The sequence below is a fragment of the Beta vulgaris genome, chromosome 4, assembly GCF_026745355.1.
Source record: "Beta vulgaris subsp. vulgaris cultivar EL10 chromosome 4, EL10.2, whole genome shotgun sequence".
Lineage (NCBI taxonomy): Eukaryota > Viridiplantae > Streptophyta > Magnoliopsida > Caryophyllales > Amaranthaceae > Beta > Beta vulgaris.
The window spans coordinates 58,935,599-59,200,383 of NC_079205.1; the positions used below are offsets into that span (position 1 = coordinate 58,935,599).

Sequence of the window (264,785 nt, forward strand, 5' to 3'; positions counted from 1 at the left end):
TAGTAAGAAGAATTCCTCTAAACTGTCCTTGCATAGGGCTCCCACCCAGAGGACCATCTATACAAATATATTAAAAGGCGTGCGTGACAATGTATACACACCACGTGGCACCTCGGTTACTCCACTAGAATTGTCCAATGTATACACAAGTGACAAGTCATGTCAATTAACAAAAACAAAATTAGCTTGCAACAAGATTTGAACCTGTGACCTCTTGCAATTATATACTTCCTCTGTTTAGAAATAGTTGCACCATTTCTACTTTTCACGCATGCCGATGTATGATTTCAACCATTAATATCTTTAATTATCAATAAGTAAAATTATAAAAAGTTTATATTAAAAAAATTTACATCGAGACGAATCTAACAAGATCCCACATGACTATGTTTTTCCTAAAATATAAATCACTAAAGACAATCTAAGTGTAAGATGTGAATAGTGCACAAAATAGAAATGGTGCAACTATTTCTAAACGAAGGAAGTATGACACAATTACCATTTCAACAAACTTTTAAACATGTTTTAAGTGTCCACACTATTATATTTGTACCTTTTAAATATTGAGTTTTCCTTAATATATTTTAATGGGAATGGAAAAAAATACATATCAAATTTGTAAAACAGTACCAACCCGGAGCAACGTCCGGGCCAAAATACTAGTTACAAGCTAAAATGAGTAAATTGATATTTACGGGTTGTTGGTCAATAATCATAAATAGTAGTGATGGTAAGTAATTTATTGTGAATTTGTAAAGATATTATTATGTCAATACTCTTCGTAATGAAACTTATCCATAAAATATGAGTTTTCACTTCGTAATTTTCATTACCACTCAATATTACCTTTTCAATTAGTAATTGATGGTAATGAAATTTTAGAAAATACAATATATTTTTTGGGATGTGGCGGCATTACATGGAATTTGCTTTGTAAAATTACACTACAGTGCATTACTAGTCATTAATACATTACCAACACTTGTAACAACTAATCAAACAGACCATCTCCCAACCTCCAAGGAGTCTGACCTACAAAACTGGCTAAATATACATATGCGACGTGTCAGTTCAGTAAGATCTCGTATTACCAACCATTTAAGAAAGTGATGTTGGGATGGATTTTTCTATAGTCGTTCAAGATGCTAATAACTATAACCACAAAAGTCTAATTGTGAAGACTAATTCGAAATCGTTTTTAATTCTAAAATCAAACATTAAGATTTTTGTGAATTGTTTCCTTAAATAATGCAAAAGCAGTGGCGTATCCAGGAATTACGGGATGGGGGTACGGATGAGAAAAATTCAAATAAAACAAAATACAATACTTGAGTTAAGTTACAACTAAAAATTCAAATCAAAATACAATGCCAATATCAATTAATAATTCAAATTACAACTAATTTAATACGACAAAAAACATAAGTTTCAAATAAAAAAAATTACAAGTGCATCCGACGACCTTTCAATTCAAGTAATTTCGATTCAACTATTCAAGTAATGAAGTAATTAGTAATCTCTAATTTCAATTCAACATTTAAATCTCTAAGTTCAATTCAAGTAACCTATCCTTTATAAATTAGCAGAAATTATAAAAAAATTAAAAAAAAAAAACAGAAAGTGGCGACGGGAGTAAGGAGTTACAGACTTACACTTACAGTGAGTTATGCTTCTTACTGCCGGCGGTGGCGTCTCGTGGCGTGGGCTCGTGGCGACAAGAAGAAGTGAAGAACTGCGGGCCTCCGGCAAAGGGCGACAACAACCGACAAGGGTGACAACGTCTACAATAATTCTGGGCTGCAAAGTGTGAAAGTGGCGACTTATGGTGAAAGCAGCCCGGACTCCGGGTCTCCGGCAGGCGAAAAGAAAGAAGCCAATAAGGAGAGAGAAAAGAAAAAAGAAACGTTAGACTGACCAGAGGAGAGAGAAAGAAGGGGAGTAATTAGGGACGCGTGAGTGAGAGTCTGAGAGAGAGAAATGAGGAGCGTCTTTTCAGTTGTGGGGCGCGTTTCTTTTTTCTTCTTTTTTTTCCCTTTTTTCTTCTATTTCCCACAAACTTTTTTTTGAAAATGGGGGTACAGCTGGACCCACTGTACCCCCAGTGGATCCGCCACTGTGCAAAAGTGGGTTTTAATTTCCAAAATATGCACAAAAAAATAAAATTCCCTGCGTTACCGTCCACGTAGGACGGCACGTGAGAAAATTGTTTTTTTTTTGTTTTAACCCACGGAAACCGCTACTCAAAGTAGCGGTTTAATTTTAAAATAAACCGCTACTCTGAGTAGCGGTGTATAAATATAAACCGCTACTCTGATAGCGGTTTACCTGCGCAAAATATGGTAAGCAAATATCAGTTTTCATAATAAACCGCTACTCGGAGTAGCGGTTTACACAAAGAATTTTTTTTTTTTTTTTTTTTTTTTGGTAAACCGCTACTCCAAGTAGCGGTTTTACCTAAGTTGAAAAAGAAATTTTCTCGGCACTTGTAAACCGCTACTGCAAGTAGCGGTTTTTACTAAAAAAAAAAAAATCCCGCGTGCCGTCCTACGTAGACGGTACGCAGGAAATTTTAATTTTTTTGGGCATATTTTGGGAATTAAAACCCAATTTTACATTATCCGTGGAAAAAATTCAGATTTTTGTAATAATAGTAATTCATTCCTTAAAAAAAAATCTTAGCAATTCATATTCTAAGATGATTTTCAGTCATCTTTACCAAAATAAATTCTTCTAAACATCAAAAGCTACATTGACTAATCATAATTCCCTCAAAAAAAATGACTAATCATAATATAAAGAGTAAGATTGACAACTCTTAAATTTAGTGTATTACTGTCTGAAATCATTTGTAAAATTGCTGGCAAAACATGATTGACACAACAGTCGAGATGGAGAGTAAAAAAATGTCCCTTTTACCAAACAGAAAAGTCTTAAAACCGTGTTTGTTTGTGGTGAATAAAAGAGAAAATTACAAAAATGGGAAAATTGAAAAAGATGGGAATGCCAATGCTCAAAAGGAACTTTTAGCACGATTCACGCGATAGATTAGACAAGGACAACTTCAGCATGGTGGCCTCTTTTTTTTTTTTTTTTTTTTCTCTCTACTTCATTAATTTCAATTTAACTCTAACACTTTTTATTTTGAGAAGTTTTAATTTAGTTTTGATATTTATTTTGAGAAATAATTTCTCGAATTTGTCTTGTAAGAGAGCGCTTACTTATAAATTAAAATTAGACAATAAATAAGCTTAACATTAAAAAGAGAAATTACATAATAGTAACTAGGTTAATTTCTTTTGGTGACTAGTTTAATCCATTTAATGACTATGTCTACTTTTATATTTAAATTAGACGGTCTCTTTTAATAATTTTTGAAACTTCTCTCTATCTCTCTTATTATATGAGATTTTATTTTCTTCTTCTATCTCTCTCCTCTTTAGAAATCGACTAAGGGTCTGTTCTCCCCAGCTTATTTTCAGTTCAATTCAGTTTAGTTCAGATCAATTCAGTTCAGTTCAATTCAGTTTAGTTCAGTTCAATTCAGTTCAGTTCAGATCAGTTCAGTTCAGTTTAGACCAGTTCAGTTCAGCTCTTGACAATACTTTTACTCTCACATATAACTATTCATTTCAGTTCAGTTCAGTTCAATTCAGATCAATTCAGATCAGTTCAATTCAATTCAGTTCAGTTCAGTTCAGTTCAATTCAGTTCAGTTTAGCTGTTTTATGCCGAAGAGAACAGGCCCTAAAAATCCATGATTTTAAAAATATCACAACTACCTAAATTGAAATAATAAAAATAATTAATTATTTTTCTCTCTCAAAAGTCCAAATTCAAACAGTACACTAAACAACCTCTCTAATTTATTGTGGGAGCTACAGTTGCTACACTGAAAAAGTTAAGCAGAGAACACTCTCCATAGTAGATTAGTAGGGTAAGGTCTAGAATGTGATTATATTGGAAAAGCCAATCTACTTTTTAGTTTCCACGAAGAAACGTACACTAGATTAGAGATTAAATATTCAAGTAAATAAAAAGGTCCACTTTTTCTTATTTGTGTTTGTAGTGTACGTTAAGGAATTGGATATCATTATTAGAGTTATTTATTATGTACTCTTAGCATGGAAATGAATTAGAAGTGGATGTAAATTGAAGGGCTAAACTTTTGTTTTAGTGAAAGTGATTTATTTTTGGACCCAAATAGGGTGTAAGTATGATGGACAATCATTTTTTTATACATGTCGATGTAAAATTTTGAGAATATATATCTTTAGTTTTGCATTTGTGATAATTAATAAAAAAATATATTCATAAAATACTTTCTATGCTCTTTATCTATTGCAACAATGACTAATTATGCTAGTTTCGTATTTGTTGCAACAGTGCTATTTTTGGTTTAAAAAGTAACTTTAGTTGACAAAATTTCCCTTGTTTTCACCTTACTAAAACTACCATTAATTACCCACCAGCTAATTAGTTGACAATATTATCCTTGTTTTACCTTGCTATTTCTATTTTCTTAATAACTGTGTCCAACCCTATTGTTGCAATCGATAAAGACGAAGGAAGTATATATTAAGACGAATCTAACATGATTTCACATGACTATGTTGTTATTCACGTATGAATTACAAATGAAAGTCGAAGTGCAATTTATGAATAATGTAATATGTCAAAGTATAACGAATAAGAAGAAATGGAGGTAATGTAGTGATGCATTTAACAAGGTAGCCATTATTTGAATCGAAATTGTATGTATATTCGAGAGCATATATAGGCACGCGGCACGCCGACCATCTAGTATGTTATGTTAGAAAATAGAGTACAAAAGTAATTATCTGATATCAAACAATATAACTTTGTGAGGACAATATTCTACCCGTAGAAAATTAAGTATGTTTAAACTTCTTTAAAACTCAGTCAAAAATTATTTAAGACCTTAGAAGATTAATCATACTCCTAGTCCATTATTTCAATTTTCAAATGATGAGTGTTCCACTTCTCGCAACAAAATGAAACTGAAAATATCAATATTTCATACCTCCAAATGCTAGACTAATATCAAATTTATTTATTTTTTGGACAGATATAGGATTTCATTGCTAATAAAAAATCAGACGACACTTACAAACATTTTCTAAGAAATCTAAAATTCAACACAAATACATAGCATATTATAGCTAATTACATCGCATATTCGATCAACAATAGCCTTAATAAAAAAAACTTCATCCGAATAAATAAAATTTGTGAGTTAGCACTTAAGGGTGAGTTTATCCCTAAGACTCAACTCCAACCTCCAGACTGTGCCACATCAGCTTTCCACTACTTTTTAATTTTACAGACTCACTTCAGATTCATTCTAATTTTATACTTTATCCCTCAGACTTTCCACAGACTATGTTTTAAATTGATTTTTTTTTTTAATAAAAAAAAGACAAATGTCAACTTTCAAGTAGCTAGAAATTTAACTCCTTACATGTCATAGTCTTGGATGGAGTCTTTGATTATCAAACTCACTTCAAGACTCCATTTTTTTTCTTTCAACATTATTGCATAGTCTTTGCTCAAGACTCTCCTTAAGACTACCAATATGGCAATATTCATACCCTAAGGTCCAATAATGCATAATTGTTTGGGTAAAGATACTTATGTCATATGTGGTCCTTTAAATACTTACAGTAATTATAAAACCCTAAATCTTCATTTTCCGCCAAACGAACAATCAAAGAAATTAATTTTTCAAGCAAACTGCAATTATCAAATTATAATCTTACATATACTCGTATTTCCACTAAAAGAGAGAACGGACTCAAAAATACAAAGGCATTCCCTAAAAACGCAAAGGAAGTATAACAAAATAGAAGTACTTTTTAGCTTTAGTATTCTACTTTAAAAAAGGCAATAGATTTTGTAGTTGAGCTGACCAAAAGCCCAAAACGACTCACCTCGTAGAATGAAATGCTCCTCTAACAAAGCATTTATTTAACATTTTCATTTTTTGCCCTTTATATTTATAGTCGGTTTTGTAAAAAATCGCTTATTTTTAATTTAAAATTAAACACGGTCCAAGTCCAATATTAAGAAGAGAACATGTCATTTTTTTTTATAGTGACTAGTATAATTTATTTAGAGATCAGTTTAATCTATTTCGTGACTAGTTTAATCTATTCAGTAAGACTATCGAGTTATTTTTTAAAATTGTCTGTTGTGGTTCGAGAATCAGGAAAACAAAGGAATGAGAAGAGAAAGGATGACTAGGATAGTGTTGGTTTAAAGTGAAATGGGAGTTTGTTAGAAAAATTCAGTATTAGGTTGTCTAATTTTATGTTATAATTAGAATCATTATTCTAATAAGGATCTTGCTAACGGACGTCCCGGGGCGCTAGATAAGAAATACTCATATTTATACAAAATAATAGAATAACGTATAATTCCAATGCAAATCATTTAATGTTTTTCAAAAGGAAAGGGGAAAATATTTAATTCAAATGCAAAGCATTTAAATGCATTGCATTGGAATTATACATTATTATATTATTTTATATAAATATGAGTAATTAAATAGAACAATATATTTCTTATCTAGCGCCGCCGGGGTGTCCGTTAGCTTTTGCCTTCTAATAATTTATTGTATCATGGAATTTGTTTTATTTTTATATTATTTTAGTGTTATTAGATACTTAGTTCGTTCTCTTCAACTTATTTTTATTGTAGTTAATCTATTTTTATTGAACTAAACATATTGGTCCTCATTCTAATTTTCTTATGCTGAACTTAAACTTATTACTGTTGAATATACTCTTACTAAATTAATTTACTTTTATTTGATTGTAACTTATTTTTCTAAACCTAGCTTATTTTTGTTGTTGACTGAATTTTTTTCGTTGAATCATTTTTTTTTTAATTAAAACTTATTTAATAAGTTAGATATACTAGACACACTCTAATGGTTTTGATGTCTATAAAATTCAAATACGTTGATAAAAAATTATTAAAAGAGGCGGTCTAATTTAATATAAAAATAGACCTGATTACTAAATGAATTAAACTAGTCATCAAAAGAAATTAATTTAATCACTATTGGACACATTCTCTTTTCAATATTAGGCATACTATTGCTTAATTTTATTGACGATCTCTTATAATACAAACTCTACAATGATACTATGTTTTTTTCTGCTCAAAAAAAAAAAGATACTATGGTTTTTGACTGCACCACAACCGTCAATCGTCAGTGATTTCTCCGCCGTTAGATCACCATCACATATTCACATGAGCACGAGGTCCGCGATTGGTCGGAGAATGAATGACTGTTATACTAATAGTCAAAGAAACTGTTGGAAAAGAAGTCAACATCGTCCATTCTACTCAACTTGAATTTAGACATTTTTCTAAAAAGTTAGAACACTAATTTAAAAGGAAAAATAGAAGTGAATGCAACTAGTTGGTTGATAAAGGGTAAACACGTCCTTAAACATGTTTTTTATTTATAATACTTCATCCATTTTTATTGTATATATCAAGATTTTTTCCAAAAATAAATTCTTAATATTGCATTGTGCCAACATACCACTATTTCTTTTTGAAAAAATTATCAGGAACAGTTTGAACTCCGAATTATGAATATTCCGGCATTTTCAGTCTTAACTTTTGATTAATCCTCAACAGCAGTTGAGATCGAAGAGGATTAAACAAAAGTTGACTGAAAATAATAGAACGTCCATTATTCAAACGATCCTATTATTTTCTTCCTTTTTGTTACTTTAATTTGGTAAATTAAAATGTTAATGGTTGAACTTGTGTGCTACCTAGTTATAAAATCAAAATGGTGCAGCTAATGAAAAAGGTAGATTATTTACCACCACTCAATGTCATACCTATTGTTAACAAAGTACACAATTCGCTGTTTTTTTAGTTGTTACTCCCTCTGTTTTCTAAAGATCTTCCATGATACTGTTCTTACGGATACCAAGGAGGATCCATGGGGTGTGGGGTGGATAAAGTAGGAGAGAGAAAGGGGTTAAGATAAATAAACAAATAAAAAGGGGTTAAAGTAGGAGAGAAAAATGGAGTAAAGTAAATTGATAATATAATGGTGGACAATATAATAAGGACATGAGAGGGTAAAAAGAGAAAAAAAATTCCAAACAAGGAATAAAGTAAAAGAGGGAAGATCTTTTGGAAACGGACTTAGGGCCTGTTCTCTTCGGCATAAAACAACTGAACTGAATTGAATTGAATTGAACTGAACTGAACTGAACTGATCTGAACTGAATTGAACTGAACTGAAATGAATAGTGATATGTGAGAGTAAAAGTATTGTCAAGAGCTGAACTGAACTGAACCGGTCTGAACTGAACCGAACGGGTCTGAACTGAACTCAAAATAAGCTGGGAGAACAGGCCCTTAAACAGAAAGAGGGAAGATCTTTAGGAAACGGAGAGAGTATATTATACCATTTAGGCTATGTTCAGTTCACCTTATTTTTGCTTATTTCAGATCAGATCAGATCAGAAAAAATAAGTTCAGATCATGTATGCTTATATTTAAAAATCATTATTACTATTAAATATCTTTCATTACATATTAGTAAAATTTATAATAATTGAATATTAATAAAGTACTCATTGAGACGAATCAAACAAGACCCTACATGACTATATTTTTCTTATATATTGAGAAAAATCTAAAAGATAAGATGTTGTAATCAGATCAGATCAGTTCAGATCAAATCAGAATAGAAAAATTAAGTTCAGATCAGATAAGTTCATATCAGAAAATTTCACGTGAACTAAACATAGCCTTAGACATGTCTCTTTTTAGTTGTCGTTTGTCAAATATTTCTACTTTTAGTATGTATTACTGTATTACCTACATATTATTTAACTTTATAATCTTATTTTTGTCTTCATCACACAAAAACACTACTTTATACTTTATTACTTTACTTTTCAATAGTCTCCACTCTCCATATGTTTCTTTGATTTGTGTGCTAAAGTAAATGTAGCAACTAAAAAAAGACAGAGAGAGTAACCAATAAAGAGAAGCATCATCACTAGTAGAATAAATGCTACTTGTGCGGTTAAAAAGTGACCTATTGCTGCGGTTTTAAACCGCAACAATATATACCAATATTGTTGCGGTTTTAAGGCCAAACCGCAGCAATATTATAATTTTTTATCTGTTTAACACGTAATATTGCTGCGGTTTTTAGACCAAAACCGCAGCAATATGTCCCTCTACAGGTAATTTTTTTTTTTTTTTTTTTGCATTTGTCAATTAAATTTGAAATATTAAAACCAAACAATTACCCCATTCATTATCCATTAAATTCTCAGGCAAACTGAATATAAAATAACATGAATCTCATTAATATATTAATATACAAAAGTGAAAAAATTAATTACATGAATATTACAAAAGAATAATATGTAAAATGAAAAAAACAATCTTAAAAAACAAAAAAAACTATCTAAAATGAAAAATGAAAAAGCAAAAAAAAAAAATCTACAAGCTAAAAAACAACAAACAGATCTAAAAAGTAATCGGAAAAAAATGAAAAAAAACGAAAAGACAAGGAACGGAATATATACAGACTAAAAAACGATCATCAATGATCGAATATATACAAAAAACAAAAAAAAAACGAATATCTACAAAAAAAGAGAAAAAAACGATCGAATGTCTACAAAGAAACGAAAAAAAATCTACAAGAAAACACAAACACAACCAGATCTAAAAAGTAACCGAAAAAAATGAAAAAAAGGAAAAAAAAAAGTTCAAATAATTCAGCAACACATTTTTCCCACTTCCTCATCCTTATCCCTTTGTATGGTTTCTCTGCTCTCTCTCTCTTCTTTGTTGACCCTGCTTCCATGCCCTTTTTTTTTTTTTAATAATTCACAATTTTTTCTGTTGAGGAGTTATGGGGGTTTTGAGTTTCGAAACCCACGAACGAACGCATATGACGAACGATTGGATTTTGACTCACGAATGAAGAGCCGCCGGAAACGAACGAACGAAACACACGAAAACGAACTCATCTGGATTTCTGTTGAGGAGAGGGAGATTTCTTACAAAACGAACGAACGAAAACGAAAACGAACGAACCAGATATGACGAGGAAGAACGAAAAATGACGAACGACGGACGACAAAGAAGAGGAGAGAGGTCAGATCTGAATGTTGAAGCGGTTTAGAAACGGAGGAAATGAGAGAGAGTGAGGAGAGAGAGGGAGAGAGAGAGGAGAGAGAGTGAGGAGAGAAGGTTTAGAAACGGCTGGAGGAGTTGTAAAGGAAGAAGAAATAATAAACCCTAATAGGGACGCGTCTTTTTTTTTTAAGAGCAGACAATATTGCTGCGGTTTTGGGCGGGAAACCGCAGCAATATATTTTTAAAATATTTTTTATTATATTGCTGCAGTTTCCCGCCCAAAACCGCAGCAATATTAAATTTTCCAGGCCCCACATTTTTTTCAAAATGTATTCGTTGAACAATATTGCTGCGGTTTTGGGCGAGAATCGCAACAATATTGTTATTTTCTATTTTTTCTTTTCTTTTTACGTGTAATATTGTTGCGTATAGGTAAAACCGCAGCAAATAGCATTTATTCTACGAGTGCATGCTCGTCAATTAAAAAACTTTCATTGGTCAGTTTATATCTAGTTCAATCTTTTATGATACACCTATACCTCAAATCCTTTTTATTTACACACGCATAGAGCTTAAATAAAAACAATTTAAAAAACAAAATCTAAAAATTTATAATTTCAAGTGCATTTCACAATTTTAAAAATAAATTGTTATATTGAAGAATAAAGTTTTTGGTTTAGACTAATGAAGTAAATTCCTTTTGTAAAATTAGTTAGTTAATTGTTGGTTGATAAATTTTATTGTGCGTTAAATTTTGATAAACAACTAACAATAATTTTCCAAAAACAATTCTAATAATATACAATCACTACAAGCTACTAAATATAATCTCAAACTATATAATTTGTTTTATATATAACTTAGTTTTCTCAACACACATTTAATATCATATTACACACAATGATCAGGAGTATGGTCTGATAACCTATACCCTGCTCAACTCATTTTCAATCATTATAAGAAAAACTATAAGTTCAAATAAGTTAAAAGTTGTTTATATTAAATATAATAAAAATTACTAAGATCAGGTAAATACAATTGAGCAATAATAAGGTTTGAGTTGATAAACTCATAAAATTTTTAGGTTCTTCTATGACATACCCGTGTTTTTAAAATGTACCCCTTATATATGCTTTTGTTATTCTATATTGTACAATAAATTTTTTAAGTTTTTTACATAGTACCCATAGTATGCATTAATAAAGACGGACGTTGATGATTTTTGAATTCCCAACCAAACCTCCATTTAGTAGTTTTAATGACCTACTAACTTCTTCATGTCAATCTTCTATAAGTTCTTTCCTAAAACCTTCTCAGTTAGTTCATTTGTCTACTCACGTTACTCGAAAATCCTAAATCACAACATGAAATCCTAAACATTTGCTCTTTCCTGAAAATTGAAGTTCCATTGAAGACGAAAGTGCAGAACCAATAGTAATATGAAAGGAAAACACCAAAATTCAGGCAATCTACACAACTATATTAAAAGGCGTGCGAAAACAATAAATTGTGCCACATGGCGCTCTTCCTAGTTAGGGAGTTTTAGTTTATGTAATCCATGTACACTAAAAAAAAATTAAGAAGTTGCATAGTATAGGGTTTGATCCTAAGACCTCAAGTACATATACTAAAGTTCTAACTTGCCTATGCTAAGTTGTATTTGGTATTATTATCATAAAGTATTATATTAATAAATGATTTTTTTCTTACACGGGTCATAGCCCGGGCCTAATAACTAGTTTTCTTGATTATAAGTTGTCAAATTGTAAAATTTTTGCACTTCTGGTGAAGTTTTTAATTGAGTTGTTAAATTTTCTTGATGGAGGAGAAGATCAGTAATGAGAATTTGAGAGAAAGAGAAGTTTAACAATGCGAATTTTAGAGGGAGAAGAATCAATAGAGGAAAGATTATACTTATGGAGGGAAATTTTTCCTGCAATCGCTGTTAATATGAATCATTAACAGAGATATTAAGTAATTAACAGTATACGTTACGTACATTGAACGGAGGAATACTGTATATAAAACCTAAAAAATTTAAAGGTACAATATAAAATAAAAAACATCACAACTACATTTTATAATTTTTAAAAAAACATGAAAAAACCCTAAATTTTATAAGTTCACAACTTCACATCAATCAATTTGATTAAATTCAGATAAATGAAAATAAGCTGAAATTAAAAAACATTGCCTACATACTACTCCCTCCGTCTCAAAATATAGTTCTCATTTTCCTTTTTTCACGGTAATTTATGCAAGTAGAATCTAAGAGATATAATAAAGATTTTATATTTATTTAAATAAATGTTGTATGAAAAATGATGATTTTTGGAGAGACAATGGAAAATAATTGGTGAAAGAGCATTAATTGTAACATTTTGATTGAATAAACAAAGGACAAAACAAAATCCAAGAAGCAAATAAATGGTGGGACACTAACACACGGTTTTTATTGGCAAATTACAGAAAAATATGGAACTAAATATGAAAATGGGAACTATATTTTGGGACACCCAAAATGAAATCAGGAACTATATTTTGTGACCGGAGGGAGTACTAACAAAGAAAAGCAGAACGGGAATTTGGACGTTTAGCTAGGTGAGATGAATCTTGATTCAACTAAATTTCAGGGTTTTAGGATATGATGATGTTTCTGTTTCTGCAAACTTTTCAACTTTTGGGGAGTTCATGCATGAGAACTAGTATTGTTAAGTTGCATTCTAGCAAGTCTCGTTTGACTAACCTGAATTATGGTTTGTTTTAAGTATTCTTGCTAATTCTGTCATACAGTAAAAAAATGTTTAACCAACATATGATTGTAATAGCTCAAAAAATCATGCATGTTTCATTACTATCTAGGCATTATGCAACTTTAGTGTGTTAAATTCAAAATCAAAAGTTTTGTTGTGGGATTTGGTGGCTAGCCAGCTAAGAATGAGATGGATTGAATTTGACCTATGCTTAATTGGATTCTGCCACTCGTATATGTGCCCAAGTGTCCGATTTGTGTATTATATGATATTACTCTTCTAAATTATTGGTCAAAAATGAAGTTTTGGAGGGTCCATTTTCATGTCGGAGTGTTGAGGTTTTGACACGAGTACTTGAGGGAATGTGAACCAGGAGTTACTAATAAATTCCCGTATTTATTCGAATTTCATTATCGATTATGGAAAATGTTTGGAGCCTGCAACTAAGAAAATTTTGTTGTGTTTTGTCTGCGATTAATTTGTATGCTCTTCGCTGCTTTCTTTTGCCTGTTGATGTAGAACATTTTATTCTGATGCATAAGTGAGGCAATATTATTTAAGATCACAAATGATGTTTGATAACTCTGACATTGGTGAAGGAAATGTCGAGGGGTGATTCTGCTTCTATAGAATAGTTTTGGTATTGGGCTGAGAATGTGGGGCATATGCAATTCAAAGCAAATGGAAAGTGCTTACTTTTAAGTTTTGAGGACATGTCACTTCATTTGGGATGAGAATGAGATGTCTAAACCTGATGTTCATATAGAATAGAGATGAATTGTTTTCTATATTAGTTTTGTTCTGAACTTGATCAAGGGTAAACTATCGAGTACATTAAGCTTCCTTTTAGCCAACAGCTCCCTATTGATATCAACTGGGGATTGGTTAGGTATTGATTTCACCTTTGATTCTCAGGCATTAAGCGATAAATTTTGCCATCTACAGTCAATGGCTTACGTTCCTCCACACAAACGACTATCAAAGACCCAAGACGAGACACCTCCTACACCGACACAGCTGCTCCCTAAGCTAAAGAGTTTCAATCTAAATTCATCAAAGCGTAGTTCTGATAACAGGACAGGGAATACTTTTTCACACGGAAAGTATATTCTTTATGCAAAGCACTCTATATCAAGGTGGCTGGCAGTTCAACTGATGGATGATGTGCAGGTTTCTTCTGCACTATGCTTGGTTCCAGTTTGCCTTGATTCAATGGAGCGGAGCACTGGAGAGAAACCACTGATCTTGGTTAATGGCGACTCACAACAAGGTTCCTTTCTCGCACTCTGCAGATCACAGTTCACACACTCGTTTCCATTAGATGCTTAGATGTGATGTTTTCTTCTTGAAAAAAAAAAAATCATGGTGGTTTCTGTGGTGCAAAATCTAATTTGCCCTTACATGCCTTTAGAGCACCATGACACCAAGAGCTGTCCCTTGGAACATACGTGGGCGTCAGTTGCTGAAACTATACATGGAGATCTGCTATCAGCTTTTCAGAATATAAGAACTGAACTGCTGGATCAAAATTCGGAAGGAATTAAGCCATCAGTAGTTGCTCGCTTTGGCAAAGTGCTTTTTCATCGGTAGTAGTCATATTTCAGTTTCTTTCTTTCATTAGTTCTGTGCTTATGCCTATGAATTGTGATTCTTCTCATACTTTTATGGAGTTTGAATTGAATGATAGGCTGAAACCTGAAGGTGACTGAAATTTGTTAATATTCTTTGGGAACATTCTTCTGTATATGTATTATGTGAAATTCTATAGATGCAAGTGCAAGTGACACATGCTGCAGATATAGCATGTTTGCCATAAAATAATGATTCTGCTGCAGTTACTACGCTCTTGTAGCCCATTTTCTGAATTCTATTGTGTTTCTTAATTAACTGTTGACAGAAGTAACGCTGTGGGTGCAACTTAAGTTCTGTCCTTATTGACCACTATTATAGGCAACTTAAGTGCTGTCCTTGGCCCATTTTCTAAATTCTATTGTGTTTCTTAATTAACTTCTGTAAGAAATAAGGCTGTAGGTGCAACTCAAGTTCTGTCCTTATTGACCACTATTATAGGCAAATGAGATGTCAAACATAGATGCTCTGAGGTCTGTCTTCGGCTATGTGTACATATTCAGGTCTTATTTTTTTGTTTGGAGAAGCTTCCTGACGTGTTTGGTGAGAGATGTGAGCAGCAAAATGGAACTCTGGAACTTTAAGAACTGGCCTTGGCCTTGGCCTTGGAAGGAAATATTTATTCAAATCATAATCTAGTTTGTTTGAAGATCTACGAGTTTAATGAATTTTCATGATGCAGGAATCGTTCCCACAACCTAGATTACATCAAGGAAAATTTGGTTTCTGAATCCTATATAAGGGATTTGAGAAGATTATTCTATACTAATGTACCTCAAGAATACATAGAATACATCAAAAGTGCAGTTGTTCAAGAGCTCGGTGTTCAGTTTGAGCAATGAGCAAGAAAAGGAGTTGTTTTTTGTAAAGGTACTTTCTAAGTTTGCTGAGATCTGTTTATTCTTGTTTCTGGATAGGTTTTATCTACTTGTTTCTACTGTATGTTTGTAATCATTTTTATAAAATTTAGCTCGCTGATGCCAGACTATCCGATTCAGTCATATCATGCAAATGCAGAGTCCAAAAAGATGAGAATAAGCTTGAACTCTACAAGGCAAGTGCGTTGATTTACAAACCACCTGGCTCCCCCCTTGAATAGTGTCTGTGCTGATAGCTTTAGCTATTTAACTTTCTGGTTTGTAGATCGAGCTAAACCCAGTACGTCATATGGTTGAGGACATATCTTGCCTTATGAGTAACGTGGACCTAAGGTTGGCACTGTGCACTAAGAGGATCTTTGGAGCTCTCCAGGTAAGAAGCTCACTATTTATATACCGCACTTTTGGTGCCCGTGAAATCCCTCCCCCCTCCTGCGCCAACATTATGTTAGAGATATCTGGTCTTTTGTATCTGACTAGAGCATACATGTGTATATGTTTCTTTGTTTAGAAGGTCCAGTAATCCTTTAGCATCATAAGTAAGTCAGTGGATTGAAAAGTCTACAATAAAATGGCTGTATTCCCATATCTTGACAACCACATACTTGTGATCTAGTAGAAGTATGGTGTTGTTTATGATCTTATCTCCTCATTGCTTGAGGAGGTTGGTCATATCTTTGGTGTTCTTCCTTTCAATTTGCTCGTGATTGATTAAGTTCATGTTTCACTCTATTGACTTATGTAGTTTCTTGCTTTGTCTAGGATGAAGAGGAGCAAAATATAAGAGATCTTATTAGTTCGGCAATATTCGATCCGAATGTGAAAGGTGGTCTTAGGTGGCCTCTAGGGAAAGCCAATTCTGGAGGGCACTACAGCGTTGTTGGGATTTGGCACACCAAGACGAAAGCTTACAGTAGCTCTTTATACAGGCTCAAATTGAGAGAGGCTGATCGATATGATTTCCGCACTTCAACTGGTGAAGTTACAAGGGAAGCTGTTGTGAAGCTAGCAGGGATAACTAGGCACTTACTGGTGAGATGCTTTTTTTAAATAAGTTTTGGGCGAAACTTTAAAGTGCTTGATATTGAATAAGGTGAAATTATTTCATGATTTCATCCATGTTGAAGCATAGGTATAATGCAAAAGCATTAGAGTAAGTAGATTAAGTTGCTTTAACTTTTCAATTATGATTTTCAGGAGCAGAGAAGTGATGCTGTAGATGTTATGGCCATGCTTGAAGATGTGCTGAAATTGATTAGGAACCAATTTCTAGCATGGGACGGCAGTTTGGTTTCCTCCGATGAATCGTAATATCTCGGGTTTCTTCAACTATCCTGCAACTGATCACTGATGTCGCGATGTGTTACGTTTCCATCGACATTATCTTGTTAAGAATAATGTACAGTTTCTTCGAACTTAGTAGTATTATTGCCTATCTGGCTTGCTCTTATCGCGTACTTTTTATAAATCGTAGTTAGGGTCTGTTCTCTTATCGCGTACTTTTTATAAAGATTTAGTGCCATCGTCTGCAGAGGTTAATTACTGAGATTTGTGTATATGTTTAGTGGTAATATCAAGGTGGCATTTCGAAGGAACTTTTTTGACTTGCTGATCTGCACTTTTTATAAATCGTAGTTAGGGTCTGTTCTCTTTAACATAAAACAACTGAATTGATTGCAACTGAACTGAATTAAATTATAACTAATAGAAATGATACTTGGAGTTGAACCGAACACAACTGAACTGAAAATAAGTTGGGGAAAACATGTTCTTACTAAAGTTCATGGCATTTTTCCCTTTTTTCATGCTGAGCGTTCTTTATATGTACAACATGTTTATGATTTCTCTTTTTTTTCTTTCCAATTTGTAATTTTGCTCCATCATCTCAAAGTGTATTATTTGATTACCGATTTCTTTTAATTTTGGATGAAAATGTAATTTAATATAGATGGTGATGGTGTGGCTTGGTAATCACATGAAATTTAAATGTCACGACTACAGAAATGGATCAAGTATAATGCACTACTGCAACCAAAGTTGTAGTGTTAATTTCATCTGAAATGATATAATTGTTTATCATAATTTAGTTCATCTTCTAATCATATAATAGAAAACGATGGAGAGAATCTACTTGTATTAGGTATTGGTGAGTAGACTTACTATTGAGCTACTACTAACTAGATTCTAATTGTATGGGCTATTTGACCCTATGAGGTGGATATGTTGGGACAATCTCACAATCAAATTTTTTTATATGATTGGAAAAAAAAGTTGGATCCAAAACATATAAAAGTTTGGAGTTATGAAATAGGATTATTTAATTTAGAGAAAAGCGATATTTATCGTTTTATTCCTAGACTCATAGTAGGGTCACCAATTCTCTATTTCACATTTAGATACCTAGTCGTTCTTATCCGTCGAGGTGATTATTTGATTTACACTTGATTTTCTACGAGGATACAAATAGCTCTTTATAGTACATGACTTTTGGTTTTTTGTGAAATACAAGTGATAAGTATCGCCGTTTGTAATTAGAAGCAGTTTTCCATTTGAATTCCTCTGATAACTTGAACTTTGTATCTATTCCTTTGCTGATAACTTGAACTTTGTATCTATTTCTTTGCTGATAACTTTGATTTTTGGATTTTTGCTTAAATGAATCCTTGGCTTCATGTGACTTCATGTGGAGTAATATGTTTTTCATGCTCATCCGCAAAATTGAAGAAAGGTTTATATCTGGTCTTCCATCCCTATTTTCTCAAAGAATATTCCTAAAATTAAGAGAAAGTGCGGGTCAAGATGAAATTCCATATGATACTATGACTTATGGACAAATATTTTCCTTTGTTAAAAAAGAAGCAATCAATTTGTGTTAAATTTTAAAATATGAATTCTTCAAACATTTTTATCGAGGGCCTACCAATTCTTTATTGAGAAATTTTTGAGAAACAACCTTTTATAAACACTTTTAGCGAGAAACAACCTTTGAAATTCTTTTTGGCATTCAACAACCATAACAGAATTTCTTTTTGCAAGATCTAACCTTAAAGCTTTTTCTGACATTAATTCTCGTTTCCAGGCATTGATGAAGGCGTTTTCTATGTACAAGCTTAAAGATGTGCAATGCCTTCACCAAAGCTTGTGACCGCAAATTAATGTAGGAAACTAGCTTGAGAGTTGATCTTGCAAAAACAAATTTTAGTTAATATTGTAAAATGAAAAAAAAAAAATCCACAAAATTCTTTCTTATAAAAAAGTATTTATAAAAAAATATTTCTCACTTTTTTATTTCACATATTAGATATTACTAATAAATTATTTCTCGCTTTTTTAAGTTAACTCAGGTTTTACAGAGCTTCCATTGCCATTTTCATGTCTTCTCGCAGAAGAAATCAGTCCGCCATGGCAATCATGCACAATCACACCTCTTAAAACACACTTCTTCCATCTTTCTCTCTCTTTAAATCATCATCATGAAACTTCCATTACTACTACCTTCAACTCACACTACCTCTCTCACTCTCCTCCCTCACTTCATCATCTCAACCTCAAATTCTCCTCATAATTCTCGCGTCTTTCTCAAACCTCGCAACTTTTCTCCTCTTTCTTCCTTCACTCGTCGCAAATCATCAACACTTGTCTCTCTTAATTCTTCAAATGAATTAAACGATTCCAATTCTATTACTGAGGAAATTCAGACACAACGATATGATTCGGATAATCGAGCCGAATTCGTCGAAATTAAAAACCCTAATTTTCCGCCTTTCATCTCATCGTGGCGTTCTAAGTTCAGTTTTAGTGACCAAGCTTTCTTTCTCTTAACATTCATCGCTTGCACGGTAATTATTAATTTCTTCCGGATTCTCTCTTACTGAATTTAGTTTCATTCTGTTGAATTTTACTGCAATTGATTTGAGTTTTATTCATATTAATTGAACTAAATATAATGTTTATTCTATGTGAGTTGTTTTTGGACAATGTTCTTTTTATTGTAATCATGAAATTGTGAGTTTCTTGTTCCCATTATAATGAAGTTGCTTAATTTTTACTCTCTCTATTGCAAAATGAGTGTTCTTTAGTTTTTTTCGTGCACGAATTAAAGGACGTGGTAGTCATTGAATTGGTGTTTGAAACTAACAAGTAACGTTGCATTGAGTTATAGAAAAAGTGTGAGATTTCAGATAATATGGAAGGAAAGAAGTTGGTCAAGTGGCCAAATTATATGGAATGGAGGGGGAGTTGTACTGTTATAGTGCTTAAATTTCATTATAATGGGAATAAGGTATGAATGGAAAGTGGCGATCTTTAAGAGGGGGCAACTTTCGCTGGTCGCCTGAAGTCTTGACGATACCTGAAAGGCTAAGAGCCTAAGACAACATTGGTGTTTCAGGCACGGATGTTTGTAGCGTAGAGCTGAAAATGAAAATAGACGGAGTACATGGCATACATGGTTCTCTTGTGGCTTATTTGATCGGAAAGGAAGGGGGAGGGGTTGAAGTTTCTTTCAGCCAAAATTTGTTTCTTGAAAATACTCCTTAAAGAATGATTGTATGTCAAAATATAAAGCAAAAGGTTAATGTGAGGGATACCAAATTTAGGTTTCGGAACATGTCTAATGGAATGTGAGATTTTAATTCTTAATTGTGGGGCTTCTATCTTAGATCAATCGTTCGAGTTATCTGGGTTTACGAAAAATAGTATAGTTTTTCTTGTGAATTTCTAGTGAAGCTTAGTATGGAAGCTTCAATGGAGCGTTGACCCCATTTGTTACATTTAGGCTGAGTTGTTTCTTGTTGTGGCTCTACTCTTCCATGTTGAAAGCTGATTAATTTATATGCTCTCCAATGGGACTAGAGGGAATAAATATAGTGTACAAGTGATGTTGCATGAGATTCTAATACAATCGTGGGGAAAGTCAATTGCTGTCAAAGTGTCGTATGTTTTGAACACCCATTTCTTACATTTGTTATCTGTTGAATGCAGACTTCTGTGGCATTTGTCGGCTTTGTTGCTGCTGCTGTTCCTACCTTGTATGTAAGTTCTCCAAACATACCTTACAAAACTTTGTAGTATACTTGAGCTGGATATGTTATGCCTTAGAAGTCAGTTTGAGGCTTGTATTAGTAATCTTTACTAGCAGAATTATGAGAATTTCTGAATTTTCTTTGAAAATGCATGCTGCTGTGAAGTTGCGTGACGTGTATTGTTTTTGTACCATGTGACTGCTGCTTGAGTTCCTTAACACATTAATGACTGAATGTTAAGCCTACTTATTTTAGTTTTGGCGAGTCCTACATTAACTATTACTTTCAAACTGGCACCACATCTGGATATCTCTAAAAAAATATAGGGCTTGCTGTAAAAAACAGAAATAATTTGGGCTTTGGCTTCATGTTGTTTTGGGTGAGTGACACAGAGATTTTGTAATCTGATCTCTATTATATTTATCACTGCTATATGGAGAGTAAGAATCGTTTGTGGATCCCTGGTTACTGTATATTGTATGCCATGTTTCAGGCTATGGGAAGAGCTGCTAATTCTTTTGCGAAGCTAGCAGACACTGCTCGGGAGGAGCTCCCTAGTACAATGACAGCTATTAGACTTTCAGGCATAGAAGTTAGTGATCTTACCGTGGAATTGAGTGATTTGAGGTAAATAAAGTCGGGTATTCCTGATCATGTTTTTGTACTCCTATTCTTCTCAGATTGATTCTTGGCAAGTTGCTTATGTCTTTATATATTTGTTTTTGAAGAGATGTCTTTATATATTTGTGATTACAAAGGATGCAACACTGGAAGTCTTAGTACCAAGAGAAGCAGTGTTTTCTTTTTCTTCTTGGTGGTGGGGGGTTGGGTGATAGAAATGAAAGGCTGATAGATGATAAAGGTTCGTGGGATTTAATCAATTAATTACTTAGCCCTTGTTCTCTTTACCGGATCTTTACTGCCTTAATATTACTTTTAACGTTTATAACTGTATATTACAGAGTAGGACTTATTTTTGCTGATTAAAACTGACATATACTGATTAAATCTTGTTGCTACCGAGTAAGCTGATTTTTGCTGATTAGAACTGATATTTGTAGATTAAGTCTTGTTTTTAACTATTAAAGTGATTTTCATGGATTGAAATTGATTTTTGCTGATTGAAACTGTTAAAGGTTATAACTAATATTTTTCAGGCGTTAGTAATTTTAGGATCGCTGAAAATGGTTGTATTTCAAGATTAATCTATTTGCATGATGGAAGTTGCTTTCTAGTGATAGGATACATCAGTTTGGAAATAATGTCTTCATCGGAGTTATGTGTTTTTCTTCTTATATCTATAGTTTGTTCCCCCTCTTAATTCTTAAATTCTGCAGTCACTTATTCAGTTCTGTAGCCGTGAGAGAAGAGGGGAGGAGGGGGTAATATAATGGATATGTCTGACAAAACCTTATATCTTGAATCTCAAGTGTTGAACTTTTGATTTCCTGTATAATATTAAGCACTCTTAATCTTACCATAAACTTCTGTAGTTCATCTAAACTCTTAATGAATGCAAGTATTGTGGTGAAGAGTATCCAATCATTGTTTTGTTGCTCTTTACTATACATGCATAGACTGATAGGCGTGACCAATTTCTGATTGAAATTCTTGATTCCATATATTAATGTAGTGGTCATTTTTTTTTCAGCCAAGAGATTTCAGAGGGAGTTAATAAATCTGCACAAGCAGTTCAAGCAGCCAAACTTGGAATGCAACAGATTGGATCTATTGCTCGTGAACAGACTATCTGTATGTTCAAAGTATTTTTGGTCACTTATTTTATGCATTAAGTAGCTTCTTCATCCTAATTGAGTCCTTAATAATGCTTCCCTTTGCGCAATGCAGCAATGATTCAGGAGAGAGCGAGCCTTCCTGTCATCTCTATGCAACCAGTTGTCTCTGGTGCTGCAAGAAAGACCTCTCGTGCTGTTGGCCATGCTACAAGGACCTTGATGAATTTTATCTCTGGACGAGAGTCTATCGCTGAAGAAACCGAATGATCCAGTTTACAAGTTCACAAATTATGGAGCCCGAGGAGCTTTTTTTTTCTTCTAAGAAACCTTTACTCCTTATAAATGCTGTGTAGTGCAATCAACTACATATCTGGAAGACTATAATGAGATGATAAACAATCCTTTTGAGCCGAAGAATTATACGAGGAAAACCAAAATGCAGCTACTTGCTTGATAATGTTTTATAAAACATTCATCTGCTGTTGTAACAAGGCTAGTTGAGAAGAATTCAGTTTGAAAAGTTGTATCCAAAGAAGTTGTGACCTTCATCAATGAAAACCACGGTATTCATTTAACAGTACTCTCTCTCAATTTTTTGTTTGCACTCATTTGTTCATTTCAACTCTTTTAGATTTTCCAACAGCATGTATACTCCTAAATTTAACTTGTTTAGTTAGTTTGATAGCTACTACATAATCGTTTTGTACAACCTTCTTTCATCTTAATTAGGGGTTTCTGAGCATTGCAACCTTTGGTGGTTGAAGTTCCTGGTGCCTTCTGCCCCCATTTTTTCTTTGTTTCTTAAGCATCTCAGTTTCAGGTGTTCCGGTGCTAACATAGCCCGAAATGGCTGGGACTTCATGTTTCCTGTTTCAGAGATGCTCTCGTTGAAATACCCCAACCATTTATGGTGCTACATAGGTAGAACCTAAGTCACCTATTAAACAACTTGTTCAGTACCCCAAGTTGGGATGAAAAGGGAAGGGAAGAGAGGAGAAGGATGGGACAGTATTAGCATGTTATTGGTTTGGAATAGCAAGAGGTCAGGAATATTTTCTACCAATTCTTTCAATAAGATTAATTGTTAAAGAAGGTATATTTGACAGTGATATAGCAAAGTATTATTTACTTGTAACCTGGAAAGAGTTTCAGAATTACAAAAAAAAGAAAAAGAAAAAGAAAAACGTTTCCTTTTCTTCTTGTCCTCCTTCTTTCCATCCCTCCTATAATTACCTATATAATACAATAATTACTTTTTTATTATATTTTACATGAAATTGGATTGTTTACCATGGAGAATCTTAACTCTTCCTAGATAGGTATCAGATGATTTCCCGTAACCCTGAATCTCAAAGGAAGGTCAAGAGTTTATCCTAGATGATAACTTGACATGGATATTCTATACTATCTGCAATTCGACTTGCTGATTGTCCTTGATTACATTATCTACTGACTGCAACTTCAAATCTTGACTCGTATCGTCATGATTCGATTCTTTGCTTGTTTCGTCATGATTCGAATCCTGCCCAATCTTGCTGTTGCACCACTTGTAGAAGATGTAGAGAGTCATCTGAACTATTCCAAGTAAAAATCCCAGAATATTTGGTCCCTGTTTGTCATAAATCATAGGATTAGCTTCTAATAGAGTGTTTGATCACGAGGAAATTATTCCTGAAAAACAAAAGTTTTAGCTTCTTTGTTTGGTTGGAAAACAGTTTTTCCAGAAGGGGAAAATAATTCTTTCAAAGATAGACAACATTTTCCTTTCAAATTGAAGGTATGTCAAATTTTCCTCCTTATTCCTTACCTTCCTCTTTCACTTGTCTTGTTCATCCTCATCCCTCCATTTTAATTTTCTTTTTCTTCCTAACTATTCTTGTAAGGAACCAAACAGAGATATATGATTTTTGTCTAACCAAGAAGAGCATAAATATCATAAAGAAAAGTTGGTTGGTTTTGGTTACTTACTGCGATAAAATAGTCTTTGAGGAAAAATCCGTAGAAAAACCACATACAGGCATTGAGGGTGAGGGCTAAGGAGAGAGATATCGGCATGAACTCCACGCTTCTTGTTTTGATCACTTGCCTCTGACATAAGAATTCATACATGTATTGGTTTCTTTCACACAGTTGTTGCTAAGATGCCTAGGCATATGAAGGTATGGATATGTTTTTCTACATACCATGATGCTCATTGGAGCTGCAAATACACACAGGTTGATAACAGCATTTATCCAACCTACAACAGTAATTCTTTTGGAACCTTTACATAACAAGGTTGTGAGCAGCATGACTAAGCTGCATGCTCCCAGGTTAAATAGAAGTATTAACTTCAATGTGAAATACTGCAAATGGTCAGAAATAAGGACTGTTAAATAAGTTCTGAAACCGCTGAACTTCCGTTCAAGTTCAATATCACTTGTGTTTTTGTTTCTAAAACAGAGATATGTATGTTTTGAGTTTTATCATCTGTTGTTTATGTATCAATATGGCTTATTATATGAAACAGAAGATATACCTTGCTCTCTTTTGGTGCATATACTAGAAATATCACCAGGTATATGACTTCTATGAAGCATCCAAAACTATTAATAGTGATGAGCAGAATTCCTCCCGGCTTGAGGGATCCATAATATAACAGCATCATCGCACTGAACAGCCCGACAGCATAAGGTAATGACTTGTACCCTTCAGATGATTTCCTCTTATAAATTCTGTAGAATGTAGGCCTGGAAAAAGGACATAAAGGGAGCTATTAAGTTATCTTATTATAGGATTGCTTAAATTATTCAACGATTGTACATTCATAAAGTTATCTTACACTGGCGAAAGGAATACCCCAACTGAAACAATATTTCCTGAGATCCAACAACAAAAATTATGAATACTTACAGCTTTATACACTAGAATAATTGGGAAGGGGAAGCAATGCGGAAAATTCTGAGCAAGTGCGATAAGAAAAGTTACCTAATATTCCAAATATGGCTGCAAGTGTTTGAACAGTTAAGGTTGTCATTCTAAGGGAAGTCCTTTGAGCCTGATATTTTTTGTTGGCTCTCAAAGAACTTGAGAAACTTGTATGTCTCTACTTCGGTTTATATATGCATGTAACAAATGTTAGGCCACAATGATGGCTCTGTACTGATAAATTCTCTCAAAACAAGTAATGCAGTTCGGCGAGAAGGTAGGCAAAATCAGGAAATGTACCAATCTTTTGCATAAGGATATGCTCCTAGATAGTTAGTTAGCGGGATGTAATTGACAGCTGAATCCTCTATGTCATGATGTGGAGGATGTAATGTTAGTAATCTGTGTAAGGTTGTGGCTAAGAATTATTGGAAATTTTTTCATGTATCTGAAGCCCTTTTATGTTGCAATACACATTGAATATGTTATAATTAATTACTTGATTAAAATGATTAGTGGCATAACTGATGCTTCATGTATAAGATATTTGATACTAGATTTTTTGTTCTAGTTCATTCTTCGTCAGGTTTGTAAATTTTATGACTTGATGGTTCTATAACCTTAAACACATAGCAGTAATATTCACTTTTCTGATATTTTCACAAGTTACATCATCATTTTGCAGAGTAATTTTGATTTAATGAATAACTTTGATTGCGTTTCCTATCAAATGCATGTATTTTTCTTTTTCCTCTTTAATCACATTCTTCCATGTTTGCATGAACTTTTGCTATCATCCAGTCTTTCTGAATCTGAACCTGAATCTGCCCTCGGCTATACAGAAAGCTGCATTGATGATGAATAGATGATGCAGGTAAGGTAGTCACTTATATCTGCTTTTGAGCATTTTACATACGGGTTCCAAATCTGCTTTCTATAGGGTGATGCAAGATATATATGTATTATTTTGATATGTTCTTTGTGGTGTAAAGTACATATGTTAAGATCATGTAAAATTCTCGTTCCATTTGATGGTTGTGCACCTTTTGCTTGTTATAAGCTCGAAAACTGAAGTTCAGTATTCCAATATAAATTGATTGATGATGCAGAGGGAATGTGGTGAAGTTTAGAGGTCTTGTTTGGTTATCTGAAAGTGACTGACAAACTAAGGAGGTGAATGGGAGGTTATCCAATGGAACACGTTTAGACTGAAAATATGCAGTGAGTGAAAAAAAGGAATAAAATTCAGTTATAGTATTCCTATAAAGAGATGATGAAGTTACCATAATTTAGGTTATGATTTCTGGCAACTGCTTGAATAGCTTGTTTGATAGTCAATATGGTGGTAATGGTAAGTAAGTTCTATTTAAGTTTGTAAAAGAAGTTTTATGTGAATGCCAATTGTGTAGGTAGCGGTTTCTTATTCCAAACATGTGGTTTAATGCAGAATATTTCCTGTTACCACACAATACTGTATGAAAGTGGTAATGGATGGTAATGAATATTAATAAAGCAAAAGAAGTTTGTGGCTATAGACAAGCATTATTACCATGGATATTGCCATGAAAAAATCCATAAGTTTACTTACAAGTTCGTTATTTACTTACAAGTTCGTTACCATTATAACTATTTATCATACCCCAGAAAGTTGCCGTAAAAGATTTGTTCATGGAGATATATTGACAATCCTTTATTCTGACTTTTAAATGTGAAGTTGAACACGGTAATCTGATCGAATTTCATTAGAGAAATGGCGAGGGAGAAATGAACAAGAGTTTGATGTGTTTTAAAGAAAAATAAAGACAAAGACTTGGTTGCACCATTTTCTTAATCTGATCTTCCCTTCTGTAGTTGAAAGAAATGTCTTAATAGTATATGCTAGTATTACAGCAAGTAATGTTTTGATGGTATCCTCAGCATTTTTAGACTTAAAATTACCCTAATAAGTGAGGCAAATAATTTGTTTGATTGCATCTTAGGCATCATTTAACTGAAGGAGTCTGATGTCTGAAACTTGTGTGGTTAGTTGTTAAAGACATATCATCATGTAGAGTCAGCTTTACATTTCACATGTTTGTATATTGTTTTCATGCCGTAAAACAGACATAACTTCACAAGCTATTTACCAGATTTTTGGCCTATTCTGTTACTACCATTAGTTCATTACCTGATCTTGCAACAAAGAAAATCTATCCACCCTTGTTAAAGACTTCACAGAATCAATGATGAAACCTCGCTTATTAGTTATTACAATGGAGGTGACAGTTTTCACAAGACAGCAGTTTGTCTTACGTAAAAACTGTCGATGTCGAAGGCATTACTTTCAATGTAATGAGTAATTTTCTTGACTAATTGTAAATTAGTAGGTATTAAGTCAAATGTTTCACCAAATTGCTTATTGTTTGCTGTGAAGTAATAGCCCCCCATTTCCTTCACATTCTTGTTTTTGGTGAAACTAAATTTGTATAGTTCTTACCTAATAGCATTTATTAGGACTATCATCAGCTACTTTGGAGGTGCTCAGCTCATTTCTGATTCATTATCCATTGTTTCGTATTAGATTTATGTTCTTTTGATTGTAACAACATGTTTGCGTATGAAAAGTGTGAATTGGAAACAGCGGAGTGGATTTTGTCAAGTTCAAGCCTATTCCAAAATATTTGGACTTGTAAGTTTGAGTCCAAACTTTTTTTAATCCAACAAGTTTAGATTTGATTAGATTGGACTTTGAACTTTTTCCGCTCCACTTAAACTTCTGCTGGCTATGAGTGTTGATTCTTGCCTGTGGTGCAATTCATTTTTGTTTAGTGTATTTAGAATGAAAGTTTTGAGAAAGAAGATTGGAACGAATATAGTCTGATCATTTATAGAAGTTGTATATAGAGTGATCTTTGATGACCTTGAATGTTGCAAGTTAAAGACTTGAACCATGGATTGTGAAGGATTCTGGCTTGACAAAACTGCAACTTTCAGATAATCAAATATTATTTAGAGGCTTAAGATGTGGGCTGTTTAGGCGAGAGTCTAATCAAAGGTGCTTAAGTAGAAAATTAAGTGGGAGCTCAATGTTAGAACCTGAACTCTCAACTATGAGATTAGATTTAGATTCTCAATTCCACTTCAAGATTTAGCATTTTTAGTTGGTTTAAAGGGTTAGAGATTAAGATACTTCACCCAATATGAAAAGTTAGGAGATGAGATTGGTGCTAGAAGTAAGACTAACTCGAGGTCTTTGTGAATATAATAACATTATATATATATGAATTTTGAGAATATAAATTAATTGGGTATGAGGGAAATTATCTGGTGAGTTATAGTAAAAGTCGGAATCAACCTCATCATTGGGAAAAAGAGAGAGTGTTGAAACAAGTGTTGGCTCTTAGTGGAATGCGATAGGTAAGGAGGAGAGAAGAGAGAAGTAAAGATTAGGTCTAAGACCGTTCATCATTGTACATGTTATGTGTTTATTTTTCTTCTAGGCTGAAAGCCCGCTTTACTTGTATAAATGGTTGGATTTTCCTTCTCTCGAGTTCATCTCTATTTTTTTTTCTTCAAAAAAGTATGCTTGAGGAGAGGTATATAGCATGTGAATTACTAAATCGAAGTAGTTTGCCTTTATGTTTTCTCGTTGAAGTGAAGCAAAGAAGATATCACTTTTCTTATCGTTTTAATTGATGGTAATAAAAGCCAAAATATCAGCCAGAGAACATGTTTTTGTGTACAAGAAACAATAATTTGCTTTTGCCGAGTATGTAGTTCGATATTTAGTGCTCAGTAGGCATGTGTTATGCATCTTTGCAATTTTTAATGACTAGACTACTAGTACAAGAGTTCTAAAGTGTGTTTAAGAACATACTAAATTTAGGCCAAAAAAGAGAGCTAGTTGAAGAAAAATTAAAGGGTGCAGCACTGGAGCTTTTCAGTAATAGGCCAATCATTTATGATCAGTATTGAGGTTAAATCGTTTAGATCGAGTTCACTTTGTTGTTGGGCAATAAATCAACGTTTTAGTTTTGTATTCGTCACATTTAGTCAGTATGTGTTATATTATAATATAATTGCGTCTAGCTTATTCATTTTCAGTCATATTAATATTTGTGTTCCGTGTTTAACAATCCTTAGTCGCCTCAATTTCGAATTTATGTCAATTAAGGTAATGAAATTTAGGTTCGGATAAGTAGATGCTATATGATATTGAAATTTTAGTATGGGCGGTTGCAAATATCATCCAAAGAACACGGCAACGTTGTTTTATAGGAAAAGTTGGGGCAGAAGAACCTGAGATCACTTACTAATCAGTACTTGGAGTTGGAGATGAGTAGGGGAGTGGAAATCCTTACAGTAGTACATGAAAACACTTAAGAATATGGAAAGTGCTTTGTGAGAGTTTTTCAATTTCTCTCATTTTGTGGGGATTCAATCAATCTAGCAAGGACCACGTCCGATTTCAGTCATTTCTGGCAGATTGTTGAGTTGAGTTTTCACAGGCATGATCTCCTCAAGTATGTGCAATCTAGGAAAATTAATCATGGATGAGCTTTTTCTTCATGAATTCATCTCTTGTTTGTTTTGCCCATTTATTTGTGTTATTACCTACTTTTCCCATGTCACAAAAATATTCGTTACATATGCCACTGTAGTTGGTAAGTTTTCTACCATTGGAATTGATACGTAGCATCAGATGGTAAACCTAGCAAATTGATTGGTTATGTTGGTTTTAGATTTAATAAATTTTGATGTGATGTAAGCCAGTATAAGATCATTCTTGGGTCAGAAATTTTACATTTTTCATTTTTTAGGATTTTTGTGGGGATGGGTTTATTTATATGGAAAAGAAATATGCATTCAAAACCTCAAAATTTCAGGATTGTTACAATAGGAATTTCCAAATTAAGTTAGATTTTGTCATTTTGCTATGTTTGTTTAAAATTCATTACTTCATTTGCTTCCCTTCTTACTTGGCAACATGAAAAAATGTCTATATTTCTTATTAATTAGGTATCGAATATCCCAAATATAAAAAGAGACTTTAAGACCCATTTGTTATCGTTTTTTTGTTTTCAATTTTCAATTTTTTGAAAACTAAAAAGGGTTAATTGGCTAGAACAACACAACCTTAGGCTCAAGTGCAAGGAACAACATAACCTTAAACGGGTGCAAAGCATAGCACCAACTTAAACACGTGGTGTAGAAAATAGCATAAATGGCTCCGAGCATGGAGATTCCACCGGAGCTAGGGAATCTCCGTTATTTTAAGGGTTAATTGGCATGGAATAGCACAAACTTTGGCTCAAGTGCAAGAAACAGCACAACCCTTATTTTGATAAACACACCATTCCTCAACCTCCACTACACTAAATCTACCCTACACCACACTACATCACCACCACCCTCTTCCCTAGCCCACAACACTACAACGCCACCACCTCCCTCAACACCATCATCTTCCTTCACCACAACAAACACCACCTGCACTCCAGCAATGTAACCCTCTGCCCCAAACACTACAACGGCACCACCTCAAATACCATCTCCCTCACAGCCTCACATTACTCCCAGCTCACAAGAGCAGGTGCTCCGTACTAATTCACCACAAAACAGAAGAGTTCAGAAAGTTTGAGCGACCATGAGCGACCATGAGCGACCTCGAAGCAGGCGCTCATCAAACCAACCCTTTTACAAACAATATGTGGAGTGGTCTTTGGTGAATCAACAATGGATATTGAGCTAGGAGAAACTGAGATCAGCCTCCACAATTGTTACACATCAGTTATTGATGATGATAAAAGAAAAATCCAAGGACTTGATTTCGATATTGACACTGATGCAATTTGTTGATGATGTGAAGATTTGTGGTGCGTCGAACAGGGAAGAAAATCGCAAAACGAGGAAGTAGCATAGCAGCGAAGAAGAGTAAAGAGGAGATCAATTTTTTTTGAGATTGAAGTTGGAAGTTGGCTAGAACAGCACAACCTTTGGTTCAAGTGCAAGGAACAACATAACCTTAAACGGAGATTCCTTAGCTCCGGTAGAATCTCCGTGCTTCGATGCTATTTATGCTATTTTCCGCACCACGTATTTAAGTTGGTGCTACGCTTTGCACCCGCTTAAGGTTGTGCTGTTCCTTGCACTTGAGTCAAAGGTTGTGCTGTTCTAGCCAATTAACCCAACTAAAAACCAAAAACAGGAAATTAGAAAAAAGTAGTTTTCACTTTTTAGTTGTCAGTTTTCAAAATCATCGTGTTCTCAATAAATTTGATTAATTTTTTATTCATTATAGGACTTTGAAAATCAAAAAAATCAAAAAACAGAAAATCACAGTACTACCAAACAGGCCTTTAACTTTATAAAGCGGATTGATACTATACTGAATTGCTATCGGTCCAAAATTACTTAAAATCGCCTCGGTTCTACCAAACATTTTCAACTTTACCCTTTCCTTTTTTTTTCTTTTCTTTTCCCAAACCACCTCCCGCCATAATCAGAAAATTGGTTGCACCATTTTCTCAATCTTCTCTTCCCAGTTCCCATCCGTGTTTAAAGAAGTATCTTAATTTTATACCATGCTAGTATAACTGCAAAGCTATGTTTTGATAGCATCTTAGAGCCTGTTCGGCAACAACTTTTGCACTAGTCAAAACACTAATGAAGTGTTTGGCATAGTAGAGGTTGGAGTAGCTGTTGGAGTTTCAAATAACTTTTGGATAGCTTTTCCCAAACGTTATATTTTATAGCTTTTAGTTTCTGTAAGTAGCGTTCTACTTTTTTTTTTATTTTTTTTCAAAGGAAAAAAATCCCACTTTTTAAGGATAAATATTTGGGAATAAAAGAATATCATATATTCAGGATAAAATTTTGAGATTAACAGAAAATCGAACCCAGTTTTTAAGGATAAAAAATCCCACTTTCTCATTTTTATCAAAGATAATTTTTTTATCAACTGACTCTCTTGTTTTCGTTCTGCATATATTTTTCAACGTTGATTAGTATACTAATGTGGCTGCTAGATACGTAGATGGCTTGGTGCATTATATTCTCATTAAGATTTTATATTCTTTAGGGTTACGTTAGATACGTAGATGGCTTCATCTAATAACAAAGAAGGGACGAAAGAGGTATTTAAGTGGACTGATGAGGACACTGTCATCCTAATATGAATCATATAGTAATTAATCGTATAATTGTAATTAATATTATAATTAAAAAATATATTATTTTCATCATATATAAGCATAACAACTACTTTTATCGAACACTTATATTATAAACCGCTACTTCCACAGCTAAGAGCTAACAGCTACTAGCCGACAGCTAACAGCTACCTGAACAGCTGACAGCTACTCCAACAACTACCCAACAACTACCCAACAACTTTTGCCAAACAGACCCTTATTATCTTAGACGCCATTTAACTGAAGGAGTCTGACGTCCAAAACTTGTGTCGTTGTTAAGAGTTAAAAGACTCAAAGACATAGAAGTATATCATTGTTGTAGAGTCAGCTTTACATTTCACATGCTTGTATATTGTTTTCATGCCGTGAATCAGACATAACTTCACAAGCTATTCACCAGATTTTTGGCCTATTCTATCGCAACTGTTTATTCATTACCTGATCTTGCAACAAAAAAAAATTATCCACCTTGTTTAAGAATTAACAAACCATGATAAGAGAGTGAGGGTTAACTCAGTTGATTAGAGCTTCTTTCTCAATTTCTAGGAGATCATGAGATCGATTCTCATCTTGTCCCTGTGGGCTCTCTAAACATCAAAAAAATCAACAATGAAAAACCTCGTTGATATAATGGAGGTGATAGCTTTTCACTAGACAACCGTTTGTCTTGCGTATGAGTGTACTGTGTAAGAGAAATGGAAAATGTCCAGGATCTTCAAATCTATTCCACGCTTGTCATATTGCAATAGACTGCATTGAATTTTAAATATTTCGGACTGAATTTGGACTCACTATTTGAAGTCCAATGTCCAATCTTTTCCAAACTTTTTTTTTTATATATAGATGTCCATCAAAAAAAGATGGAAATTTACAAATAGAAATTTTTTATCTCGTACTTCTTATGTGCATATTTTTTCAACTTCTCGCAAATTAGTATGTATAAAGTCAAATGTTTCACGAGATTGCTTATTGTTTGCTATTACAAGCTATTGCTAAGCTCATCTCTAAATCATTCTCCGTTGTTTTTACTTGTTTTGGTTCAAATTTTTGTTCCTTTGATTGTAATAGCATGTCCGCGCATGAAAGGTGTAAATGGATCGAATTGGTTTCATCAACTCCAAGTCTAGTCCAAAATATTTTAAACTCAGAGACATGTAGTCCAAATTTGTTCAATCCAACAATTTTAAACTTGGATTATATCATACATTGTAACCATGGGTTACAAATGTATGAGTACGTGTTTACTCTTGTCCATGGTGCAAGTTCCATTTGTTTAGTACTCCATCCGTCACATAATATAGTGCCTGTTTCTTTTGTACACGGTCTCCAAGACGTAACTTTGACTTTTAGTATCTTCATTTTCGTATTAATAAACAATATAAAAAAGTTGATATTATGAACGTAAACATTGAGATAAATCTAACAAGATCCCACATGAGAAGGGTTTTTTGTATATATTAATGAGAATATTTGGTCAAAGATTTTTAAGTTTGACCCACCACAAATGAAGTAGGCACTATATTATGAAACAGATAGAGTATATTATTATCGAATGGAATATTAATAATATGATTGAAAACCAATAGTTTAATTATAGAAGTAATTTATAAAAATTGATGATCTTGAAAGTTGCATCTCAAAGACTTGAACCGTGCATCATTGGATTGTGAAGGGTTCTGGCATGACACGAAAATTCACTTTTAAACTTGTCAATGATATGAGCTCTATGAACTCTCAAATATGAGTATGATGTTCGGTTCTCATTGTCACTTTAAATTTGAATATGATGGAATTCTAGGGCTCCTTTGGTTGAAGTTGGGAAGTATAATTTCTCATGAATTTGTATTATTGTCCATAAAATTTTATTTCTTAGGAAGTACATTTTTATTTGATTGAACATGATAAATAGAATTTTCTATGGGAATTTCCACTCACCTGGGGGCCTAGATAAGCTATTTTCTCTATTTTGTAGGAAATTCTACTTCCTTTTTTTTGCCAACCAAACAACGACATATATTTACTTCCTAGTAATTCTAATACTATCCCATGCATTTGAAGGTTAACGAAACAAAACTCTCGTCAAATGTGAGAATGGTGTTCGATTCTCAAGTATAAGTTTGGATACTATGTGGTATTAGACTCTCGCCTAAACAATCCAAAAGACGTTACAATCTTAGCCTCAAAAATTTATTTTCTTTTATATGGTTGCTTTTTTTTTCACCAAAAAAAATCATCAAAGATTTTTTAAGAGGCTAGATTAAAACGCCTTTTGGGCTAAGTAGAGAATTAATTGGGAGCTCTTTGATGGAACTCTTGACTTTCAAATGTGAGAATGGTCAATGGTGTTTGGTTCTCATTGCCACTTTAGTTTGAATACTATGTGGTAACTTTTTTTTAGAGTAACCTAACAATCAAAATAATCAGGCGTTCTTTCTTTCTTTCTAGTAATTCTCTTAATTCTTTTCCAAAAAAAGAGCGTGGTTAATGAGAGGTATATGCTATATAGCATGTGAGTACTAAATCGAAGTAATTTATTATTTTTGTATGGGTATAACCCAAATGTATTAGCGGACCCTTATGAAAAGTCCACGAGCATGGCCTAGGACGCGAGCATGATAATGTCATCTACAGCCCACCAAAGTTAGTTCATCTCCAAGGTCCAACAACGATGGCGGACACCTAACAAGACAAAGCAAGGGAATCTTCCCACCTGTCAAGTGCGTCATAGCCCTACACGTGTCGAAGGATTACACGCCCTGTCAGAGGAATAGTACTTCTATAAATACCCCAATAGTACTATTCTGCAGGTAGATCTCTCTCTAGTTTCTCTCTCTAAATCATAGTGGGACCAATACTGACTTGAGCGTTGGAGGGGGTTTTCTCATAAGCACCCCGAGGGTAGCTCACGTTTGCGTACTGTGCAGTTCTCAAGCAAGGAGACGTTACTCTTCACACCTTTGGCGGACTCCACTGAGGCCGTTAACCGTTTCACAACCGAAAGAATTGTGTTTTCTCGTTGAAATGTGCGAAGAAGATATAACTTTTCTTATTGTTTGGATAGAGAAGTCAAACTCTAATCCTGATAGAAGTTCAAGTTTTAAGATTAATTTTTTTTTGAAGGAGAAATTTCATTAATTGAAGGCCAAACGGCATCTACAATAGATATTAAAGAAAAACAAGATACAATCAAACAAAGTTAAATCAAATTCGTCTTCGAAAAAACTACAATGAACCAGATCGAGCAATACAGCGCAGCCCCCTTGTATTTGCTGAATCAAACAGCTATTGATGAGGAAGTCTATCATTCTGAGATAGTTTGGGAAGAACAATCTTGATCGAGCGATGTTTACCGCATCCGAGATTCCAATACCTTCATGTTGAGTCTCGAACTTCAGCCAATGAGAATAATTTCTCATACCTAAAAACAAAAAAATCATACTCACAACTCCTATAGGGGAGAAGGAAATCTCCACAGCAGAGAGTACTAAAAAAAATCCATAAAGAGATACTAATTTATCCAACAAAAATAAAAACTGAAAATAAAAGAGGGAGAGGGGCTTACCATGGATGAAAACATCCATGGCAGCCCCTAACTGATGAAGAAAGGGTAAGGGAGGCTAGGGTTTAGAGAGAAAGGGGGAATAGAGCGTTAAGATTAAGTTAACCCGTTCTAAAAAGTGTTACACATATAGAAAAGTGTTTACACACATAGAAAAAATGTAGGAGTAATAATAATAGTCAGCTTTCATGATATTAATAAAAAATTGCAAATTAGATGGTAGACACGAGTCTATCATCTAAATGGTGCGCACCATTGCATACAGCGTCGTTTCGCATTATAATACAGGGGAACAAAACAACATCCACAATGAACAAATTAAAAAACATGATGACAAATTATGATTAGGTGTAAAATTATGTCTTATGTATTATTGATGAGAGACATTGTATTTATAGTACAAGGATAAAGCCTAAACCAAGTAGAAAGATAATAAACTAAGTAGATAACTAAATCCTAATCATAAACAAATTAGGTTGTTGAGAGTCCTATGTAAGATATATTCCTAACACATGAAGATGAAAGTAGAACAAAAAAACAACACACGAGACTCAATGAACATCTGAATCAACAATGACCAACAAGAAAAAAAGATGAACATAAGAGGAAATATCTGACAAACAACCACTCGACCTAATGAACAGACAAAGAAAACACAATGAACAAAGAAATATCTGCTATAAATAAACTAAGAAATGTAAAGATAAAGGTGAACAAAGGAGAATCGTCGAGATCGATGTTCATTGCAGAACAGTTGATGTATATTAGTTTCACATGTTCATTGTAGAACAGTTACTGTATATTAGTTTCACGCGTTTTATGTTTTTCGGACTGCATTTTTGCCCATATCTACTATTCTAATGATAAATACGAGTCCACCGTCTAGCAATCGATAAAAAATATGAAAAACACACTAATCCTTCTTGTACCTTAATGGTTAAACCTTTCCAAAGGTACCCAGAGGTCAGAGGTTCAAAGATTAGTAGCGCAGAGCATGTAAAGACATAGAATAGACCGTGTGGACAAACACAAACCAAGGTATTCTTAAATACCTCTTCTTTTTATCTTCTATTTTGGGCCTTTCTACAATAAATAGCTTATCCAAATTCTCAGCTACATTTGTTCTCTCTTAATCACTCACTAACTACCACGTTGCCCGCCTTTTTTTTTCTTTTTTTTTTCTCTCTCTTCTTCCTCTTCTTTTGCGGTTGTAATTGTAACATCAGTTGCTGCTACTACTAATCTTACAACCTGCTCAAGCAGTCAAGCTCCAATCTCCAGGTATTCTATGTCTTTTTTCTCCAATTTCTTTGATTCTTGCTTAAATTTATTTAATTTTAAGAAATGATATTCTCTGTTCATTTGATAATGTGAGGTATTAATTCATGTTGGAAATTTACCAAACTGTAGTTTGTAATTTTACAGGGAAACATAAATGTTATTGTGGGTTTTTGTTTTCCCAGTTTAGTTCTATTTGTTCAATTGTTTGATGTCTCATGAAAGATCCCATTTTTGCTTTCTTATTACTAATTTGTTAATGCAAAACAAAAAAGATATCTCTTTTGATTGGTGTGGGAATTGGGATGTGGGTTTATGTAATTTTCTATCTAAATGTTCTGTCTTTGTTGGGTTACAGTTGAGTTGCTTAGAAAAAACTGTATGATACTGAACATACTGAAGAAATATAAAAAGGGTGTCTTGCATTGTTGATTTTGGCTGATTTCAGAGATGGGATTTTGTGTATAAGTTGGATTTGTGATTTTATATCTTTTTTTGGTAAATAAATAGTATGGCATTGGTTGCACGATCTATATGCTTATCCTACGACGAAAATGCTGGGATTTGCAACAACATTTCATACCAGAATTTCAAGAAATGGGTTCAATTGAGGAATCCCCTTCTACTCCAAGATGATGTCAGAATGAGAATAAGGTTCAATGAGAGAAAGTTACCATATACTAAGTTTATTGGAGCATTTGAGAAATCTCGTCGTTCTAAATCAGGTCTTATTTCATGTGGATGGGAGGTGAATTCCTCCAAGATTATCTCCAATGCCATCATACCTAAGGTACTTGTTGTGGCATTTGGTTGGATAGCTTTACTTGGAGTGGACAAGGTCAAATGCTTCTAACAGTTTCTCATTGAATCTTTTTTAGAAGTGGAACCTGTTAAAAATGAAGCTTGTGGAAGTAACGGCTGCAGTGGCGTGCACATTTTTGGTCATGTCTTCAGCACAAGCTGTTGATCCACTCAAAACTTGTACCTGCTTATTGAAGGAATGCAGGTTAACAACTTTGATTCACCTTTTGATGTTTCTGAATTTGATGACACTATCCTTTGAACTAGTCTAATTTTAGGGGTGCATTCTCCTCAGCTGAATTTTGCTAAAGTCTTCTGAATTATGAACTGAATTTACTTGAACTTATAGGAGCTTATTTGAACTTGTTCAACCTTATTTTTATAACTTTCATCTGAATTCATTGGAACTTATTTGAAATTAATCAGTTATTTGTCCTGAAACTTTTATTTTATGGTGAAAATCACACCCTTAGGGGGAATAGAATATTGCTTATGCTATTTATTGTGGGTTAATGTCATTTGAGATTTTTTGTGCTCCTTATTGCTGAACATGGTAACTCCAACTTTGTCACTTTTGTCTGACTTGCTCTATATTTTCCGAGTAGAATTGAACTCGCCAAGTGCATTGCCAATCCATCATGTGCAGCTAATGTTGCTTGCCTGCAGACCTGCAATAATAAGCCTGATGAAACAGAGTGCCAAGTAAGTTAATAATTCCATCCATAGGTTAGAATCAAATCCCTTTATACTTTAAAAGAAAGTGACCTAACTGAAGCATACATTTGCATATTAGATTAAATGTGGGGACTTGTTCGCGAACAAAGTTGTTGATGAGTTCAACGAGTGCGCAGTCTCTCGAAAGAAATGTGTGCCTCAAAAGTCTGATGTTGGAGAATTTCCTGTTCCTGATGTTGGCGTGCTTGTTAAGAGGTTTGACATTAACGATTTCAGTGGGAAGTGGTTTATAAGTAGCGGTCTGAACCCCACATTTGACACCTTTGATTGCCAATTACATGAGTTCCACGTGGAAGATGGAAAGCTTATTGGAAACTTGTCTTGGCGAATAAAAACACCGGATGGTGGATTTTTCACCCGTTCTGCTGTGCAGAGATTTGTGCAAGATCCCTCCCAACCTGGGATTCTTTATAATCATGACAATGAATATCTTCACTATGAAGATGACTGGTATTCTTCTAGTGCTTCTCCTCAAGTATGTATGTTGTCTAAAGTAATTCATTCTTCTTGAAGCATTTCGAAAAGAAATAAGCACAAAGTTGACAAACTCCCAGAAAATCCCAAGTAAATCTGTTGTCACATAGGTGAACTAATGATAGTACGGAGTAAAAGTTTCATTACTTTTTCATCACTTAAAACCTCTGAAGGAAAAAAAAAAAAAAAACCCATGGGACAATTTTGGTGGTATAAGCCTGGGCAACAGTAGAAGAAGGGTCATTTCTTTGAGGTTTCAACTTTCAAGTGATGGAAAAGAAACAGAAATTTCACTTCGTCTATCATCTGTTCATCCATGTGAGTATGTGACAACATAGCAAAGTGGGGATTCTTCTGGGAGCTTTTCAAACTTGGGATTATTTTTGCTTCATGGATCAGACTTGGAATTACTGTCAAATTTTCCTTAACAAAACTTTAATTGTCTGTGAAAGTTACATTAGGAATTACATTAATCTGGTCATGCAAGCGAATTGATTGGAAGCTTTATTCATTATGTAGGTACATCCTATCTTCCAAGATAGAAAATCAACCAGATGACTACATTTTTGTATATTACAAAGGCAGAAATGATGCATGGGACGGCTATGGTGGCTCTGTCATATACACAAGAAGTGCAACTTTACCTGAAACTATTGTGCCTGAACTTGAGAGAGCAGCTCAAAGTGTAGGACGAGACTTTAAAACATTCATCAGGACGGACAATACCTGTGGGCCTGAGCCTCCACTTGTTGAGAGGCTGGAGAAGAAGGTAGAGGAAGGAGAAAGAACTATCATAAGGGAAGTAGAGGAGCTAGAAGAAGAGGTTGAGAAGGTTGGAAAGACAGAGATGACATTGTTTCAGAGGCTAACAGAAGGTTTTAAAGAGCTCCAAAAAGACGAGGAAAACTTTATCCGAGAATTAAGCAAGGAAGAGATGGAATTACTGGATGATTTAAAAATGGAGGCAACCGAGGTGGAGAAACTCTTTGGGCGAGCATTGCCCATAAGAAAAATTCGGTAGAAGTAGAGGCAAAGGTAAAAAGTATGTTATATAGTTCGTCATTGTTGGATATATTAGTTACACTTGGAAAAATCTGACTTATTTTTCCTGGGTTTTCCCTTGCTCACATACTTTTGGTTAAATGATAAAGATCAGATTCTTTTGTGTATAAAGAGAATTAGGTATGATTGTTAAAACTTTGAAAGAGAACATTTAAATTTAGAATTTACAAGAATAAGAAATATAGTTGAAGGGAAAATTTCGAATTCCAGCACTTTTTTTTTTATTTGGTTTTGATCCCAAAATCAGGACTTACAAAAATCATAAATTTGCATTCTGGTACAGAATCAATACAAATATTTTACAGGGTCTTTGTAGAACACAGACTAGAATTGATACACACAATCCCAACTTTTTGATACACGTATTTTATTAGCAGCCAGACATGAAAAATCTTTACTCACTATGAATAAGACAAGCCTATACAAGATGATTAGTTCAACAACTGAATCTTACTAAGAAAATTACAGTTTCAGAATGTAGAACATTACAACTGATTTGCACAGCACTACAATTTGGTTGATGAAAATTAATGTAAACACAATTTAATCGTGTTCGTCTTCTGCCTACCAAGTCTTGCACATCTAACAACTTCAATATTAAAAAGATAGGCCAATTCCAAATACAAACGATTACAAAATACTAAGAATTTCCAAAGGAGCCAAAAAGAAAAGCAAGAACAGAGAAAAGGTATCATTAATGAATCAAACAAACACAAATTGTAAGGAAACTTGGAAAGAATTCTAAGCAACTAGGATCTTTCATTTTCCCCTCAATCAAGATAGCATGATGCCATTCTCCTCATGCCTGGTGCTTAGGATATAACATAAGAATTGGGAGACAAGAGGGTGACAAGCGCTAAATGTATACTAACCAAAAAATGTTTTGTTTTTGTCTATGCTCAACAATTGGTTTTGAAACAAGAAGATGCACAATTCTATAACACTTTCCTCTTGAATATCACCTGGTTTTGAGATGCCGTAACTTGGGAACGTCTTTCTCAGATTGATCAAAAACTCTATGATTATTATCATATCGATCAGCGTCACTACTTTCTTTTCCATGTCTTGGAGACTTCTTTTCATCTTCAGACTCACTGCTGCTTTCGGAACTCGAAGAACTTGAACTCTGCTGTTGTTCTTCTTGTTGCTGTTGTTGTTCTTGTTGCTTTTGTCTACCATCTGTAGCAGCAGGAAGTGTCTGATTATTATTGTCTGAACCACTATTTTCTCCCTCGGGTTTTCTAGTTCCATTTTTCTTTGTGCTTAAGCTCGGTTCCTTAAATGTTACAACCGGCTTTCTTCTCCGAGAACCCGTATTTTTTTTGGGCGAAGATCTCCTGCTACTTCCATGTTTTGATGATTTATTTCCAGCATCAGATTTCATGCTGCTGTCATTACTTTGAGCTGAATATAAACTGTAATTAGCACTGGAATCTACTGAAATTTCTAGATCTTCAAGCTCTGTAGTTTCAGCATCATCATAATTGGTATTCTCACCTCCACTATCTGAGTCTGATGAGTAACTGCTTTGTTCCTCTGAATTATCAGAGCTGTGTCTTCCATCTGAATCTTGGTGTTCACTTTCTCTTCCTGAATATCGACTACTACCAACTTTCTCTTCCATTGAATTCTCAGAACTTCCTTCAATACGTCGATCAGAAATACTTTCATCTTCACTCTCTGAACTCTCACTATCTTCACTGCTTCTACTTTCATCTTGAACTGATTGGGTTGGTTTATTCTGATTAGTCTCAGGTTCATAGTGCATCTTCTGCTCTGATGGTGGAGCGTAAGCATTTTCTGTTGGGGCCGGAGAAGGGGTAGTAATTGGTTGAGGTATTGCGAGGAAACTAAGAGCCGCAACAACATCACCAATTAAGGGGCGGACAGATGGTTCTTCTTGAAGGCACATTGCACAAATTCCAACAGCTTGGTTTAGACTTGTCACGGGAAATTCTCTATTTAGACGAGGATCTGCTAAATCTGGAAATCTTTTAGGCTCCCTAAATATCGGTTGTGCCTGATAACACAGTTACAAATAGGTCAGATCAGGAAAGTTGCAGCAAATATCGTCAAGTGAAATGCTTTTGACTTATTCTGTGTCTCATCTTATACTTCATTGTCTCTCGTTTTACCAATAACATATACATCTCATTTGGTTAGCGATATTAATTGGTGGTAATAATAGTAATGCAGTTTTGGTTAGATTTCTAAAGGAATTTTCATGTCAATATCCATAGTATTGTTATTTCATCCCAAAACATCTCTATTCTTCCTAAATATATTACCATTCATTACTACTTGGAAAGATGGTGTTGAATATGTTCGAAGAAAACTCATGTTTAGGGATAAAGTTTCACTACTATGGATGTTAACATGATATTTTCTAGCAAAATTACAAACTCGTTACTGTTACTACCATGTATTACCACATACCGACGCACTGTTAGAATTTAGATTAGTGATTTGACAAAAATTAAGTAGAGATGGGATACAATAGTGATAGAATGAACTTACCCATGTAACTAGATTTTGCTCATCATTCGGTCGAGTTGTGTCAATGGCTTTTCGTCCCGTAAGAAGCTCTAACAATACCACTCCAAAGCTATAAATGTCAGATTTTAGTGTAAGCTCACCACCACTTGAGTATTCTGGCGCGGAGTAACCATAAGTTCCCATAACCCTTGATGTTGGATTTATCTTACCTCCACCTGCTCCAAGCTTGGCAAGACCAAAATCAGAGAGTTTTGGTTCATAGTTTTCGTCTAGTAGAATATTCGAGGGTTTTAGATCACGATATATTATAGGGGGATTGGCTTTGTCATGTAAATATTCGAGTCCATTGGCTGCACCAGAAGCTATTTTCATTCTCGTGAACCAATCCATTGGCTTCTTGTCAGGATCATCACCTGCAAATTGCAGAAATTCCACAAGAAAAATGACAGTAACCATCAGTGTGAACCCTGCAGATGATTCTTTACATATGAGCTGCATTATTTCTCAAACATTAAACATGAGATTGTTGTAACTTCAGTTGTTGTGAGATCCATAAGTGTTCTCTCTTGTTAGATATCTAATTGTTAAAACCAAGAGATTGTTTAGTTATGTACTAAAATCAGGCACTTTCCTCAAAAGAAATGAGGCACATTACATGCTACCTCAACCAACAGGAACCTATGGTACTAGGACACTATGTTGAGGTGTCAAACTAGGATGTTTCTTTAAGAAAATCTCATGTTTTTGATAGAGAACAAAGTGTCAAATATTCCTAACCAAATGGGAATTTAAGGTGTAATGAAAAGTCCGAGTAACATAGCAAAGAAAAAATAACGTTCATGAAAGCAACAAACACCAGAAGAAAGCGAAGGCTATTTACCAAACAAATGATTCTCTAGAGATCCCATCTGCAAATATTCATATACCAAAAGCCTCTGATCTCCATCAGCACAGTAGCCAATGAGACTGACCAAATTCGTGTGTTGAATAAGACTGAGCATCAAGACCTCAACAAGAAACTCCTTATTTCCTTGCATTCCATTCCTATCTAGTTGCTTTACAGCCACAACCTTCAGCAACCACCAGTAATTAAGGTCACCAATCAACAAGATAAAGGTAACAAACATAGAAAACAAGAAGGTGAATCTAAAACACAAATTACCTGGCCACTAGACTGAAGTTTCCCTCTAAATACTCTTCCGAATCCACCTTCACCTAATAGGCATTCCTGCCGGAAATTCTTCGTTGCCATGGCCAGCTCCCGAAAGTTGAAAGTTTGTGCTGCAATAAGGTCAGTGAAAGAAGTGATCATTTACTATATTATCTAACCTTGATCTCTAAACTATATAACCATATAACTCGTTTGAGCATAGTTTAAAGGACAATTCAGGTTCATTTAGAAACACAAACCTAGTACATTACAGTCCCAGCAACTTTAGCATAAAAAATGGCTGAAATAAAAGTTATAGCTTTAAGGCTTGTGCAAAGTTGTTTAGAATCTTCATTGCTAAATCCCAGAGCTTGTCTTCTGTCAAGTGGTTTGACCAAATATTTTGGTCAAACCAATTAACTTTTTACCTTTGTTCTCTGAACTTCTGAGTTATATTTTGAAGAACTATATAGCTTTTTACCTATTCTTTGTAACTTTTGTTGCTCTTTAGCTAAGTTTTTACTATCAAATTGTCTAACTTTGTCATTTACCCACAAAACATGTTGCATAGATATCAAACAATTCCCCCTCCCAAATAATCCAAAATGTCAACAAAGAATTTAGTACAATCCCAATTCTGTTAGAAGATCTTTGTTTCAAATCTATACAATAAAATCCATTTTGTACCATGAAGTTTCAGCCTAATTGACTTTTAGTCTTTTACCATCATTGTTGAGGGAGGTTGTAAAAATGGGGTACCTTTAGAGGAAGAAGCAGCCGCTTCTTTGGCGGCGTCGATTGCGGCTGAATTCTTTGAGGGTGGTGGTTGAGGATCAGCGTCTTCGTCGTCGTCTTTGTTGAAGCACGGTAGGCAATTCATGTCGAAAACTCAAAGCCCTGATCCCCGTTTTTGTTATTGTTATTGTTATTGTTGTTGTTGTTCACAATGTTGATGATTTTTCTTTTATCTCTTTGAGAGAAAGGAAAAATCCTAGAAACCCAACAACTCAAATTCATCCAAAAACAACCAAAATGCCTCTAATATTTCACAATTCTAATTACCATCATTTATCATTACCACTATTAACAAATCAAAATTCCATCAAAATTCACAACCCACAACAAAAAAAAGTCAAAAAAATCAAATCATCCTTGCAAAAGAAAACTCATATGTTTCTTTTTAAGATGATTGTGGGTGTCCTCCGGCGGCGGCGAAGAAGGACACCGTTATAGCAATCGGAATCAATGAAGAAGAGAAGAAATACATTTGACAAAATTATATTGAGGTTGAAAAAATGCCCAAAAAATTGGGATGAGAAAAGACTCAGTTGTTTTCTTTCTCCTGTAATTTTTTTTTTTCCTTAGGAATTTTTTTTAGGAAATAAAGCTCAGAAAAATGAGGAAGATATGAGTGGACTCTGGTGGTTAGACATGCATGCACGCTCTGATTGTCTTCCTGGTCATATCTTTTGGTATAATATAAAGTATTGATTGATAATATATGGTATTTGGAGCCAAACTAAACCGTTGAGATTCAAAATTCTGGTTATTCTTAACGGCCTCCCACTCTTTCCCCACTAGGAACCCCCGCCCTTTTATATGTATTTTTTTCCTTATTATAAGGAGTAAAATTTTAAGATATCCACTATTGTTAAGTGTATGGGAGGTCTATCGATTTAGGACAGTGATTATTGTATTATGGCGTCTTAATTTCGAGATAAGTTTGTTATCGTTTTTAGGTTAAGGTGGTGGAGTAGTGGGATCATTTCCTACCTCGTATTCCTGAGATTTAGGGATCAAATCGTATGAAACTCGTTTGAGGAATTCTGCTTATTTCTCCCTTAAGTGAGCACTTTTCGTCTTATCTTAAAAAGTATATTAGTACTCCATTCGTATCAATTGTTATAGTTTGTCTTTCACATATGTAAATAAGCCACTTTGACCATTACTTTCTCAGTTCGGTCCAATTAAGTCCAAAAGAACAAAGCCTCAATATAAGTGATTTATACGTATTAAGACATATTTATTTTAACTGATTTATTGTTATTGATTCCCTAACTTTCCTTTTCCTGTGCAATTAACTAGTAAACTTTATTTTGATTTAAAATTATCTTCATCCTTAATTTATTTTTTAAAGAGTAAGGAGAGTTCACTTGCAAAAAAGTGAAGAAATTAAATCCTTCTTGCAAGAGGTGAAAATCAAACCTCCTATCACACGGGTAGAAGAAGGTCTTATAACTACTAGACCAACCTTAATCTTTTAATTTTATACTTAATGCCACTCTCTCTGTTTCTTTTCTTTTTTATAGAACACTCCCTATATTCTTAATTAGTTATTAAGCCTTACACAATTGTGGAGGTATTTTCTCAAGTTCCTAACCGATATGAATATAGGATGAGATCCTCTATAGTCTCCGTTTAGCAGCTGAAATGTTAACTTTTTCACTTCATAATTAAGAGGCTTTCGACAATATTTTAAAAAAAATATTATATTGAGAGCGTGATATGATCGAGAATTACAGGGGACTCATTTTTCCCCCTTATTGGATGCGAAAATTAGAAACAAATGAAAAAAACTCGTAATCTAGGGTCCGTTTGGTAGAGTGTAAAACGTTTTCCTTGAAAACTATTTTCCTATTTTACATTGTTTGGTTTGGTGTAAAATATTAAAATGTAAAACTTGGGATGGAAAACCATTTTCCACCCCATTGAAAACATTTTCCCCCAAAATTGGGAGGAAACATTTTCCACCACTCCTCTTTGTACATTCCTTTTACTACCTCTTTCATTTTCCTTGTTTTCCATCATTTTTCTTACATCGAACCAAACAACGGAAAACTAATTTTGGAATTGTGTTTTCCATTGTAAATTGTTTTCCATGAAAATCATTTTACACTGAAAATGTTTTACGCCCTACCAAACGGAGCCCTAGTTTCATCGTGTGTGAACAATGTCATTTCTTATTTAACCATGTTAAGTTCCAAAATTAGAAAATAAATTCAATGAAAGAGAACACACCCTTCATGCGAAAAAATATGTATAAGGGCAGATTCTATGTAGTCCAACATCGAAGATCCACAGATCAGTCGTGGACTCGTCGGTCGTGGTTCCAACATGGAAGATCCCCAGATCAGTCGTGGACTCGTCAGTCGTGGTTAGGCATTCCAGCCCGAAAATTATCACACAAAACAGAACTCGAATAAATACTAATCCTAACAATCTGATCAATACCAAAAACATTCCCTAATCTAACGTTTGTTGCCCCAAACTCAATGGCCATGACATGATATCAAACAAAAGAATCTGCGATATCATTTATTTACCAATGCAGAGATGTGGTACAGATTCAATTAACAGGCAATGGAAGTAGTTAGAATATAGATAAAGTTCACACATAACAAGTTTGCATATTATCAATTGAAGAACAAAGTTCCACATCGAGTAACCCCAACCATTCATGAACACAGTAATTGAAAGAGTTTTAAGACATTATCATTTGATATACATCAGATAACCTGACATGAAAACTGATCAACTTCTTATCTTCTTAGAATGCATACATACAACCATCAGAATAAGTAGATCATTTCTGGATGTGAGGAAAACATGCAGTGATGTCATGTTTTGGATGTTTAGCTTCAGCATGCTCTCGGCATTTCACCTCTGTAGTTGTACACATAAATGTCTGCATGCATACCTTGCACTGCATTCAACACTCAAAATTGTTACAATCATGTTAAAACCAGCAAAGAAAGCTTCTAATTTATTTAGAGTGCTCGAAAAAGATTTAACAGTAGCATCCATCAAATAAGTTCACCCAAAAAAAAAAAATGCCATAACTTGACAATAATTACAATATTTGACACAGGAAATATAACAGTTCAATCTCTCTCCAGGGTTTAAAAGGTAAGAAAAAATTAGGGGGGATTCGGTTCACAGAAGGGAAATCAAAGGAAAAGAAAACAAAAACAAGGGCAAAGGAAACAAGGAAAGACATTGTTATTTGGTCAAAATGATGAATGGATTCTAATTCCTTTTCAAATAGAGATATGAACGGTGAAGAGAGTGAGGGAAAGGAAAAGGAACAGAAGGGGGCTAATGTGATACAGGTAAGTAAATTGAGAAAACGGAGAGAAACGACAAGGGGTTAATATTAACTGGTGAGGATAGAGAGGTGGGAAGGGAAGGGGAGTGACAGATGAGAAGGAGAGGAGAAGCTCCAAAAGCTATACATGAGTGTCTGACCAAGGCAACTGATTGATGCTGAAAAATCTGGATTTCGACAGGGTGGAGGACAATACAGGCCAGGTGATGATGGTAAGTTGGGGAAGAAGAGGTGGATACTTATTAGGGTGTTGAGGTAAGGATGATTGGCACCCACGAGAGGTGGGCATGTGGAGGTAAGGATGGTGGCAGAATGGGCACCAACGTGAGGTGGGGGCCGAGGGGTATTGACTGTTGAGCAAAGGCATATTGGCAATGGGAGGAGATGAGAGCTCAATTTCTGAAAGTTGGGGAAAAAGGAAAAACCCTTTGTTGAGGGGTGGGGGAATAATGGAGGCGTTTAAGGTAACTCCATTAAGGAAAATGTTAAGAAAAACACACTCACACACAGAGAAAATCAGGAGAACAATTTGCTTTTCCTTTCTTGAATCCCCCTATTCAAAACAAGCAGCAGCAGCTGCAGACTCCTAGAATCATCGGTCCCCCAATGATACGAAGAAAAAGGTGTCAATTTGATAGAGCCGGTGCAATTATATATAGACTATACATCTAAATCATAAGACATATTAGGCATAAATTGTATTCAGCATTACAAATGAATTAACATATGCACACAAACCATTCCAAGTGCTTACAAAGAGCAGCATATGGAAATATCTGCATTCTGCCACAATTGTGGAAGATATAGCATTAAGTTGTAGTCAGACCAAATTCTAAAGGAAAGAGGCAAAGCACAATGTATAAATGCAAATTAGAAACAGCTCAATATTATTATCAGTGTTGAACTTAGTTCACAATTCCAGATGACTCCTTCAAAGTATGGAAAACTAGTGGCAAGGGATCAAGTTCTCCACATCTCACATATATATCTGAAAACAGCACATACAACTATAAAAGTTCAATTGTTCAAATAAGCAACCATGGTATTTGTTTATTGGATTACAGATAGATGGATCCACTCACTAAGTTAGTATGTTACTCATAAATTCCAAATTCCGAATTTTCCTCCAATATCAAGATGTCCACCTTCTTCAAATTTATCAAAGAGTAACAACATCAGCACAACATACCCCTCCAAAGCAACAATACGAGAAAACACAATATTGCTTATTCCCTCTTAAAACCCAAATTACTTTCATTTAGCCCCAAAATCACAAATACTCCGACAGTCACAGGTGATCTAATTCAGTTTCACTCAAAAAGTAGGAATATACATCATTAGGGTCAAAGAAGGGGAGGCGGAAACCCAGTCTCTACAAACCATGTGCAGCCTTCTTTATATATATTTATATTAATATATACTCCCTCCGGTCTTTATTAGTTTACCCGTATTCCTTTTTGGAATGTCCCTTATTAGTTTACCCCTTTCTTTTGTTTCTATTTATGAAATAGGACCACTAACTTTTCATCACACATACATTCAACTTTAATATAAAATAATAGTTTCTCTTTCTTTCTATGACCCACAACATTATTTCTCCTACAACTCTATGCAAAAGAAAGGGATAAACTAATAAAGACTAGAGGAAGTATAATACATGTGTGTGTACGTGCATGCATAGAGAGAGAGAGAGGGGGGGTGTGGGAGTGTTTTAATGGTATATTAGGATTTGTATTTGCAAAAGAAAAATACAAAGATTGCTATTAGCTCAATAAATAATGATATTATTACATATTACGATTATTCTCTAAATGATTCTATCATTACTAACACCCAGGATGCACTTCTGTGCTTGTTAGCATTTACCATGTTTTAGTCTCTATTGGCATCCCTAATTCTGACTTCTCCCCATATCACAGCATCATTAAATCTAGAAATGTCTTAACCATTCATCATCTAGACATTTACCAAAAAAACCTACACCCTTTTCTTAAAGTCGGTTATTTAAGAGGGGGGGTAGGAGAGGAGTTGGATGCAATTAAAGAAGAGTATTTTCATATGTGATAGCTAGTTAGCTACTATGATATGGTCAGATGAAGAACAGCAGATATGGAGACGGATACTAAGTGAACATATTGGTGATTTATAAAATTATAACATGGAGCTTTTTGAAAATTACAATTGCCAAGTTCAAAAGCACTATTAACCTCAACCTAAATGAACGAAAAGTTACCGCAACATAAATATAAGCGAGAAACTTTGCTCAAACATAACATACATATCATATGAGGTCCTTGAATCTATGAATATAATTCAGATCGCAAAACCAAATTTCTGCAAATTCAAGTATGTTAGCTCTAAATTAACTACATAATAAAATTAGACTCCTCAACGCAATGAATCATAAAAGATCAGCCAAAATAAAAACAAAGCAGCTAAATTATTACAAAGAAGCTGCTGAACACAACATCAATATTAACAGTGATTTATTCCCACTAATTCAGTCATCATTATCACACTGCTCTATAGTACAAAATTATTTCAACCTGATAAATTAAGTCAAAAGATTAACAGCATAAAACGAAAACGATTATACGAACTCAAGATTTATACCTGGATACTCATGGCTTTTTTATTAGTATCTAGTTGGCTTCCTGCACCATATCAAACGATCCATCATATATAGTTCATATAAAAGCTCAGTTTATTGAGATAAAATTAATTTCGTACTATAATTTCAATTTGAAAGCAAAAAGATTACGAAAAAATTAGCCAATTTTCGGAGAGATTAACGAGAAATATATAAAAAGAAAAAAAAGAAAACCTTTAGAAGCCTTATTCTTCTCCAAGTTTCTCTCACGAGCAGTCTTCGATTTCTGAGCGTTGCCTCCTCCCATGTTCACAATCGATCGGAGCAGAGAAAACCCTAATTCTCGATAATTTTGAAGATGTGAGACAGTGAGAGGAGTTAGGTATTGGGAATTTGCTATGAATAGGGGTCTGCGCAAGTTGCAACGCTACGCGGTTGGGTGGACACGATGGAGATGTGGGTCACTTGCCACTATGGATTATATAAATACTACACATACCACAGTTAGGAATGGTAATGGGTCGGACTTTGATCGGATTATGCATAATTCGACTCCGACCCTACAAGAAGTCGGATTTTAAATCTGAGTCCGACTCCGACATCCGACTCCGATCCGACTTAAAATTCGAACACCCGACTTCGACTCCGATCCGACTTAAAATCCGAACATCCAACTTCGAATCCGATCCGACTTATTTTTTGCCCATTTTTAATAATGGAGTAGTCTTCTATAATACAATAATCTAATCATTATAATTTATTCTAATAATCATATGGAAATCTTATATAGTACAAATAATCTAAATATTACTATTATTTTTAACAATCATTTCTTCAATGAAAAAATCATATATAATATAATTGGCTGAAAGTCAAAGTCAGTTTATACATAAATAATACATTAATATAAATAAGAAAAAAGGATTGATTGACTCAAAGTCGGAGACGGATTCGGATGTCGGATTATTTTTGAGATCCGACTCCGACCCTCCTCCGACTCGGAGTCGGACTTTTTAAACGGAGTCGAATTACTTTTTTGTCGAAGTCGACTCGGATTTTTTCCTTCGGATCGGAGCAGATTAGGGTCGGATTCGGACTGGATTGCCATCCCTAACCATAGTTGGTCGTATAAGACACCGCCTACTTTTAATCTAAAACTAATTATCAGGCTCGGGCTATGCATCGAGTAAGAAAAAATTTCTTTTATTAATATTGTACTTTAAAATGTTAACACTAAATACAACTTGGTCTAGTGGTTAAAACTTTAATATATATGAACCTGAGGTCACATGATCAAATTATATACTATGTAATTTCCAATTTATTTATTATACATGAATTACGTAAAGTAAAACGCCCCTAGGGAGAGCGCCATATTGCATCATTACTTGTTTAGGAACTTCTTTTAATATATTTATATAGATTAGGCGTGGCCCGAGCTCAATAGTAAGAAGAGATCGTGACTATCTTTCTAAATACAGTGACTATTTTAATATATTTAGTGACCATTTTAATTTATTTAGTGACCATATTAAGCCATTCGGTAATCATATTTTTAATTCATTTAGTGACTGATTTAATCCATTTAGTGACCAGTAAACCGTTTGGTAAGGTTGTCGGGATTTTTTTAAAAAAATATTTGTTATAGTTCGAGATTATAAGGGAAACAATAGAAGGAGAAGAGAATATACGACTATGGTGCGACCGTGCGAGATGCTTAGGAATAGTATTGGGTAAAAGGGAGATGGAATGGGCTTATTAGAAAAATATAGGCTTTGGTTTGTCTAATTACCCTCTAATCTAATACTTTGTGAATACTCTCTGCATCATTTACCTAAACTACACCTAAAATCTCATCGTCAATTACAGGGGTCATGGTCGAATTTCTAAAAGCACGTACCTCACCCAAACGGCCAAAGATCACCAGGCCAGAAAAAACTCGTGCATGTCACCTCCAAGAACATGCCAGAAGTTCACTACTTGGGGTGGTCAGCACGTATGAGGTGTAATCACATAATTGTTAAATGTTAATACATGGATGGATCTAAAAATGAACCCGAAACAATAACTAAACTCTATTAGTTACACTACCGTACTTTGTAGCGGCATTGATAGATAACTTCCTTAGGTTAAGTATCGTTAGAACTTAGAATGCTCACAACTCGAGTCTCGAGTTCAAATCTCGCTAATCCACTAAACTTCTGTTGCTTTTTTTCAATCTGGGTTCAAATCCGTCCTACACAATACAAAATGTCTGGGTTCGCCACTGCTTTATGTCATACTTCGTGTGTTTTTTTTTGAACTGTAAATATTTAAGTATCACATAAGAATTTTAAGATGAGAGAGATAGAGATTTATGTAATCTTTTTGAATTTGTGATACTGTAGTTAAAGAAAATCAACTTTTACATATACTAATAACTCAACTTAACAAATAAAAAATTGGTCAAAAACGTATATCAAAATTGTGCACAATCAAACCGGCAAGTTAAAAGAAACTACTGGAGGAATTTAATTTTCTCGATTTATTTAACTAAACTTAATAAAACTTTAATGAATAGGGTGTGAGAATTTACTATTTATTATTATAACTTACTAAAATTTATTGAAATTTATATTAGAAAATCAAACCTTAAACTTATTTTTTTTAAAAGGTGAAGACACCCTAAATTAGTTGGTACTCCTTTCTCCTAAAATTTTACCTATTTACTTTTCTTTCTTTTTTTCTCTAGTTTGAAGACTATTGATCTTTACTACTTCCTCCGTTTCTTTTTACTCGCTACACTTCTCATTTTACGGACTCCTAGGCAATTTTTGGAGAAGAGAGAGGTAGAGAGTAAAAAGAAAAGGGACCCATGTGGGAGGAGAGAGATAGAGAGAGTTTATTGCCCAAAAAAAAGTGTAGCAAGTAATGTGAAACTTCCTATAATGGAAAGTGTAGCGAGTAAAAAGAAACGGAGGAAGTATTTTTATTTAAGCAAAATTTGTCTATAATGCGGGTGCACCAAACCGCCCCAACTACGGTTTATAACCGAAACATCTCAAAGTACGAACCTGGTACAATCCACTATAATTAAGCAGAAATCAGAAGTAATCTCTAGCATACATGGACAACCTATGAAGCATGGGTACGGTGGTTGAGTGCCGTATCCCGTACCCGGTACGGGTACGATCCGGGGACGGTACGGATACAGGGTGGATTCGTACCCAATCCGTACCTGAGAAGCTGGGTACGAGTGCTTTTTATGGGGACGAATCCGCTTCAAAGTGGGCTAGAACAAAACGTACTCATATGACTTTCATGAAATTTCAGAGTAAAAAAACTTTAAAACACTTGAGATTAGATCTTAATGACATTTTGACGGAAAAGAAAAAATTTGAACCCAGAATTATTTAGATGAAGAAGAAGAGAGGATGAAGAAAAAAAAAATTGAAGAAGAAGAAAGTGGAGGAAGAAGACGACGAAAGTAGAGGAAGAGGGTAAAAAGAAAACCACTGGCAGGCTGGCAGCAATCAATTACCCCTCCCTTTGAGCCTACTTTACAGCTGTTATTTTTTTGTTTTTTAAATCCCCTCCCTTTTTTGTTTTTTAAACTAAAACGTGGGTTGGGTACTTTTTTTTGTTTTTTATATCTCCTTTCCTTCTTTACATTTGTCATTTCTCTGGTAGAAGATTACTATTTCTACAGTTTTCTCTCTATCTTTATTAAAGTGCTATCATTTTCTTTACTAAGTTTGTACTCCGTACTTCTTTTTTTCATTTTTATTATTATATTATTATTATTAAATAACAATACTAACCATAAAAACAAACAAACAACGATAACGACATATATTATTTTTGTTAAAAAAATATTTTTTTGCCGAATCCAATCCGTACCCGTTTTTAGAAATTTTGATTTTGCCGTTTTCCGTCCCCGTACCCGTCCCCGTACCCATTCCCGTATCCGTATCCGTGCTAACTAGTGGACAACTACCCAGCCGTATACTCGTGTAGAGAAAATCGAGTGGGTTTAGGAGAGCCATATAGCATTGTGGTGATAGTAATTCTCGATGTTCTATTTTATTGTTAGTTTCTAAATTTTTGCCTGCAATGAAACTCTAGTTTTTTTTTTTTCTTTAGTGGAGATTATCAACTCATGTGTTGTGTAATATCTGACCATATACTAGATTTAATTCTCTTATTGTGAGAGTCTTTTGGGGAATTTTTTTGGGATTTCGTTTGCTTCTAAATGTTAAGTTACCGATGAAAACTGGTATGGTGTCGTAATAGATGTCAATTCTTCCTCTACAACCAAAAACAACAATGTGAAACTGAGTTTACAAAATCGTTAGATCTAATTTGTTACCAACTGCCAAGTATGTGTTTTTGGTTTTGGCTCTACCGTAAGTTCATAAACTATGCATGCATCCAGGCAGAGGCGGTTAAGGCCATGTGCAGGGTGAGCAATTGCACATGACTCCCAAAATATAAGGGACCTGATTCTATTAGTTGTCCTCCTAAAGGAAAAAAAACCTAACTCTAATTACATACTATTTCTTTCCAATTTTATAAAGCGTAATGTTGAATGCAAACTTAAAAAAGTTTATGTTTGGTGTTTCTTCTCCTACTGTTCTCCAAAAAAGACCATTAATGATTCTCCCATCTCTTCCTATTCACCAAATAAAAAAATTAATTTTTATAATTTAATTTAGCACAGGGCTCCTAATTTTATGAGACGGTCCTGCATCCAGGTGTATGTAGAGCATGGTACACATCCTCGACCCTCACATTATTCTACATAATATGCTCTGCACATATGCATAGCCTGAGACTTCAGAGCTTTTCATTATAACGAGAACCTGGTTACGAAGGGAGAACCTCTTGGAGTGTTGATCATCACCTTGACATTCTTTTTAAACCCTTCGATTTCGCTTTCGCCTGCTACACTCACCAGTGGCTTAATTTGGCTATACCCACTAATTCATCAGCCAAATTAAGTACTTTGGCCTTGTGCTTTTACTTGAGAATTATTCATGCTAGTATTTCCATTTTCCCTTGTCTTGCATCTGGGTAGTTCTATAGATAATACTCTCTGCAAATCTGCAATAAATTTCTTTTCAACTGACTTGAAAATGGAACATACATCAATGCATTTCGACTGTAAAGATAATACTCACTGCAAATCTGCTTAAACGTTACAAGAAAAAGAAATTCAAATCATAAGAGGCCAAATACTCAATACTCAAATCTTGAAAAAGTTCTGAAGTAAAGTCTTGTCTGAATTGCTAACAGCAAGATCAGTGAGTAAGCTACGAAACAAAGAAGTTGTGTGAGCATCAACATCTAAACTTTTGCTTCTCATAGTGCGGACTAGTTCCAAAGCCTTGCGGATATCCTTGCCACGGAGAAAACCTCTAATAATGGTATTGTAGGTGCATTGGTTAGGAGGGCATCCATTGTCCTCCATTCTCCTTAGAAATGTAGTGGCTTCATCCAGTAAGCCATCTTTACAAAGTCCTTTGATAATTAGACTATAAGTGATCACATTCGGCGTTAAGCACTTAGCTGGCAGAGAATGGAAAGTATCCACAGCTTCTCCAATTCGCCCAGCTTCACACAAGCCGTTAATGAGGATACTGTATGTGATAATATTAGGGACCACTCCATTGTACTCCATTTCTCTTACTAGTGTTATCGCCTCTTCAATTTGTGCACTTTTACACAGACCATCCAGCAATGAATTCCAAGTGATTACATCAGGTTTTAGTCTCTGACCTATCATCTCCTTGAGAAGCTGGTATGCAGAAGTGAGTCTATTGTCCTTGCACAAGGCATCAATAAGAGTGTTATACGCGATTACATCAGGAGTTAATCCTTCAAGGCACATCTCTTGGAAAAGGTAAAGAGCTTTCTGAAGTTGTTTACACTTGCAATATCCATTGATTAAGGTGGTGAAATTCACAAGACTGGGTTCGCAACCATGATTTACCATCAAATCCACTAATTTTTCTGCCTCATCCATCTGGCCATGTAAACAATATCCATCCAACAATACATTGTAAGTGATGTTATCAGGAACCAGACCTTTCTTAACCATGGAGTCAAATGTAGCCCTTGCTTCATAAACCATTCCTTCCTTACAATACCCATTGATCAAGGTGTTGAAAGTCACAACATCAGGAGCCAGACCTATCTTAATCATGGAGTCAAATGTGGCCCGTGCTTCATAAACCATTCCTTCCTTACAATACCCGTTGATCAAGGTGGCGAAAGTCACAACATCAGGAACCACACCTCTAGTAGCCACAACAGATTCAAATATATCCCGTGCTTGACCAACCTTGCCATCCTTACAATACATGTTAATCAATATGTTGTAGGTCTCAACAGTAGGAGTTGTGTTGTTCCGCAACATCTCACTGAACAACTCCTGAGCCTCTTTACAACGTCCCAAAGTGGACATACCTTGAATTATGGAAGTGTAAGTGATGACATTAGGTGAAATGTGCTTTCTTTTCATCTCGGCAAATAATATGAGGGCCTGATGTAATAACTGTACTTTACAAAGACTATCAATGATGGTGTTATAAGTGACAACATTAGGCCTACAATAATGGGCATGAGATTCCATATCTCTTAGGATTTTAAGAGCACCAGCAATATTGCCAGTCTTGCAGAGACCTTTTACAATGACATCATAAGTGATTAATGTGGGTTGAAATCCAAACTTGACAATTTTATCCAATAATTGAACAGCTTGGTCAGAGTGATGAGTATCATTGAGACCATTGATAAGGGTAGTGAAGGTGACAATATCAGGTTGATAGCCAAGCTTAATTATGGAAGCGAGAATCGAAAACCCGGCATCAACATTGCCCAAATGACAGTAGCAATTAGCTAGAATGTTAAGCAGATAATGATCTGGACGAACACCTAACAAATGCAGCTGCGTAGAGAGAGAAATAACAGTGGAAAAAGGGGGGTTAGGTTTTATCTTCAACATTGCAGTAAATAGCTGAGTAAAATCACTTATAGAAGGCAGAGGGTACAATGATATCAATCCATGGAAGATTGTATGAACGTGATCAATTCTGTAAAACCCTGATTTGCATTTTTGTTTCACATACATGAGGAACATTTGAGGGTCCTCAATTTTAGATACAGCATGATTTTGAGAATAATTTGGGTAGTATAAATGAAAGTGAAAAGCAGGAAATAAAGAAGAAGCTTTAGAAATGGGTGCAAATCTTTGTACCAGTGCCATTTTAATCAGGCTGTTGTTGGCGCCACTTTGCGAGACTGCGACCGTACGAGCGATCCCACTGTTGAGGGAAGTGAAGGAGTCAAAATACAGATCGAAAACAGGTTGGCGTGAGTGGTGAAGGACCTCTCGCTCTTAACTCCTAAGCCAAGGTTTCGGGTTCGAGCATTGGATATGAAAAAAATTCCAACTAAAAGGAATACTACCTTCTAAAGTACTCGTGTAAATTCTCGCAGAAGATTAGTCTACTCGTCGAAGACGGAGAAACTCTAAAAAAGTACCGATGGAAAACGCACCATATAAGAAAATAAAGAAGTAAAAAAAGGTTTGAAAGTTTCTCCTGGTTGAAAACGCAAGATTTTAAGCAATGGGAAAAGGTTTTTTGTTGGGAGGTGAAAGGGAAAGAAAAGAAAGGAAAAAAGTTAGGTGAGTCAGCGACACATGTAGGCAACTAAAGGCTTAAAGCCCATTAGAGACTACTGACTACTGACTACTGACTAGAGCATTGTTTTCTCATAGTTGTGTTATTGTGTAGGCTAAGAATCCAACTAGGGTGATAAGTGATAACCAACACTAGTTCGGACTAGGTTTCTCGGGATCTCGGCTGGTGGGTCGTGGCCTCGTGGGTTGTGGCTATCAACATTTTTATTTTTTTTATAATTTTCTATTATTTACAAAAAAAAATTCTTATTAGGAAAATTTATGAACAGGATACGTTTTCTCCAACTTATTTCCAATTTAGTTCAATTCAGTTCAGTTTAATTCAGTTCAGCTCCGGACAAAACTTTTACTCTCACATATCACCATTCGTTTAAGTTCAACTCAATTCAGTTCAACTATTTTATGTCGAAGAGAACAGATCTGTAGTCCTTAGAGCTTACTACAACAAGTTTAAAATGGAAATATTAAGCAATAAATAAGCATTAGTTATATCGATTGACGTGTGATTGTACCATTAATTCTTCAAATAATACTATATCAGGAAATGTATTTGATACTTATATTTAGCCTTAAGGCTACATATAACATTTTAATTTCTTGTTAATATATGTTTTTTCTTTATCTTTTTTTCTTATGACACATAGAGTTTTCTTTATCTCTATATCTCCGTGCTCTCCTTAGTCCTTGCAAACCCAAATGTTGCAAGTAAGAAAGACGAAGGAAGTTTATACATTTTCTGTCACTCAACTTAGTTGATAAGTAGTATGAGTGGTACCCAATACTTGAAATCGAATTTCGTCGACATCATTATGCTTGGTCACTGCATTTCCTATCTCTAAAAATAAAATAAAAATCATAGTACATCTATTTTTTTTCTAAATTCTCCTTTTAGAAGGGGTAAATATGTGCTAAGTAGCGGCTCTAAATGATAGAAAATAATATTAAATACATAGCGGATAGTTTCAGGCTCGTTATACTTGTATTGAAGTTCGAGTTGATCGAATTTGCCTCAAAATTTTTAAGTTTAACTTAGTCTCAAACTAAACTTAAAATATAAATTTATAACCTAATATACCCTCTTTCAGTATTATAATATGCATGTACCACTTTTTTTTTATGTTAGTAATCTATAAAGTTTGATTTTTATGCTTTCAAATATACAATTTTAACCATTACTTTTAATTATTATCTAGCAGTAGTAAATATATAATTATGAATTTCCATTCAATCTCATATATTTGTATTGTCCTAGTGTTATCATAAGTGTTCTTATGAATTGAAAATCTAGGTTAATGATCAACTATATTTTCCTCTTCCCATGACATTAAGGCTCCATTTGGTAGGGCGTAAAGCGTTTTCTCGGAAAATTGTTTTCCTTCATTTTTAGTTTTACATTGTTTGGTTGGCAAAAAAGTGTAAAATCATTTTCCCTTGGGATAAAATTACTCTCCCAATGATGGAAAACCATTTTCCTTTCAAAATGATGGGAAAACTGTTTTCCTTATCTCTCTTGTCCACTTTTCTCACTACCTCCTTACTTTCCCTTTCATTTCATCATTTTCCTTACATGAAACCAAACAACGGAAAACTAATTTTGGAATTGTGTTTTCCATTGTAAATTATTTTCAATGAAAATCATTTTACACTGAAAATGTTTTACGCCCTACCAAACAGAGCCTAAACTATTGATATTATTGACAAAAAAAGTATGCAAAATAAGCTAGATCTGACCTGAAAATTTCATCTGCCTCACAATGACATCACATGATAATCTTATTACATGTATCATCTTCTTGTGTTAACAAAATAAACAAACGGCGAGAGTATGTATCAACTATCAAGAACTTACTTACCTAAGCTATTCATTCTCAGCATCTCCGCTTTTGGAGTTTCTGTGCAAAATATAATATGAGGTTCATCTTAAAAGAAAGCTATATCTTTCTCTTTATTTATAAAATTTAGTACAAGTTTTTCAATAAAAGTATCTTTTGCAACAATTTCTTTTTATAAAAGTCAGCTTTTCAAATTTTTTATAAGGTAATCTATACAAATATATTAAAAGGCGTGCATAAACAATAAACTGTGCCACGTGGTGCTCTCCTAAGGGAGTTTTAGTTCATGTAATCCATGTACAATAAAAAATTTAGAAAATGTATAGTATAGGTTTGATCCCGATACCTCAAGTACACATAGTACCCGTCAAAAAAAAAAGTACACATAGTAAAGTCTAAACCACTAGGCTAAGTTGTATTTAGTGTTATTATCATAAAGTATTATATTAATTAATAAATGAAATTTTTTCTTAATTGGGACATAGCCCGGGCTTAATAACTAGTTTTTCACAAAAAGTGTATTTTGCAAAGCACAGTTAACAATTTTTTTTATGAGTTTGTCTTGTAAGAGACCGTCTTCTTTTATATTAAAATTAGGCAATGACAAGCCTAATATTAAAAAGAGAATTAGCCCAATAGTGACTAGATTTATTTCTTTAAGTGACTAGTTTAATTCATTTAGTTACTAAGTCTACTTTTATATCAAAACTAGTTATTATGCGGGCTATGCCTCGGGTAAGAAAAAATTTCATTTATTAATATATTACTTTATAGTAATAAGACTAAATACAACTTAGTGTAGTGGTTAAAACTTTTAGTATATGTACGTGAGGTATCGGGATCAAACCCTATACTATGCAATTTCTTAATTTTTTTATTATACATGGATTATATGAACTAGCCTTTTAATATATTTGTATAGATTAGACCATATCTTTTTCTTAAACACAAAAACGTAGAGGGAGTAGAGTAGGGTGTAAGTGGATTGGACTGGATTGGACTTTGCCAAATCCAAATTTAGTCCAAAGTTTTTTGGACTCGAGAAATTGAGTCCAAGTCCGATCCAAATATTTTTTGAGTCCGGTCCAATCCAGTCCGATAATTTTTTCTTGAGTCCGAATCCAGTCCAGTCCGATTATTATATCTTCTTTACCGATTTAGATTCAATGATTCACAACGTTTTTTGAGATGCTTGAGCATTTGACATCTGATTCAATTATCAATATCCACAAATTAGATTGAAAGCTTAAATTAAAGTAAAATACTATGAACAAAAAGTTGAATTCGATGCTTACGTTGATCTAAGTTGAGAGGAAGCAGAGAGACTAAGAATTAATCTGAGGGAGAAATAAAGAATGCGAGAGTCGAGACAGCGAGGTAGAAAGAAAATGAAGAGTAAGAGGAAGTGAGTAGTAAAGACTGGGGAGTGAAGTGAGATAGAATTAGTCGGCTACTAGCCTACTACTGCAATACTGCTAGTATAATTTACTTATTTAACAAATGGAGCTAAGTGCAATAGTCTGGCGCCAAGTAAAATTGTCTAGCGCTAGTTGAAATGTTTAGATAGGGACGATTGAAAACTCCAAAATTTTAAAAATAGTATCAATTTTTTTTATATATACATTATATATGTATTAAATATATATTATATACTAAAATATTTTTGGACTGAACTGGACTTATTGGACTACAAAGGGATGAGTCCAAATTCAGTCCAAAAATATTTGGACTCGAAAATTTGAGTATGAGTCCGGTCCAAAAAAATTTCAGTCCAGTTCAGTCCAACAAGTTTGGACTGGACTGGCTTGGACTCTGGACTTTTCGTAGTTAGCTTATATCCCTAGAGTAGAGTATAAAAATAATCTTCGTTTATGTAATTCTTGTATTCAAAATGGAACGGGAACTATAAAATGAGAAGAAGAGAGTATACTGTATACAGTAGTTACTAGTAGTAGAAAATGTGCGTGAATCTCATCCCTTTCTACAACCTTTGAATCAGATCCCCCTTTTTGCGTATTAAATAGAAAGATAATAATACAAACACAAACTTAACCCCTAAGCTTCTCCATCTCACCTCTTTCACCGCTTATAAATACCTCCCACCGAACAATTCTCTTTCCCACCCCAAAAATTCACACAACAACAACAACTCAAAACTCGATTCATTTCCATTAATGGAGGAAGAGAGAGAATCAAAAATTGCAGGAAAAAGAGAAGAAGATAGAGAAAATGAAGGAGGAGAAATCTTCTGTGGCATAGATTTTTACGTCTTACCAGAAGGATGCATCGCAGCCGTTACTTCTTTCACTAGTCCTCGTGATGCGTGTCGTTTCGCTTCCATTTCTAAAATCTTCAAATCTGCTGCTGATTCTGATGCTGTTTGGGAACATTTTCTGCCGTCTGATTATCGTGAAATTATCGTGAAATCAGACGGTGCTCAGTCTCTCTTGGATTCTCTCTCCTCTAAGCACCTCTTCATGCATCTTGCTGATACTCCTCTCCTCATTGATGATGGTGCTATGGTAATTTTAAATTCTTCTGCTCTTTTTTTTTTTTTTTTTTTTTTTTTAAGCGTTACAATTTGTTATTTGTGGTCGAAATTTGAAAATTAACATGAATGTCAATATTTTATGATGTGAAATCTTGTTGATTGTGTGATTTTATGATATGAAGCATTTATAGATTTTAATTGCGAAAATTGTGCATATTGTGGTCGAAATTTGAAAATTAACATGAATTTCAATATTTTATGATGTGAAGTCTTGTTGATTGTGTAATTTTATGATGTGAACTATGACGCATTTATAGATTTTAATTGCGAAATTGTGCATTATTGATCGTGAGAAATGGAAATAGATGGAGTAGTTTTTGTTTTCTTTTGGTTGATATTACTCTTTAATTGATTTTGATTCGTCTATTTTTGTTACGAATTATCTGTTTTGTTTTTTATGATATGAGACATTGTAGATTTTAATTGCAGTTGAGCACTGTTTGATCATGAAAAATGGTAATAAACGTAGTTTTTTTGGTTGACATTACTCTCTAATTGATTTTGATTCGTCTATTTTTGTCACGAATTGTCTGTTATTTTTTTTTAATTTGGTGGAGTTAATGCGGAATTTGATGTAGTTTTAAGAGCAGAATTTTTATCCAAATCATTGAACTTGCTTTAGAACTAAAATGAGAAGGATAGAAGAATTAGGTACTATTGATAGCTGCTGGAGTGCTGGATGAATGATTTAAATTCTCGTTGATTGTTCATGTGAGTTATGAGTAGTAGTACTCTCTTAGAAGTACCTAAAATGCTGTTTTGATATTAATTCTTCAACTAGTTTGTGGAGAAATAACACACGTACATATAGACATGTAATACTCCGTAGGATTAAGCTGAAAGAAGAAGGCGAAAGTCGAAAATGCTGTTTGTACATTCAATTCTCAACGAATTTATGTTCAAAGGAGCGACCGTCAAGTTTCGACTACTATAGACCAATGTGAGTAGATGATTTAGGGATCAATGAAGTATGAAATAGTCTAAAACCAATTTTCAGACTCTTAGGAAGTTATACTTAATTTATTTCTCTCAATTGGTAGGGTGGACAGCGCTAAATAGAATGAGAAGCGGTTGTTTTGTGGATCTCTTTTGCCTTTTCTTTTGGTGACGATGAGTTGCAGAAGATTGCTAAGTTATGTGTAAGATTAGTGGGAAAATGACTGTCATCGAACGAAAATTAATCTGTTTTTAGCTTTTGAATTAACCTTTTTCTAACTGTCAAGGGGTCTGCTTTTTTAACTGATGTTGAAACCATTGGATGTGCTAGCTAGATCTTCTTTATTTTGTACTTAATGGGAGCACAATCCAAAAAACTTTGAGACAGAGAGAAGCTTTTCATTGAAAAAGGATGTAACTTTTTTTTTGTTGTGTTTATTTTTTTATATTATGGTAGTATAGTACTCTTAGACTTTGAGAAATAAAGAAACTCGTCACTGATAAAGGATGTAGCTTTTTTTTGTTTTTATTTTATCATTTTTGTTATGGTACTCCTACTATGGTATTAACAATAATACTTCTCAATGTTGGTCCAACGTGGTATTAGTATGTGATGGAGGGAGTACATGGGATATTGCTGATTACTTCCTCTGTTTTACAATAAGTAAAACACTTTATTTCTTTATTTGGCATATTCTCAATAAGTGAAACCAAGCTTTAAATGGTAAATTTTTTTTTTTACTTCTATTACAAATATGCCACCAAAAAGTAAGAGGGGACCACAACTTATTTGTTTGATTACTCTAATTTATTGTGGTCCCAACTTTCTCTCTCTGTATTCCTTGGTATGTGTATACTTTCTCTATGTTTCACTTTATTATGAAACGGAGGAAGTATATTTGATTTTTTGGGAGCTCTGCATTGCAGATTTCATGTTAATGTTGTCTTTGTAGAGGATTAAGACCTTTCTGAAGTTTAATATGTATCCTTTACTAAAGGGTTTACTTAGATTGTACTTTATGTGTGTTCAAAGGGATAAAATGGTGGAGGATCAATAGGTTGTTGTTCTTTAGTGTGAGCTAGTGAATTTTTGAATTTGTTAATACTGTCTATAATCTGTTAATTGATTAGTTAGGGGTCAGTTCAGTAGCTCAAGTTAATCTGTTTATGCTTATGTTGGTTCAAGCACTATGCGATATCACTCCAATGTTAAACTTATGTGTCAATGCATCTAGTGACTATCAAAATTCTTGTTGATCCTCAGAGCTTTTCACTGGAGAAATCGACGGGGAAGAAGTGCTTCACTATTGCTGCTAGGAATCTGGCGATTACGTGGGGTGATACACCTAAATATTGGGCATGGCATTCTGTGCCCGAGTCGAGGTCTCTTTCTCATATTCCATATCTTTCTGATTTTCTTTTCTTTGTCGGCGGAGTCTGTGAAATTAACACACTTGTTGGCTAACGGTTAGATGGAGACATTGAAAAGTCACCCTTGCCCTTAGGCTCTTTACCAGACCTTCGTCCAGCTATAAGAATGTTTGACAGATTTTCTTCTCCACCTAACTAGTAGTCCAATATCAGGACTCTTTACAAGTTTTCCTTTCACTTGTTGATTTTGTTGGCTGATAAAACTGACAGGTTTTCTGAAGTAGCAGAGCTTGTTGCTGTTTGCTGGCTTGAAATCAAAGGGAAAATAAAAACCTCCCTGCTATCTCCAAACACAGATTATGCTGTGTATCTCGTCTTCAAGATGACTGAAGGAACCTACGGGTTTTATTCACCTGTAGAAGGTGTAGTTAAAACTGCTGGAGGCAAAGTCGAAACCAGAAATGTGTATTTGGAGTCCCGGGACATGTACCAAATCGTTCCCAGGCGTGTTGGTATTTTCAACCAGTTGAGGGGACGAGTGCAACCGGCTGAGAGACAAGACGGTGAAAAGCTCCCAAAGCAAAGAGCGGATGGGTGGCAGGAAGTCAAAATTGGCGAATTCTCGACTTGGATGGATGTAACAGATGGAGAAGTGGAGATGTCAGTATTGGAGGTGAAGGCTGGGAATTGGAAAGGCGGTTTACGTGTTGAAGGGATTGAGATTAGACCAAAAATGGTTAAGAAATGAGAGGATAATCAATGGATGTTGTTTGCTTTAATCTCAGGTAATATTTTATCCCGATCGAAATTGCTTGATGAGAAGATTTATATCTGTGTGATCTATTGTTCTCGAGCAACTGAACCCTCTCTTTTATGTGCGTCAGATTTATTATGATCAGTGTAATTTTTTTTTTCTTCTGGAAGAGTTGTAAAGTTGTTTATTGTAGAGATGGGAGAGTTGTTAGCCATGGTGCAAATAAAATCTCCGCAGCAGATTCTGCTCTTTTCACTTGTCTGACAATGTGACTTTACGAGCTTTGTGGAATGCAGTAGAATTTTGTGTACCTGAGTACTGTTTCTGTAGTATGTATTGATGTTAAGTTTCTCATGGTTATCTACTTCTATGATCAAGAATTGCGGCTGGCTTAATTTTTTTTTTTTTATCTATATGAGTCACGGAAACAGGTTAAAGAAGGGAAGGGGAGGTTTAAATTTGTGACTTATCGTTCACAATACTTCAATATTAATTATTAAGTCAAGATAATTTTTGGTTTAATTGTTAGATGTTTTTTTTTTTTGGATGAGAGATTAATTTTGTACTCCTTTTGTAAAGGGGGATTTTTAGGCTTTATATGTAAGGAATACTTATTTTAACTATAAAAAAGGTACATTAATAGTTATACAACTTTGATACTATGTTTTCTTTCATGTGAACCGTAAAATTTAAATAATTAAGCAGTAAGTAATCATTAATAATATTGATCTTTGATTGACATGATTCTATTAAATTTATTTAAACTAATGCAATACCATCTTCGAAAATGTAAACATTTACATGCAACGCTAGTGATCTTCTCTATTTCCACTACCAACAAGTTAGGGTTCTTGTCTTTTTCTTTTATTTTATTTTTTTATATTAAGAAAATTTGCATTAATTAAAATTAAAATTACAACCTAAGGGAGGACAATAAAAATTGAAATTAACAACAGACTAAACTGATTCTCACAAGCTCCTAGAAAGCGTATAAGGTAAAATCACCTAAAGTAACATTTGATATTCATATCGCGGGTGTGGATGCTTTTCGATTATAGGTGTGTGAGTTTCGTCACTGTTTTCGCGAAGCTAACAAGGTTATTGATTTCATGGTTAGAAAGGCACATGATTACCCTTTCATGTTATATTGATTTCCTCCTTATTGTATGGATTTCTCCCTCATCATCCATCCGAAAGGATGTTTTAGGCTAGTCTTTGGATTAGGGTGTTAGTCTAAGCTTGTTCTCCTTATAAAAAGATATATACATATAACTAATATATTTCTTAAAATTATATAATATAAAGAGCGTTGAATATATTTTGTGATGAATGGAGTAGATTATTTACATTTATCATTATTAATACTACTATTACCAACATTTATCATTATTCTTGAATCTTGCACAACTGTCTTAAAGTGTGCATGCAATGGTGGCCTCAACCTGGCTAAGAAACGTGGAAGCAAATAAAGGGCAACAAGAGGTGAAGTTTTTAAAATGAGGGCACATAACCTTATTTTGTGTAGCATGCTAGTATCGTAACCTGTAGATAAGTCTTACACTCTTACTCATGATCCTGAAATGTTTGCATGAGTATGCAAGTCAAACCTCTTAGAAGCTTCTCATACCCTGATTATGTGTGCATGACTGAGCAAGTTAAAGGGAAGAGGTTGGATTTGGGACAGCTCATGCTGGCCTCAATTTCTAGCTCGAAGTTTTTGCCCTTAGCTTGCTAAATTGCTGCTCCGCTCGTTACGGCTAGAATTTGGATCATTAATGACAATCGAGGTCAAATAAAAATTCTGTCGCAAATACTCTATCCGTTCCATAATAAGTTAAACACTTTTCTAAAAAAACTTTCACATAGAAGAGAGAAGTATTTCACTTATTATGAGACGGAGGAAGTATCTTTTACGATAAGACTGACCATCAAATAAGGACGAGAATACTCGTAATGTCATTTGTAGCGGGCAAACGACGTGATCTTCCATTCAAGATTCTCAAATAAATTGCGATCCTACTCCAAATCAGATGGGTCTTTCATGATCGGATCGTAAAATCGAATCGTAAATTTGTAAGATTTCACAAATTTTGCGAGAATAAGATTTTATGATAAAATATGTAAACTGCTTTCCAATAGAAAACCCTAGCCGTAATGATAATCATATGAGATAAGAAATAATGTCATCTAGAGAACAAAACATGTATAGAATATACATGTTTCTATAAGTCAAAAGCAAATGAAATGATTCAAAAAACATATTGCACCAAGAAGAACTGAGGGTGAAAATTTGACAACAGGGCTTCAAACAAATGAATGTGACCCATTTATTTTAATATCCAGCAATAGACTTCAATAGAAGGGGTAAATGCAGAATCGTTAAAGTCGATAATAAATCGCGATTTTACCGATTATGTCGCTTTTGTAAAATTCTATATACGATTTTCCTTCAATTGCTTGGGATTTAAGGAGGGAAGGGGGATGGGGGTGTTAGGCTTGTAGTGAGTCTCTTAATGAGGGTTATGTGCGAAAGCAGTCCAGAAGATTTCTTCTTACCAATTTTTCTTTTTAAAAAAATTTAGCTAAACATTGCGAAGAACAATGTAATTCACTTTTATAAAAGAGACCCATTTACCGTATAATGGATATTCTATAAATTTCTAGCCACAAATGAGTTTTTTCTAAAGCGGCATTGATCTTATGAGCCTTTTTTTTTTGCCGGATGTCATCTCCCACTTCATATTCACCCTATTTACTTTCACCATTTTTGTCTTTCAGAAAGTCCACCCACCAAACAGCATTTGATTAGAGATCGAAGCTTAATTAGTATATGGCAAATGTTCCGGTATAGAATAAATGTTGTATTGTGAACTGATTTTTCTATATCAATTAACCAGTTTGATATCTTTGAAATAAAACACGCAAACTAACCTCGCGGAGGGTTGATCCGAGAAACGACTCTTCAATGTCTAAATCAGTAGAGTAAAAGCCGGTAGCTCTCAAGTACTATATAATAATAATAATTGTGAACATATATTAATAACTCAAATCATGAGATATTTATATTGGCGAGAGTGTCCTTATCGGACACTTCTCCTACTGTTTGGATGAAATTCTATCATTTCTTTATACTTATCTTAAGGTCCATAAGTCTCATAAGATAATAATATATCAGATCTAAGCCCAATATTGGTGGCCCGGGCATAAAGTAACGACAAGGTGCTTAAACGACACCGATATGCCTATTAATTCGGCATCATGAATGTTCTCTTCCTGGATCTGCAGGACACCTTGACAGTTTTGACCAGGATGGTTTTGGACGGTCTACACAAACCGGTATGAAACTTGGACAACCCCTATCCAACAAATCGATTTCAGTTCAGTTCAGTTTTCGTTTGAATCAATTCAATTAATTCAGTTCAGTATTCAGTTTTAGTTCAGTTTAATTGATCGATCAACTTTACAGTTTTTCACAATTCTTTTCAGTTACAATTTGTTTTAGTTTAGTTGCAGCTCAGTTTTGATTTATCATTTACAATTTATTTCAATTTAAGTTTAACAATTTTCATTTAATTTCAGTTGCAATTACTCCCAATTCAATTCCAATATCAATTACTTCAGTTGAAATTTCAATTTGATCAGTTCAATTATGAGTTCATTAACCAAACCGATAGTTCTAGTTGTGCTAACATAAAAATGAAACTCTTAGATTTGTTATTATGGACTTATGGTACAAAAAGGCGTAATATGATAAAAAGACGATTATACCCTTAACCATAGCCCTAATTTAAGATATCTCCCCTTTCTGGGTTACTCTGCATCTTTCTCTCTCTTCCACTTCTTCAATCTATCCTTCACCATTAATGAAACTCAGATTTCCTAACACACAACTTCACCACACATTTTCATTTTCACTAGGTACAGCTCTGTGTTACCTCAATTAATTCTGTTCCTTTTCTTTTTCGAAAAATCGGAAATCTGCTGAAATCCCTAACTTTCTCTCTCCTCGCCGACCCTTTCTTTCTCCGGCCAATTGGGCGGCCCATTGAATCATATTTTGGGCTCATTTCCGTCCCATTGGGCTCTTCTTCTTCCTCACTGTAACAGTTGATATTGGGCCGGGCGACGGAGAAGCCAGTGTTGTTGGAGTCAAGGATAAGGTCAGTAATTTATTCACATTCACACTTTTATACGTACTTTGAACAAATTATTGCAACTGTTTTTGTAACTTTTGATAATTGATTGTATGTGAATTTTGTAGTTTGTGAATTGTGAGATTAATGTGTTAATATATATGTTGGTTTCTTGATATAAGAGTAATTTAATACATTTACATTTACATTACATCCTCTAGTACGAGAATCAATTTTGTTAGAAAAATATGACTGTGTTTTGGATTGATGCAATCAAGGAATTGGATTATTTGTTCATTTTTGTATACTGTTGAATTAATGTTGGGACTTTGCAAATTGACTAAACAAATCAAATTTGTTTTATGACTTGTGAGTCTAAAAATGATGAATTTCACATAATATTACCCATTTAATGGTTGTTTTTGTTGGTAATTATGGGTTTGCGGTATTAGCCTATTTAGTTATTAGTATAAGGTAGTGGTTGAAATTGGGATTTTCGGCAATGGGGTCTGTTTGTGTGTGAATTAGTCAATTGGACATTCATCAAATCCTATATGCAATAAATTTCAAGAGTATTTTTAGTGAGATGAAAAGCAGGGAACTTGATAAATTGTATTATAGTAATTATTTCTATTGTGTTCGATACTATCGTAACGTTGGTGCTACCTCTCCGATCAAAATCCTGGATTTGCTGCTGCTACTATCACACTCTAATCTCTTGCTTAGTTTTTTGATGGGGTTCATTGATTTTTCCTTTTTTTGATATGGGTTATTTCTTGTTTTTGGAATTAGAAATGTGTTTTACTTTGAGCTAAATTTTACTCTTATATTGTCACCATAGTCTCTGTAATTTTCCATGGCTGTATTAGGATTTGTAACCCATTATGCTGTAGTACTTATGACTTTTGCTTATTGCTTTAGTGAGAGGAAAAGTAGGGAACTTGACAAATTGTATTAAGGTATAATTACGAGTGACATGTAGTGTTGTGAAATGTGATTAAATTTTATCACTATATGTCTATATCTTCTAGTTAGAGGAAATTGGTTTGCTGAAAAATGGGTGAATTTATAATTTCTTTTGATGCATTTCTTAGTCGCTTGATTCAGGAAGAAAGAGGGTATGGTATTATGGTTACTTGCACATCATTCCCATTTTAATTAATCTGAACCGAAATGATAGGAAAAGACAACGTTTTCACTTCGACTCTATTTTACTATGTGAAGCTTTAATAGTTAATGCAATACATGAACAAAGATACTTTAATAATTAGCTCTTTAGCTGAGCATCATTTTGAAAATTCATCCTTAAACAATGAAGCACTTTTCTAATGTATAATGTTAGGGACTTAGGGAAAACATATACTCCTATTGACTACCTAAAAACATCAATAGCAATCTGATAAAATCTTTAGCATTGACCAATATTACTAATGTGTATATCATACCCATGGTTTTTTACATAGCAAGCCAAGTAGGGAACCCTCATATCTGATATCGATTCTATATAGTGGCATTGGCTTTGATCATGGAAGAACCGGAGAAAGTAGGCTTTAGTTCGAATAAATATAAATTACACCACCACTATCTTTGTTTGTGTTTTCCCCCCTGTTGGAGGGGAAATCTAGATAGCTTTATTGTTATGTGTTTCTTTGATATTCTGCAGGCCATGTTGATTTTTTCTTTTGTAATTTTGATGCTTTACTAGTAAAGATCCTCACCAAGTATTAGTGTATTACTCTATTAGTGTATAAGAGAGCAAGAAGCAACTTATGAATTTAAAGAGTACAGCCTCTTCTCAAAATACATTTCTCATTTGCTTTAGAATCAGATATTTGGCAGAGAGTATATGGTGGGTATATCAGATGTGATATTTTGGAAAGAAAAAAAGATGATTATAGTTAAAGAGAGTGGCTGATTGCTTATTGAAACTTTAAGGAAATCGGACATCATTTTTGGGCTTCATATCCCAAAAACAGCTCGGGTACTCGTGTTTCAGGAGTAGAAATGTTCTGGAAATCTCAAGTCCCTAAGGTTATTTTCATAGGTTCTGATGTGTTCTCTCTGAAGGGAACCATGCAAAAGGCATGGTCTTCTATGTCCAAGCACAGGCAGGCAACATTGCAGCTAGGCCTGTTATCACAATTTTGTCTATATTGTGTTCGCTAGCGGAAACGGAATCTCCTCTTTTTAGGGAGAGTGCTAACTTTGGCAACATTGGGACATCCCTATAGGCTATAGGCATCAGAGTTGAGCATTAGTATAACTATTCACCCTATGAAGTTCAGTGGCTCGGAGATGGACAGTGATAGTAAGCTCCAAGCCTCTAACACTTTGATTCAGTCTTTTAACATCTTCACTCCCACACTATGCTCAGCAATCTACCTCCCCCTACCCCCTAAATCATCCATATGTTATCTCTCTTCTTCTATGTAACTTCACCTTTGAAATCTGGTGTAGTAGTTTACGACTGCAAACAACAAAAAATGAGACGGTCAGATACAATGGGGATAAACGCTCTAGTTCTGGTTTGTCTTATCTCATATTCACATTTTAAGAAGGGTGTATCTCTAAATTGATTCCACAATAGTTGCCTGATTTCTCTTTGTTAGTATTGCTTGGTGAAAATTTGCTAAATATCGGTGATTTTAGGTTAGCATAGGATGGGAGAAGTTTTTAGATGGTGATAGATTCTTACATAATTGCTCAGACGCTCAAATTTCTGTATGGTTTGTTTGGGAACCAGAATCTCATTTGAAATTTTGGATTTGGCGCAAATGTGGTGTTTTGGAATCTAAAAGAATTCGGATTGGATTTCAGCCAATTCCAAGGTAGCCCAAATTGAACCAAATTGGAATCCATATTCAAACCTTGTCATTGAAAATAAGGAAATTCCATTTGGTACTATTGTACTTTGGCTTTTTACATTTGGTACCCAATTTTTTTTGAATTCTCTATGGTACCATTGTAGTTTGGACTTATTCTCAACCATAACATTCCGTTAAATAAAACATTATTTTTGGGTTAAATAGGGTTAGTAGTTTGCCTTGTCTATGTGCCTTGTGCATCGAGAATAGTTTATCTTAAAGTTTCAGAGTCATTTTGGCTCTTATGGGTTAATTTTGAAGTCGAAATTGGAGAAAAACGACTAGAAACTTGTTTCACGTTTGAGAAGATTCTTGCTAATTCTTTTACCATATCGGACCTTAAATTTGGTAGTTAAGGACAAAAATGACTCCCAAAACTTTATTTACACAAATTAGACAAACGTCTAACCTTATATAAGCTCCAAACTAATTTTTTGTTTAACATAATATTACTGTAGAAAATAAGTCCAAACTCTAGTGGTACGAATAAAAAAAAAAATTTAGGTATCGTATGAAAAAGCCCAAAAGTATACTGGTACCAAGTGGAATTTTCCTTGAAAATACCAAGCTTCTCTTTCTCTCCTACTCTCTTAACCTTTTTCAACCGTCCTTTCTCTCTCCTCCATCATTATCCAACTCTTTTTTTTCTAAAATCCATCAGCCTCCAATGCTTTCACGATAAATCTATGGTTTACTTTTTTTTATACAAGCTCCATTGGACTCCAAATTTGATGCTTTAATAGGAAGAACTTCATCAACAACAAAGTTTGAGAGCAAAAAGCACTTATTCGTTTCTTTCTATATAATTTTTTTCTTTTCATTGTTATCTTAGTCTTCATTGAAGACCAAATCTCGATGGTTTGTTAAACAATGATTTTACTGTAAATGGTATCGAAGGATAGCATATTAATTTTAGTGCTTGTTTGGTTGCAATAGGAATTAAATTCTCATATGAATTTTCAATTTGTGGGAAAGTAATTCCCTTATGAAATTACTAGGGATTAGTCTAAATTATTTGGTAGTCATTAGGGAAGTTGTAATTCGTAGAAATTTATGTAGGAATTGTGAGTGACCAAGGGGAGGGTAGGTAAATAAATTCTTACATTTTGTGGGAATTTCAAATTCCCATGAATTTCATTTCCCCTATTTTCTCCACTTCCTGTCAACCAAACAGCTACGCAAATATGAAAATCATTGGAATTTTTATTGCCTACGTAGTTTCCTGTATACCAAACAACCACTTATACTTTCAAATTCTACAACTCAAATCTAAGTGTTTTCTGAACAGTAATATGTAATTGAAATTGGAACTGAATTTAGATATTTCAAATTTTAGATTTGAAATACAAGTTTCCAAACACTACCTTAGTACAAAATTTCTAATCTAAGTGGTTTCTCATCATGAGTTTACTGAGGGTACTTACTCTTTGCTTATTTATGCCAAACTTATGGATCTAAACTTATATTAATTATTGGAACTTATTTGAACTTATTTTATATTAAGGTGAAGAGGGGGCACCCTGAATGTATTCAATTTGTTAGCTATTTATTACTCTATGTACCTTGCTTTTTTTTCTTTGCTTCCTGGATGAGTTCATTCTTGTCTTGCTAATTGTTTTAACCTCCTTGTCTTGCTAATTGTTTTAACCTCCTTTCTTGTCTTACAGGTTAAGTACATTACGTGACTATTAGTGGAAGCTGTAAGTTAGTGATTGCTTATCAGTGGCATGAAGAGAAGCTTTCAAGAATTCAGACATTTTCCCTTTGATTTATGGCGGATAATTCCTTGACTGTTCCAGATTCTCTCATACTCACAGATCATTCTCTAGTCATTGGACAAGAATTCCCTGATGTTGAAACATGCCGAAGAGCACTGAAAGATATTGCAATAGCATTGCATTTTGACCTCCGGATAGTAAAGTCAGACCGCAGTCGCTTTATAGCTAAGTGCTCGAAGGAGGGCTGCCCGTGGCGTGTTCATGTTGCAAAATGTCCTGGTGTTGCTACTTTTTCTATTAGAACACTGAACACAGAGCACACTTGTGAGGGAGTTCGTAATCTCCATCATCAGCAAGCATCAGTTGGCTGGGTTGCAAGGTCGGTAGAATCACGAGTGAAGGACAATCCACAATACAAGCCCAAGGAAATTTTGCAAGATATTCGTGACCAACATGGAGTTGCTGTATCTTACATGCAAGCCTGGCGCGGGAAGGAACGCAGTATGGCTGCCCTTCATGGAACATTCGAAGATGGATACCGAATTCTTCCGGCATATTGTGAACAAATCAGGAAAACTAATCCTGGAAGCATTGCCACCGTTGTTGCAACAGGACAAGAAAATTGCTTCCAGAGACTCTTTGTCTCTTTTCGGGCATCGATTTATGGCTTCATAAATGCTTGTAGGCCACTCTTAGAACTTGACAGAGCACACTTGAAAGGAAAATACTTGGGCACGATACTATGTGCTGCAGCTGTTGATGCAGATGATACACTTTTTCCTTTAGCAATTGCTATTGTTGATACGGAGAGTGATGAAAATTGGATGTGGTTCATGTCAGAGTTACGGAAGCTTTTAGGAGTCAATACAGAGAACATGCCTAGGCTTACAGTACTATCTGAAAGATCAAGGGGTCTTGTCGAAGCAGTGGAGACACATTTTCCAAGTGCTTACCATGGCTTCTGTCTGCGATTCATCAGTGAGAATTACCGTGATACATTTAAGAATTCAAAGTTGGTGAATATCTTCTGGAATGCTGTGTATGCATTAACTTCAGCTGAATTTGAAAGCAAGATATCTGAAATGATGGAGGTAAATCAAGATGTTGTGACATGGTTCCAGCAGTACCCACCTCAGCTTTGGGCAGTTGCATATTTTGAGGGAGTCAGGTATGGCCATTTCACATTAAGTATTACAGAGCTGTTGTATAACTGGGCTCTTGAATGCCACGAGCTTCCAATAGTTCAAATAATGGAACACATCCGCCACCAGTTGGTTACATGGTTTGACGAACGGCGTACCCTCGGCATGAGATGGAATTCCATTCTAGTACCATCTGCTGAAAAGAAAATCTCAGAAGCAATTGCTGATGCACGTTGTTATCAAGTGCTTCGTGCAAATGAGGTTGAGTTTGAAATTGTGTCCACAGAGCGTACAAACATTGTAGATATAAGAGCTCGAGTTTGTTCATGTCGGCGTTGGCAACTTTATGGCATACCTTGTGCTCATGCTGCTGCTGCTCTCATCTCTTGTGGTCAAAATGCTCATGTTTTTGCTGACCATTGTTTCACAGTTGCAAGCTACAGAGAGGCTTATTCTCAAATTATAATTCCTATTCCTGATAAGAGTCAGTGGAATAATGAGCCAGGTGAAGGAGTTGCAGAGGGTGGTGGAGGTGCCAAACTTGATATCGTAATAAGGCCGCCTAAAACTCGCCGACCACCTGGTAGGCCAAAGAAGAAGGTTTTGCGTGTTGAGAATTTAAAGCGGCCAAAGAGAGTAGTCCAGTGTGGTCGTTGCCATATGTTAGGTCATTCTCAAAAGAAGTGCACATTGCAACTTTAATACTATATTTATCTTCCCTTGTACATCTCGCAGGATTGTGATAGAATTGGTAGTTTTGTTGTATCCTTAAATGTCTCTCCAACAGTTGTAAAAATTAACTTATGGGGCTTTCAACTTGTAGTCATGGCACTATGTCATATCTTCAACAATTTCATTAAGATACACGGAAACTAGCCACATGAAATGCCTATGCGACAGGGTAAAACATGAACTAATGAACTCGAACACGAGTGGAGTGGTCTGTGGCATGAAGTCTTGAGCGGTTGTGCAAAACCTCTCTCCCCATGAGAACTCGAGGATCTAGTCCTATGTTCCACATGAACATAATACTTCTATGTTATAACCAATAGGAGAACAAAATGTCTCTGAATTTAAGCAAGTTGCTCTGTTAGACCCATAATTCATAAGTATTCTTTAATGCCGAATCTAAATGGACTTGCCGTGATGGTCGAAAAACAAAACTTGCTCATCCTCTTTATTGTTTTAGTTGCGTCAAAAACTTACATCTACAGATCATCTTGTATCACTGCCATTTTGTTTGTTTGGTATGAAAACTTTCTTTCAAGCATATGATATAATGAATCTTAAAATTAGAGGTATTGTAGCCTCAAAATCAACGGCTATAAAGGTGGCATGTGGCTCCATCACAGCCTTACAAGTGGTGCGTACCTGCACTGGTAAAGTACATGGGTCATGAGTTTGTATGGGTTAAAGTACACTTTTTTGAGGAAAAGGTGTACTAAAAACCATTCTTATGGCCCAAAGTTGTACTTAGGCCTGGTAAAGGTAAAGCCTAATCCTGTAAGAGAGTGAGGTGTACCATCCAATCAGCACCTGCCACGTGTCATAGCATTATTGCTTAGCCAATCAGATGCTCCTAAATTAGGGTGACATCAAGGTACAACAGTCATTTCAAATAGTATAAATAGTCCTTGAAATCAGGGGAAATGTACGTTTTTCAGAGCATAGTACTGTTATTCTGCCATAAATTCTATCTCTCTACTTTCTCTCTCTAAAAGTTCCTTCATATCCTTGATACCTGACTTAAGCTTCGGAGGGGGAAATACCACCCAAACCTCCAGGGTGGGTCCCTTTTTACAGGTTTCAAGGCAGATCTTAGGTCCGGGGTTTGAGTTCAGGCATTGTTGCACAAGTCTCCAAATTGAGAACCTAATGTTGGGGATTGTAGTATTGATTTACTAGTTTTGCACTACGTAACAAGAGGTATTTGAACCAATCATGCTCAGTTTGGACAACAAAAGTTTGAAAGTACTTATTCTAGATTTCGCAGTTCTTTATTTACGAAAATTTTGAAATCTCGAAAATGAAAAAGTTTATTTATTAAGGTTATGATATCCTAAGAGCTCGAAGCCATGAAGGCGAGATGTAGTCTTCAGCTACCTTAGATATCGCAAGCTACAGAGACCAATTCGATCACAACCTACTATTACTTCCAAATCCAAGAGTACAATGTGTGAAAGATGAAGAGAGCAACTAACAGATCCATCAAAAATTGTTTCAAATTATTTAACCTATAATCACATACTTCCTCCCTTCCAAACTATTCGCAGGGTGGGGAGAGAGCACAAGTGCTGAGAAGTACTTATGGAGAAGAGAGAAATAAAAAAAGGAGACCCGTGTAATAAGAACCTAAATAACCAAATAAATAGTATTACAACTAATTTGAAACTTCCAGAAAAGACAAATGGTGCAACTAATTTGGGATGGAGGAAGCATTAAATATTGAGATTCAATGTTGATGTACATGTAAGACTACAACTAATACAAAAATGCTGAAAATCAAATAACTGCATGTCAATGATTTGCCTCTTCAATCACTACCAAAATTGACACCAGTGCGATAGATTCATTGGATTTATAGCATCAGTCGAACATGTGTGGAAGAGGCCTCACAGCCATGAAGGCATCCACCATCTGAAAGAACAAATGAACAATGTTAGAGAACGCAAGTTAAGTTTCAACAAACTTCAGCAACTTTTACTTTTGACAAGGATAAATCCACAGCCGTACAGGATCGAACATGATCTAAACACAAGCACAGTGAATGCAAGATAAGCTGACAGTTTAAGAGGAAACCTTATTCTCAAAAGATAACTTCATGCATAGGCTTAACGAGGAGAGATCGGATATGACCCTATCTCAATGAGCAAAGAAGACTAAGAAAAATCTGATATAACTACTAATGAAGTGTATAATGAAACAAACGGCGTGCAAAAGTGTCAAAAGTCACCTACAAGACTACAGCAATCATACTTTTGCTGGAGGGGTGTTTTATTTGTTTCAGTTAATCTGTATTGGTCAGATGTTGACTTCTGTTGTAGATGTTGTAAGACTTCAACTAAATTAATTAATAAAAGTACTTAAGTATATGAACAAAGGTTCGGCCATGATGACCAATTGGTTCAAGATCAACTATGTGCTTGTTGGTTGCAATGGGAATTAAATTCCCATAGGAATTTACAATTTGTGGGAATTCCTTATGAAATTCTTAGGAATTAGTCTAAATTGTTTGGTAATCATAAGAGAAGTTGTAATTCATAGGAATTTATGTAGGAATTGTGAGTAACCAAGGGGAGGGGAGGTAAATAAATTCCTACATTTTCTGTTTCAAATTCCCATGAATTTCATTGTCCTCATTTTCCCACTTTCTGTCAACCAAACAATTACCCAAATCTGAAAATCATGGGAATTTCTATTGCCTACATAATTTCATGTATACCAAACAACCACTATCTATATTTTTCCCTCCAAACCATCTTCCAGTTCATACCATATAGGGAGCGTTTGGTTCTTATGATTCTAGTATGAAGAATGGGTTTAAAATGAGTAAAACCCATACCTAGTGTTTGTTTGATAAATTGATAGATATAAAACTCATACCTCAAGCCCAGAAGGTATGGGGTTTAGAAACCCAAGAGGTGAGGTGGGTATAACTCATACCAATAACTCTAAGTATCAAATAAAATAAAAAAATTCACTCCCAAATAAAACCAAACACATGGTATTAGATATCAAGTTCCAAACCTATACCACTTTGGTTTCAATCCTGATTCCAAACTCATACCACTATATGAGCCAAATGCCCCATAGTCATATAGAACCTCCGTTTCTTAATAAAAGTGGCAAGGAGGAGAGAGCGATACGTGGCCTATGTGATATCAATAATATAAGGCTTTCTTTGTATAAATTTTTTGGCCAAAAGAGATATGTCGCAAGTATTATGAAAAATCCCAAAAAGGAAAATTTTGCAAGTATTAAGAAACAGAGGTAATATCTAGTATGTTTTTCCTTTTCAACTCTTTTTCTTCTCATGTATGTCTGAGGAGTGAGGAATGCACACACTTACTAGTTGCTAGTAGTGTCTCATGTGAGAGTAGAAGTCCATCCCCTAAGCAATTAGCAAGGACTTTACTATAGCACACCTGACAATCTTGTGGTGATTGCTATGGTTATAACTGCGGATCCAGGATTTTGGATGAGGGGTAGCATAAATTTACAATAGCATCGAATGCCGAAAAAACCAATAAGTACTAAATTCAAAATGCTTCAAAATCCAAATACAACCAAAGACAAAATAGTATATAATATTTTTTACTATTATTCATGGTGAGTTATCAAATTTTGTAATAGTATACAATTGCATCAAGACTTGCATCTAAGAATAAACCGTCACCAAATTCTATTGGCTTGGTTGAGTTGGAGGAAAACATTTGAGATATCCCTCTTTTGTTTTCTCTTTATGATTGTGAAGTACATTTATTCATACAATAACACAAGAATTAACAAATCAATTGAACTAGGGTATTCTTACTCTGATTATACTAAAAACAACTTTACAACTCAAATCACAAATTCACAACATTACAATTTGTATGATTCTATCTAATTCAAAAATCGTGATGCACCAGCAACTCACATAAATCAACATTTTACAACTGTAGATTAACAATAACAAACTTATAAAATCAAACAAATCCCAAATTTATAAATCATATAAGGCTCAAAATTATAAATCAAAAATTAGATGAAAAAGAAGTGAAAGAAACAGTAAGAATGAAAAACCACCATTAAAACAATATGGCTTCTGCCATCACAAGGCTGACAACCTTCGTTCTCATTCCACCTTTCCTCACCTTCTTTTGCAGAAGGACCTGAACCAAAAACTCACTTCACAACATCAACTATTTCCTCTAAAACCCACAAATTTTTCCCTCTACAAAACACCTCAAATGGTTTCAATCTCACCCCAAAATCAGTTGGTATGTCATAAGAAGACCAACCCGTTTTAGAAAATCCAAATTCAGAGGAACCCAGTTCATCAGATTCAGAGAATTTTGATAAGCGTAGGTTGGAAGAGAAATTTGCAGTGTTGAACATAGGAATTTATGTTCGTCCATGGCTGCCCTTCTCAGCTACCGTTCTCAATTTTAATGGTGGTCTTGTAATGTCCGCCCATGGAGGTTTGATGCGTGCAAACGAAAAGGCAAAAGAGTTGAATTTTGTTGGTGGTTCAGGCGTATGGAGAGACTGAGGTGATTGTAGAGAGAGAGATGGGGAGGAATGGAGGAGACTGTAGAGTGTAGAGAGAGAAAGATGCAGAAAGAGAACAGAGGAGAAGATTAAAAGGCAGACCGTAGAGGGAGAGAGACGCGGAAAGAGGACAGAGGAGAAGAGAAAAGGCTGACTTTTGGTTCACTTTTCAGAAATTTATTTTTATAGAAAAATCATTTTTCTTAAAATGAGGGGTAGCGCGTGCTAGCCCTTGTTACAATGTGGCTCCGCCACTGACTTATAAGCGACTTTTCACAATATCATAGAAAGCAGAGAATACCTATTCAAACAGTATGTTGTATATGCACAACAACTGCTTTTGGAAATCAATCTAATTCTAACAAGTGCATAACATAACAAGAACATCAAATGCAACATAGTGCTTCTGAGATATTGTGCTGCTTTTAGAGCAAAATTGCAGGAAATATCCCATACAAATTGAAGTGGAAGGTAAATCATTCTAGATAAAAGCTCACCTCATCAGTCACTGCAGCCCGGGCTTGTTGATGTCTTTCAACCATCACAGTCAAAACTTCAATGAGCCGCTGCTTCACCTCACCTGTCAGCATCCTCCCAGCAGCATAATCCTGGACAAGTAAAACTTAGCATTTTGACACAAAAAAAAGGAAATGGAAAAAAGCGATGTCTCAATTGGAAAGAGAATCAAAATACAGGGACCAAGAGGATTATTATCTTACTGTTCTAATGTGCTCAAGCTCGGCATCATCCTCTAAGAAAAAGCCAAGATACTTGACCGGTATGTCTACCTGATGAACCACAAAAAACAAGATCATATATTTGTTAAAACTTGAACAAAGAAAAATTATCATTCTTGCACAAAACATTATCTAGTTAAAAAATGTTACACCTACCAGTACAGAGAAATAACACACAAAGACAGGGGGAAAAAGAAAACCAACAGACAGCAAAACCTGGTTTGCCAAATTTACTTTGTCTAAACATTGAAGATCATCTCCTTTCAGCAATGAGATAGACTGAGCTACATACTCTTTCACGGAGTCCTTCAGCATAATAGCATAAGGATGTGGAACATTAATAGCAAGAATGGTACATGACATATGGCACATTAATACAGCAAAAAAATACATATATACAGACAAAGACTAGCTGTCAAAAATATGATTACAAAGATAAATCATCTCCATCAAACTGAAACTTTATTTTATCTCCAAATACATCATGGTCCCCCCAAAGGACTAATAAAAACATCCGCCACAAGGTGTCATTGTCCCCAATCCAGTAAGCACAACAGAAAACTGAAAAGAAAAGCAAGTACCTCTAGATTGGCTCCATACTTCCGGTGCTTCTCTATAGAATCTTGCCCTCCAGAAAAAGCATATCGATTCACCTGCAGCAGCAAAAGTGTCGCATATGACACCCAAAACAGTAAGATAAAGGAAGCAGGTCACAACCAGCAAATAAAATAGTAAAAATTCCAGTGCTCACTACAGGCTAGATTAAGGTAGCCACACAGAATAGTCCTTTTTGGCCCAGATTCTGGAGATACAGGAATTGAGATGGTAGCAACCTCAAGAGATCTAGAAAGCCAAGCAGAACTAAGAATCCACAATTAATAGTTCTGAAGGCTCTTTTTTCATTCCCCTATGAAGTATCTAGCCAATCTCCGAGGCAAAAGGTGTTAATGTGTCTCACTGATAATCCCTTTTCAAGAAAATTTGAAAACGTGATGGCAGATAAAAACTTTACAAACCTTGTTCTTAATGTCCTTTGCAGAATCCGTCACATATATGGCAGAATTAGGATCACTTCCAGACATTTTCCCAGCCTCACCCTGTAAGAGTCATCCCAGTCATATAGTTCCTCAGATGCTATACAATACAAAAAGTCTTCACTACAACTAACATCATGTAGACAAGTAACAGAAAAATCACGCAGAATATTAGAAATGCCACAGCAAAACACATACACAAGTTTTTTATGCAACTTGAAAGCCATGCGTAACCTTTTTTGAACATAACATTTCCATCGATAAAAAAGCAAACACAATGAGAAGAGGAAAGGATTCAAAATTTGGTACCTTAAGCTCTTAAGATGATGCAGAAAAAATAATCTATTGAGCTTAAAGAAGTAGAAGCTTCCATATATTCAACACAAGATAGATCAGGCAGGTCAACGATATAAAAAGGGGACATTCAAAAGCGAGGAAAAGATTTTATTACATGAAAAGGCAGGCTATGAGTGGTGTCGATAAAAAGGACACTTTCTTTCTTTTTCGATAGGTACGGGTAATATTAGGAGACCATTCTCCCAAGGGAGACTAAAAAGGACATAATTTTTCTTTCTATTGCATCATTTTATACTTTTACACCATCCATGTATTAGCTTTGACTAGAATTTTTCAACTAAGATATAAAAAAACAAATATTAGTAAATGAGACGTTGGAATTATTTCAATGTATAAATTCGATAAATGAACTTTTTATACTCTTTGCTAGTAGTTGATTAATCAATGGTAAATTTGTGCATTGGCAAGCATGAAATTCCATTCCCATACGACGCGAGGGAAATAAACAGAGGAAGTACATGCTAGGGTATGAAAGGTTTCTTATGTACATAAGCAAACATATTGTAAGCTAATGGTAGTCATCAGCATAATAATGATACTTAACTCTAATGTAACAAACTTATTACAATAAATAAGCATCAAACTCACTATATTTAATAAACCTAAATTGAGGAAGTAAGATCAATTTCTCCTTGAAAGTCAAACATCCACTATGTTTGACCTATCTATAAGTTCCTTTGCAAAATCCAGAAGTTATACCTTACATCATAAGCGACCAACAAGAACATAAAACAGCAAGAAAAGAAAATAAAGGGTGTACATGTATGAAAAGTAAGGATACTATATACAATAACTTGACTCTTTTCTCAGACCAAGCAGTCCAGCACTCTAGTTTACAACATTATCACTAAAATTATGAATTACCCACCATTCTCCCAAAAGCTCATGAAAAGAGACACTAACTCACAATGCTTCCTACAATATGATTTCACGAATTTAGTAGCTTGGAAATTGAAACCTCAGATCCCCCCCCCCAAAAAAAAAAAAAAATAGGAAAACCCTGAACATGATTATTACCTTCTCAAAAAGAGACACAATGGGTTCATATACTGTGCTAATCAGTACAATCCAAACACACCTGAAGTGCAGGGAAGAAGGAAGACTCGATTAAAGCAGGTTTTTGGTATCCGATCCGAGGAGCAACATCTCTTGCCATTCTGAAGTAAGGATCCTGAGATATGGCAAAAAGGATAATAGAGCAGATTAACTTGTATTAGCAGCAGAATGACAACAATGCATACTTTGAAGGCCCGACTTAAGTAACTCGTATGCAACAGTTGATAATATTTCAAGCCAGAAACTAGACCTGGTAGCTTTAGAATACACAGCAACAGTACCCCTTTGGGAGCACAAGGCACTGGAGACCTGGGCTTGACATTCTTCAGGTCTCACGTAAAAAGCCATACATTCAATTTCGAAGGTTACAAGCAGCAATCGCAGCTAACTCTCAGCCCTATTTAACCACGCTTGGCAGGGATAGGAGGATGGAGTTCAGCAGACGAAAGAATGAACAGTTGAAAATGCTATGAGTACATAATGCCATCACCCAAAATCATAAGGGAATTATGTGGCGAGAACATAAAATCAAACTTAAAACTCACATCATGCTGGGATTTTTAGTCAATAATTGACTAGACAAAAGATTTAAATGAAGCAACCAAGCAAAGGAAAGTATGACCGAAAAAAGACCCAACCTGGTCAATAGCACAAGGAATCAAACAACGAATATTTTCTTGGCCAGAAAATAAGTGAGGAAATGAGCTGGAAAAGGCAGGAGCTGCCTGCACCCACAATAATGTATCACACCAGAAGATTAGATTAGCAAAGTACTTAGCACGCAGAGATTACAATAGAAATAAAAAACTCTACTGAAATTTTATAAAGAAACAGATATAAGGAGACAATATAAATTAACTCGTTTCACTCCGAGATTCTAATTTGCATTCATGTTAGTCCCACAAAATTGGATAACACTGACAATGACGTGACAATAAAGGGGGCGGAGCATTAAGTCGATCATTACAATCAATAAACTTTTGGCTCAAGCTTAAATAACCAAGACTTAAATGTACACCATATAGTACCTCAGTTGCCGGAAAAAATATTTTGCCAATGTGGTCTTCATTAGTAAAACCAAATATACCAAAAACCTGCAAAAATCAACTCATGTATTAATAACAAAGATCAAAAGAGCAATAAGGATAGCATCATCAGACTACATCCCATGCTTTATCAAAACAATTACCTTGTTCAGTGTCACACACTTGGCAACCTTGATCATGTTCTGGAAGAACTTTCTGTAAAAGAAGTTTAATGCTGTGTAAGTAGTCTTCACAAACAACACTTAATTCACAACATTACTTCAATACACAGCATGAGATTTCTAGATATACATTGGTTTCAATGAGAAAGTCCCCTCACGAGGACTACATCAATTGAAGTGCAATAGGTACATATGTTACTTGCAACTATGCCCAACAATCAATATTACTTGTGATATATTATACTCACCCACCAACATAGTTGAAGTCAGTGAAGATGAAGGTTCTGGACACGTCAAATCCACAGGCAATGATATCCTTAGCATTCTCACGTGCAAGTCTAATGCTCTCCTCCACAGACAAGTTCTTCCACATGCTTTTCTCATCATCAGTTAACTGAATCACCAAGGGTACCTTAAAAGCATCCTGGAGGTACCTACATGCTTTAAATGTCAGTAAGGACAGTTTTCAGAAAAGAGACAACATGATAAGCGAACAGGAAAACGATTGAACAAAGTTGGTTCTAGGAATCAAGAAACACCTTGCAGATTCAGGTTGCTTAAGCCTTAAGCCATATAGTTCAACACTTGTATAAATTTTTTAGAGTGCAAAAATCAACAATTAGATAACATGGAAAATAGAAGTCTTCTATTTCCTTACCCATTGAGCTAGCCGCAAACAGAAGATTTGAATTTTAAGGCAACTCTAAAGCTAAATCAGTTTGGCATAAGCAGATGAAAAACCTACACCAACAAATAGGTTATGCACAAGTTGCACCAACATCCCAAAGTTCACTACAAACTTTCTACTGAAGTCCATACTACCAGGTCAAATAAAAGAAGCTGATTTGCAAATTAGCAGAACTCTAATTTGAGAAAAAGCCATGAGCTTTCTTACTCTCATCCTCCTAAAGACGCATATCCCTGCCTCTTCGCGACGGAAATGGAAAAGTCCATCCCAAAAGAAAAGAAGAGACGACAACCTTCACAAACTCCCCTCAACAATACGCTGCATTTCCAGGGGTAGGTAATCCCAGAATAACAGGTTGCTATTTACAAATTTTGTACTTTCCCATATCACTCTTGATATTACTCTGAATCAAGGGAAAACTACCTACTGGCATTAGGGAAATGTATACTAAGAAATAACAAGTTGAAGGAGGGTAATCAGTAATGGTTTATTTTGGCACAATATCTTAAAAAGAACCCTGATTGAGCAACAATTTTCGCAACAAACACGATAATAGGATGCCCATCTATATCACAAGGCGATAAGCTACTTCATTTCCTTCTTATAGCAGGTCACACAACAATGCAGCAATAAATTCGCACTATCAGCCCACAAACCTAACCAAAAATCACCACCATAAAGTTCAAATTCAACCAATTCTTCTATTTCTCAGAGCAGCAACTTGGAGTAAGAAAAATGCAATTAATCACAAAACAACCAATTTTAATTTATAAGCACAAAAAGATACAAAAACCTAAACAAAAATCACCGCCAGATAGTTCAAATTCAACCAATTCTTCTACTTCTCAGAGCAGCAACATGAAGTAAGAAAATGCAATTAATCAGAAAAACAACCAATTTTAACATTAAAGCACAAAAATATACCAGAAAGATAAAGAGAGAGTAAACAAAAATAGTACTTGGTGAACATGAAAGGGACCAAATGCCCTAAATGCAACGCTTCAGAAGAAGGTCCTCGACCAGTATACAAGTAAAACTTATCACCTCTTTCATACGCATCAAGTATCTCACTCAAATCACTACAAAATTCAACACCAAAACAAACAAAATCAGAGAATTCAAGAGTAAAATTGAACAACAAGCAAACAAAAAAAAGAGGAGAGAGAAAAAAGACCGATGAGCAAAGAAGACACCGCGACGAAGGAAGACGTGAGCAGGACGACGCGTTAGACGTTCAAAGCGTTGAATAAGAGCAGAATCAAGACGTTGACAACCAAATTGATCGATAAGTTTATCGTAATCGATTTTGCCACCTTCTTTTGCAGATACTTCCCATGGAGTTACAATTTGTTCGTCTTCTTCTTCTTCTACCTTCATCTTCTCGCAGTCGTTCGACATTAGATTTTCAGCCGCCTTCAGTGGTTACTGCCTTACTGAGTTACTGGTACGAATAGAGGAGGATGGACTGAGGTGATTCTTTTGCTTTTCGGGTTACTAAATTGCGTTTTCCGTAAAACGTTGAAATGCACGATATTTTTCAATATGTTAGTACTCGCCTACTGAGAAAGTATACCCCCATACTCGGTATGGCCGTATGGGGAGGTAGTTGCTCATATTGGGTATTTTTGTTATTTAGCTACTCGGTATTTCCTCTATCCCCTAATGTCTGTTGTTTGGATGCTATGTGAATGTTTTTTTTGATGGGGATGTTATGTGAATGTTAATTGTCAATCAATTATGATTCCGAATTTTGAATTACTATTTAATCTTATTATTCAAATTTCTTAAAAAAAATCGTATGAAAGATATAAAGGCTGATTGATATTTTGATGGCATAATAGTAGCATTAACAATTCCATCCTCCAATCACGCCTAAAGTGATTTAATCAAGGGATTAAAATATTTCTATCCACGGTCAAATCATGAAGAATCATCTTAGGATAATCACTTCAATATAAGGGACGATCAAAATGATATTTCTTATAAGTCGCACCTTTTTTCTCTCTCTTCTGATTATCTACCAGTATCAAATCTCAATGGCTGCTAGGCTCCATCATCTTTTTGTACTACAAATTTGATTGATTTTAAGAATTTCATGATGGGTTTTTCATTTTTTTTTGTAATCAATATGGAAATTGGGTTTTTGAGATCTTATTGATGTAAAAAAATAAAAACTTTTACGGGTTTAATTTAGTAGGTGGTAAGACATATGAGACTTTTTTCCAGATTAATAAAAATTGATGTGGTAGGGAGATCGAGTTGTGGAAGTTGAGAAATAGCAACGTTAACAAGAAAGGATGGCCGTATCTCGCCATTGTCGAAGCTAACAAGGAGGAAGTCTCTCACCGTGCTCCATGTCTAAGGTGTTTACTCATTTGTCATTTTTTTTAATATTTTAATTGAAAGAATGGCAGTATCTCGCTATTGTCTAAGGTATTTGCCAAACAAGAAGTTTTCTAATAGTTTAGGGTCTAAAATTTAGTTCTTACATCGTTAAGCACGTGATTTAACTTTGATTAACATTGTTATAAAGTATGTCAGCTTACTTGTGGGTAGCTATATGAGAATCAATATGTCGTTCAGTCGTTCTCACCTAAATCTCACAAAACGAGACTCTTATTTTGCTCGCTTCAAAATCGGAACCAATGTAGTCGTCCTCCAGATCTTCTAAATACATTCCAAGCTCAAGAGATTCCATGTCTACAATAATCTTTCTCTTGAAAGATGAAATACCATGATAGTCACACGTAATGAAAGAACTTATAGAGCAATTTGCAGAATTTACTTCTTAATAATAAAATTTAGCAATTCTTTTGTTACATACGAAAACTTTATGGCATCAAACTATGCACTGGTCATTTTTTACTATAGAGACGGTTTAGATGCCTACAATAGGAGAACTTGGGCACATATTTTATATCCAATAAGGAACAAGTGAAAGACATTTTGGTTGCTTCTCTGAATTTTGTTGAAAAATCAATTCAATGTGAAGGTCAAGCACATAAGAGTTGATAGAGAAATTAAGATTTCGCATGAAGAATGTCGATTGATGTTTGATGAAACGGGCATAAGGCATCAAAGAAGCATTGTTGGGGTCCCTCATACAGGGCTGCCTAAAAGTTGTTGGAGGAGTGTGTGTTAGCAGCCACACTTGACCAATCAACCTCCATCAGGCAACCATCTCCCAGTAGATTTGAGCTAGATTTCCAAAAAAATTAGGGACGATAAGACTTTAAATATAAGTTTTTGCGATAAATAACTTTTTTAAAAATAATTGGCAAGATAAGACCTTAAATTTTTTTTTTCGAGAAACAACATTGAATCATTTCTATGCTTTGACCAAGTATTTTTCGACTTCGATTCACTAAAATTAAACATGGCAACGCAGTAAGGCACGTTGTCTACATTTCTTATGTTTGAACCTTATTTTCCTTCCTATACTGATGAATTCAACGTCGGAAAATATTTGGTCAATGTCAAAAAATAGAGAAAAAAAAGTGTTCGAAACATAAGATATGTAGTTCACGTGTCCTGCACATGTTTGGTTTTAACGAGTCAACGTTGAAAAATACTTGGTCAATACCGGAAAATTGGTCGCGTTTATTTCTCGCAAAAAATTTCTTCTTAAGGTTTTCTTTTGCCAGATTTATTTTAAAAGGTTGTTTTTAACAAATTTTCCAAAAAAATTATGGTTGATAGCATCACTTGTAGAGCAAATTTTTGACGGAGTCTTGGTAGCAGCCATAAGATAAGGCGTAAGCAGGTGATGATTCCCGATGTCTCTTCTAACAAACATGGAGTATATTTATAGGTAAGACAGAAAAGAAATTAAACCACTTAGATGAGGCCAATTTTCCCAGATTACAAATGAACACTGCAATATAATTTATTTGAGATCAAAAGTCAATACTGAATTTCAATAATAGGAAATTACAAGAATGAAGAATAATATAGTATACTAACGAACATACATGGGGGGTCATGATCCACATTCATGAACAAATAAAAATGATCTAAGACATAAATTTAGTAGCATTAGTTACAGGGTAACCAATACCATGTCTTCTAGTAGGAAAAGCAACAAAGAGCAAACTACAAATAACACCCACACCAAGTGGCAATATATCAAGAACTTCCTGAACTTCCTGTGTAGGTTTTGGGTAAAAACAGTTGACAACATTTTTATCTCTTAAACTCACAACTCCAAACACTATTATAGACAAAACAGCATGAACACAATCAATGAACCTAAGCTTATACTTAGCTAGATCAACCTCGACTGTGTCCGTGTAGTAGTCGAACAACCATATTCCTTTCAAGGTAGCAAAACCATAGTAGACTCGGCCATCTGGGGCACGAAAGCTATCGGTGAACGAGGCGAGAAAGCATGAGATGCCGAGGAGTGCGAGGAGAAGGGTGGTTAATGATCGAGTTGTGATGTCGCATTGTCCGTGGTTGGTGAAGATTGGTGTTAGAAGTTGGAAGGCTAAGAGTGTTCCTGTTGGTAGTAAGTTTGCTAAATTAGCTGTGCTTGTTAAGGCTCGTTGAGTGATTGATGGTTGCAGCGGTGGTTCGGGTTTTCGATCGTCGGAGATTGTGTTGTTGCTGGTTTGATGATCGGAGTTAGAGGTGGAAGATGGTTGTTTGATGGAGGTTGATGGAAGTCGTTGTTTTAGTTGGGACATTTTGTTTTGGTTTATTTAGTTGGACAGGAATACAGGATGAGAAGGTAGTTGAATGAGGGAATTTATATTATTGGTGCATTGGTGGTCCCTTAGCACTTAGCAATCACCAATCATGTACTCGTTCCAAAATATAGTTCCCGTTTTATTTTGCACAGTCTCCAAGACCTACCTTTGATCTACAATATCTTCTATTTCTTAGTATTAAAAATATAAAAAGTTGTTATTACGAATTTATACATTGAGACGAATCTAACAAGACCCCTCATGAATATATTTTTTTGTATACATTAATAAGAATATTTGGTCAAAGTTTTTAAAATTTGAATCCCAAAATAGAAACGAGAACTATATTTTGGGACGGAGGGAGTAGTTCCCGTTTCTATTTTGGGAGTCAAAATTTAAAATCTTTGACCAAATATTCTCATTAATGTATACAAGAAAACATATTTATGCGGGGTCTTGTTGAATTCGTCTCAACGTGTATATTCATAATATTAATTTTTTTATATGTTTTACTAATTCGAAATAGAAGATATAATAAGTCAAAGATACGTTTTGGAAACTGTGCAAACAGAAATGGAAACTTTATTCTGGGACGGAGGAAGTAGTATTTGAGAAGAAGAAAACTCACTTTTTTCAACCAACTAATTGTTTATTTTGATCACGCATGATGCATTATTGTTTTTAATTATTTTTTTTGACAACAAGTACATACAACTATACAAGCAACAAACAACACAAGGGGTCAAGGTGAGCTAATCATACACTAAACAATTACTCCCTCCATCTCAAAATATAGTTTTCATTTTCATTTTGGGTCCCCCAAAATATAGTTCCCATTTTCATATTTAGTTCCACATTTTTCCGTAATTTATCTAGACAACCGTATCCCATTATTTATTTGCTTCTTGAATTTTGTTTTTTTTCCATTGTTTATTCAACCAAAATGTATCAATTAATGCTCTTTCACCAATTATTCTCCATTCTCTCTTCTCTACACCGAGTCAGTTGTAAATAAATATGTTATTATTTTTATTTCAGAATTGAAGCACCACCTTTTAGATCTCTACATTACTACATATGACCAGGTTATATACACAAACTGAACTACTATTAAATAAAAGAGAATAAAATTTTTTGACAGATAAATCACATCAAATTAGCTTAGTCTGACTGAAAGCACGGATAGAATGTGATGAGAACAGCAAATTCGAGCAATTAATTACATATGATATGATGCATCTGCCGCTATGTTAAAAGTAAAATCCATGAAGCTGAAGACTACTTGACACCTATTCAGATTTGAAGCACAGCCCAAGAGGATGCATCCAAGTATGAGCCTCATCTAGGTTCCCGCTTCATGAAAGAGCTACAAGATCAAGGATATGATATAAGCTTTCAGCTGCGGCATATTGGCATCTAAAATCCCAATATGACGTATACCATCAGTGGGACATAAATCGGATTACTGTTCGATCCTGCTTCATGGAAGCGAAATCAAGCTGCCTTCTACAACTTTGACATGGAATAGTCCAAAGCATCAACAAGAAAATCTGCATCATCTTTGTTGAAGCACATTGGAGGCTTTAATCGGAAAACATTTCCATGCAGACCACCTTTGCCAACAAGAATGCCGAGCTCTTCACAGAAAAACGCATTGGCAAGCATCAGTATAGAAACATGGAATCATATGCAGGAAGCTAATAAATCATATGCTAGCTACATGAAGTGAGGAGTCCAATTACCTCTAAGTTTCTCAAACAGCACTCCAGTTTCTGCCTTGGCAGGAGTTTTCTCTTTACGGTCAGTGACCAATTCAATCCCCAGCATCAAACCTCTTCCCCTCACATCTCCAATTACTGAAAACAAAATTTTCACGAACACAGTATGAAGTTAATGGGATCCTGGTATACAAATTTCCACCATGAATCTTTCATATATATTATAATAGAAACACATACTATCATGCTTCTGTTGCAGAAGCTTCAAACGATCAATCAAGTGCGAACCAACTTCAGCACAGTGTTGTTGACGCTTCTCCTTATCAATTACCCTCAGGACTGCAAGTCCACCTGCAGAGCACACAGGGTTTCCCCCAAAAGTGTTGAATTGAATTTTCTGAGCCATTACACTAGCAATCTCAGGCGTGGTCACCACCGCTCCTAGAGGTAGGCCATTACCGATTCCCTGTAATGTTGTGTTACATGTAATTGATCAAATCAAAAGATAAATCCAGCAGCAGTTCAAACAAGAGAAGAGAACTAGCCACATTTTTGGTGAATTTTTAGAAGTAGCAGCTTTAGAAGACTGAAAGACCTTTGCCATTGTCACTATATCAGGAATGACGCCTTGTGTCTCAAATCCCCAATAATTGCTCCCTGTGCGACCAAATCCAGTTTGAACTTCATCAGCAATGCACACTCCTCCAGCTTTACGTACCATGTCATACACTTGTTTCAAATATCCAGGAGCTAATTCAACTGCTCCTCCGACACCCTAAATATAAATCAATCGTACACATTAAATTATACTCCCTACGCATCTTAATACTTGCAAAATATTCCTTTTTAGGATGTTTAATAACACTTGCAACATATCTCTTTTTGGCAATTTTTTTAATACAAAGACATGTTTGATGCATCATCTAACGATGTTGTAGGTATTAAGAAAAGCAGGAAGTGCTAGCTCAAAGCAAGAACTTTTTAACTATGAAAGAAAGAGAAATATAAACCTGAATTGTTTCAGCAAAGAATCCAGCTATTTTCCCAGATGTGCCAAAATCGATGTGATCTTGAACATCCCTAGCATAAGAATATGCATCTGAACCAAAAATGCCACGGTAGGGATCTGGATTTATCACGTGATGAATGTCACCCTGCATATGCACACACACTTTCAGTTTCTCTTCAACTGAACATACTTTACCAAACTTGCCTTATCATAGAATGAAAATTCACGAAGTTCCTACTGAATATTATTCACTTAAGTTACATAAAACAACAACTACTGCCGCGTTACAAAAAAAAGAAAGACTCTATTAACAAATGGGAAAGCAAACTCTGATAGCACGAGGACAGGTAGGTAGGAAAACAGACAAGGTATAACAAAGCAATGCATAAAAATTTAGTCCGTGCAATAGTTCCCTTAGTTTGATTGCTAGATACGCCTACCTTTGACACCCGCATTTTGCTTTTCTGTCAGCTTCTTTCTTATTTTCTTCCAGTCACTAAGATATAACAAACATAAAGACGTGACAAAAGTATTCCATTCTTTCAGCTTTTACTAGACCCAACCTAGATTCTTTACACAGGAGTCTCTAATCTGGCTTTGCACTGTGCATAGTGACCTTTGTCATGACTGTGTTTTCTATTTTCCTTTAGAAATTCTGCAGATCCATGACCTTCTGCAGTCTATTCTTTTATTGGTGATAGCTGATAATCTGCTATTGCAAAGTGAACCCACTTTTAAAATCTATAACCATTTTACCATCTAGAGATATGTCTCAGTCCAACTTAGAACCTCAAGGTCATACAACTAGATTAATCATAAGCAAAAATAAAAAAGAAAGCGAGTCTGTAAACTAAATTATCACGTACTAGCCTAAAAAGTTTCAAAAATAAATCTTTTGTTCAATTTTAAGCTGGAGAGCTCATATTTTCAAAACAATGAACTCTAGGTCCAAGATAACCAGGAAATATATACATGGAATTATAGCAATGATGTCTTTGACATGAGTCAAAATATGGACAAAGAAGGCAAGGAGCGGGACAAGATTGCAATCACACAGCCATTGTCGGCTTGTTGCAGGAACTTAGCTGTATGGTCAAATATTATCCAGTCAATACTTAGCAGATTTTCATTCTATCATGTCCAACTAAGAAACCACCTATTGCAGCAGTAACTATGAAAAGTCACTTTTAAGATCATCATAGAGAGGAACCTGTGGTAATGAGTATTTCCATGTATTTAAAGCTGTCAATCCAAGTGCACCACCACTTCCACCATGGTATGCATTTCTCAATGAAATTATACCATGATTACCAGTATAAAGCTTTGCCATCAGCATGGCCAATTCATTTGCTTCTGTCCCAGAATTGACAAAATAAACAACCTGCATAAGAAGCTGACTTTGATGAGCCACAAAAAAGGGGAAGATGATATTTAGACATGTAAAGGGGATCATGTAGAATCTATGTTAGATCAAAGAACAAGGAAATGGAAAAAACATTGCTTTGATTCCTTTACATATGAGAAAGCAGAGAAACTAAGGTAGAAATATAAAACTTACCCGAAACATGTAAACTCAAAATCAAGTTAATCCAATAAAGTATGCCGTCATGGAAAAGTTTCCCAAGCCACACACAACTATGGAGAAACATAAACTAATAGGTTTCCTATTAGATATGTTTCCTAAGCCACAAATTTTGTAAGAATGTTCCTGAATCCATCAACATTTTTGTTTTTTTGTAAGAATGTTCATGAGCCATGAATAAATTGTTAAGCTGATAATTTTTTTGGCATATACTAAAACATAGCATTTCAACATTGATTTCGAGAAAAAGAACTAAAAGCAAGTTCACTTGTAAAACTATGAATAAAAATGTTACGTAAGTTGGTAAAAAACATCTGTAACAACTGATAACTAACAACCAAATAACCACCTAGTGTGCGAGGAATAGGAAGGGGAAGTAAAGACAGCTTAGTCAGACATGTCAAAACACAATGATAAACATAATTTCACAATGGCCAAAGCAAGGCAATATATACTAAGAGGAGCAACCTTTAGATTCCCAGGCATTTTCGACGCCAACGCCTCTGCAAAATCAGCTATGGCATGATGCAAGTATATGGTCGTTGCATGCTGAAGAAGTTTACTTTGCTCTATCACAGCATCCAAAACATCAGGGTGGCAATGTCCACAAGACACAGTAACAATTCCAGCAAATGCATCAAGATAGCGTCTACCCGTATCATCAAACAAATATTGCATCTTTCCCTCCACAATATTAAGCTGAACAAACAATAGCATAGATTCAAAGACCAATTTAAAGGTATGATGACATCAATGATTCATGTTAGCTTCAACAATTAAGAGGTCAAACTTATTGAGTAAACTGTTACCTATCTACAGTGGAACTAACACACTCATTTTCACTATCTATCGTAATAACAGATACTCTTTGTATATCAAGTGTAATAGTGCAATTATATAATACTACCTTTGTTTCTTTAATACTTGCAACATATTCCTCTTTGGAATATTTCATAATATTTGCGACATTTCTCTTTCTCGACGAATAATTAACTACTAATAAGTAATGGTTCATGTGTCATTTGCATGTAATAAGAAACGGACGTACCACTATATAAAGTCCGAATTTAGTTGTCACATTACTAGTTCAAATTAACACAATCAACGTGACTATTCTAATTTGTTTATCTTCAATAAGACCATCAACAACATCTACCCTTAAATCTACTGTACACCAACATTATAAAAAAGTCGAAGACTTTAATGAACAGTAAAAAACCCACAAAATTGAACATGAAATCAGAACAAAATTAACGAAAATTAAGCAAGATAATTAAAGGGTATTTGCTTACTGGCTTTTGATAGTAGTGAAAAAGTGAAGGACCCAGAAATTTTTTGCGCTTCTGCAAAACATCATCAGCTAATTGCCCTTTATAAGGTTTAGGCTGATAATCAAATTCAGGGAGTTTCGGAGGTTCCAAAGATGTTGATGATGATGAAGAAGAAAGAGTGGTAAATCCAGAGGAGAGAGAATAATGATTTCTGCATTTCTGCATACATTTTTCTCGTAAAATTCTTTGTAACGACATCTTCAATGGCAACTTTCGATACCCACGATTTTAATTTTGTAGAACAAATTGATGGGTTTTGAAAAAGGATCTTGCTTGTGATTATGGGTATTTTTTATCAGATTGGAAATTTTGGAATGGAGTAAAAAAAAAAAAAAGCACAAAAAGATATTCATCAGATTGCTAAAAAAAGGATTCTTTTATGCAGTTGGTGTGGCCGTGTGGCCGTGTGGGTGATGACTCTAAACTGACGTGGAGATTCCTATGGCAAATTGGCAACTGAACTGACGTGGATGATACTCTTATGAATTTAAGACTGAAATTTATATATTTAGGTGATTGTTTGGTTGACCAAATGAATTTGATAGGTCGAAGAAAATGGTACGATTAGGTTGATAAACTAGTTTGTGGTATCGATGATGTCCAATGTCTCTTTTGAATATCATGTAGTATTATTAATATAAACTATTTGGAATGGACTACTCGAACTATGATGGATTTTTCTTCTACTATCTCTTCACTTCCTTGTTGCAGGTTCTTTACTTACATTGCAGTTAGCTGGCAGCTTCCTCCTCTGGATGTTTCCAGCTAAACTTCGATGGTTCTGTTATTGGCTCATCAACTGCTGCCGTTGTTGCCGTTCACAACTCCGCTGGCCTTCTTGTGGTCGCACAAGCTTGTCGATTTGGCCAAACCTCAACTCTTGTTGCTGAAGCATGGGGATTAAGAAATGGACTTATACTTGCTATTCATTGGCATATTCAAGATCTATATATCGAAGGAGACAATCAAGTAGTTTCAAGAGTGCTGCAAGGGCATTACACTTGCCCTTGGACTATCCAAGCACTTATTGACAACATTCATCAACTGCCTCATTAGTTTAAATTCTACACTATTAAGCATATATTTGAGGAAGCTAATCGGGTAGCAGATCTACTATAAACAAAAAGTCACATCGATTGACGTGGATGTTTGAACAGAACCTTCGTCAAATAAAATTGTTCTTATAGATTCATTAGGAATCTCCCTTGAAAGAAGGGTATCCTAACTTTTCTTATGTACCAAAAAAAAAAAAAAAGAATGAAGGAAAAAAACAAAAAAAAACATCCATCTATCCCAAGCTAGATGTATTTGAGTTTAGTCTTAAAGCGTGATTAAGACCATTAAATTGGTAATGACTTCAAAACTAACTTTTTTGTTGATCTTGAATTCAAACTATATAATAAGTATATTTATCGTTATTAAAGTATTTTTTTGGTTGAGTAGATAAAATATATGTTTTTAGTACATGAAAGAAGCATCACATAAGCACACGACACACGTACTTGCTTAGGAACTCTTCTTTTTAAATAGAAATGAACAAGAGCTTTGCTTCCAATATCATGTGTTGTAGTAAAAGCGGAAGGAAAATAGCATAATGGTAATATTAGTATATTCCTGCATCAATATCCCAGAACAACAAATATAAGATGAAGTAAATTTACCTTAAGAAAAGAAACAAGAATTTGCTGGTGCTAAGTCTTATTACACATCTAGTTCAATACATTTGAGAAAAATGAAAACACTAGACTGTTTGACTGAAAATCTACAAGTCTCACTTTGATAATCAACCGGAACTTTCTGAATTCAATATTTGAAGTAATTTCTCCAGTCTCCGGAATCAGGATACACCACATTACATGAAACTCCTTGTCTTCCAAATTGGCAAAACTATTAAAATATGTCCAGTTTTAACAGTACATGCTGCACATCCCAGGTCTAAACCAGCATTATTCATTACAGTCCAGAATCCTGAACAGAAGAACACAACGAGCTCAGTGAAAGTAGCTTGGGAAAAGGAGAAGGAAAAACACTAGAAGAACTGCCAATAAAATAAGCAGAAAAACACTGTAAAGTGTAAATATTTGACAGAAGTATTTGTTATAATTCGATCACATACTATCATGCCACTGCTAAGCGACTTCAGCACAGAGATATTGAGACTTATCCTTAAAATTAACCCTGAGGACACAAGTCCACCTGCAGAGCGTACAGGGTTTCCTGCAGAAGTTAAAATTGAACTCTCTCTGTTACGCTAGCACATCTCTAGCGTGGTCACCAGCAGTCCAGCACCATTATTGCTCTAGAGGCAGACCATTACCAATAACCTGCAACACTATTTTACATAACTTCGGTATATTTATACTGGAAAACCTTTTCCATCGCGCTATATCAGTACTAAAGCTTTGTGTTTCAAAGGCCAGTGATTGCCACTTGTGCGACCAAATCCAATTTAACCTTCTTAACAATGCAGACAACTTCAACCTTGTGTGCAATGTAATTTACCAGTCTTGAATATACAGGAGCTAATTCAACTACTCCTGCAACAAATTAAACATAAACCAAATGTCTGCATCAAATTATACAAGCTAAATGCAAGAACCTCTGAAACATGAAGCAAAGAGAAAGTTCAACCTGAAGTTTCAGCAAAACAGAGCAGCCAGCTACATTTCAAATGTACTATGCTCGATGTAATCTTGAATAGTCCAGGCATAAGAATAGGTGTATTCTTTTTAAGCTACTGAAACGCTGTGAAGTAGTCTTTTGCCAAGTCATCGAGAAGCGTTATTCTTCAATGACGTTGGATTTCCACATCAACAAAAGATCCTGGAGAAGGTTACAATCATTTCTTCCAAGCGTTATCGCAACAAGATTGCTGGTTTTTTTCACTCATCTCAAAAGAGAATTCAGAAGGGCCCTCCCTGTTCGAGGAATTTCTGCAAAATTCTGCTTGCTGACTTCTGAGTCTGCTAACAAGGTTGAGTTAATTCCTGTTAATCCAGAGACCATTAACATGCTGCTGCTCTTGGAATGTTAGACCTTCCTGGAATTGCCAAGGCCGAACCAGAGGTTATGGCCCCTGCCCCCGTCTATCAACAGCGGAGCTGGTGGGCCTGAAAAGAGGTAGTAGGGTAATTGAGTTTCTTTATATGTTGTGCAATAGTAGGAGTCTGAACTAAAAATGTCAGTAGGGACAATTTATTACATGCTGAATGTCAACTTGCATATGCACACATTCATTTTCTCACACGGATAGAGTGTCTACTCGGATTCGGGTGTTCCGGCGTCAGGCTCTGCCATTTTGTAGAAAAATGTCATGTTTCTGGTTTATCCAAGTGTCTTATCATGTCGGACACGACACGACACCTAAGGTAAACAAAGGTGTTGAAGTAACACAATATTTTACCAATGGAACCTTATCATGCAATGCATGTAGGCATGAATTGCTATTGAACATTATTAACTACTTGTATGTTAAACAACAGTTAATTTGCTGCATAGAAAGAGTATGTAACAAATGAAAGAGAAAATTTGGACAGTATGAGGATATGTAGGCTAGCAAAAGGTTACACCTAGTTGATTCTGAACAAAGAATCATAGAAGAGAGAGTTAGCTTTCTCAATAGGAGCAAGTTGTGAAATAAGACCACGGTCAATACTCATACAAAATCAAGTATTGTAAATGAAGATCATTGGTTAGCTCGCTAAATTTTACCTTAAACAAGTGACAGTTAAATCAACAGTGATAAGATAAATCAACCATGAGGCAATCTTGTACCTACTACCTTTTGATGCTCAATTAATAAAGATATGCTACCACAATGTCTATTAATTGTGCGATTAGGTTCGAATCCAGCTGATCCACGCAATTAGACATAGGATTAAATCCTTCATGCAATGAAACATCCATTATACTTCAATTGAGATGGTAAAACCACATTTCTAATCAAATTAACTGCAACAAAGCCTTATTCCCAAAAAAATTCCGATCAGCTAATATGAATCATCATAAGAACTCGTTCTTGGACAAATGAAACAATAATAAAAGGATAAAAGAGTAAAACAAAAAAAAATGAGAAAGTGAAGGTGAAGGTGAGAGGAGTAAGAAAAGGGAAAACATAAGGAACCAAAAACAGAATTGATGTAAAGACAAATCTAAAACATGAGGATATACAGATTTATTTGAGACATCTCCATAAAAGGTGAAAAAAAAATCAAACGTGAAGAAAATCACGTGGAAAGGAGAATATATAAAAACACTTTGAGGAGAAATGTTTGTTAACCACAAGAAATGAAGTAAAAGGAATCAAAAGGAATATATATAAGGTCATGTCCACATAGATGCTCTTCTTCCACTTTGCCCTATCCAACGCCATATTTTCCTGAATCCCAAGTAAGCCTCATATTTTTAATCTATGTAACTCAAAATTGAATCTAATCAAATCCAAACCAAAGAAGAAGAATGTATGAAGGATCACTTCATACAAACATATAGATAGAAAAGATCAACAACGAGTTCGGGAAAAAAAAATAGGAAGTGATTAAAAATATTTCCACCCGCGACAAGGACTCAATTTCCAGTATTATCATTAACTCGGAGCTAACATTGCCAAACAAAACATTAGATGCATTTCCACTGTCAATAACAGGTTCATGCCATGTAGCTTGAACAAAATCAATCAAGAACATAGCACAAACAATAAGTATATTCTAGTACACGAATATATAACATGGAGTAGAGAGAGAATGCAGCAATCCTTGTACTCATATAAATTTTAAGCATCAAATTAATGCCAACCAGCTCTAGAATGTATATTCATACTACCTCCTTTCCTATTTGTTCTTCCTGTTTAGAATCAAACTGAAAGAGAAAAAATGTCAAAAGAGAAAGAACAAGTAGGAACAGACGGAGTAGTTCTTAGCACAAAAAGTTTTTCAATCAATTTTGGTTTGTGAGTTACAACAAATTCCAATTTTACAATGCATATAAATTAGGGAAATACATGTACACTTAAAGGTGGGGAAATGTAGGAAAGTACATGAGGAATGCAAGCAAACAAAATGAAGATCCCTGCCTCCATAAATTGGCTTCCGCTTTGAAAATTGATAAACACACGTAAGACTAACTATGAAAACTTCTGCGTCTACAAAGGACTTACTCATTTCTCGAAAAACTTTTAAAGCAATGCCTTGTTTTCTTTGCTAACTCTGGGATCAATGAGTAAGTCCAGAAATACCGAAGTAGTGTGAGCATCAGCTGCAAACCCGTTGGTGGTCATAACGCTCACAAGCTCCAAAGACTTGCTGATATCATTACCATGAAGAAATCCCCTAATAATTATATTGTAGGTGTACTCATTTGGAGGACATCCATCATCTACCATTTTCTTCAATAGCTCGTTGGCATCAGCTAGTAGCCCTTTTTTTTTACAGAGGCCTTTGATCAGAACTGTGTAAGTACGCACACTTAAAAGTAACCCCTTGGATACTAGAAAGGAAAAGATATTCAAAGCCTCTTCAAGTCGCCCAGCTTCACACAACCCATCAATTAGAATAGTGTACATGAAGATATTGGGGAGCACACCACTATGCTTCATGTGTTTGTGCAAATGTATTGCCTCGTCAATCAGTGCATTGTGACATAGACCATCAATCAATGAACTATAAGTGACTACGTTGGGTTTTAAGCCATGAGATTCCATTTCTTTAAAGAGCTCCCGTGCACATTGTACTTGATTGTCCTTGCACAGGGAATCAATAAGAGTGTTATATGTGACAACATTAGGAGTTAGTCCTTTATGTGGCATTTCTTGGAAAAGACGCAGAGCTATGTCAAGCTTTTTAGACTTGGCATATCCATTGATTAAGCTGTTAAAAGTAAAAAGGTCAGGTTCACAGCCATGTTCTACCATCATATTAACTAGCTTTTCTGCCTCTTCCATCTCACCACGTAAACAGTATCCATCTAGTAAAGCATTATAAGTGATTATATCTGGAACCTGACCATTGTCAATCATGTAACCAAATACAGCCCTTGCTTCAACAACCATCCCTTCTTTACAATACATGTCAATCAACATGCTGTAGATCTCCACATCGGCAACTATATTGTTGTCCAACATCTGAGTTAACATCTCTTGAGCATCTTTCCACTTCCCCACAGTGCACAATCTACACATACCTCGAATTAGAGAATAATAAGTGAATACAGTGGGTAAAATGCGCTTGGTTTTCATCTCCTCAAAAAGTTGGAGAGCTTGAGGTAAAGCCTGGTCTTTACAGAGACTATCGATGATGGTATTATATATGACAACATCAGGCAGGAAATGGCCATGGGATTCCATAGTCCTAAGCAACTTAAGAGCACCAACATTGTTTCCTCGTTTGCAAAGACCTTTAAACATAGTCCCATAGGTAACAATAGTAGGTTGGAAGCCAAGCTTGAGAGTCTTATCAAGCAATTGAACAGCTTCATCCAACCAATCCGAATGAATAAGGCCATTAATGAAGGTAGTGAAAGTGACGATACTGGGTGGATGTCCCATCTTCAACAGCTTGGCTAGAACAGAAAATCCAAAATCAACACGACCGGAGGGACAATAACAATTGGCAAGGATGTTGAGGGAATAAAGATCGGGTGGGATGCCGGAAAGATGAAGTTGCCTGAGGAGAGAGATAACAGTTGAAAAGGGGGGGTGGGGTTTAATCTTACACATTGCTGTAAAAAGCATACAGAAATCAACAATAGAAGGAAGAGGGTGCAATGAAATCATAACATCAAATAGAGAAATGGGATGATTAATATTGTAAAACCCTAACTTGCATTTGTGTCTCACAGATTTAAGGAATAATTGAGGGTCATCAACAACAATATTAATAATATTCTCTTTCGCATAATAATAAGAAGAACAATGTCGGAATTGAAAGTATTGAAAAAGGGGTAAATGAGAATGAAAATTAAGAAGCTTACAGTAACCATTGAAGAAGACAATTGAAGAATTTTGATTAACTAATACAGCAGATTTAATCCTCATCTCCCTCTTCTTCTTCGTTTTTCTGATTCCGCAAATCAATACATGTATATGAAAAATATGAAATAAAAGATGAAGCTTGTTTTACTCTGAGAACAACGGTCACCTTCTTCGCCTATCCATTGGAAACTGAACTAGCTATTCTGAGTACATTGTTGTTTTCGGAATCAAGTTAATAATTTCGACCGATTATTCTATAAGTGAAAATATAGCCATGTGTGGTCTTGTTAGGTTCGTCTATAATATCAATACTACCTCCGTTTCTTTTTAATTGTTACACTTACACTTTTCACGCATGTCGATGTACTACTTTGAGCCTTTATATCTCTAATTTTGTATTTGTAAAAATATAAAAACTACATATTAATAAAATACATACTAATACGAATCTAACAAGATCCCACATGACTATGTTTTTATTCACGTATAAATCACAAACGAGGGTCAAAGTGCAATTTGTGAATAGTGTAAAATGTCAAAGTGTAACAATTAAAAAGAAACGGAGGTAGTATAATTTTTAGTTAAACAAAATAAGAGATATTAAAGGATTAAATGATATCTTAAAAACCGTGCAAAACAATGTAGCAAAAAAAAAGAAGCAGAGGTAGTATTTTGATATTTTTTCCCTTCCTTTCCCTTTTTAGTTTGTAGGATCGTAAAACAAAAAAGCTACATCCAGCACATTATTAAGTGAATCAGTGTGTTTGAAGCATGAGAGGAGAGAGAATAAAAAACCCAAAATATAAATATATCGAATTTTAATAAATATATGTTCTATTTTGGGAAATCACATAAGCATTTTAAGTATTTTACCAAAAATATTTCAGATTTTAGCAAAAGAAATGAAAAAGAAAAGAAGTAGTTGAATTGACAAAACATGTGGTGTTAAGCCCCTTTGACTTTTGTTGACTTTGATGGTCATAATTTTACTTACTATGGTCACTAAGCCATTAACATTCAAAACGCCTTATTTTTTTGTTTTTGTTTTACTTGTAATATTTTTAATTTTTAAGTGTATTTTTATGTAGCATTTTCTTTTTGATAAAGGCGTTGAGGTAATTTGACCATTTTATCATCATTTTACCTATCATAATATGTAAAAAGTATAGAAATTGGATCGAATTTACTCACTCTTTTCTTTCTTTAATATTTATGCTAAAGACATTTATTGTAACTAGAAAAATAGAGTTATTAGTTACTGTATTATTTTATGTAATTTGAGATTCTATACCAAGGATTTCTTGGCCTAGTAGTTAAGATTGAGGTGCTGTGAACAATAGGTCACAGGTTCGAATCCCCCTCCCCTTCTTTGTACTGCCTTCGTGGCTCATATGGATAAAAAAAAATGTAGTTTGAGATTTCATACAATTATTTGTAATTTATGATCAAGATATTATCTAAAGTATCTAAAAAAAACTTGATATTCTTCTTGCCAAAAATTTAGCACATAATTGTTAACCAGCAATAGGAAAAACTATTTTCTGAATTACTTTACTTGATTTAGGTTTGAGCTGTATTTATTATGTTTCATGGTTACAAAATTCTTTGCATTATACATGAAATTGGAAGATGTTATGTACTTATGTTGTATAAGTTTTGTGACCAACAAAATTCACTTTCTCCCTTTCAAAATAGTAATTTTGCACTGTTTGTTTTTTCACGTTTGCCAACACGTTTTTCTTAACGTTAATGTCTCTAATTGCGTATAAGTAAAAAGTTTTAAAAAGTTGATATTTAAAATCCTCGTATTGAAACGAATTTAATAAGATCTCACCTAAATTGTCAAAGTTGATTCATAAATAGTGATCAAATGCCAAATGATGCAACTATGTTGAAACGGAGAAAGTATATTATACTCCCTCCGTTTCGTTTTAATCCATCCACTTACACTTTCACGTATGTCAATGCAAAACTTTGAGGACATATAACGTTAGTTTTATATTTGTAAAAATTATAAAAAATACATATTAATAAAATACTCCCTCCGTCTTTTATTAGTTTACCCCTTTTGATTTTTGACACTATTCACATACATGACTTTGACTATTATTGTAATTTGTATTTAAGGAAAAATATAGTCATGTGAGATCTTGTTGGATTCGTCTCAATGTGTATTATCCAAATATCAACTTTTTGTAATTTTTGCTTATCGAAAATTAGAGATATTAAGGTTCAAATTAGTATCTCGGCAAATGTGCCCCAAAGAAAGGGGTAAACTAATAAGAGACGGAGGGAGTACATGCATGTTATGATGAATCTATTTTCATTCGCGTATAAATCACAAATGGTGGTCAAAGTAAAATTTATAAATAATGTAAAATATCAAAATGTAACAAACAAAATGAGACGGAGGGAGTAACACCATAAATCAAGACAAAGAGGACAATTGGACAAAGTGAAACTTATTAATTGCCAATTCACAATTGTATGCTAAAGTCATAAAATTAGAAAATTATTACGAGCAGAACAAGTCAACGCATATATTAACAGTTAGTACACTGCACCCTTTAAAAAAAATAAGTTACGATTGCTTGATTCCTTCGTCTGATGAATGAAGTTTACTAGTTTTGTCGCATATGAAACCGACTACAAAAATATTTTGGAGAGAAATATCAATAACATCAGAGTGGCGCAGCGGAAGCGTGGTGGGCCCATAACCCACAGGTCCCAGGATCGAAACCTGGCTCTGATAGTTTGTGAGAGAAAGCTTCCTTTGCCATTTTTTTTATTTTTTACTTTCAATAAGTTCAGTTTAGGTTCAATAAGTTCAGTTCAGATAAGGTCCAATAAGTTCAGGACTAATAAGTTGAAGAAAACGCACTCTTAGTTAATTAAAAAATAAAATAATAATTTAAATCTTAACTTTCTTTTAATCTTTCCTTAAAAACATATGTTTGAGTAAATAAAGATTTTGGGATATAACTTATTGTTGACCCAAGTGCCCTAGATTCTTTTATTTACGAATGTGCATGCTTGCTTTTATACCATTATATTTGGAATATAACTAATTATTTACTAAATAAGCGATACTTCAAACGTCAGAGAGGGAAAAAATAACACACACAGACAAAAGTCACCTTCTTCACCTAGCAAGTACAAGCCAGGATAATATGAATTATCATTTCTCTTTTTATTTTTATCTTTACCTTTAAAAAAAAAAGAAAAAGAAGTATTGTTAACGTGAAGATCCGAACCCACAACCTCAATTATGAAAGTATGAAAGAAAGAAATCCAACCATCATTCCACCATAATAAAAATTAATGATGATATATGAATGAAAAACTTTTGAAATCCATATAATAAATGAGATGACTTTTTTAAAATGAGTATGAGATGATTTATTTAACTACTACTACTCTCTCCGTTTCCTAAAGATCTTCCCACTTACTATTCCTACAGATACCAAGGAAAATCAAGTTGTGTGGGGCATGGTGTGGAGTTAAGCAAACAATAAGACCCCAAGTTTGGTGTTTTTCACCGTTTGGGACCTATCCTTTTTTTTTTCACCGTTTGCTACCCAAAAGAAACTTCTGAACATAAATGTTAACCTTGGTTAACTTGTGGGCCCAATTGACAATATAATAAATGTAAAAACCCCAAAAGATATCATTTGTTGTTACTCCCAAAAAAAAAAATTGTCAGTTGACAAGCCCTCAAAAATGAGGAGTGCAAGGGGTTTTACCTGTACTTGGCGCCTTCCACTCCCCTATTCCATAAAACTTGAACTCTCTTCTCTTTCATCTCTCTCAAAGGGGGAAAAAAGTACTCAGAAGAAGAAGCTTCATCTCCAAAAAATTCGGCTAACAATTGCTTGTATCTCTGTGATAATCATCTAAACTCTCTATTTCTTGTCTTTTTTAGCGAAATTCAGTGTATTTGTTGGGTCAGTTGGACGGGTTTTGGATGTTGAAAATATGGAAATTCAAAATTCTGAATTTTTTTTGTTCATGTTTGTTGTTTTTCTTGTTTGGATTATACTTTGTGTGGTGGTTTTATCTTGATTTGTATGTGTATCTGCTATAAATTATGATGAACACTTAGGGTTTGCTTGAACTTTGTTATGATATTAAGTAACTACAACAGAGGGTATTAGGTTTATTTTTATGTAGTCATTATTTGACTTTAGATGTTATTTTTTAAAGGAAAAAATGGCTGAAGAAACTGAAGCTCCCCACCCAGTGTTGTTCATGCCTGAGATAATGACTATGCATGTGTTCCCAAAACTGAATTGTGGTTTTTTTTTTTTGGGTTTTAAATTATACAGTTTTTTTCGGAAGAATTAACATGGTGTTTTTGCTTTTTTTGGATGAAGAAAACTGGTTCATTTGTTCCATGTTCCATGGAACCCATGTATTTATGCATTGATGAAGTAACGGTTACTTTTTTGGATTTTACTGAATATTTAATGCTTTTTTTTTTATTATTATTATTATACCTCCGACGTGGTTAAAGTGTGGTTAAGTTACCGGATTTCCTAACCCAGGTCCCAAATGGTGCATAAAAAAAGGATAGGTCCCAAAGGGTGAAAAAATGGAAACTTGGGGTCCTTATTGTTTGCTTAACAGTAGGAGAGAGAAAGGGGTTAAGATAAATAAACAAATAAAAAGGGGTTAAAGTAGGAGAGAGAAGGGAAGTAAATTGAATTAATAATGTAATGGTGGCCCATATGATAGTGACATGAGAGGGTAAATAGGGAAATTTGTTTCGCCAAATAAGGAATAAAATAAAAGAGGGAAGATCTTTTGAAAACACCCTTAAACGGAAAGAGGGAAGATCTTTAGGAAACGGAGGGAGTATTAAATTGTAGCACAGAAAAACTTCGAAAAATCGTCCACACCTAAATACTAGTTTCAACACTTAAAACTTGAAATTATTTCTACTATATTCCTAAATCCTAATAAATTCCTATTGACCCCATCTTCTTCCGAAAAAAATCTACGACGGTCAATTACTCAATTGGTCACAATAACTACTACATTTGTTGATACTAATTTCGTATGGTATTATTCTATATTTCTATTGGGTCTCAATTTTCACTCGTTGGATTTGAGATTGCAATATACTATTGTTTAACAACTGGACGTGCCATATCTCTTACCACTTAAAGGCTCAGCCCAAACTCACCATGGGCCCTAGAAATCATTTCATGAATGACATGCTAAATTGCTAATTCCATTGAGCCCAATTCAAATGAACATTATACTTCCTCCATTTCTTTTTACTCGCTACACTTTCCATTATGGGAAGTTTCACATTACTTGCTACACTTCTTTTTTAGGCAATAAACTCTCTCTATCTCTCTCCACCCACATGAGTCCCTTTTCTTTTTACTCTCTACCTCTCTCTTCTCCAAAAATTGCCTAGGAGTCCGTGAAATGAGAAGTGTAGCGAGTAAAAAGAAACGGAGGAAGTACGTGAAATCATCCCTTCACTATTATTTCTCAATTATTCAAGTGTTTTTTTTCTTTATCCATCTTCATCCCATATTCATTTTCATGGAATAAGATGACCATCTAGAAAAATCCAGTCAATCTACCTAATTTACTAAGTGTCTTATAATTAACAAGATGGGATTTAACAGCCAGATTTTTTAAGATTGTATTAAAAATTAGGGAGATATTACTGAAATACAATATTATTCTATATTTTATTATAATAAGATATCACGATATTTGAAATGGCAAGCCATGATTATAGTTATACAAGTATATGTGACCAACTAAGAATTTTCAAGTAATAAATCTATAATATGCCATATACTGTTATACAAATATATTAAAAGGTGTGCATGATAATGTATACATGCCACGTGTCACCCCTGTTACTCCACTAGAATTGTCCAAATTGTACATAAGTTGTCAATTAACAAAAGTAAAATTAGCTTGCAACAATATCTGGACCCATGACCTCTTACTATTATACATGACACAATTACCATCTCAACGACTCAACCAACTTTTAATCATGCTTTAAATGTCCACATTATTATATTTGTACCTTTTAAATATTGAGTTTTCCTTAATACATTTTAATGAAAATGAAAAAAATGTATGTCAAGTTCGGAAAACAATACCAACCCGGGACAACGCCCGAGCTCAAATACTAGTTTTTAACATAAAAAAAATTGTTAAATGTTATGGTTGTTATCATTTCATTCTTAGTAATTTATCAAAGTAAAAAATTAAATAGTAGAAAACACAAAAATAGTCAATCTTAGTTTGTATATATGTAACCCTTAAAATTGTATAAATTTAAACCCCTCATTATTCAATTGAAAATTACCCATACAAATTCAACCTCTAAGGTAAGCTAAAGTGATGGGAGGCACGAAGACAGGTAGAGAGCTCAATGAAAAGTGGAAACTGATAAGGGTTTGAAATTTAGATAGAGAATTAGAGGGAAACTAAAATTATATGCTCGCAATTCATGAAATTTGGGATACCGTTGCAATAGATCAATAATAAGTTAATGAACTGTTGCAACGGCTAAACATTACCATTGCCATAGATCAATCTAGCGCAACTATCTTACTTAGTCGTTGCCATAGCACATCAGATTAATCCATATTGACATGAGTCATTGCATTATACACTTGTATTGCAACGACATACATTAGATCGTTGCATTAGCTATTTTCAAGTCAGCTTTGTTAAAAAATGTAGTAGTGATGCCAAAACCTCAAGGTCACATTATCCATTCCTAAACCCTAAACAAAACAAAGACACAAAAAGTACATACATTCAGCCCTAATAACACACAGATTCATGAAATTGCATTTAACAATAATTTCTTAAAAATCGAACTTAAAGTTTGGCAAAAAAATCCCAAATTTTACAGTATTTCATTCATTGTTAGATTTTAGCTAGGGTTTTGATTTTAAGCGTTTGATAGCAACAAAATTCCTAACTTCAGCAATGTTGATTAAATTACTTGGACATGGATTTAAAAAACTTACCTTGAAGCACAAATTATGGTGGTTGATGAAATTCTCCCACTTCAGCAACTAAAACTACAACAACTATAACAACTTCAACAATGGTGAAATTTCACTTCACAATCCGCAAAAATTACTGGGGGAATTGAGCTCTGACCCCTGTTAATGTCGCTGATAGAGGGATTAATGGAGGGAAGGGGAAGGGTTATTTTTTGGGAGAAGGCAATTACTGTGGTGGTTTAAAGTTAAAAAAAATGTTATTCTTCTAGTTTCACTAAAGTAGGGACCCACTTTGTATACATGACTGCCTTAATAGTAACGGGTAAATTGAGTCTACGCATAAATAAGTGATTTCACAGTTAATCCCCTCACTAGAATATGAAAAATTGGTACCTATTATAGAAAACGGCCAATAATTGAACCTCATAGCGTCAATTTTTCCTAAACAAAAAGCGAAAACTATTAAAGAGAGAAAACAAAATAAAATAAAAAACAAAACGTGCGCCGCTATGTGATTATAAAAGAACCAAACGAGTTAAGAGAGAGTCAATACAGTTATCATTGGCTCATCAAAAACTTCTCTCTCTCCCATATTTCTCTTTCTCTTCTATATTCCCTCAGAATATCCTGAAAATCATCCACGCAAAACATTTCCTAGATTTTCGTCCCAGATTATAGTTTTACAAGATTCATTTTCTTTAGTGTCAAAAACCCATAAAATTCTGGGATAAGTCATAGAATAAAGAAGATGAGCAACTATAATAGTGATTCCACACCTGATGAAGAATATAACTATAACAACAACAACATTAATGGGGAAAATGTATCTTATGCTAGTACAAATAGCGAGTTACTACCCTCTACATCTGCTGATACTTCGTCTGAGATTCAACGCCCCAAATCTCTTACGGTACTACTCCTATTTTTCGCATTCATTTTACTTCTTTTTTAGTTTTAATTTCCTGCTTCTTCCTCACTGCACAAAATCAAGAACACTTCATAATCATAATTTTACTTCATTTTAGTTTCCTGCTTCTTTTATTTTTTCTGGTTCGATCTTTTTTATTATTTTCTATTTTCCTGGTTCTTTTTGTTGTTTATTTTGTTATAGAACTAGTTCTTTTTTTTAATTTATAGGGGTACGAAAATCAAGAAACTCATTCATATGCACAAAATTAAGGTTGAATAGTTCATAACAATTGTTTAATTAAGGTTAAACAGTTCATAAACTGTTTCAGAAGATGGTCAACAATTATATTTTCTTGGAAATGGTAAATTAATAGGATTATTCTTTTTTTTTTTTTTTTTGTAAATATAGTTATGAATCTAAATTTGACAGGCATAGATTAATGCGAGTGAAAAAAACTAGAAAAAGAATATTTGATTAATATAGTTTCGTAGGAAGAATATCATATGTTTAAATTTATTATTATGCAGTTTACTTCATACCCAAGAAAACATAATAACAAATCTTGGTTTTTGGCAGAGAGAAGAAATAGAGGATGTTAAAAAAGGTGAACCAATAATTGGTTTGAAGCTGACTATTACACCATCGTTTCTGGATTTGTGTAATAAAATTGCCTCTGAAACAGATGATAGCTTTGTTTCAGTGGATAGACTGAAACCGGCTACTTTCTCTGCTTTATCTATCACAATTGGCTCTTGGACGGTAATATTTCTGCTCTAATTTGTCTACTTCCTACAACTTTTTTAAAGTTATCGTCATCTGTTGTATCTAGATACAACATTTAATTAGCTTAATCCGCCCACCAAGAAGGGAAATGTCACATCTAAAAAAACAATATCGTTGCATATATATGACCTAAGAATTCTTGTAAAATTTGCTAAACGTGAAAATGGCTGCATGTAGAGTGGTAACTAGTACTTGTTCGGCTTAATTTGTATGGTATTAATATAACAGATGTGATGTGATCTATTGAATCTAACAGAAAATCGCCAGGCATACCGGAGCATTGATAGCCAAGTGTTACTTCAAAAAAAGAAGGCAATTAGCTTGGGAAGTTTTGAACGTCAGCCTGAATAACAAGATTGAGTTTTCGTGGTCTAATATTGCAGCCATTAAAGCTACTTTTCACCCGAATGAAGGAGTTCTTGATATCATGGTTAGTTTCCTGATCATCTCCCATATTCCTGCTGATTTTATTATTTTTCTGTTAAACAAAAAACAGTAAGTAGTATATATTTTTTTATCTACTGCCAAACTTTAGCGCTAATATGTCTAATTTTAACGAGAGAATCAAACAAGATCGCACACTTGTTTTTTCTTTTTACTATTTGTAGTTGGAAAAGCCACCGTTATTCTTCCAGGAAGCTACCCCTGAGCCTGGAAAACCTATTAAATGGGAACAATGTGGAGATTTCACAGAACAGCAACAAGCTTCCATAATAAGGTATATATCAATTCGGACTAGTGTACTACTACCTCGGTTTCTTTGAGATCAACCAACATCTCTTATTGATGAATGGTTTAATATCAATCTAACAACACACTGAGAAACTATAGTGTATGTTTATATAAACTTTGCTTAATTAATGATCTTCATTTTTTGAATATTATTCATTGCAGGAAACATAGGCTTGTATTTGGATCAGGAGTGTTGGAAAAACATTACAACAAAATAATACAAGCTGACCCTATGTTGTATTCTATAAGCCAACAACCTTTTCCCTATCATGCTAGTATATACTTCAATGAGATTCATTTTTCAAACCATCCTTCAGGTATTTTACATTATTTCAATCAATCTGATTTCAATTTGTTTACTTTCATTAAATTCATTCACTCATTGATCACGTACACTTCTTGGCTTATTTTCTTTGATACATTATCTAGTCATGAATTTCACGGGACATAGTATGAGCAACTCTCCAAGCAATATCACTACAATAAGTAGTAGATATAATCGAGGTTATGATCATGGTCTTTCATCCACTAATAATAATGAGCAACCCAACTACACCAATGACCAATCACAATTCAGCCTTATGTCGTCGGCGAACCTGGGGACTACACATCAGCAAGCTGGTTACGTGCATTCCAGTAGTGTACATGCTGCGACCATGGAAAATAATACAGGACAAGATCCTCTAGGCTATCAGAATTCCATGCAGCAGATGACACAACTTGGGGATAATACTCTTGATCATTCTAGTCATGATGCAGGAGGAAATCAGAATCAGAATTAGTGCAGAGCAGCAGAAAAGTTCCTTCTAACGTACTGACAGTACAAGCAATATATTTCATAGGAACTGTATTTTTTTGTTGTAGTAGTAAATTTGTGACTAGGGTTTTAGCTACCACTATAAAAATAGTCAATTTTTGTGGTCGCAAACGTGTTGCATTAGCTAATAATGAGTTAATGACCGATGACGGACGCTAGCTTACTTGTACATACATAGTTCATTTCCAGCGACAGCGAGTAGTTTGTGTTTAGGTGTTGATTTAAAGATTGTTTTCTTTTAATGAAGTCATGAATGTTTTGATAAGACTGTGTACCTTTTTTTGTTACAATAAAAGATTGTTTACCTCTTCGCTTGAATGTGAAAATTTATTTTACTCTTGTTTTAGTTAGTTGTTTAAAGTAAAAAGTGAGCTTGAAAAATTAACCATGTTTGGTGATGATATAATCATGGTAATTTTAGAGAAGTGATGTTAAAATAATAAAAGTTAGTGGCCATTATGTACGAGGAAAATAACATGGTTCTTAGATTAAGTGAGCTAGAAGTATATATGTAAGAAATAAATGATTACGTGGTATTTTTAGAGAATTAATAGAATTAGCGATCATTATGTCAGCTAACACTAGTGGAAAAAACTTTATCTGTCACTTAGTAACAGATGCGGTTTTTGTAAAACCGCATCTTAAAATCAACATTAAAAATGGGAGAGAAAGTTGGGACGACAATATGATGCGGTCCTCTTATGGACCGCATCAGATTTAAAAAACTGATGCAGTTAATTAATTTTCCATATTTTCATGAATAAAGATACAGGCCCAAGAAATAAAGAGATGTGCAGCCCATGAAATGAACATTGGCCTATTTAAAACCTTTATAATTAATAATAAATCTCTTTAATAATTAAAATCCTTTTAATAATTATAATTAATAACTTACGAAAAATACGGAGTATTACATTTCAGCATGCTCTGATCACAATATTCTACATGGTATTTGTACACTGATTGTCTACAGGCAGCGCAAAGTATCTTGGAGGAAGGTTCCCCGAATAACCCCGTGTATTAACATCTCGAACGACTACATGGGAGTTGTGCCGGCGGCTCACCAAGATTGACATTGTTCATATAGACAGGAGCAGAAACACGACGGTGGATGTGTTAGCCAAGGAGGCTAGGAAGATAGAGGACTGCATGCATGGGCGGATCTAGAGGGGGTACAAGGGGTACAGCTGTACCCCCATTATTTATGGAAAATAATGAAAACAAATCAATAAGTTGAGGTTTGTCTTGTTGGTGGCAAAAGGGAAAAGAAAGATCCATGAATTTATGAGGAGGTCTTGAGTTCAAATCCCCACAAAGTTCTTTTTATGCTTTTAATTACTTACCCTTTGACTCATGTTTAATTTATCTTCAACACTTCTACTATATACTACTATCTATGGGCCTATGGCTATTAGTGTGAAACTAAAAATTTATAAGTAAGCTTACTCTGCAACTACAAATTCATAAGCCCACAAAAATAAAAGCTCCGAAATAATAATTTTCTCTCTATTCTTTTTCCTTCAAAATTTCCTCATTTATATACTTAAACTACTGTTTTTAAATTGAACAACTTATTTTAAAGATCTGTTTATTTAAATTGAAACATTGAACACTTAAATAGTTAGCAATTATATCTAAGTTCTTACTTAAACTTAAGGAGAAAAAAAATTTCTCATTTATATACTTAAACAACTGTTTTTAAATTGAACAACTTATTTGTAAAGATCTAGTTATTTAAATTGAAACATTGAATACTTAAATAGTTAGCAATTATATCTAAGTTCTTACTTAAACTTAGGGAGAAAAAAAATGTTAATAAAGCTTTATTTTGAAAAAAAAAATTAACGAGTCTAATTACTTACGTATTCGTACCCCCATGAGTAAATTCCTAGATACGCCACTGACTGCATGAATGTAATTAGGAGGTTTTTCACTCCCTAATTTTTGCATGAACGCATACCTCTCAAATTGTACTAACTCTTAGTTTGTTTTGCCTTATTTCACCGGAAAAAAAAATGTATTAATGTAGTGGGTTACTGCATAAAATTGCCATTAGACGAAGCAAAATATTCTCTGTTCTATTATCTTAGGCCTGAAGATAAACTATCAGCCTCCCTCTGTTAATTGGCTAATTATCTGCCATCAATCTTGCATATTTTGAAATCCTTTATCCTTCTAGTGTGCTACTCCTTGAGTGGCATTTAATTAATCCAATTATATGCAACAACTTATTAATTAGTAGGAATCAAATCCTAACTACTCTAACATCTTTTTATAGTATATAACTTTCTGTGCACAGAATATGTAATATTCAATTGATGATATGAATAGATATACGTGAATATAACTTTATAAGATCCAAAATATTTGCTATAACCTTCTAGACTTTCATCAACTATATTTTATTATCTAAGCTATTTTACGTTTACAACAACTTTTGATTAAATAACTACATCAAACTACATATTATTCAGAAATTTAGTTTCTAATTTGACTATTTGAGCAAAGGAAAAAAAATATATTGTTTATAAAAATACTATTTTCTCCTCCCACTTTAAACTTTTAAATGTGTATAAAGATAGGAGATATACAATTGATCAATAGCATACACCTGAGTGTACTGTGAGCATGGTACATCTAAAGTTTTTTTTTGCTCATTGCTCAATTAAAATCATCAAAATTAGCAAATTGTACAAAAAGAATGAGAGTTCAAAAGAAACAAATTAAAAAATAATATTTAATTTATCATATACTCTCAGGTGTATGATGCATGAATGAACTAAATAAACTTATTATTATTATACGCAGCTCGGGTTAGGTAAAAAAAAATCAACCCATTTTGATTTTTGAAATTTTGACCCACATAATATTCCTTTTATAAAATTTAACCATTTTAAAAAATGTTTACCCATACTTTTATTGCGGGTTTGATCTTGACGGCTGCTGTAAGTAGGGCTGACAATGAGTTGAGATAGCTCGCGAGCTACTCGATCGAACTCGGCTCGGTCAAAGCTCGACTCGAGCTCGAACTCGACTCGACAAGTTAACGAGTCGAGTCGAGCAACTCAATACTCGACTCGAGAAACTCGTGAGATACTCGATAAATTTTTTTATATATATATACTTTTAATTTTTTAAGAAATTTTAACTTTATATTTTTTCTATAAAAATACTTGTACTTTTCTTTTTTAAAAAAATGAAAAAAAAAGTGTATAGAATGACCAAAAAGCAAAGTAAAGAATTTTTTCTATAAAAAATAGAACTATATCAGATGACCAAAAAGTTTGAAACGAGTTCGAGTTCGAGCTTGAAACGAGTTCGAGTTCGAGTTCGAGTTCGAGCTTGAAACGAGTTCGAGTTTAGGTTTAATTTCGAGTTCGAGTTCGAGTTCGAGTTCGAGTTCGAGCTTGACAATCTGAAACTCGCGAGTTTTCTAGTCGAGTCGAGTCGAGTCGAGTCGAAGCTCGACTCGCATCATGGCTGGCCCTAGCTAGCTGTAAGTGGTTTGTGAGAGAAGCAATGACTGGTCATTGTCAGCCGTCAAGTACGTGGCCAAAACTACCAGGCACTCGTGGCTTTTTCTTCATCTATTTGCGTCATTTTCATTTTTCAGTATTCATCCGTAATTTCATTTCACGATCCCTATCATTACTCATTAAGGTCCAAGTATGCTAATGATTACTCCCTCCGTCCCATAATATAGTGCCTATTTCATTTTTGGTGGTCAAACTTTAAAATCTTTGACCGAATATTCTCATTTGTATATATAAAAAAACATATTCATGTAGGATCTTGTTAGATTCGTCTCAATGTGTAGTTTCATAATATCAACTTTTATATTTTTTATTAATAAGGAATTGAAGATATTAAAGGTCAAAGTTACGTATTGGAGACCGTGAAAAAAGAAACAAGCACTATATTATGGGACGGAGGGAGTATATTGAATTGACGAGGGAATTTCAAAAAGCAACAGTTTGACAGCCTATTTAGCATTTTGCTTCTTTATCCATCTGTATGATGATTATTAGGACGATGTGCAAATATTCAAGGATCTTATACAAACGAAAAGCATTTTTTAAAAAACAAATATATTCTATTCGTCTGATAATATAGTGTTTATTTTTCTCTTTTCAAATTAAGTTTTAAATTTTTTAATCAAATATTTTCATTAGTATATATATAAAAAATACTCATTGTACAATCTGTAGGTTAAATATATTTTCATGTATATATTTTTTTATATTTTTTATTAATACGAAATTAAACGTCAAAGATATATCTTGAAAATCGTGCAAAAATGAAACAAACACTCTATTACAGAGGGAGGGAGTATAACAATAGCATGAAAATCTGCTCATTTTCTTGTTTCTGGTGCAAAAGCCAGAATTAAATGACAAAGTTGTTCTTGATATATCCTATATATTACAAATAAAAGTCTTACTTTTTATTTATCTTATCTTTATCTGTCTCCTCCTCCTTACAAAGTGTGATCTCCAATTAGGTTGGAATATGCATGAAGCAAAAAGAAGTATACTTTCAGTTCAGTTTCTCTTAGTTCAAAAGAACGAGGCCTATGTAATACTAAGTTTAGAAAAACGCAGTTATGCATATAAGATAAGTAATATAATATATAGATTATGATATAAATTAGGGGTTAGATTAGGGATTTAATTAAAATAATCGAGATAAGATGTCAAAGGGATGAAAAAAAAAAGAATAAGACTTAGTTTTCTAATAATAATTGCAATTAGCCTATTTATAAGTCATAAACATTTCATAACACCTTAACACAAAAGTGAAAGTACTTATTTTTACAATTATCTCAATTATCTCAATTATCCAATCATATTATATTGAAATATCGAATAATATTAGTAATGGCTGAATTTGTTTTTAATAAAAACCAACTTTTTTTTTTGAGGGGTAGTTAAAACTAACTTAGAAAAGACTAAGTAGAGTCCATTTTATTGGGCGAATTACACGGAACCTATGCCTCTCCCTTTTTTTTTTTTTGCCGGGAAAACACTACTTAGACATTCATATTACTTAAATAAGAGATTACAGCCCCCAAAACTCCTGGAGGAGCCTCTTCCATCCAAACCCTCATTTCACTATAATCCTTACTAAGGTGAGCAAGCTCATGAGCTACTCTATTACCATCCCTACAAACATGGGAAAAAACAATCCTGCGACAAACACAACCAAACACTAAAATATCCGCTACAATATTACCAAAACTAGAGGTTTCCTTCAAGTCTTTTTTGAGATGGTTAACCAGTTTCAGGTTGTCACTCTCAGCAACAATGTCACGAAGACTAGCTTCCGTTGCAATTTTTACTGCATGACGCATCGCTACAGCTTCCGCTTCATCCACAGCTATCCTCCCCTCCATCCGACACACCGTGGCCATCATTACCTCCCCCCGCTATCCCTCATGATTCCCCCGCAACCGATCTTCCCTTCCACAAACACAGCCGCATCCGAATTGAGCTTATACCATCCCTCCCTAGGGGCTTGCCATCTCTTTTCACCACCACGACCACCCATCGAAGTCACTCTCAGACATTCATTCGCAGTCTTAAACTCTCCCCCACTCTATTGAGGGCCTTATCAAGCACAATTCTAGCTTCGTATTGGCGGTTTTCAAACACCCAAGCATTGCGATTCAACCAAATGCCCCAAAGGAGCTAGGCTCCAGAATATAGCCCACCACGCATCGTCTGTAAAAGTTTTGGCTAAGAGAGCAACCCACTCCATGAAGGAATGTCCCCTACTCACAGAATTTTCGAGCCTCATAGGGGAAAGTTTCCAAACCATCTGGGTAACAGGACACTCAATTAGCGCATGATAAAGTGTCTCCACCTCATTTCGACACATGGGGCATATGTTATACACATTCAGATAATAGGCACTACGAATCGAAAATTCCCCATTTTTGGTGTGATTCCAACACCATCTATCGTCACATTGCTGTATGATGGGTTTTAAAATATACCGCAAGTGCACGGTGTCTGTTTAGCAGAAACTGGCAAATACGGGTCGATCCACAGGGAGAGGAGTTCTATAGATTTGTGTCAATTATCTAACTACTTCAAGAGAGGAAATGATTGAGTAATTAATAACTAAACTAGAGTAAACTAGAACGCAGAAAAATGGGAATTTATCAAATAATTAAACACCTAGGGCAATCGATCGGTCCACCATGGTTATACCAGTTTAATCAATATAATATAGTTCAACAACACTTAGATTGAGGTTCGAATAAATGAAGCATTTCGTTAATCCTTGGTCAGGCATTAACAACTCCTAGATTAACATATGCCAGTACGGTCGCTCAACATAATCAAATCTACCTATTGTAATAAGCCTCTAATGAATATGATCTTTCGATTCTAATTCTTATTAGCTAAACATAACTCATGATATTGCGCAATTACATGAATTAAACAAGTAAAACAAATCAATAGGAATTATTCTAATTCAATCCAATTATTGAAGAACATCAAACTACAATAAAAAAGGTATAAACATGGCTTCCCTCTCTAAACCCTAGAAATAGACTACTCACTCATGATGATATTGAAAGCAATAAACATAATCAAAGTAAAAGAATTCATAAAATTAAACTAAGTAGATAAGAATACCAAATGATTGAAGAACGATGAAAAAGCAAATCGATGATCTATATAATCTTCAATGTAAAAGTTCAACAAAACTAGAGAGAATAAACTAAGTGTTTTGCTCTAATAACGTAGAAAATAAGGTAGATCTCCTCGAAAATATAAAAAACCTATTTATACTTCTTACAAAACCGGCTAAAAAACCCGAAAAAATGCGTCCCGAGAAACCGCCCGGTCGACCGGGCGAAATCCGCCCGGTCGGGCTACGGTGATCAGCAAATTACGACAAAAAAGCAAATCCGCCCGGTCGACCGGGCGAACCCGCCCGATCGGGCGCGCAAGCGATTTTGGATCTTTTCTCGCCCGGTTGACCGCGCTAACATGCCTTGCATCATGTGAAAATTTCATTTCGCCCGGTCGACCGGGCGGGAAAACTGCGATTTTTGCGTCAACTTGCGAAGGCTGTATCTCTCAAACCAGAAGTCGGATTGGGGCGTGTGACCTATCATTGGAAATCCCTTGAAGTCTAGTTTCCAACCCAACTGGAATTTCTTGATTATCATTTATATATCAAAAGTTATGGCCAAAATAGTGAACATGTGTCAGTTTTGACACTTCTTTCACCAACTCTTTGCTTCATTCTAACTCGAAATTGTCCCGAAATGATGCATTGTGATCCTTGTGTAAGATATCTTCATCTTCAATGATTAATAGGCTTGATCTTAGGTAATCTTAATCAATTTGCATCAAAGTAATCTGAAAATGATCAAAACACGCAAACGGGGAGTAGTAGAGCACAACTTACGTAATTCATTCCATTATACACCTAAATGCTCTAAAAGGAGTTCTAGATGCAATCAAAATGCATCTAAAAACTATATATAAATGTGACATATCACTGTAGCGGGAGAGGTATTCGCATTATTTCATCCACCTCCCATCTTGAGAACCACCTCATTAACTCCTCTCGTCTCCAAGCTCCATCAGAGATGAGCTCCTTTACTCTCTTCGCCCCTTCCCTATCTCCTTCTCGCGACAACACCCAAAACTTTGGTAGTGTAGGTAGTATCCAAGGTTCTCCCCATATTTCAATATTCTCTCCATTCCCAGCCACTTTGCGTATTCCCTTATCCAGCAAATCGCGGGCCGACAAGATAGATTTCCATGTGAAGCTAGACATCGGGCTCACCTTGACCTTCATAAGAGAATAAGTATTTGGAAAATACTTGTGCTTCAACACCTTTGCGATCAATGATTCTAGGTATTTCAATATACGCCACGCTTGTTTCGCTAGCATCGCCTTGTTAAAAGCCACCAAATTTCGAAATCCCAGCCCCCCTTCAGCTTTCGATCCATATGTCTTCTCCCAAGCCACCCATGCCATCTTTCTTTCTTCCTTCTTTTTCCCCCCCAGAAAAAACTTCTACACAATTTTTCAATTTCTTTTAGAATACTCACTGGTATATTAAAACACTGCATTGTATAGGTGGGGATAGCTTGCACAACTGCCTTAAGTAACACCCCTCTCCCTGCTTGTGACAAAAACCCTTCTTTCCACCCCTTATGCTTTTTCAGACCCTTTCTTGAATACATTGAAAGACACGCTTCTTTGAACTACCAATATAAGTTGGTAAACCCAGATACTTTTCATGTTCTTCCACCGCCTTAAAAGTTAACTTCATCTGAAGGATATCTTGCTTTTCTTGTTCAATATTTCGGCTGAAAGAAACTTGCGATTTTTCCATATTCAATTTTTGTCCTGATGCTGCCTCATAGGTGCCAAGAATATCTAGAATATTTTCCACTTCCTCTTCATTAGCTCTAGTGAACAACAAGCTATCATCTGCAAAGAAAAGTGTGAGATATCGCAGTAACCTTCTTCCCTATCTTCAACCCATGAATTTCTTTTTTTGCCTCCGCGTCACGCAAAAGGGAGGAGAAACCTTCTGCACAGATAATAAAGAGAAACGGAGAGAGCAGATCTCCCTGTCTGAGACCCCTTGAAGGTGTGAAGGTCCGAGCTGGTTGTCCATTAACTAGGAGGGAGAACGAAGTTGTTTTCACACACGCAACTATAAGCTTCACAAAAGTCATCGGGAAACCCAGTTTTATCATCATTTGCTCCAAGAAAGACCATTCAACTCTATCGTATGCCTTGCTCATATCCAGCTTAAGTCCCATGTAACCCATTTTGCCTTTTTTCTTTTTCCTCAAGTAGTGAAAACACTCATAGGCCACAAGAATGTTGTCCGTTATTAATCTCCCTGGGACAAAACCACTCTGGGACTCATTAATAATGTTAGGAAGGACTCTTTTTAATCTATTAGCTAGGACTTTTGACACCAATTTATACATTACATTGCAGAGACTGATAGGTCTGAAATCAGCTGGAACATCACACACTTTCTTTTTTGGAATTAAAACAATATGGGTCTGATTTAACGGCCGAATATCCCCACCATTATTTAAAATATCTAGCACTTTTTCTTCTACTTCTAAACCAACAGTACTCCAGAATTTTTGATAAAACAAGGCACACATACCGTCAGGTCCTGGAGCTTCGGTGGGGTGCATCTGATTAAGAGCTTCCCGGACTTCCTCGCGAGTATAATCCGCCTCCATCATGTCATACAAACTCATCGGCACCTTCGCATGTATTAGATCAGGCACTGGGTTCATTTCGATATCATCATTTGCACGGAACAGATCCTCAAAATGTTGGGTGAGGACCTCTGCTATCTCCATTTTCGCCTCATATTCCACACCCCCAGCATCTTTAATTTTTGTAATAGAGTTCCTGGATTGCCGTTGCTTCGCCTTAGCATGGAAGAATTTTGTGTTTCGGTCTCCATGTTTAAGCCACTCTTGTCTGCTTCGTTGCTTCTAATACACCTCTTCTCTCCTTTGGAGCTCATCCATTCTTGCGTCAATCATTCTCATCTTTTCAATGGTGTCATGCGTTTGATTTCCTTCCATCAGTTCTCTATGCCTCTCCCTTTTTCATTAGGAAATGTATTTACTCTTATGGTCACATCTTTGATAAAAATTTAAATAAAGAAAATAATGTTTCATATTTATTTCTTTAATAAACAAGGAAAAAATTTAGTTAGCTTAGAAAAACATCAAAAAATTAACTTGTTACAAAATGAAGAAGAGTATTTTTACTTAAAGAAATACATCTAACCCATTGTAGATTTGAGGATTGATCAATTAAATCTTTTACTGATGATGTTTTGTAAAGATTTTCTCCATTCTTTGTCTACTATAATTATGAATTTGGGTTTTAAGGAAGTGAAAAAGGTAGATAATTTTGCATAAAGGTAGCCCTTTAATCAACTAGAGTAGGAGAATAAAATCCTTAATAAACGGAAGAGGAGAGTTAATTTGGACCAAGAATTCTAATTTTGATATTATTGGTATGAGGAGCTTTTTGGTGGTAAAAGAACTAATATGAACATGGTGCACACTAATGAATGTGCACCCAATAGATGTTATGATTACAAGTTCTACTATTTTTTTTCTTTCTCTTTCCTCATATTTCCTTGCCTTTTCAGTTTCTCTCTTATAATTGCTTTATATCTTTTCTCTTCAAGTTCTTACTCTGGTTTTCATTTTTTTTATATACTGTCAATTTCGATAGAAGATTAGGATTATATTTTTAGTTTTGATATAGTATTGTTGTGTTGTATAGTGTGTTTCTCTCTGGTATAGTGTGCTTCTCTCTGCTATAGTATGTTTATTAGTGATAGTGTTTTTTTTTTTTGTGTTACAGTGTGTTTGTTTGTGATATAGTGTATTTATTTTTATAGTACATCTGTTTGTGATATATAGCGTGTTTGCTTGAATTATAGTTGATTGTACAATTAAATATGTTATACAAGATTAGGATAATATTGTCAGTTTCGATATAGTTGATCCCCTCACTAGAGTATAAAAAATTGGTACCTATTAAAGGAAACGGCCAATAATTGAACCTCATAGCGTCAATTTTTTCTAAACAAAAAGCGAAAACTATTAAAGAGAGAGAGAAAACAAAATAAAAAAACAAAACGTGCGCCGCTATGTGATTATAAAAGAAGCAAACGAGTTAAGAGAGAGTGACTACAGTCTACAATTATCATTGGCTCATTAAAAACTTCTCTCTCTCCCATATTTCTCTTTCTCTCCTATATTCCCTCAGAATATTCTGAAAATCATCCACGCAAATTATTTCCTAGATTTTCGTCCCAGATTATAGTTTTACAAGAGTTATTTTCTTTAGTGTCAAGAACCCATAAAATTCTGGGATAAGTCATAGAATAAAGAAGATGAGCAACTATAATAGTGATCATAGTTCATGTGGTTCCACTTCCCCACCTGATGAAGAATATAACAATAACAACAACGACATTAATGGCGAAAATGTATCTTATGCTAGTACAAATAGCGAGTTACTACCCTCTACATCTGCTGATACTTCGTCTGAGATTCAACGCCCCAAATCTCTTACGGTACTACTTCTATTTTTCGCATTCATTTTACTTCTTTTGTAGTTTTCCTGCTTCTTTCCCACTGCACAAAATCAAGAACACTTCATAATCATAATTTTACTTCACTTTAGTTTCCTGCTTCTTTTATTTTTTCTGGTTCTTTTTTATTATTTTCTACTTTGCTGGTTCTTTTTGTTGTTTATTTTGTTATAGAAGTAGTTCTTTTTTATAGGGGTACGAAAATCAAGAAACTCATTCATATGCACAAAATTAAGGTTGAATAGTTCATAACAATTGTTTAATTAAGGTTAAACAGTTCATAACCTGTTTCAGAAGATGGTCAACAATTATATTTTCTTGGAAATGGTAAATTAATAAGGGTTACGCTATATGCAGCCCTTTAGGGCTGCATATAAGACATAAATACATTGCTTAAAATGGAATTTAGTTGTAAATTTATGACAAAAGTTTGCATTAATCTATGTAATAAATTATCTGTTAATGCTTGTTATTTCCATTTTTAGCTTCTTATATGCAACCCTTAGGGCTGCATTTAGCTTTTTCCAATTAATAATAGGATTATTATTCTTTTTTTTTTTTGGTAAATATAGTTATGAATCTAAATTTGACAGGCATAGATTAATGCGAGTGAAAAAAACTAGAAAAAGAATATTCGATTAATATAGTTTCGTAGGAAGAATATCATATGTTTAAATTTATTATTATGCAGTTTACTTCATACCCAAGAAGACATAATAACAAATCTTGGTTTTTGGCAGAGTGAAAAAATAAAGGATGCTAAAAAAGATGGACCACTTGGTTTGAAGCTGACTATTACACCATCATTTCTGGATTTGTGTAATAGAATTCTCTCTGAAACAGATGAGAGCTTTATTTCAGAGGATAGACTACTAAAAAACGCTAATTTCTCTGCTTTATCTCTCACAATTGGCTCTTGGACGGTAATTTTTCTGCTCTAATTTGTCTACTTCCTATAACTTTTTTAAAGTTATCGTCATCTGTTATTGTATCTAGATACAACATTTGATTAGCTTAATCCGCCCACCAAGAAGGGAAATGTCGCATCTAAAAAAAACAATATCGTTGCATAATGCATATATACTACTATGACCTAAGAATTCTTGTAAAATTTCCTAAACGTGAAAATGGCTGCATGTAGAGTGGTAAGTCGGTAACTAGTAATTTTCGGCTTAATTAGAGCATGATTGTTTTTTATAAATTTGTATGATATTAATATAACAGATGTGATCTATTGAATTATCTGACAGAAAATCGCCAGGCATGGAGGAGAATTGATAGTCAAGTATAACTTCAAAGAAAGGGAATTAGTTTGGAAAGTTTTGAACGGCAACCTGCAGAACAAGATTGAGTTTTCATGGTCTAATATTGCAGCCATTAAAGCTACTTTTCACCCGAATAAAGGAGTTCTTGATATCATGGTTAGTTTCCTGATCATCTCCCACATTATATTCCTGCTGATTTATTATTTTTCTGTTAAACAAAAAACAGTAAGTAATATTTTTTTATCTAATGATGCCAAAGTTTAGCATTAATATATCTAATTTTAACGAGAGAATCAAACAAGATCGCACATAACTAATTTCATCCCTAACACTTGTTTTTTCTTTTTACTATTTGTAGTTGGAAAAGCCACCGTTATTCTTCCAGGAAGTTACCCCTGAGCGTAGAAACCTTATTAAATGGGATCAATGTGGAGATTTCACAGGACAACAAGCTTCCATAATAAGGTATATATCAATTCGGACTAGTGTATTACTACTACCTCGGTTTTTTTGAGATTAACCAATTAATCTAACTACACGCTGAGAAACTATACTGTATGTTTATATAACCTTTGCTTAATTAATGATCTTCATTTTTTGGCATCTTATTCATTGCAGGAAACATAGGCTTGTATTTCGTCCAGGAGTGTTGGAAGAACATTACAACAAAATAATACTCTCTGACCTTAAGTTGTATTCTATGAGCGAACAACCTTTTCCCTATCATGCTAGTATGTACTTCAATGAAATTCCTTCAGGTATTTTTACATTATTTCGATCAATCTGATTTGAATTTGTTTACTTTCATTAAATTCATTCACTCATTGATCATGTACACTTCTTGGCTTATTTTCTTTGATACATCTAGTCATGAATTTCACGGGATATAGTATGAGCAACTCTCCAAGCAATATCACTACAGTAAGTGCTGGATATAATCCAGGTTATGATCATGGTCTTTCATCCACTAATAATAATGAGCAACCCAACTACACCAATGACCAATCACAATTCAGCCTTATGTCATCGGCGAACCTGGGGACTACACATCAGCAAGCTGGTTACGTGCATTCCAGTAGTGTACATGCTGCGACCATGGAAAATAATACAGGACAAGATCCTCTAGGCTATCAGAATTCCATGCAGCAGATGACACAACTTGGGGATAATACTCTTGATCATTCTAGTCATGATGCAGGAGGAAATCAGAATCAGAATTAGTGCAGAGCAGCAGAAAAGTTCCTTCTAACGTACTGACAGTACAAGCAAGCAATATATTTCATAGGAACTTTTTTTTGTTGTTGTTGTAGTAAATTTGTGACTAGGGTTTTAGCTACCACTGTAAAAATAGTCAATTTGTGGTCGCAAACGTGTTTCATTAGCTAATAATGACCGATGACGGACGCCAGCTTACTTGTACATACTTGGTTCATTTTTAGGGAGTAGTTTGTGTTTAGGTGTTGATTTAAAGATTGTTTTCTTTTAATGAAGTCATGAATGTTTTGATAAGATTGTGTACCTTTATTTTTTGGTACAATAAAAGATTGTTTACCTCTTCGCTTGAATGTGAAAATTTATTTTACTCTTGTTTTAGGTAGTTGTTTAAGGTAAAAAGTGAGCTAGAAAAATTAACCATGTTTGGTGATGATATAATTATACTTGGTGGCTTTAGAAAAAAAATAACATGGTAATTTAGAGAACTGGTGTTAAAATAATAAAAGTTAGTGGCCATTATGTACGAGGAAAATAACATGGTTCTTAGATTAGTGAGCTAGAAGTATATATGTAAGAAATAAATGATTATTACGTGGTATCTTTGGAGAATTAATAGAATTAGCGGTCATTAAATTCATTATTCACTCATTGATCGCACTTCATGGTTATTTTCTTTCATACATCTAGTCATGAATTTCTCGGGACATAATATGAGCAACTCTCCAAGCAATATCTCTACAAGTGGAAATAATCATTTTTCTCATTTTTGACAAAGTGTTTGTGAACTGGTAAACATTTTTCTCATTTTGGTAAATATTTCTCTCTTATTGAACTGTTTTTACAAACATTATACTTCTATGTTATTAACACTACATCACAAAACATCAACACAATGTATCACTACATATTTTGATGTTAGGCACCATATATGACGACTACCTGATATCATATTATCATTTCTTAGTGTTTTTAGTTGGGTTTTACTTCATCCAATTTTGTTTCAGTTAATTAACTAATTCTGAGAGCCGATACATTATCAAGTCAATTTTTGAAGGATCCATGTTCCATGCCAACTTTTTTTTCTAATGGCCGGTTTGAATCTTTTAATGCTATCAGGAGAATGTTTGTCTATATTTATTCTTTCAGAAAAGTGATATAAATATAGCTATCCAATAAAGGATAGAATACCCTTAACTTCCTAGATTATAATATTGTTCTTGGTACTCTTACCCAAAATAAAGATGGTAAAAACCGAATAAAAACCACTCTAAAACAAAGTTTATCATAATTCAAAAGAGATGATATAATATCATTAATTTTCATATACAACCTTTTCTATTCCACTACTAACACTAAAACTCTAGTAAGCAACAACACATTTAATATTTTTTTAAAACACAAAAAATCTTAGTAAACAAGTACCTTCCTCTTTAATTCAAAACCTCAAGTTACTAAATCCAATTAAGATCCGTCATCAATATTGTACTTTAAAATCTCTCTTTTTCTCTCTCTCAAACCCTAGCCTTCCCTACATCTTCTTCATCAATTAGGGGCTGCCATGGATGTTTTCATCCATGGTAATCCCCTTCCCCCTTTTATTTCCAGTTTTTTAATTCATTTTCTTGTTTTGTTCAATAAATTAGTGTCTCTTTATTAGTTTTTCTCAAACCCTGTTATGAGGTTTTTAGTTTCTGTTTTGGAAATCTCCTTCTCCCCTATGGGAGTTGTGAGTATGGTTCTTTTGTTTTTAGGTATGAGAAATTATTCTCATTGGTTGAAGTTCGATACTCAAGATGAAGGTATTGGAATATCGGATGCGATCAACCTGACTCGATCAAGAATGTTCTTCCCAAACTATATCAGAATGATAGACTTCCTCATCAATAGCTGCTTGATTCAGCATATACAAGGGTTGTGCTGTATTGTTCGATCTGGTTCATTGTAGTTTGTTCGAAGACAAATTTGATTTAGTCTTGTTTAATTGTATCTTGTTTTACTTTAATACCTATTGTAGATGCCGTTTGGCCTTCAATTAATGAAATTTCTCTTTCAAAAAAAAAAAATCCAACTGTAATCCCCCACAATTTTAAAGGATTTTCATAAATATATTAAAGTATTTATGTAGTTATATTTAAATCCAAATGAGTTTGGAAAATGATTTGACTTTTAGAAAGGGTTGACTATTTTAAAAGTCAACTAAAAACATTTTTCATAGCTTAATAAAATTTGTAATATTTTAATTAAGCATGTTTTAATAAGAGTTTTAATTATTAAAAGCATATTTGAAAAGAAAGCTTAATGGAATCGAAAGCCCAAAAGTAATAAAAAGGGAAAGGATTGTTTGATGACTAAAGTCCTAATAAGCCCATCTTGTTAGTCATCAAAGTTTTAATTATTGAAATCTCTTTCCTTAAGCCCAAAAGGATTAGCCTCTATTTAAATATTCTAAAAACCCAAAATTTTACCCTACACTCTACTTTCTCTCTCCTCCCTTGCACGTAATTTCTCTTTCTTTCTCTCTCATCGGGCCTTTCACTTTCTCTCTCCTCTTTGAGCGTGACTTTCATATTTTTCCCTCAAAAGCTTGTTTCTTCTTCGCTAAGTAACGTTTCTTGTCGAACAAGAAACGTCACAAACCTTTTTTCAAGTGCTGAATCTTGCTGCCGCCGGTCACTTTGCTGCTGTATCACAGCCGGCGCCCTTCCTTTCCTCCTTATTGTGGTTGTTTTCTTTTCTTCTCCTCTAAGATTCCATTAAAGTATTAGTTTTTATATTATTTTATTGTTTATTAGCATGTTTATGATTTAAATTATGGTTTTATATGCAAAATATATTTCGGCTGTCATATATGTAAAAATAATAAATTTCAGATTTATTATTTTCAGTTTTTATTATGAAAGATATAATTTTTTAGGGTTTTTAATCACTAGAAACTGTATTTATAAAGTATAAAGCATGAGATTTGGTTAGTGTATAATTTTATATGTATTAAATATATTTTCAGAAGATTTATAAATTTTTATAAGTGCTGGAATTTCAGAAAGTATGTATTTTAAGGGTTTTTAATGATTTTTAGTCACTAGAATAGTTGTACTATACTAGGGATTAAAAATAACGAAAGTTTAATACATAAAAACGATTTTAAAGACGTTTAAAAGGGTTTGGGACGTTTTTAAAGTTGCTGTAAATTTAGTATTTATTTCATTATTTTATTTTTCAAGTGGAGAATTCGTAGTAGGAGACTTTTAGAGGGTAAAAGTGGCCTACAGATTCGTTTATACAAGGTACGTACATAGACTACGTGCTATATGATTAGAAACATGCTTTAAGGATGTTTTATTATTTAGTATCATGTATAGGCCGTGGCACATTCAAGGGGACCTATTTGTTCTTTCCCCTTGGAAAGCTTCTTTTGATCCTTATATGGAGGAAATCAAGTGGGTTGATCTATGGGTAAGGATTCCTAGACTCCCTACTGAACTGCTGAATTTTGAATCTATTGATAATTTGTTAGCTTTCAATGATATTGGTGCCCTTGTCAAACTGGATCGAAGGTCCCTTGCTTCTTCGTAACAAAATCCGGTTTGCTAGGGCCTGTGTCAGAGTTGATATTCAAGGACCCTTGTTAGAGTTTGCTGAAGTTAGCAGGATTGGTGATTTAATTCATGGTTATGTTATTTAGTACGAGGATTTCTCCTCTGGGTGCTCTTTCTGTGGTGAGGCCAACCATACTATTGATGCTTGTCCTTTATTGACTCTCCTAAGAAAGAAATCACTATCTAACTGTTAAATAATCCTAAACAGAAATCTTTATATGATGCTCTTGCTAAGGGTGCTGGGCAAGCTAGCCATGTACCTACAGCTGAGCCAGCACATGTGGTACATGTGAAACCTAAGCACCTTAGCAAATCACATGAATCTAAATCCTTCCTTAAGAAAGTCTCTACTAAGTCTGCTGCCTCTGGTCTTCTTCCTACTCCCCCCTCTAATGGGATTGTTATTAAAGATTATGCTAATCTCTCTCATGTTCAGAATGCTCCTACTGCTGTCTCAGGTAAAGGTAAAGAAAAAATGGTTGTTACGCAAACTTTTTATTCTGAGGACTCTTATGATGATGAGGCTGCTCTCATTATGCCTCTAGTCTCTCCTCCTTCTGGTGGTGGGCTGGGAAAGATTGTAGGAGACTTTGATTGTGCTCCTCCCATCCTCCCTTCTGCCCCCTTTAAGGTATTCTGTGTTTCAGACCTGATTGATGAAAATCAGTATCTTGCTCTAGGCTCCTCTAAGAATGTTAATGATGCTGGTCTTTTCTCTAATGCTGCTGATGACAACACCTTCTGCCTTGAAGATCAGGATGTTAGCCTTCAAAATGAGTTCAATTTTCTGATTGAGAACTCATTTCAGTCCATACACTCTGATAATAATTCTATTATTCAGCAAATTGGAAGGATGGGTGTTGATGCAAACAACCCATAGTGGAGCTCTCTTCCCAGTCTGGACCCACCAAAAGGAGGATTGAAGACAAGGAGGAAAGGAACTAAATCAGAAATTGCTTTGAGCATGGGAGCCTTTACCACCTTTGTGATTATAAATAATGTCAATTGCATGTTGGAATATTTGTGGATGTGCCAGAAAAAATGCCTTGATAGAAGCTAGGGACTTTTGCCTCTCTAACAATGTCAAAATATTTATGCTTTGTGAAGTTAAGTCACAAACTCCCCCCTCCCAGGCTATAATTAGACAATGTAGTTTCCATGCTTTTGATGTAATTCCAACTATTGGCTATTCTGGTAAAATATGGTTAATGTGGAAAACATGTAATATCCACCCTTTTGATCTATCAATCCTACTCAAAGCAAGTCGTTTTATATCTTGCATGATTCATTTAGTTAGTCTTAATATTAGTTTTGTCACTATATTTATTTATGCTCCAACCAAGAATCATTTCAAGGTAGAATTTTGGGAAGAACTTATTAATTATACTTTGTCTCTCTCCTTACCTTATATTATTATTGGTGATGATGATGAAATCTCTAACCCAAATGATAAAATGGGGGGTGCTCCTGTCTCAGCAGCTAGATTTTTAACAATGTCCAATATTTTGTCCCAACTTCCTTGTATTGAAATCCCTTTCTCAGGCCAGCAGTTTACTTGGCATAAAAAAAGATCGGGAATTGGTAATATTCATGAACGTTTAGATAGGGGTTTAGCTAGTATCTCGTGGATTGATCTTTTTCCCCAAGCAAAAATTAACCATCATGTTTTCACTTCCTCAGATCATTGCCAAATTTCTTTAAGTTATCTCACTAATAATATTTCTAAAGCTCCCCCTTTCATTTTGAAAAGATGTGGTGCCTTAAAAAGGATTATGATACTCTTGTCAAGAAATTAAAACTTGGTGTACCCGTTTTATTGGTTCGCATATGTTTAGACTGGTTAAAAAAATGCAAGATTTTGAAGGCAAAATAAAAAAATTGATATTTAAATTCCAATTTGGTAATATTTTCCGTCAATTAAGGAATGTAGATGTACAACTAAAAGCAATTCAGGAAAGTATGCTTCTTCACCCTGATGATTCGGCTCTTCATGCAAAACAAGAGATCTTCCTCCATAAACGCTCAGATTTACTCTCTTTTAGTAATGAGTATTGGAAGAAAAAAAGTAAGACAAACTATCTCCTCCTAGGAGATACTAATTTTACTTACTATCACACACATGCCTCAATCAGACGAAATAAAAATCAAATTAAAGGTTTAACTGCTTCTAATGGTACTCTTGTGAGTAGTCCCATTGACATTTCTCAAGAGCTATCTGATGCTTTTTATTCTAGATTTTCGGCTGATAGTTTTATCTCTTTTGATCAAAATTTTGATTTCTCTCTTCTAGAATGCATTATTTCAGAAGAAAATAATTGTTTTTTTTACTTCCCGGGTCTTTGGAGAGGAGATTAAAAATGCTACGTTTGATCTAGTCCTAGATAAATCTCCTGCCCCTGATGGGTTTCCCCTATTCTTTTTCCAAAAGTACTGGTCTCTAGTTGGTAATAGTGTTATTAGGGTTGTCCAAGCGTTTTTCCATTCTGGGATAATGCTGAAGGAAATTAATCATACTTTTTTGGCCCTTATCCCAAAAATAATTGATAACCCTTCTTCAGCAAATCATTTTCGCCCTATTAGCCTTTGTTCAACTATTTATAAGATCATCTCCAAAATCATCACTAATAGATTAAAAGAGGTTATGGGCCAGATCATTCATCCCCTTCAAGGGGCGTTTGTTTCGGATCGTCTTATCCAAGACAACATATTGATTGCTCATGAAATATTTCAGTCTTTCAAAACTAAATCAGGTCTCACTGGTTGGATAGCTATTAAGTTAGACATGGAAAAAGATTACGATAGATTAGAATGGAGTTATATTTTCATGACTCTAGAAAAATTGGGTTTTTGCACCCAATGGATCGAGTGGATTAGAGCCTGCATTTCTACTGCTTCATTTTCTGTTCTTGTAAATGGCGTTCCAGATGATAGATTTTTTCCCTCAAGGGGTTTTAGACAAGGGGATCCCCTTTCCCCATATTTGTTTATACTATGTGTTGAGCTCCTTGCCAGGCTTCTCTCGTCCGCTGCTTTAGGGCCTGCTAAGCCAATTGGTGTACCTAATGGTAAAACAGGAATGCATGTCCCCTTCCTGACTTTTGCAGATGATACTATGCTTTTTTCCCAAGCTAACAACTATAGTTGTCTTGTCATCCGCCAAATTTTAGATAAATACGTACTGCTTCATGTCTGGTTAACTTGTTAATTACCATAAATCCTCCTTCCAATGTTCCTCTAATGTTTCGCCGGAGGATAAAGCTTGTTTTGCTTATATCTTAGCTATGAAAGAAACTAATGATCTGGGTGACTATCTTGGTTGCCCTATCATTAGTTCTAAGGTTACTATGGAAACTTTCAGCTCGGTAAATAGTGAATCTGTTAATCAACTTCCTAAATGGAAAGCCAATGCTCTTTCGCAAGCGGCCGGGGCGTTCTGTGCTTTTACAATCTAACCTCTCTGCTAAGTCTAGTTATAAAATGCAAAGCTTTTTACTTCCTAAATCTATTCTTTCCAAACTTGACAAAATGTATCGAAATTTCTTCTTGAAGAAGGATAATGATAACACTTCTCCCAACCTTATTGGTTAGGAAAAAAATCTGTAAGCCTAAATCAGCTAGTGGCCTTGGCTTTCGGAAGGCTGAAATTACTAATCAGGCTCTTCAGATGAAGCTCCCGTGGCGCATTATCAAAGAAGATAACAACTTATGGGTCAAGTTGATCCGTAAAAGATATATTAAAAATGGAAGTCTTGTCTCTATTAAGGCCTTTAAAGCTGCTTCTTGGTAATGGCGTAACCTTCTCAGTCTCTGTGATACTTTTATAAAAGGTTTGCGTTGGCAACTTGGTGATGGAAAAAAAATTAATTTTTGGTCTGATAATTGGGCTTATCAGTATCCTTTCAAGTCCATTATCTCTCCTCCCCATGGAACTGAGAACTATACAGTTAATCATTGCATTTCTTCTGCTCGTACTTGGGACTCTGGCGTTTTGCTTGCTTTGGTACCCCCCATGTAGTCTCTCATATTTGTAATATCTATATTCCTTCTGGTGATCAAGAGGATAACCTTATCTGGGGTTTGACTGCTGATGGCGAATACGCTGTTAAATCTGGGGCTTTGTTGTCTCAAGGCTTTCTTCCCTCTAATTTCGATAAGGTTGAGTATAAATGGATTTGGAATCTGAATATTCCCCCAAAAATAAAAAATTTTGTTTGGAGAGCCTGCAATGATGGTCTCCCTTCGAAAGTGAGGCTTGAAAAAAGTCACATTTTTGTTCCCCGGCATTGTGTTTTCTGTAACAATGCGAGTGAATCCATTGGGCACCTATGCTTTGCCTGCCCGTATACCTTGGATATTTTCTCTCATCTCCAGGCTAGTTTTGCTTGGCCTTCTCCTCCTGCTTGTCTTGCTGCTATTAATCTTTCTTCTTTCCGCTCTACTTAAGAAGTTTGCCTTAGTCTTTCTTCCAAAAAGTCTATTGCTGTTTTTTCCTTTGTCTGGTGGTTTATGTGGTACTTTAGAACTAAGCTGATGATTTTTAATGATGAGGTTGTTTCTTCCCGGAAGGCCAGTTTCATTATTAGTAATTATGCTGCTTCTTGGTCTAAAGCTCTTTCCTCGGAGGAATTGAGCTCTTTGTCTCGCCTTGCCTCTCGGCCTCCTCCCGCTCGCCCCCTCGGTCTCCCCCCGCTCGCCCCCTCGGTCTGGCTCCAATATTGCTTGGTCCCCCCTCCTCTAGATTTCTTGAAGCTCAATTTTGATGGTTTTAAGTTTAGTAATGGCTGTTCTGCTCTTGGTTTTATTATCCGTAATTGTGAGGGTGATCCTATCTTGTCTGGTGCTCGCTCCCTGGACCATAACACTTCCATTCTCCAAGCTGAAGCTTGAAGTTTAAAGGAAGGCCTTTTAGCGGCCCTTTCTCTCAATATCTCTAAGCCGATTGTGGAAGGAGATAATCTTTCTGTCATTAACTCTGTTCGTAATATTTGGAAAGTCCCTTGGGAAATCAGGAATATTATAGTTGATATTAATGCTTTATTATTACAGTTTAATGTTTGTCAGGTTCAACATTGTTTTCGGAGGCCAACAAGGTGGCAGACGCTATGGCGCACCGTGGACATGCCTTTAGTGATCTTTAGATTTTCACTCCTCCTTTTGATATTGATTTTTATCTTCTCGTCCGTAAGGACGTTTTAGGTTGACCTCCGATTTAGGAGGCTGCCTAACCTTTTTTTCTCCTTATAAAAAAAATATAAATAAGTGATGTGATAGTTGATCCCCTCACTAGAGTATGAAAAGTTGGTACCTATTAAAGAAAACGGCCAATAATTGAACCTCATAGCGTCAATTTTTCCTAAACAAAAAGCGAAAACTATTAAAGAGAGAAAACAAAATAAAATAAAAAATAAAAAACAAAACGTGCGCCGCTATGTGATTATAAAAGAAGCAAACGAGTTAACAGAGAGTCACTACAAATTATCATTGGCTCATTAAAAACTTCTCTCTCCCATATTTCTCTTTCTCTCCTATATTCCCTCATAATATTCTGAAAATCATCCACGCAAAACATTTCCCAGATTATAGTTTTACAAGAGTTATTTTCTTTAGTGTCAAGAACCCATAAAATTCTGGGATAAGTCTCAGAATAAAGAAGATGAGCAATTATAATAGTGATCATCATAGTTCATGTGGTTCCACACCTGATGAAGAATATAACAATAACAACGACGACATTAATGGGGAAAATGTATCTTATGCTAGTACAAATAGCGAGTTACTACCCTCTACATCTGCTGATACTTCGTCTGAGATTCAACGCCCCAAATCTCTTACGGTACTACTTCTATTTTTCGCATTCATTTTTCTTCTTTTATAGTTTTCCTGCTTCTTCCCCACTGCACAAAATCAAGAACACTTCATAATCATAATTTTCTTCATTTTAGTTTCCTGCTTCTTTTATTTTTTCCGGTTCTTTTTTATTATTTTCTACTTTCCTGGTTCTTTTTTTTTTTTTTATAGGGGTACGAAAATCAAGAAACTCATTCATATGCACAAAATTAAGGTTGAATAGTTCATAACAATTGTTTAATTAAGGTTAAACAGTTCATATATAACCTGTTTCAGAAGATGGTCAACAATTATATTTTCTTGGAAATGGTAAATTAATATGATTATTCTTGTTTTTTTGGTAAATATAGTTATGAATAATCTAAATTTGACAGGCATAGATTAATGCGAGTGAAAAAAACTAGAAAAAGAATATTTGATTAATATAGTTTCGTAGGAAGAATATCATATGTTTAAATTTATTATTATGCAGTTTACTTCATACCCAGGAAGACATAATAACAAATCTTGGTTTTTGGCAGAGTGAAGAAATAGAGGATGCTAAAAAAGGTGAACAATTACTTGGTTTGAAGCTGACTTTTACACCATCGTTTCTGGATTTGTGTAATAGAATTGTCTCTGAAACAGATGATAGCTTTTTTAAAGTTAATTTCTCTGCTTTATCTCTCACAATTGGCTCTTGGACGGTAATTTTTCTGCTCTAATTTGTCTACTTCCTATAACTTTTTTAAAGTTATCGTCATCTGTTGTATCTAGATACAACATTTGATTAGCTTAATCCGCCCACCAAGAAGGGAAATGTCGCATCTAAAAAAACACTATCGTTGCATATATATGACCTAAGAATTCTTGTAAAATTTCCTAAACGTGAAAATGGCTGCATGTAGAGTGGTAAGTCGGTAACTAGTAATTGTTCGGCTTAATTAGACCATGATTGTTTTTTATAAATTTGTATGATATTAATATAACAGATGTGATCTATTGAATTATCTGACAGAAAATCGCCAGGCATGGAGGAGAATTGATAGTCAAGTGTTACTTCAAAGAAATGCAATTAGTTTGGAAAGTTTTGAACGGCAACCTGAAGAACAAGATCGAGTTTTTGTGGTCTAATATTGCAGCCATTAAAGCTACTTTTCACCCGAATGAAGGAGTTCTTGATATCATGGTTAGTTTCCTGATCATCTCCCACATTCCTGCTGATTTATTATGTTTCTGTTAAACAAAAAAAACAGTAAGTAGTATTTTTTTATCTACGTACTGCCAAAGTTTAGCGTTAATATATCTAATTTTAACGAGAGAATCAAACAAGATCGCACATAACTAATTTCATCCCTAACACTTGTTTTTTCTTTTTACTATTTGTAGTTGGAAAAGCCACCGTTATTCTTCCAGGAAGTTACCCCTGAGCGTAGAAACCTTATTAAATGGGATCAATGTGGAGATTTCACAGGACAACAAGCTTCCATAATAAGGTATATATCAATTCGGACTAGTGTATTACTACTACCTCGGTTTTTTTGAGATTAACCAATTAATCTAACTACACGCTGAGAAACTATACTGTATGTTTATATAACCTTTGCTTAATTAATGATCTTCATTTTTTGGCATCTTATTCATTGCAGGAAACATAGGCTTGTATTTCGTCCAGGAGTGTTGGAAGAACATTACAACAAAATAATACTCTCTGACCTTAAGTTGTATTCTATGAGCGAACAACCTTTTCCCTATCATGCTAGTATGTACTTCAATGAAATTCCTTCAGGTATTTTTACATTATTTCGATCAATCTGATTTGAATTTGTTTACTTTCATTAAATTCATTCACTCATTGATCATACTTCTTGGGTTATTTTCTTTGATAAATCTAGTCATGAATTTCTCGGGACATAGTATGAGCAACTCTCCAAGCAATATCACTACAGTAAGAGGATATAATCCAGGTTATCATGGTCTTTCATCCACTAATAATGAGCAACCCAACTACACCAATGACCAATCACAATTCAACCTTATGTCGTCGGCGAACCTGGCGACTACACATCAGCAAGCTGGTTACGTGCATTCCAGTAGTGTACATGCTGCGACCATGGAAAATAATACAGGACAAGATCCTCTAGGCTATCAGAATTCCATGCAGCAGATGACACAACCTGGGGATAATACTCTTGATCATTCTAGTCATGATGCAGGAGTAAATCAGAATCAGAATTAGTACAGAGCAGCAGAAAAGTTCCTTCTGACGTACGTACTGACAGTACAAGCAAGCAATATATTTCATAGGAACTTTTTTTTTTTTTTGTTGTTGTTGTAGTAGTAAATTTGTGACTAGGGTTTTAGCTACCACTGTATAAATAGTCAATTTGTGGTCGCAAACGTGTTTCATTAGCTAATAATGACCGATGACGGACGCTAGCTTACTTGTACATACTTAGTTCATTTCCAGGGAGTAGTTTGTGTTTAGGTGATTTAAAGATTCTTTTCTTTTAATGAAGTCATGAAGGTTTTGATAAGACTGTGTACCTTTTTTCTGTTGCAATAAAAGATTATACTTCTAAGTTCTATGTTATTAACAATACATCACAAAACATTAACACAATGTATCACTACATATTTTGATGTTAGGCACCATATATGGCGACTACCTGATATCATATTATCATTTCTTAGTGTTGTTGTTGTAGTAGTAAATTTGTGACTAGGGTTTTAGCTAACACTGTATAAATAGTCAATTTGTGGTCGCAAACGTGTTTCATTAGCTAATAATGACCGATGACGGACGCTAGCTTACTTGTACATACTTAGTTCATTTCCAGGGAGTAGTTTTGTTTAGGTGATTTAAAGATTCTTTTCTTTTAATGAAGTCATGAAGGTTTTGATAAGACTGTGTACCTTTTTTCTGTTGCAATAAAAGATTATGCTTCTAAGTTCTATGTTATTAACAGTACATCACAAAACATTAACACAATGTATCACTACATATTTTGATGTTAGGCACCATATATGGCGACTACCTGATATCATATTATCATTTCTTAGTGTTGTTGTTGTAGTAGTAAATTTGTGACTAGGGTTTTAGCTACCACTGTATAAATAGTCAATTTGTGGTCGCAAACGTGTTTCATTAGCTAATAATGACCGATGACGGACGCTAGCTTACTTGTACATACTTAGTTCATTTCCAGGGAGTAGTTTGTGTTTAGGTGATTTAAAGATTCTTTTCTTTTAATGAAGTCATGAAGGTTTTGATAAGACTGTGTACCTTTTTCTGTTGCAATAAAAGATTATACTTCTAAGTTCTATGTTATTAACAGTACATCACAAAACATTAACACAATGTATCACTACATATTTTGATGTTAGGCACCATATATGGCGACTACCTGATATCATATTATCATTTCTTAGTGTTTTTAGTTGGGTTTTACTTCATCCAATTTTGTTTCAGTTAATTAACTAATTCTGAGAGCTGATACATTATCAAGACAATTTTTGAAGGATCCATGTTCCATGCCAACTTTTTTTCTAATGGTTTGAATCTTTTAATGCTATCAGGAGAATGTTTGTCTATATTTATTCTTTCGGAAAAGTGATATAAAAATAGCTATCCAATAAAGGATAGAATGCCCTTAATTTCCTAGAATTTTTTTTTTTTTTTGATAAAGAGAAGAAAAAACTTAGGCAAACCCTCTAATCCGGAGGCCAGCCTAAAACATCCTTTCGGATGAGGAGAGAAAAATCCATATTATAAGGAGGGAAACTAAAACACAAAGAGGAAACCGAATGACCCCGATGAGCCATGAAATCTGCCGCTCGATTCGCCTCGCGAAAACAATGCTGCACTGACACCGAGTTAAACTTCAAGAGCTCCAAACCAACATCAGAAATAATATTATCAATAACCCAAGGAGTATGCCAAACCTTATTAACCGCATTAAATACTGCAAGGTTATCTCCTTCAATCACGACATTGGAAATATTTAAGGAATGGGCACCCCTAACAGCTTCAAGCAACCCCCAAGCTTCCGCTTGAAGGATGGAAGTGCAAGGCCCTAAAGAATTAGAACCATCCAAAATAACTTCACCCATAGAATCACGGATCACAAAACCCAAAGAGGCCTGACCAGAACTAAGCTTAGAGCCATCAAAATTGAGCTTAAACACACCATTAGGCGGAGGGGACCAGCAGCAACCCAGGCCCCTACGAGGACCACCCCTAAGCCCCCCCCCCCCCCCACACTCGCCTTGAGATTAGACTTATAACCAGCAGAAACAAACTCCGCAATAGCAAAACTAGCTCTTCTCGAGGACACACTCTCCTCATTAAAGATAGTCTTATTGCGAAAAAACCAAATAAACCACCAGGTAGTGGCAAACATGGCCACCTCCTTTTTTGAAGAACAACTGTTAAGCGCAGCAAGATTCTCCATAAAAGAACTAGACGACAATTATAATATTGTTCTTGGTACCCTTACCCAAAATAAAGATGGTAAAAACCGAAAAAAACCACTCTAAAACAAAGTTTATCATAATTCAAAAGAGATGATATAATATCATTAATTTTCATATACAACCTTTTCTATTCCACTACTAACACTAAAACTTTAGTAAGCAACAACACATTTAATATTTTTTTAAAACACAAAAACTTCTTAGTAAACAAGTACCTTCCTCTTTAATTCAAAACCTCAAGTTACTAATTAAATCCAACTAAGATCCAACATTAGCAACTACATTTGACTAGTGTATTAATAACAATCAAGTATCAAGTATATGAATGTCTAAAAGTTATTAGAATTTACCTATGGTTTAATACAAAGACATGCATACCCATCATCTCATCATCAATCACCTATCATCTATCATCATCCACTAATAAAACTGTAATACAACATGTTTTTATTCTAGTACTACTAGCTAACTAGGTTTAAATTACTGATCCTCCTCCTCACCATCACCATCACTATCATCATCCTCCTCTTCACATCACCATCACTATCACTTTCATCATATTGAATAAAATTTGGCAATTGTAATCCATCTAACCTAACCTGACAATTGTGACAGCTAGGGCAAGTCCATTGAACCCAAGCAGGATGTGTAAAGAAGAGTCCAGTATAGATGAGCTCTTCATCCTCCTCCATTTGAAAGTGTCCAAATAACCAAACACGCCCTCTTCTATCATTCTCTTCTATGCACGCCATCATGAAATACACATTGTAAAACGGGTAACCCACACGGCTAAGACACTCCGCCCCCGCGGGCATTGGAGGACATCCATCAAAACCATCCCAGTGGCCTATGCCATTGTATAAACTCACACCCTTGCTAAAACCCAAAAGATTGTACCAGGATTCAATTGTGGTAGATTTTCAGTTGGAGATTCAAGTGCAAATGAAACATCATCTCTAAATCCAATGAAGAATATTTGATTACCTATGTTTGACAAAAGTTCTCATCTCCATACTCTTTCTTCTTCTTCTTGGTTCTCATTCATCAAGAACACCATCATATTTCTCGTTGCTGTTTCACCATCTTCTAATATCGTTGTTACATCGACAAAGATGTATAATCCATTGTTCAATGATGCTAACTTCAAGGTATAGATCCAAGCTGGTCTACTGATGAATTCCCATACCGAGGATATAATTGAAGAATCATCTTGTGGGTTAACGTTGTTATTCATGAATTTCATTGGAGATAATACTAAACAATTGTTTACTATGTTGATAAGACCAAATTCCCATTCTTCTTGTGATCGGATAAACCGGAAGATAAAAAATTTTCCATTGTGAAATGCGATATCAAGTTTCGTTTCTAAGTTATCAGGATCTTGTTTATCATATGTAGGTCCGACTAGAATTTTGGACCATTTTTTATCCCATGATCTCCATAAACGTAGCTGATCATCATGATCATTATCATCACCACTTTCATTTGCAAGTTGTACTAACGCAGTAAATTTGCAAGTTGAGTTGAATAATACCAGTCCACACACAACTTTCTTGGATATGGGAATGTGATACTGATATGTAGTATAATCTGAGTTATCAACCAAAGAAATGGATTTAGCAAGTTCAAGAACCCGAAAATCGGACAAATCTATTTGCCCTTGAATGCGTGGTTCAGAAATGAAGTAATCTTTCATGGTTTCATCATTGACTGGGTTAAGCAGATGCCATCGATTGTGTCCTAGTTTACGCATTCTGACCAACCATGGATGACCATCAGCAGCGTTGCGCGGAGAGATCAAGTAGAATCGGGTTTCGATAAGAAAGAGTTTGCCGCCATTGCTAAGGCTTGGAACCTCCAAAGAATGGGTTTTAGGTTGGGTTTGGGTAAGTTGATCAAATGCAGATCTCCAAGATGGGTGAACCAATCGGATCCAAAAACTATCCGTTTCGAAATCAAGGAATTGCATGATATTGGACATTATGTCTTTTGTCAAATTAGACCATGGGGAGGAGGTGTTTTGGTGGTTTCGTCGTTGTTGGCGATGGCATTGGCGGCGGTGTTACTAGAACACGGTTGTTCAGCTGGTGTTTCTTTTTCCATTATTTAAGCGGAAAAATTAGTTGGGAATGAATGAATTTAGGGAATTGGATTTACAAGCATCAAGAATGACAAGAAAGCAATGAAATGTAAATGGAAGGTGGATTTAATGGTTTGGGTATATATAGAGTGCGAGTACTATGTTAAGCACGAATTTAGAAATTGGAAGGGTATACTAAGCGAGAGATGATTGACTACATTACAAATTCCATTAGGATATGAGGTATCTAGGTAACTAGAAGTGTGAGATTGTGAACTCATAAGAATTATTGGAGGGAGCAAAAACTAAAGTTTGCTTGAGGAGGGAGCTAAATACACCTAGTAGGACTGCTTATATACCAATCCCAAGTCTTGCAACGGTCAAAAAATTGAATTCAGTTTTAAAAAGTAGCCGTTATAAAAAAAAAAAAGAACATATTTGTACAACCTTAGGGGTATTTCATGCATAAAAGATCAAGGTTAACGGTTCTCTAACGTCATTCCTCATTAATGGCATTTGGTACATTGTTCTTAGGGGTACCTAGTGCATTTATTTAAAATAGAGGTACCCCATGAATTTTGAAAAACCACAGGGGTACCTGGTGAAAAAATCGTTAATATATATAGTTTTACAAATTATGAAATATGTGTCTAGCACAATGCCTATGCTCACAGTTTGGAAAAATAAATGCAACTGAGTATCTAGTTAAAACAACAAAGAATAAAATTAACATGATTGTGCATTAATATGTAATAGCTAGAAAGTAATGCATAAAAACATAAAGGAATATAATATGTGGATTCTTACCCACTCATCTGAAACAATGGTCAATCCTTCACCCTGTCCAAGGTTCAAAGCTGTTTGTACCTCACTCAGAAACTAGCCCCATGAAGAGTTGTTCTTACCTTCAACTATGGCCCAAGCAACTGGATATATCTGTCATTGACATCCTTGCCAACAGCTGCCAGTAATTGATCACCCAAAAAAGTCTTCAAAAAGCACGCATCAGTGCTGAGAAACTTTTTGCATCCCTCCAGCCAACCTTTTTTCACCCCATCCAAGTCTTTAAAACACCGGAGTTGCACTCCTCCTTGGCCTTTCATCATTGAGCAACTTGATAACAATCTCTGCATCACTGTCCCTCAAGGGCTGAAGGTATCTACACAACTTAGCATAATGTTCTTCCATAGAGCCATTAAGCAGTTTATGGGCCTTGTACTTAACCTGATAGGCCAAGACTATCTGAATGACAACCCTGAATGCTTGTCTAACTGCTTTAATGAGCACTTTGACTGGCCAATGAGGCCTTGTCTCGAAATTTTCCAGAAACTGCATGTTGATGTCGTATGTCTGTTGACTTCCATGTTCCTAGTACAACTATGCTCATTATCAAAAGATTTTACCACGAAACAGGCCCTCCTTGAATCTCATGAAGCAAATAACCTGAAAGGGCAGTCTGTGTTGCACTTCCCTTCCATTCTCCCCTGCATCCTCCTATTACTTGTAGCAAAGTACAAATTTCTGCCACATGTAATAGCAAACCTACCCACATCACTCCTAAATGTCTCTCTACTTGGAAACCTTAGTCCAACTTTCCAAACAAAATCTGTGAAGTCTGTATCGTCACTCACTAATAGTCCTCTCCCTCTCCTTTTCCTATCATCCTCATTTTCATCACCACTATTCCCTAGGGTATGAATATCACCCTCACTGTCTTGATACTCACTCACAAACCCTGCCTCACCAGCTTGTGTGTCAATGTTGCCACTAATAGCACCATTACATCTCATACTTAATGTTCCCTCAACTGCATCCTTTTGAAGCTGCTTTGCCCACTCAAATAGCTTTGTGTTTGTTCCCCTCACCATATCCTTAGCTACTTTAAGCTCATCATCACTACTGTCTGCTTCACCTCCATTTTTAGTTTGTTCTATGAAACCCACGTCATATTCTTCTTCTCTTTAAAGATCACTCAAGCTCTCAGGCTCTAGTTTAGTATCATTCCCATCATCTTCATTAGTGTCAACAGTAGGTGGTTCATACCCAAGATTCAAATCTTCTTCAAAATATTCTTCTCCAATTAACTCCTCTTCAGAATATTCTTCCCCAATTAACTCCTTTAAGGTTAATGGGTTTTGTGGTATGTTATCATACCACTCATAGTAATCATATGGGAAGGTTTCTTGGTCATAGATTACCCCTTCTTCAGGCTGCCTAACTGGTTGCTTTTGAGTTTCAATATTACGTGCAGGAATGGGTATTTCAGGTTCAGTTTGTGATTGGTTTTGTATGTGGAGTTGTTTGGAATACAGTTTGTGAAACTTGGGTTGTGTGAAAATTTGCTTCATGGGTTGACTGTTCAACATTTAATGTGGAAGTTAAAGGAGATTGTTCAGCAGTAGGTTTATTAGGGGTAGGTTGATCTGCTCTAGATATGTGGTACAGAAACTGCACTTCTGCTGAGGTATCCTTAATCTTAGGACTTGACCTAACTGGTATTAACTTCTTAGCAGGGCTTTTTTTTTCTTTTTGGTATTTGCTATAGTGTGAGACCCTTGTCCACATGTGCTCACTACAGGTGGGTTTTTGTTGGTTCACTGACCATTAAAGTTGGGTTGATGGGTGTTGGGTTTATATGTGGTGGGTTTATGGGTAATACTGTTGTCTTTTGCTAGCTAACCTATTTTTGTGGCCCTTCCAACATCCCACCAGGTTATTCTTCAAGCACTAGGGCCTTATTAACACCATGAACCACATACAAATCCAAAAACATGCTCTTCAAAACTACGCTTTGCCATTTCTAATACCTCCTTGTCATTGTATACCCTAACCAAGCCATCATCCAATTTTTTTTTCAGGAGTCAAATAAAAGATATGATCAATAACCCTATAACTGCCACATTTTTTAGCCATTTCCTCAAGAAACCACCAACACAGCTCATCTGGGTCAACAACAAATGTTCTCCCACTTCCACCAACGTACTCCAAATACCCTCCTTTTTCATGTTTCTTAAATAGTTCCCCATGCCAAAACCTCATGGTCACATTATCCATTCCTAAACCATAAACAAAACAAAGACACAAAAAGTACATACATTCAGCCCTAATAACACACAAATTCATGAAATTGCATTTAACAATAATTTATTCAAAATCGAACTTAAAGTTTGGCAAAAAAAATTTCACAGTTTACAGTATTTCATTCATTGTTAGATTTTAGGGTTTTGATTTTAAGCGTATAATAGCAACAAAATTCCCAACTTCAGTGGTGATTAAATTACTTGGACATGGATTTAAAAAAACTTACCTTGAAGCACAATCTATGGTGGTTGATGAAATTCTCCCACTTCAACAACTACAACTACAACAACTATAACAACTTCAGCAATGGTGAAATTCTACTTCACAAACTGCGAAAATCAATGGGGGGAATTGAGCTTTGACCCATGTTAATGTCGCTGATAGAGGGATTAATGGAGGGAAGGGGAAGGGTTATTTTTTGGGAGAAGACAACTACTGTGGTGGTTAAAAGTTAAAAAAATACGTTATTCTTCTAGTTTCATTAAAACAAGGACGACCCACTTTATATACATGCCTAAATCGAGTCCACACATAAATAAGTGATGTCATAGTTGATCCCCTCACTAAAATATGAAAAGTTGGTACCTATTAACCTATTAAAGAAAACGGCCAATAATTGAGTCTCATAGTGTTAATTTTTCCTAAACAAAAAGCGAAAACTATTAAAGAGATAAAACAAAATAAAAAAACAAAATAAAAACGTGCACCGGTATGTGATTATAAAAGAAGCAAACGAGTTAAGAGGGAGTCAATAGAACTATCATTGGCTCATCAAAAACTTATCTTTCTCCTATATTTCTCTTTCTCTCCTATATTCCCTCAGAATATCCTGAAAATCATCAACGCAAAAACATTTCCTAGATTTTCGACCCAGATTATAGTTTTACAAGATCTATTTTCTTTTGTTCAAAAACCATAAATTTCTGGGATAAGTCATAGTCTCAGAATGAAGAAGATGAGCAACTATAATAGTGATTATAGTTCATATTACTCCACACCTAATGAAGAATATAACAATAATAACAACAACATTAATGGGGAAAATGAATCTTGTGGTAGTACAAATAGCGAGTTACTACCCTCTACATTTGCTGATACTTCGTCTGAGATTCAACGCCCCAAATTTCTTACGGTACTACTTCTATTTTTCGCATTCATTTTACTTCTTTTGTAGTTTTCCTGCTTCTTCCCCACTGCACAAAATCACGAACACTTCATAATCATAATTTTACTTCATTTTAGTTTCCTGCTTCTTTTATTTTTTCTGGTTCTTTTTAATTATTTTCTACTTTGCTGGTTCTTTTTGTTGTTTATTTTGTTATAGAAGTAGTTCTTTTTTATAGGGGTACGAAAATCAAGAAACTCATTCATATGCACAAAATTAAGGTTGAATAGTTCATAACAATTGTTTAATTAAGGCTAAACAGTTCATATGCACAAAATCAAGAAACTGTTTCAGAAGATGGTCAACAATTATACTTTTTTTGGAAATGGTAAATTAATAGGATTATTCTTTCTTTTTTTTTGCTAAATATAGTTATATAATTTCACAGGCCTATTAATGTGAGTGAAAAAAACTAGCAAAAAAATATTTGATTTGAGAAATTAGAAGGCAAGAAAAGCCTGATTAATATATGATATGCTAGTTTTTCATTGAGAGACATGAGAGTTTAGATTTGCATGCAGTTATAATGTTTGCGCAGTATGTTTTATATACTTTTGTATTTGATAGACTTTTTTGCATTAAAAAAGAAAAAATATAGTTACGTAGTAAGAATATCATATGTTTAAATTTAGGGTTTTTTTGTCAGAAAGAACCTAATAAAATACAAGTCTTGTGGGGAATGACCTAATAAATTTTTTTTTGTCAAAAGGACCTAATACATTTTTTTTTGTCAAATGGACCTAATAAAATATTTCCGATTGTGAACAGAAACCACTTTATGAATTTCCGGCCAAATTTATCATTTACCGATGTTGACTTTTTTTTACCCTAGTTGACTTTTTATTATGCAGTTTACTTCATACCTAGGAAGACATAATAACAAATCTTGGTTTTTGGCAGAGTGAAGAAATAGAGGATGCTAAAAAAGGTGAAAAAATACTTGGTTTGCAGCTGAATAAGACACCATCATTCCTGAATAAACTGAATTTGCTTAGTGGAGCTACCTGTCAAACAGATGATAGCTTTGTTTCAGCGGATAGACTAAAAGCGGTTAATTTCTCTGCTTTCTCTATCATAATTGGCTCTTGGACGGTAATTTTTCTGCTCTAATTTGTCTACTTCCTAGAACTTTTCTAAAGTTATCGTCATCTGTTATATTTAGATGCAACATTTGATTAGCTTAATCCACCCACTAAGAAGGGAAATGTCGCATCTAAAAAAACAATATCGTTGCATATATATGACCTAAGAATTCTTGTAAAATTTCCTAAACGTGAAAATGGCTGCATGTAGAGTGGTAACTAGTAATTATTCGGATTAATTAGACCATGATTGTTTTATATAATTTGTATGATATTAATATAACAGATGTGATCTATTGAATCTGACAGAAAATCGCCAGGCATGGAGGACAATTGATAGTCAGGTGTTACTTCAAAAAAAGGCAATTAGTTTGGGAAGTTTTGATCGGCAACCGGATGAACAAGATTGAGTTTTTGTGGTCTAATATTGCAGCCATTAAAGCTACTTTTCACCCGAACAAAGGAGGAGTTCTTGATATCATGGTTAGTTTCCTGATCATCTCCCACATTCCTGCTGATTTATTTTTCTGTTAAACAAAAAACAGTAAGTAGTATTTTTTTATCGATCTACTGCCAAACTTTAGCGCTAATATCTCTAATATTAACGAGAGAATCAAACAAGATCGCACATAACTAATTTCATCTCTAACACTTGTTTTTCCTTTTTTATTTGTAGCTGGAAAACCCACCCTTATTCTTGCAGGAAGTTAACCCTCGGCCTAGAAAATCTACTAAGTGGGAACAATGTGGAGATTTCACAGAACAACAAGCTTCCATAATAAGGTGAACTACTACCTCGGTTTCTTTGAGATTAACCAACATCTCTTATTGATGAATGGTTTAATATCAATCTAACTACACACTAAAAAACTATAGTGGATTTTTATATAAACTTTGCTTAATTAATGATCTTCATTTTTTGAAACTTATTCATTGCAGGAAACATAGCCTTGTATTTGGTCCAGGAGTGTTGGAAAAACATTACAACAAAATAATACAATCTGACCCTAATTTGTATTTTATAAGCCAACAACCTTTCCCCTATCATGCTAGTATGTACTTCAATGAGATTCATTTTCCACTCGCGCCTGCTCCACAAATTCCTTCAAATCATCCTTCAGGTATTTTTTACATTATTTCAATCAATCTGATTTGAATTTGTTTACTTTCATTAAGGCTCCGTTTGGTAGGGTGTAAAACATTTTCCCGGAAAACTGTTTTCCTCTATTTTCAGTTTTACATTGTTTGGTTGGCAAAAGAGTGTAAAACCATTTTCCCTTGGGGTAAAATTACTCTCCCAATGATGGAAAATCATTTTCCTTTCAAAATGAAAGGAAAACTATTTTCCTTATCTCTCTTGTACACTCCTCTCACTACCTCCTTACTTTCCCTTTCATTTTCCTTTCATTTCATCATTTTTTTACATCGAACCAAATAACAGAAAACTAATTTTGAAATTGTGTTTTCCATTGTAAATTGTTTTCCATGAAAATCATTTTACACTGAAAATATTTTACGCCCTACCAAACGAAGCCTAAATTCATTATTCACTCATTGATCACACTTCTTGGCTTATTTTCTTTGATACATCTAGTCATGAATTTCTCGGGACATAGTATGAGCAACTCTCCAAGCAATATCACTACAATAAGTAGTGGATATAATACAGGTTATCATGGTCTTTCATCCACTAATAATGAGCAACCCTATGACACCAAGGACCAATCACAAAGCATTGTGTCGTCGGCGAACCTGGGGACTACACATCAGCAAGCTGGTTACGTACATTCCAGTAGTGTACATGCGACCATGGAAAATAATATAGGACAATATACACTAGGCTATGACCAATCACAATTAAGCATTGTGTCGTCGGCGAACCTGGGGACTACACATCAGCAAGCTGGTTACGTACATTCCAGTAGTGTACATCCGACCATGGGAAATAATACAGGACAAGATCATCTAGGCTGTCAGAATTCCATGCAGCAGATGACACAACTTGGGAATAATACTCTTGATCATTCTAGTCAGAATCAGTATTATTATGATGCAGGAGGAAATCAGTTTTATTATGATGCAGGAGGAAATCAGTTTTATTATGATGCAGGAGGAATTCAGTATTATTATGATGCAAAAGGAAATTAGTATTATAAGAATCAGAATTAGTACAAAGCAGCAGAAATGTTCTTTCTAACGTACTGACAGTAGAAGCAATATGTTTCATAGGAACTGTTTTTTTTTTTTTTTTTTTTTTTTTTATAATAGTAAATTTGTGACTAGGGTTTTAGCCTACCACTATAAAAATAGTCAATTTGTGGTCGCAAACGTGTTTCATTAGCTAATAATGACCGATGACGGACGCTAGCTTGCTTGTACATAGTTCATTTTTAGGGAGTAGTTTGTGTTTAGGTGTTGATTTAAATTAAAGATTGTTTTCTTTTAATGAAGTCATGAATGTTTTGATAAGATTGTGTACCTTTTTTTTTGGTACAATAAAAGATTGTTTACCTCTTCGCTTGAATGTGAAAATTTATTTTACTCTTGTTTTAGTTGGTTGTTTAAAGTAAAAAGTGAGCTAGAAAAATTAACCATGTTTGGTGATGATATAATTATACTTGGTGGTTTTAGAAAAAAAATAACATGGTAATTTTAGAGAAGTGATGTTAAAATAATAAAAGTTAGTGGCCATTATGTACGAGGAAAATAACATGTATGGTTGAGCTAGAAGTATATATGTAAGAAATAAATGATAATTATGTGGTATTTTTAGAGAATTAATGGCAATAGCGGTCATTATGTCAGCTAACACCAAAATATATGTGTTTATGTTTTGCAATATAGTGTTTGTGCTGATAACGTATAATGTTTGTGAAAAGGTAAGCATTTTTCTCACTTTTGAAAAACATTTCTCTCTTATTTTTCTATTTTGAAAATGTGTTTGTGAATTGGTAAACTATTGAACCTTAGTTTTGGATTATGACTGCTTTGCAAACTTCCTGACATATATTGGATTTTTTGATAAATAGTGTTTTAGTTCCAGAGTAGGAACTTGGTTGTCTAAGCGAGTTCCAGAGTTGGAGTCATGGATGGCGTGGCACTTATAATCAAGACAACGTTAATATAAACACAACAACAAGATTTAATCTACAAAATGATGTTTTATGATTCAAGTTCCTATTCACAGTTCCTCAAGGAAATATATGCTATTCTTGAGCTAGCTGTCGACGCATGGATCTTAAGAGATAAAGATTTGAAGAGAAGACATAAAAACTAAGTTCAAGAGTCTGTACTTAGGATTTATGTAAGTAATTTATATTGCTTAGATTTAGGGAACTCAAATGAAATTATTTGATGCAACAAATGGTTTTGAAAAATATTTATCCGAGAGTTTTTAGGAAATATTGTGTTGGAACACAAGGTGACACTCAAGAAGGGGGGTTGAATTGAGTGACGAAATTTGATCGATTTTCGCAAAACCTTTGTTATTGCACAGTGCCAGCCACTGTGCGAAATAATCGTAAATCTCTGATTTGAGTTTTTGCGAAAACTAAAACTTAAATTACGTATAATTTGATGCATAAACACAGAATATAACGTGGTTCAATCTCACCTCTGAGATCTACGTCCACACGAAACAAAACTCTTTATTTCTTTGAATCTTAAGATACCAACCTCTTGATACAATAAGACTCCCTCACTACTAACCCTAGTAGTGCTAACCAACTCTTAACTCTAAGAATTGACACTCTCTATAATAGGACAATTACACTCGTATATTCGTTACTTGAATCTGACTTGCGAAAGGAAATAGTTTTCAGCTCTTAATATCTCCGATTTTTCTCTCTGAAAACGTGAGATCTAAAAGTGAATTATAAATCCCTTTTATAAGACTTGGTTTGGACGAAAATCCTTCAAAAATATCTTTATCTTTTAATCCTTAATTTAAGGGATAAAACTCTCTTTTTAGAAAAACAAACTTTATCTTTTTCTATCTTTATCTTTAATCTCAAAAAGATAAGTTTTTTCTTATTAGATTTTCTTTTCAACTAAAATTTTGTTTTTATCAAAAAATATTTTCCAAATCCTTTTTGAAAACCAAATTACGTTGTTTACTAAAATTCTTTTCTAAAACTCGTTTTCATAAAATTATTTTCATAAAACACGTTTGTAAAAATATTTTTCTAAAACCACGTTTTTTATAAAATTCTTTTTCTAAAACATTTTTTATGAAAATATTTTATCTTATTTTATAAACTAATTTCCTTTTTATATAGACATATAATATTAATACAATTATTTATTTTCTTAACTCTAAGAAAATAATAATTATACTAATTTTATATTTCTATATTTAGCACATAGTATATCACCTAATTCAGGCCTATTACATTTTTACACAAAGTAACTATTCTAAGGAACATATAAACTTGACTTCAATCTTGATTCTTCTTTTCTTCAAAGTCTTCATTTATTAATTCCTTTCTTCATGCATCTGTTTCAACTGTTACATACTACCTCCGTTTCTTTTTAATTGTTACACTTACACTTTTTACGCATGCCGATGCACTACTTTGAGCCTTTATATCTCTAATTTTGTATTTGTAAAAAATATAAAAACTACATATTAATAAAATATAAACTAATACGAATCTAACAAGATCCCACATGACTATGTTTTTATTCACGTATAAATCACAAACGAGGGTCAAAGTGCAATTTGTGAATAGTGTAAAATGTCAAAGTGTAACAATTAAAAAGAAACGGAGGTAGTACTTTCATACTAAAATATATTATATTAATTTTCATCATCAAAACATAATATGTGCATAAACCATAACATGTACATGCATGCACAACATATTGTAATAAATAAAACAGTTTCTTATATTCTAAATTAGAGATACGACACGATGGTGGACCATAGGCCGTTCATGGTTATTGTGTTTAAGATTAAGCAAGACCCCACACAAGCACAATATGGGTTGAATTTCCTATTGATCCACTCATTCTCAATCGAAGGAATATCTTGGCATTATAAAGAGGATCCAGCCCGTATAACACGACCTGACTTTGCCTTTTTAAGTATACACGACGATACATATTCCCTCATATTAGAAACTTGGTACGAGTCCAACATGAATTCTATTTCGTCCATTCCAACCGAACCCAGTGTATAGCATGAGGCTAGCTCATTGGACTCAGTCCATTTCCATCTGTAATATGTAGGTTAGTATAAACTGAAAATAAGAATGATGAAACACAAAATCTTGTTGTTCCAATCCTCTCCCTCCATATTCTTGTAAGGATTGCACATACAGGAAAAATAATACTTTTTTCGTAACTAAAAAGAGATATACTATCACTGATCTTCAAATATGTACAGTTTATTCCACAACACTAAAAACTCTACAACACAAATTTTCTAATTTCATTTTCTAACAAGTAAACAACCTTCTTTCCAAAGTCAGAATCTCTAATTTGAAAGAACTTCGATTACTAACTCTAACCAAGATGAACTATCAATCAAGTAGATGAATTTCTATCTACAGTTTACCTATATTCAAGTTCTCATATCGCAACAGAAGACAACTTCGTGTTCACCATTTAACTTGTAAACCAAATAATACAATCTTCTAAAATCCTATTGATCCACTAATTCTTGAATGGATACTTCTTCCCATGCATCCTCATCATCATCATTGTATCATAAAACTAACGATTATAACCAAGTTCATGAAATTGCAAGCCATCTAATTTAACCTCAACATCAAGAGTAGGGCAGTACCAACGAACCCAATTAGGAGGTGGAAAGAAGAGTCTAGTATACATTTCTTGATTCTCCCTTCCCATGGCTCGAAATTTCGAAACATGCGCTCTTATCCCTTCTTCAGGAAAGGCCATCGTGAAATACAGATTATAGTATGGGTACTCCACTCTCCTAAGACTCTTAACTCCTTCCGGCAGCGGAAACCTTTCTTCGACACCATGTCCATCTAAATAAAAAAGAAGATCAGGTCTATCAAACCAGCAAATCGTACCAGGCTCCCATTGTGGTAATTTCTCAGCTGAAGATTGTAGCGCAAATGAAACATTATCACCAAATCCAAGAAAGAATGTCTGATCATCTAAGTTATTCAAACGTTCACATTCCCAATAACTCTCTTCTTCTTCTCCTACTAGTTCATTGTCCTTTATCAAGAATGCCGACATTATTGTTGAAATAGATTCACCATCATCCTCAGACATTGATTCTTTGTAAAAGAAGTACAATGCATCATTAGTTGATGTTAACCTTATGTCATTGATGTATTGCATTATTACAAATTCATCTTCCGGGTTGTTATACATGAATCGCAATGGATAACGTAATATTGAACAACTATTATTATCTGGGTTGATAACACCAATTTCCCATTCATTCATTGATGTAATATAGAAGATATAAAATTTCCCATTATGAAATGCCATATCAAGTATCTTGGATTGGTATTGCAGTTTTTCTTGTTGTTGTTCAAATGTAGGCCCGACCCGAATTCTGGTCCATTGTTGATCCCCGAATTTCCATAATAAAACCTCATCATTTCTTTCATCTTCTTCAAGTTGCACCAAGGCAGTAAATTTCTCATCACCCGAGGTTCGATATCGAACCCGCCCGCCCACAACTTTCTTGGATATAGGCATGGTTGCATAATACAAGTTACGAACCAAACAGAACGATTTAGCAAGTTCAAGAACCCGAAAATCCGACAGATTGATTTTTGCATTAATGGGGGGATCAGCAATGAAGTAATCGGGCGTTATTTCATCAATGACAGGGTTGATCAGTTGCCATTTTTGGGGCTCGAGTTTGATCAGTCGGACCAACCATGGCACACCATCAGCAGGGTTAGGAGGAGAAATAAGATAGAAACAAGATTGACGAAGGAAGAGTTTAGGACTGTCGCCATTGTTATCATGATTTGGAACATCAAGATGAGTTTCTTCTTGGGGAACTTCAGCCAAATCGTCTCTCCAAGACCTGTTTACCGCTCTAAGGCGAGAAAGATCCGTTTCGTCGCGGCTTTGGTTCGTCATGAACATATGGTAGATGATATGGTTCGGAAGACTGGAGAATGGAGAGGAGTTTTCGTCGATTGCGGCGACATTGGCGGCGGTGCTACTGGAACACGGTTGTTTAGGTGGTGGTTCCATGGGGGAGTAGAAAGTAGAAACTATAACAGAGTGTTTGTTTATTGTTTGATGACTTTGTTTAACTGAATTTATTGGGATTTTGAAAGTTAGTTGGTAGAACTGTAGAAATGAATTATAGTGATTGAATTGGATTTTATAGTGCTCAAGAAAACAGCGTGGCAAGTGGATTTGAAGAGTTTTTAGCCAATCTTGAGTTAGATTTTGTGCCCAGGAGAATTTAGCTACTAATAATGGATAGAGATCACTTCTTTGTTAAGATTTTTAGCGGGAAATAAATACTACTGCCTCCCTATTATGATACGATATGTCATAATAACATTTTTTTAAATCCGTTATTTATTAGTATTACAAAAGAATTTGATTCGAATAGATATTTATAATTCTTTTTATTTTTTAGATATGTTTTTCTTAAATCGATTATATAAAAAAGTTATATTCAATTTATTGAGGTCGTTTATTCATGATCAAACTCTATTCTTCACTTATCTAAAACTTCTGGCATGAATTTATATCTATTCAAAACTCTATTTGAGTCAGCAAAGATTGACTCTTTATATATAAACTCCTGGAATCTCTTTAGTCAAGCTATTACTGAGATAAAGGGATTCTACAAATTACTTGTACAAAAACCCGAGTGGAAAATAAAATAAAGAAGAAATTGAAGAAAGAATGACGTTGAATAATTGTTCCTCCGATGATCAAACAAATAACAGGGATGGTGATCTTTATTCTATGATTGCACCATATTATCCGAGAAACTCTCATGATAACAATTCTTCTACTGTCGTCAGAACTTCTGCAACAACTCCTCTCCACCAAGTTCCCCCGGTACTATTAATGGCGATTTCTCTCTTTGTTTCTTTTTTTCATTGTTTATTAATTTTTATCTCAAAGTTTTGTAATTTTTATTTCACGTCCTTTCTTCAAGGAATAATTATGATTTGTTTGATTTGTTTTTTTGCAATTTGAAGCGATATTGATGAATATTGACGTAAATAAGACCAAAGGCTCTAATCTGGGAGAGGAAATAACTAATCTACATTGAATTAAAACTGTGAAAGGAAACTAATTGATTGAACTGAATTTTTATAAACTGAACTGATTTTCATTGATTCAGTCCAAAAGAATCGAGCATAAAGTCCTGTCCTTTTGGACTTATTTTCAGTTAATTTTTGTTCAATTAAGTTAATTTCAGTTGTTATTATTTTCAGTTAATTTCAGTTCAATTGAGCCACAATACGTTTTTGTTTTACTTTTCTTGATGATTTTTTTTTGTTATCAATATGGATTTTTTTAAGGTAAATAAATTTTTCTTGTAAGGAGATCCTTCTTGTAATTTGTAAAAGTTCGATCCTCAATCAGTATGGACTTAAAAATTAGTACGTAGTCTGGTATTAAACCTATGCAATGCACGTATCACGTATGGTATAATGATACAATAAATCTTATCCATCGATACTGATTGATGATTTGCCCTATTTTATTTTTAATATTTTGCTAATAAATATTAAAGCTTCCCTAAAACCATACTAATCAGTTTATGTGTTTTTTTCTTTTTAAGGTTCGTAATATGGGTAAACCGCCACTCGGACTGAAGTTCAACATGACCAAAATGTTGAGTATGATCAATGCCGAAGTCCTTGAAGCACCTAATCATTCTTCTGCTGATAAGCAAACTGCTATTAACTTCAACGCTTTGTCTCTTACAATTGGTTCTTGGAAGGTGATTGTTATCTAGATTTCATTTTAGTGATTTTAGGTCTGTCTTTGGTAAAATATTTTTATCCCGGATTATTCACGTATTAATACTTATAATAGTAGTAGAAATTTTGAACATGACCTTTGTCCCAAAGTATGATACTTTCTCCGTTTTGAAATAAGTTCAACACTAAAAGATGGAGGTATTTCACTTATTTCAAAGCGTAGGAAACATATAACTTAATTAGGTTATTACTTCTCGTCTCTCTCAACATTATTTTGCAAAACTGTAACTTTGTTAGTTGTTGTTACAAACAGTACTAAAGTAGGTTTTAACCTAAAAGTAATTACAAAAGAAATTTAATCGTTGCTCTTGTTTCATGTGGTTATGTTTTCATGTCATAGAAAAAATCAAAACGTCACGCGGATATTGTCGTCAAGTGTTTTTTCAAGAAAAAGAAAATGGCTTTGGAACTTTTGGAAGGCAGTGTTAAAATCAAGATTGAGTTCAACTGGTGTGATATTGAAACTATGAGTGCTACTTTCCCAAGCAACGGCGGATATCTTTATATTAAGGTAGTGCTTTTTAAATTTGTGCAAATTGCACAAATTTTTTGTTTGGTCAATATATTTTTATTTCAACTTTATTGTATGCATATTTATATCTAATGTTTGTTTCCACCATTGAACCGTACGTGCTAAATTTATTGGAGACATGTGTCATGTGCAAATTCTTCTTGTGTCATTATTAAGATGAAATCTTTAGTAATATTTTTACTTATATGTGGCTTTTGTTTGATCTATTTTTCTCCTTATGACATTTTTAGCTGAAGAATAGTCCCTTATTCTTCCGTGAGGAGAATCCTCAGGCTAAGAAGCATACAATATGGAAATCAACAGAAGATTTTACGGATAGACAAGCTTCCTTATTATGGTATAAAATGCTCACATTATCTTTCTATCATATTTAATTAGCTTCATTTGGATATTAATACTTATCTAGTTTTTCTTTTCCATAGTATGTATGAGCTTAAATTCGAACCAGGTTTGTTAGAGAAGCATTATTGCAAGATAATGATAGCTGCTCCAGAGTCAAATTTGAACCTACTGCCTTTATTAGAAGATTCAAATGATGATCCCCAACTATCAATTACTTTCACAGGTGAAATTTCCGTATTTTTATTTTTATTGGTCTGTCAGAAGAGTAATACAAGTATAATAGAAAAATTTTGCTAAAAAAAACCTTTTAAAAGTACAATTCTGCGGAAAAAAAAACTTTTCAAAACAATATTTGCAAAAAAAACCCACAAATTTTTTGAAATGCATAAGGGTGGTTTTGCAGTTAATGGAAATAAGGGATTAAAGGAAAATAGAAGGGTTAACTCTGCATCTCAAAAACCACAATAGAAAATAGAAATATGTTTCATCTTGCAAAGAAATATAAGTTTGTGGTTTTTGTTTGCAAATATTGATTTAACAGTTTTTTTCGCAAAATTAACTTTAAAAAGGTTATTTTTAGCAAATTTTGCATAAAAATATTGTGTAGTCCAACGTATAAGATATTGTCCATGACTAATCTCGAATGAGTGCAGTTGTTCACACGTGCTCTCACTTTCCCATGGCAGATTACTTATCAAAGAGCCTTGTTTAATAATGATAATATTGGTCCTTTTATTAATACATTAAGTGGTTGTTTGGCGCAAATACAAATAGGAACATACACCTAACATGATACAGGTAGAGGATGGTATACCCTTTCCTAAACGATCTAGTTTTAGAAATCCATGATTTTAAGAAAAATGTTGTTATGTGTTTCCTTAAATTTTGCAACTTGTTTGAGAATCATTTTTTCAAATTTGAATTAAAAGGTACATTCGTTTAGTTTGCTAGACTAGATGTTCATTTACTATACGTCTTTTTCATTACCACCTATGTTATTTTATAATTGGAGATTCACATGTTCTTTAATTTTAAATTGTGTGTTCTATATGAATGACACATTCTTTCAGGTGCACAATGAGCATTAGTGCATAATCCACACTTGGGTTGTTTGGTAGAAATGGGAATTTAATTCCCATCGGTAGTTCTATTTCTTAGGTTGTTATTTCCCGTATGTAATTCCTAGGAAATGGACTATTATGTTTGCTCAATATCAAGGAAAGAGTTTACAAAAATTATTAAAAATGATGATCTAATTTTAATATGAAAGTAAACCTAGTCACTAAATGGATTAAACTAGTCATTTTGGGTTACAAATTGTGAAAAAAAAGTTATTTTGAATTATCAAGTGTTAAGTGTCATCAACCTTGTTGAGAGTGATATATTGATCAATTTAACCCCCGATTACATATATCATACTATGCAGATATGATATACATATTATATACAATTATGAGAAATTATTTTACACAATGAGTCAATATATATTAATATATGTAAAACTGTGAAACTACAAACTAGTCTAGTTTTTGAGTTATGTGTCACTTGATTTTATTTATAGTGCATTTTGTTTCATATTTTGCGTATTCAAATATTATTTATTGAAAATGTACATTTAGATACTACTTCGACATAATTTGACATGTGTTCATAATAATTCCACAAAATAATAGGGAATATTAAAGTAATTTTTTTCTAGTACCATCAACAATTTAATAACTCGTTAATGTATCAAGATTAGTCAAATGATACCAATGTGAAAGTAGTTCTTACGTATATAGTAATAGTACCCGTGATCATGATATCTAGAAGGACTTTTTCTTATATATATATGTATGTATGATTTTTTTGAGGTCTTAAATTCATAATGTCCCCTAATTAGCGATCATTGTTTTTTTTATGCAGGGGATGATTCTCCAAGCTGTAGCAATATGAACAACTATAGAAACGACTTTGGTGGAATTGGAAACACTCCATCATATTCATTTACCCATCCAAAGTGCTACAATGAATCAGGAGGAACCAATAATGCTGAATGATAATCTACTACTTCATGGAAATGATCAATCTGTCAACTACCAGTCACATCTGTATGATTATCAACAATATCCTCTTGTAGCAAGTACCGTCGATCAGGCGCCATTGAGCTCTGCTGATAATATGGCTCATTCTCGCGATGTGGGGTGTCAACAAATGGATGGTTATCAACATCATCCTCTCGTAAATACAGTCTATCAGGCGCCGTTGAGCTTTGTTGATAATATTGCTCAGCAGGTTGATCATACGCCTCATCCTCAAGCTAGCGTTATACATCCAAATTCCTGGGTCCGCCACTGCGGTGTGCAACATGAGCCAAGATACTATCATCCAAGATTGGATGATAATGTTGGTGGGCAGCAGGAACAAAGAGACTATAATTTAGGATTGGATGGTAGTCATGTTCATGGTCAACAGGGTTTATGACATCATATGGTTATGCGTAAAAGACTACACCTTATATAATAGTATATAGTATATACGAGTCCAGGGACGGATCTACTAAGTAACAAGGAGTAGCACATGCTACCCCTTAAAAAAAATAAAAAAAATAGGCTGGGAAAAAAACTTAGAACATAATATATACGAAATCTAGCAAGGTATTGTTGATGTATTGCTCTTGCCGCGGTGGTAAGTGCAGTATCACGAAGACAAGGAGAACTTAGGTTCGAGCTTGTGTTTAACATTTTGTTGTTTTTAGTTTGCTCTTTTGTTTGTTTTCTTTTTTCCTTTTTCTTTTTCCCTTTTTTTTTTTCCTTTTCTTTAATTTCTCCTATGCCCCAAATCTTTTCATTTTCTACAATTATACTTGTTAATTTAAATAATATAATACTTCATGTAATAACAAACTTTATTTTATTTGTAGTTGTCGTCTTTCATTATATTATATAGTACTCGTAGTATATAGTATATACGACGGTGAAGTTAGCAATTATATAGTACCGTCTTAGATATATTTAGGGCCATGTCTTCAACAATAACCATTACTATGAAGTTGATTATTAATAGAGGTTAGTTTTATATTTACTTTAATTTATTCATGATACCATAATTATGATCTACTTTTTTGTTTTCCCATCTTCAATTCTATATATATGCGTTAGTGTTTACGTGTTAATAATTAAAAGTTGAAGTTGTGGCTGATACTAATATTTTTTTTTTCTATTATTTATGTCCTGCATCTATTAAATGTTTACCTTCTACTTTCTTAAAGTATCATTCGAGTATTTTAAGCATCAAATTATTAATGTGCACTAGCTTTAGAAAGTATATTCATAGTTCTTCATACAAAAGTTTTGTTAATCAATTTTGGTTTATGAGTTGAAACAAATTCCACTTTCACAATGCATATGAATTTAGGAAATACATTGATAGTACATTTGAAGGTGGGTAACTGTAGGGAAGGAATGCAAGCCATCAAAATGAAGATCTCTGCCTCCGTAAACTGACTTTCACACATAAATTTGATACACACATGTAAGACTAACTATGATAGCTTCTGCATCTAAAAAGGACTTACTCATTTCTTGAAGAACTTTTAAAGCAAAGCCTTGTTTTCTTTGCTGACTCTGGGATCTATGAGTAAGTCCACGAATAATGAAGTAGTTTGAGCATCAGCTGTAAACCCTTCATTGGTCATAATGCTGACAAACTCCAAAGACTTGCTGACATCATTACTATGAAGAAAGCCCCTAATGATTGTATTGTAGGTGCAATTATTTAGAGGACACCCATCATTCACCAGTTTCTTTAATAGCTCGTTGGCATCAGTTAGTAGCCCTTTTTTACAAAGGCTTTTTATTACTACTCCCTCCGTTTCAATTTAATCTACACGCTTTAACATTTTACACTATTCACAAATTTCACTTTGACCATCATTTGTGATTTATACGCGGATAGATATATAGTCATGTTGGACCTTGTTAGATTCATCATAACATGTATTTTATTATTATGTAGTTTTTATAATTTTTACAAATACAAAACTAAAGATATATGTCCTCAAAGTTTTGCATTGGCATGCGTGAAAAGTGTAAGTGTGTAGATTAAATTGAAACGGAGGGAGTACATTATAAGTACGCACATTTGGAAGTAACCCATCTGAGCAAGTAAGCAATATCCATCTATTAAAGCATTATAAGTGATGATATCGGGAACCTGGCCTTCGTCAATCATGTATTCAAATAAAGCCCTAGCTTGAGCAACCATCCCTTCTTTACAATACATGTGAATCAACATGTTGTAGGTCTCCACATTAGCAGCTGTACTTTTGTCCAACATCTGAGTCAACATGTCTTCAGCATCTTGCCACTTCCCCAAAGTGCACATACCGCGAATTAGAGAATGATAAGTGAATACAATGGGGGAAATGCGCTTGGTTTTCATCTCCTGAAAAGTTGGAGAGCTTGAGGTAAAAGCTGGTCTTTGCAGAGACTATCAATGATGGTATTATATATGACAGCATCAGGCAGGTAATGGCCATGAAATTCCATAGCACTGAGCAACTTAAGAGCACCAACATTGTTTCCTCATTTGCAGAGACCTTTAAACATAGTCCCATAGGTAACAAGAGTGGGTTGGAAGCCAAGCTTGAGAGTCTAGTCGATCCAAATGAATAAGGCCATTAATGAAGGTAGTGATAATGACAATATTAGGTTGATGGCCCATTTTAAACAGCTTGGCAAGAACGGATCGGAGAACCCGAAATCAACACGGCTAGAGCGACAGTAACAATTGGCAAGGATGCACAGGGAATAATGATCGGGTGGGATGCCAGACAGCTAAAGCTGCCTTAAGAGAGATAACAGTGGAGAAAGGAGGGAAGGGTTTCATCTTACACATTGCCGTAAAAAGCATACATAAATCAATGATGGAAGGAAGAGGGTGCAATGAAATCATAGCATCAAAAAGAGAAAGGGGATGATTAGTGTGGGAAAACCCTAATTTACAATCTTGTCTCACAAAATTCAGCAACAATTGAGGTTTATCAACAAGATGAAGAAGATTTGTTGCATAATTTGAGTGAGAAAGTTGAAATTGAAATGGAATACCTGAAGTAGCAGTAGATAAGAGGGAAGCTACAATTGCAGTTTTCGGAATCATATGGGAGCACTCACTGATTTCACTCACTATATTCGGATGAAAACCTTAAAAATTAGGTATAACATTAAAACATCCACTATCATTCATATTTCATATGTTTTGCTTCTAAAGTTCTCAGTTGTCACCATTGAAATGTCTGGAAACAGTCGCTTTTTAAGGAGTTGGGCAAAATTCCTATTTCAACCCTTTTTCTCCCGTAGTCCCGTGTGGTATTAGTAGAGAAATAGCGATGTACTTTTTTGAATCCATTAAGAGCACGTTTGGTTCATGATTTTTGGGCTCTAAGAAATGAAATTCATTATCGATTCCCTTTCTTTTTGTTTGGTTCAATCCCTCATCAATCCATTACCATTAAATGAAATGAATCCATGAAAATATAAGATGTGAGACTTTCACCCGATCACGACAAACCTATCTTCCTGCTTCTAAATGAGAGATCAAATATTTTCAGCATATACACTGTAGCACACCAACATAAATAGGTGCCTATGATTGGCAAAGAAACGTGCTTCAACCGCAGTTTGATATATATGACGAAGCTGTCAAACCCACTCAAACACAACACTTGCTATGCACAAGAAACTGGCTTATGTAGAAGCTAGCAGAATTTAAAACATCCACCTAAACTACACAGTACATACAACGCTGGGAACTTGAAAGACGATAAAAACTTGGGCAGAACCTACACTATAAGGCTAGCGCGCCACTAGTTGATGTACTGTGAGAGCCACTTGAAGCCCTCTCCATAACCCATTTTCCTGACAATACTGCACATGAATACCTCCATAGGTCGGACATTGGAATCTGCCAGGTTAACCTTCCCCTTACCAGTGGTAAAGTTGCTCAGGCCCAGGTGATACCGTAGCTCATCTTCTGAGGCTGCATATGGTATGTCGATCTTGTTTCCTAAAATCAGGAAAGGAACATTGGCCAAGGCTTCATCGGAAAGGAGAGCATCCAGCTCCTTCTTGGACTCGGCGAACCTCTCCTTGTCAAAAGCATCTACCAAGTAGACCACCGCATCCACCTTCATTTCCAAGACTTGCATTAATTGGCAAATAGCATAATAAAACAAGTTGGAACTTAGATACCTAAATAAATGTCTGTCTGCAGATTATAATATAAGTAAACTGCCAATAAAGGGAGGCGCTACCAAATATTTCTGCACGACAATTTCTGCCTCCGATGATTCAAATAGACCCAATCATCTATTTGAAATGATGAAAGGCACTTAGTGGTCAGCTCAACAAAAGAACGTATATAAACTGGCAAACAACAAAAGGAATGAGCACAAAGTGGCTCAAACTTCTTCTGAAAAATGATCTATCCTTTTTATGGCTTATGAAGGAACCACTTTCTCAATAATCATTAGGGTAAAGGCTGCTACATACTATCCTAATTCAAATATCCAAGCAAAGGTGGGAGCTCATAATATGTTCTGACGATGATCTTATTATTGTTGGGCCAAGAAGCGACAAAGTTCCTGATGCCTTAAATGGAGTAACTCTGCATAAAGCAAAGATAGGATGCACCATGAAATGTTTCATATATAATTTTACAATACTTTCATGATGTAAAAGTATCTGCAAGTGAAAAATTAAGGGAAGGTCAGTTGAATGATCAAGACTAAGCCGCATGGTTAAATTGGACCAAGTACTGGCTCAGACCAGTATTGTTGATCCGGAGACCGTCAATCAGGTTCTAGAATAGTCTTCTCAGTTACAGGATCGGGCATTAAATTCTGTAAATATTAAGTTATTATGCTCCAAACATTTAACACAACAAATGTGGAACTTGCATGAGAAAATACTTAAAGAGCCTAATCCTTGAAGGGTGATAAGGACCATCATTATATGCAGAATCAGATAAGACTGGAACAATAAAAACCATAATTCTCCTTCACAGATGTATTTGCTCAAATAAGAGGATGAAAAACATGCCAGGGAAAGATGGCAAGCAATGCAATAGATAAACCACAGATGTCTCAATGCAATTTCCAACAGATGCTGATCATTAAAAGGCTAAAACAAGGATAAAGAAAGAACAAAACCCATCATCTCCCTCCACCCTCAAGCTCTTGAAATTTGTTTTCATATCATAAAAATACTCGATTGAATCAATGCACAAAAGGCACATTCAGGCCAGGGGCATCCGATTGATAAATATATTGATATCTGAACCAAACCAATAACAAACCAACTGAAAGACTAGCAATGACATAACAACCTTGAAGATATTGGCCTTCCTCCCATACATCACATATAAATTGACACTCTCATATGAGATTATGAAGGCTGAGTTGGTCTCATCCAATCAAATAGAGAGCAACAGACCAAATCTGCATAAACATCAACCCTTCCATTTCACATAAAAACCATTGATACAAGATAACTTGCTAACTCTAACACGTATCAAGACCTTCCAGTTGACCAAGTTGCCAATAGAAAAGATTTCCAAGACCCATTAAGCAGGATATTATGCTGAATAACTCACATAAAAAAGTCCATATATGGTTTAGGAAGCAGATTACCACATGTGGAAATAGGGGAACAGGCATACGTCAAAGAGATGCATCTTTAAACAGAGGACACAAGCAAGAGAGCTTCAAAACTGGACACAGGTAAGAAAGCTATAAATTTGAATTCACATAACACCTGAACAAACAAGAAGTGAATAGAACTATAGAAGATAAATTCCATGGCAGGGAGGCAAGAAATAAAATTAATGCAATAAGATTAATGGATGTCTCTAAAACCTCATCAAACTATCAATGCAATTTTCAATTTGGAAAGAATGTCCGGAATGTTACTATATAAACACACCTCAAACATAAAAAGGTGCCATCAGGGAACTCCCTATAACTCTATTGGACCCCATGAATCAGATATAAACAGAAACTTTTACCTGGGATTATAAAGGCCTACTAATAATTACCTTCAATTTGATCGCTGTGTAGCAACTAGCACCGAAATAATCAAACAAATTAAGCCCAAATCCATTACTCGGTAAAAGAAAACTAATGCACAAACACTAAACAAGAAACCAACACCTCCAAAAGCACCCAACAAGATGAAACAGTCCCTATATAAAAGCAGAAAGCTAGCAAGATAAACAACTAAACAAGAAGTAAGCCAAAAGCAGAGGATATAAATTTACTTTAGCATAGTAATCTTTCCAGACGCGGCGAGCAATCTGATGTCCTCCCAAATCAAAGGCCTTGAACTTGATTTTACCAATACTCAGTTCTTCAGATGTTGGATACTGAGTTGGCTGATGCTGAACCAATCTCTGTCATCAATTAACCACCATCCATACATACAAAACCCACTTAAATTTATTAATTCAATAGAAAATTGGTCTAAACTTAGCTTCATTAACTCATATAACTTCGAGTTACAACAAAAATATACGTTAAACACAACAATTTTACAAACACGCTGAAAATTCTCACTCCAAATTCTTGAATCTAGTGATGACTATTAAATCAAATAATCAATAAATTAACATATTCTTTTGTGATTCTTTTTCTGCAGTAATAAAACAACATAAATGAAAAGTAGTAAATTGAATATAGAAACAAACCTCATCTTTCAACATATGAAGTAAGGTGGTTTTTCCGGCATTATCAAGACCTAAAAACAAGATCTTCGCTTCTTTTTGCCATAATCCGAGTGAAGCAAGAACTCCGTAGAACCAATCGACCAAAAACATCGTATTTCACAACTCAAATTGAAAAACCTAAGATTAAAGATAATAATCACGAACACAAACACACACACTCACTCTCTTTGAGTGTCTGAACGAGAATCGATGGAATTGGAAAAGAGAAGATTCCAGAAACGATGAACAAACCCTAGAGGAGAGAGAAAATGAGTAAAGCAAAAGAATTACTCCGTACGTTCTTGCGAGGAAGACATTTAGGCTATGTTCAGTTCACCTTATTTTTGCTTATTTCAGATCTAATCAGATCAGATCAGATCAGATCAGATCAGATCAGAAAAAATAAGTTCAGATCAGATCAGATCAGAAAAAATAAGTTCAGATCAGATCAGATCAGATCAGATCAGACCAGATCAGATCAGATCAGATCAGATCAGTTCAGATCATATCATGCTTATATTTAAAAACTTATTATTATTAAATATCTTTCACTACATATTAATAAAAATTATAATAATTGAATATTAATAAAGTACTCATTGAGACGAATCAAACAAGACCCCACATGACTATATTTTTCTTATATATTGAGAAAAATCTAAAAAATTATCTCTTATTGTGAATAGTGTCAAGATTCTAAGTGACAAAGATAAAAAAAATACAAAGGGGGTATTATTATTTACTAGTACATTTGTTCAAAAGAATTATTATTATTGTTGTTGTTGTACTTATTAATTATTAATATTGGTAATTATTATTAATCTTATTGTTACATTATAAATGTCATTGTTATTATTATATTAAGTTATTTTGTTGTTATTAAATAATAGAAAATTAAAAGCCACGTGTTAAGAACATAAGATTGACGCAAAAATAAGAAATATATAAAATATGATATCTCAAATTCATGATAACGAAACTACTATGTTCGGATTACATTTCAAAATAAGCTAAGTGTGAGATACAAATTATAAATTTAGATTCGGTATACCTCTTCCTACCGAATTTCAAATCTCTCTAGCTATTTGAAGTTGCACGATATTTATTTATTTTTTGCTCAAGTCATAGTTGTTTGTATATCTTGTTCTATTTTATATGGAAAAAAAAGAGTTCAGTTTGCCGACTTCTCAAGTGTGAAACTTTTTTTAAGGGAAAGTGTGAAACATTGTATAAGTGCTCTTATAAAATAATGACTTGAGTTATATAATTATTTTTAGTAATAATAATAATTATGATTATAATAATTATTGTTGTTCTTATAATAATGATAATAATAATAATTATTATTAATAATAAAAGTTGTATAAAAGTTGTAATAGAAATAAAATGATAATAATAGTAACACTATAAAGAATATCTTATAATGTATTGCATAATTATGATTTACAAAGTAATAATATAATAGTAATAAATATATTTATAAAAGATAAGATCTTGTTGAAAAAATAAGTTCAGATCAGATCAGATCAGATCAGATCAGATCAGATCAGATCAGATCAGAAAAATAAGTTCAGATCAGATCAGATCAGAAAAAATAAGTTCAGATCAGATCAGATCAGAAAAAATAAGTTCAGATCAGATCAGATCAGATCAGATAAGTTCAGATCAGAAAATTTCAGGTGAACTGAACATAGCCTTAATCTATGTGCGCTTTTCAGCTAAAAGACAACCCAGAATTCAATTCAATTCAATAATAACCTCTCCGCTTAACCTCACAATTTACCTTTAATCTACTCTATGTAAAAAAATCCGACAAAGTAAAAGAATATGTAAATACTGCATATTAAACTTAAATAAACTGATAATGTTGTTATTCTTATTTAAAAAAAATAAGAGAGACAAATATGACCTAAAATATTTCCTTTTTATTTGAGAAATCCTTAAAATTCTCATAAGATCTTATTAAAAAATAAGAGAGACAAATATGACCTAAAATATTTCCTTTATATTTGAGAAATTCTTAAAATTCTTATAAGTTTGCACAAAATACACATGTGATAAACTACTATGCACATATCATAATTTTTTTTTGAGAGTTGAGATATGAATTTCATTAGTTTTTTTTGTTATTTATACGGTTTATTTATAAGACAAGTTCAGTTATGGCAGGGTTATTAATTAGACAAGACAAGTGTAGAAGTAGCAAGTTACTTAAATTCGAGTAGATCAAAATTTGTCGTGTAATGTCTAATAGGTTTTAAGAAGTTCTAACAAATTCTAATAAGTTCTAATGAATTATAGTAAGTTCTGACATTTTAGAAAATAAGATTCAATATGTTTTAATAAGCTCAATTCAGATATATTCAAGGAAAATAAGAAGAGAATACACCCTTGGTCAAGACTCAATGTAAGAGAGTTCGACTCAATTTGAGGTTGAATAAATACTAATGAGTCGAGTCGAGCATGATGTAAATTTGATTTAAAACTCGTGTAAAAAAAATGAAAAAAGGAAAGAAAAAAGGGAAATAGAAGAAAAGCGGAGTCAACGTCAAAACTTGCAAAGGTAAAAGTCAGATTTCAACCCAAAAGGTTTATTTTGACAAAACAAAGAAAGATATATAAGATTGTTTTATTTATAAGATTGTTTTTTCATAAAAATCAACATTTAAAAAGTTATTTATTTGTCACAAACTTTTCTCTTTATTTGGACAACCTTAAAATTTTCACTTGCCTGAAAGTGGATTCACTGCATTCCAACAGTAAAGAAACTCCCCATCATCAATCTGATTTCATTCACTTCTCTTCTTCAACTATCATCTTCAACAACATATTTTGGAACTCTTGCATGCATCTTTTACAATCTACATCCTACATCGAAACTCTTTGTAATTGTCATCATTCAACCAAATTGGTGTCATAGGCAACCGGAATGACTCTTCAAAGAGCCTCTATTTTGGGACTTGTTTTTATAGGCATAAAACAGCTGAACCGAATTGAATTGAACCGAACTGAATAGTGATATGTGAGAGTAAAAGTATTGTCCAGAACTGAACTAAATTGAACTAAACTAAAAATAAGTTGCAAAAATATAATCACATCTATGAAACAAAAGGAATCCCTCAAAGAGGTAATATATTTTGATAAAAGGCAAGCATGATGTGGACAGGGAGAGAGGTATCACAATAAATACACCATTACTATGAACATGCAGAAGCAGATGTCTGTAACTCTTCATATATAAGTCGGCATTGATGTCCTAAGTTCATACATGAAGAAAACTCCATTTCGGTACTTTATCCAGTAGCGATCATTCAACAAAACTGGTACATCTTTAAAGCTGTATGCTACCAATCCTAAACTAAACAGAAAATAGATAATAAATATGGAACATTCACCCTTCAGTCTTGAGTCTTGACACTTCTGATGAATAATGATTTGTCAGTATAATACAGCAAATTGTCTTATAGACTGATACATGATGCTTGATTTGTTATGGGTCCAACTTCACTATGCTTCCTTATACAGTTATACCTCTGTATCTGGGTCATAGAGCAAGAGTGAGGCTATGTGGAAAACGAATTTGTGAGCATGTGAGAGGCAATTTAGTAAATCCACACCATTTTATCTCTCTTGTTCTCCATTTAGCATTTCTCATGAAACTATCTAGTGTGGTTTCGGTTTATGCCCATCAACTGCAAAGTTTCTGGTGGCCACAGGCAGAGCCAAGCGAATTGCATCCATTTCAGGCTTTGCTTCGATTTGGCAACCCAGACGAGACCTAAACAAGTAATCATGGTTGAGGTCTATGACCAAAGAGAGGCAGCTAAATGAACAAAGTAGAGAATATAAAAACTCACGTTTCCGTGAGCCCGAAGGCCAGGTCCAACATATCATTTTCTTCATCAGTTGGGTCCGGTAATCTATTGTACTGATCCATATCCTGCCATAGAAGCAAATCAAAGTTTGAAGGCGTTGTGGTAAATGAAATACCAATAAGGGAGATATTGATTGCTTTACCATCACAATAACGTGACATGTCGAACATGCACAGGATCCTTCACATGCTCCTGAAAAGACAGAAAAAAACGAGTTGTTAAGTAGTACTAGAGAAGTCTGAGAAAAAAATTCACAGAACACTACTTGATTAAGAATGAACATGAAACTCTGCAAAAAAGCCACACTAGAAATTAAGTAGGCATATCAGAATTTCATGATGGTTAAGTGGATAAATCATCCATGTCCTTCAAAGAAGAATCAAGGACATAAGGGTATCAAGATAAGCAGAGTGCTAACCTTCTAACTCGATGTCATTTGAATGAGCAGCTTCTAACATGTTTGTGCCAATAGGAACTTTACAGTGTTTTTCCATTCCATCCGTTTCAACAAAGGTTACATTTATCCTGTAGAGTTACAAGCACAGCAGACAACAGAGTAAAAGAAATACAATTGGAGAGGCTGGTAAATTACATGTCTATGTTAACAAAGGATCCTAGTGGGACTACAGTTATTAATAGCATGTCCCCTCAAGCAGCAGCCGCACCCCCCCCCCCCAAAAAAAACAAAAAACAAAAAAAGCAGCCTCACCCCCCCCCCCCCCAAAAAAAAAAAAAAAGCACCAAACACGACAAAATTTAAAGATTTTGAGCTATATTAGCTATATGCGAGATATAAAATGCAAGGATACTTACGTTTGTTCCTCTTCATTTCCATCCTCGGATAAATCCCCCCCCCCCCCCCCCCCGGCACCAGACACAACAAAAAACTCAAAGATTTAGAACTATATTAGCTATATGCGGGACATAAAATGCAAGGATACTTACGTTTGTTCCTCTTCATTTCCATCCTCGGATGAATCAGCAGCAGACGTGGTACAAAAATATTGAGGCGTCTGCAAAATTGTCACATGCATATGTGATGTAAGAAGACACGAGAGGTCAAATAATACTGCCCTTATATCTTTTTAACTACATAAACAGCAGCAGAATATAATCTTCCAGTCCTCCTATTCTTAGTAATAAGCAAACTTACAATCTCCTGCATAGGGCCAGCACACAAGTTTAAATCTTAATCATCAATTAATTGCTACCAGCAGAAGGTAAATGAAGTTCTCCTGATCAGATTAGGTGATTGGAGTTAACAAACTACCCAAAACGTTAATCTTAGAACTACACTAACAGGAAAACTATCCACATATAGTCGACAGAACCACAGATCATGTAGTTCAAGGAAAGTGGAGCATATTATGTTTTCAGTGATTAACCATGAAACTTGAATAGAATGTCATCCATGTGGGGGCTGGAATTTATTTGAAAAAGTTCAAAATATTGATAGCGGATACCTGGGGAAGGAGCTGAAGCAACCGACTAGAAGATACATGTATATATGGAGTCCTTGGTATGCGAACAAAATGCCCTAGGAGAGTGAAGAGCTTGGTATCAAAAGCTAGACAGAAAACACTGTAATTGTACATCTTAATGGATGACTCACAATGAGTAGTTGAGTACTCTATCCACAAGCCAAATCTAGTCATAAACACTGAAAAAAATGTTTTTGCTATAGCTTTACTGTGAAACCAAACAAATGTATCTATGAGGTCTAAATATCTTAACAAACTGCCACGACAATTTCTTTTCGTTTTCTGTTTCTTCCTTCAAAGAATTAAGCTAATTTTACACATTCCACAGAATTACAACAAGATTCTTTTTTTTTTTTAATCCAAAGGAGGTACAGACACCAAGAAATTACAAGATTGACTCTCAAGCACATTCATGAAATTAGAAGGATTCTAATCATTTTGATAAGCAAAACCCACATTAAGTGCAGGGAACAAAAAGTGCACCAAGCAGCAGTTATTTGAAGCAGGGTAGAAGATCGTCGATGCGGTCGCAGTATCTTTTGCAATGACGCGGAAGCGGCTTGTAACAGATTAATGGAACAGAACGCAGTTAATGCGATGTGTATTTAAGAAAAAATCACATAAACAGATTTTAAACCCATCATACTTAAACATATTTTCGCTTCAAAGTTTAACAAGTATTACTTCAACATAATTTGACAATAACTATCATGTGCTTGGATCATACATATGGTGAATGAATAATTACTTAGAAAATGAGTGTTCAATCCTATTATACATTCAAACAAACGCTAGCTCGTCCACATTCCCAACTTGAATCCCATGTTACATTCTTCTCCCTTCTTTAGTGTGTGTGCGTTGTTTTTTCTACTTGCAATGTATGTTTTCGTTCTCTTTTTGGCCAATTCTAGCAACAGATGTCACAAAAGAAAAAAAGGTTCTAACGCCAGAAAGTCAGCATTACATAACAGACATTGTGGCGAGGAGGCCGTGAATTTCATTGTGGCATTACATAAAAGCATTTTGCGGAACGGCAAGTTTATAATAAATTACAGAACAAGCCTTATGCAACGAAACGTTCAAGTGCTTATTCCATGATTCAGAGTTACACAATACACCTTCTCTTCACCACCAACTGAATAGGTCATAGGATACAGTGCCGCCACATATTTCTGCTGATTCTTTTTGGACCAAGTAGAAGATGCTTTTAGAGTTCGTGTTGTGCTTGGTTGCCCAAAAAAGCACAGTAGGGGGGGTGGGGGGGATTACATTAACCAACATGCCACAGCTTTGAAATGCAAGTATTGATAAGAGTTAAAGACATCTGCCTTACACGATTAATATAAAAGTATGCTACTAAGTCTCCGAGCATCTAGCATATTATTCTCAATACCCCTAAAACAAATTGTTGTCTTATCAGCATTCTTACAGCATAAATTGTCTCTAAAGGAAAATTGTACTCCACAGGGATCATAACAAACTGCGAATTACATATAAAAGATACATATAATTCAGCTCAAGCATTTAAAAACAAGGCAAAAACAACAGCCTCATGTCAAATCTTAGGAATCTAGAAACAGAAAAGTGTGGTTTATCTATATTAAACATGAGAGTGATAGTATGACAAATTGTAATTATTGTTATTAGAAAATTGGAAATAACATGGAGGATTGGATACCAAAAAGCAAACCTCGAGTTAGTATCTTGACTGCCTGAGTTCCGAGACATGAAATTCTAGAAACCCACATAATTGTTGCGTGTTTCAAGTCACTCACAATCTGGAGGGGGAGGAACTTGAATGATTCAGCAAACCAACATATTAATATTTACAAGTTTTAACAGAGGACACCACATTAAAGTGGACAAATATTGCAAATTTCGCATGAAAGCAAACGCTTGCCAGGAAACTTAATATGGAGAAGCTCAAAAAAACGAAGGATTGTAACTTTTGGCCACAATCAAATTAGACGTCAAATAACAAAAGAAAAAAGAGTCAACATACAGATTTAAATACAAGAACTCCAAGAGAAAGGGGATTACTGGGGGGGGGGAGTGATTGCCATAGCTTGGCTATTACGCAGTTGTGCAGACAGCAGTCTTGCAGGATATTAGTGTTTCTGGGCCTGGAGATGCAACTGGTCCAGCAGTCATGTTCCAGGCTCCCCAAGTCTAGTTGCTGGCTGTTTTGTTGGAATACAAGGCGAGAGAAAGAGAAGTACAATTTTCAGGTGGTTTGTAGATTATGATTAATTTACTGTGAACTTTTGTAATGTAAATTGTTTACTGTGTTTGTAACTCTAAAGATTATATGTAAAATGTATTGAAGTGGAAGGAACGAAGAAAAATATTAAGGTTTCAGACTTCCAGTTTATATCAAAATCTGCTTCTTGACCTTTAGTCTGAATCGGAAAGAAAATGAGGGACTTCTGATTATAACGCATCTTTCAAGCAAATGAAAACATGTTCATATTAACATATTCATCCCCACCATGGATATTATTACAGATACAAGGAAACAAGAAAACACAAAACTATACGACATGGGTAAGACAAAGTACAACATCATTACAGGAAGTAGAAAAGCGCTTATAGACCCATCATTCGACATTTTCATATATTAGCAGAAATCCCCTAAGCGTGAAACCCATTATCATATGACATCATTGCAAAATGGATGAATTATACTTCCTGCATTTTTGGCAATATATTCTCTCTTTCTCTCTCCTATCACATGGAGGTTCTTTTTTTATCTATTTCTATCTATCTATCTTCTCTCCTTGAACCTTATGCACATTTCAATGTTGCGAATATTGGAAAACAGAGGAAGTATATTAGCTAATTATATATTTTGCTTTAACAACAAACATAGACAACCAGAAGCCTGATAGCATAAATCAATGCTGCCAAAAGAATTTGAGATTTCTAAAAATTATTGAGAATTCTTAATGCATTTGACAGCCTTGGCCAAAGTCTTAATACATTCATAAAAACCCATGACAACATAGAGCTCAAACTTGTTACAAGCTTATTACTAACCAGCAACCACATAGGCACTCCATTACACCCGATACCAGTTCAACTAGCCTTAATACACACTAGGCATCCAGTACTAAAGTATAACAAGTGATTATCCATTCAACTAGCCTTTGTACGCACTAGAAGTATATACATTCCAATGCTTATAAAAATATCCTGCTCGACAACTTAGGTGATATAAGCCATATAGGAATCTCTAATGTAAGTTTACCACATATATACTAGCTTAATATATGAAATCTACCAAAATTCATCCAACGGAGTGATGGACACTATCATATACATAAATTGATCCATCCAAATCATTATAGTTGCACTCTAACCATCCAAATTAGTACATACTCACGTCAAGGACCATACGCACGATGAACATGAAGCACTAGATTATATACACAAAGACTAATACCAATGAACATGTACCAATAAAGATGTACATTGTTCATTTGGCTTGTTATCCATGTACATTGTTCATTTCACTTGTTATCTATGTACATTTGGCTTGTTATTCATGTACATGTGCACACCATGCTCTATATGTGCACCATCTAAGCTTTGCTCTAACCATCGCAAAATTAATGGTTAAATTACAACAACCTAAATGTTCAATCTACATTTAAGCAACAAATAAAGCATTGACAATGTGAACATTATAGAATCAAAATTGTAGCAAAATAAGCTTCGAGATTAACATATTTATTATATGAAATTGCACATTAGGGCAAAGATGTAGATGATTGCACAAATAATCAACAAGGGGCAACAACTAAAAGCAATTTAAGATAAAAGTTTTTCACAAATGGGAGGTGAAGTTAATACCAGATAAATTGGAGAATTGATAGTTGAACTTGACTACTTGAGTGTAGTGGAATTTGAACGGGCTTTTAGGGTTCGAGGTTTTGCCGTCGTAGATAAGCAAAGTCGTCTTGGGCTACAAACTGACTGGGTTGTCTGCCGTGAGGAGTAGTTCGAAGAGTGAGATGAGCGAAAACGTGAGGCACAAGAGTTCGGCCTTCGTAGAGAGGGAGAAAAACTGAAACTTTCAGTGTTATACTTCCCCTCTTTATCTTTTACTTACACCATTAGCTTTTTTGCATATGTGGAGGAGCTGATTTAAAATTAATATCTCTAATTACATATATGTTAAAATTATAAAAAAAATATATATATATTTGAAATTTTTATTATTGAGACGAATTTAATAATACTTCACTTGACTTGATTCTGTTTTATCCGTTCTATAATTATTGTAACATATCTTAGTGAGGTATTTTATAAAAAAAAATCATGTGAGAATCAAATAGGATTTTCTTGAAACTATCCTTGTAAATTGTCATTCCCCAAAACTTGGATTCATTCAATCCGTGAGTGCATGACTACATATCATACTCAGTACTCCTTGTAAATAGAGAACCCTCATCGTAGAGGTAATCATGCATCGGGCTAGGAGGGTTTTTGGCCAAAAAACAGTGATTCGTTTTGGGTCAAGCCTCATCAGACCGAAATACCCGCGCCAAAATCCGCTAATTCCGGCAAGCCAAGCGACTTTGGGACGGGCCAAAATTTAGCCTATTTTTCCGTATTTAAGATGCTTGTTGGCCTGGATCTTTTCCCCAAAATCAAGTGGGGCCCGAACCGCAGGCTAACAAAATCATGCCCAAAACCCACCTATTTTTGGGTCGTGTCGGGCGAGCCCATGTTAATCTTTTCTACCTCATAGTTATTTCTCCTTTAGCTGGTCTACAACAAGTGGATCCTCTCTTCCCATCGACAAACACTATTCATTCTTCCCATGGACGTTTTGTCTCAAAAGTTATCTCACACAAAATGACATGGAGAACTGCAAGGTCTAAAAATTATTATATTAGCTCCTACTACTTGATCCTTGTAACATCCTTGTTACACCATATTATTCCTCATCTTTTTATTTTTTGCTTTGTATAATTGTCTTATGTGTCGATTAGGATAATTAATCATTTTATTTATTTAAAGGCTCATAGTGGTCGTTCGTGTTAGTTGGGATAATCCATCTCATTATTATTTAAAAATATGTTCGTAATTCAAATATATCAAAGAAATAGGTTTATACCATCTAATTTCTCAATGTAATGTTACGCAATGAATTACACATATATTAAAGATATTAGCGTATATCATCCAATAATATCAACTTATAGTGCATTCTGGTACACGTTCATTTATCACATTGAAAAAAGTTGTGAATGATCAAATTAAACTACAATAAAATAGTATAAGTGCATTTAGTGCTTTTAACGTCAATATTAATGTTAATATGTCTTCGCAGGCATCGCGTGCATATGAGACTAGTTTGACCTAATTGGAACTTACAGTCCTGATTGGACCCGATTGAAAATTATTTGAATTGAACTGAACTTATTGAACTGAACTGATTGGATGAAATTTATTTATTAAGGTGAATAGAACGCACCCTTAGTTTGTTGCATGAGATATTCATAACAATTAAAGTTGGGATTACTCCAAAATGATAATAAAAAAAAATGGACATTATGAAACATACTGTTGTTAGTTCAGATTGGTGCGTGGTTTGAAAAAAAAAAAAAATTATTTTATTTTGTTTAGATGTTCAATCCTTCACAATAATAATGAACAGACACTAATGAGAAATTGAGACAGCATGAATAGAATAGATAGTAGAGCTTTTTTCTCCTTCATACTTCCATTCTTTAATTTGTTTTTCAGTATCATTTTTTTACTATAAAATACTTCCTCCGTTTCTAAATAAGTGCAATATTTGCATAGTGTTTACCATTCACAGTTTAAACTTTAATTAGCTTTGGTGATTTAGGGTTTAGGAAAAATATAGTCATGTGGGATCTTGTTAGATTCGTCTGAATGTGAATTTTTTTAATATCAACTTTTTATAATTTTTACTTATTGATAATTGAAGATATTAATGGTTAGAATAATGCATTGGCAAACGTGAAAACAAGAAATGTTGCACTTATTTAGAAACAGAGGAAGTATTATACAATAGCTAAGTTAAGGAAAATAGAGATAAAAATGTCACGAATTGAATTTAGGACGATGCTGGGAAGTGTGAGATAGCTAGAGGTGGCAAACGGGTCATATGTGTTGGGTCATAGTCGGGTTAACTTTGTATTCGGGTTACGTTCGTATCAGGTCGGGTTTTTTCGGGCACATGTCTATGAGGTTTCGGGTTAGATCGGGTTTACAATCTCGCAAATAAATAAAACACATATAAGACTAATGAGAATAAATTAAATAATTAATAGATAATGGCTAAATCATATATTAGTATTTCATGATATATTTTTCTTAAATTTGTTTAAAAAGTAACTAATATGACAACTTTTCGGGTCAGGGTCGGGTTGTGGTCATCATTATTGGGTCAATTTCGGGTCGGGCAGATTCGGGTTTGGGACATAATCGGTTTCGTTTCAATTCGGGTTCGGTACGGATTATTTCGGATTTCGATTCTATTTCCAGTCGTTATTTTCGGATGAAAAACATATTTTAAGTTGGGTATTTCGGGTCGGGTCAACGGACACAAATCTATTTTACCGGCTATAAAGATAGCTATCATACCATGCGTGCATAATGCAACCGGTCTGGTGTTAGTGGTGAAAATGCGAAAGAACAAACATTGTTGTGAATGGATGTCAATTGTCAAGGCCTTAAGATGTCAAGGGCCAGACTCCAGAGCGATGCATCATGCAGAAAAATGTAAGCAATCACTGCGTGCTAAATGCGATATCCTACACTCCTAGTCTCCTATGGTCAAGATGCCAAAAAAATTCCTAATATGCGATGTTTGATCATGCATGGCATGCCGCGTGCTTGACGCGGACCATTCATTTTAAAGGTAAGAGTACAGCTTAAGGTTATGTTTAGTTTACCTTATTTTTGCTTATTTCAGATCTAATCAGATCAGATCAGATCAGATCAGAAAAAATAAGTTCAGAACATGCTTATATTTAAAAATCATTATATCTTTCATTACATATTAGTAAAAATTATAATAATTGAATATTAATAAAGTACTCATTGAGACGAATCAAACAAGACCCCACATGACTATATTTTTTCTTATATATTGAGAGAAATCTAAAAGATAAGATCATGTAATCATATCAGTTCAGATCAGATCAGATCAGAAAAAATAAGTTCAGATCAGATCAGATAAGTTCAGATCAGAAAATTTCAGGTGAACTAAACATAGCCTAAATCTTAATCAAATTCAACACATATAATTAGATGTATGGCATTTTTATTTAAATTAGCAAACATTCCATTTATTTTTTTTTATTTGAGCAAACATTCCATTTGATACCATCATATTTTGGGATTTTTTTATTTGGTATCTAATTTTTCTTTGGCCCTGTTTGGCAAATAGAGTTTAGCTGTTATAGTTTAGAGTTTGCTGTTAGATTTTTAACTTTTTGTTCAGCAGATTTGACTGCTGATTTGACAACTTTTTTTTATAAATGTGTTTGGTAAAAATTAACTGATTACTAAAAGCTTATTGCCATTTGTTTGTGTAAAATGACATTTATAGACATTTTAATACATATGGGTAGTATTATTATTAGAGGCAAAAAAGTCATTAAACATACTCCTACCTAATCCTCTAAAGAAAAAGCTCCTAATAGGAGCTTTTTCATTTTGAGAGTTTTCATTCCAAAAATCTCTTTTACCAAACACTCCTTTTAGAGTTTTTGACTAGTCAAAACTCTAAAAGTGGTCCAAACCTCTCTTTTTGCTCCAAAACTCTAATTGCCAAACACCCCCTTTGAATTTTATATGGTACCTAGACTACCTATTACCTACCACTGTTTTTTTTTTTTTTCAATAAGGAGAGAAAAACTTAAAATATCCTTGCAGATGAGAAGAGAAAAATCACGACAACAAGGAGGAAACGAGTACAGGAGCGAAGAGCAGAAGTGGTCCTTGTGAGCCATGAAATGCGCCGCCTGGTTGGCCTCCCTGAATATGTGAAATTTGAAAAACCCTGCAATCACTAAACCTACTACATACCACTGTAGTTTAGACTTATTGTTTATCATAATATTCTGTTAAACAAAACCTTAGTTGGGGGTTAAATAGGGTTACGAGTTTGTCTTGTTTTATGTAGTTAAGGTTTTAGGAGTCACTTTTGCGCTTAATGGTCATATTTTAGGTCAACATTGGTAAAAACAATTAGGCATTTTTTGACGTGCTAAATGAGTTTCTAGTAATTTTTTTTACCAATTCCGACTTCAAATTTGACCCGTAAGAGACAAAATGACTCCATGCTTTAGTCGTGCAATTATCGATGCACAAGGCACGTGAACGAGACATACCCTTAACCGTATTTAATCCCAAACTAATGTTTTATTTAATTGAATGTTACGGTAGAGAATAATTCCAAACTACATTAGTACCAAGTAGAATCCAAATAAAACTTGCTACTAGATTTTCAAAAAATCGCTAAATAGTTAACCGCTCCCAAGATAGATGTCTAATTGATTGTCTACTACCACAAACATTAATTTTATTTAGCAAACATCTTCATACTCAACACTTAGAGTTATTTTTAAAAAACTCACTAAATAGTTAAGCGCTCTCAAGATAGATGTCTACTAGTACAACTGTACAATCACTAATTTTGTCAAGTAGGAGTACACCTTAGTACCTTACAACATAAAATTTCAATCCTTAACTCCTATTTTAATAAAGAAGTTTAAATCTAGATTTACACTAAAATACATTTTGATTCAAAATGTTTAAATTTCGACCAAAAAAATGAAGAGAATGCTTAATATTCACAAGAAACTCTGTTGTATATTAATCTAGAATCCCAGATTATGGACCTCAAACTTTTGTCAAACTATTCTACATTCCATCATCGTGTGCCAATTACTTTGACAGTTTGGTCTTTAATCTAGGTTCTAGAATAGCAAGACATTCTTTTTCATTCATATTCCACTATAAAGTCATGTATCTTACTGGGAAGATGGCCAAAAAGCAAGTTGGTGAATTGATTCCCCTACTCGAACTGTAGAGACCTACCAAGTAATTTTACCAGCCTTACTACGTACTCTATTTTAAATAGATTTTGTGAGACTATAAATTAAACTTATATATATATATATATTATGCTTTTTTTTTTTTGGTGAAATAGGTGACTTTAATTAATTAATTAAGCTATTACAGCAGAGTTCATCCTTGTCTCGTCCAAGCTTACAATACAATCCTCATGATAGTCATCCATACAAAAACTAGGGGGAGTGGGGAGAAACTTAGTTACATTAATGATCCCATCTAGGTCCTCCGTCTTCTTTGCCAAAGCATCCGCTATTTTGTTAACCTCCCTTCTGCAGTGCATTATCTTGATTTCCTTAAAGCTCTTACTCAACTCCCTGCAATTTTTGACAACACTTGCAAAATGGTTAGTATGGGTCATCCCATGGGTTACAAGTTGGGTGGCTACTATGCTTTCATAATTATTACTTTTTCTATAAGTTTTTTACTAGTCCCTCAATTGAAGAGATAGAGCACACAGGTTTACGGTCCATAGATTAACGTGCACTTAAAGAAAGTTAATTAATCAGTTTTTTCAAATGACTGGCCATGCATAGAGAGACCAAGGGCAAACGAAAAATGTAGCATCAAATAACAATACACTACATTAGTCCTACTGTGACTTATATTGTTCAAAATTAACACCTATACACTTTATTATAGAGCTAGGTACTAGGTCTGGGCTATGTCTCGAGTAAAGAAAATTTAATGTTATATTTTAAAATGATTACATTAAATAAATACTAGTATACCACTTGATCTAATGGTTAAAACTTGATATATAAACTTAAAGTCACGGGTTCAAAGCTTATACTATATGCAATTTTTTAATTTTTTTATTGTATGTAAATTACATGGAGTAGAATGCCCTTAAAAAGAGCGTCACGTGGCACCATACTTTATTTAGAAACATCTGTTAATATATTAGTATAAATTGATTATTAGTACGAGCGATTTATCAAAGCTTTGTCATGGAGTATTTATCTAGCATTAAAATTTCTAGTTGAAATTTGAAATTGTTTAATGGTGAAACTAAGACATTAATTGATGATATATTTTTCATATCCCATCAATATTAATTAAATAATTTGATTTATCACGATAATTGGAATCAATAATTTATCAAATAAGAGTTATAAAATAATAAATAAGAGTTTTTAATGAGAAAGTATGAGATTTTGAAGTGTTGGAAATATATGAAGATTGGTTATGTTAGAGAATAAAAAAATATGGTCATTTGTAATTTTTTCAATTCATCAAAAATTAATAAAATTATGTCATCTTTTGTAAATAGTAATCACGAAAAGGAACCAATTTTCGCTGTCACCTAGCGCGATTTCAATGGTTGCTGAAATGAGAACCCTCCTTATATACATTAGGGTTCCACTCTTTATGCGGAGCATCCAACAATAACACGAAGGTGATTTTCCCCTTTTTTCTAAAATGAGGAGAATAATTTCTCACCATTATTGGTGCTCTTAGAGACCTAGAAAAAATTGTTTCTAATATCCACCCTACTTTCTTATGCTACCTCAGGTGTCTCTTCACACCTTTTAAAAAAACCTAAAATTTCAACATCAACTTTTTACAAAGACAACATAAACATAAAACAACCCTTAGCTCCTGTTTTAAAACCATTAACGACTTTAATCTGCTTACGACTACATATTCCAAAACCCTATTATATAAACTCATTGCATATACAAAATAATCACAATTCACAAACAAGAAAAATAATATTCCAAAGTTGAAAAAAAATAAAAAATGGGTAGTGAAGAAATTGGAGGAGAGAAACATAAAGCAAGGAAAATAGTGGTGGCTGTGGATGAAAGTGAAGAAAGTATGTATGCCTTATCATGGTGTCTCAACAACATCATCGTACGACACCCTGAAGATTCCTTTGTAATTCTCCATGCTAAGAGACCTACTGTTGTGTACTCTGGCTTTGATAACTCTGGTATATTTTCATCAACATCATCTCAATTATAATTGTGTTGAATTTAGTATTTCAATTAGTAGTTAATAATGAATGTTATTGAGCTGATATATAAATATAAACTCATGCTAAACTGCTAATTAGGATTTAGGATGGACAACTTTATAAGTATTTTTTTGTTATCATGCATAAAGATTGAGTGAAATTATTTGATATAGAATGTACTAGATCGAGGAAGAGAGTTTCAAATGAGGAAATGAACAAAATTTAATCTTTGATAAATTATGCAGATGATACACCCGGTTATATGATGAATAAACTCAATACTTTAACCAATTAGATTTAAATAGAAAGAATTTTATCAAACACACGGAACATATAAAGCTAAAATTATTTATTATATCAAAGATGCCAATTGATGGGTGGGTAATTGGCATCATGCCACTATGAAGAAATGTCATTGGCTTCCTTCTTTTTATTATAGACCTTTTGTTTTTTGGACTTTGGTACGTAGTTTGTTAAAAGCTTGTTTTGAGCAATTGGAATTTTGGATGGTATAAATATATATATGCTAGAGTTGATTAAGATTAGCTCGGCTCGTAGGCCTTTCCGGTCCAATTTTGAGTGGGCTTTGGACACGTTTTTTCGGACCGATCTGATTTTTTGGGCAAAAAATTCGAACTACGAACAACTCATATTTGAAAAAATAAGCTAAATTTCGGCTCGTGGTGATCAATTAGATCTTTGATTAATTAACAACTCTTTCTTTATTGACCTCCTTGTTTCTCTCTGCTAGGCCCAACCCGAATACCGGATTTTGGCGCCGATTTTTCGCCCCGACCCGCGGCTTTGTCCCGAAACGGGCCATTTTTTTTTACCAAAGCCCAACCCATGATCACCTCTAATACTCTCATGCCTCAATATCCCATCCATCTCTTTGCATTTGTTGTTTATTTTTTTTACCATGAATATCTCTAATTTGTATAATTAAAATAAAAGTTCTAACACATAACTAACATTTATTATATATAGTATTGTAAGAATTTTATCTTGACATTTTGCTTTTGCACAGTCTTCCATGTACATCTTTAGCCACATATATAGTTTAATTATCTATTAGTGAAACAATGAAAAGTATATATTTTAAAAGTATACATTCAAACAAATCCAACATATTTTAAAAAAAAAGAAATTATCAATGGTAACTTTAAACTTTTGCTTTTTCTCTTTAATTGCCAAATTTATTAACCTTAATTCTCAATGATAACATTGTGTTTATAGTAATATAATCATCTTGATAATGTGGTATTATTAACCAAATGACTATCATTGAGAAATGAATCCAACCAAATCTCACATTACAATATCTTTTCATTCATATGGTATGTGGAATACTAAACAATAAACATGGTCTCTCTAAAAAAAAAAGTTAAACATGGTCAAAGTTAACTTTAACTTAAATATTCTATATATAATTGTCATAAGAAAATCTACATAATTAAAATACAAAGCTATAGAAGGAGACAAGGAGTATATAAATAGGATTATTTGAGAAATTAAAAGGGCTTCCATCGGTTTTTACCGTTGGAAAGCCCCCACCTTTGCTTTTTTATTTGTTTTTAGGTTTCCAATAACAATTTCTCCCTCGAAAGACAGGGTTTTCGATCTCCTTCGTAAGAAAAGGTTTTTCGATCTCCTTCGAAAGACAAGGTTTTTCGACCTCCTTCGAAAGACAGGGTTTTTCTCCTCTTTTAGAGGGGAATTTCTACAGGTTACAATCCGGGATACTAGATCTAATGGATTGCCGTGAAATTATTTTGTTGGTGAAGAATTATGCGGGATCTCAAAGGTTATCAATTTTTCGAATACGGTCAGATGAATCCGACGGAAATCATCCTCACGACTACAAGGGATCGTTAGATTGTCTCTCCAACAAGGCTGTATTTTCCAGCGATATAAGCGGGAGATGTTCCACATTGCAAGATTTGTTTGACGATCGTAGTTTTTATGAAGGAAATTTTTGTTTGATTCAACTTATGTATTTGTTTGATTCGATTGCTTATGTAGATGTCGTATGACTTTTTATTAATGAATTAATTTTACTATTCAAAAAAAAAAAAATTTGAGAAATTAATAAAATAAAATTATACGTTAATCAATAATTAATGTTTATTGTCGCTTAATATTTTTATACTTCCTCCGTTCTGTTTTATTGAAATATTGAGTGAAATGACACTATTCATTGATCAATTTTGACTCCAATTATCGCCATTATATAAAGAAAAACATAGTCAAGTGAATTCTTATTAGATTCGTCTCGATGCACTCTTTCAAATTATAACCTTTTCATATTTTTTACGTGTGCACAACTAAAGATATTAACTATTAAACAAACGCGTTGAGTTACGTGAAAAAAGCAAATGTTTCATTTCAAATAGAACGGAAAAATATTTAACTTCTTATACCCTAAGGGATACTCCTATTATTCATTGATTTTTTTTTTTGGTTTTGGAAATTATTCAGCATATTTGTCCTCCCACGATGCTTTATCATCACTTGACAGGCGGGACAGTGACATGGCGTGTTGGGTCCTACAGAAGGCCGAGAAGCTGTGCGCTGAGCATGATGTGAGTGAGCTTTGCAAGTTAATATTTGTAGAGATGAATTTGTCAATTTTTTTCATTCATATGAGCCACAAACGTAGTACAAAAAAGGATAGAAGGATTTAAATTTGTAACATATCGTTTAGGGTATTTTAATTTAATCATTAGGCCAAAATATTAGATGAATTTGTCATTTAATTGAGAATAAACGATACGTTGTGATTTAAATGTTGTTCCCTATAAAGGTAAAGGTGGAAGGAAGAGTTGAAGAAGGAGATCCTGGAGATGTAATATGTGAGATGGTGAAAGTTTTGAAGGCTGACTTGCTTGTGACGGGGAGCCATGGCTATGGTCAGCTCACTAGGTACAAGTTAACTTTATTCTTTCTAAACAAAGACCAAAGTTATATGATGTTTGCTGTTCAGTAAAATGGACTGTCGTAGTATTCCGTAATCATATTATGGAGACCTAGTCACATTACAAAATAATAAAACGCTTCATTATGTTTGTACTAATTACTATAGCTAAGAGAACAAATATGTTAAATTTTGTCAGGGCCATATTGAAGAGTGTGAGTCATCACTGTGTCCAAAATGCGGGTTGTCCTGTTCTTGTCGTGAAGATGCCAAAATGAAATGCTCGTTTCGGATTTGAAGAGTCGAAGACACATAGATATACGATGTAACTTTTAAAAGTAAGGTACACTTTGATGTATGATAAAAACTGTATAACTACCTTTCACACTACATCTGTTTCATTCATTAGAGAATTATCTAAAAGTATAATTCTTGTTTGTTTGCTTTTATATAGGTTTATACTTAAAAGCTAAAAATAATGTGCAGTAATTGTCCATCTGATGAGCGGTATTATATTGCGGTAATGAATCAAGATGTTGAATTATATGTATACCTGATTAATTGTCAAATACTGGGATTAATTGCCCATTAATTGTTCATAAACTGTTGGGAGTTTGTACAAGGTAACGATAGCTGATAGCTGATAGCTGATAGCATTAAGACACCATATGTCAGAACAACCGTGCAATCTGCACAAAACCTCCTGAAGCACCCAGGCAAAACTCAAAATGCACTAGTCACTTGTCTGCAATGGTTAGTTAGGCTATTTTTAACCTCTTTAAGCTCGGCGCCTCAGCATAGACCGAGTTGCAAGTGCAGAACTTTTAACTGAGCTGAGCTACATGGAGTTACATGCAGGTAAAGGGAGGATTTTACCAGTTAAAGAGAAGCATACAGACTTTCTCAAAAAACAACGTACACCAAGTAAAAGAGGATCAAGATTTTTCAAGCATTACTGCCTTGGAAAAATAATCACCCAAAAATGAAATGCAACAAAATAGACATGCACAGAAGAAAAGGCAAAATTAGAATAACTCAGCTCATTTACCATTCCAGAATCTCTATTTCATGTTTAAATATGTAATAAGAAAACTGGAAATCTCCTTGGCCCTTTAGCTATTATCCACCAAATACAGCCGAATGAGAAAAACTAATATGTCATACAGGCTTTTGATTTGGTGTCTTTTTAAGTCTACTACCAAAAACCTATGCTAAAAATTGATAAGAGAAAATTGCTTGTGAACAATGAGTCTGAATTAGAATTCTCCTTGATACTGCTCGAGTACTCACAGTTCATCCTGTAAAATACAACCACAAACATGACCGATGTTAGGAAATAGAACACCATGCGCCATGCGTTGTTACTTAGAAATTAGAATGTCAATGGACTTACATGTTGATCGTCATCCTTATCATCGGATTTATCAGCATCATCCTTATCAGAGTCGTCGGCTTCAGCTTCATCTTCATCCTCAGCCTGAAAGAAAAGCATGAAAAAAGAAGGATTACAACTATGGCATAACGGAAAGTAATAAATGCTAACTTTCGACAGCGATAAGTTGACACTTACATCTGATTCAACGGGATCATCCTTGGTTTCCTGTTCAAGTATCAAAATTAAGTCAGAATACAATCTTTACAGAAGTTCATTTGGTAATGGAGAGATAGGAACATCAGACCATTCTGAGCTATAGTAAATTACAGGTGTTTCAAAATAGATTTTCCTAATTTCAAATTCTATTCATGCCTGTTTTCTTACCAATCGGGACAAGATTTGACAGCACAATTACTGATACAAAAATTACTATGGTAACAGAATTTGGACCATTTGCAGGGTTCAAGATAGATAAAATTGGATGGAGAAGTATTATATTTCCAACTGAATGTCCTATTCCTCCTACGTCCTCTTTTACTACAGGTTATCAGCATGACAAGTAGCATGCAGAAAAGGGACTAAAAAATAGACGCCCGTAGGAGAAATAGAAACAAACTTCATAAAGGACCAGGGAAATAGATGATGATCATACCTCCTCCTCTCTCTTCTTCTCAAGCTCCTCAAAAGCAGCCTTTTCAGCCTGCAAAAGACATGCAAAAAAATGTCAGATAATAGAAATACTCAGATGTCGGAAACTGGATATAGCACCATCGTAATAGAGGAAGCAAACCAACTTACATCCTTTTGCTTTCCCCAGGTTTCCTCAGCCAACTGCTTTGCATACTCAGGGTCATCACAGACCAAGACGTTGTCAAAGAGTGTGCCAGACTTCACCTGTAATGGTCGATAATTATCAATAGGTTTCTCATAAAAAATATAAGCTAAGGCTTATAGTAGAAGAGAAGTAAAATTACCTGCCACAACTCAACGCCAACATATCTGAGCTTGGGGTAAACATACAGTTCTGGGTCATCCTTGAATTCTGAAATATGAAAATAGTTTGCTCAGCAGTCCATTTAAATTTGCAAGTTTCTTGGCAAGGAGGGGAGCAAAGGCAGGAACCAAAACATAAAAAAAGAGAAGCAGTTCAAACCTGGGTTGTCGATCATGGGTGCCTTCCACTTGCCCTTGTAGTTGGGGTTCTTGATTTTCTGCAATCAATGTATATAGCTTGTCCAATTATATGCTATGCCACTCGTTAATTTCACAGAGATTTGAAAAAAAGAAACGGAACCAACCTTTGCTTTCCATGGGCCCTTGTACTCGGGGTTTGGAATGGTTGGGGCAGTCCATTCACCATCTTCCTCATCATCCCAGTCCTCCGGCTGAAAATAATTGAACATGTCAGCTATATCCAGTTGCAAAGTCCGGCATATAAGATATAACACTTCACACGAATTTCAATACACATTACCTTCTTAGCCTCAGGGTCAGTAATCTCTGCTGGGATGTCGTCATAACCCTTAATAATCAAAAGACTAGTAAGTTAAATTTTCCAATATATATAAACAAATTCAACAATAGTTATCTAAGACAGTAGGGGGACGGAGAAGCAAAATAAAATCAATACCTCTGGCTTCTTGTCTTCGGGGTCAGGAATGAACTCCTTGTCATCCCAATCCTCGGGCTAAAAAGCAAAAAACCATCCAGATTAATTAGCATATCTATTCAGTAACCCAACAAAGAAGCTAGGGGAAATAATTTGCTCAGAGAATACATACCTTCTTAGCCTCAGGATCCTTGATTTTCTTAGCAGGAAGTAGGTCCCAGTCAGTGTAAAGACTACCAGTTTGTTTCTCCTGGTTGTCGATGAGGATGCTGTAGGTAGCATCTGGGCGGAGAATGAAGGTGTACACATGAGTCAATTGGTCAGTCTCACAAGGGACATCCTTCTTGATCAAGTGATTTGTATCATTGTAGTTGAAAATGGCATGGACTTTCTTAGTACTGTACCCACAGATATCAGGGCCAAACATAATGCTGCAATGCCAACAAGTTGCACATTTTAAATTAGTACATAAAAACCAACAGATACTTCAAAATCACAATCCTTCAATAATGGGGAAAATTTTATATTTACCTGTATGGGGTATCCCCACCAAATTTCTTCTGGTCAACTTCACCACTGAGTAACTTCATGTAACCACCTCCACAATCAAGCTTCTGTTCATGCTTAACAGAAAACTGGAAAACCAAGGTATTATCTTTGTTGCTGAATTCTGGGAATTCAGCAGAGATAGCATAGAATCTGTAGTCCTCGCTAGTCTGGATACCTGCAACACATGGGTAAATCAGGTTATTATAACTCAGACGGTAACAAAACTTTAAATATGAACTTGAAAGCCAAAAACTTTCATACACTAAAAGACATATCATCAAAGAGTACCTTTGTCATTGGCATCTCCGTTCCATTTGCCGGATGTGTAATTCCACTCTCCAGCCATACTTTCATCCTTCTTCCATTCAGATTTGACCCAACGCTTCTCCCATCCATCTTCACCAACCAAAAGAAATCAGCTCAATAGGGGGAAAAGGAAATTAAAGGAAAGGAAATTTTAAACTACTCTACGCCCCTACTATATCATATCCATGCTTGGAAGTTAAATTCATGTCCTGATAAAGTACTGGACAAACTGAATTGCTATAGAGGAAAAAAATATCTCTATTATAGTCTTCTAACCCTAATTCATCTTCGAAGTTCAGTCAAAATATAATGTTGAACCAATAAAACAAACTTAGCAATCTCTTGTGAGTAGCTTTTTTCCCAAGGAGCTCAAAAAGAGTACAAACTTTTTTTAAATAAAAATGCGTACAATTACCAAATACTTCTACAGTTTACTATTTAATCAAGCATCAATCGATACTGATTGAAACACATGAAACCTAAATTATCCGACCGCGACGAATCCATTATTCACAGACTGATACTTCTTCACAGCTACACCTAATTAATGTGACTGGACAACAAGGCGACTCTTAAAACAATTCAAAAATGTTAACTAAATCACTATTCCTAGAAGCCTCATTCATCAATCTAAATTTGCATAATCAACTGACATTATCTTAAAACACAATCAATATACTACATTATGCACAGATCTGCTATCAATTCAAACTATAAAAAAACAGAACCAAGCAACACACAATCAGATCCAAAACCAATCGAATCGGACCCAATCAAATTAAAATCAAATTCAACCACAAAAACAACCTACAAAACCGCAATCCAAACAAGTCACTGAAAAAACGTATGATCTACACAAAATCAAGCTATATTAAACTCAGAAACAAGCGTCATTACATCATAAGTTCCTCACCATCAAAAATCTATGATCCACATAAAAATTCAGCTAAAATTCTATAAAATTAACAAAAAATTCATAACATCATCAAAATAAAATTCATAACATCATCAAAATGAAATCCAGAATTGAAAAAAATGACGAAATCGACGAAGAGAGAGAAATTCAATGAAATGAAAAATACCTTCGAAACGTTCCTCGAAGAACACTTTAGCAGATGCGATGGCAAAAAGAGAGAGAAGAAGGAGGAGAGAGAGAAAGCTAGGGTTTCGCCCCCGATTCTCCATTGTTAACTCTTGAGGAGAGTGAGAAAGAGAGAGAAATTTGAGGAAGGTGAGAAATGTATAAGTGACCAGTAGTAATTTGAGGCTAAATATACTAAAGGAAGTGTAGACTTCTTCTACGTAAATTTTGATTTTACACGTGGTTTTTCCTTATAGGAAATTGTTATATGATGTGGACCTGTTATGTGTTGACACGTTGGATGGGAGTGTCATTGTGATTGACGTGGCGGGTTTTTATTGGGGATTTACACGAACTGGAGGTGTTATTTGTTCTCGAATATTTCCATCATATGCCCTTGGGTTTCATGTTATTTACTGGACTTGCCACTCATGTGGGTTTTTTGGGGGTTTATTTAGAGGAATCACGTGAGACGCGCATGTGCACATCGAATGGACTGTGATCATTAAGAACTTATAATTTATTTATGGACGATGGGCCCCATATAGTTTATGAGAGTGGATTTAAAGTAGTATCAGTTTGTAAGAGATTTCCTGTTTTTTGCATTTTTAGCTTTTTCCTTAATTAAAAACTACTAATTTTTTGGTTCGGTTATGTCTCGTGTAATTAAATATTTATTTATTAACATTTTACTTTATAAATAGAACACAAAACATTTATTTGATTTGGTGGTTAAAACTTTAGTGTATAAGTTTGAGGTTATGGGATCAAATCTTATGAGATGTATTTTCTGTACTTTTTTTTTTTTTTAATTGTATGTGTGTTTGCATAAAGTAAACCGTTTAAGGGTTCGTTTGATTCAACTTATTTTGTTTTATCTTATAATATCTTATTTTTTCTAATATAAGTTAAAATAAGTTGAATAAAACAGAGCTGAAATTAGGTAACGATCCAAGCTAATTTGAAGAAGGGAACCCTTTTTTGAATTTGATGGCTAGTTTAATGTACATAATGACATGTTTCTCCCATTCAATACATTTTTTTAAAATTCATTTAATGAATAATTTAATTCATTTAGGACTAGTTTAATGCATTAAGACTGTCAGGTTGTTTTTAAAAATTTTCAGATGTAGTTCGAGTTTCAAGGGAAGAGAATAGACAACTACTCCCTCCGTCTTTTATTAGTTTACCCCTTTCTTTGGGGCACATTTGCCGAGATACTAATTTGAACCTTAATATCTCCCATTTTCGATAAGCAAAAATTACAAAAAGTTAATATTTGGATAATACACATTGAGACGAATCCAACAAAATCTCACATGACTATATTTTTCCTTAAATACAAATTACAAAAGATAGTCAAAGTCATGTATGTGAATAGTGTCAAAAGTCAAAAGGGGTAAACTAATAAAAGACGGAGGGAGTATATTGGTAAAGGATCGAGATGTCTAGTGATAGTGTTAGGATTAGAGGGAGACATAATGAACATGTTAGGAATATGTAAATTTGGATTTGTCAAAGTAGACCGTCTATTATAATAATATGGGTCAATACCTCTACTCAGGCCCGACTATTAGGCTGTGCAAACAACCCAATAGCACAAGGCCCCCGAATTTCTTGGGGCCCCAAAATCTGGAAACAAAGATATATTGGATTGGATGCTAAAAAATTCATCCACATATCTTAGCTCAGTTGGTCTCTGAACTCAATATTCCAACACAACACGCGAGTTCGAATGTCTTCCCCAACATGTCATACCTATTTTTTTGCAAGTCTTGTAGTATTTTCTTGGAGTTTGAGCATTTGACTCATCTTCCCACCATTCGATAATTACTTTTCCATTATTTTTCTTTTTTTTTTCAAATTTTGAGCTTATTTTTTTTGGGAAGTGTATATTTATCTAATATAAATTGTATAATTTGTGACCACAAGTTAACTAGTTTACAGATTCAGCTACCTCATCACATAAATCTAATTTTTTGTTGTACCTTTTTAGAGTGAAATAGACAAATTATTATTGTTATCTTTGTAATAGAACATCACTAATAATTTGGTTTTGAATTGAGTTGTTACATATAATTTCAAATGAGTTTGAGGTTTTAATTTTTCAATTTGCAAGATAAAAATATTATTGTAACATTATAAAATATTTTTTTTTCATTTAATTTGCAAAAAAAAAATGACACTAGAAGCCTAATCCTAAAATTAAAACAAGGCTCCAAAGTCCAAATTGTTTATGACGTCCCTGCCTCTACTCTACCACTTCGACTTAAAATATCATGACTGAATTTACATGGTAGCATGATGATTGTAATGCGGACATACCACATCCTTACGTTTGTAAACATGTATATTTTTGGATGCGTAAGTTTGAAGCCAAAGATGGAAAAAATAAAAAAGCAACATGATTGTCCAGCACAAGTGCACAACTAGGAGTTGCTTTCTATCTTAAACTTATAGAGTTATTGTACTTTTATTCACAAACTTCTATCTAAAGACTGTTATGTCCTAAAAATTTTGCTAAGCTGAATCTGCAGGATATACGTCCGTCCCAGTTAGAAGTTATCAGGTAGCGGTTACAGCAAGCAGGAACGAAGGGAGTTGAGTAAATTTGATTCAAAGAGCATTGGATACTGATCAAGATCAAGTCAAATAATGCTGTTGCGCCTACAAAATAGGGTTGACAAAGTCATTAAGCAGAAGTGGAGATACTCCTTGATATTAGGAGATCATGGCATCATATTAGGAGATTAGTTATGCAACGTAAACATGTAAAGCAACGTTACAATAAATGTATGGATATAAATAGGAGTAGAAGTATTGGGGGAAAGGCAGTTCATTAACATTGCTTACATTAGAACACTTCTATTTACTTTCACAAATATCAACAAGTGTATTTAGTATAAGCTGCTAGCTGCTAGCTATAAGTTGTAATCTTCCTACATAGTGGATTGGTGGACTCAATTCCACCCGCGGTTTTTTACCCTCCTCTTGGGGTTTTCCGCGTCACCATTTCTTGGTGTCTCTGTCTTCTCTTTGCATCCTCTTTTAATTTCGTAGCTAGCATCCCTTGTTATTGCATCTCCATTAGCTGTAGATCCTCAGCTAAGTTCTGCCTGATCAGAATTTGGCATAAACAGTTTGGCGCCCACCGTGGAAGAGATCGCAAATCTCATATAAGTTGTAATCTTCCCACAGCCAGGAAAATGGCGCTCCTAGAATCTCAAAATCTCAGCTAGCTGTAGATTCCTGATGGCTACGCCCAATCCCCCTTCGTGGAAGAGATCGCAAGAGCCAGGATTCCCAAAAAGATCAACGTGACCCAGCCTCACAAGCTGTATGATGGAGCTGCGGATCCCTATGACCATGTGACTCAATATAAACAGAAGATGTGGACTCTGTCCATTCCTGAGCATCTGCTAGAAGCCACCATGTGCAAGTCCTTCGGGGCCACCCTATCTGGACCTGCTTTACAATGGCTGATAAGTCTTAAGCCAGGTAGCATTCAAAATTTTGCTGCTTTAATTAACAATTTTATATGCAGTTTGCAAGCAGCAGAATCCTAGAGAAGCACACCGGCGACTTATACCGCATCACCCAGAAAGCCAATGAAGCGTGAGGCAGTACCTAGATCGATTCAACAAGGAAATGATCTCTGTCAAGAACCTGGATGTTCCCACAGCTATCGAAGCATTCAGGAGAGGACTAACCTATAAATCTAGACTGTATTATGAATTGACCAGGTACCCATGTGGCACATTCGAAGAGGTCAGGGCCAGAGCCATGGCTGAGATACGTGTCGAGGAGGACGAGGCGTCCAGGTACGTAAGCGAGCCTAGCTATGATCGGAAATCCCAGAACCAGAAGAAGACTGATTGGCGCCATCAGCCATATCAGAAGCGCGAAAGTAATAACGTAGCCAGCAAGGCAAGCAGTAAATCGTCTAACAATGATTACCCTTCCATTGCTTCCTACTGTTTTAACGTGGATGCAGGAGGCGTAGTAAACGCATTAGAAAAGCTGGGAACCACAGTTAGGTGGCCTCGCAAAAACGACAGACCAGACAGCGAGAAGGACACCACCAAGTGGTGTAGCTACCATGGCGACCATGGCCATCGAACAGAAGAATGCAATGCTCTCAAAAAGGAGGTGGCGTGGCTGCTCAAGAAGGGTTATCTCGAGCACTTGATGGGGAAAAAGGGGCAGCAAGAAGATAAAACTGGCCCCAGCCAGCAACAGCCTCATCCACCACCTGAGCCCCTGCACGATAAGGTAATCAATTCTATCTCTGGAGGTTCAGAAATATGTGGACTAACATACTCTGCAGCCAAGAGATTTGCTCGAGAAGGTTCCAAAATGGCACCTAGCCCGCTGAGGAGTGCTGAAGAGAAAAAGCTCAGAAGCATGACCATCAGCTTCGACGAAGAAGATGGAGATGAAGAAGCTGATAATCATGACGGCCTCGTCGTGTCTCTCACCGTCAGCAATTGCCTCATGAAGCGAGTCTGATAGACAATGGCAGCTCAGCTAATATCATTTTCAAAAGTGCTCTAGAAAGCATGGGGCTGCAGGAAGCTGATATCCTCAGGAAAGCAACCGTTCTGTTCGGGTTCAATGGCGAGCCAGCTACAACGCTCGGAGAAATCGTATTGCCCACCTATGCAAAAGGAGTCAACCTCCAAACCAGGTTCAATGTGGTAGATTGTCCCTCAGCATACAACATCATAATGGGGACACCATGGATCCACAAAATGCGAGCTGTACCTTCCACCTATCACCAGACTATTAAATTCCCTACCAAGTGGGGAGTACAAGAAATCAGGGCGATCGCAAGCTGGCTAGGGAATGCTATAGCATATCTCTAAAAGCAAAAAAGGAATCTATCTAGCAATTACAGCAAGGTCCAGCGCCAGCCAAGCCAACAGATCAAGATGTAGATGAAGTGGCGTTGGACCCAGCAAAGCCAGAGCAGACCGTGCAGATTGGGGCATCCCTCCAGCTGAGGAAAGCAGCGGATTATTGAATTCTTAAAGAAAAATGTAAGCTGTTTTGCATGGAGCCATGAAGAATGGTAGGCATTGAGCCTGACATCATCACCCATAAGCTAAAGTCGATCCCAACTCAAAGCCCGTGAAGCAGAAAAGAAGGAAGTTTGCTCCAGAAAGAAAATGATAGTCAACGAGGAGGTGGACAAGCTACTCAAAGCTGGCAAAATCCGAGAAGTCAAATATCCCGATGGCTAGCTAACGTGGTGGTTGTTGGAAAGAAAAATGGCAAATGGCGGGTGTGCATCGATTTTACAGATCTCAATAAGGCGTGCCCTAAAGATCCATTCCCCTGCCACATATTGATGCATTGTGGACGCTACAGCTGGCCATGAAAGGCTAACGTTCCTAGATGCGTACTCAGGTTACAATCAGATACTAATGGATCCTGCAGACCAAGAAAAGACCGCCTTCATGACTGAAAGAGGCATCTATTGCTACAAGGTAATGCCCTTTGGGCTAAAAAATGCGGGTGCCACCTACCAGCGGCTAGTCAACAAGATGTTCGAGAAGCAGCTGGGGGACACGATGGAAGTCTATATAGATGACATGCTGGTCAAAACAAAGAAAGCAGAGGATCATGTGGACCACCTGCAAGAAACCTTTGAAGTCTTAAAGAAGTATGGGATGAAGCTCAATCCTAGCAAGTGTTCCTTGGCGTCCCAGCAGGCAAGTTTTTGGGCTACATAGTCACCCAGCGAGGAATAGAAGCCAATCCCAGCCAAGTGCAAGCACTAATCAACATTCAGTCACCGCGAAACCTGAAAGAGGTCCAGAAGCTGACAGGAAGGGTAGCTGCACTGAACAGATTCATATCCAGATCATCCGACAAGTGCCACTTGTTTTACAACGTGCTAAAAAAGAATAAAGGATTCAACTGGACAGATGAGCATGAAGCTGCATTGCAGGATCTGAAGGCCTACCTGGCTCAACCTCCCTTACTATCAAAGCCATCCACAGGAGAGACTCTCCAGCTGTATCTAGCTGTTAGCAGCAAAGCGGTAAGTGCGGTACTAGCCAGGGAAGCTGAAAATCAACAACTCCCAGTTTATTACGTTAGCAAATCCTTGCTAGATGCTGAAACCAGGTACACATCACTTGAAAAGTTAGTATTAGCTTTATATATGGCATCTCGTAAGCTGAGCACTATTTTGAGTCTCACCCCATTCATGTTATGACTAATTACCCCATCAAAGCAGTATTACGAAAACCTGAGCATTCAGGGAGAATGGCCAAATGGGCCATATCCCTGAGTGCACATGACATTAGGTATCTACCCAGGACAGCTATAAAATCGCAAGCCCTAGCTGACTTTGTGGCAGACTTTAGCCCTGACTTAGCTGCTACCGCTGAAGAAGAAGTGCGCCACTGTTAACAAAGTAGGTAAATCAGGCTCATGGCAGCTGTATGTAGATGGATCTTCAAACTTCAGAGGGCTGGTCTAGGTATAGTGCTAAAGTCGCCACAAGGGGACATGATAGTACGCGCTATCTGCTGCGATTTTAAAGCTACCAACAATGAAGCTGAATATGAGGCCTTAATAGCAGGTATGACTAGCACATGATTTAAAAGCTAACAGTTTGCGTGTCTTCAGTGATTCGTTGCTAATAGTAAGCCAGGTAAATGGAGAGTACGCAGCTAAAGATTCTAAAATGGCCTCTTACCTGAGCTAGCCAAAGACAAAGCCAAGTTATTCGAAGAGTTCAGCATAAAGCAGATCCCAAGGGACCAGAAACCAAGGCAGACGCCCTAGCTAACCTCGGATCAGCACTCAGAAAATGCGATTTCAAATCAATACCTATAGCCCACCTAGCTGAGCCAGCTATCAGCAAAGAGGTAAACATGGTGCATCAGATGACAACCAGGCAGGAAGCACAGCTGGACCCAGCCAATCATCGATTTTCTGGAGAGGGGCATCTTGCCAGAAGATAAGCTGGAAGCTAGGAAGCTGCGAATGAAAGCCACAAGATATCATGTTATTTCGGCACTCTATTCAAAAGAGCTTGCGCCAGCTACGATCTATTACAAAGGTGCTTAGACAAAGACCAATGGGAGCCCACCCTCAAGGAGTTCCATGAAGGTGAATGCGGGTCTCATGCAGCTGGAAGAAGCTTATCAAACAAAATCCTAGCATACGGGTATTATTGGCCAACCATGCGTGCTGATGCTAAGAAGTATGTGCAAAAATGCGAAAGCTGCCAAAAACACGCAGGCATGACACATCAGCCAGCTGAGATATTGCACCCCACCTTAACACCCTGGCCTTTCATGAGGTGGGGCATGGACATTGTGGGGAAATTGCCTGTAGCTCCAGGGCAAAAAGTTTTCATGTTAGCACTCACGGACTACTTTTCCAAATGGATCGAAGCTGGGGCATTCCAGCAGGTGAGAGATAAAGAAGTAATATCCTTTTTGCATACTAACATTATTTGCAGATTCGGAGTACCTAGCGAAATCATTTGTGATAACGGATCACAATTCATAAGTGACAAGACAAGGCAATTCTGTCACGAATGGAACATCAGCTTGATAACTTCCACACCTAGATATCCGCAAGCTAACGGACAAGCTGAGTCCAGCAATAAAGTAATTATCAATGGCATTAAGAGGCGCCTAAAAGCTAAGAAGGGAAGATGGGTAGAAGAGCTACCTAAGGTGCTGTGGGCAAACAGAACAACACCAAGAGGCGCCACAGGAAGAACTCCTTTTTCACTTGTGTATGGATGCGAGGCGGTCTACCTGCGGAAGTAGCTGTCCCTACAGCTAGATATGGATTGATGACTCCTGAAGCCAACGACAAAGAGCTTAGCTACGACCTAGATTCCATCGAAGAATTGGAGATAATGCATTAGTACGAATGGCTGCACAACAACAAATAGTGGCTCGTAGCTTCAACAAGAATGTCAAAGCTAAAGTATTCAAGGTAGGAGATTGGGTTCTAAGGAAAGTTTTCAGAATACCCAAGAAGTCAATGCGGTAAATTAGGATCAGCTGGGAAGGCCCCTATCTAATCGATCAAGTAGTTGGAAAAGGAGCTTATCGCTAACTACTAAAGATGGAAAAGCAATACCTAGAAGCTGGAACGCTTCTCACCTTAAGCTATATCATTTCTAACCTGGGGCACTACCAGGTTACTATCGGGCCAAAGACGCCAGAATCTTTAAAGGCAACCACTGCTTTGCACAAAGCATTGGTCCACCAGGTAAACAACACTTAATTTGTCTAACGACTTAAGTATTTTATGCTCGTAGCAGCAAGCCATCTAAAGTCCACTTCATACGCAGGTAAACGCAAGGGGTTGCACACCCAGGTGGGTAGCTGGAATTTCGAGATCCAGCTACAAGGTCGTAGCACCAGCATCAAGCAGCTAAGGGTTAGTTCACCCAAACTTAGCTGAATGGTCGTAGCACCAAGGAAACGGGCCCAACCTAAGTTGAACAACACTTACCCCAGGTAAATATGTTGTTCTAAATCTAAGATCAAAAAGCATGCATGTAACTTAAGTACTCATCAAAGTATCAATAGCTAAGATCAAAAGGCAAAGACATAAGTTCAAACGATTAAATTGCTGAAAGAAAATATGTTCTTACAAAAACACATTGCCCCCATAGGCAATGGTAAAAGTATCCAAGCTAATTAAAACTAAATTGTTCCAAAAGAAAACTGATGAAAGCATGAAGAAATTAAGAGATCACGCTGGCATCATCGCCAGCAACCTTGTCCTTGTCACCAAGAACAGCACCTTCTGGCTGGTTGAGAGAAGGAGGAGATTCAGCTGTAGACTTCTCCGAGTCATTTGTTTTGCCACCTGTAGCTAAAGCTTCCAGAGCGGTCATAGAATCCAGCTTGAGGAATCTGTCAATGTAGAAATTGACACCCTTGTCATCTAGCTTCTTGAACTTAATCAGGAAAGCTAGCTTCGCAGTTTCGATAATTTTTGCTTCAGCTTGGATGTCTAAAGCCCTCTCCTCAGCTTCTCTTACATGCAGCCAGGCGTGCATTTTCCTTCTCCGCCTCAGCTATCTTCTCATCTTTTTCCAGCCTCTCTTTCTCCATTAATTTTTGCTCAGCAGCTAACTTGCTCTCAGCATCCAGCCGGGACTGTTTCTCCCTCTCCAGCTTAGCTTGGTGGCTCAAATTGTCCTTTTGCAGACGAGCCACCTTATCCTTGAAGGGTAGCAACAGTCCGCAAGCTGTCCCTGGCAGCTATGCAACTCTGGGAAAGCTGGCGAAGCAAAAAAATCATAAGTATAAGCGGCATTAATCATTTTTCTTGATTTAAAGTAGGTCAAAAGATGTTACTAACCTGTAGGGATAGCTGGACAGCATGGTTCAGGATGACCTCAGGGTCCTGTCCCTTTAACCTCTTTTGTGCAGCTGGGAATACGAGCTTGTCAGCTGCAGGCCAGATCCCACCTTCTAGACCTTCTTCAGCTAGAAAGTCAGCAGGAAAGCTCACAAGGACCTCATCCCTAGGAGAATCGTCGTGATGTCAATGGTGGTTGGGATGGAGGATGAGCGTAGGTTCTTGCGAGGAACTCTGTCAACCTGAGACTGCCCAGAAGAAGCAGCTGATCTCTTCCTATTCTTGAGCATGTCCATTGCATCCTCGTCGGATAGATTACTGGATCTTGCTGGGGCTGCATGATGAGAAAATTAGTTGGCCTAATATCTAAGAGTTTGAGCAAAGTATAATCTGCACCAAAAATCAAAATTACCTGTCGACATCGAGTTAGTGCGAGAAGATGCTCGTGAATCTAAGGGTAGAACCTCGGTAGGAGCTGCGAAGGTGCGTTCCTCAACAGGAAACTTGAGCAATTCAGGTAATCTCTCAGCTTGTTCAGGAATCTGGGAGATAATAGGGCCAAGACCTGCAAGAGAAACAAGGTAAGAACCTAGTTAATTCGTTTTTAGAAACAAAGCACAAATGGAACAGTTAGGTACCTTTGTAGACCAACCCCCAACTAGAGGGCCCCAGCTTCGCCCAGCGAATCTTTCACTACAAAAAAACCTAGTTTTCCAAATAGAGTCTGATGCAATTGTACCTTCTATTAATGGGGGGAAGGGAGCCTTAGCCCTAAAAGTGATGAAACCCTTACCCGATTTTCTAACGCTATAGGCAGTCAGTAGTTCGTTTAGAGAGAAAGGATTATGCCATGCTTAGTTAGGGCTTCTAAGGTTAGGCAGGTTTTCCAAAAAGCTGGCATCAGCTGGCCAGGGGAAAGGTGCAAAACTTCCATGAAAGATCTAGTGAGGGGGGAAAAGGTGTAATTGTATCCTAGGTAAAAAGGGTGTTCATAATAACAGATGTAATCTTCAGGGCAGGTTTCGGGCCTGCATGTGGAGTAGGGAGGATAATCTGAGCATTTTCAGGGAAGCCCCCAGACTTAAGCACCTCGATATCTCTCTCAGTGACAGACGAAGCAACGTCATCTATGGCTCTACCCATTAGAAAGGAAGAAAAACTCTACAGAATTCTTGAGGAAGAAAGAAAGAGAAAGAAGCTTTACCTGAGAAGGAGACGAAGTCGCTAGAAAATAAAGTGAAGTTCAGAAAAAGAGGAGGAGTCCTTTAAATACTGGTAGCTCAACGGTAGTTTGGGCTAACGGATAAAAATTTATTGATGCGTGAAAAATTATCTTTTAGCTGTTGATAAGTAATCATTAATCTGATGAATTTTTTCTTTCCCAAGAAAATTATCTTTTCAGCGGATTAAAGGATTTATTTTTAGAGTAAAAGTTATTATCTTCACACGTTTTAATTCCTCAGATTAAGAGATAAAATTTTGAAATACCAGTTTGTCTAAATCTTAAGTTCTTTTGCTAACAGTTTGTTTTTGATTGGTAACTTGCGATTTTAACTCAGTTGCGCCTAGGTTGGCATCACAAGTTAGGGGCAATTGTTATGTCCTAAAAATTTTGCTAAGCTGAATCTGCAGGATATACGTCCGTCCCAGTAGAAGTTATCAGGTAGCTACAGCAAGCAGGAACGAAGGGAGTTGATAAATTTGATTCAAAGAGCATTGGATACTGATCAAGATCAAGTCAAATAATGCTGTTGCGCCTACAAAATAGGGTTGACAAAGTCATTAAGCAGAAGTGGAGATACTCCTTGATATTAGGAGATCATGGCATCATATTAGGAGATTAGTTATGCAACGTAAACATGTAAAGCAACGTTACAATAAATGTATGGATATAAATAGGAGTAGAAGTATTGGGGAAAGGCAGTTCATTAACATTGCTTACATTAGAACACTTCTATTTACTTTCACAAATATCAACAAGTGTATTTAGTATAAGCTGCTAGCTGCTAGCTATAAGTTGTAATCTTCCTACATAGTGGATTGGTGGACTCAATTCCACCCGCGGTTTTTACCCTCCTCTTGGGGTTTTCCGCGTCACCATTTCTTGGTGTCTCTGTCTTCTCTTTGCATCCTTTTTTAATTTCGTAGCTAGCATCCCTTGTTATTGCATCTCCATTAGCTGTAGATCCTCAGCTAAGTTCTGCCTGATCAGAATTTGGCATAAACAAAGACTAGTACTTGTCTTAAAAAAAAACTGGTACTTGCCAAAGTTGACATTATCCCAAAAAAAAAACTTTCATAGACCTTAGACCTCCACGCCCAATTTTAAGAAGAAAAATATACACTTTAGTATAAATTAACATTATCATGAAAATAAATAATGATTTTCTTTTCAAATGTACAAACTATTTTATTACATTACCACCATTTATAACCCACTACCAAACGAGCCGCTAGGAATTTAGGTCTGTAATTTTCACGGTACTCTGTTTTTTTTTTTTTTTTTGAAAAAGAAACATGAAAAGTTTTACTGGACTAGTTAACTAATTTATGCTTCACAAAATGTAAGAAAATCACATTTTTTTTAGAGTAAAATGAAAAAAAATCACATGGGATCACAATAAAATCAATTGAGGATGCGATGATCTAAAACTTTCGTTTACCTACTCCCAACTTTTTTTTTTTAATGAAAGATTAGATTACCTACTCCAACTTGTTTGCTATTACTTTTATCCCAAGTAACAAAAAATGGAAAAAAGTATCCTAATTTGTATATTTATTATCTTTGCAAGACATAAAAAACTATTGTTGCAATCATATAACTCTTATGAAGGATAAAGTGGAGTTTTAGTGACAAGAGCTTTAGTTCGAGAACTGATTGTTTATATTTTCATAGGTAAAATTCTCACTTTCTAGTCTATCAGTGCTTTTCCTTACTAAGGCATCCAATGTAGGCCAGCAGCTCTGCTTACATAAGCTCCAAAGAGAGTGAAATATACTGGAATTGCTGATCCGATTGCAAATCCCTGATCTCCTACATACGTCGTCAGCAGATTGTAATCACCTGAAATTATTTTCAGATCAGAAATCATAGACTCAATAAAAATGTCTTGAGATAATGTAATATTACAGATGGATTTCTAAGATCATCCTCGGGGATAATATTTCTTTCGGTCTTACCAACAATTCAGCACCAACAGGCAACATCAGCAATTTTCGTTAAGACGTGTGACTAAAGTCTGTCAGCAGCAAGAAGGAATCCCATGACAGCATCAGATTTAGATTGGAAGGCAATTATGAAAGGGCTCCATGCTTATTCTAGCATTGGCATACATTGCAAATCTTCGTTCCAAGGAAGCCTGAGAGGGCGAAGTGAGATCCCCGATAGAGAATACAATCGCACTGAGGAGCATTAGCAAATGCTGGCTTGCACATATGATCCTCAATATAAGCGCATGACTGAACTTCAAGACCTGAATCCCATCTCAGAACCGAGGAAATGGAAGATGATGATACCAAATAAAAACATGAATATGCCCAAGAAATATTCCGCCAACGGAAATGAAGTTGCCCCTAGAGAAAATGGAAGTAAATTAGGAGCTATTGAGGAATGAGATGTGTATTCACTGCATGATTTCACAACTGATACACAAGCATTGTTTATATGATCTGGGCATTAGGGCATATGGTTATTTCTAATTACAGGCTACGGCCATATAAATCAGCTACAAATATAATAATCAGTTGTCCAGATGTACCAAATTAAAGATATCTCCCTCATACAGCCAAAACAATCACCAAGAATTACCACGAAGAAGGAACAGATCAGAAAAGAAACGCATAAGCCAGAAAACACATTGGAAATATTTTGAAAGAAATAGTTATAGTGGTACGATAACAAAAGATAATAATCAAAGCACTGAAATAAGCTATCATTTGAGGGAATAGGAGATCCAATTGAGAGGCCATTATATAGGTGCAAGAGGGAAGGAAAGAAATTAGAATCACGATTTATAATTCAATGCGAAGCCAGAAGCTTTTGCACACTTAAAAAAGTAAGATGAAGAACAATAACAGCAAACAACGGTTACAATCGTCATAAGCTAAAACACATCCAAAAATCGATATTAATTTTTTCCTGCAAAAGACGTCAAACGTACTGACAAAAAGAGCAAACACATACATCTATGACTAAAGACCAGAATTCACCAACAAAAATAGCACTCTGAATTTCAACACACTTGAGAAACCAAATCATGATTGTTTAGAAAGAAACTTCTCCTAGTTTGATACCATCTTCAACTTGTTACCAAACAACCTCATAAGAACGTTGTGTTGAGATCGACTTTTCAGGATTTTAAATAAAAATTTATAAACGATCTGAATGGTGATACATGTTCACTTCTAAAAGATTTAGCTATCTCCATTACAATAATCAGAGTGCTGAAATAAAAAGTGGAAGATGCATGGTAAACACAAACGTACCCCTTCCTATTCCAGCATCCTCATTTAATAGCACCCTTGTACTCATATCTGAAAGCAGAAGAATTCAAGGTCCTGAAATCGGAACTTTGCAAAGGGTAGCCTGCAAAGTTTCAATGGAAAAGCTTATCCTAGCACATACCACACCATGCAAATGGGCCAGGAAAAAGTATGCCATGTTCTTTGTATTAATTGCCACAATGATAAATGCTATGATGAAAGGCAGCAATTCTAGTATCAGAGTTTGACTAATGGCACAATATGAAGCTTGAACAGCGAATACCAGTGTTGTTTCTGACACTACTGAGACTGGAGTTCTAAATAAAGAACATCTTTAGCCTTCAGGGCTCTGCATGAAAGCTATATAAGGCTTAAAAGAATTTGAGAAGTTTCTTATAGCATCCAGGAGTCGGTTCCAATGCCCCAACTCATTTGATCAACTGGAACTCATCAAGATCATTTGCAGACGAAGTCACCAGCTCAAATTGCAGGTATTAAAACCAAGGCTTTTTCACCACAAGAAGTAAGAGTAATTAGGCGAACTGTTTCTTTCAGTTCTTAAATGTACAGTCCAAATGTCCCAGCCAGGTTTCCATCAGACTGTCATTTATGAATTATGATATCAAACATGCCAAACTACCAATTGAACTATCGGCATAAAAATCAGCAAGTGACTTGGTCCAACACAATCTTAAAATATCACGATTGCATTGCTTGGGTTGCCCACAGAGGCAATGGTGCCTCAAATAATACTGGACGACCAGTAACAGGGTGTTCCAATGATAAACTCTCTGCATGAAGACAATGGCCATCACACGTCTCCCCTTTCCACTCACCGACTCCTTCATATTTAACATCTCCTTTAATAGGCATTCCAAGGTACTGACAGTGCAACCGGATTTGATGTGTCCTTCCACTCTTCGGAAAAGCTCTAACCAAAATCACATCCCTTCCTTGGTTAGCATCTGTCAATGATTTTTCCTCAACAATGATAGTTTTTTCTTGATCTTTCACACATTCAGATGCCTCTTCAAAATGGACGACCCTATCCAACTCAAATAAGGTATCCATGTCCCTCACCACAGATCCACCAGGCAGTGTGCGACCAACATCTGATGCAGCATAAACACGCCAAGCACCATATTTCGATCTACCATGGCCAGATTTTAACCTGATCCTGTCCCAATTTGGTGCAGACCCTATACAAAGAGCAATATAAGTTTTCTGGACCTTGTGATCAGTAAATGCCTTGACAAGCTTGCTAGCTACTTTGTGTAATTTGGTTATAACCATTACACCACTTGTATCGCGATCCAGCCTGTTAGCAAGATGAAACTCCGAAGCTTCGACCGAATCTAACCAGCACAAACAGCAACACATAAGCTAAAATTATATAGGTTTAATAATCCCAAAGCTTTTGAGCTCCGCATTCATAATGGCTAGCATCAGTATGTATTTCAGACTCTATACAAACAGCAATGTAAAGCACTTGAAAAACATTTATTATGCAGGTAAAACATTGAGCAGGAAGTATATATTTTCCATTTGAACAACAATTTTTGATACATTGATCTGACAACAACTGAACCCATCTGATCAATAATTAGCATTAAACCTCTTACTTGTATCGGCAGTTAAATGCTGGCTCCCAAGATAAAAAAAAAATCTAGTTGATATACAGGCTACCAGCTAGTACATCTGTACATGCAGTAGAGAAACCGTACTGTCAAGTGTCAACTGTTACCATTCACTATGTAGCATAATGCTGCTAACTTATGAAGTTAACAAAACTCAGTAAAAGAACTAGGCAGCTTCCTTCCCAGAAGTAAAAAACTTACAAAACAAGGCCTCTAAAATATTGGGATAATCAAAACAATCATTTGACCTGTTACTTGTGTCGATGGTTAGATGCTAGCTCACATGATTCAGAATTCTAGTTACAGGTTAGCAGCTAATATATAACAAGACCAATTTCAGCATCAGCATACTGTTACCATGTCACTTTATCTAGAGGTAAGAGCTAACCAACTTTTTTCTTGTTAATATAATCCTTTACATATCAACTACTCAAGACATTAGTATATGTAGTCAATAAAAGACAATCATGTTTCACTTATTCCACCAAAGAGACTTTTGAAGAATCACCCTAATCTACATGCACAGCCTTATGACCTTTACCGATATCCTCATTCCAAAATGCCAATGATTTTAATACATTCTCAATAACGTTATTATTCTGCCATGCACGGACCATGGTAACTTGTTTACCAATAATTCCTTTTCTCCAAAATATATTTCGCCCATCTAGTTATACCCCTGGAAACTTGATAATACATGATACACCCAAACTGTTTTTTGCATCCTTATCCTATAAGGGGTGGAAAGGGATTAGAGTGTCACACCCTTCTCTCCAGTGAACCAAAACTCCAGGTCATCATTGACACATTCGAGTGCATATGCTTTCAGACAGTTCATTCATACGAACATTAATGAAACGCATATAATGTAATGAGGTGCTATGACATTGTAGTCAAGCATCCAAGGAAAATGCACCCTCCTAAGCAAGCTCATTTCGATTACTCAACACGCCCATAACTCGCCTCTCCCCCACGCTTACTAAAATTACAGAGATGATTCATTTCTTATGTTCTTTGCTACACGCCACTTACGCCAACATGAAACAAATACATTTCCTAGTTTGAGCATAATTTTTTTATAACCATTTCCTCTCACAACTAATGGTTGCCCTATCATTTGTGGTCATTAATTATTTTATAACTCCCGCACTCTTACACCTACCCCACCATATTTTCTCTCTCCTCCCATTCCTTCTTTGCTCCTCTTTTTCTATCATGAAGAACTGAACATCAGTTTTTAGGCCAATTTTTCTCTCTCTCCTAATACACTAATATTACTTTTATACTCTCTCTCCTCATAACCCACAAGGAGGGCGAGGGCAACGACTGGGAGTACTCTAATTCATTCCATTGCCAAACAAGCTGTAAAGAAGCATCAAACAAGAAACAATCCAACCAAACATTCCCTATATCTAACCTTTTTCTTAACATTATACAATGCACAAACCATGAGTTAAAAACTTAAAATAGAACAATAACGAATCCAAACACTTTAAGCATATGGGTTATGCCCAAAAATCATAAACAAGGGAACATAAAATTAAATGCAAGAGAAAAATTAACCTAAACTTGAAGATTGTTGAAGAAGGTGAGGAGCAGAAGACAAAACACTCTCACAGTAAATCCCAGAGGGTTTATTCACAACCAACAACCATTGATCCTCGAAGATGACGTCATTTCTGGAGAGAGAAAAAAGACTGGACCTTGAAGAAGCAGCCATGGCTCTGTTAAGCTCAATTTGCTTGGAATAAAGTGGGAATGGCGGAGATAATGGAGTTGGGTATTGGGAGGATGATGAGATTTTTGGGTCATTAGTTAAATGGGTTTCTTCCATTGAAGTTGAATAAGATTTATTTGAGGTTTTGGATGAGATTGCAATTTGTTGGGTTGATTCAGGGAGGAGAGAGAAAGTTAGGAGTTTGAAATTTGTGGGAATTGGATGCAGCAGTAGTTGTAACGAGCGATTGAGAGCATGTATCATGTATGTATGAGAATGGAAGATTTGCAAGAGTTGTGTTTTCTCCACAGAAACTGAATTATGTTGCCTATCAAAATTCTTATAAGGTCAGCTTTTTATTTGGTTGAAATTATAGGTTAACTTTGTTCATAGGAAATTAATCTGGGCACCAAATGAGAATATAGGGGGTTTGCCTTATTTTGATAAATTAATTCAATCTCGTAACTTTATGTAATACTTAATATTTGATATCTGATATATGTTGAAATTATTTTTTTTCGGCCTGCACCATTCGTCATGTATACCGGGAAGCTAACAAAGCAGCAGATTGGATCGCCAACGTCAGACACCTCATAGACGCTAGCTTTACCATTGAAAATTGTACTCATTCAGCCATCTCTTCAATCCTTGTAAACGATAAGGTGGGAGCTCCCCTCGTGCGGAGGGTCTCCTAACCTACTTTCTCCTTACCTTTATAAAAAAAATTGTTGAAATTAATTAAGTGGTACATGTTGAAAAATTAAGAAAAGAACTTCAAATCATTACGAGTCACGATAACAACATTGAAAGCTCAAACCTTAACAAAATATTAAATGAGTTTTTCAGTCAATCCACTAACTTGAACGGGTTGAATTGCATAATCCCAATTCGATAATTTCATGTCAAGTTGGCGATTGGTGTTATTTGTCATCTCAATGGCGTTCAGTTTGTCAAATTACAGTGTATTTAACAAAAGAGAGCATGGAAAGAGAGAGAAGGAAGAAGAGTAGCATCAATACTTTTACTATTCACATATCACTGTTCAGTTTTGTTCGGCTCAGTTCAGTTCAGTTCAACTATGGACAATACTTTTACTCTCAAATATCACTATTCATTTCAATTTAGTTCTAGTTAAGCTGTTTTATGCCGAAGAGAACATACCTAAGGGCTTGTTCGTTATAGTCTTTTGTATTATGTTCTCTATCTTTTAAAAACTCGAAACAAAAATAAGAAAACAAGAAAGAGTCATTTGGTATTACTGTGGTTTTCTATTTTTTGGTTCTCAAATCAGTCATATAATATATGTCCTACAATAAATAAAAAATTAATCAAATTTATTAGAAACATGATAACAAACGATCCCATAATTTTTAATTTTCTATTATCAATTTTCAAAATTTACTAAATACATAATACTTCCTCCGTTTTTTTTTACTCGCTACACAATCTATTATGGGAAGTTTCACATTACTTGCTACACTTCTTTTTTGGGCAATAAACTCTCTCTATCTCTCTCCTCCCACATGGGTCCCTTTTCTTTTTACTCTCTACCTCTCTCTTCTCCAAAAATTGCCTAAGAATCCGTGAAATGAGAAATGTAGCGAGTAAAAAGAAACGGAGAAAGTATACACCTAGTCCCTCGGAGCACAATAGAATTTTCACTTTAACCTCTACAAGACTACAACCGTACAACGTAATACATTCCACATTCGCATTGATGCATTCCAATTCCCAAAACCCTTTTGAAATTTCTCCATAAACCCCATTCTCAGACCTCATTAAAGAAATCTCGTTTTTTTTCTTTCTTTGGGTGAAACATTCTGTAGTCTCTGTTCCAGTTCACTTTCACCATTTGAAGAGAGAGAAAAATGGTGCACTTCATTGCACGAAGATCAAGTTTACAATCTTTAATCCTCCGCCAAAACCTTAACCTCACTTCTTTACTTTTCTCTTCCAAATCTCAACCCCAAAATACCAACAATTTCCCGCCAAACCATCCTAAATCATGTTATATGAGCTTCCAAGATTCAATATTAGGTCTTAGGAATTTGATTTCTCGGCTAAATTATTCTGGGTATCCTATAAATTTGCATAAAAATGCGAAATTTTCAAGTGGGTATAATCAAGGAATCGTTTTTGCAAGTGGGGTTCGATTTTTTAGTTCTGAAGCTGCAGAACCTTCAACTTCTGATGGACTAACTGTTGAAGGAATTGTGTCGAATCATTGGACAATACTTGATGAGAGTGAAGATGATTGGAAGAGTCATGCTTCTGCTGTTGCTCAGTCTATTCATCTTATTAAAAAGCGTTTGCAGGTATATATTCGATTTGAGAAATTCCTAATTCATAACTACTTTCAATGTTAATTTGTTTGTAGTAGTTAGTGGTTGTATATTCGGCGACAAATGTTGTATATTGAGTTATGAATATTGTACTCCCTCCGTTTTTTTACATGTTACATTCCACTTAAAGTACATATTTAAAAAGTACATATCAAGACAAATCTAACTAGACCTTACATGACTATATTTTTATTCACGTGTAACATGTATATGAAAAGCGTTTGCAGGGTCAAAGTGAAGTTTGTGAATAGGGTAAATGTCAAAGTGTAACATGTAAAAAAAAAGGAAGGAAGTATATATAAGTAGTGTAGTGTATCAACTTCATCTCTTATAGTTATATAAGAGGGTGTGTTTTTGTATACAACAGTTGTGAATGATATACAATATCTTTATGTGGTAGGGTTTTTGAATTTGCGAATTGTTTATGAAGTTTTGACCTCAAATGTGGCTTTCAGTTTGCTCATTCTAAGGATCTTTTAGTTGAATTTTCTAAATACTCTTAGAATGTCACTTGAATTTGTTTTAGATTAATTAGTAGGTTCCAATTTTTTGCTCTCACTAGACAAGATAAATAGCCAGCTAAGAGCCAAAGACATTATGTTGCAATTTATCATGTAGGGTCTTGTTGTTTGAGGATTTCTAATTCATTTTGAGTTGTTTTTTATGTCATTTTTGTTATTGATGGTGGTAGTGGAAAAAATTGCTGGTGCGTTTGGACTTGTTATCGGCTGAGCTGAACAAACCAAATCTGTGGGATGATCCTGTTCATGCCGGAAAGATAAGTCGTGAGTATGGCTCACTAATGGGTAAAATGAAAGAGGTATTGGATTTTGAGCAGGAGTTGATTGAGCATATCGATATGCTGAAGCTTGCTCGAGAAGAGAATGATTCAGAGTTGGAATCGGTGCGCTTCACTTCTTCTAGGCATGTTCTCATATCTTTTTTTTTTTTTTTTGCTTCTATGTTAAGTTCCCTTTGATCTAATGATTATGAACAATCAAGTTTGTAAAAATATAATACGGTGATTACCAGTGATCATATATTTTGCCAAGTGATTTTATTGTGAGGTTCATTTTTGTACTATGACCTTGTGGAAGCTGATATTTGGGTTATATGACGGTCCCATTGAACAAATGATGACCTGACCTTGTGCAGTATATGAATCGTTGATCACTTTTATTCACATTGTAATTGTATTGAGAATGTTAAGAATGTGCTTTTACTGTGCTTGTGCTCAGTGATTGCAATGCAGAATTTGGGTCACTGCATGGAATTATCTGAATTTATTCTATATTGGTGCTACGACACTTTGAATTACCATGAAGTTTATGTTTGGATCATTACAGATATTTGTTCATGACATGAATTGCTAATGCATGATATTGCCGTCTTTTATGCATAATTGTGACTAAATGAGAAACTGAAATCAAGCGCTTAGTGATTATAGTAAGGCTTGACTCTGGAGTAATCATGATGGAACTTGTGCATTCTCTAATACAGAATTCATATTACATTATCTGTTGAATGTTCCCATATAGACCGTGAGACTTCCAAGGTTTACAGTGATGGTTAAGCACTGAAGTTGCACATTGGAGAAGCTGTAGAATATTAAACCAGGCGTATTCTCCTGCTACAATCTGAATATTTCAGCATTCTTTTGCTGACTTAAGAACTACTCCCTGCATAATTAAATTGTTTTAACACTTGAAGCTTTGCACTATTTACATACTCTACTTTGACTATATGATTTTACCCCTATATAAGAACAAATGTTATTATGTAAAAGGTTATTAATATTGTCTCAATGTTTATTTTCATTATATCAACTTTTTTAAAATCATTAATAAATAATTAAATATATTAATGTTCAAATGTACATTGGTAAATGTGGGAAGTCAAAGTGTTACAATTATGTAAATGGAGGGAGCAGAATTTAAGAGTTAAAAGTTGACATTTGACGACTTGCGAACAATTGGAAACCATAATGATGTTTGATTTAACAATATATCACAAGCTAGGTAGGGTGCTTGTAAATCCATTGTTGAAGTGAAGAGAAATTGGGACATCTATTATTGAGGATGTTGTTTGGTTGATTACGGAAGATAAACTGTGTTGGTCATGGTTACCAATTACTAACTTTTTTTTTCTGTTAGTGTTTGCAATAATTTTTTAAACCAACTGTCATTTCTACTGCATGATCATACATTATTTTGCTGCGATTTCTAGCCATTTTTGCTTATATACTTTATAGCACCACTTTGGAAAATTGTTTAATTGAATTTGGTGGAAACAAATGGGTTAATTTTAAAATTAATGTTAGCTTGAGTGTTTGACAAAATTTGGTCTCTTTGTTGGACATGTTGAAGGTTGTGCTTGCTTAAGAGTGCATATGTTGGACAGGAGGTTTGCAGTACCATCAGATACCGAAGTTATGTTTCCCTTGCGTGATTTTAACTGACAATATGAGTCAAGTAAGAAGGCTCTAGTGGGTCATAGACTTGGTTCATGATGAGTATAGTATGCTGGTCTACAACCCTTTGTTCTTTGGAATTCGGGGGAGGGGTCTTGGTTTGTGTTGGCATGGAGCTGTTGTCCATTCCTTTTTATGGCGTGGAGCTGGTGGAACTCTATTCTTTGTAGGACAGTAACGAAGGATTCTTAACATTCCTTTTCAGTCTGGTTGTTCCCTGTCTGTCCCAGGAATATTCCTTCTGTAAGTAGGCATCTGGCAAAGCCTTTCATGGTGCTCCCTTCACTAAGCCCAGTTGATAGCAGTTATATATGTGTTAATAGATAAGTAATTTCATCAGGTCATGGTGACGTATGAATGGCTCTCTTAGGCTTGGTTAAATTAGTGTCATTTATTCTCTTAGGACAATCCTTTCAACTGGGTATTCGAGATTATCCAATACCAAACAGTTTGTAATGGCCAAAGAAGAATGTTTGATTGGCATTGACCGTAAATTGCAGACTTCTTCATTTAGGTATGCATCTGCTGTCTGAGAACCTTTTTTGTGACATCAGGGGCCATGTGAAACTTTTCTGCAGTTTATCTACTCCCATGCAAGGAAATTACTTAGCCTGGTTTTTCTTTGGAGTTTAGATGAGTGTGCTGCTCCTCAATCTTTCCCCAACGGTGTTATTCTTTCCTGTTGTGCTAATATTTTGTATACTGCTTTGTTGCTTCAATAAAATGGTTTTCTTTGACCTTCCATACAGACAAATTTTGTGTTGTCTGGGTTGATTGGAATTTTTTAATTTTAATGTAATTTATGTACTTAATATCTGTATGTAGGAAACATTGAAAGCCTTACTTAAAATGAGAAGGGATTCAAAGGAGAAAGAACTGGATGCTATGTTGGCTGGAGAACATGATTCTTCTTCTTGTTTCATTGAGGTCAGTAATCTCAGTATCCAGTAGATGGCCTCCCAATGAATTTTAATTGCTGTGTCTGTGTCTCAGGAGGGTAAAGTGTATTGTTTCTTCAATTTCGTATTGCATTTGTAAGGTCATTGATTATATATGTTTGATAGCTTTGTTGAATATTGAATGTGGCCTGAAGGTCCATCAGTGTCCTGTTCATAAACTACAGTAAGATCGGAACCTTTGGGCCTCTGGCAAGTGGTGAAGGGTGAATTAAGTTGTAACTGTCAATGTTCGTTCCAACATCAAGGACATGCCCCAAATAGTTTTCACCAAGAATGCACCATTTGGAATACCTGCTTGATGGGAATCACAAACAAGTTCTAGAATAGAAGGATTAAGAGGGAAAAAGATTTAGGACATGTTCTATTAGTCGGATCGACAAAATACAAGTAGCTCACTCTCAAGAGGTGAGTGCTGTCCCAAGGGAAATGTAATAGACCCAAACCCAAATATTCAGCCAGCCCAAATCAGGCCACCAGTGACCTTCACTTACTCTAGGCACCACGTCAGAAGGAAGGATTCTGGGGCAGGTCTAGCAGCACCTGAATCTGTGACTTGATAGAGAGGCAACAGAGGGGTAGCCAGGTGGCATGCTGTGGTTTATTGCCAATGATTGAGGAAGGAGCAGAGAAGTTTCTTAAGGGAGAGAAATAGTACTATAACAGTAGTATAAATAGAGAATAGTAGTTAAGAGGAATTTTTTATCCAGAAAATTATTCTTCATTTGTCTTGTGGGAGTGTGGGGGTCACTCGAATACCTCTTGTATCTATTCCATGTTTTCAGCAATACCAGAATTGGAAATTATTAGTAGACATTAATCAGCACAAGAAATATAAATGAAATAAGAAAATGTTTTGTCATCTGTTACTATCATTTGCCTTCCATTGATTGTCTTAGCTGTCATTCTTTCTCCTCCTCTTATAGGTGATGAGGTGTTTATCTCCACCTTGATTTCTGGCAGAATAAAGTTATTTGATTCTTTTGGACTATCTACTTGCTTGTGGAAAATAGGATTCTTAAATTTGAAGGTTGTAGGATTATCGTCTCTGAATGATGGCAAGTATGAAACTTCACAAAGAATCTTGCCATTAGATCTGTGCTCTCTCCCATTGTTACCGGAGTCTTTATGGCATGAAGTCAGTACATTAGACCTTGAACTTCTAGATCCGTTGTGGAACACATTCCTGAGCCAGGCAAACTGAAGCAACCTTACATGTTGTCATGTTACCTAAGAACAGCAGTTGAAGTTAATTGTTGGTTGCACCAAGATTTAAAGCATTCTTTGTAATTATTTGAAATACTCCTTTCATTCTGAATGTATCTGTCTAAAGTTATGATTTCACACATATACGGATGGCTGGAAAAGGATTAATAAATATTCCCTCCATAATATAATGCTTGTTTGTTTTTTGCAGAGTCTACAAGATATACATTTGACCTTCAATATCTTCAATTCTATATTGAAAAAATATATAAAAAGCTGATATTATGAAAGTACACATTAAGGTGAACCTAACAATATCCTACATGAGTATGTTTTTTTGTATATATTTATGAGAATATTTGGTCAAAGATTTTAAAGTTTGACCTCAAAGAGAGATAAACAAGCACTATATTATGGGACGGAGGGAGTAAAAGTTTTACTGGAGTAGTCTACTACTTACACTCAGCCACAGGGGGTACTATTTCCGAAAATGCTGAAAAATTGCTAATAGTATGAGAGAGAGAGGAAGTATTAGTTTTAAGTTTCTTTGCTGTTCCCTGTTCTAGTAATGGCTCTTCTGAGAACAAGGGTTTGTACTGTATACTACTGTCACAGGTAACAAGCAGTCAAGTGTTCTATATATGCATTAACCTGAATTTTATTTGATCTCGAGGATCATTCTATAAAAGCTGAATTAACTAACCGGGTCCAGATTCTAGACTAAAACCTAAAGCATCGTTATAAAGAGGCCCAGATTTGAATGCATGTGATGACCTACCATGGGTATTAGCATATGCTATGATAGTCTGGTGTGCAGAGACAAGATTATGGTTAAATCACCTGTTAACCTCAATTGTGTTGGAGAAATATTATCAGCTTGTCACAGACCAAAGTGATAATGCATAACTGAAAAGTTTTTACGCACTTGCTTGAATGATATTGTCTCTCTTTGCATCGACAGTTTATCCTCCTTTACTCAATTTTTTCCCAATATGCTATTTGATGAGATTTAGGTTGACAGTAATGTGCCTCATCAGTCATCACAAAGGAGTATAACAAGATTATATTTGTAGGTTCAAGCTGGAGCTGGTGGCACAGAGAGCAATGACTGGGCATCCATGGTCATGGAAATGTACAAATCGTGGGCACAACGGCGTGGATATAAAGTTAGTGTTGTAGATGAAATGCCTGGTGAAATTGCAGGGATCAAGGTTATGCTTCATACTTTCTCTCCTTTCTTCAGCTTTTGGCTATGAATCAGACAAAATTGACAGGCAACATTGGCTAGAGACTAGCTTCATTTCTGATTGAAATGGCACCAGATTAGATTATAAGGGAAAGGGAGAGAGAGAAACATCAACAGAACTTGTCCACCGATTCATGTATAGGGGTTGCATTTTTTTTCAATCCAGGAATAGTTTGGTCTCATTGCATTCAGCAAAACTTTTGTTGGAGTTTGATTCTTACATTGACTTTTACTTGGATTTCAGCGGGCAACAATCAAAGTCGATGGTGAATATGCATATGGGTATGCAAAAGCAGAAATAGGGGTACACAGATTGGTTCGTATTTCACCGTTTGATAGTGCAAAGCGCAGACATACATCATTTGCTGCTGTAGCAGTGATTCCGATCCTCAAAGATGTATCCACACGTGTTCAAATCAAAGAAGCGGATCTCCGCATTGATCGTTATCGTGCTGGGGGTGCTGGTGGCCAGTCTGTTAACACCACAGATAGTGCTGTGAGGATAACTCATATCCCTACTGGGATGGTCGTTACTTGTCAAAATGAAAGGTGTGCATCCCTGTCTTTGTTTGTAGACTTCTAGTTTCATAGACGCAGATACATAATGGATAATTCCTTTTTCTTTCTCATTACATGCGATTTGTATGTTCTTATGAACATCAATACTAAGTCACTCTGAAGAGAATCTTCTATAAGTAGAAAATTTCCCGTGATCTCAACCTCATAGTTTGTTGAAATAGTTCAAATGATTTGTCCTGAACAGTTGTGCGCAGTTTATTCACTGGAAATGGTAGCTTTGAGCTTAAAATTGCTGGGATGGCTTGGGGAGATTGATCTAATTCTGAAGTCTTCCTCGAGTTCAAAATAATAGATAGTATTTAGATGAGACAGACTGATCCTGGGAACAAAATCAAAAAAGGGGAAATCAGACCAGTTTTTATCTTTACCCTCGTAATACCCTGGCTACGGTTATGTACTCTACCTCTCATACATTTTGTTGCACCTCATAGTTTTGACTGCTTTATCTTAGTTAAGAAAGAGCCTCACATGTGAGTTGGAACTTAGTCCCACATTGAAGAGCACGAGGAAAGACTAATAAGGTTACGTGATGCATTATTTATAGGTTGGAACCCCGTTATGTTTGTATGTGGTCAGACTTACCTCCAGCAAAGGTCTGTGGGTGCAGGCCCATAGTAAGTTTATCAACCTTACGCATAAATCAACCTTATGCACGAAGTTGTTTATTTAAAAGATCTTTGTGTTTCTTCAATCAACACACATGGAAGTTTTAGTAATTGTGTATTTACAGGTCACAACATCAAAATAAGGCTTCAGCAATGGCTGTTCTCCAATCTCGGTTAGACCAGCTTGAGATAGCTCGCCAGGCTCTAATGAATTCTCAGCATACAGAATCGCTCACAGAGATCAGTTGGGGAAACCAGATAAGAACTTATGTTCTTCAGGTAAAAATATCCAGATTTCAGCCTCCTCTCCCCAACCCCTGCAAGATACACTCGCACATAAACTAAAAGACGTAAAGGAATTATTTATATTAACGACCTTTTTACCATGACATATTACAGCCCTATCGAATGGTGAAGGATCTTCGTACAAATTTTGAGGTTTCAGATCCTGATTCTGTCCTGGATGGTGACCTTGATGGATTCATATTCAGCTTTTTGTCTGCTTCATTAGATAAAAATGATGATAATTTGTGATTTAGAGACTCTGACTGCCATTCCTATTCTCCCGAGGCTCTTTTGCAACGCCCGACATACAGTTTATGCGTGGAGACTGGAAATTCAACCTCCCCCATCTTCAGTGGAAACACAAAAGTATGGGATAAGGGCAATAATGCTCAATTTCATTGACTGAATTTAACAAATAAATTTTGATTATGCAAAGGTTGGCTATTATATTGTTCTAGAATCGTCTTTATATAGACTTGTAATTACTAAAAGTATAGTGCATTTTTTCATTAAACTGTTCTTTTTCAATTCTTTGAATACATGGCTCACAACTTCATTAGTGATCCAAACGGAACAACCTTATTATTCCTTTTGCAACTCCCGTCACCAATCGCTCACAAAGATTAATTGAGCCAACTAGATTAGAACTTATGTTCTTCAAGTAGCGGTTCATTACTCAAGTAGCAGAGCTTGATTTGTGCTTGTAATATTTTGCCCATGTAAACCGCTACTCAGAGTAGCGGTTTTTGTGGGCAAAAACAAAAAAAAAAATCAGTTTCTCGCGTGCCGTCTTACGTGGATGGTACGTAGGGAATTTTTTTTTTGGCCATATTTTGGGAATTAAAACCCACTTTTGCATTATTCAAGGAAAAAATTCAAATATATCTAAGACGGTACTATATAATTGCTAACTTCACCGTCGTATATACTATATACTACTATATAAGGTGTAGCCTTTTACCGTTTTACGCATAACCATATCATGTCATAAACCCTGTTGACCATGAACATGACTACCATCCAATCCTAAATTATAGTTTCTTTATTCCTGCTGCCCACCAACATTATCATCCAATCTTGGATGATAGTATCTTGGCTCATGTTGCAGTTGCACACCAACCTGATAATCAAATTGTAGATGATAGTCCCTTGGTTGTTGATGTATAACGCTAGCTTGAGGATGAGGCGTATGATCAACATGAGCATTATTATCAACAAAGCTCAACGGCGCCTGATAGACTGTATTTACGAGAGGATGATGTTGATAACCATCCATTTGTTGACACCCCACGCCGTGAGGATGAGGCGTATGATCAACCTGAGCAATATTATCAGCAGAGCTCAATGGCGCCTGATCGACGGTATTTACGAGAGGATGATGTTGATAACCATCCATTTGTTGACACCCCACACCGCGAGAATGAGCCATATTATGAGCAGAGCTCAATGGCGCCTGATCGACGGTACTTGCTACAAGAGGATATTGTTGATAATCATACAGATGTGACTGGTGGTTGACAGATTGATCATTTCCATCAAGTAATAGATTATCATTCAGCATTATTGGTTCCTCCTGATTCATTGTAGCACATTGGATGGGTAAATGATCATTTATTGAATATGATGGAGTGTTTCCAATTCCACCAAAGTCGTTTCTATAGTTGTTCATATTGCTACAGCTTGGAGAATCATCCCCTGCATAAAAAAAACAATGATCGCTAATTAGGGGACATTATGAATTTAAGACCTCAAAAAAGTCATACAAATATATATATAAGAAAAATTCTCCTTCGAGATATCATGATCACGAGTACTATACTTAAGAACTACTTTCACATTGGTATCATTTGACTAATCTTGATACATTAACGAGTTATTAAATTGTTGATCGTACTAGAAAAAAATTACTTTAATTTTCCCTATTTATTTTGTGGAATTATTATGAACACATGTCAAATTATGTTGAAATAGTATCTAAATGTACATTTTCAATAAATAATATGTAAATATGCAAATATGAAAGCAAATGCACTATAAATAAAATCAAGTGACACATAACTCAAAAACTTAGACTAGTTTCACAGTTTTATATATATTAATAGATATTGACTCATTGTGTGAAATAATTTCTCATAATTGGTATATAATATGTATATCATATATGCATAGTATGATATATGTAATCGGGGGTTAAATTGATCAATATATCACTCTCAACAAGGTTGATGACACTTAACACTTGATAATTCAAAAGAACTTTTTTTTCACAATTTGTAACCCTATATCTTTTTACTAATACTAATAATAATATAAGTCATAGGGAAAATATAACTCCTTAGTAAGGAGGTTGTAAAGTATGAGCTTGTTAACTATTAAACCATTAAAATAGATAGTATAAGGCAATATTGTAACACATTGCTAGTCATCCTATACATTCTTGAGTTTGTCTGGTAAGAGGCCGCCTACTTGTTAAACTAAAATTAGGCAATGATAAGCCCAATTAAAAAGAGAATTAGCCCAAAGTGACTAGTTTAATCCATTTAGTGACTAGGTCTACTTTCATATTAAAATTAGATCATCACTTTTAATAATTTTTGTAAACTCTTTCCTTGATATTGAGCAAACATAATAGTCCATTTCCTAGGAATTACATACGGGAAATAACAACCTAAGAAATAGAACTACCGATGGGAATTAAAATCCCATTTCTACCAAACAACCCAAGTGTGGATTATGCACTGATGCTCATTGTGCACCCGGAAGAATGTGTCATTCATATAGAACACACAATTTAAAATTAAAGAACATGTGAATCTCCAATTATAAAATAACATAGGTGGTAATGAAAAGAACGTATAGTAAATGAACATATAGTCTAACAAACTAAACGAATGTACCTTTTAAATTCAAATTTGAAAAAATGATTCTCAAACAAGTTGCAAAATTTAAAGAAACACATAACAACATTTTTCTTAAAATCATGAATTTCTAAAACTAGGTCGTTTAGGAGAGGGTACACCATCCTCTACCTGTATCATGTCGGGTGTATGTTCCTATTTGCGCCAAACAACCACTTAATGTATTAATAAAAGGACCCATATTATCATTATTAAACAAGGCCTCTTTGATAAGTAATCTGCCATGGGAAATATCTTATACGTTGGACTACACAATATTTTTATGCAAAATTTGCTAAAAATAATCTTTTTAGAGTTAATTTTGCCAAAAAAACTGTTAAATCAATATTTGCAAACAAAAACCACAAACTTATATTTCTTCGCAAGATGAAACATATTTCTATTTTCCATTGTGGTTTTTGAGATGCAGAGTTAACCCTTCTATTAACCTTTAATCCCTTATTTCCATTAACTGCAAACCCACCCTTATACATTTCAAAAAAGTTTGTGGATTTTTTTTGCATATATTGTTTTGAAAGGTTTTTTTTTTTCCGCAGAATTGTACTTTACAAATAAAAATAAAAATACGGAAATTTCACCTGTGAAAGTAATTGATAGTTGGGGATCATCATTTGAATCTTCTAATAAAGGCTGTAGGTTCAAATTTGACTCTGGAGCAGCTATCATTATCTTGCAATAATGCTTCTCTAACAAACCTGGTTCGAATTTAAGCTCATGCATACTATGGAAAAGAAAAACTAGATAAGTATTAATATCCAAATGAAGCTAATTAATTAAATATGATAGAAAGATAATGTGAGCATTTTATACCATAATAAGGAAGCTTGTCTATCCGTAAAATCTTCTGTTGATTTCCATATTGTATGCTTCTTAGCCTGTGGATTCTCCTCACGGAAGAATAAGGGACTATTCTTCAGCTAAAAATGTCATAAGAAGAAAAATAGATCAAACAAAAGCCACATATAAGTAAAAATATTACTAAAGATTTCATCTTAATAATGACACAAGAAGAATTTGCATGACACATGTCTCCAATAAATTTAGCACGTACGGTTCAATGGTGGAAACCTTAGAGCTGGATCATGAAACATTAGATATAAATATGCATACAATAAAGTTGAAATAAAAATATATTGACCAAACAAAAAATTTGTGCAATTTGCACAAATTTAAAAAGCACTACCTTAATATAAAGATATCCGCCGTTGCTTGGGAAAGTAGCACTCATAGTTTCAATATCACACCAGTTGAACTCAATCTTGATTTTCAACCTGCCTTCCAAAAGTTCCAAAGCCATTTTCTTTTTCTTGAAAAAACACTTGACGACAATATCCGCGTGACGTTTTGATTTTTTCTATGACATGAAAACATAACCACATGAAACAAGAGCAACGATTAAATTTCTTTTGTAATTACTTTTAGGTTAAAACCTACTTTAGTACTGTTTGTAACAACAACTAACAAAGTTACAGTTTTGCAAAATAATGTTGAGAGAGACGAGAAGTAATAACCTAATTAAGTTATATATATGTTTCCTACGCTTTGAAATAAGTGAAATACTTCTATCTTTTAGTATTGAACTTATTTCAAAACGGAAAAAGTATTATACTTTGGAACAAAGATCATGTTCAAAATTTCTACTACTATTATAAGTATTAATACGTGAATAATCCGGGATAAAAATATTTTACCAAAGACAGACCTAAAATCACTAAAATGAAATCTAGATAACAATCACCTTCCAAGAACCAATTGTAAGAGACAAAGCGTTGAAGTTAATAGCAGTTTGCTTATCAGCAGAAGAATGATTAGGTGCTTCAAGGACTTCGGCATTGATCATACTCCACAATTTGGTCATGTTGAGCTTCAGTCCGAGTGGCGGTTTATCCATCTTACGAACCTTAAAAAGAAAGAAATAGTATTCAATCGGTTACAATATTAAGATAGGATAACAATAATGATATATATACTTCACACCCCTATTACTTGATCTATCGATAGATAAGATTTATTGTATTACTATTCCTTTTCCCAGATAATTCGTAAAGATGCTTTAGGGTGGCGTGTTTCCTGGTTTCTACCCTAATTTTTCTTATAAAAAAATACTATACGTGCATTGCATAGGTTTAATAACAGTCTACGTACTAATTTTTAAGTCTATACTGATTGAGGATCGAACTTTTACAGATTACAAAAAGGATCTCCTTACAAGAAAATTCTATTCACCTTAAAAAAATTCATATTGATAACAAAAAAAAATCATCAAGAAAAGTAAAACAAAAACGTATTATGGCTCAATTGAACTGAAAATAATAATAAATAACCAATAAATAAATAATAAAAATAATAATATACAATAATAATAACAACTAAAATTAACTGAAATTAACCAAATTGAACTGAAATTAACTGAAAATAAGTCCAAAAAACAGGACTTTATGCTCGATTCTTTTTCACTGAATTAATGAAAATCAGTTCAATTCAGAACTTTTTTGTTTAATTCAATTAGTTTCCTTCACAGTTTTAATTCAGTTTAGTTCAGTTAATTTCCCCTCTCATCTTAGAGCCTTTGATCCTATGTACTTCAGTATTCATCAATATCGCTTCAAATTGCAAAAAACAAATCAAACAAATCATAATTATTCCTTACTTAAAGAAAAGAAGTGAAATAAAAATTCCAAAACTTTGAGATAAAAAATTAATAAACAATGAAAAAAAAGAAACAAAGAGAGAAATCGCCATTAATATATAGTACCCGGGGAACTTGGTGGAGAGGAGTTGTTGCAGAAGTTCTGACAGTAGAAGAATTGTTATCATGAGAGTTTCTCGGATAATATGGTGCAATCATAGAATAAAGATCACCATCACTGTTATTTGTTTGATCATTGGAGGAACAATTGTTCGACGTCATTCTTTCTTCAATTTCTTCTTTATTTTATTTTCCACTCGGGTTTTTGTACAAGTAATTTGTAGAATCTCTTATCTCAGTAATAGCTTGACTAAGGAGATTCCAGGAGTTTATATATATATATGTTATTTTTCTCTTAAATTTCTCCGCGATTTTGATAGAAAGAGTCAATCTTTGCTGACTCAAATAGAGTTTTGGATAGATATAAATTCATGCTAGAAGTTTTAGATAAGTGAAGAATAGAGTTTGATAAGGAATAAACTACCTAAATAAATTGAATATAACTTTGCTATATAATTCGGAATATTTTATAATTTTTATATTATTGGAAGAGCGCTCAAAATATGTTTCGAAATAAGATCTATTCATATAGTCTTATAACTTATGAAAATATATTTATTTAGATGAATGATAACATATTATTTATTCTTTATATTAAATTCATGTAAAAATAACTATAACAATAGTGTACTATATTGATTATAACGTTTGAGTTTTACAGGATCGAACAAAATATGTCTTTCAAAATTATATCTATAAAAATTGAGTTATATAAACACAAAAAAATAGAGTTCTAAATGATATAAGTATATATGTACTCCCTCGTCTTTAATTACTTGCAAAATTAATGTGGGATCACGTATATAAGAGATGAGAAAAAGAGTAGCATGGACCATAACTTTATAAAAAAATATAAATATATGGAACTTATAGGTAGAAAGATGATGAATTCCAAAATTTATGACCGAGAGTCCGATCCATTGCTCTCTCATAGGCATGAAACCGGTCCAGCCCAGCCATGAGCCGGCCTAGCCCAGTCCAAGTAATTATTCAACGAAATTGTGTACATATTAATCAAATTGTACATATTTTAATCAAATTGTATATATTTTAATCAAATTGCATATATTATAATTCAATCAAATTAATAAATAATGAAATTATTCACTAATATTAATAATTATATATATTTTAATTAATTTTAAAGGTTTTTTGTAATAATAATTAATGATTATATAACTTTGAAAAAAAATTGGGCCTAGGGCCCCGAACCGCTACCCGAACCGTGAAAACGGTAACAGACCGGTGTGAGTTAAGATTTTTCAGCCCGTACGTGGACCAGCCCATCCAAACCGTAAATTTCACGCTCCGGTCCCGAGCCGTGAAATCTCAGCCAGGCCCATTAGAATCTACGGACCAGCCCATCCAACCCGCAGGAGTGGTAGTGGGCCTAGTGGCCATCTCTAATTTATTCACTTGCCACGCTGTTTTCTTGAGCATTATAAAATCCAATTCAATCACTATAAATTATAATTCGTTTCTACAGTTCTACCAACTAACTTTCGAAATCCCAAAATTCAGTTACACAAAGTCATCAAACATTAAACAACACTCTGTTTCTAGTTCGTACTCCCAATGGAACCACCACCTAAACAACCATGTTCCAGTAGCACCACCGCCAATGTCGCCGCAATTGACGAAAACCCCTCTCCATTCTCCAATCTTCCGAATAATCTGATCTACCATATATTCATAACGAACCAAAACCTCGACGAAACGGATCTTTCTCGCCTTAGAGCGGCAAACAGGTTTTGCAGATACGATTTGGTTGGAGTTTCAAACCAAGAAGAAACCCATTTTGAGGTTCCAAATCTTGAAAATAATGGCGACAGTCCTAAACTCTTCCTTCGTCAATCTTGTTTCTATCTTATTTCTCCTCCTAACCCTGCTGATGGTTTGCCATGGTTGGTCCGAATGATCAAACTCGAGCCCCAAAAATGGCAACTGATCAACCCAGTCATTGATGAAACAACGCCCGATTACTTCATTGCTGACCAACCCATTACTGCAAAAATCAGTCTGTCAGATTATCGGGTTCTTGAACTTGCTAAATCCTTCTGTTTGGTTGATAACTTGCATTATTCAACCAGACCTAAATCCAAGAGAGTTGTGGGTGGGTTTGTTCGATATCGAAACTCAAGTGATGAGAAATTTACTGCCTTGGTGCAACTTGCAGAAGATGAAAGAAGTGATGAGGTTTTATTATGGAAATCAGGGGATCAACAATGGACCAGAATTCGGGTCGGGCCTACATTTGAACAAGAAGAAGAAAACCTGCAGGGCCAATTTAAGATACTTGATATGGCATTTCATAATGGGAAATTTTATATCTTCTATAGTACATCAATAAAAAAATGGGAAATTGGTGTTATCAACCCAGATAATAATAGTTGTTCAATATTACGTTATCCATTGCATTTAATTAATTACAACCCGGAAGATGAATTTGCAATAATGCAATCCATCTGTTGCATAAAGTTAACATCATCTAATGATGGATTGTACTTCTTTTACGAAGAATTGATGTTCGAGGATGATGGTGAATTGATTTCAACAATAATATCGGCGTTCTTGATAAAGGATAATGAACTAGGAGGAGAAGAAAAGAGTTATTGGGAATGTGAACGTTTGAATAACTTAGGTGATCAGACATTCTTTCTTGGAATCGGTGATAATGTTTCATATGCACTTCAATCTTCTGCTGAGAAATTACCACAATGGAAACCTGGTACAATTTGCTGGTTTGATAGAGATGATTTTATTGTTCATTTAGGTTTCGACGGACATGGTGTCGAAGAAAGGTTTCCGATGCCGGATGGAGTTGAGAGTCTTAGAAGTGTGGCGTACCCATACTACCATCTGTATTTTAAGATGGCCATTACTGATGAAGAGATAAGAGGGCACGTTTCGACATTTCGAGCCCTGGGAAGGGAGAATCAAGAAATGTATACTAGACTCTTCTTTCCACCTCCTAATTGGGTTCATTGGTACTGCCCTACTCTTAACGATGTTGAGGTTAGATTAGATGGCTTACAATTTCATGATGATGAGGATGCATGGTGATTACGAAGTTGTCTTCTGTTAAGATATGAGGACTTGAATATAGGTAACTGTTGATAGAAAATTCATGTACTTGATTGATAGTTCATCTTGGTTAGAGTTAGTAACCGAAGTTCTTTCAAATTAGAGATTCTGACTTTGTAAAGAAGGTTGTTTACTAGATCTTGTAAGAAAAATGAAATTAGAAAATTTGTGTTGCTACATGCTAGAGTTTTTAGTGTTACTAGTGGAATAAACAAGGTTGTACGTATTTGAAGATAGATCAGTGATATATATCTCTTTTTAGTTATGAAAAAAGTATTATTTTTTTGTTTTGTTGCCATTGATACTGTGTGTGTTTACTTTGCATTGGGGTGAATTCTTGTCACTAACCCAAATATCAAAGCAATTTCATTCTAAGCTCTAACTTTTTGGGTGGGAAATAGTGTTAGAAAATATTGTTACATAAAAATTTCAAATGGAAATACAATTATAAATAATTTTTCCTGTATGTGCATTTCATACAAGAATATGGAGGGGTAAGGATTGGAAGAACAAGATTTTGTGTTTCATATTCTCAGTGTATACTAGCCTACATATTAGAGATGGAAATAGACCGAGTCCAATAAGCTAGCTAGCTTCATGCTACACTGGGCTCGGTTGGAATTCGTGTTGACTCATACCAAGTTTCTAATATGAGGGAATATGTATCGTTGGACATACTTAAAGAGGCAAAGTCAGGTCGTGTTATACCGGCTGGATCCTCTTCATAATTCTAAGATATTCCTTCGGTTGAGAATGAGTGAATCAATAGGGGATGCAACACATATTGTGCTTGTGTGGGGTCTTCCTTAATCTTAAAAACCATACCCATGAACGGCCTAGAATCCACCACCGTGTCGTATTGACCTAGCTAGTGCAACTTGTACCGGTCAACTTTTTGTCAGCTCGATCCATGCCCAACTCTACTACAGCCTACATACTCCAATAACGATGTGTGACTTAATCGTTAATTAGTAGTGGATGTGATGTTCACGCATGCAACAATTACATAACACAGAAGTTCTCATATGAGCATCGCACGATTTTTATAAGATTGTCTAATAGGTTGTTTAGAGTGACTTTAGACATACAAAAATACACCCAAAATATTCTTAATTAGAAGCTTTTTTACATGTAAACTTGTTTATTCTTTCGCTAGAATATGCTCAATGTTCTTCAACTTTTGATATGCATTGACATGAATACTTGTATGTCTCTGTACTTCAGTACAATTTCTATATTATGGACCTAAACACCCAAAGATTGGCTCAAGGTCACTATTTTATTTAAGACGTTCCCTTGCTTAATAGTAGAAAACTCGGAATACATACGACATAATTGGGAAAATCTGATAATGCATTACGCATGCTGCAATATATATTTGATGACAAAAGTAATCAAAATCTAAGCAAAATATATGCATTATCGCTTCAAATTGCAAAAAACAAATCAAACAAATCATAATTATTCCTTAAAGAAAAGCAGTCAAATAAAAATTCCAAAACTTAAATCATGATTAAAAGTTGGTTGAGATGGTAATTGTATCATGTATAATATTCTTTTTGTCGTGCATCTACTAAATTTTTACCCTCTACTATCTTAAAGTATCATTCGGGTATTTTTCATGTTAAAAATGTGTTAGCTAAGTCATACCAATTATTAGGATACTAATTAACAATAGACTTATACAGTGTTCAACTCAGCATCGAAAATATAAAATTTATATATCACAATAAAAAATCTAGAAATTAAAGTATAACGACAAACACTATAAAAAAAGGCCCATTTAGAGACGGACAAAATGCGTACCTAAATAGGTCAAATTCGTCGCTATATGGGCTTAGAGACGGATTTAGAGACGGATATTGTCCCTCTCTAAAACCCTCGTCGCTAATTCGAGTTAGAGACGGATTTTGAAAATCTGTCTCTAAACTTAGAGACTAAACATAGAGACGGTTCCTCTAAATTCACTGAAAATTAAAAAAAACGATATTAACAACAAGATAATTCCAAATATTGCCGTGATTATATTTAATCACATATTATTAATTACCTACCTTGTTCAAGTCGATCTCATTACCAGTTCGGAATATCACTCAAGTAAACCGGTTCAGCTCTATAAGAGAAAGGACAAGGGGAATCCACAGCCGCAAGAACCGCCGTTCGTAGGAATCGAACTTGTGACCTCAAAGACACAAGGAGAAGCTCCAACCATCTACACCAAATACAACTTGTACACTTCTCTACGTAATATTGGTAATAAGTAGAAGAAATATTAGAGACGGATTCAAAAATCCGTCCCTAATTTAGAGACGGATTCAAAAATCCGTCCCTAATTTAGAGACGGATTTTAAAAATCCGTCCCTAAATTAAAGAAGTGCAATAAAATATTCATATTTAAATTTAGAGACGGATTTTTAAAATCCGTCCCTAAATTAGAGACGGATTTTTAAAATCCGTCCCTAAATTAGAGACGGATTTTTAAAATCTGTCCCTAAATTAAAGAAGTGCAATAAAACATTCACATTTAATTTTAGAGACGAATTTTTGAAATCCATCCCTAGATTTAGAGACAGATTCTAAAATTCATCTCTAAATAAATTTAGAGACGAATTACAATATTCCGTCTCTAAATTAGAAACGGATACATATTCGTCGTCAATAATCGTCACTATATGAGCTTTTTTTTTGTAGTGAAATTTTTTTTTGTCTTTTTCTACTGCAACAATGAGTTTGGCATGGTTTGTAAGAAAATAAGAAAAGGTAGTTTAGCTTAGAGGGTTAAACTAGAGTAGGGGATAAGTAAACCCTTAGTAAAGTAAACACATCTTTATGAGGCCATTTGAGTAATTAATGATGGTTTTATTAACATAAAGTAAAGGCGATGTTGTCAACTATATATAGTTGCTTTTTTTTTTTTTACCAAAAGTGAAATTATTCGAATAGATGAAACTACTCAAAGTGGTAATTGTTGCAATAGAAAAAGAATGGAGAAATTGTATGGCAATTGTGTTGAAAACTCTCAATTCATGATAACAAAAAATCAACATTGTTTACAAAAAATTTGCAAACAATGGCTTCAAAACTAGTATATATAAATAAAAGAGGAACTCTTCGGGATCATAGGGAGCTCCTCAAGATTTTGAGGCCATAGAGCGTGCCACGTATGATTGTCACATCATCTAATTTTATTTTTATCTTTTACAAAAATAGAGTTCTGCATAGATTTAAATGCATATAAAGAGTTTTGGATAACAAAAATTAGAGTTTGATTCTAAATGAACAACCTAAAATATTACATTATGTAAGTTGTGTATAACTTTTGCTACGTAATTCGGAATATTATAATTTTTGAACCATTGGATAGTGCTCGAAATATGCTTCGAAATAAGATCCATTTACAATATAGTTCTATAAATTATGAAATATAGAGTGCCACACAGGATTGTCATGTCATCAATTTTTATTTTTATTTTTTAGAAAAATTGAGTTCTACAAATTATCAAATATAAAGCGCCACGTAGGATTGTCATGTCATCAAGTTATTTTTTTAAAAAATATTTAAGTACGTATAAGGAGTCTTGGCCGGATAAGCACAAATTAGAGTTTCATTTTGAATGAACAACGTAAATTATTATATTATGTAAATTGTTTATACATTTTTCTACCTAATTTAGAATATCATAATTTTTGTATCATTGGATAGTGCTCGAAATATGCTTCAAAATAATAGTCATTTACAATATAGTTCTATAATTTGTGAAATAGAGAACGCCACTTTGGATTGCCATGTCATTATTTTTTATTTTAAATATTTGAAAAAAAATAGAACTCTACATATATTTAAATACATAAATGAGTTTTGGATAGGGGGAAATTAGAGTTTCATTTAATAAAAAATCTAAATTAAAATATTATGTAAATTGAATTTAACTTTTACTATCTAATTCAAAACATTATAGTTTTTTTAACCATGGGAGAGTGCTTGAAATATGCTTCAAAATAAGATTCATTTACAATATAATTTTCACAAATCATGCATGAAAATATTTTAAATTAGATGAATTGTAAGACATTATTTAGTCTTTCTTTTAGATAAATATAATAATAGTTATAAGTATTAAGTATAGTGTATTATATGTGATTATAACATTTGATAATAGGTCCAATTTACAAAATTAAACATATTATATTTCCAAAACCTCAATCTTACGCAACTAAGCCAAAACAATATAGTATTGCAACAAAATTTATTAAAGAAATTTTGTGTTGTTACAAGAAAAACTAAAATCTATAGCGACAAAGATACATAAATTAGAGTTTGATTTAAATAAAACAACATTATAAGAATATTATATAAAGAGTTCTATCTAAGCATGTCATGTCATTCTTTTTAATTTTTAATTTTTTTTTAAGAAAAAAGTGTTCAACATAGATATAGATATAGATACATATAAGGTGTTTTAGATAAGGGAAGATTACAGTATGATTTTAAATAATAAATTAAATTATTATACTATGTAAATTGAAGATAACTTTTGCTACATAATTCGCAATAGTATAACTTTTTTACCATCAGAGAGTGCTCGAAATATGTTTCAAAATAAGATCCATATACAATATAGTTTTACAACTTATGAAAACATATTTATTTAGATGAACATTAACATATATTTGAAATACATATAAAAATAGTGTACTATATATGACAATAGTAATTATGTCTTTCAAATCATATTATAAAACCGTGTTAGCTATTGTTAGTCATACCTATTATTGGGATACCATTTAATAATAAACTTAGCTAAACTATTCAATTGAATATTAGAAATTATAAAATTTATATATCGCAATAACAAATCTAGAAATTATAGTATAATGACAAACAATTTCTCCGTTCTTTTTCTACTACAACAATTGGTTTGGGCATGGTTTTTAAGAAAATAAAAAATGGGTAATTTATCATAGAGGTACCCCTTTAGTTAACTAGAGTAGGAGATAAAAAAATCCTTAATAAAATAAATGCAACTTATGATGCAATTTGGGTAATTAATGATGGTTTTATTAACATAAATCAATATTGTCAACTGTAGTTGCTTTTTTTTTTTTACCAAAAGTGGATTGATTCCAAAAGATGAAACTACCCAAAACGATAATTGTTGTAATAGAAAAAGAACGGAGAAAGTATGTAAATACAATGGTGTTGAATAATATCATTTCACAATAACAAAAAATTTGCAAAAAAATAAATAAACAACAACTCGTGTAACGCATGGTTTTCAAAAGTATAATTATAGATGGCATCATGTAGGCATGTCATATAGCCCTACTAATGCAATTTTTGCCGCCTCCCCTCAACTTTTTTTCTCTCTTCTCTCTCCTCTCTCACAAAACCCTAATTTTCAATCTAGGGGCTACCACCACCCTTTTGGGCGGTGGTAAGCCCCTTTTTCTCCTTTTGTTACTAGTTTTTTATGTTTATGTTTCTAATAAATTTTAGTCTCTCTCTAATGGAGAGTTTTTCTACCCATATATTGGGTTATATCTACCCATATATTGAGTTTTATCTCTCTCCATATGAGAGTTTGGAGACGTTTTTGGGTTTTTGTGTAATTCTAGATGTTAATTTGTTGATCGAAATTTGTGCGGAGTTGCAACAGATGTCAAGACTTCATTTGTAATCAATTGAATTAAATCCAGTTCTACTTCAAAACTACAAAAGATCGACAGACCCCCTTGCAGAAGGCTGCATCAGACAGCGATGTAAAAGACGAGGGTGTTCAGAAGTGTTACATCTACTCAACGATCGTGGTTTTATCATATTAGAATTGTATTTATTTCATTTTGATATGTATTTGTTTAGTTTCTACTTCTATTGTAGATGTCGTATGACTTTGAATCAATGAATTAATGTTATTTTAAAAAAAAAAAAAAAATGTAGGCATGTCATATCGTTATTTTAAATTTGTTTTTGTTTAATATTTACAAAAATAGTGTTCTGAATAGATATAAATTCATGCAAGAAGTTTTAGATAAGTGAAGAGTATAGTTTGATTTTGAATAAACAACCTAACTAAATTATCATACTATGTAAATTGAATATAACTTTGCTACATAATTCAGAATATTATAATTTTTATACCATTAGAAGAGTGCTCGAAATATGTTTCGAAATAAGGTCTATTGCAATATAGTCTTTTAACTTATGAAAATATATTTATTTAGATAATTGATAACGTATTATTTATTCTTTATTTTAGATTCATATAAAAAAAAACTATAAAAATAACGTACTATATGTGATTATAACTCCAAGTGGTATGGACTCCTGTTGGCATTTATTTTACCCATTTTTCTTTTAAAAAATACAATGTTTATTATTATTTAATGGATAAACATCTACCTCTTATAGATTTATCATTTTGGGAGGAAGCTCTAGCCACTCGATTATCCTCACTCTCATTCTAGGTTTATTCTCATAGTAGGTATGGAATTGGTGGCTTGAATTATGGCAACTTAAATTGGGTCTTCCCATTAAAAGAAGCCTTTGATCAATGGGTATGCCCCTCACAAAACCCATTTTTCAAGAAAGTCTGTTGTGCCATATTCTTCATCATCCTTTGGTTCATATTAAATCATATGGAAGGAAAGAAACCTTCGCATATTTGGCGATTCATCATCATCCATAAAAGACTTGGGGCCTGTTCTCTTCGGCATAAAACAACTGAACTGAACTGAATTGAATTAAACTGAACTGAACTGAATTGAACTGAACTGAATTGAACTGAATTGAACTGAACTGAACTGAACTGAACTGAAATGAATAGTGATATGTGAGAGTAAAAGTATTGTCAAGAGTTGAACTGATCTGAACTGAACTGAACTGAATTGATCTGAACTGAACTGAACTGAACTGAATTGAACTGAAAATAAGCTGGGGACAACAGGCCCTTGAAAGATTTAGTCTTGCTTCGATTAGAATGGTGGATCTCATGTGTGTATTCTCATCGCCAATTCTATTTATTGAAATAAACTGTGCCAGTGGCGGAGCCAGGATTCTCAAAGTGGGGGGACAAAATTCGACCGTCAAACATTCGGAAAAAAAATATAAAAAAAACAATACAACACAAATTGTTTAATACTTAATGTTTTAAGTTCAAAATTTCCTAATTATAAATATTTCAATTATAATTTTCTAATTACCAAACTATTCAATATTTCAATTATAAATCAACTCATATATATTTATAACTTCCTAATTAGAAATCCCAAATTGCAAACTAACATTTTCCTAAATCATAAGTTCATGACCAATTTAAATTTCTAAACCAACAACAAATCAATCAACATTCAACAACCATATATCCACAATCACAAATTAACATTTCACAAATATTATAATTCAATTCACAACCAAATAATGTAAATTGTAAATATTACCTTTAAAAAAACATAAACTAAAACTAAGGGTTAAGTAAACTTACAAACTGACTGAAAATCTAAATGGGTGTCTGTCTCGGGAGTTCGGCTAGTCGGCGACGGCGAATGAACGTGGGGGTTGGGTGGCGGTGCACTTCGTCTCTTGACTCCATCCGTCGTGGCGTCGCCGGTCGTGGCGTTGCCGGTCGCAGCGTCGCTTCCTCTTCCTCTCTAACGCAGGCTCGCAGCGTAGCGTTGCTTCCTCTTCGTGACTTCGTTCCTCACTGCTCGTCGTCGTTGGCTCCGACGACTGTGAATATGCGTCGACGTCGTCCCTCCGCCGCCGAGTTTAGGGTTTCTCTCAATCTCTCTTCCTCAGTCTCTCTCCTCAGCGTGTTTGTTTCAAAAAACTTCACGCTTCTAAGCCTCAGCTTGTTTGTTTCTAAATATTTCACGCGTCTGAGCCTCAGCGTTTTTTTCCCTTTTTTTTTAAGAAATTATTTTTTAAAAGTGGGGAGACATCTGTCCCCTTACTTGTCCCCAGCAAGTCCCCCCTGCTGGCTCCGCCACTGAACTGCGCAGAAATTTTGGCGATTCATCGCACCATCAAGATTTGTCTCTCGCCCGATATATCCAAGTATTCAAAACTCATCTTTGAATCAGATTCATCAAACGCAGTGGCATGGTGCAATAGTGAAAGACTGAAAGTGGTGGGCCTTGGAATATGGATTTCCACCTAAATTTCATTAGGAATGCTCGAAAAAAATAAACACTTGAATTTTATATTAATAATTATATTGATAATATTTAAAACATATATATTGATTATTATTCGGTAATCTATATTATATAAATCAAACTCTTTCATTCTATTAATATTCAATGATTTAAACATGGTACCCAAATTCTTCCACTTTATTTGAACATAACCTTGTCTTTTTTATTATTTACTTCCTTCAATATATGAACAAATAAATAACTAAAAAGACTAATAAAAAATTGATTTAAGAAAAACATATCTAAAAAAGTAAAAATAATTATAAATATCAATTCGAATTAAATTTTTTGTAATACTAATGAATAATGAATCTAAAAAAAATGTTAATATGACATACACGTAAAGGCATTCCCGCTAAACATCTTAACAAAGAAGTGACCTTTGTCCGATTTTAGTAGCTAAAAATCTAACTCAAGATTTGCCAAAAACTCTTCCAATCACCTTGCCACGCTGTTTTCTTGAGCATTACAAATTCAATCACTATAATTCATTTCTACAGCTCTACCAACTAACTTTCAAAATCCCAAAATTCAGTTAAACAAAGTCATCAAACAATAAACAAACACACTCTGTTGTAGTTTCTACTTTCTACTCCCCAATGGAACCACCACCTGAACAACCGTGTTCCAGTACCAGTAGCACCGCCGCCAATTTCGCCACAATCGACGAAAACCCCTCTCCATTCTCCAATCTTCCGAACAATGTTGGCCATATCTTCATGACGAACCAAAACCAAGAAACTCAATTTAAGGTTCCAAATCTTGACAATAATAGCGACAGTCCTAAACTCTTCCTTCGTCAATCTTGTTTCTATCTTATTTATCCTCCTATTTCTGCTGATGGTGTGCCATGGTTGGTCCGAATGATCAAACTCGGGCCCCGAAAATGGCAACTGATTAACCCAGTCATTGATGAAATAACGCCCGATTACTTCATTGCTGATCCCCCCATTACTGCAAAAATCAATCTGTCGGATTTTCGGGTTCTTGAACTTGCTAAATCGTTCTGTTTGGTTCGTAATTTGAATTATGCAACCATACCTATATCCAAGAAAGTTGTGGGCGGGTTTGTTCGATATCGAAACTCAAGTGATGAGAAATTTACTGCCTTAGTGCAACTTGCAGAAGATGAAAGAAGTGATGAGGTTTTATTATGGAAATCAGGGGATCAACAATGGACCAGAATTCGGGTCGGGCCTACACTTGAACAAATAGAAGAAAAACTGCAATGCCAATTCAAGATACTTGATATGGTATTTCATAAAGGGAAATTTTATATCTTCTGTAGTACATCAATAAATGAATGGGAAATTGGTGTTATCGACCCAGATAATAATAGTTCAATATTATCTTATCCATTACGATTCATCGGTTACAAACGAGAAGATGAATTTGTAATGATGCAATACATCGATAACATAAGGTTAACATCAACTAATGATGGATTGAACTTCTTTTACAAAGAATCAATGTCCGAGGATGATGGTGAATCTATTTCAACAATAATGTCGGCGTTCTTGATAAAGGATATTGAAGTAAATGAACTAGGAGAAGAAGAAGAAAAGAGTTATTGGGAATGTGAACGTTTGTATAACTTAGGTGATCAGACATTCTTTCTTGGAATTGGTGATAATGTTTCATTTGCACTTCAATCTTCAGCTCAGAAATTACCACAATGGGAGCCTGGTACGATTTGCTGGTTTGATACAAATGATTTTATTGTTGATTTAGATGGACATGGTGTCGAAAGAAGGTTTCGGATGCCGGAGGGAGTTAAGAGTCTTAGGAGTGTGGAGTACCCATACTACCATCTGTATTTCACGATGGCCTTTACTGAAGAAGAGATGACAAGGGAGAATCAAGAAATCTATACTAGACTCTTCTTTCCACCTCCCAATTGGGTTCGTTGGTACTGTCCTACCCTTGATGTTGAGGTTAAATTAGATGGCTTGCAATTTCATGAACTTCGTTAGTTTATGATACAATGATGATGATGAGGATGCATAGGAAGGAGATGAAGTTGTCTTCTGTTGCGATATATGGACTTGAATATAGGTAAACTGTAGATAGAAATTCATCTACTTGATTGATAGTTCATCTTGGTTAAGAGTTAGTAATCGAAGTTCTTTCAAATTAGAGATTATGACTTTGATGTTTACTAGATCTTGTAAGAAAAATGAAATTAGAAATTTTGTGTTGCTACGTGCTAGAGTTTTTAGTGTTAGTAGTGGAATAAACAAGTTTGTACATATTTGAAGATCACTAGATCAGTGATAACTGATAAGTATATCTCTTTTTAGTTATGAAAAAACAAAAAAGTATTATGTTTTGTTTTGTTGCCATTGATACTCTGTGTGTTTACTTTGCATTTGGGGTGAATTCTTGTCACTAACCCAAATATATATCAAAGCAATTGCATTATAAGCTCTAACTTTTTGGGTGGCAAATATTGTTAGAAAATATTGTTACATAAAATTTTCAAATGGAAATACAATTATAAATAATTTTTCCTGTATGTGCAATCCATACAAGAATATGGAGGGGAGAGGAGAGGAGAGGAGGAACAAGATTGTGTTTCAGTCATTTTCATTTTCATTTTCAGTAAATATAGTATACTAAGCTACATATTAGAGATGGAAATGGACCGAGTCCAATAAGCTAGCCTCATGCTACACTGGGCTCGGTTGGAATGGGCGAAATAGAATTCGTGTTGGACTCATACCAAGTTTCTAATATGAGGGAATATGTAACGTCGGACATACTTAATAAGAGGCAAAGTCAGGTTGTGTTATATCGGCGGAATCCTCTTCATAATGCCAAGACGATGTTCCTTTGGTTGAGAATGAGTGGATCAATAGGGGATTCAACCCATAGTGTGCTTGTGTGAGTCTTGCTTAATCTTAAAAACCATACCCATGAACGGCCTGTGGTCCACCATCGTGTCGTATCGACCTAGCTAGTGCAATTTTTGAAGGATTTATGTCCTCGACTTAAATGCAATTACTAATGTATAATGGATCATATTATAGAGATAATAAGTTCGTTATATTGGGTCGTCTATACGTCTTGCTAGAGAAAGCTATAGAACTTCGGATTAGTAAATAAATAAACCCGAAGCCCAATGTAACGGATCCTACAAGGTCACACATTAAACTTGGATCAACAAAAGAAACCTAGAGCCCAAGAGGGCCTAGGGTGGCCGGCCAAGAGATAGGAAAAGGGGAGAAATCTGACCTAAATACTTTATATATTTGGGTTAGGCAGAAAAGAAAAGAATAGTTTATTCTCTTATTATTTTCTCTCTCCTATTCTCTCTCTTCAAAAGTCACGTTATACTCCAAAAAAACAAAGAAGAAGTTTTCTTCCTTTCCAACTAGCATTGGTGGAGTGTTGATCTGGGTTGGTGGACTAAGTAGAGGAATCACATCTGAGATTCTCAATCCGGTTCTTCAAGCTTTGTGGAAATCACGCTACAAAGGTTATTTCTAAACTTGTATGTGATCCTTAATTGTATATGCATTGATCCTGATTTAAGTGCTTATGAATTTGATTCATGAAATTCCGCTTTATAGTACTTATAATTCCTACAGTGGTATCAGTTTTAGCCTCTTGCATATAGATTTTGGTCATAAAGTTTAGTTTATGTATGATTAATTTTAATTTGATTAAGGGGAGGAATTAAATTATGGATTGAATAACTAATTGAAATTGATTAAAAAGTTTTAATACTTGCTTTCTCAATCTATATTAGCCGAAAACACCCTAAAACCCTATATTCGAAATTTTAAAATCTGATTTTGATACCTAAATTTCGAAAAAAAATTCATGTCATTAATTAATTTTCATGTTTAAAATAGTTTATGCATGAAGATAAATTCATATAAAAGGTGTTTTGTATGAATTAGTGATTAATTATATGAATAATCTGAAAATTAATTAAAATAGAGATTTTAAATCTAATTTTCTGTATTAAGCATAAAGAGTTATGTTTAATTTAATCAAGATCACCTAATTAAATTTACAAAAGGTTGTAATTTTAATATCCTTCAAGAAAAGAAAAGAAAAAGATTTGAAAAACAGAAAATTGAAGGAAGAAAGAACAGGAGCAGTGGCTGCTCCGGTGTCTGTGGTCTGCCGGCGAGATCTCGGGGAAGGGCGACGCGAGGCTGGCCACCAGCAGTCGCGTCGGATAGGGTCGTGGCGGCAGCACGACGCACGTTTGACGTGCGAAGCAGTGCTGCTCGCTGCAGTTGCTGGATGCGCGCGCGTCTGGGTCGGTTCGCGAAAGAACGACAGTGCCGGTGAGGCGCCTGAAGGTCGCCGTGAGGTGCCTGAAGGTCGCCGGGTTTTTCGTCTTGCTGGTTAACGTGAACTAGTTCACGGTGTTTTCAAATTTAAAATAAAAAAAAAAAAAAATTTAAAAAAAACGTGACTAAAAGACTGGGCAGCAGCAATTTTTTTTTATTTATCTTTGGAAGTTTTATTTTGAAAACAGATTTTTGAGAAAGATAAGTAAATTTCAATTATGTTAATTATTGACTTGGTCATAAATTTCAATCCATAATCTGATTTTTTAATCTAATTAAAATTAATTAGGCTAGTTTTAAGGGATAGAATCTTTAGGTGATTAGATATTACTTAAAATTTTATCTTCTTGCTTTAATTAAGAATATTTGATATTTTAATTGATTGGCAAGTATAATATATGATATTATTATGTGGCTTTTATATTATGATATATTTGCTATGTATGACTAGTATGGCCCAAATTAAGATAGAAAATACGATCTGCGTATCGTATGTATTCTTGTAATTTTAAATACGATCTGCGTATCGTTAAGTATTTTTGTAATTTATTTAATTTAGTTATTATTTAAATTATTTTGATACTTATGTATCCAAAGAAAGAGTCCATCAAGAGAAGGCCCATGGAAAAGTGGATGGAGATCCATGAAGAGTCCAAGAAGGAGCCTTGATGCTTAGTTCTTAGGATTAGGGGCCATACTAGATCATTTTATTTTCGCATTTTATTATTCTTTAAAATGCTTATAAGTTTATTGTATGTTGGTTATGATGCGCTAGAGTTCACTAATTCATAACAACATAATAAACTTAGGCCCCGTAAATATTAAGGTTTGCTTTTCCAAACATAAAGTACTTATAAAACCCTTAATTAATAGTAATAGGTCATGCCTCCGCAGGGTGTTATCATTAATTTTGGGATATAAGGTAAAATTGCGAATTTTACAACTTAGTTTGGTTGTCCTTAACAAAATTATCAAAAGCTGAATTTTGAAGCAAGAGATAGTTAAACATGCGATGTTTATCCATCTAAACAAGAGTTATAAAGTGTTATAATTAGTAAAAGAGTTTACTTACCTTGATAATGTAACGTTAAGATAAGGCCTCCGTCTGCTTAGTGTTACATGTTGATGATGATCTTTTTACATAGGGGACTTTAATTTTGAATAGGTGGTCAACCTAGAAACTTTTACATGTTTTAGGTTGCTTTATAAACATAAAATTGAACTTTGCCTTATTTTTCTGTCTGTAGATATCATGTCTAATAACAACAACAACAACTCCGGTTTCAACATTCGTCCTTTTCTGGAAAAGGACAGACTGAATGGTGAAAATTTCCTTAATTGGGAAAGGACCTTAAGACTCGTTCTGAGGTTTGAGGGTCGAGAGGACGTCTTAGATACCCCGCTTCCTGTAATAACTGATGAATCAACTGACGCTGAAAAACGTCGTGCAAAACAGGCTAGTGATAAGTCTATACCAATCACTTGTTTGATGGTAGCAGCCATGGAGCCGAACCTCCAAAAGAGGTTCGAAACCAAGGATGCCTACACGATCATGCAAGAGCTGCGGGCCATGTTTAAAACTCAGGCCCGAGTTGAGCGGTATGAGACTAACAGGGAGATCCTTGAATGTCACTTGAAGCCGGGTCAAGCTGTTGGCCCCCAGTGTTCGAAATGATGGGTCTTTTCAAAACATGGAAAGACTTGGGTTCCTTATAGGCTCGAGTTGGCTACTGACATATTCTCCACTCACTCCTGAAATTTTAATCAGTTCAGAATGACCTACAATATGAATGAGTCTGAAAAGACTTTGCAAGAGCTGCATGGATTGTTGGTCAATGCTGAAAGGAACATCCCTAAGGTTGAACCAAAGAAAGAGGTTCTGTTGGTTCAAAAGGGAAAGGGTTTCAAAAAGAAATGGGCAGGAAAGAAGGACAAAGGCAAGCAAGTTGCCACTGTCGCTGAAAAACCTAAGCCAACCGCCAAGCCAAGGTTGCTGCGGAAAGCAAGTGCTTCCACTGTCACAAGATTGGACACTGGAAGAGGAACTGCCCGATATACTTGGAGGAAATAAAGAAGTCTGGGGCTTCTACTTCAGGTATATATGTTATAGAAATCAATTTGACTTCTACTTCTTTATGGGTATTTGATACCGGTTGTGGTTCTCACATAGTTAATGATGTGCAGGGACTAAAAAGAAGTAGGAAGTTGGCAAAAGGCGAGGTAGAGCTACGCGTTGGAAATGGAGCACGAGTTGCTGCACTTGCCGTCGGGAGCTATAGTCTACACTTGCCATCTGGGCTTATTTTAGAATTAAATAATTGTTATTTCGTTCCTACAATAACTAAGAACATAATTTCGGTTTCAGTTTTGGATTCTGAAGGTTTTTGCTTTGAAATAAAGAACAAATGTTGTTCCATTTCTTACAATAATATGTTCTATGCCAGAGCTAATTTGATAAATGGTTTATATGTGCTTGATAAATCATTACAAGTCTATAACATAGATAGCAAGAAAAAGAAATCAAATGATTCTAACCTAACCTATATTTGGCATTGCCGAATGGGTCATATAAACCAAAAGCGCATTCACAAGTTACAAAAGGACGGTATAATTCCATCATTTGATTTCGAATCATTTGATGTATGTGAATCATGCTTAATGGGTAAGATGACAAAATCACCATTTACTGGAAAAGGTGAAAGGGCCAGCGATCTTTTAGGACTCATACATACAGATGTATGTGGTCCTATGAGCACAAAGGCAAGGGGAGGGTTTAATTACTTCATCACCTTCACTGATGATTTGAGTAGATATGGCTATATTACTTGATGAAACATAAGTCGTTATCTTTTGATAGATTCAAAGAGTTCCAAAATGAAGTACAGAATCAACTTGGTAAGACAATAAAAGCACTACGATCTGATCGTGGTGGTGAATATTTGAGCCAAGAGTTTGATGATCATCTAAAGGATTGTGGAATTCTTTCACAATTAACTCCACCAGGAACACCACAGTTAAATGGTGTATCTGAAAGGAGGAATCGAACATTACTAGATATGGTTCGATCTATGATGAGTCTTGCTGATCTACCGATTTCTTTTTGGGGATACGCTCTCGAAACTGCTGCACACACACTAAATAGGAGCCCGTCAAAGGCTGTAGAAAAGACTCCATATGAGTTATGGAATGGAAAACCTCCAAACTTGTCTTTTCTTAAAATCTGGGGATGCGAGGTCTATGTAAAGCGGTTACTATCAGACAAACTCGCAGCCAAGTCAGATAAATGTCTCTTTGTGGGATATCCAAAAGAGACAAGGGGTTATTACTTCTATAACCGTCAAGAGAACAAAGTGTTTGTTGCTCGTGATGGTGTCTTTCTTGAAAAGGAATTTGTTTCTAGAAAGACAAGTGGGAGTAAAATAACACTCGAAGAAATTCGAGATGAGCAACAACTGGACGTGGCTCACACCATGTCAGAGACGGCCCAACAAGACGAAAGTCATGTTGAGGAGATAACGTATTCAACGCGTGAACCTCCTACCGTCCCATTCGAAGTTGAATCAAGCGAAAATCTTCAAACTGTTGAAGAGAACGTTTCTCTTGATGCTCAGACCCCGCGTAGGTCATAGTAGACCAAGGATTCCAAACAAAAGGTTGGTTGATTTCCTAATGACTGAAAATTCTGAAATTATGATTTTGGAAAATTCAGAACCTACTACCTACAAACAAGCTTTGACGAGCCCAGACTCTGAGAAATGGCTTGAGGCCATGAAATCCGAGTTAGACTCCATGTCTGAGAATAAAGTTTGGACACTGGTTGACTTGCCTGTGGGGTTAACCCTATTGGATGCAAGTGGGTGTTCAAATTGAAAACAGACAAAGATGGAAATGTCTATGTCTACAAAGCAAGACTGGTTGCAAAAGGATTCAGACAAGTTCATGGTATAGACTATGATGAGACCTTTTCTCCAGTAGCAATGCTTAAATCAATTCGGATACTTTTAGCGATTGCTGCATTTTTCGATTACGAAATTTGGCAGATGGATGTCAAAACCGCATTCTTGAATGGGTTCTTGAATGAGGATGTGTACATGACACAACCTGAAGGTTTTGAAGATCCAGAAAATCCTAAAAGGGTTTGCAAGCTTCAGAGATCCATTTATGGATTGAAGCAGGCATCTCGGAGCTGGAATCTTCGGTTTGATGAGGCAATCAAACATTTGGTTTCATCAAAAGCGAAGAAGAGTCTTGTGTTTACAAGAAGTTTAGTGGGAGCAGCTTAGTCTTCTTGGTTCTGTATGTAGATGACATACTAATCATGGGAAACGACATACCAATGCTTGAGTCAGTCAAGGAATGGTTAAAAGTTGTTTCTCTATGAAGGACCTTGGAGAAGCTGAGTACATACTGGGAATCAAAATCCATAGAGATAGGTCTCGAAGGATGATTGGGCTAAGTCAAGAAACTTATATTGATAAGGTTCTTACAAGGTTCAACATGGAAAACTCGAAGAGAGGTTTCGTTCCCATGTCACATGGCATATCGCTTAGCAAGAGTCAGTGCCCGACTGAGCCTGATGAGTTAAAGCGAATGAGTAGCATTCCTTATGCTTCGGCTATAGGGTCTATCATGTATGCCATGATAAGTACTCGACCTGATGTTGCATATGCCTTGAGCATGTGAGCAGGTTCCAAGCAAATCCAGGAGAAGCACACTGGACTGCAGCTAAGAGCATCCTTAAGTACTTGAGGAGGACTAAAGGCATGTTCTTAGTATATGGGGGACAAAGTGAGTTGGTTGTTGAAGGTTACACGGATGCAAGCTTCCAAACCGACAGAGATGACTACCGCTCTCAGTCAGGGTATGTCTTTCGTCTGAATGGAGGAGCAGTGAGCTGGAAGAGCTCAAAGCAAAGTTCGTACGGATGAGAACGTGGCTGATCCGCTAACTAAACCGCTACCTCAACCCAAGCATGAGTGTCACGCTAGGGCTATAGGCTTGAAGCAAATGTTAGACTGGCTTTAGATTGTATTAGGTTCAGAGAAACTTGTTACATGTAAAGACATGGTTTTGCTATTTATGTTTATGATAATAAATTTTGTCTTATTTAATTTTGGTTTGGTATTAAATAAAATGTCCAAAATATATCTTGAATTCTATGGTTTTGTCAAATATGTGATTTGATGAATGAAACACCATAAGTGAACAAATTCATAGAATATTAAAGTTCCTAATCTAAGTCATTAAACTGGACATAAATGACTTATTAAAGGGATTAGCATATAAGATTGATTGATAGCTGTTTCATGGGCTATGGAAACATAGAGATGTTTAATCAATCATATGGATATGTATAGTTGATACATAGTCGAACTTGACCTACTTAGAAGTTTTTAACTTCGAAATTATATTAGTAGATTCCTGAGACATGAGTAGAACATTACTTAGCCCAATGATTAGTATAGCTTTGATACTGTCAAAGTCATGCCGTAAAAGGGGACTATAAAGGCAGCATTTCAGGTTGTGCTAAAAGTTGAGTGGGAGTATTGGTTACTACAAGATTGGAAAAGTCCTCCTATATGAGATAGGATGGTGTCTTGGCCCCTTGAAGAGTGAAAAATTGAAAATGCATGGCCGTGCTCAAATGGATCATTCGATGATCGTTTGTTTGACAATTTGAACTCGAATTCAAGGAATAATTTGAAAGCTAGTATGGATGATATAGAAATATGATCATACTATCAAATTAAGACATTAAGAGACTTGAGGAATAAAAACATTGCACACTCGTCTCGGACAAGTGGGAGATTGAAGGATTTATGTCCTCGACTTAAATGCAATTACTAATGTATAATGGATCATATTATAGAGATAATAAGTTCGTTATATTGGGTCGTCTATACGTCTTGCTAGAGAAAGTTATAGAACTTCGGATTAGTAAATAAATAAACCCGAAGCCCAATGTAACGGATCCTACAAGGTCACACATTAAAATTGGATCAACAAAAGAAACCTAGAGCCCAAGAGGGATCTAGGGTGGCCGGCCAAGAGATAGGAAAAAGGGGGAGAAATCTGACCTAAATACTTTTATATATTTGGGTTAGGCAGAAAAGAAAAGAATGAGTTTATTCTCTTATTATTTTCTATCTCCTATTCTCTCTCTTCAAAAGTCACGTTATACTCCAAGAAACCAAAGAAGAAGTTTTCTTCCTTTCCAACTAGCATTGGTGGAGTGTTGATCTGGGTTGGTGGACTAAGTAGAGGAATCACATCTGAGATTCTCAATCCGGGTTCTTCAAGCTTTGTGGAAATCACGCTACAAAGGTTATTTCTAAACTTGTATGTGATCCTTAATTGTATATGCATATGATCCTGATTTAAGTGCTTATGAATTTGATTCATGAAATTCCACTTTATAGTACTTATAAATTCCTACAATTTTAACAGTCAACTTTTTGTCAGCTCCACCCATGCCCAACTCTATTACATACTCCAATAACGATGTGTAACTTAATCGTTAGTAGTGGATGTGATGTTCACGCATGCAACAATTACATATCGCAGAAGTTTTCATATCAACATCGCGCGATTTTTATAAGATTGTCTAATAGGTTGTTTAGAGTGACTTTTAGTACATACAAAAATACACCCAAAATATTCTTAATTAGAAGCTTTTTTATTTGGAAACTTGTTTATTCTTTCTCTAGAATATGCTCAAATGCTCTTCAACTTTTGATACTCATTGACATGAATACTTGTGTGTCTCTGTACTTCAGTACAATTTCTATATTATGGACCTAAACACCCAATTACCAATCTTTGCTCAAGGTCACTATTTTATTTAAGACGTTCCCGTGCTTAATAGTTGGAAACTAGGAATATGTTACAATATATATTTGATGACAAAAGTAATCAAAATTTAAGCAAAATATATGCAACATTTTTAATCTACAGAAAGGGGACAATACCCACTTAGGGTGCATTCTCTTCAACTTAAAAAAATTAAGTTTCAGGTTCAATAAGTTCAAATAAGTTGCAATCAGGTCCAATCAAGACAATAAGTCCCAATCAGGTCTAATAAGGTCCAATAAGTTCTAATCAGGTGCAATAAGTTTCAATCAGGTCTAATCAGGTCCAATAAGGTCCAAATAGTCAATGGTCAATAAACATTTGTATTATTGTCCATTATTTTATTATTCATATCACTATTAGCTGATTATGTTACTATTAGAATTTTAATTAAAGTACCACAATAATTATATAGTATTATAGTTGTATTAGTGTCTATTATTTTATTGAATATTTGTATTATTGTCTATCATTTTATTATTCATATTACTATTAGCTGATTATGTTATTATTAGATTTTTTTATTAAAGTACCACAATGTATAGTATTATACTTGTATTATCGTCTATTATTTGATTATTCGTATTACTATTAACTGATTATATTATTATTAAAAAATATTATAATCATGGTCAAATAAGGTCAAATTATGTTAACATTTTGAGGGGTAGTATTTACGTTAGGGGTAATATATATGTTCTTACTCGTCAATATTTTTGTCTAATAAGGTCAAATAAGTTTCAATTGAGTCCAATAAGGTCTAATAAGTTTCAATCAGGTCCAATAAGTTCTAATCGGGTCAATAAGTTTCAATAAGTTCCAAGAAGGTTCAATCAGGTCTAATAAGTTCAATTCAGATCCAATAAATTCAGTTCAAATAAGTTCAGGGTTCTTCAGGTGAAGAGAATGCACCCGTATTATTGGCCATTATTTTATATTTTGAAATCTCAATGCCCGGGCAACATTTAAAATATGGCCATGTTTTCTCTCCACTCTACCATTCTATTGGAGGGTTTTAACACATGATGTTTCAAATAATTCCTTGTTGCAAAAAATATGGTTTTAGGCAATTAAATTATGTGTCATTATCACTGCGTGCGCACATATTTAATTTTCTGGTCAAATTGGCGATCAATCAAAGCCACAAAATGCAAGAACATTGTTTCAACCTCGAATTTATTATATAGCAAATAAGTCCATACAGAACGAGAATAATCATCAACTAATGTCAAAAAATAAGATGCACCACAAGTAGACTTCGTTCTATAAGGGCCCCACAAATCACAATGAACTAATTCAAACATCCGACTAGCTCTACTATTACTCCTAGGAAAACTTGTTCTAGGTTGATGAGCACGAAAACACACATCGCACCCATCTTTATTGCAACTACTAACATCAGAAGGACTCACACACGGTAAATGCCTCAATACTTTCTCCGAAGGGTGACCCAAACGCTTATGCCAAATATCAATAGATGCCAGGCCCTCCACAACATTGATTTTCACCTTTGGAACGCCCCGGAAAAAGAAAAGTCCATCTTCCCGCTCACCCGCTCCAATCAGCGTCCTCGTCCGGCGGTCCTGTAATACACACAATGTTTTAGTGAACTAAACTATACAATTCTCCGAATCTACTAACTGCGGAATGGAAATCAAATTACAATCCAGGTTAGGAACAAATAAAACATTATATAGTTTCAGATTTCCAGGAAGTATAACATCTCCCTCATGGGTAGCTTTCGCAGAACTACCATCTGGCAAACCAACTGGACATCCAGGAATTTTCCGTACAACACATAAATGCGAAAACTTTCCTGTCACATGATGTGTAGCCCCCGTATCAATTATCCACAAACACTCACCAGTCATACGATCTGTCGGTTTAGGCATGTTCAGCAAGTCTAAGAGATTCTACCACTGGTTAGGCGGGATGCCTGCCAATCCTGCCCCAGCAGGGTCGCGTGGTTGAGAGGCAGCAACCCCCCACCACCGGACTGGTCTTACTTGTGTACCGCCGCCCGCCACCGCTTTATTTGGGAGGACTGGTGGTGTGCCGCGACCCCCACGGTCGCGTCTCGTCCGGCCACCCCGCTGCACCGAGCCACCTCGCCGGCCTCGTGGGAGGTCCCCCACCACTCGGGGTATCCAATTAATTCAAAACATCCACTGCTCTCATGGCCTTCAAGATGACAACAAACCAGCAAATCCGTAGGTAAATGTGGTTTAGAACGAGCATCAAGTTTAAAAGCCAAGGTGTCACCTGGCGTGGAAGAAGAGCGTGGGCCCCGCAAACGCTCCTCCTGGGCTATAATCTGATAAGCGCGAGCGACCGTGGGTAAAGGGGTCTGCGCGAGAAGATGGGAACGAAGAGGCCCATAACAATCATCTAGGCCAATCAAAAAGCGATGCAGACGATCATCTGCACGTTGTTGTTCAAGGAACCAAACAACCTCACAGGACGCGCCCCCTCTAGAGCAATGAGGCGCCACTTCCTGTGAGGACAACTCGTCCCATAGGCGAGTCAAGCGCCCAAAATAATCAGCCAAAGTTTCCGTCTTTTGCTGCTTACAATCACTAATCTGCGATTTTAGGTGACAGATCCAGGTGCCATCCGAAACACAATAACGTTCCTGCAGATGAGCCCATAATTCATGTGCCGTTTCATAGAACAAAACTGAGTTGCGAATCGATGGAGAAATCGTGTTGAGGAGCCACGACACAAGCATAGAGTGAACAGTGCTCTAGTCAGCCAATTTTTCGGGGGTCGTAGGCTTGGGAATCGTTCCCTGCAAGAAGCCTAATTTTCGTTTAGCATTCAGAGACATGCGAATTGCATGTGCCCATTCATCAAAGTTGTCATCTTTCAACTGAATCAGAGTGATTAAGTTGCCTGGGTTATCATTGGAGCCAAGAAAATAGGCGGGATCGGGTTTAGGAATGTTTGTTTCGGTAGATTTGGTCATGGTGGTGAAATTTTTTTCGAGAAAAACGTTCTGTTCTTCGGTTTGTTTGATGTGTTTCGGTTTTAAGGGTTTGGTTTTTGTTTTTTTGTTTTTCCGATCTATTTTCGTGGGTGGAGAGGATATTTCTCAGGTTTGGCTCTTGATACCATGTTAAGTTTAGGTTAATGTTATGTGTGATCATCTCATTCATCAATCAAGTATATATATACATCCTGCATCTAGGATTCCTATTAGGGATAACATGCTATCCCTCAAGTCTATCTTAAACATATAAAGATAATTCCTAACAATTCTTCAATTATATCTTCAGCATGGCAATTCATCGGTGCACCAGTTTGGGTCTATACCTCGATTCTTTTGGACTGAATCAATGAAAATCAGTTCAGTTTAGAAAAATTCAGTTCAATTCAATTAGTTTCCTTTCATAGTTTTAATTCAGTGTAGTTCAGTTAATTTCCTCTCCCAGTTTAGAGCCTTTGATCCAATGTACTTCAGTATTCATCAATATCGCTTCAAATTGCAAAAAACAAATCAAACAAATCATAATTATTCCTTAAAGAAAAGAAGTGAAATAGAAATTCCAAAACTTTGAGATAAAAATTAATAAACAATGAAAAAAAAGAAACAAAGAGCGAAATCGCCATTAATAGTACCGGGGGAACTTGGTGGAGAGGAGTTGTTGCAGAAGTTCTGACAGTAGAAGAATTGTTTTCATGAGAGTTTCTCGGATAATATGGTGCAATCATAGAATAAAGATCACCATCACTATTATTTGTTTGATCATTGGAGGAACAATTATTCGACGTCATTCTTTCTTCAATTTCTTCTTTATTTTATTTTCCACTCGGGTTTTTGTACAAGTAATTTGCAGAATCCCTTATCTCAGTAATAGCTTGACTAAGGAGATTCCAGGAGTTTATATATATATGTTATTTTTCTCTTAAATTTCTCCGCGATTTTGATATAAAGAGTCAATCTTTGCTGACTATACAATCAAATTAATAAATAATGAAATTATTCATATATATTAATAATTATATTTAATTTTAAAGGTTTTTTTTAATAATAATAATGATTATATAATTTTGAAAAAAAGTTCTCATGTCGGCCCGCAAGCCCGCTAGAGGCCTAGGGCAACGAGCCGCTACCCGAACCGTGAAAACGGTAACAGACTGGTGTGGGTTAAGATTTTTCAGCCCGTCATGGACCAGCCCATCCAAACCGTAAATTTCACGCTCCAGTCCTGAGCCGTGAAATCTCAGCCAGGCCCACTAGAATCCACGGACCAGCCCATCCAACCCACGAGTGGTAGTGGCCATCTCTAATTTATTCACTTGCCACGCTGTTTTCTTGAGCATTATAAAATCCAATTCAATCACTATAAATTATAATTCATTTCTACAGTTCTACCAACTAACTTTCGAAATCCCAAAATTCAGTTGCACAAAGTCATCAAACATTAAACAACACTCTGTTTCTAGTTCGTACTCCCAATGGAACCACCATGTAAGAATATGCCTTGAATTGTGGTGCTCAAGAAGTGTTCGACGAAATGCACGAGAGACGCAAAACTGCGTCTCGCCCGGGCGGTCGGGCGAACCTCGCCCGGTCGGGCGCGGGAGCAATCTGGGGAAACGTTTGTTTCGCCCGGTCGGGCGCGCAAACGTATCTGGGAGAACTGGGACCGCCCGGTCGGGCGGATTTCGCCCGGGCGCCCGGGCGGATCGGGAAATAACGCGGAAAACGCGTTTTTGAGCGGGTTTGTATAAATAGGTTATTTTAACCTATCTTTTACACTACGAAAAACATCTGTTCTCTCTGTAATCTTGGTTTCTTCTCATAATAAAATATTCTCTCTCTCTGCCGTGGACGTAGCCAATTTGGAGAACCACGTAATTCTGGTGTCTGATTTTATTGTTTTTGCATTCATTATTTGTTCTTCCTCACATCCGTTATAACAAACTGGTATCAGAGCTTAGGTTTTCGATCTGTGTGAGAAAGATGTCTGGGGTGAATGTCAAAATCGATAAATTTACTGGGAGGAATAGTTTTAGTCTGTGGCAGATCAAGATGCGGGCATTACTGAAGCAACAGGGGTTGTGGGCACCGTTGGCAAAGAAAGCAACGGATTTAGTCACCGCTGAGATGGCCGTTCTGGAGGAGAAAGCTCATTCAACGATTATGTTGTGCCTGGCAGATGACATAATCACTGAAGTCGCGGAGGAGGAAACCGCATCTGGTCTGTGGTTGAAATTGAGAGTTTGTACATGACAAAATCTCTAACCAACAAGTTGCTTTTGAAGCAACGTCTGTTCAGCCTGCGTATGCAGGAAGGTATGCCTCTTAGAGATCATCTTGATCAATTAAATACAATTTTATTAGAATTGCGTAATATTGATGTGAAGGTGGAGGATGAGGATGCCGCTTTAATTCTGCTTGTTTCTTTACCTATATCGTATGAAAATTTTGTGCAATCTTTCATTGTTGGTAAAGATTCTGTGTCCCTAGAAGAAGTTAGATCATCTTTGCATACTAGGGAATTGCGCCATAAGGCATCTGGTAGTAGTACAGAAAGTCAGTCTTCTGGGTTAGTGGCCAGTAGTAGTGGTGGTAAAGGACAGGTAAAAAGAATTTTAAGAAATCTGGAAATTCTAAAGGGGGTCCTAAACCTAATGATATCTGTAACTACTGTAAGGAAAAGGGGCATTGGAAGAAGGAATGTCCTAAAAAGAAGCATCAGGAGAACAAATCTGGGTCTGGTTCTGGTTCTGCTGCTGTTGCAGCAGAAAATTCGAATTCTGAGGATGACCTTGCTCTAGTGGCAAATGAGAAAACATATAGTGATGTGTGGGTTCTTGATTCTGGAGCGTCATATCATATGAGTCCTCATAGGGAGTGGTTTACTACTTATGAGCAGGTAGATGGGGGAAATATTTCGATGGCTAACAGTGCAGTCTGTAAGATAGTTGGAATAGGCTCTATCAAGATCCGGACTCATGATGATATTATCTATACTTTGAAAAATGTTAAGCATGTTCCACAGATGACCAACAATCTGATTTCACTTAGTCTACTAGACAGTAAGGGTTTCAGTTTCAGAGGGAGTGGTGGAGTTGTGTATGTTTGCAAGGGTTCAAAGGAGGTTTTAAAGGGGGTCAAGCGTAGTACTTTGTATGTTCTGCAGGGTTCTACTATCTCAGGTTCAGCTTCTGTTGCATCGTCTGAGGTTCAGAAGGAGGATATGACCAAGCTATGGCACATGAGACTTGGTCATATGAGTGAGAGAGGAATGCAAATCCTCTCCAAGGCAGATCTTCTATGTGGCCATAAGGTCACAAACCTGGAGTTTTGTGAGCATTGTGTTTTTGGAAAACTACATCGTAGCAAGTTTCCTAAGGGCATTCATAGAACAAAAGGTACTCTGGATTATATCCATTCTGATTGTTGGGGTCCTTCACGCGTGGAGTCTTTGAGAGGTCACAGGTATTTTGTATCTTTTATAGATGATTATTCAAGAATGACTTGGTTGATTATCATGAAGTCAAAAGGTGAAGCTTTCAATAATTTTAAGCAGTGGAAGGCATTAGTGGAAAATCAAACTGGGAAGAAGATCAAAAGGCTACGAACTGATAATGGTCTGGAATTTTGTTTGTCTGAGTTCAACGAGTTCTGTAAAGTTGAAGGGATTGCTAGGCATCACACTGTCAGAAATACACCACAGCAGAATGGTGTAGCAGAAAGGATGAATCAGACACTTCTGGAGAGAGCTCGGTGCATGCTCTCTAATGCTGGTATGACAAGAAGGTTCTGGGGAGAAGCTGTCAATACAGCATGTTATTTGATAAATCGTGGACCTCATTCTGGGATCAATCTCAAAACACCATATGAGATGTGGTCAGGTAAGCCTGCAGATTACTCAAATTTGCGAGTTTTTGGTTGTAATGTTACTATCATGTGATGAAGGAAAATTAGAACCAAGGGCTAAAAGGGAGTGTTTGTGGGTATGGAGATGGGTTAAGGGTTATAGAATCTGGTCACCATCTGAGAGAAGGGTTATACTTAGTAGAAATGTAGTCTTTGATGAAAATTCTATGTTTAATCCTACTGTGATGTCCACTGGAGTGTCAAATAGTAGTAGTGTTGATAAACAGGTGGAGCAGCAAGTCACTCATGATGAGAGTGATGATCATCAACACATTGGTTCTGAAGAACCATCATCTTCGATCTAGTGAGGAGGCGCCTAGCCTGGCACGGGAACGTCCTATAAGGACAAATTTTGGTAAACCTCCAAGTAGATATGGGTTTGAAGATATGGTAGCTTATGCACTGCAGGTCGCTGAAGAGGTGGATGTCTATGAGCCATCAACCTATAGGGAGGCAGTTACATGTACGGAGTCTACCCATTGGCTTGCTGCAATGGGGGAAGAGATGGAGTCACTTCATAAGAACGAGACTTGGGAGCTTGTGTCTAAGCCTTCAGGGAGAAAAATTGTTACTTGTAAATGGGTTTTCAAGAAAAAGGAGGGGATGACATCTGAAGAAGGGGTCAAGTATAAGGCTCGACTGGTTGCAAGAGGGTTCACACAAAGGGAGGGTGTAGACTATAATGAGATTTTTTCGCCTGTAGTCAGACATACTTCCATCAGGGTGCTACTAGCGATAGTTGCACATCAGGATTTTGAGCTTGAGCAGCTAGATGAAAAACAGCTTTCTTACATGGAGAGTTGGAGGAGGAGATATATATGGCTCAACCAGATGGGTTTCAGGTTCCAGGAAAAGAAAACAGTGTTTGCAAGTTGAAGAAGTCCTTATATGGGCTAAAGCAGTCTCCAAGGCAATGGTACAAGAAGTTTGATAGCTATATGATGAAGCTAGGCTACAACAGGAGCTCATATGATTGTTGTGTGTATCATAACAAGCTGACAGATGGGTCTTTCATCTACTTAGTGCTATATGTGGATGATATGTTGATAGCTGCCAGGAACAAGTCAGATGTTCAGAAATTGAAGGAACTTCTCAGTGCTGAATTTGAAATGAAGGATTTGGGTGCAGCAAGGAAGATTTTGGGGATGGAAATTTATAGGGATAGGACTCAGAAGAAACTTTTCTTGTCACAGAAGGGTTATATTGAGAAGATATTGTCAAGGTTTGGCATGTCAACAGCAAAACCTATAGATACTCCAAGTGCTTCGAATAGTCATTTGTCTGTGGCTTTTGCACCTAAGTCGGCTGAGGAGAAGGAGTACATGAGTCGGGTTCCGTATGCTAGTGCAGTAGGGAGTCTGATGTATGCTATGGTTTGCACTAGGCCGGATCTTGCACATGCAGTCAGTGTGGTTAGTAGGTTCATGGGTGATCCTGGTAAGGAGCATTGGCAGGCAGTCAAGAGGATCTTTCGGTACCTTAGAGGTACGTCAGATATTGGTCTCATTTATGGAGGTGATATGGCTTGCTTAGTTGCAGGATATTCTGATTCTGATTATGCTGGAGATGTAGATGGTAGAAGGTCTATGACTGGATATGTGTTTACTCTTGGTGGTTCTGTGGTGAGTTGGAAAGCAACTTTACAACCTACTGTAACTTTGTCTACTACTGAGGCAGAGTACATGGCCTTGACAGAAGCAGCTAAGGAGGGATCTGGTTAAAGGGGTTAATCAGTGATTTGGGTCTACATCATGATCAAGCAACTGTGTTCTGTGACAGCTTAAGTGCAATATGTTTAGCAAAGGATCAAGTCCATCATGAGAGGACTAAACATATTGATGTCAGATATCATTTTCTGAGGAGTGAGACAAGGATTAAGGTGAAGAAGGTAGGAACTGCTGATAATCCTGCTGATATGTTCACCAAGCCGGTTCCGCAGAGTAAGTTCCAACATTGCTTGGACTTACTTAATTTCGTGATTGTTAGTTGCCCTCTTGGGGCAATTCTGGAGTCCTTAGGGACTAATCTGGTCTGGTTGTCTTTTGGGACAAATCTGGTGTTTGGGAGATTCTGGGCGTTGTGATCAATGCATCTGGTTTTCTGGTGATTATGAGAGAATTCAAGTCAAGGTGGAGATTTGTAAGAATATGCCTTGAATTGTGGTGCTCAAGAAGTGTTCGACGAAATGCACGAGAGACGCAAAACTGCGTCTCGCCCGGGCGGTCGGGCGAACCTCGCCCGGTCGGGCGCGGGAGCAATCTGGGAAACGTTTGTTTCGCCCGGTCGGGCGCGCAAACGTATTGGAGAACTGGGGACCGCCCGGTCGGCGGATTTCGCCCGGCGCGCCGGGCGGATCGGGAATAACGCGGAAAACGCGTTTTGAGCGGGTTTGTATAAATAGGTTATTTTAACCTATCTTTTACACTACGAAAAACACTCTGTTCTCTCTGTAATCTGGTTTCTTCTCATAATAAAATATTCTCTCTCTCTGCCGTGGACGTAGCCAATTTGGTGAACCACGTAATTCTGGTGTCTGATTTTATTGTTTTTGCATTCATTATTTGTTCTTCCTCACATCCGTTATAACACACCACCTAAACAACCATGTTCCAGTAGCACCACCGCCAATGTCGCCGCAATTGACGAAAACCCCTCTCCATTCTCCAATCTTCCGAATAATCTGATCTACCATATATTCATGACGAACCAAAACCTCGACGAAACGGATCTTTCTCGCCTTAGAGCGGTAAACAGGTTTTGCAGATACGATTTGGTTGGAGTTTCCAACCAAGAAGAAACCCATTTTCAAGTTCCAAATCTTGAAAATAATGGCGACAGTCCTAAACTCTTCGTTCGTCAATCTTGTTTCTATCTTATTTCTCCTCCTAACCCTGCTGATGGTTTGCCATGGTTGGTCCGAATGATCAAACTCGAGCCCCAAAGATGGCAACTGATCAACCCAGTCATTGATGAAATAACGCCCGATTACTTCATTGCTGACCCACCCATTACTGCAAAAATCAGTCTGTCAGATTATCGTGTTCTTGAACTTGCTAAATCCTTCTGTTTGGTTGATAACTTGGATTATTCAACCAGACCTAAATCCAAGAGAGTTGTGGGCGGGTTTGTTCGATATCGAAACTCAAGTGATGAGAAATTTACTGCCTTGGTGCAACTTGCAGATGCTGAAAGAAGTGATGAGGTTTTATTATGGAAATCGGGGGATCAACAATGGGCCAGAATTCGGGTCGGGCCTACATTTGAACAAGAAGAAGAAAACCTGCAGGGCCAATATAAGATACTTGATATGGCATTTCATAATGGGAAATTTTATATCTTCTATAGTACATCAATAAAAAAAATGGGAAATTGGTGTTATCAACCCAGATAATAATAGTTGTTCAATATTACGTTATCCATTGCATTTAATTAATTACAACCCGGAAGATGAATTTGCAATAATGCAATCCATCTGTTGCATAAAGTTAACACATCATCTAATGATGGATTGTACTTCTTTTACGAAGAATTAATGTTCGAGGATGATGGTGAATTGATTTCAACAATAATATCGGCGTTCTTGATAAAGGATAATGAACTAGGAGAAGAAGAAAAGAGTTATTGGGAATGTGAACGTTTGTATAACTTAGGTGATCAGACATTCTTTCTTGGAATCGGTGATAATGTTTCATTTGCACTTCAATCTTCTGCTGAGAAATTACCACAATGGAAACCTGGTACAATTTGCTGGTTTGATAGAGATGATTTTATTGTTCATTTAGGTTTCGACGGACATGGTGTCGAAGAAAGGTTTCCGATGCCGGATGGAGTTGAGAGTCTTAGGAGTGTGGCGTACCCATACTACCATCTGTATTTCAAGATGGCCATTACTGATGAAGAGATAAGAGGGCATGTTTCGACATTTCGAGCCATGGGAAGGGAGAATCAAGAAATGTATACTAGACTCTTCTTTCCACCTCCTAATTGGGTTCATTGGTACTGCCCTACTCTTAACGATGTTGAGGTTAGATTAGATGGCTTACAATTTCATGATGATGAGGATGCATGGTGATTACGAAGTTGTCTTCTGTTAAGATATGAGGACTTGAATATAGGTAACTGTTGATAGAAAATTCATGTACTTGATTGATAGTTCATCTTGGTTAGAGTTAGTAACCGAAGTTCTTTCAAATTAGAGATTCTGACTTTGGAAAGAAGGTTGTTTACTAGATCTTGTAAGAAAAATGAAATTAGAAAATTTGTGTTGCTACATGCTAGAGTTTTTAGTGTTACTAGTGGAATAAACGATGTGAAGGATTAATGTTATATATTTTTTAAATTTTATATGTACATTTTATAATCTAACAGTGCATATATTAAGCTTTTTACGTACATGGAAGAATTTTTATACATCACTTCTAAACAAAATCCTTGGTAGTGATCAATATCATGCAAAATGCAAATATTATTGTTGTTGTGTATTTTCGCTCTTAATTAGTCATTTTATTATTTCACATTTGTGCTAGTTGTTAATATTTCATTTTTGTTCATGTTCCATATTATATATATATATATATATATATATATATAGTTATTTTATTGTAATGTAATCAAGAATGGAATCTCCGTTAAGTATAATTGTTTAAAGTTTTCCTTTAAAAAAAATATAACTCTAGATAGTAATATGTAATTTAGAATTTATGTTCGAACAACTCCGAACCCACGTGGCTCAAATTCTGGATCCGCTACTGATGGTTCATATTATCCAATGCCCGCCGAGGCGGAGTGTCTTAGCAGTGTGGGTTATCCGTATTACCATGTGTATTTCATGATGGCGTGCATAGTAGAAAATCATAGAAGAGGGCGTGTTTGGTTATTTGGACAGTTTCAAATGGAGGAAGATGAAGAGCTCATCTATACTGGACTCTTCTTTCCACCTCCTACTTGGGTGGAGAGAAAATCCACTTCACAACACAAAGGAGGTTCCACCTTAAAATCATATGGCAATAAGGGGAGTAACCCCTTTGCATTATAAAGTGAATCCATCTCTCTTATTTAATCAATATGGGACACTCACATGTGGTGTGCGCTATACATCATAGCTTCAACACTCCCCCTCACATGTGAGGTCCCTTTTCCAATTGGCCCAGAATAAATTAACAAACCCTCTATGGGCCTGGCTCTAATACCATGTTAATTTTTAGATTATATGAAAATGGGTCTGGTGTAACCCAATAAGGAGGAGGAGAGTTTAGCCCACTTACAAGGTAGGAGGTTCCATCCTAAAACCAATTGGTGATAGGAGGAGTAACTCCTTATCTTATAAAGTGGTTTATTCTCTCCTCTTTCTCCAATGTGGGACACTCACAAGTGGACACTTAGAGGGTGTTTGGTATGGAAAATTTTGATGTAGGAAACGGATTTAAATAAGTGTTTCCATTTCTAATTGTTTGGTATGAGTGTTAAGTAACAAATACCGTTTCCAAGGGGAAACATAATCCCCCCATTTGTTACCCTTATCAAACTAGTGGAAACAAATCATGTTTCCTTCCTCAATCATAATCCTCTCAATTGTTTCCATTCCACTAGGATACCAAACAACAATTAAAGGTAACAGTTATTATTTCCATTTCCCCTCCTTATCCAAATCCTTTCCATTCCATATACGTTTTCCATACCAAACACCCTCTTAATGGGTTTCAACACACCCCCTCACTTGTGAGTGTCTTTAGAATTTAGAGCTAACTGGAAAGGTAATCAGAAATAATCCTCTTAGGGGCTGGACATCCTGTCGAGGTAAACCCTTATCCATGTTGCTTGATTAGAAGCCCAGTTTAGAAGAGAGCCAACAACCGGGCTCTGATACCATGTTAAAGTTTAGATTATATGAAAATGGACCTGGGTAACCCAATAAGGAGGAGGAGAGTTTAGCCCACTTACAAGTTAGGAGGTTCCATCTTAAAACCAATTGGTTTTAGGATGGAACCCTGCCAACCTTGTATGTGGTCACTCTCTCCTCCAACATGGGCTTGTGTGTGGGCCCAATGAAGTTTATCACAATGGACTTGTCCTAGCCTTCACAATTGTCAGGTTAGGTTAGATGGATTGCAGCTTTCTCCTCTTATTCATGATATCGTATATGACGCTGATGGTGATGGTGATGGTGGGGAGGATGATGAGGAGGAGGATCAGTAATCACCTATTATTACCTACCTAGTTCGTTCGTAGGAATCGAACTTGTGACCTCAAAGACACGAGGAGAAGCTCCAACCAACTACACCAAATACAACTTGTACACTTCTCTACATAATATTGGTAATATGTAGAAGCAATATTAGAGACGGATTTTTAAAATCCGTCCCTAAATTAGAGACGAATTTAAAATCCGTCCCTAAATTAGAGACGGATTTTTAAAATCCGACCCTAAATTAAAGAAGTGCAATAAAATATTCATATTTAAATTTAAAGACGGATTTTTAAAATTCATCCCTAAATTTGATACGGATTTTAAAAATCTATCACTAAATTAAAGAAGTGCAATAAAACATTCATATTTAAATTTAGAGACGGATTTTAAAAATCCGTTCATAAATTTAGAGACGGATTTAAAAACCCGTCTCTAATTTAGAGACAGACTCTAAAATTCGTCTCTAAATAAAATTAGAGACGGATTAATAATATTCTGTCTCTAAATTAGAAACAAATATATATATCCGTCACCAATAATCGGTCGCTATATGAGCTTTTTTTTTTTGTAGTGAAATATTTTTTTTGTCTTTTTCTACTGCAACAATAATGAGTTTGGCATGGTTTGTAAGAAAATAGAAAAAGGTAGTTTAGCATAGAGGCTTAAACTAGATTAGGGAATAAGTAATTCCTTAGTAAAGTAAACGCAACTTTATGAGGCAATTTGAGTAATTAATGATGGTTTTATTAACATAAAGTAAAGGCGATGTTGTAAAATATAGTTGCCTTTTTTTTACCAAAAGTGAAATGATTTGAATAGATGAAACTACTCAAAGTGGTGACTGTTGCAATAGAAAAAAAAATGGAGAAATCGTATAACAATTGTGTTGAAAACCCTCAATTCACGATAACAAAAAATCAATAATCTTTACGGAAAAATTGCAAAAATAAAATAAACAATAAGCCGTACTGCAGCACACGGGCTTCAAAACTAGTATATATAAATAAAGGAGGAACTTTTCGGGAACATAGAGCTCCTCAAGATTTCGAGGCCATAGAGCGCGCCACGTATGATTGTCGCATCATCTAATTTTATTTTTATCTTTTACAAAAATAGAGTTATGCATAGATTTAAATGCATATAAAGAGTTTTGGATAATAAAAATTAGAGTTTGATTATGAATAAACAACCTAAATTATTATATTATGTAATTATGTATAGCTTTTGCTACGTAATTCGGAATATTATAATTTTTGAACCATTGGATATTGCTCGAAACATGCTTCAAAATAACACCCATTTGCAATATAGTTCTACAAATTATGAAATATAGAGCGGCACATAGGATTGTCATGTCATCAATTTTTATTTTTGTTTTTGTAAAAAAATTGAGTTTAGTTTTATAAATTATGAAATATAGAGCGCCGCGTATGATTGTCATGTAGCCCCGGCCCAAACAATATTAAGGCCCTGTGCTGAGGTCGATCGAAAAATAGGCCCCTAAAATGTATTTCTTTTTTTTACAAGACCTATAAAATCTGTCTTATCAATTTCTAAATTGTTTCCGAAAAAAAAAAATCAAAGGCACAATCTTTTTTCAGAAAAAAAGGTTAAATGACACCAATAAAATATATTTTATGAGTTCCTAAATTTTCCCACAATCGTATCTCATAAAACCATTATATTTTCATTTAGTTTACACAAACAAAGCACCCAGATCATAAAACCAAGATAAATTATCCAACAAACTTCCCAACATAACAATAACAATACTGATAAATTCAGTAATAAGAGCAACAAGAAAAATAAGCAACCTTTGAAAATGCAAAAATCAACGAAAATTTAGAGAAACAGAAAATAAGATCAGATTATTCACCGGAAAAAAAAAATCAGATGATGAACATACCAATAATTCCAAGAACACTACAAATAATATCTGGATTCACCATTTTTACTTGCTTCGAGTTCAAAAGTAGAAAGAGAAAATTGCCAAAAATTTGAAATACTACCAAAGAGAGAGAAAAAGAGGAATGAAAAACTTATGAAAGGTGAGAGAGAGAGAGGGGGGTAAGGAGAGAGATAAAAAGTTTAGAGAAGTACATCAACAACTGATAAAAAGTAAAGTGATAAAACTGATGAATATTATAATTTTTGTACGTACTATTGGATAGTGCTCGAAATATGCTTCAACATAATAGTCATTTACAATATAGTTCAATAATTTTTGAAATAGAGAGCGCCATTTTGGATTGCCATGTCATTAGTTTTTATTTTAAATATTTGAAAAAAAAATAGAATTCTACATATATTTAAATACATAAAAGAGTTTGGATATATGGAAATTAGAGTTTCATTTGCATAAAAAACCTAAATTAAAATAGTATGTAAATTGAATTTAACTTTTACGATCTAATTCAAAACATTATAGTTTTTTTTTTACCGTGGGATAGTGCTTGAAATATGTTTCAAAATAAGATACATTTACAATATAGTTTACAACTCACGAAAATATTTTAAATTAGATGAATTGTAAGACACTATTTAGTCTTTCTTTTATATAAATATAATAACAGTCATAAGTATTAAGTATAGTATATTATATGTGATTATAACATTTGATAATAGGTCCAATTTAAAGAATTAAACATATTATACTTCAAAAACCTCAATCTTACGCAACTAAACCAAAACAATATAATATTGCAACAAAATTTATTAAGGAAATTTTGTTGTTACAAGAAAAACTAAAATCTATAGCGACAGAGATATATACATAAATTAGAGTTTGATTTAAATTAAACAACCTTAGAATATTATAAAGAGCTCTATCTAAGCATGTCATGTCATTCTTTTTAATTTTTAATTTTTTTTTTAGAAAATAATGTTCAACATAGATATAGATATACATACATATAAGGTGTTTTGGATAAGAAAAGATTACAGTCTGGTTTTAAATAAACAACACAAATTATTATACTATGTAAATTGAATATAACTTTTGCTACATAATTCGCAATATATAGTATAATTTTTTTTACCATTAGAGAGTGATCGAAATATGCTTCAAAATAAGATCCATATACAATATATTTATTTAGATGAACATTAACATATTAGTTATTCTTTTATTTTAAATACATATAAAAATAGTGTATTATATATGACAATAGTAAGTATGTCTTTCAGATCATATTTTAAAACCGTGTTAGCTATTGTTAGTCATACCTATTATAGGGATACCATTTAATAATAAACTTAGCTACAATATTCAATTGAATATTAAAAATTATAAAATTTATATATCGCAATAACAAATCTAGAAATTATAGTATAATGACAAATACTTTCTCTGTTCTTTTTCTACTACAACAATTGGTTTGGGCATGGTTTTTATAAGAAAATAAAAAATAGGTAGTTTATCATAGAGGTACCCCTTTAGTTAACTAGAGTAGGAGATAAAAAAATCCTTAATAAAGTAAACACAACTTTATGAGGCAATTTGGGTAATTAATGATGGTTTTATTAACATAAATCAATATTGTCAACTGTAGTTGCTTTTTTTTTACCAAAAGCGGACTGGTTCCAAAAGATGAAACTACCCAAAACGAGAATTGTTGTAATAGAAAAAGAACGGAGAAAGTATGTAAATACAATGGTGTTGAATAATCTCATTTCACAGTAACAAAAGATCAACAAAAAATTTGCAAAAAAATAAATAAACAACACATGTAACGCACAGCCTTCAAAACTAGTATTATAAATATAGCCATGTAGGCATGTCATATCGTTATTTTAAATTTATTTTTGCTTAATATTTACAAAAATAATGTTTTGAACAAATATAAACTCATGCAAGAAGTTTTAGATAAGTGAAGAGTAGAGTTTGGTTTTGAATTAACAACCTAATTAAATTATTATACTATATAAATTGAATATAACTTTGCTACATAATCCAGAATATTATAATTTTTATTTATACCATTAGAAGAGTGCTCGAAATATGTTTCGAAATAAGGTCTATTGCAATATAGTCTTTTAACTTATGAAAATATATTTATTTCGATGAATGATAACGTATTACTTATTATTTATTTTAGATTCATATAAAAATAACTATAAGGGCATGTTCGCTTCGGTATAAAACAACTGAACTGAACTGAATTGAATTTATTGGAGCTGAACTGAACTAAACTTATTGGAGCTGAACTGAACTGAACTGAACTTAACCGAATTGAATTGAATTGAATTGAATTAAACTAAATTGAATTAAATTGAATGTAATAAATATATAAATAATATTTCAAACAATAATAATATGAATATTAAATAATAATTATAATGATAAGTAATAATAATGAATAATAATAATAATAATAATAATAATAGTATTTTGGATATTTTTAAATGATAGTTATAAATAAATAATATTAATAAATCATAAATTATTAATAATAATAATTAATGATAACAATGATAATTAATAATAATTATTTTATATTATTTGTATTCATATATTTATTTTTGATGATGATATATAATAACAATAATATCTATGAAGTAAATTAATATTACTATTTTAATAATTAGATTTAATAATATAAAATTATTTAGTAATAAAAATAATGATTGGATTGGACCGCAAAAATTACATCATAAAACGTCTTGACGCGATTTGATTGGTTTATGGGCTAAAAAAAGTGGGTTTATTTGTGCTTTGACCTAAACCATGTTCCTCCTAATAATAATAGTAATAATAATGAGTAAAGCTATAATAAATAAAATAATATATAGAAACAACAACAATAATAATAATAATAATAATAATAATAATACTTAATAGTAATGATATATATTTAAATAATAATAATAAGAGTAATTAGTAAAATAAATTATACCAACATAATAATAATATTTAACAAAATGATTAAAAAAGAATGGAGCTGAGCTGAACTGAACTGAACTGAACTTATTGGAGCTGAACTGAACTGAACTTATAGGAGCTGAACTGAACTAAAAATAAGCTGGGGAGAACAGGCCCTAAGAATAGCCTACGATATGTGATTATAACTCCAAGTGCCACTCAAGTGGTATGGACTTCTCTTGGCATTTCTCAGACCTTTCTAACGACATATCCTCATATTTTACCCATTTTCCTTTTTAAAATTACAATATTTATTATTATTTAATGGATGTTAGATGTTTGTAAACATCTACCTCTTATAGGTTTATCATTTTGGGAGGAAGCTCTAACCACTACATTATCCCTCACTCTCATTATAGGTTTCTTCTCACAATAGGTATGGAATGGGTGGCTTGAATTATGACAACTTAAATGGGTCTTCCCACGCACTTTAAAAGATGCCTTTGATCAATGGGTATGCCCCTCAAAAAACCCATTTCTCAAGAAAGTCTGGTGTGCCATATTCTTCATCATCCTTTGGTTAATATGGAAGGAAAGAAACCTTCGCATATTTCGCGATTCATCATCATCCATAAAAGACTTGAAAGATTTAGTCTTACTTCGATTAGAATGGTGGATCTCATATGTGTATTCTCATCGCCAATTCTGTTTATTGAAATAAATTGTGCAGAAATTTTGGCGATTCATCGCACCATCAAGATTTGTCTC

At 34.9% G+C, this 264,785-nt stretch overlaps 23 protein-coding genes, 1 long non-coding RNA gene, 2 other non-coding genes and 1 pseudogene across 47 annotated transcripts; 12 read left to right on the forward strand and 15 right to left on the reverse strand.

Annotated features, from left to right (window-relative positions):
* The first annotated feature begins 13,324 nt into the window (after window positions 1-13,324).
* On the forward strand, window positions 13,325-17,010 carry LOC104890421 (uncharacterized; annotated as a pseudogene).
* A 1,663-nt stretch (window positions 17,011-18,673) lies between these two features.
* On the forward strand, window positions 18,674-26,190 carry LOC104890420 (hypothetical protein). Of its 4 annotated transcripts, none has more exons than XR_002039675.3 (6): window positions 18,674-19,254; window positions 20,399-20,449; window positions 20,933-21,066; window positions 22,091-22,191; window positions 22,288-22,738; window positions 22,996-26,190. XR_002039675.3 is itself a non-coding variant. In XM_010675901.4 (5 exons), the coding sequence occupies exons 1-5, from the start codon at window positions 18,889-18,891 to the stop codon at window positions 22,440-22,442; spliced, it is 807 nt and encodes a 268-aa protein (XP_010674203.1). In that variant the 5' UTR covers window positions 18,674-18,888; the 3' UTR covers window positions 22,443-22,750. The 4 variants fall into 4 exon arrangements, 1 of the variants encoding a protein (XP_010674203.1); XR_008969135.1 differs by having other exon boundaries at window positions 23,052-26,190; XR_007273638.2 differs by having other exon boundaries at window positions 24,721-26,190.
* On the reverse strand, window positions 23,575-25,191 carry LOC104890419 (bidirectional sugar transporter NEC1). The gene is made up of 6 exons (XM_010675900.3): window positions 25,143-25,191; window positions 24,997-25,033; window positions 24,694-24,904; window positions 24,359-24,520; window positions 24,144-24,263; window positions 23,575-23,784 (listed from the first exon to the last, which is right to left on the reverse strand). The coding sequence occupies exons 1-6, from the start codon at window positions 25,189-25,191 to the stop codon at window positions 23,575-23,577; spliced, it is 789 nt and encodes a 262-aa protein (XP_010674202.1).
* A 10,723-nt stretch (window positions 26,191-36,913) lies between the features above and the next one.
* LOC104890418 (violaxanthin de-epoxidase, chloroplastic) lies at window positions 36,914-42,335 on the forward strand. 3 transcript variants are annotated; one of them, XM_010675898.4, is made up of 7 exons: window positions 36,914-37,094; window positions 37,602-37,881; window positions 37,970-38,097; window positions 38,498-38,594; window positions 38,686-39,077; window positions 39,621-40,136; window positions 41,913-42,335. In XM_010675898.4, the coding sequence occupies exons 2-6, from the start codon at window positions 37,603-37,605 to the stop codon at window positions 40,120-40,122; spliced, it is 1,398 nt and encodes a 465-aa protein (XP_010674200.1). In that variant the 5' UTR covers window positions 36,914-37,094; window position 37,602; the 3' UTR covers window positions 40,123-40,136; window positions 41,913-42,335. The 3 variants fall into 3 exon arrangements, with proteins under 3 accessions (XP_010674200.1, XP_010674201.1, XP_010674199.1); XM_010675899.4 differs by having other exon boundaries at window positions 41,919-42,335; XM_010675897.4 differs by lacking the exon at window positions 41,913-42,335 and having other exon boundaries at window positions 36,916-37,094; window positions 39,621-40,298.
* On the reverse strand, window positions 40,449-45,029 carry LOC104890691 (probable serine/threonine-protein kinase PBL25). The gene is made up of 5 exons (XM_057394465.1): window positions 44,569-45,029; window positions 43,822-43,940; window positions 43,540-43,729; window positions 42,681-43,072; window positions 40,449-42,183 (listed from the first exon to the last, which is right to left on the reverse strand). The coding sequence occupies exons 1-5, from the start codon at window positions 44,687-44,689 to the stop codon at window positions 41,122-41,124; spliced, it is 1,884 nt and encodes a 627-aa protein (XP_057250448.1). The 5' UTR covers window positions 44,690-45,029; the 3' UTR covers window positions 40,449-41,121.
* A 2,167-nt stretch (window positions 45,030-47,196) lies between these two features.
* Window positions 47,197-50,960, reverse strand: LOC104890417 (hypothetical protein). Its single transcript, XM_010675896.4, has 3 exons — window positions 50,739-50,960; window positions 50,528-50,568; window positions 47,197-47,512 (listed from the first exon to the last, which is right to left on the reverse strand). The coding sequence occupies exons 1-3, from the start codon at window positions 50,809-50,811 to the stop codon at window positions 47,393-47,395; spliced, it is 234 nt and encodes a 77-aa protein (XP_010674198.1). The 5' UTR covers window positions 50,812-50,960; the 3' UTR covers window positions 47,197-47,392.
* Window positions 50,961-55,619: 4,659 nt separating this feature from the next.
* Window positions 55,620-58,137, reverse strand: LOC104890416 (putative pentatricopeptide repeat-containing protein At1g12700, mitochondrial). 2 transcript variants are annotated; one of them, XM_010675895.4, is made up of 2 exons: window positions 57,742-58,136; window positions 55,620-57,432 (listed from the first exon to the last, which is right to left on the reverse strand). In XM_010675895.4, exons 1-2 carry the CDS (start codon window positions 57,748-57,750, stop codon window positions 55,729-55,731), a joined length of 1,713 nt encoding a protein of 570 aa, XP_010674197.2. In that variant the 5' UTR covers window positions 57,751-58,136; the 3' UTR covers window positions 55,620-55,728. The 2 variants fall into 2 exon arrangements, with proteins under 2 accessions (XP_010674197.2, XP_057250449.1); XM_057394466.1 differs by having other exon boundaries at window positions 55,620-58,137.
* Window positions 58,138-62,079: 3,942 nt separating this feature from the next.
* On the forward strand, window positions 62,080-65,942 carry LOC104890415 (putative F-box protein PP2-B12). The gene is made up of 3 exons (XM_010675894.3): window positions 62,080-62,542; window positions 64,772-64,890; window positions 65,149-65,942. The coding sequence occupies exons 1-3, from the start codon at window positions 62,195-62,197 to the stop codon at window positions 65,624-65,626; spliced, it is 945 nt and encodes a 314-aa protein (XP_010674196.1). The 5' UTR covers window positions 62,080-62,194; the 3' UTR covers window positions 65,627-65,942.
* Window positions 65,943-68,818: 2,876 nt separating this feature from the next.
* On the forward strand, window positions 68,819-76,353 carry LOC104890414 (hypothetical protein). 2 transcript variants are annotated; one of them, XM_048643488.2, is made up of 2 exons: window positions 68,819-68,968; window positions 74,297-76,353. In XM_048643488.2, the coding sequence occupies exon 2, from the start codon at window positions 74,401-74,403 to the stop codon at window positions 76,189-76,191; it is 1,791 nt and encodes a 596-aa protein (XP_048499445.1). In that variant the 5' UTR covers window positions 68,819-68,968; window positions 74,297-74,400; the 3' UTR covers window positions 76,192-76,353. The 2 variants fall into 2 exon arrangements, with proteins under 2 accessions (XP_048499445.1, XP_010674195.1); XM_010675893.4 differs by lacking the exon at window positions 68,819-68,968 and adding an exon at window positions 69,398-69,792.
* A 1,459-nt stretch (window positions 76,354-77,812) lies between these two features.
* LOC104890413 (tryptophan--tRNA ligase, cytoplasmic) lies at window positions 77,813-87,361 on the reverse strand. The gene is made up of 12 exons (XM_010675892.3): window positions 86,996-87,361; window positions 86,781-86,900; window positions 85,382-85,567; window positions 85,116-85,167; window positions 84,955-85,020; window positions 84,565-84,651; window positions 83,949-84,041; window positions 82,496-82,576; window positions 82,061-82,132; window positions 81,462-81,530; window positions 81,240-81,350; window positions 77,813-78,126 (listed from the first exon to the last, which is right to left on the reverse strand). Exons 1-12 carry the CDS (start codon window positions 87,217-87,219, stop codon window positions 78,076-78,078), a joined length of 1,212 nt encoding a protein of 403 aa, XP_010674194.1. The 5' UTR covers window positions 87,220-87,361; the 3' UTR covers window positions 77,813-78,075.
* Window positions 87,362-89,682: 2,321 nt separating this feature from the next.
* Window positions 89,683-90,562, reverse strand: LOC104890412 (hypothetical protein). Its single transcript, XM_010675891.4, has one exon. The coding sequence runs from the start codon at window positions 90,504-90,506 to the stop codon at window positions 89,835-89,837; it is 672 nt and encodes a 223-aa protein (XP_010674193.1). The 5' UTR covers window positions 90,507-90,562; the 3' UTR covers window positions 89,683-89,834.
* Window positions 90,563-91,595: 1,033 nt separating this feature from the next.
* LOC104890411 (alanine--glyoxylate aminotransferase 2 homolog 1, mitochondrial) lies at window positions 91,596-96,492 on the reverse strand. Its single transcript, XM_010675890.4, has 8 exons — window positions 96,111-96,492; window positions 95,287-95,517; window positions 94,447-94,617; window positions 93,238-93,381; window positions 92,823-93,002; window positions 92,468-92,693; window positions 92,252-92,365; window positions 91,596-92,146 (listed from the first exon to the last, which is right to left on the reverse strand). Exons 1-8 carry the CDS (start codon window positions 96,345-96,347, stop codon window positions 92,016-92,018), a joined length of 1,434 nt encoding a protein of 477 aa, XP_010674192.1. The 5' UTR covers window positions 96,348-96,492; the 3' UTR covers window positions 91,596-92,015.
* Window positions 96,493-97,736: 1,244 nt separating this feature from the next.
* LOC104890410 (pentatricopeptide repeat-containing protein At3g22470, mitochondrial) lies at window positions 97,737-103,358 on the reverse strand. Of its 5 annotated transcripts, none has more exons than XM_057394467.1 (4): window positions 103,116-103,358; window positions 101,305-102,704; window positions 98,781-99,259; window positions 97,737-98,686 (listed from the first exon to the last, which is right to left on the reverse strand). In XM_057394467.1, exons 1-2 carry the CDS (start codon window positions 103,177-103,179, stop codon window positions 101,323-101,325), a joined length of 1,446 nt encoding a protein of 481 aa, XP_057250450.1. In that variant the 5' UTR covers window positions 103,180-103,358; the 3' UTR covers window positions 97,737-98,686; window positions 98,781-99,259; window positions 101,305-101,322. The 5 variants fall into 5 exon arrangements, with proteins under 5 accessions (XP_057250450.1, XP_057250451.1, XP_048499451.1 ...); XM_057394468.1 differs by having other exon boundaries at window positions 101,305-102,808; XM_048643494.2 differs by adding an exon at window positions 99,352-99,439 and having other exon boundaries at window positions 101,305-103,358.
* A 2,438-nt stretch (window positions 103,359-105,796) lies between these two features.
* Window positions 105,797-105,868, forward strand: TRNAM-CAU (transfer RNA methionine (anticodon CAU)). Its single transcript has one exon. It is a non-coding gene; the product is annotated as a tRNA-Met (tRNA).
* Window positions 105,869-110,652: 4,784 nt separating this feature from the next.
* Window positions 110,653-112,568, forward strand: LOC104890408 (hypothetical protein). The gene is made up of 4 exons (XM_010675883.4): window positions 110,653-111,021; window positions 111,598-111,780; window positions 112,061-112,234; window positions 112,413-112,568. Exons 1-4 carry the CDS (start codon window positions 110,860-110,862, stop codon window positions 112,566-112,568), a joined length of 675 nt encoding a protein of 224 aa, XP_010674185.2. The 5' UTR covers window positions 110,653-110,859.
* Window positions 112,569-112,704: 136 nt separating this feature from the next.
* LOC130591013 (uncharacterized) lies at window positions 112,705-113,594 on the forward strand. Its single transcript, XM_057393790.1, has 2 exons — window positions 112,705-112,853; window positions 112,966-113,594. Exons 1-2 carry the CDS (start codon window positions 112,769-112,771, stop codon window positions 113,316-113,318), a joined length of 438 nt encoding a protein of 145 aa, XP_057249773.1. The 5' UTR covers window positions 112,705-112,768; the 3' UTR covers window positions 113,319-113,594.
* A 10,593-nt stretch (window positions 113,595-124,187) lies between these two features.
* Window positions 124,188-125,711, forward strand: LOC130591208 (uncharacterized). The gene is made up of 3 exons (XM_057394155.1): window positions 124,188-124,463; window positions 125,222-125,404; window positions 125,706-125,711. Exons 1-3 carry the CDS (start codon window positions 124,281-124,283, stop codon window positions 125,709-125,711), a joined length of 372 nt encoding a protein of 123 aa, XP_057250138.1. The 5' UTR covers window positions 124,188-124,280.
* A 30,419-nt stretch (window positions 125,712-156,130) lies between these two features.
* Window positions 156,131-159,179, forward strand: LOC104890689 (uncharacterized). The gene is made up of 6 exons (XM_048642377.2): window positions 156,131-156,289; window positions 157,023-157,184; window positions 157,565-157,735; window positions 157,987-158,093; window positions 158,179-158,321; window positions 159,169-159,179. Exons 1-6 carry the CDS (start codon window positions 156,131-156,133, stop codon window positions 159,177-159,179), a joined length of 753 nt encoding a protein of 250 aa, XP_048498334.2.
* A 2,493-nt stretch (window positions 159,180-161,672) lies between these two features.
* LOC104890688 (pentatricopeptide repeat-containing protein At1g62914, mitochondrial-like) lies at window positions 161,673-162,463 on the reverse strand. The gene is made up of 2 exons (XM_010676267.1): window positions 162,219-162,463; window positions 161,673-161,826 (listed from the first exon to the last, which is right to left on the reverse strand). The coding sequence occupies exons 1-2, from the start codon at window positions 162,461-162,463 to the stop codon at window positions 161,673-161,675; spliced, it is 399 nt and encodes a 132-aa protein (XP_010674569.1).
* Window positions 162,464-163,743: 1,280 nt separating this feature from the next.
* On the reverse strand, window positions 163,744-167,160 carry LOC104890407 (GTP-binding protein SAR1A). The gene is made up of 3 exons (XM_010675882.4): window positions 166,820-167,160; window positions 166,394-166,525; window positions 163,744-164,264 (listed from the first exon to the last, which is right to left on the reverse strand). The coding sequence occupies exons 1-3, from the start codon at window positions 166,946-166,948 to the stop codon at window positions 163,944-163,946; spliced, it is 582 nt and encodes a 193-aa protein (XP_010674184.1). The 5' UTR covers window positions 166,949-167,160; the 3' UTR covers window positions 163,744-163,943.
* On the reverse strand, window positions 166,029-166,148 carry LOC125497223 (small nucleolar RNA snoR83). Its single transcript, XR_007273856.1, has one exon. It is a non-coding gene; the product is annotated as a small nucleolar RNA snoR83 (small nucleolar RNA).
* A 2,852-nt stretch (window positions 167,161-170,012) lies between the features above and the next one.
* Window positions 170,013-176,359, reverse strand: LOC104890405 (uncharacterized). Of its 3 annotated transcripts, XM_010675879.1 has the most exons (9): window positions 176,046-176,359; window positions 173,872-173,971; window positions 172,176-172,249; window positions 171,658-171,725; window positions 171,131-171,237; window positions 170,855-170,904; window positions 170,695-170,777; window positions 170,455-170,615; window positions 170,013-170,376 (listed from the first exon to the last, which is right to left on the reverse strand). In XM_010675879.1, the coding sequence occupies exons 2-8, from the start codon at window positions 173,939-173,941 to the stop codon at window positions 170,501-170,503; spliced, it is 567 nt and encodes a 188-aa protein (XP_010674181.1). In that variant the 5' UTR covers window positions 173,942-173,971; window positions 176,046-176,359; the 3' UTR covers window positions 170,013-170,376; window positions 170,455-170,500. The 3 variants fall into 3 exon arrangements, with proteins under 3 accessions (XP_010674181.1, XP_010674182.1, XP_010674180.1); XM_010675880.1 differs by having other exon boundaries at window positions 170,013-170,615; window positions 173,884-173,971; XM_010675878.1 differs by having other exon boundaries at window positions 170,013-170,615.
* Window positions 176,360-182,801: 6,442 nt separating this feature from the next.
* LOC104890404 (universal stress protein A-like protein) lies at window positions 182,802-186,633 on the forward strand. Of its 2 annotated transcripts, XM_010675877.4 has the most exons (4): window positions 182,901-183,246; window positions 185,749-185,852; window positions 186,074-186,192; window positions 186,384-186,633. In XM_010675877.4, the coding sequence occupies exons 1-4, from the start codon at window positions 183,054-183,056 to the stop codon at window positions 186,460-186,462; spliced, it is 495 nt and encodes a 164-aa protein (XP_010674179.1). In that variant the 5' UTR covers window positions 182,901-183,053; the 3' UTR covers window positions 186,463-186,633. The 2 variants fall into 2 exon arrangements, with proteins under 2 accessions (XP_057250452.1, XP_010674179.1); XM_057394469.1 differs by lacking the exons at window positions 185,749-185,852; window positions 186,074-186,192; window positions 186,384-186,633 and adding an exon at window positions 184,882-185,387 and having other exon boundaries at window positions 182,802-183,246.
* Window positions 186,634-187,194: 561 nt separating this feature from the next.
* On the reverse strand, window positions 187,195-191,227 carry LOC104890403 (calreticulin). Its single transcript, NM_001303065.1, has 14 exons — window positions 191,106-191,227; window positions 190,006-190,113; window positions 189,700-189,892; window positions 189,341-189,599; window positions 189,190-189,246; window positions 189,034-189,081; window positions 188,858-188,944; window positions 188,713-188,770; window positions 188,534-188,601; window positions 188,358-188,453; window positions 188,212-188,259; window positions 187,755-187,784; window positions 187,578-187,661; window positions 187,195-187,482 (listed from the first exon to the last, which is right to left on the reverse strand). Exons 1-14 carry the CDS (start codon window positions 191,206-191,208, stop codon window positions 187,471-187,473), a joined length of 1,251 nt encoding a protein of 416 aa, NP_001289994.1. The 5' UTR covers window positions 191,209-191,227; the 3' UTR covers window positions 187,195-187,470.
* A 9,091-nt stretch (window positions 191,228-200,318) lies between these two features.
* LOC130591014 (uncharacterized) lies at window positions 200,319-201,076 on the reverse strand. Its single transcript, XR_008968890.1, has 3 exons — window positions 200,868-201,076; window positions 200,456-200,789; window positions 200,319-200,374 (listed from the first exon to the last, which is right to left on the reverse strand). It is a non-coding gene; the product is annotated as an uncharacterized LOC130591014 (long non-coding RNA).
* A 1,161-nt stretch (window positions 201,077-202,237) lies between these two features.
* Window positions 202,238-208,701, reverse strand: LOC104890402 (RNA pseudouridine synthase 1). Of its 6 annotated transcripts, none has more exons than XR_008969140.1 (5): window positions 208,138-208,701; window positions 204,941-206,292; window positions 203,636-204,028; window positions 203,428-203,519; window positions 202,238-202,655 (listed from the first exon to the last, which is right to left on the reverse strand). XR_008969140.1 is itself a non-coding variant. In XM_010675873.4 (2 exons), exons 1-2 carry the CDS (start codon window positions 208,553-208,555, stop codon window positions 205,637-205,639), a joined length of 1,074 nt encoding a protein of 357 aa, XP_010674175.1. In that variant the 5' UTR covers window positions 208,556-208,701; the 3' UTR covers window positions 204,555-205,636. The 6 variants fall into 6 exon arrangements, 1 of the variants encoding a protein (XP_010674175.1); XR_008969139.1 differs by having other exon boundaries at window positions 202,238-202,659; XR_008969138.1 differs by having other exon boundaries at window positions 202,238-202,659; window positions 203,393-203,519.
* Window positions 208,702-209,983: 1,282 nt separating this feature from the next.
* LOC104890401 (peptide chain release factor PrfB2, chloroplastic) lies at window positions 209,984-218,508 on the forward strand. Of its 3 annotated transcripts, none has more exons than XM_048643496.2 (7): window positions 209,984-210,606; window positions 211,325-211,537; window positions 213,929-214,030; window positions 216,339-216,476; window positions 216,756-217,060; window positions 217,635-217,704; window positions 217,821-217,969. In XM_048643496.2, exons 1-7 carry the CDS (start codon window positions 210,160-210,162, stop codon window positions 217,836-217,838), a joined length of 1,293 nt encoding a protein of 430 aa, XP_048499453.1. In that variant the 5' UTR covers window positions 209,984-210,159; the 3' UTR covers window positions 217,839-217,969. The 3 variants fall into 3 exon arrangements, with proteins under 3 accessions (XP_048499453.1, XP_048499454.1, XP_010674174.1); XM_010675872.3 differs by lacking the exon at window positions 217,635-217,704 and adding an exon at window positions 218,095-218,508 and having other exon boundaries at window positions 209,988-210,606; window positions 217,821-217,974; XM_048643497.1 differs by lacking the exons at window positions 217,635-217,704; window positions 217,821-217,969 and adding an exon at window positions 217,275-217,366.
* Window positions 218,509-264,785: the final 46,277 nt, after the last annotated feature.

What these genes read in the sequence shown, in the direction of transcription:
- LOC104890420 (XM_010675901.4), top strand. Translation starts at nt 18,889, where the DNA reads ATGAAACTTCCATTACTACTACCTTCAACTCACACTACCTCTCTCACT. An exon ending in GTGGAATTGAGTGATTTGAG is followed by an intron (nt 21,067 to 22,090) that starts GTAAATAAAGTC and finishes TTTTTTTTTCAG; the next exon opens with CCAAGAGATTTCAGAGGGAG. An exon ending in TGCTCGTGAACAGACTATCT is followed by an intron (nt 22,192 to 22,287) that starts GTATGTTCAAAG and finishes TGCGCAATGCAG; the next exon opens with CAATGATTCAGGAGAGAGCG.
- LOC104890419 (XM_010675900.3), bottom strand. Translation starts at nt 25,191, where the DNA reads ATGACAACCTTAACTGTTCAAACACTTGCAGCCATATTTGGAATATTA. An exon ending in ATGCACCAAAAGAGAGCAAG is followed by an intron (nt 24,521 to 24,693) that starts GTATATCTTCTG and finishes GACCATTTGCAG; the next exon opens with TATTTCACATTGAAGTTAAT. An exon ending in TCAAAGACTATTTTATCGCA is followed by an intron (nt 23,785 to 24,143) that starts GTAAGTAACCAA and finishes TATGACAAACAG; the next exon opens with GGACCAAATATTCTGGGATT.
- LOC104890418 (XM_010675898.4), top strand. Translation starts at nt 37,603, where the DNA reads ATGGCATTGGTTGCACGATCTATATGCTTATCCTACGACGAAAATGCT. An exon ending in TGCTTATTGAAGGAATGCAG is followed by an intron (nt 38,098 to 38,497) that starts GTTAACAACTTT and finishes TTTTCCGAGTAG; the next exon opens with AATTGAACTCGCCAAGTGCA. An exon ending in CTGATGAAACAGAGTGCCAA is followed by an intron (nt 38,595 to 38,685) that starts GTAAGTTAATAA and finishes TTTGCATATTAG; the next exon opens with ATTAAATGTGGGGACTTGTT.
- LOC104890691 (XM_057394465.1), bottom strand. Translation starts at nt 44,689, where the DNA reads ATGAATTGCCTACCGTGCTTCAACAAAGACGACGACGAAGACGCTGAT. An exon ending in GGCTGCTTCTTCCTCTAAAG is followed by an intron (nt 43,941 to 44,568) that starts GTACCCCATTTT and finishes ACCTTATTGCAG; the next exon opens with CACAAACTTTCAACTTTCGG. An exon ending in AACTTCAGTCTAGTGGCCAG is followed by an intron (nt 43,730 to 43,821) that starts GTAATTTGTGTT and finishes TGGTTGCTGAAG; the next exon opens with GTTGTGGCTGTAAAGCAACT.
- LOC104890417 (XM_010675896.4), bottom strand. Translation starts at nt 50,811, where the DNA reads ATGGGAGGAGGCAACGCTCAGAAATCGAAGACTGCTCGTGAGAGAAAC. An exon ending in GAAGAATAAGGCTTCTAAAG is followed by an intron (nt 50,569 to 50,738) that starts GTTTTCTTTTTT and finishes GATATGGTGCAG; the next exon opens with GAAGCCAACTAGATACTAAT. An exon ending in AAAAAGCCATGAGTATCCAG is followed by an intron (nt 47,513 to 50,527) that starts GTATAAATCTTG and finishes TGTTGAATGCAG; the next exon opens with TGCAAGGTATGCATGCAGAC.
- LOC104890416 (XM_057394466.1), bottom strand. Translation starts at nt 57,750, where the DNA reads ATGGCACTGGTACAAAGATTTGCACCCATTTCTAAAGCTTCTTCTTTA.
- LOC104890415 (XM_010675894.3), top strand. Translation starts at nt 62,195, where the DNA reads ATGGAGGAAGAGAGAGAATCAAAAATTGCAGGAAAAAGAGAAGAAGAT. An exon ending in TCATTGATGATGGTGCTATG is followed by an intron (nt 62,543 to 64,771) that starts GTAATTTTAAAT and finishes GTTGATCCTCAG; the next exon opens with AGCTTTTCACTGGAGAAATC. An exon ending in CATTCTGTGCCCGAGTCGAG is followed by an intron (nt 64,891 to 65,148) that starts GTCTCTTTCTCA and finishes TAAAACTGACAG; the next exon opens with GTTTTCTGAAGTAGCAGAGC.
- LOC104890414 (XM_048643488.2), top strand. Translation starts at nt 74,401, where the DNA reads ATGGCGGATAATTCCTTGACTGTTCCAGATTCTCTCATACTCACAGAT.
- LOC104890413 (XM_010675892.3), bottom strand. Translation starts at nt 87,219, where the DNA reads ATGTCGAACGACTGCGAGAAGATGAAGGTAGAAGAAGAAGAAGACGAA. An exon ending in GACTTCAACTATGTTGGTGG is followed by an intron (nt 85,168 to 85,381) that starts GTGAGTATAATA and finishes CTTCTTTTACAG; the next exon opens with AAAGTTCTTCCAGAACATGA. An exon ending in CCTTCTTCCCTGCACTTCAG is followed by an intron (nt 82,577 to 83,948) that starts GTGTGTTTGGAT and finishes TGACTCTTACAG; the next exon opens with GGTGAGGCTGGGAAAATGTC.
- LOC104890412 (XM_010675891.4), bottom strand. Translation starts at nt 90,506, where the DNA reads ATGTCCCAACTAAAACAACGACTTCCATCAACCTCCATCAAACAACCA.
- LOC104890411 (XM_010675890.4), bottom strand. Translation starts at nt 96,347, where the DNA reads ATGTCGTTACAAAGAATTTTACGAGAAAAATGTATGCAGAAATGCAGA. An exon ending in AAATGCCTGGGAATCTAAAG is followed by an intron (nt 94,618 to 95,286) that starts GTTGCTCCTCTT and finishes CTTCTTATGCAG; the next exon opens with GTTGTTTATTTTGTCAATTC. An exon ending in TCTTTGCTGAAACAATTCAG is followed by an intron (nt 93,003 to 93,237) that starts GTTTATATTTCT and finishes ATTTATATTTAG; the next exon opens with GGTGTCGGAGGAGCAGTTGA.
- LOC104890410 (XM_048643491.2), bottom strand. Translation starts at nt 103,179, where the DNA reads ATGAGGATTAAATCTGCTGTATTAGTTAATCAAAATTCTTCAATTGTC.
- LOC104890408 (XM_010675883.4), top strand. Translation starts at nt 110,860, where the DNA reads ATGAGCAACTATAATAGTGATTCCACACCTGATGAAGAATATAACTAT. An exon ending in AACGCCCCAAATCTCTTACG is followed by an intron (nt 111,022 to 111,597) that starts GTACTACTCCTA and finishes GGTTTTTGGCAG; the next exon opens with AGAGAAGAAATAGAGGATGT. An exon ending in TCACAATTGGCTCTTGGACG is followed by an intron (nt 111,781 to 112,060) that starts GTAATATTTCTG and finishes TGAATCTAACAG; the next exon opens with AAAATCGCCAGGCATACCGG.
- LOC130591013 (XM_057393790.1), top strand. Translation starts at nt 112,769, where the DNA reads ATGTTGTATTCTATAAGCCAACAACCTTTTCCCTATCATGCTAGTATA. An exon ending in TTTTTCAAACCATCCTTCAG is followed by an intron (nt 112,854 to 112,965) that starts GTATTTTACATT and finishes TACATTATCTAG; the next exon opens with TCATGAATTTCACGGGACAT.
- LOC130591208 (XM_057394155.1), top strand. Translation starts at nt 124,281, where the DNA reads ATGAGCAACTATAATAGTGATCATAGTTCATGTGGTTCCACTTCCCCA. An exon ending in AACGCCCCAAATCTCTTACG is followed by an intron (nt 124,464 to 125,221) that starts GTACTACTTCTA and finishes GGTTTTTGGCAG; the next exon opens with AGTGAAAAAATAAAGGATGC.
- LOC104890689 (XM_048642377.2), top strand. Translation starts at nt 156,131, where the DNA reads ATGACGTTGAATAATTGTTCCTCCGATGATCAAACAAATAACAGGGAT. An exon ending in TTACAATTGGTTCTTGGAAG is followed by an intron (nt 157,185 to 157,564) that starts GTGATTGTTATC and finishes TTCATGTCATAG; the next exon opens with AAAAAATCAAAACGTCACGC. An exon ending in GCGGATATCTTTATATTAAG is followed by an intron (nt 157,736 to 157,986) that starts GTAGTGCTTTTT and finishes TGACATTTTTAG; the next exon opens with CTGAAGAATAGTCCCTTATT.
- LOC104890688 (XM_010676267.1), bottom strand. Translation starts at nt 162,463, where the DNA reads ATGTGCACTTTGGGGAAGTGGCAAGATGCTGAAGACATGTTGACTCAG. An exon ending in CAGATGGGTTACTTCCAAAT is followed by an intron (nt 161,827 to 162,218) that starts GTGCGTACTTAT and finishes TACAATCATTAG; the next exon opens with GGGCTTTCTTCATAGTAATG.
- LOC104890407 (XM_010675882.4), bottom strand. Translation starts at nt 166,948, where the DNA reads ATGTTTTTGGTCGATTGGTTCTACGGAGTTCTTGCTTCACTCGGATTA. An exon ending in TTCATATGTTGAAAGATGAG is followed by an intron (nt 166,526 to 166,819) that starts GTTTGTTTCTAT and finishes AATTGATGACAG; the next exon opens with AGATTGGTTCAGCATCAGCC. An exon ending in GGAAAGATTACTATGCTAAA is followed by an intron (nt 164,265 to 166,393) that starts GTAAATTTATAT and finishes TTGGAAATGAAG; the next exon opens with GTGGATGCGGTGGTCTACTT.
- LOC104890405 (XM_010675879.1), bottom strand. Translation starts at nt 173,941, where the DNA reads ATGTGGGTTTCTAGAATTTCATGTCTCGGAACTCAGGCAGTCAAGATA. An exon ending in AACTCGAGGTTTGCTTTTTG is followed by an intron (nt 172,250 to 173,871) that starts GTATCCAATCCT and finishes TCACTCTCCTAG; the next exon opens with GGCATTTTGTTCGCATACCA. An exon ending in GGAAATGAAGAGGAACAAAC is followed by an intron (nt 171,238 to 171,657) that starts GTAAGTATCCTT and finishes GTAACTCTACAG; the next exon opens with GATAAATGTAACCTTTGTTG.
- LOC104890404 (XM_057394469.1), top strand. Translation starts at nt 183,054, where the DNA reads ATGGGTAGTGAAGAAATTGGAGGAGAGAAACATAAAGCAAGGAAAATA. An exon ending in CTCTGGCTTTGATAACTCTG is followed by an intron (nt 183,247 to 184,881) that starts GTATATTTTCAT and finishes CTCGAAAGACAG; the next exon opens with GGTTTTCGATCTCCTTCGTA.
- LOC104890403 (NM_001303065.1), bottom strand. Translation starts at nt 191,208, where the DNA reads ATGGAGAATCGGGGGCGAAACCCTAGCTTTCTCTCTCTCCTCCTTCTT. An exon ending in GGTGGGGATACCCCATACAG is followed by an intron (nt 189,600 to 189,699) that starts GTAAATATAAAA and finishes TTGGCATTGCAG; the next exon opens with CATTATGTTTGGCCCTGATA. An exon ending in ATGATCCCGTTGAATCAGAT is followed by an intron (nt 187,662 to 187,754) that starts GTAAGTGTCAAC and finishes CTTTTCTTTCAG; the next exon opens with GCTGAGGATGAAGATGAAGC.
- LOC104890402 (XM_010675873.4), bottom strand. Translation starts at nt 208,555, where the DNA reads ATGATACATGCTCTCAATCGCTCGTTACAACTACTGCTGCATCCAATT. An exon ending in TCAACAATCTTCAAGTTTAG is followed by an intron (nt 206,293 to 208,137) that starts GTTAATTTTTCT and finishes TGTGCTGGTTAG; the next exon opens with ATTCGGTCGAAGCTTCGGAG.
- LOC104890401 (XM_010675872.3), top strand. Translation starts at nt 210,160, where the DNA reads ATGGTGCACTTCATTGCACGAAGATCAAGTTTACAATCTTTAATCCTC. An exon ending in CTTCTTCTTGTTTCATTGAG is followed by an intron (nt 214,031 to 216,338) that starts GTCAGTAATCTC and finishes TTATATTTGTAG; the next exon opens with GTTCAAGCTGGAGCTGGTGG. An exon ending in GTGAAATTGCAGGGATCAAG is followed by an intron (nt 216,477 to 216,755) that starts GTTATGCTTCAT and finishes CTTGGATTTCAG; the next exon opens with CGGGCAACAATCAAAGTCGA.